The following is a 264039-nucleotide window of genomic DNA, read 5'->3' on the forward strand; positions in this document are numbered from 1 at the left end:
CACTGCTGCTTCACAGCTCCAGGGTCCCGGGTTCGATTCCCAGCTCGGGTCACTGTCTGTGTGGAGCTTGCACATTCTCCTCGTGTCTGCGTGGGTTTCCTCCGGGTGCTCCGGTTTCCTCCCACAGTCCAAAGATGTGCGGGTTAGGTTGATTGGCCAGGTTAAAAATTGCCCCTTAGAATCCTAAAATGTGTAGATTAGAGGGATTAGTGGGTAAATATGTGGGGGTAGGGCCTGGGTGGGATTGTGGTCGGTGCAGACTCGATGGGCCGAATGGCCTCCTTCTGCACTGTAGGGTTTCTATGATTTCATCCTTTTACTCTTCACATATTTATAGAATGCCTTAGGGTTCTCCTTAATCTTATCTGCCAAGGCCTTCTCGTGACCCCTTCTGGCTCTCCTAATTTCTTTCTCAAGTCCCTTCCTACAAGCCGTATACTCATCTAGATCCCTATCATCTCCTAGCTCTCTGAACCTTTTGTACGCTTTCCTTTTCTTTTTGACTAGGTTCAGCGCAGCCTTCGTGCACCACGGTTCCCGTAACCTACCAAAACCTCCCTGTCTCATCGGAACATTGTCATGCAGAACTCCAGACAAACATTCCTTGAAAATCTGCCACCTTACTTCGGTACTTTTCCTCGAGAATGCCTCCTTCCAATTTACGCCTCTAATCTCCTGCCTGATGGCTTCATATCTCCCCTTACTCCAGATAAACACTTTCCTAGCTTGCCTGACCCTATCTCTTTCCAATGCTAGCGTAAAGGAGATAGAGTTATGATCACTATCCCCAAGATGCTCCCCCACTGAGAGATCCGACACCTGCCCAGGCTGATTAGCCAGTACCAGATCGAGTACAGCCTCTCCTCTTGTAGGCTTATCCACATGCTGTGTCAGGAAACGCTCCTGAACACACTTAACAAACTCCTCCCCATCCAAACCCCTTACCCTAGGGATATTCCAATCGATGTTTGGGAAATTAAAGTCTCCCATCACGACAACCCTGTTATTACTACATCTCTCCAGGATCTGTTTCCCTATCTGCTCCTCAACATCCCTGTTACTTTTGGGCGGCCTGTAGAAAACACCAAGCAAAGTTATCGACCCCTTCCCGCTCCGGACTTCCACCCACAGAGACTCCGTAGACAATCCCTCCACGGCTTCCACCTTCTCTATAGCTGTGACGCTATCCCTGATCAGCAGTGCCACTCCCCTATTTTGCCTCCCTCTCTGTCCTTTCTGAGACATCTGAAACCCGGCACCTGAAGTATCCAGTCCTGTCCCTGTCCCCAAGTCTCCGTAATTGCCACCACATCACACTTCCAAGCATCAATCCACACTCTAAGCTCATCCACTTTATTCACTACACTCCTGGCGTTAAAATAGACACATCTCAAACCTTTGGTCTGAGCTCTCCCCTTCTCCATCACCCGTCTATTCTCCCTCTTACACTGTCTGCAATCCTTCTCTATTTGCGGGCTAACCTCCTCGCTCTCAGTCACTTCATCATGATTCCCTCTCCCCAACCTTTCTAGTTTAAAGTCTCCCCAGGAGCCTTAGCCAACCTTCCTGCCAGGATATTGGTCCCCCTGGGATTCAAGCGCCACCCGTCTTTTTTGTACAGGTCACACCTGCCCCTAAAGAGGTCCCAATGATCCAGGAACCTGAATCCCTGCCCCCTGCTCCAGTCCCTCAGCCACACATTCAACCTCCACCTCACTCCATTCCTGCTCTCACTTTTCCGTGGCACAGGCAGCAATCCTGAGATTACTACCTTTGCGTTCCTCCTTCCCAACTGTCTACCTAACTCCCTATATTCTCTTTTCATGACCCCTTCCCTCTTCCTACCTATGTCAGCAGTACCAATATGTACCACGACCTCTGGCTCCTCTCCCTCCCACCTCAGGATATCTGGGACGCGATCAGAGACATCCCGGATCCCGGCACTAGGGAGGCAGGCCACCATCCGAAACTCCTGTCTGCCTCCGCAAAAACGCCTGTCCGACCCCCTTACTGTTGAGTCCCCGATTAATACTGCCTTCCTCCTCCTTTCCTTAGCCCTCTGAGTTACAGGGCCGGACTCTGCTCCAGAGACACGGCCACTGCTGCTTCCCCCAGGTGGGCTGTTCCCCCCCCCCCCAGCAATACTCAGACAGAAGATGATGGTCATCTTCTTGAAGCAGATTCTCTATGGGTTAGGGATTGTTGTCATCTTATACTTTCAGTCTTGGTTGTGAATCTGCACAGTGTCCTGGATCTACTCAAGTTACAATCAAATAATGATCAGACATTGTTTGTGTGATGTGACCCCAATGCCCTGACATTAGTCCCCAGACTGCTCAGTTCAAAGTTGAACTGGGACAGACATCGCAATTCTCACTGTGCCCTCACTGGTCCCCAATTTAATGATTATTAAATATTCCTTCTACCAGCTTGAACTTGTGGCTGTAATTTAATCTACAGGAATATTCCAGAAAAATGCTTTCCGTCCAATCAGTAGCCTATATCTCTCTGTACGATCAGCCCTCAGACCCTGAGGAATGTCTATACTGTGGGATGCTGTTCACTAAATGAAGCAGGTTAGGAACGAGGCTTGGGGATAGGAGTCAATGTTAAAGAGCCCCAAACAGCGTGAGACAGAAACAGGGAAAGGAACCAGGGCTTTAGATTATGTTGGTAGGACCACTGATGACAAATACTTCACTTGGGTTTTGAAGTATTATTTGATTTGATTTATTATTGTCACATGTATTAGCATACAGTGAAAAGTATTGTTTCTTGCACGCTATACAAAGCATACCGTTCATAGAGAAGGAAAGGAGAGAGTGCAGAATGTAGTGTTACAGTCATAGCTAGGGTGTAGAGAAAGATCAACTTTATGCAAGGTAAGTCCATTCAAAAGTCTGACAGCAGCAGGGAAGAAGCTGTTCTTGAGTCAGTCGGTACGTGACCTCAGACTTTTGTATCTTTTTCCTGAAGGAAGAAGGTGGAAGAGAGAATGTCCAGGGTGCGTGGGGTCCTTAATTATGCTGGCTGCTTTGTCGAGGCAGCGGGAAGTGTAGACAGAGTCAATAGATGGGAGGCTGGTTTGCGTGATGGATTGGGCTACATTCATGATCTTTTGTAGTTCCTTGCGGTCTTGGGCAGAGCAGGAGCCATACCAAGTTGTGATACAACCAGAAAGAATGCTTTGTATGGTGCATCTGTAAAAGTTGGAGAGAGTCGTAGCTGACATGCTAAATTTCCTTAGTCTTCTGAGAAAATAGAGGCATTGGTGGGCTTTCTTAACTATAGTGTCGGTACGGAGGACCAGAACAGGTTGTTGGTGATCTGGACACCTAAAAACTTGAAGCTCTCGACCCTTTCTACTTCGTTCCCATTGATGAAGACAGGGGCATGTTCTCCTTTACGTTTCCTGAAGTCGATGACAATCTCCTTCATTTTGTTGACATTTAGGAAGAGATTATTGTTGCCGCACCAGGTCACCAGATTCTCTATCTCATTCCTGTATTCTGTCTCGTCATTGTTTGAGATCTGACTCACTACGGCGGTGTCATCAGCAAACTTGAAAATCGGATTGGAGGTGAATTTGGCCACACAGTCATAGGTGTGTAAGGAGTATAGTAGGGGAGTGAGAACACAGCCTTGTAGGGCAGGGGTGTTGAGGATGATCGTGGAGGAGGTGTTGTTGCCTATCCTTACTGATTGTGGTCTGTGGGTTAGGAAGTTCAGGATCCAGTCGCAGAGGGAGGTGCCAAGGCCCAGGCCACGGAGTTTGGAGATGAGTTTCGTGGGAATAATAGTGTTGAAGGCTGAGCTGTAGTCAATAAATATTAAGACCAGTTTTGGATCTTGCACTAAATGAAGGATATTGAGGCATTGGAGAGGATGCTGAAGGGTAACAGGATGGAATCTAATCTTTGAGCTCTTAGTTACACGAACAGGCTACAAGAGTTAGGGTTACTTTTTGTCTTTTGGATGGGGTGTTAAGATGAGGTCCTGTCTGCTGTCGCTACTGGGTGGATGAACCCATGGGAGGATGCTTTGAAAAAGACTAAGGGAGTTCTCCTCTGTGACTAGGCCAATATTTATTTTTAATCAATATCACTGCAGCAAATGACCTGGTCATTATGGCATTGCTGTTTGTGGGATCTTGCTGTGTACAAATTGGCTGCCATATTTCCTAAATTCCAACACTGACCACACGTCAATTGAATGTAAAGTGTGTGGGGCATCCTGAGGTCATAAAAGATGCTATAGAAATGCAAGTCTTACATATTTTTACTTGAAAGAATCGGGGTGATCTGCTTGGTGTTGTGTTCTTATCAAAATGCAGCGCAGTTTTTTTAAGATATCCATTGCCCCGTATCACAGGAGCTGGAATATCCATCCCCAGGCTCTCCCAGAGATGGCTATCTGCTAATGATGTCTGTAAATGAAGCAGAGCCAATAGAAGAAGGCTAGATGTCCACTCCAGCCTCATTCTCTCACCTCACTCAGCGATGAACCAACTCTTAATCTTCTGACTATTTCCTTACCGTGATCCTGTCAATTCAGGTCTTATTTAATTACGTTCATTTTTGGAATCTATTGAAAGTAACTTTATTCCCTGTTTGGGAGTGGCACAGAATAAAGTAATGGTGGGTTTGCCCATAAAGCAAATTGGGAATGAAATGCACCATCAATAACAACAACTTACATTTATATTGCACCTCTTTTTAAAAAAAAAATGTCCTAAGGTACTTTACAAGAGCATTATCAAATAAATGCTATTTATTTAGCACAGAGAGGCGGAGGGTGAATAGGTCATGGTTCACATTGGTACCAACAATGCAGGTTTTAGAGAGCTGGGTAAGATAGTAAAGAACAGGACCCCAAAGATATTAATCTCCGGAGTAATCCACACCTACTGAGCAGAGAAATAGGCGAGAGCTGCTGAATGTTGGCCTGGAGAGATGTGTAGGAGGGAGGGATTCAGATTCCTGGGGCATGGGGACCAGTTCTGGGGGAGGTGGGACCTGTGTAAGCCAGACAGTTTGCACTCAATGGGACTATGAACAGTCTAATTGCTGGGAGCTTTGCGAGTGCTGTTGGGGAGGGTTTGAACCAGGTTGACAGGGGAATCTGAGGGCAGACTTGGGTGGAGTAGAATCAGAGATGGTAATGGAAAGCAGAAAATCAATGAGTGAATCTGGAAGGCAGAGGAAACAAAAGATAGAAAATAAGAGAGAGTTTGGCAGTGCTCAAGGGTATTTACTTCAATGGAACTGTATATTAAATACAGTTCCTCAATACCAGCATATTAAAATTGGTGTTAGGGAACATTTTGGGGAAGGGCACGGAAAGAAAACAAAGGACACAGCATTCAATAATGTAAATAAGTACATTATTTACTTTATGTAAATAAAGCAGGCAAGCCGAGAGCCCAGATTGAAATGTGGCAGTGTGATATCATAGCTATTACAGAAACCTGGTGCAAAGAGGAACAGGAACGGCAGCTCATCATTCCTAATTACAGGGTTTTCAGATGAGATAGAGAGGTAAATAAAAAAGGTTTGAAAATTTTGGTTAGAGAAGCAATTGCAGCTGTGAGGAGGGATGATATGTTAGAAGAATCATCAACTGAGGCTATATGGATTGAGTTTAGGAACAAAAAAGGGGCCAGTCACACTACTGAGAATGAACTATTGACCCTCAAACAGTCAGAGGGAGATAGATGAGCAAATATGTAAGCAAATCTCAGAGAAGAGCAAAAACAAAGGACAGTAATTATTGGGATTTTTAACTACTGTGATATTAATTGGGATAATTTTAGTGTAAAAGGAATGGAGAGAAAAGAATTCTTATGGTGCATTCAGGAGAACGTTTTTGAGCAACCTGTAGCAAATCCAACAAGAGAAGGGAGAGTTCTAGATTTAGTTTTAGGAAATGAAGCTGGAAGGAGTGACAGAGGGGAGCATTTTGGTGGTAGTGATCCTAATTTGGGTAGTTTTAACATAATTATTGAAAAGGAAACAGTTACTTGCAGGTGAATCAATGCAAGAGAAATGGGAAGTATTCATAGGGCAGATTCAAGGAGTTCAGAATAAACATGTTCCCACAAAGAAAAGGGTGAATGAGTGAAATCTAGAACCCCCTTGATGTCAAGGAACTTACAGGACAAGATAAGGCAGAAAAGGAGAGCCTCTATCAGACGCCGATAATTCAATACTACAGGAAAGCGGAGAGGAGTATAGAAAGTGGAGGAATTAAATCAGAAAGGAAATTAGGAAAGCAAAGAGAGGACATGAAAAAATATTGGCAAACAAAATCAAGGAGAACCCAAAGATGTTTTATCATTACATCAAAAATAAAAGGATAACTGGAAAGAGTAGGGTAAATTAAAGATCAAAAAGGTTACCTATGGGTGAGGTGGAAGATTTGGATTTGGTTCTTATTGAATACTTTGGCTGGAATTTTACCGCCCCACCTGTCACAGGAATTCCGCGGGCAAGGGGCTGATCATGGAAAGGTCCATTGATCTCGGGCGGGATTTTACGGTTTTGGGACAAATGGGGACATAAAATCCCGCCCTTTGTGTCTGTCTTTTTAAAAGATGGAGACAATGCAGACATTGTAGTTAAGGAGGAGTGTAAAGTATTGGCTGTGATAAACATTAGGAGAGAGATAGTATTAAGGGGATTAGCATTCTTGAAAGTGGATAAATCACCAGGGCTGGATGAAAGGTTAAAAAAAGGCAGGATTCTCACTGGATACAGGTGATGTGCTGGAGGATTGAAGGTCTGCTAACGTTGTACCTTTGTTTAAAAATGGAGAAAGAGGTAGACTGAATAATTACAGGTCAGTCAATGTAACCTCAGTGGTGGGAAACTATTGGAATCAATTCTGAGAGACAGAATAAATGATCAATTAGAAAGGCATGGATTAATAAAGAACAGTCCACGTGGATTTCGTAAGGGAAGATAGAATGTTTTGAGGGAGGAACAAGGAGGATTGATGAGGGTGGTGCAGTTGATGTGGTCTACATGGATTTTTGCAAGGATTTGACAAGGTCCCACATGGCAGAATGGTTAATGGGATCCAGGGGAATGTGGCAAGCTGGGTACAAAATTGGCTCAGGGATGGGAAACAAAGAGTAATTGTTGATAGGCCATTTTGTGGCCGGAAGACTGTTTCCAATGGGGTTCCACAGGACTCAGTACTGGGTCCCCTGCTTTTTGTGGTATTAATGATTTCGACATAAATGTCGAGGGAATGATCAAGTAGTTTGCAGAAGACACAAAAATTGGTTATGTGAGGAGGATAGTTGTAGGCGGCAGGAAGATGTCAATGAACTGGTCAGGTGGGCAGAAAAATGGTAAATGGAATCCAGCCTGCAGAAGTGTGAAGTGATACATTTGTTTACCAAACAAGGTAAAGGATTACACAGTAAATGGAAGAATACTGAGGGATGTAGAGGAAGTGAGAGACCTTGGTGTGAATGTCTACAGATCCTTGAAGGTAGCAGGACAGGTTGATAGGGTGGTTAAGAAGGCAAATGGAATCCTTTCATTTATTAGCCAAGGTACAGAATATAAGTAAGAAGTTTAACAACACCAGGTTAAAGTCCAACAGGTTTATTTGGTAGCAAAAGCCTTTTGCTACCAAATAAACCTGTTGGACTTTAACCTGGTGTTGTTAAACTTCTTACTGTGTTTACCCCAGTCCAACGCCGGCATCTCCACATCACAGAATATAAGAGCAGGGACGTTATGCTGGAACTAAATAAAACATTAGTTAGATCACAGCTAGAGCACTGTGTGCAGTTCCAGTCACCTCATTACAGAAAGAATGTAATTATATTGGAGAGGGTACAGAGGAGATTGACAAGGATGTTGCCAGAACTGGAAAATTGCAGCTATTTGGAAAGATTGGAAAGGCTGGGATTGTCCTTGGAACAGAGGAGGCTAAGGGGAGATTTGATTTGTACAAAACCATGTGTGGTGGACAATTGAAATCAGGGCTGCTGAAGTTTAACATTTATTTGTTCGTCACAAGTAGGCTGACATTCACACTGCAATGAAGTTACTGTGAAAATCTCCTAGTGTCGCCACATTCCGGCACCGGTCCGGGTACACAGAGAGAATTTAGGATGGCCAATCCACCTAACCAGCAAGTCTTTCGGACTATGGGAGGAAACTGGAACACCCGGAGGAAACACACGCAGACACAGGGAGAACATGTAGACTCCACACAGAGAGTGACCCAAACCTGGAATTGAACCCCAGGTCCCTGGCGCTGTGAAGAAGCAGTGCTAACCACTGTGCCACCGTGCCACCCCAGGGCACAGATAAACTGGTCTGGCTGCTTTCCTCGAGTTAATTAACTTGGTATGAGCATACCCAATAAATCCACAACTGAAATATACTTGTCCTTAACTCTTGTGCACATTAAGCTGCATAAAACGTTTGAAGTAAAATAATGTTGCAGAATTTAACATGCTGCATTTCAAAGAAGGATAACAAGGACATTCTTTAATTTTTCATCTGAGGATTTAACGGTGAATGGTAAATAACTTTGAGTGAAGCACAGAGGACGCGACCAAATTAACCAGCATGCTATCTTTGGGAAAACTTGCTGTGTTGCTGAGCTGTGATACATTCACCTCACTCCTATATGGTCGATAAAGCCAGATAATGCAGGCCGTTTGAATGGCTGCACGTGGATGATAAAATATCTGCAGTCGAGAAGAGGTTAGTAAGACAGGACAGAGGTTAATGAATTCTGTATGATGTGTATTGCAACTGAACAAATCTGGGTCTGGTAAGGTTGGTACACAGAATGCGCATGTTTTGAAAAACTCACAAGTTAAATATTTGGCTGGGGGGAGGGGAGTGCAGATAGCTCCTCACAGCCTTTGCATAATGGGAATTTACTGAGCAAGACAAGAGCTGTATACAAAATAATAACAAAGGATGCAGACTTGATGGGCCGAATAGCCTCCTTCTGCACTGTAGGGATTCTACGGTATCAGGATTCAACCAGGAGAGATGGCCTGGCCTGTCAGCTCACCGAGGTGGACTTGCAACCCACCCTGGGCTGATCGTTCAGAGGGTGTTTGTATGTATAGACTTCTTGTAATATTGGTGTAATGCTCATTAGTGACTGGGATTTTCAATCTGTCTTTAAGGACAATAAGATCTAGTGTAATTTCTTGTCATTCCCTGCAGGCCAGCCTCAGGGGATGCCCAGCTCTGGAAATTTCCTTCATTATTTGTGTCACTCCTGTTACACCTGCTGAAAACACACCAGGCTCATTAACAATCGCCACTGGAAGAATGAACACTGCATTTACACCAATTCTGAACAGGTAGAACTTTATAAGAACATAAGAAATAGGAGCAGGAGTAGGCCATCTGGCCCCTCGAGCCTGCCCCGCCATTCAACAAGATCATGGCTGATCTGAAGCGAATTAGTTCCACTTACCCGCCTGCTCCCCATAACCCCTAATTCCCTTATCGATCAGAAAACTATCTACCCGTGATTTAAACATATTCAACGAGGAAGCCTCCACCACTTCAATGGGCAGAGAATTCCAGAGATTCACTACCCTCTGAGAGAAGAAGTCCCCCCTCAACTCTGTTCTGAACCGGCCCCCCCTTATTTTGAGGCTGTGCCCTCTAGTTCTGGTTTCCCTTCTAAGTGGAAAGAATCTCTCCACCTCGACCCTATCCAGCCCCTTCATTATCTTATATGTCTCTATAAGATCACCCCTCATCCTTCTAAACTCCAACGAGTACAGACCCAATCTGTTTAATCTCTCCTCATAAGCTACACCCCTCATCTCCGGTATCAACCTGGTGAACCTTCTCTGCACTCCCTCCAAGGCCAATATATCCTTTCGCAAATAAGGGGACCAAAACTGCACACAGTACCCCAATTGCGGCCTCACCAGTGCCTTGTACAGTTGCAGCAAGACCTCCCTGCTTTTATATTCTATCCCCCTCGCGATAAAGGCCAACATTCCATTCGCCTTCTTGATCACCTGCTGCACCTGCAGACTGAGTTTTTGCGATTCGTGCACAAGGACCCCCAGGTCCCTCTGCACAGTCGCACGATGTAATTTTTCTCCATTTAAATAATATTCCAATTTACTATTATTTCTTCCAAAGTGGATAATCTCACATTTGCTAACTTTATATTCCATCTGCCAGATCCTCGCCCACTCGCTCAGCCTATCCAAATCTCTCTGCAGACTTTCCGCGTCCGCCACGCAATTCGCTTTCCCACTCACCTTCGTGTCATCAGCAAACTTGAATACCCTACATTCAGTCCCCTCCTCCAGATCATCTATGTAAATGGTAAACAATTGAGGCCCCAGCACCGATCCCTGCGGCACGCCACTGGTCACCAACTGCCAACCAGAAAAGCACCCATTTATCCCAACTCTCTGCTTCCTGTTCGATAGCCAATCCCCAATCCACGCCAACACCTTACCCCTAACTCCGTGTACCCCAATCTTCTGCAGCAACCTTTTGTGAGGCACCTTATCGAACGCCTTCTGGAAATCTAAAAACACCACATCCACCGGTTCCCCTCTGTCAACCGCACTAGTGACATCTTCATAAAAGTCCAGTAGATTCGTCAAACACGACTTTCCCTTCATGAATCCATGCTGCGTCTGCTTGATTGAACCATTCTTATTCAGGTGCTCTGTTATTTCCTCTTTAATAATGGACTCTAGCATCTTCCCAACTACGGACGTTAAGCTAACCGGCCTGTAGTTACCCGCCTTTTGTCTACTTCCTTTTTTAAACAGCGGCGTAACAGTAGCTGTTTTCCAGTCAGCCGGCACTACCCCAGAGTCCAGCGAATTTTGATAAATTACTACTAACGCATCTGCTATTACCTCAGCCATTTCTTTCAGTACCCTGGGATGCATTCCATCCGGGCCCGGGGACTTGTCTACCTTCAGTCCTATTAGTCTACCAAGCACCACCTCCTTAGTAACAGTAATTGTATTAAGGACCTCCCCTCCCACCAACTCTCGATCTCTAATATTCGGCAAACTATTTGTGTCTTCCACCGTGAAGACCGACACAAAGAACTTATTTAAAGTCTCAGCCATTTCCTCGTTTTCCACTATTAAATCCCCCCTCTCATCTTCCAAGGGGGAACTTTTTGCCGCTGCAGGATGTGAAATCACCCTTTTTGCAATTTTTTAACATTTCCCCTTCCTGAGACCAGCTCTGTATATTTTAGAAACTTTGAGTTTTTTTATATGGTATCAGAGCCTAATACATTTTTTAAAAATCTTACATATTTCCAGATCCTAGCATTTATTCACTTACAGGATGAGATTGCTGGTATACTGTCAGAAGGTAGGTGAATGCCAGGTAACCACCATCCCCAATAAGAAAGAATCCAACCATCTCCCCTTGACAAAATCAAATTACTGCAGCTGCTGGAATCTGAAACCAAAAGAGAAAATGCTGGAAAATCTCAGCAGGTCTGGCAGCATCTGTAAGGAGAGAAAAGAACTGACGTTTCGAGTCCAGATGACCCTTTGTCAAAGCTTGCTGAGATTTTCCAGCATTTTCTCTTTTGATCTTCCCTTGACATTCAATGGCATTACCATTGCTGAATCCCCCACTATCAACATCCTGGAAGTTACCATTGACCAGACACTGAACTGGACTAGCCATAGAAACACAGTAGCTGCAAAAAACAGGTCAGAGGTTGAGAATTCTGTGGCGAGTAACTCATCTCCTGACTCCTCAAAGCCTGTCTACCATCTACAAGGCACAAGTCAGGAGTGTGATGGAATACTCTCCACTTGCCTGGATGGGTGCAGCTCCAACAACACTCAAGAAGCTCGATAGCATCCAGGGCAAAGCAGCCAACTTGATTGGCACCACATCCACCACCTTCAATATCCACTCCCTCCACCACAGACACACAGTAGCAGCATTGTATACCATCTACACAATGCACAGCAGCAACTCACCAAGGCTCCTTTGACAGCATCTTTAGAATCTGCACCTTTACCACCTAGAAGAACAAGGACAGCCGATGCTCATTAGTGACTGGCGTTTTCAATCTGTCTTTAAGGACAATAAAATCTTAAAGATGGAACTGTTGTATAATTTCTCATCAATCCCTGCAGACTAGCCTCTGGAGACGCTCTTTATGAATTTAATCCACTGAATGTGCCCCTTAGTTGAAGGGTCAGTTGCGAGGGGACACAAGTTAAAAGTGAAGGGTGGGAGGTTTAGGGGGGATTTGAGGAAAAACATTTTTACTCAGAGGGTGCACTGCCTGGGAGGGTGGTGGAGGCGGGATGCCTCACATCCTTTAAAAAGTACCTGGATGAGTACTTGGCATGCCATGACATTCAAGGAAAGCTATGGGCTAAGTGTTGGCAAGTGGGATTAGGTGGACAGGTCAGGGCATTTCATGCGTCGGTGCAGACTCAATGGGCCAAAGGACCTCTTCTGCACTGTAGGCTTCTGTGATTCTGCCATGTTTCTACAAGAAACACAGCGGCTACCAGTTCGTCTCCGAGACTCACAGCATCCAGACTTGGAAATATGTTGCTGTTTGTACATTGTCACTGGGTCAAAATCCTTTCCTCATAGCACCATGCGTCGACAACGGATGAATGAACACCACTCGACAATCACCAGGCAAGAGTGTTCTCTTCCTGTTGGGGAACACTTCAGCGGCCACGGGCATTCGGCCTCTGTTCTTCGGGTAAGCGTTCTCCAAGGCGGCCTTCACGACACACGACAGCGCAGAGTCGCTGAGCAGAGACTGATAGCCAAGTTCCGCACACATGAGGACGGCCTCAACTAGGATCTTGGGTTCATGTCACACTATCTGTAACCCCCACGACTTGCCTGGACTTGCAAAATCTCACTAACTGTCCTGTCTGGAGACAATACACATCTCTTTAACCTGTGCTTAACGCTCTCTCCACTCACATTGTCTGTACCTTTAAGACTTGATTACCTGTAAAGACTTGCATTCCAATCATTATTTTGTAAATTGAGTTTGTGTCTTTATATGCCCTGTTTGTGAATAGAACTCCCACTCAACCGACGAAGGGGCAGTGCTCCGAAAGCTAGTGGCTTTTGCTACCAAATAAACCTGTTGGACTTTAACCTGGTGTTGTGAGACTTCTTACTGTGTTTACCCCAGTCCAACACCGGCATCTCCACATCATACCTTACGGGCAGAGCCCTGCATCCCTGGGTCAGGAACATCCCGGCTGAGATGTTGAAGACGTACTCTAGAACTAGCTGTCTTCCTAGCTAACTTGTTCTACTACAACTACTTGCAGTTATACCCTGTCCATAAAAAGGACAAACCCAATGCAGCTACTTATGACTCATCAGTCTATCAATTATCAGCAAAGTGATTGAAAGTGTCATTGACAGTGCTATCAAGCTGCAGCAATAACCTGCTCACCGTACGTAGTGTGGGACACTCAGCTCCTGATGTCATTTGGCATTGGTTCAAACAAGGACAAAAGAGCTTAATTCCAGGGTGAGGGGAGAGCAAATGCCCTTGACATCAAGGCAGCATTTAGCATCAATGAGCACTTGTAACATTGAAGTCAATGGGAATCGAGGAAAGTTCTTTGCTGGTTGGACCTGGCAAGTCTGGGGACATTGTTGCAAGAGTTCCTCAGGGTAGTGTCCCAGGCCTAACCACCTTCAGCTGCTTCATCAATGACCTTCCCGCCATGGTCAGAAGTGGAGATGTTTGCTGATAATTGCACAATGTCAGCACCATTTGCGATTCCTCTGATACTGAGGCAGTACTTGTCCACATGCAGCAAAACCTGGACAATATCCAGGCTTGGGCTGAAAGTAGTAATGTTTGCACCATACAAGTACCAGGAATGATCAGCCGTGGTCAGGGGAGATGTTGAAGACGTACCGTGGGGCGGCACGGTAGCGCAGTGGTTAGCACTGCTGCTTCACAGCTCCAGGGTCCCGGGTTCGATTCCCGGCTCGGGTCACTGTCTGTGTGGAGTTTGCACATTCTCTTCGTGTCTGCGTGGGTTTCCTCTGGGTGCTCCGGTTTCCTCCCACAGTCCAAAGATGTGCGGGTTAGGTTGATTGGTCAGGTTAAAAATTGTCCCTGAGATGCGTAGTTAGAGGGATTAGCGGGTAAATATGTGGGGGATTGTGGTCGGTGCAGACTCGATGGGCCGAATGGCCTCCTTCTGCACTGTAGGGTTTCTATGATTCTATGACCATCTCCAACAAGAGGGAATTTAACCATCTCCTCTTGGCATTCAATGCATTCCCGTTGGTGAACCCCCCTCTCAGCATCCTTGTGGGCACCATTGTTGTTGGAGCCAGCAGCTTTCGCCATTCAGTATGTTCTGCCTTTCTGAATTCAATAGACTGAAGAAACAGACCCAGACCACAGAGTAATTACCCCAAACAGGGGGTCTTAGCCCGGATTGGGGAGATTTGCCCCTCGGGGTGAGGGTCCTTCCCCCACCCCGGGGCTGCGGCCCCTTTAAATTTCCCGCCGGCCGCGCGGCTGCGATTGGAAATGGCGGCCCGGCCTGAGGAGGAGACCCAGGTACCGGGGAGACTGAGAGAGAGAGACCGGGGCCTGGGGACCGAGAACCGAGAGAGAGGCCGGGGCCTGGGGACCGAGAGAGAGAGAGACCGGGGCCCGAGAACCGAGAGAGAGAGACCGGGGCCTGGGGACCGAGAGAGAGAGAGACCGGGGCCCGAGAACCGAGAGAGAGAGACCGGGGCCTGGGGACCGAGAACCGAGAGAGAGACCGGGGCCTGGGGACCGAGAGAGAGACCGGGGCCTGGGGACCGAGAACCGAGAGAGAGAGACCGGGGCCTGGGGACCGAGAACCGAGAGAGAGAGACCGGGGCCTGGGGACCGAGAACCGAGAGAGAGACCGGGGCCTGGGGACCGAGAACCGAGAGAGAGAGACCGGGGCCTGGGGACCGAGAGAGAGACCGGGGCCTGGGGACCGAGAACCGAGAGAGAGACCGGGGCCTGGGGACCGAGAACCGAGAGAGAGAGACCGGGGCCTGGGGACCGAGAGAGAGGCCGGGCCGTGGGGACCGAGAGAGAGGCCGGGCCGTGGGGTGGGGTTGAAGCCTGGGGCCCGGGAAGGAGACTCCCTCTCGGGACTCTGTCCCCACAGCGCGGCTCAAGCGGCAGAGAGTCCCCGGGGAGGCGGCGGAGCGCGGGCACCGCCTCCCCCTTCCCCACCATTAACCCTTCCCTCCCCCAGGGTCTTGCTCTCCTCCACTGTCTGTATTGGCCCTCCAGTGTCACTGCTCCCTGCCCCAGGATATTTATTTATTGATGAGTTTGTTTGTTTATTTGTGTGTAGAGGTTGTCCCTCAGCGGGAAGGTGGCACTTGTCACCGGTGCCAGTTCGGGAATCGGAGCAGGCACAGCCATCCTGTTTGCGAAGCTGGGTGCCAAGCTGGCCCTGAATGGCAGGAATGAGGAGAACCTCACCAAGGTGGGCAAGGCCTGTGAGGAGGCTGGGCAGTGCCAGGTGAGTGCCAACCCTGACTGAGTGCTGAGATTCCCGATTACATGGTGTGGAGGGAGGGAGGAAGGAGGATTGGGGTGAGGCTAGCTGGGGTGGTTGGTGCCAACTTCCCGCTGGTTTTCATCGGAACCCTAAAATATTTTGCCTTCCCTCTGATCCGTGTCACAATGGTTCCCCCCTATCCCTTTCCCCCAGCCCAGTCCCTAACTGCTACAAATCCCAGGCATTGGGGTGGTGTTGGTTGCTGAGGGGAGAATGTTCTTCCATTTCCAGATGTGATGGTGTTTTAGGTATGCACTGAATGTTTCACTTTGTTCTTCATCAGCCACTACTGCTCCTTGGTGACCTGACTGATGAGGCAACTGTGAAGAAGGTAGTTGAGGACACAGTGAATCATTATGGGCAATTAGATGTGCTGGTGAACAGTGCAGGGATACTGCACATGGGAACTATTGAAACCACAACTATGGAACATTATGATCAACTTATGAACGTTAACGTCAGGTACAGCCTCACGCTCCCCCCCCCCCCCCCCCCCGGGCGCTGATTTCTCTGTAGGACTTGTGATTAACAGCTCCCCTCTCTCTTTCCACAGACTCCATATAGATATATCTAACCCTGTGCTGTACCTGCCCTGGGAGTGTTTGATGGGGACAGTGTAGAGGGAGCTTTACTCTGTATCTAACCCTGTGCTGTACCTATCCTGGGAGTGTTTGATGGGGACAGTGCAGAGGGAGTTTTACTCTGTATCTAACCCCATGCTGTGCCTGTCCTGGGGGTGTTTGATGGGGACAGTGAATGAAATGAATTCAACATTAAAAATTTGAACTTCTCTGAAATATGCTACTAATTCTCCCACTGTCCATCTAATGAATATACACAGTTCTGATAATCCTGTCTCTTAACTCCCCCTCCATGGGCACGGTTGACGCCTTCCGTGCCGGTTGGGCACCGCAGGGGTTGGGGTGCGTTATCGACCCTAATAATCACATTTTAATTTGATATTTTCAAGTTTTCTTTGTACTTTGATTTTTGTTCGGGCTGTTCCCCCTCCTTTTGGGGAGCTGCCCCTTTTACTTTGTCCTGACTTAATTTGAGTTTGTTTATTTGGTTTGACCTTAAAAGAGGCCAACTAACATATCTAATGAAATGTAATAGCTAACTTGGTGTTACTGTGACTTAACCCTGAGTGAATGGGGTTTAACTTCAGGTCACTGTCATAGTATAAATTTAACCCAAAATCCCTTCCTTGTCATGAGCTGGGGAGGAGGGAAAGTGGAAAGCACTTGCGGGTAGTCATTTCTTATTGATCTTGTGTGTTTGTACCCTCCTGCCTAACAGGTCTGTCTACCATCTCACTCACCTGGCTGTGCCCCACCTTATCCAGACCAAGAGCTCCATTGTCAATGTGTCCAGTGTCTCTGGGCAAAGATCGGTGAGTGTGCAGAAGCTGAACTTCTAGTGTGCAATTTCCCGCCCAGTCGCCGTAGGGACGGGGTCAGGAAACGTGGTGAGCCATTCAAATGTCAATTGATATCTATATCCTGCTGTATTGATATAGATTGATATAGATCTTGATATAATTGATATAGATGTGCGTGCGCGAGTGTGCGTGCGCACGTGCCTATGTGTGCGTGTGCCCGCGCGCACAGGTGCGCAACCCTGTAATCCCAGGGTTGTTGATGGGGAGGGGTGGTGGTGGGATTCGGTGATGGTGATATCATTGAACGTCAAGGAGCGATGGTTAGATATATTCTCTCTTATTGGAGTTGGCCATTTCTTGGCACTTGCATGGCATGGATATTACTTGCCATTTGTCAGCCCAAGTCTGGATATTGTCCAGATCTTGTTGCATTTCACACGACTGCTTCAGTATCTGAGGAGTCACGAATGATGCTGAACATTGTGCAGCCATCAGTGAACATCCCCACTTCTGACCTTATGGTAGAAGGAAGGTCATTGATGAAGCAGTTGAAGGTGGTTGGGCCGAGGACTTCTGAGGGACTTCTGCAGAGATGTCCTTGAACTGAAATAATTGATCTCCAATCATCACAACCTTGTTCTTTTCTGCTAGGTATGACTCCAATCAGTGGAGGGCTTTCCCCCTGATTCCCATTGACTCTAGTTTTACTCTCCATCAGGGAAGAGTTCAATGACTCACCTGTCCAGGTACAAGAGAGGAGAGGGTTCAGTGACCCACCTGTCCAGGTACAAGAGGGGAAAGAGCTCAGTAACTCACCTGTCCAGGTAATCATAGAAATCATAGAAATCATAGAAACCCTACAGTGCAGAAGGAGGCCATTCGGCCCATCGAGTCTGCACCGACCACAATCCCACCCAGGCCCTACCCCCACATATTTACCCGCTAATCCCTCTAACCTACGCATCTCAGGGGCAATTTTAACCTGGCCAATCAACCTAACCCGCACATCTTTGGACTGTGGGAGGAAACCGGAGCACCCGGAGGAAACCCACGCAAACACGAGGAGAATGTGCAAACTCCACACAGACAGTGACCCGAGCCGGGAATTGAACCCGGGACCCTGGAGCTGTGAAGCAGCAGTGCTAACCACTGTGCTACCGTGCCGGTACAAGAGAGGAGAGGGTTCAGTGACCCACCTGTCCAGGTACAAGAGGGGAAAGAGCTCAGTAACTCACCTGTCCAGGTACAAGATGGGGGAGAGAGGACCTGGTGATTCATCTATCCAGGTACAAGAGGGGGGAGGAGGGCTCAGTGACTCACCTATCCAGTTACAAGATGGGGGGGGGAGGGTTCAGTGGCTCACCTGTTCAAATACAGTAGGGGAAAGAGCTCAGTAACTTGTCTGTCCAGGTATAGTACGGGAGAGGGCTCAGTGACTCGCCTGCCCAGATACAAGAGGGGAGACAGGGCTCAGTGACTCACCTGTCCAGGTACAGGGGGGGAAAGGGCTCACCTGTCCAGGTACGGGGTGGGTGGGGGGTTCAGTGACTCGCCTGTCCAAGTACGGAAGTGGTTGGGGAGGGGTTGGAGTGAGAATCTGTGATGCTCCTGTGACTCACTGACCCATATCCAGAATTTTTAAATTATGGCTTTCCATAGTTCCCTGGGATTACTACCTACTGCATGTCGAAGGCAGCACTGGACCATTTCACACGATGTTTGGCCCTGGGTAAGTGCACATTCTTTTTGACCTCCTAATTTCTTGTTAAATTACATAATTGACACCCCATGCCAGCCATGCCCCCCCCCCCCCCCCCCCCTGACCCCAGTAAGTTTCTCCAGCTCCACAACAGCCCCGGATTATTTGTGCTCCAATTCTGGCCTCTTGAGCATCTCCCATTCTGATTGGTCAGTCGCTGGTGTGAACAGCTGCCTTGGCCTGAAGCTCCATAATTCTCTCCTTAATATCTCCCTATATAGATTGGTATCAGATTTTGCTTTAGATTGTCCTGTGAAATGTGTTTTTATTAATCGGTTAAAACTGCAATATAAATACATGTTAAATTTAAAACGCAGTCTAATGCATCTCAAAATCAGTGCTTCCACCACACTGTCCCCACCAAACACTCCCAGGACAGGCACAGCACGGGGTTAGATATAGAGCAAAACTCCCTCTGCACTATCCCCATCTAACACTGTTTAGAATGAAGCTCTGTTGTGTACTGGCTTTCATCAATCCGATGTCGCACTCCTCCCAACAGTTCTTTGAGCTCTGGTTTCTGTTTAACCCCTTATCTTGAGGCCCTCCTTCCTGAGTATAGTCAGGTACTTGAATAGACTGGTCTCAGTAAGTTACAATGAGGGAAATTCATCTGATACCCTTGGTGGACAAGTTTATTTTTATTTATGTATTATTGTCACAAGTAGGCTTGCATTTATACTGCAATGAAGTTACTGTGAAAATCCCCGAGTCGCCACACCCCAGCGCCTGTTCGGGTACCCTGAGGAAGAATTTAGCACGGCCAATGCACTTGACCAACACGTCTTTCAGACTCTGGGAGGAAACCGGAGCACCCGGAGGAAACCCGCACAGACACGGGAAGAATGTTCAAACTCCTCACAGACAGTGACCCAAGCTGGGAATCGAACCTGGGTCTGTGGTGCTGTGAGGCAGCAGTGCTAACCCACTATGCCACCCAAAAGCTTGATGAGTTGCCCAAAATGTACCATATTCACAAAATTGGATGCTACCAGCTGCTTTTGGATGTGGAATCTATCACCCTTTATTACTTCATTTGGGGGATTTTGTCACACTGGACAAAGTCCAAAGAACCTTGTCTAACATTCTACTGAGCCTTGAAGGAGTAACGAATCACATGGACAACATCTTAGTCCACGGTGAATCTGCCAAAGAAAGTTTACCTGAGGATTATCTGCCAAAGAAAGTTTACCTGAGGATTAAATTGGTTTTAAACTGATCTTGGCCACCTTCTTGTGAACAATGCATTTAACCTATAGCATCCACAGCCACTGTAGACCAGTGGCTGCACAACAGTATGTCAACCTCATTAATGAGGCTGATTCATACTCGATAATTGGAGCACAGAAGCTGCAAGAAATCCATCACATGGAGATTCAGGATGAGGAATACATTCACATTCATCAATACTGCTGTAAGGTTGCCAACAGCAGCGTCCCGGTGTTACTGTGAGGAAAGTCGACTTTGAGCAAAGGAGCACTTTGTGGTGGGTGATTTGCTGGTGTACAATGAGAGGCTAGTGATTCCAGTCTCACTCCAGCTAGGGATTTTAGAAAGAATACACCATGGGTAACACCAAGAGCAGAGTGTGCTCTTAGTCCTCGGTGTGGTGGCTGGGAACACAAAGAGCCATCTAAGAAATGATCTCTCAGTGCCAGGTCTGTGCACAACAACAGGAACCCGACTCGACCCCCAGCCAGATTATGGGAATGTCTGGGGATGGTTCTGTTTATATATTTGATGGAAAATCCTTCCTTATTGTCATTGATTACCTCTCCATGTAGATTGAGCACAAATATGAGGTGATTCATTTTGGTAGGACTAATTTAAATGCGGATTACAGGGTCAAAGGTAGGGTTCTGAAGACTGTGGAGGAACAGAGAGATCTTGGGGTCCATATCCACAGATCTCTAAAGGTTGCCACTCAAGTGGATAGAGCTGTGAAGAAGGCCTATAGTGTGTGAGCTTTTATTAACAGGGGGTTTGAGTTTAAGAGCCGTGGGGTTATGCTGCAACTGTACAGGACCTTGGTGAGACCACATTTGGAATATTGTGTGCAGTTCTGGTCACCTCACTATAAGAAGGATGTGGAAGCGCTGGAAAGAGTGCAGAGGAGATTTACCAGGATGCTGCCTGGTTTGGAGGGTAGGTCTTATGAGGAAAGGTTGAGGGAGCTGGGGCTGTTCTCTCTGGAGCAGAGGAGGCTGAGGGGAGACTTAATAGAGGTTTATAAAATGATGAAGGGGATAGATAGAGTGAACGTTCAAAGACTATTTCCTCGGATGGATGGAGCTATTACGAGGGGGCATAACTATAGGGTTCATGGTGGGAGATATAGGAAGGACATCAGAGGTAGGTTCTTTATGCAGAGAGTGGTTGGGGTGTGGAATGGACTGCCTGCAGTGATAGTGGAGTCAGACACTTTAGGAACATTTAAATAGTTATTGGATAGGCACATGGAGCACACCAGGATGATAGGGAGTGGGATAGCTTGATCTCGGTTTCAGATAAAGCTCGGCACAACATTGTGGGCCGAAGGGCCTGTTCTGTGCTGTACTGTTCTATGTTCAATGTCTATAAACTATGACAATCAAGTCAGTCATTCATTCAGATCTGAAAGGAAACCTTTGCAACACACGCATTCTGGATCAGGTTGTCTCCCATAATGGTCCCATTTCTGCCTATGACTGCACTAACTATGGGTTTGTGAAACTCCTGAGTTCCCCAAGACATCCACAATCCAATGGTGAAGCTGAAAGGGACATCCGGATGGCCGGGAAGCGTCTGGGGCTCTGCCCGAGGAGGACAAGGATTTTTGACTGAACTTGTAAATTACAGGTCTGCTTTACTGCAGTGTGGTATGGCAGCGTCAGAACTGTGGATGGGTGGAAACCCCTGAGCACAGCTTCCCATCTACCCAAAAAACTACTTCCAAGATGAGCAGAGTTCAAGACCAGTCCTATCAAACCACAAGCTTACAACTATAACCAGAGACACGATTACCAAGAACCCACCAAGAGTGATGGAAGGAGAAATGTATGGGCACAGGACCAAGAGAAAGAAGGAGTAATAGTCTTGAGAGATAATTGTATTCAGTAAATGCTTCAGAAGGTCCGAGATGTAGAAACCAGAAGAATCTTATTTCTATTCACCAGAAACAACCATCAGTTTACATTTGCAAGAACCAGACATTGACTCCGAAAGAAGCTGATGTTCCAACACTCAATGAAGGAGATCAAAGAGAGACACGACTGAGCTAACACCACCAGGGAGGCAGTGGTGTGGCGATGTTGTTGCTGGACTATAATCCAGAGGCACAAGGCAAGACCTGGGGACCCGGGTTCAAATCCCACCATGGCAGATGCTGATAATTGAACTGTCAAATCTGGGATTAAGTGATGATGGCCATGAAAGCATTGTTAATCATCATTAAAAACCCATCTGGTTCACTAATGTCCTTTTAGGGAAGGAAATCTGCCACCCTTACCTGGTCTGGCCTACATGTGACTCTGGTTGACTCTCAAATGCCCTCTGCAATGCAGGGTAATAGGGAAGGGCAATAAATGCTGGCCCCGCCAGCGACGCTCACATCCTATAAATGGATGTTTTTAAAGTTACGACTGAATGTGATGTTAGATTGAAAGAAAGATGTATTAGAGTTTGTAAGGGTTAACGTGTGGGATTGTGTAAATATCACCTGTAAAAATGATGATGCAATATAACAGCTGACTGGGAGAGGAGGAGGAACAACCAGGGCTTCAGCAGTGTCATAGAATCATTGAATCCTTACAGTCTCTCTCAAAGAGGCCATTCAGCCCATCGGGTCTGCACTGACTCCCTGACAGCCCCAGCCTCACAACCCGATGCATTTACCCCGACAATTCCCCCAACCCACACATCTTTGAACACTATGGGGCAATTCATCATAGCCAATGCAGCTAACCTGCACGTCTTTGTAGAGTGGGAGGATAACTATACATAGTTCAGTTGTATAAATTAAACCAGTTCTTGTTTGAACTCGCCAACAACTCAGTAATAAGTGCTGGTCTAGCCAGTCACACCCACAGTGTTTTTACATTCCAAAGCTTGGATAAGAGAAGGGTTAGTGTAACATGCTGCTTCTCTCTCTCTCTCTCTCTCTCTAGATCTGGCCCCCAAGAAGGTTCGAGTGAATGCTGTGAGGTGAGTCATGGTGCTGGCAGTTTGCTTCTCAGTTTCATTCTGATCTGGATGAACATATCTTCAATATTGAGTCAACATTTTTCTCGTGTTTGAGCTCGCTCTTTCTCCTCTGGTCCTCTGAAGGTGTGGCCATGCCAGGGTGCAGGCTTCCCGAATGCCCAGGCACTGCACTACCTTGCCCATCTGCCCCTTCTCGTGTACAATTCTCAACAGTGAGCACAGAGGGCATTACCTGAGCCTGCTCCTCTTCCTCTGACCACCGCATACACGCACACACACTCTCCAAACTGGAACCACCAGCTAATCTGTTCATTCTCCCTAGGATATGGGAACTGGTTTCCCATTACTCCTACCCAGGCCCAATGACTCGACACAGTGAGATTTCAGCAAGACATCTCCTGGTTGAACTTCAATGTGTGTGCGCGCTCGAGTGTGTGTGTACGTGCTGTCTCCTGTGGAATTATCTCAAACTCTCCTCTTTCTTTCTAGTCCGGGAGTAATTGTGACAGACATCCACAAGCGAGCTGGCCTGAGTGAGGAGGATTATGCTAAGGTGAGTTATTAACAGGTGTCACGAGAGTGTCAGAGCTCCGATGGTCACTCAGTAGTTGCTCATTGTCATGCATGGCTGTAGTGTTGTAAACGATTGCTGCCCTGGGAAGACAGTCGGGTGCCACTGTTTCGGTTGGGGGGAGGGGGGGCAGCTGGGTGTCACATTTTGGATCCTTTTTGACTTGACTTCAGGCATGAGTAAGAAAGGAACAGTTACAGGAGAAATAGGAGGCAGCTGTTCAATCCTCCAGCCTGCTCTGCCACTTAATAAAGATCATGGCTAAAAACTGTACTTTCGCCTCCATTTTCCCCCTCCTGACTCCTCTTAACTTTGACACACACTCCCCCCAAGATCGATAATTTGTCTAACTCTGCCTTAAATACATTCAGTCACCCAGCCTCCACTGCGCTCTGGGGAAGAAAATTCCAAACCATAACAACGATCATCAGAGGGAGGGAATTTCTCATCTCCGTCTTAAATTGGAGACCCTTTTCAAACACTCCCAGGACAGGTACAGCACGGGGTTAGATACAGAGTAAAGCTCCCTCTACACTGTCCCCATCAAACACTCCCAGGACAGGTACAGCACGGGGTTAGATACAGAGTAAAGCTCCCTCTACACTGTCCCCATCAAACACTCCCAGGACAGGTGCACGGGGTTAGATACAGAGTAAAGCTCCCTCTACACTGTCCCCATCAAACACTCCCAGGACAGGTACAACATAGGCAAGGTATAAGATACAAGTCCCTCTTGGCACATCCAGCTTTGTTAACCTTACTCTCTCCTCCCATTCAGGCCTCATCTTTGTTCCCTCAAGTCCAACAGATTCAACTTGAATATTTTTTGCAGGAAACTGGTGTAGCCAATGATCTGCTAAAACAGTTCACTAATCCAGGATCACCCTGGAATGTGGAAATAATATCCTGTTCAGTTCCAGTTCTCGACCGCAAACCTCCATCCGCACCCAAGTACTGAGTTGGTTTAGCCCAGTTGGCTGGACGGCTGGTTAGTGATGCAGAGCAACACTAACACTAACTGCCGCAGGGATCGGTACTCGGGCCGCAACTGTTTACCATTTATATAGATGATCTGGAGGAGGGGACGGAGTGTAGGGTAACGAAGTTTGCAGACGACACAAAGATAAGTGGAAAAGTGAATCGTGTGGAGGACGGAGAAGATCTGCAGAGAGATTTGGACAGGATGAGTGAGTGGGCGAGGATATGGCAAATGGAGTATAACGTTGATAAATGCGAGGTTATACACTTTGGAGGAAATAATAACAAATGGGATTACTATCTCAATGGAAACAAATTAAAACATGCTACCGTGCAAAGGGACCTGGGGGTCCTTGTGCATGAGACGCAAAAGCCCAGTCTGCAGGTACAACAGGTGATCAAGAAGGCAAATGGGATGTTGGCCTATATTGCGAGGGGGATAGAATATAAAAGCAGGGATGTCTTGATGCACCTGTACAGGGCATTGGTGAGGCCGCAGCTGGAATACTGTGTGCAGTATTGGTCCCCTTATATGAGGAAGGATATATTGGCATTGGAGGGAGTGCAGAGAAGGTTCACCAGGTTGATACCGGAGATGAGGGGTTTGGATTATGAGGAGAGGCTGAGGAGATTGGGTTTGTACTCGTTGGAGTTTAGAAGGATGAGGGGGGATCTTATGGAGACTTATAAGATAATGCGGGGGCTGGATAGGGTGGAGGCGGAGAGATTCTTTCCACTTAGTAAGGAAGTTAAAACTAGAGGACACAGCCTCAAAATAAAGGGGGGTCGGTTTAAGACAGAGTTGAGGAGGAACTTCTTCTCCCAGAGGGTGGTGAATCTCTGGAATTCTCTGCCCACTGAGGTGGTGGAGGCTACCTCGCTGAATATGTTTAAAGCGCGGATGGATGGATTCCTGAGCAGTAAGGGAATTAAGGGTTATGGGGATCAGGCGGGTAAGTGGTACTGATCCACGTCAGATCAGCCATGATCTTATTGAATGGCGGGGCAGGCTCGAGGGGCTAGATGGCCTACTCCTGCTCCTATTTCTTATGTTCTTATGTTCTAATTCCTGCACCGGTTGAGGTTATTCATGAAGCCCTACCTTCTCAACCTTGCCCCTCGCCTGAGATGTGGTGATCCTCAGGTTAAAGCACCACCAGTCAGCTCTCCCCCCGCAAAGAGGAGATCAGCCTATGGTCTTCTGGGAATATAGTGGCTTTACCTTTACCCTAGACGTTGCGCGCACTGCAGCCAATGTACTGTAGATGCTGGGCGACCGCCAACCAGTGCACTTTAGGCGTTGTATGCATTGCAGCCAGTGAGTTCTGGAGGTGGAAGGAGCTGGAAATATATGTCCAGTTATGGGGTGCAGTAATTCTTGAAGAAGAATTATTACATAGGGCTACTCTGTTCCAGATTTGTCGAGCTGCTTGAACATCTGGCTGCATCCTCCAGATGTGATGAGTATTCCATCACAGTCCTGATTTGAGGTGATCAAAAGTGTTTTTGGGATTTGGAAGGGTCAGTAGGTAAGCCAATCACTGAAGTATCCAACCCCACTCCTGCTGTTATGGCTATGATGCTGATATTGACTGGTTCAGCTCAGCTCAGGTCACTGTTGGATGGTAGGGGGCATGGTGAATACCATTGAAGGTCAGTGAGAGGTGGAGGCTTTCTCTTGTCCGAGGTGACCATTGTGTAACAGATATCCTGTAACAGGCCTTTGACAAGGTCCCTCATGGGAGGTTAGTTAGGAAGGTTCAGTCGCTATTTATACATGGGGAGGTAGTAAATTGGATTAGACACTGGCTCAATGGAAGAAGCCAGAGAGTGGTTGTGGAGGATTGCTTCTCTGAGTGGAGGCCTGTGACTAGTGGTGTGCCACAGGGATCGGTGTTGGGTCCATTGTTGTTTGTCATCTATATCAATGATCTGGATGATAATGTGGTAAATTGGATCAGCAAGTTTGCTGATGATACAAAGATTGGAGGTGTAGTGGACAGTGAGGAAGGTTTTCAAAGCTTGCAGAGGGATTTGGACCAACTAGAAAAATGGGCTGAAAAATGGCAAATGGAATTTAACGCAGACAAGTGTGAGATATTGCACTTTGGAAGGACAAACCAAAGTAGAACGTATAGGGTAAATGGCAGGACTCTGAAGAGTGCAGTTGAACAGAGGGATCTGGGAATACAGGTACAGAATTCCCTAAAAGTGACGTCACAGGTGGATAGGGTCGTAAAGAGTGCCTTTGGCACATTGGCCTTTATAAATCGGAATATCGAGTATAAAAGTTGGAGTGTTATGGTAAGGTTATATAAGGCATTGGAGAGGCCGAATTTGGAGTATTGTGTACAGTTTTGGTCACCTAGTTACAGGAAGGATGTAAATAAGGTTGAAAGAGTGCAGAGAAGGTTCACAAGGATGTTGCCGGGACTTGAGAAGCTGAGTTACAGAGAGAGATTGAATAGGTTGGGACTTTATTCCCTGTAGCGTAGAAGATTGAGGGGAGATTTGATAGAGGTGTATAAGATTTTGATGGGTATAGATAGTGAATGCAAGCAGGCTTTTTCCGCTGAGGCTAGGGGAGAAAAAAAACCAGAGGGCATGGGTTAAGGGTGAAAGGAGAAAAGTTTAAAGGGAATATTAGGGGGGGCTTCTTCACGCAGTGAGTGGTGGGAGTGTGGAATGAGCTGCCGGATAAAGTGGTAACATTTAAGAGAAACTTGGACGGGTTCATGGATAAGAGGGGTGTGGAGGGATATGGTCCAAGTGCAGGTCAGTGGGACTAGGCAAAAAATGGTTTGGCACAGACAAGAAGGGCCAAAAGGCCTGTTTCTGAGCTGTAATTTTCTATGGTTCTATATCAATCCAAATGTATATGTTGTCCAGACCTTGCTGCATTTGGACATGGATTGACTGTTTCAGTATCTGAGAAGTTAAGAATAGTGCTGAACATTGTGTAGTCATCAGTGAATATCCCCAATTCTGTCCTTATGATTGAGGGTAGGTGATTGATGAAGCAGCTGAAGATGGTTGAGTCTACCCTGAGGAGCTCCTGTTTGGGGCTGAGATGATTGACCTTCATAGCCAGATAGTTGGAGTGGGGGTGGGGGGAAGAGGAGAAGGAATGGAGCAGAGGGTGTTGCAGTGGGGGATGAATTGTTGATTCAAGGGGTGGATCTGGGTGTGTTCCAGCTCTAACCACAGCTCTTCTTTCCTTCCAGTTCCTGGATAATTGCAAGAGGACCCATGCGTTAGGGCGTGCCGGAGAGGTGAATGAAGTGGCCCAAGCCATTGCCTTCCTGGCCTCTGACGCAGCCTCTTTCATCACAGGTGTTACACTGCCAGTGGATGGTGGGCGCCATGCCATGTGTCCACGGTGAGTGAATAAACTCCTGCGTATGGCAGGCTGGCAGCCTAGAGAAGGAGATTGTGAATCTGTTCACGTTGTAGTTGTGAGTATTTAGGCAGATGCAGCAACTTGAAATCACTGATGAGGAAATGGTTTTCCAGATATTTGTCTACGTGAAGTTTTTGACACGTTTCTAGAGAAACGGCAAGTAAAGATCAAAGTGTATACCGAGGCCAGAAACATTTCCGCTCAATGTCTCCTTTTATTTGGATCAAACTCAATAAAGTCCATACACTCCTATCCTGAAGCTGTTTGTTTTATTTCCATTGTGTGGAATTTGGTATGCATTGTGATTGATTTCCTTCTTTCTCAGAGCCTCTTCTGCAGTGGACAGATCTTATTCTGCTTCCCATCAATTCTTCTCCATGGGTTTGGGCTCCAGCTCCATCATTGTGTTTTGGGTGATTTTGTTTTGTGTTGTAGTTGCTATTGCAGTTTGGGCCATCCTCGGCCCTCTTGCCAACTGTCTCTAGACCTGACAAGTTCAGAGCCCTCCTCATTGGCCTCCCACACTCTACCCACCACAAACCTGATCCAAAACTCTTCTGACCGTATCCCTGATCACCCCTGTGCTCCCAGACCTCCATTGGCTCCTGGTTAAGCAAAGCCTTGATTTAGAATTCTCATCCTTGTTTTCAAATCCCTTGCTCCTCCCTATCTCTGTAATCTCCTTCATCTCTATAAACCCCCCTAAAATCTCTGTGGTTCCTCCAATACTGGTTTCTAGAATCATGGAGGTTTACAGCATGGAAACAGGCTGTTTACGATTTACATAGATGAATTGGAGTTGGGGGCCAAATGGAGTGTGTCAAAATTTGCAGATGACACGAAGATGGGTGACAGAGCAAAGTGTGCAGAGGATGCTGAAAGTCTGCAAAAGGATATAGATAGTCTGAGTGGGGGTGGGTCTGGCAGATGGAGTACAATGTTGGTAAATGTGAGGTCATCCATTTTGGTAGGAATAACAGCAAAATGGACTATTATTTAAATGGTAAACAAATTGCAGCATGCTGTTGTGCAGAGGGACCTGGGTGTTCTTGTGCAAGGATCACAAGGAGTTGGTTTGCAGGTGCAGCAGGAAATTAAGAAGGCAAATGGAATTTTGTTCTTCATTGCTAGAGGGATGGAGTTTAAAAACAGTGAGGTTATGTTGCAACTGTATAAGGTGCTGGTGAGGCCACACCTGGAGTACTGCGTACAGTTTTGGTCTCCTTACTTGAGAAAGGATATAATGGCACTGGAGGGGGTGCAGAGGAGATTCACTAGGTTGATTCTGGAGTTGAGAGGGTTGGCTTATGAGGAGAGACTGAGTAGACTGGGGCTATACTCATTGGAATTCAGAAGAATGAGGGAAGATCTTATAGAAACATATAAGATTATGAAGGGAATAGATAAGATAGAAGCAGGGAAGTTCTTTCCACTGGCAGGTGAAACTAGAACTAGGGGGCATGGCCTCAAAATAAGGGGAAGCAGATTTAGGATGGAGTTGAGGAGGAACTTCTTCACCCAAAGGGTTGTGAATCTGTGGAATCCCCTGCCTATGAAGCAGTTGAGACTACCTCATTGAATGTTTTTAAGGCAAGGATAGATACATTTTTGAACAGTAAAGGAATTAAGGGTTATGGTGAGCGGGCGGATAAGTGGAGCTGAATTCATGAAAAGATCAGCCATGATCTTATTGAATGGCAGAGCAGGCTCAAGGGGCAGATGGCCTACTCCTGCTTCTAGCGATGTTCTTAGGCCCTTCGGCCCAATTTGTCCATGCCACCCAGTTTTTACCATTTAGATTATTCCCAATTGCCCGTGTTTGGCCCATATCGCTCTATACCAATCTTACCCATGTAACTGTCTAAATGCTTTTTAAAAGACAAAATTGTACCCACCTCTATTATTACCTCTGGCAGCTTGTTCCACTCACCACCCTCTCTGTGGGGAAAAAATTGCCCCTCTGGACCCTTTTGTGTATCTCCCCTCTCACCTTAAACTTATGCCCTCTAGTTTTAAATTCCCCTATCTTTGGGAAAAAATGTTGACTTGCAAGAACTGTGTACAGTTTTGGTCTCCTTACTTGAGAAAGGATATACTGGCACTGGAGGGGGTGCAGAGGAGATTCTATGCCCCTCATTATTTTATGGACCTCTATAAGATCACCCTTAAGCCTCCTACACTCCAGGGAAAAAAGTTCCAGTCTAACCAGCCTCCTTATAACTCAAACCGTCAAATCCTGGTAGCATCCTAGTAAATCTTTTCTGCACTCTTTCTAGTTTAATATCCTTTCTATAATAGGGTGACCAGAACAATACACAGTATTCCAAGTGTGGCCTTACCAATGTCTTGTACAACTTCAAGACTTCCCAACTCCTGTGTTCTGACCAATGAAACCGAGCATGATGAATGCCTTCTCCATGACCCCATTCACCTGTGACTCCACTTTCAAAGAGCTGTGAACCTGTAGCCCCAGAGCTACAGGTTCACAGCTGTAGCTCTGGGGCTATAGCTCTCCCCAACACCCTACCATTAACTGAGCAAGTCCTCTCGAGTGTTGCTGTTGTTAATCGTTCCAAAATTGGTGGCTGTCCCTTCAGTTACTGAGGACCTGACCTCTGGAATTCGTTCACTAAACCTCTTCAACTCTCAACCTCCTCCTCCTTCAGCTGCTGAGGCCTCTCGGGAATTCCCTCACTAAACCTCTGCATAATGCTCCAGTGAGGTGTCTCAGGATGTTTTACCACGTTGAAGGAGCTGCAAAAATGCCAGCTGTTATTGTTTAAACAATAACTGACCTGTGGTATGAGGACATGGACATCTTACCTGAACAGACAACTTCTTATGAATTACAGCATCAATTATTGGAGGGCAGTAGTCTTGCCTACTACATCCCCTGAGACAGATGATAGCAAATTGTTCAACATCTGCATACAGGTGTCAGCTCAGTTGGCTGGGCGGTTGGTTCATGATGCAAAGTGATGCCAATAGCGTGGGTTCAATTCCTGTACCAGCTGAGGTTATTCATGAAGGCTCCTCCTTCTCAACCTTGCCCCTCACCTGAGGTATGGTGACCCTCCAGTTAAATCACCACCAATCAGCTCCCCCTCAAAGAGCAGAGCACCCTATGGTCATCTGGGAAAATGGCAACCTTGCCTTTTACAGGCTAAAATAGATGGCTGGATTTATTTACAGGTTCAGTAATACATGGAAGCCCTCTTTCGGAGGAGATAATGGAAGTGGAGCTGATTTACATTATTTTCCCATTGCAAGAATGCTACGAATAGTTCGCTCATCTCAACTGAAGCAATTTCTAGCTGCAGTTGTTGATGTGATGTCCAAAGGCTTTGAGAGAAGTGGAGAGACATCTGTTGCAGGATATTTTTTCTTTATCAAAGTGGCAGAACCTCTGCCTAATCCAGTTTGTCTGAGCAGCATCACAAAATTTATAACCGTGAAGAGTGGAGATCTGGAAATGATTCAATGAGTCATAGAGGTTTACAGCATGGAAACAGGCCCTTCGGCCCAACTTGTCCATGCCGCCCTTTTTTTAAAACCCCTAAGCTAATCCCAATTGCCTGCATTTGGCCTATACCCATCGTACCCATGTAACATGCTTTTTAAAAGACAAAATTGTACCCACCTCTACTACTACCTCTGGCAACTTGTTCCAGACACCACCCTCTGTGTGAAAAAATTGCCCCTCTGGACACTTTTGTATCTCTCCCCTCTCATCTTAAACCTATGCCCTCTAGTTTTAAACTCCCCTACCTTTGGGAAAAGATATTGACTATCTAGCTGATCTGTGCCCCTCATTATTTTATAGACCTCTATAAGATCACCCCTCAGCCTCCTATGCTCCAGAGGAAAAAAGTCCCAGTCTATCCAGCCTCTCCTTGTAACTTATAAACTAGATAGGTTGGGGGGAGGGGATCGAAACGAGGAGACTGGGAGCGAGGAAGTTAGCTCACAAACAGAGAAGGGTTATAGACAGTGCAAGAGGGAGGATGGACGGGGGATAGAGAAGGGGAGAGCTCAGACCAAAGGATTGAGATGTGTTTACTTTAATGCCAGGAGTATAGTGAATAAAGGGGATGAGCTCAGAGCATGGATCGATGCCTGGAAGTGTGATGTGGTGGCCATTACGGAGACTTGGATGTCTCAGGGTCAGGATTGGATACTCCAGGTGCCGGGATTTGGATGCTTCAGGAAGGACAGGGAGGGAGGCAAGAGAGGGGGTGGAGTGGCACTGTTGATCAGGGATAGTGTCACAGCTGTAGAGAAGGTGTATGCTGTGGAGGGATTGTCTACAGAGTCTCTGTGCTACCGTACCGCGGCACGGTAGCACAGTGGTTAGCACTGCTGCTTCACAGCTCCAGGGTCCCGGGTTCGATTCCCGGCTCGGGTCACTGTCTGTGTGGAGTTTGCACATTCTCCTCGTGTCTGCGTGGGTTTCCTCCAGGTGCTCCGGTTTCCTCCCACATCCAAAGATGTGCAGGTTAGGTTGATTGGCCAGGTTAAAAATTGCCCCTTAGAATCCTGGGATGCGTAGATTAGTGGGTAAATGTGTGGGGGTAGGGCCTGGGTGGGATTGTGGTCGGTGCAGACTCGATGGGCCGAATGGCCTCCTTCTGCACTGTGTGGTTTCTATGATTCTATGATTTCTATGAGAGTCTCTGTGGGTAGAAGTTCGGAGTGGGAAGGGATCAATCACTCTGGGAGTTTTCTATAGGCCGCCCAATAGTAACGGAGGTGGAGGAGCAGATAGGGAAACAGATCCTGGAGAGATGCAGTAATAGCAGAGTTGTTGTGATGGGAGACTTTAATTTCCCAAACATAGATTGGAATATCCCTAGGGTAAGGGGATTGGATGGGGAGGAGTTCATTAGGTGTGTTCAGGAGGGTTTCCTGACACAGCATGTGGACAAGCCTACAAGAGGAGAGGCTGTACTTGATCTGATACTGACCAATGAACCTGGACAGATGTCAGATCTCTCAGTGGGAGAGCATCTTGGGGATAGCAATCATAACTCTATCTCCTTTATGCTTGCATTGGAAAAAGAGGATCAGGCTAGCTAGGAAAGCGTTTATATGGAGTAAGGGGAAATATGAAGACATAAGGCAGCAAATTAGAGGAGTAAATTGGAAAGAGGCATTCTCGGGGAAATGTACTGAAGAGAGGTGGCAGTTTTTCAAGGAATGTCTGTCTAGAGTTCTACAGGACAACGTCCCGAGCAGACAGGGAGGTGTTGGTAGGTTAAAGGAACCGTGGTGCACGAAAGCTGTGCGGGACCTAGTCGCGAAGAAAAGGAAAGCGTACAAAAGGTTCAGAGAGCTTGGCGAAGATAGGGATCTAGATGAGTATACGGCTTGTAGGAAGGGACTAAAGAAGGAAATTAGGAGAGCCAGAAGGGGTCACGAGAAGGCCTTGGCAGATAGGATTAAGGAGAACCCTAAGGCGTTCTATAAATATGTGGAAAGTAAAAGGATGAGACGTGAAGGAATAGGGCCTATAAAAGGTGACGGTGGGAAAGTCTGTACGGAACCAGTAGAAATGGCAGAGGTGTTTAATGAGTATTTTGCCTCGGTTTTCACAGAGGAAAACGACCTGGGTGGATGTACTGCGGGCTTGCGGTGGACTGAAAAGATTGAGTATTTGGACTATAAGAAAGAGGTTGTGCTGGAATCTTTGAATGGCATCAAGATAGATAAGTCGCCGGGTCCGGATGGGATGTACCCCAGGTTACTGTGGGAGGTGAGGGAAGAGATTGCAGAGCCTCTGGCGATGATCTTTGCGTCGTCGATGGAGACGGGAGAGGTGCCGGAGGATTGCGGATGTGGTTCCTATTTTCAAGAAGGGGAATGGGGATAGCCCAGGAAATTACTGACCAGTGAGTCTAACCTCAGTGGTTGGTAAGCTGATGAAGAAGATCCTGAGTGACAGGATTTATGAGCATTTAGAGAGGTTTAGTATGCTCAAGAATACTCAGCACGGCTTTGTCAAAGGCAGATCGTGCCTTACGAGCCTGGTGGAGTTCTTCGAAAATGTGACTAAACACATTGACGAAGGGAAAGCGGTAGATGTGGTTTATATGGATTTTAGCAAGGCGTTCGATAAGCCCCCATGCAAGGCTTCTAGAAAAAGTGAGAGGGCATGGGATCCAAAGGGCTGCTGCCCTGTGCATCCAGAACTGGCTTGCCCAAAGGAGGCAGAGTGTGTGTATAGATGGGTCTTTTTCTAATTGGAGGTCGGTCACCAGTGGTGTGCCCCAGGGATCCGTTCTGGGACCCTTGCTATTTGTCATTTTCATAAATGACCTGGATGAGGAAGTGGAGGGATGGGTTGGTAAGTTTGCCGACGACACGAAGGTCGGTGGGGTTGTGGATAGTCTGGAGGGATGTCAGAAGTTACAGAGGGACATAGATAGGATGCAAGACTGGGCGGAGAAGTGGCAGATGGACTTCAACCCAGATAAATGCGTAGTGGTCCATTTTGGCAGGTCAAATGGGATGAAGGAGTACAATATTAAGGGAAAGACTCTTAGTACTGTAGAGGATCAGAAGGACCTTGGGGTCTGGGTCCATAGGACTCTAAAATCGGCCCCGCAGGTGGAGGAGGTGGTTAAGAAGGCGTATGGTGTGCTGGCCTTTATCAATCGAGGGATTGAGTTTAGGAGTCTGGGGATAACGATGCAGCTATATAAGACCCTTGTCAGACCCCACTTGGAGTACTGTGCTCAGTTCTGGTCGCCTCATTACAGGAAGGATGTGGAAATGATTGAAAGGGTGCAGAGGAGATTTACAAGGATGTTGCCTGGTTTGAGTGGCATGCCTTATGAGGATAGGCTGAGGGAGCTCGGTCTTTTCTCCTTGGAGAGACATAGGATGAGAGGAGACCTAATAGAGGTATATAAGATGTTGAGAGGCATAGATCGGGTGGACTCTCAGAGGCTTTTTCCCAGGGTGGAAATGGCTGCTACGAGAGGACACAGGTTTTAGGTACAGGGGAAATGTTCGGGGGAAGTTTTTCACACAGAGGGTGGTGGGCGAGTGGAATCGGCTGCCGTCAGTGGTGGTGGAGGCAAACTCAATAGGGACTTTTAAGAGACTCCTGGATGAGTACATGGGACTTAATAGGATGGAGGATTATAGGTAGGCCTAGAAGGTAGGGATATGTTCGGCACAACTTGTGGGACCAAAGGGCCTGTTTTGTGCTGTAGTTTTTCTATGTTTCTAATTCAATCCATCAAGTCCCGGTAGCATCCTAGTAAATCGTTTCTGCACTCTTTCTAGTTTAATAATATCCTTTCTATAATAGGGTGACCAGAATTGCGCACAGTTTTCTAGCGTGGCCTTACTAATGTCTTGTACAACTTCAACAAGACATTCCAACTCCTGTATTCAATGTTCTGACTGATGAAACCAAGCATGCCGAATGCCTTCTTCACCACTCTGTCCACCCGTGACTCCACTTTCAAAGAGCTATGAACATGTACTCCTAGATCTCTTTGTTCTGTAACTCTCCCCAACGCCCTACCATTAACTGAGTAAGTCCTGCCCTAGTTCAATCTACCAAAATGCATCACCTTGCATTCGTCAGCCCACTGGCCCAATTGATCAAGATCCCGTTGCAATTGGAGATAACTTTCTTCACTGTCCACTATACCACCATAGTCATCTGCAAACTTACTAACCATGCCCCCTATATTCTCATCCAAATCATTAATATAAATGACAAATAACAGTGGACCCAGCACTGATCCCTGAGACACACCGCTGGTCACAGGCCTCTAGTTTGAAAAACAACCCTCTACAACCACCCTCTGGCTTCTGTCGAGAAGCCAATTTTGTATCATTTACATACCTTACCCTGGATCCCATGAGATTTAACCTTATGCAACAACCTACCATGCGGTAGCTTGTCAAAGGCCTTTCTAAAGTCCATGTAGACAACATCAGCTGCACTGCCCTCATCTACCTTCTTGGTTACCCCTTCAAAAAACTCAATCAAATTTGTGAGACATGATTTTCCACTCACAAAGCCATGCTGACTGTCCCTAATCAGTCTTTGCGTCTCTAAATGCCTGTAGATCCTGTCTCTCAAAATACCTTCCAACAATTTACCCACCACAGATGTGAGGCTCATTGGCCTGTAGTTCCCAGGCTTTTCCCTGCACCCCTATTTAAACAAGGGCACAACATTTGCCACTCTCCAATCTTCAGGCACCTCACCCGTGACTATCAATGATTCAAATATCTCGGATCGGGGACCCGCAATTTCCTCCCTAGCTTCCCACAATGTCCTGGACAACACTTCATCAGATCACATGGATTTATCTACCTTGATGCGCTTTAAGACTTCCAGCACCTTCTTCTCTGTAATATGTACACTCCTCAAGACATCACTATTTATGGTTACATAATGATTACATAAATCGTATTTTTCAATTTATCCCATCTTCTGATCCTGCTGCCAGTATTTAGGTTCCGTGGACCAGTAACTGCAAAAAGATCACCGACCTGAAATGCTAACTTCTGTTTTCTCTCTCCACAAATGTTGCCAGACCTGTTGAGCTTTTCCAGCAGTTTCAGTTTTTAATCAACTTTTTTAGTACATGCACACACTAGGAGAGGGGAGAGGGAGCAGCCTGCAAAATGTCACTTTGAAGGCATTACTGTCTTCAATTGTTCCCCTTTCAATAAACTTCTCCTGAATCTGAACTCTGGGGCCCCTATCCAAACTTGCACCAAGTTTTAGTCACCTACCACTCCTGTATTTGCTGAAATACTCCAACTCTGGCAATGCCTCAGTTTTAAAATTCATCCACATCTCCCTGTCCAAATCCCACCATAGCCTTCCCTCCCTCCTCTCCAATATCCTCCTGTCCTATAATCCTCATGATGTGGAAATGGATGTTGGACTGGGGTAAACACAGTAAGGAGTCTAACAACACCAGGTTAAAGTCCAACAGGTTTATTTGGTAGCAAACGCCACTAGCTTTCAGAGCGCTGCTCCTTCGTCAGATGGAGTGGAAATCTGCGTCAGATGGAGATTTCCACTCCATCTGACGAAGGAGCAGCGCTCCGAAAGCTAGTGGCATTTACTACCAAATAAACCTGTTGGACTTTAACCTGGTGTTGTTAGACTCCTTTTTGAACGGGCCTACTTCGTAGTGGGTTGATTTTTCTCTGCACCCTGGCTGTGGCTGTAGCACTGCATTCTGCACTCTCTCATTTCCTTCACTGTGAACAGTATGCTTTGTCTGTGTGGTGTGCAGGAAACAATACTTTTCACTGTATACTAATGCACGTGACAATAATAAATCAAATCAAATCATTTCTGCCCACCCCCAATAACCTTTCATCCCCTTGTTAATCAAGAATCTATCCAGATCTGTCTTCAAAATACTGCTAGGCTGGAAGCTTGAGCCCTTTCTCTCCGTCTGTGGGAATGACAATGCAGGTTCAAATGGTGGAGAGTTTGAAAGAAATGTGAATCTCGCTGGCGAGATCACATTTCCGATTTGGAACTAATCTCACCAGCGGAGTGATGTGGCACGCCAGGGAAAGGCACAAATCTAATTTGGTAGCACAGTGGTTAGCACTGCTGCTTCACAGCTCCAGGGTCCCGGGTTCGATTCCCGGCTCGGGTCACTGTCTGTGTGGAGTTTGCACATTCTCCTCGTGTCTGTGTGGGTTTCCTCCGGGTGCTCCCACAGTCCAAAGATGTGCGGGTTAGGTTGATTGGCCAGGTTAAAAATTGCCCCTTAGAGTCCTGAGATGCGTAGGTTAGAGGGATTAGCAGGTAAAATATGTGGGGGTAGGGCCTGGGTGGGATTGTGGTCGGTGCAGACTCGATGGGCCGAATGGCCTCCTTCTGCACTGTAGGGATTCTATGCATTAACATCTCATTAGCGAGCATTCACTTCGGGTATTGAGCCCACGCTAAATATTCAGCTGGTGCTGCCGTGATGTCATGTCAGCACCATTTACAACAGGTCTTGAAAAGCTAATTGCATACCTTTCAAGATTCAGCTGTGTCTCATCAAGTTGAATATTGTTGCCAGAGCAACTAACAGTTCTAGTCACCCTATTACAGAAAGGATGTTATTAAACTAGAAAGACTGCGGAAAATAATTGCTAGGATGCTACTGGGACTTGTTGGTTTGAGTTATACGGAGAAGCTGGATAGACTGGGACTTTTTTCCCTGGACCGTAGAAAGCTGAGGAGAGATCTATAAAATGAGAGGCACAGATCAGTTAATAGTCAATATCTTTTCCCAAAGGTAGGGGAGTCTAAGGGCGGCACGGTAGCACAGTGGTTAGCATTGCTGCTTCACAGCTCCAGGGACCTGGGTTCGATCCCTGGCTTGGGTCACTGTCTGTGTGGAGTTTGCACATTTTCCTCGTGTCTGCGTGGGTTTCCTCCGGGTGCTCCGGTTTCCTCCCACAGTTCAAAGATGTGCGGGTTAGGTTGATTGGCCGTGCTAAAATTGCCCCTTAGTGTCTTGAGATGGGTAGATTAGCAGGTAAAATATGTAGGGATATGGGGGTAGGGCCTGGGTGGCATTGTGGTCGGTGTAGACTCGATGGGCCGAATGGCCTCTTTCTACACTGTAGGGGTTTCTATGATTCTGATGAGTCTAAAACTGGAGGGCATGGGTTTAAGATGAGAGGGGAGAGATACAAAAGGGTCCAGAGGGGCAATTTTTTCACACAGAGGGTGGTGTCTGGAACAAGCTGCCAGAGGCAGTAGTAGAGGCGGGTACAATTTCGTCTTTTAAAAAGCGTTTAGACAGGTACATGGGTAAGATGGGTATAGAGGGATATGGGCCAAATGCGGGCAATTGGGACTAGCTTAGTGGTAAAAAAAGGGCGGCATGGACAAGTTGGGCCGAAAGGCCATGCTGTAAATCTCTATGACTCGACTGTCTATAATCCTCAGCCGGTTACACTCCTCTACATCTGGCCCTGTGATCATCATTTAAGATGATCTTGAATTTTGTTTGGAAAGCGATTTGGGATATTTTATTACATGAGAGGTGCTGTAAAATCAAGGTAATGATTGTCCATGACAGAATCAGAAGCTGAATCAATGATGCGATAAACTCAGGGGTGAACCTCAGTTAAGCCTGGCACATTTCCGGTTCCGGGTGCCGTTGCGGGCGGGGGAAATCAGGCCTGGTAGAGTTCCAGTTCCGGGTCAGGCTGGGTGGTCGCCATGGTGACGGTGCTGGGGCGAGCCGGCCGGGCTCTGCGGGTTCTCAGTGGCCGCGGCGGGAGGCCCAGCCCCGGGCTGGGGGGAAGCTCTATGCTGATGGCAGCCCCGCTTTCAGCCGGTAAGTGAGGCCGCGGCGCCGCGCACTCTCTCTCCCCCCGCCGCCTGCACAGCCCTACTGACCCGACTCTCTGTCTCCACAGGTCCCGGGCAGGAGGCCGCGACTCCGGATACCCAGTACGGCCCGTACCCCAGTCACATCGCCAGCAGCCCGCTGCAAAAAGTCCTGCTGGCCTCAGGATCCGCACTCATGGCTTTATACAATCCGTACCGGCACGGTGAGAGAGAGAGAGAGAGAGAGCCCCCCGGGGGGCAGCGGGCTGCAAAACCAGCCTCTCACCCACAATGAAGGGCACTGGGGTGAGGGGTCACACTGAAGGACACTGGGGTGAGGGGTCACACTGAAGGACACTGGGGTGAGGGGTCACACTGAAGGACACTGGGGTGAGGGGTCACACTGAAGGACACTGGGGCGAGGGGTCACACTGAAGGACACTGGGGCGAGGGGTCACACTGAAGGGCACTGGGGTGAGGGGTCACACTGAAGGGCACTGGGGCGAGGGGTGGCACTGAAGGACACTGGGGCGAGGGGTGGCACTGAAGGACACTGGGGCGAGGGGTCACACTGAAGGACACTGGGGCGAGGGGTCACACTGAAGGACACTGGGGCGAGGGGTCACACTGAAGGACACTGGGGTGAGGGGTCACACTGAAGGACACTGGGGCGAGGGGTCACACTGAAGGGCACTGGGGCGAGGGGTCACACTGAAGGGCACTGGGGCGAGGGGTCACACTGAAGGGCACTGGGGTGAGGGGTCACACTGAAGGGCACTGGGGCGAGGGGTCACACTGAAGGGCACTGGGGCGAGGGGTCACACTGAAGGGCACTGGGGTGAGGGGTCACACTGAAGGACACTGGGGCGAGGGGTCGCACTGAAAGGCACTGGGGCGAGGGATCGCACTGAAGGGCACTGGGGCGAGGGATCGCACTGAAGGGCACTGGGGCGAGGGATCGCACTGAAGGGCACTGGGGCGAGGGGTCGCACTGGGGTGAGGGATCGCACTGGAGGGCACTGGGGTGAGGGATCGCACTGAAGGGCACTGGGGTGAGGGATCGCACACATGTATGGGTACTGGGGTGAGGGGGTCACTGCTGGGGAGGGGCCATGCTGCTGGGCACTGGGGTGAGGGGTCACTGCTGGGGAGGGGTCATGCTGCGGGGCACTGGGGTGAGGGGCCATGCTGCTGGGCACTGGGGTGAGGGGTCATGCTGCTGGGCACTGGGCTGAGGGGCCATGCTGCTGGCCACTGGGGTGAGGGGTCACTGCTGGGGAGCGGTCATGCTGCTGGGCACTGGGGCGAGGGGTCACTGCTGGGGAGGGGTCATGCTGCTGGGCACTGGAGTGAGGGGCCATGCTGCTGAGCACTGGGGTGAAGGATCACACTGATTCTGGATCCATTGGGTGGCTGGAGGGGCTCTGTAGCCAGTAACCCAGGGGAATGTAGATGTCTCGATGCTGCATGTGAGCAGGGTCAGCTTTGAATTTGAGTTTACTTTTGAAGATTGTACGAATTCTGACCTTTCCTCTCACACTGACATCACAGGAATAAGAATTCACTGTCCCGCCCCTAACCCCAGGATGGGCCACAGAATATCGATACAACACTGCAAGGATATTATCCCAAATAAACAACACTTTCCATCTCAAACCACCCCAACACCAGTGTAGGAAAAGTGACTGCAAATCTGTATAGAGCAAGATCCCACTAACAGCAATGTGGTAGTCACCAGATAATCTGTCACATGTGAGTATACCTGAGGAATGAATATAGTGCAGGGCACTGGGGTTGTTCCTGCTCCCCTGCCTTTCCTTTGAAATACCGCCATGGGATCTTTCTAATCCCCCTCCGCGAGTGGATGGAAACTCAGCTTTTAACATCTTATCTGAAAGGCAGCACTTCTGACAGTGCAGCACTCCCTCAGTACTGACCCTCTGACAGTGCAACACTCCCTCAGTACTGACCCTCTGACAGTGCAGCACTCCCTCAGTACTGACCCTCTGACAGTGCAGCACTCCCTCAGTACTGATCCTCTGACAGTGCGGCACTCCCTCAGCACTGACCCTCTGACAGTGCAGCACTCCCTCAGTACTGACCCTCTGACAGTGCAGCACACCCTCAGCACTGACCCTCTGACAGTGCGGCACTCCCTCAGCACTCACCCTCTAACAGTGCGGCACTCCCTCAGCACTGACCCTCTAACAGTGCGGCACTCCCTCAGCACTGACCCTCTGACAGTGCGGCACTCCCTCAGCACTGACCCTCTAACAGTGCGGCACTCCCTCAGCACTGACCCTCTGACAGTGCGGCACTCCCTCAGCACTGACCCTCTGACAGTGCGGCACTCCCTCAGCACTGACCTTCTGACAGTGCGGCACTCCCTCAGCACTGACCCTCTGACAGTGCGGCACTCCCTCAGCACTGACCTTCTGACAGTGCGGCACTCCCTCAGCACTGACCCTCTGACAGTGCGGCACTCCCTCACTATTGCACTGGAATGTCAGCCTGGATTTTTGTTTTTAAGCCCTGGAATGTGACTTGGCTGAAAGGATAGTTTTTCTCTGGTTAGTTGGGGAGCACGGCTGGTGTGAAGCCACTTTGTCATTCAGGCTTTTACTTGCTTTGGTTTCTTTTGGCTGCAGATATGGTGGCTGTTCTGGGAGAAACCACGGGCCTGTTAGCCATCCGAAAGCTGCGGGATGGAATGCGGAACCATCCGGAAGGAAACCAGATTCTACAGTACGTGCAGCTGAATATACTGTGTGTGGGTAAAAGGCAATAGTGTTTTTATTTACTCTCTGTAACTGTGAAAAGCTGAAATAGAAGAAGGAAGAACTGAGAATGCAAAACCTAAATATGGGATAGAATTCAGAGGACTCAGCGAGGCCGTACAGGGGTCAGAGGTCACTACAGCGAGCCCGGGACAGCGATCAGAGGTCAGTACAGCAAGTGAGGCGCAAGGGTCAGAGGTCAGTAGAGCGAGTGAGACGCAGGGGTCAGAGGGCTGGACAGTGAGTGAGGACAGTAAGAAGTTTAACAACACCAGGTTAAAGTCCAACAGGTTTATTTGGTAGCAAAAGCCACACAAGCTTTCGGAGCTGCAAGCCCCTTCTTCAGGTGAGTGGGAATTCTGTTCACAAACAGAGCATATAAAGACACAAACTCAATTTACATGAATAATGGTTGGAATGCGAATACTTACAACTAATCAAGTCTTTAAGAAACAAAACAGCATGAGTGGAGAGAGCATCAAGACAGGCTAAAAAGATGTGTATTGTCTCCAGACAAGACAGCCAGTGAAACTCTGTGGGGGTTACAAATAGTGTGCCATGAACCCAATATCCCGGTTGAGGCCGTCCTCGTGTGTGCGGAACTTGGCTATTAGTTTCTGCTCAGCGACTCTGCGCCGTCGTGTGTCGCGAAGGCCGCCTTGGAGAACGCTTACTCGAATATCAGAGGCCGAATGCCTGTGACCGCTGAAGTGCTCCCCAACAGGAAGAGAACAGTCTTGCCTGGTGATTGTCGAGCGGTGTTCATTCATCCGTTGTCGCAGCGTCTGCATAGTTTCCCCAATGTACCATGCCTCGGGACATCCTTTCTTGCAGCGTATCAGGTAGACAACGTTGGCCGAGTTGCAAGAGTATGTACCGTGTACCTGGTGGATGGTGTTCTCACGTGAGATGATGGCATCTGTGTCGATGATCCGGCAGGTCTTGCAGAGGTTGCTGTGGCAGGGTTGTGTGGTGTCGTGGTCACTGTACTCTTGAAGGCTGGGTAGTTTGCTGCGGACAATTGTCTGTTTGAGGTTGTGCGGTTGTTTGAAGGCAAGAAGTGGGGGTGTGGGGATGGCCTTGGCGAGATGTTCGTCTTCATCAATGACATGTTGAAGGCTCCGGAGGAGACGCCGTAGCTTCTCCGCTCCGGGGAAGTACTGGACAACGAAGGGTACTCTGTCCACTGTGTCCCGTGTTTGTCTTCTGAGGAGGTCGGTGCGGTTTTTCGCTGTGGCGCGTTGGAACTGTTGATCAATGAGTCGAGCGCCATATCCTGTTCTTAATAGGGCATCTTTCAGCGTCTGGAGGTGTCTGTTGCGATCCTCCTCATCCGAGCAGATCCTGTGTATACGGAGGGCTTGTCCGTAGGGGATGGCTTCTTTAACGTGTTTAGGATGGAAGCTGGAGAAGTGGAGCAAATTGAGTTTGTGTCTTTATATGCTCTGTTTGTGAACAGAATTCCCACTCACCTGAAGAAGGGGCTTGCAGCTCCGAAAGCTTGTGTGGCTTTTGCTACCAAATAAACCTGTTGGACTTTAACCTGGTGTTGTTAAACTTCTTACTGTGTTTACCCCAGTCCAACGCCGGCATCTCCACACAGTGAGTGAGGTGCAGAGGTCAGGGCAGTAAGGCCTTACAGGGGTCAGTGAGCAGGGCAGCGAGTGAGGCGCAGGGGTCAGAGGTCAGGACTGAATGAGGCGCAGGGGTCAGAGGGCAGGACAGCGAGTGAGGCGCAGGGGTCAGAGGGCAGGACAGCGAGTGAGGCGCAGGGGTCAGAGGGCAGGACAGCGAGTGAGGCGCAGGGGTCAGAGGGCAGGACAGCGAGTGAGGCGCAGGGGTCAGAGGGCAGGACAGCGAGTGAGGCGCAGGGGTCAGAGGGCAGGACAGCGAGTGAGGCGCAGGGGTCAGAGGGCAGGACAGCGAGTGAGGCGCAGGGGTCAGAGGGCAGGACAGCGAGTGAGGCGCAGGGGTCAGAGGGCAGGACAGCGAGTGAGGCGCAGGGGTCAGAGGGCAGGACAGCGAGTGAGGCGCAGGGGTCAGAGGGCAGGACAGCGAGTGAGGCGCAGGGGTCAGAGGGCAGGACAGCGAGTGAGGCGCAGGGGTCAGAGGGCAGGACAGCGAGTGAGGCGCAGGGGTCAGAGGGCAGGACAGCGAGTGAGGCGCAGGGGTCAGAGGGCAGGACAGCGAGTGAGGCGCAGGGGTCAGAGGGCAGGACAGCGAGTGAGGCGCAGGGGTCAGAGGGCAGGACAGCGAGTGAGGCGCAGGGTCAGAAGGCAGGACAGCGAGTGAGGCGCAGGGTCAGAAGGCAGGACAGTGAGTGAGACACGGGTCAGAGGGCAGGACAGCGAGCCCGGTGCAGGGATCAGAGGTCAGTACAGCGAGTGAGGTGCAGGGGTCAGAGGTATGGATTGAGTGAGATGCAGGGGTTAGAGGGCAGTATAGTGAGTGAGGCGCAAGGTCAGGAAAGTGAGGCCGTACAGGGGTCAGATGTCAGGGCAGCGAGTGAGGCGCGGGGGTCAGGGCAGCGCGGGGGTCAGGGCAGCGAGTGAGGCGCGGGGGTCAGAGGACAGGACAGGGAGTGAGGCGCGGGGGTCAGAGGGCTGCGTGGGGGTCAGAGGGCAGCGCGTGAGGTGCGGGGGTCAGAGGGCAGGGCAGGGAGTGAGGCGCGGGGGTCAGAGGGCAGGGCAGGGAGTGAGGCGCGGGGGTCAGAGGGCAAGGCAGGGAGTGAGGCGCGGGGGTCAGAGGGCAGGACGGAGTGAGGCGCTGGGGTCAGAGGGCAGGACAGGGAGTCAGGCGCGGGGGTCAGAGGGCAGGACAGGGAGTCAGGCGCGGGGGTCAGAGGGCAGGACAGGGAGTCAGGCGCGGGGGTCAGAGGGCAGGACAGGGAGTCAGGCGCGGGGGTCAGAGGGCAGGACAGGGAGTCAGGCGCGGGGGTCAGAGGGCAGGACAGGGAGTCAGGCGCGGGGGTCAGAGGGCAGGACAGGGAGTCAGGCGCGGGGGTCAGAGGGCAGGACAGGGAGTCAGGCGCGGGGGTCAGAGGGCAGGACAGGGAGTCAGGCGCGGGGGTCAGAGGGCAGGACAGGGAGTCAGGCGCGGGGGTCAGAGGGCAGGACAGGGAGTCAGGCGCGGGGGTCAGAGGGCAGGACAGGGAGTCAGGCGCGGGGGTCAGAGGGCAGGACAGGGAGTCAGGCGCGGGGGTCAGAGGGCAGGACAGGGAGTCAGGCGCGGGGGTCAGAGGGCAGGACAGGGAGTCAGGCGCGGGGGTCAGAGGGCAGGACAGGGAGTCAGGCGCGGGGGTCAGAGGGCAGGACAGGGAGTCAGGCGCGGGGGTCAGAGGGCAGGACAGGGAGTCAGGCGCGGGGGTCAGAGGGCAGGACAGGGAGTCAGGCGCGGGGGTCAGAGGGCAGGACAGGGAGTCAGGCGCGGGGGTCAGAGGGCAGGACACATGTACAGGTGTCAAAGGGCAGGATAGTGACTGAGGTGAAGTGGTCAGAGGGCAGGTTAGCAAATGAGGTACAGGTGTCAGAAGGCAGGACAGCGAGTGAGGCACGGGTCAGAGGGTAGGACAGCGAGTGAGATACAGGAGTCAGGACAGTGAGTGAGATACAGGAGTCAGGACAGTGAGTGAGATACAGGAGTCAGGACAGTGAGTGAGATACGGTGCTCAGAGGTCAGGACACAGAGGTACAGGGGTCAGAGGGCAGGACACGGAGGAAGGTTTCTCTGGTTTCAACAGAGGGAGGAGAGAATGTGTAGGATTGCAGATTCAGATCCCCTAGGAAACTGGGCATGTTTGTATATACACATTGATAAGATAGTGATTGAGGAGGGGGTAACTGGGTCTCAATGTCAGCACAGTGCATTGCCATCATCCCGTGCTGTTCCCACCATTGACAAGTTCAGGATTTCACTGTGTCCCTGGCTTTTTATCTTCCAGGGAGAGGCCGCGGATCAGTACTTCCACAATGGATTTGGCCAGCCTGAGAGAGTTACCGGAAGGAGCTTTTGGCAGAGAATATGTCCGCTTCCTTGATGTTAATGTGAGTGTGATGTTTTTCTGAGCTGTCCCCATCGCAGCTGGGGAAGTGAGAGAATATTGCGGTATTGAGCACCAATCAGGCATCATCAGCAGCGAAGTGAGTGCTTGCTGCAGATATTCAGGGAGTATAGACATCGAGTCACAGCAGCGTACACGTAGCTCTGTACCACACACAACACGTTTCATTGAATAGTATATTATCCACCCAATAGTTTCTGTCCTGTGTGTCGTAGAGAGAATGGGGGAAAGTTTAATCTGATTTGGTAGAGGCCTCAGCAGCAAGAAGAAATGTTCGGGTAGAAACATGATGCAGAGAATACTGGGAAAGGCAAACATCTCGAAAGAATAGTTCAGAAATAGGAGGGATCAGACAGTGGGAAATGGGAGGCAGTCTAAATGGATTTAGAGTCAATACATGTAATTTGCTGGAGCATGTTGGAACAGCTGCAGGCATAAGACAGCACAGTCAGCTTTGGTATAGTGATAACAGAGAACTGCCTCAAAAATAGGAGATGTTGGCCTAGTGGTAATGTCACTGAGCTAGTAATGATGTGGAGATGCCGGCGTTGGACTGGGGTAAACACAGTAAGAAGTTTAACAACACCAGGTTAAAGTCCAACAGGTTTATTTGGTAGCAAAAGCCACACAAGCTTTTGAGGCTCTAAGCCCCTTCTTCAGGTGAGTGGGAATTCTGTTCACAAACAGAACTTATAAAGACACAGACTCAATTTACATGAATAATGGTTGGAATGCGAATACTTACAACTAATCCAGTCTTTAAGAAACAAAACAATGGGAGTGGAGAGAGCATCAAGACAGGCTAAAAAGATGTGTATTGTCTCCAGACAAGACAGCCAGTGAAACTCTGCAGGTCCACGCAACTGTGGGAGTTACAAATAGTGTGACATGAACCCAATATCCCGGTTGAGGCCGTCCTTGTGTGTGCGGAACTTGGCTATCAGTTTCTGCTCAGCGACTCTGCGCTGTCGTGTGTCGCGAAGGCCGCCTTGGAGAACGCTTACCCGAATATCAGAGGCCGAATGCCCGTGACCGCTGAAGTGCTCCCCAACAGGAAGAGAACAGTCTTGCCTGGTGATTGTCGAGCGGTGTTCATTCATCCGTTGTCGCAGCGTCTGCATAGTTTCCCCAATGTACCATGCCTCGGGACATCCTTTCTTGCAGCGTATCAGGTAGACAACGTTGGCCGAGTTGCAAGAGTATGTACCATGTACCTGGTGGATGGTGTTCTCACGTGAGATGATGGCATCTGTGTCGATGATCCGGCAGGTCTTGCAGAGGTTGCTGTGGCAGGGTTGTGTGGTGTCTTGGTCACTGTTCTCCTGAAGGCTGGGTAGTTTGCTGCGGACAATGGTCTGTTTGAGGTTGTGCGGTTGTTTGAAGGCAAGAAGTGGGGGTGTGGGGATGGCCTTGGCGAGATGTTCGTCTTCATCAATGACATGTTGAAGGCTCCGGAGGAGATGCCGTAGCTTCTCCGCTCCGGGGAAGTACTGGACAACGAAGGGTACTCTGTCCACTGTGTCCCGTGTTTGTCTTCTGAGGACGTCGGTGCGGTTTTTCGCTGTGGCGCGTTGGAACTGTTGATCAATGAGTCTAGCGCCATATCCTGTTCTTATGAGGGCATCTTTCAGCGTCTGGAGGTGTCTGTTGCGATCCTCCTCATCCGAGCAGATCCTGTGTATACGGAGGGCTTGTCCGTAGGGGATGGCTTCTTTAACGTGTTTAGGGTGGAAGCTGGAGAAGTGGAGCATCGTGAGGTTATCCGTGGGCTTGCGGTACAGTGAAGTGCTGAGGTGACCGTCCTTAATGGAGTGCGTGTGTCCAAGAATGCAACCGATTCCGGAGAGTAGTCCATGGTGAGCCTGATGGTGGGATGGAACTTGTTGATGTCATCATAGAGTTGTTTCAGTGATTGTTCACCATGAGTCCAAAGGAAGAAAATGTCATCGATGTATCTGGTGTATAGCATCGGTTGAAGGTCCCGTGCGGTGAAGAAGTCTTGTTCGAACCTGTGCATGAAGATGTTGGCATATTGAGGTGCAAATTTGGTCCCCATGGCTGTTCCGTGTGTCTGGATGAAGAACTGGTTGTTGAAGGTGAAGATATTGTGGTCCAGGATGAAGCGGATGAGATGTAAAATTGCATCTGGAAACTGGCAGTTGTTGGCGCTGAGCACTGAGGCCGTTGCAGCAATGCCATCGTCATAGTGGTAATGTCACTGAGCTAGTAATCCAGAGGCCCAGGCTAATGCTCTGGGGAAATGGGTTCAAATCTCACCATGGCAGCTGGTGGAATTTAACATTGTCAGTAAATCTGGAATCTGATGTTTGATTGTGAACTATCACTGATTATCGTCCTTTAGAGATGAGAATCGGACCTCTTTACAATGCCTTGTCAGTGATGCCCATATCCCATGAAATAAGAAATACAAACTACAAACTCTGTAAAATATCGGGAAGATGAATGAGGATGGCAGGTATTGATGAAAGAAGTGATTATAGTATAGTCAAAGAGAGAGGCTGCTTCAGATTAATGGGTGGAGTTATTGGGTGTAAACAATAGTGCGAAGGAGGGAGAGGAACAAATGTTCAGGTGTATTAGAGAGAAATGGAAGAGTTACAGAGTAAGAATGATGAGGAACATTAATTCCCCGGTTTATAAACTGGGATAGTAACAGTATAAACTGTAAAACCCGGGAGGAATTCCTGAAATGTGGATAAGGAGACTTCCTTGATCAGTGTCTAGCCCAAAAGCGAAGGAAGCGGTCAGTGCTGGATGTCATTCTGGGGAATGATAAGATGGTAAGATATAGGCACAGGAGGATGCCACTCGGCTCCTTGAGCCTGTTCCATTCACTAAGACCATGGCTGATCTGATTGGAGCTTCAACTTCATTTTTCTGCCTATCTCCCAGAATCCTTCACTTTATAGATCAACAATCTGTCTAACTCAACCTTCAATATATTCAATAGGCCAGTCTCTACAACTCTCTGCGAGAGGGGATTCCAGGGACACTCAGAGAAGAAATGTGGTCCATTGCACGCAGAGGCAGGAGGATTTGTAAAGGAGAATAGGGAAATGGTGGAGAAACTAACCAGTTGCTTTGCGTCTGTCTTCATGGAGGAAGATACAGAAAATCTCTCAGAAATACCAGGGAACCGAGGGGCTTATGAAAATAAGGAACTGGAAGAAAGAGGTAGGACTCAAAAAATAAATTGGATTGAAAGTGGATCAATCCCCTGGACCTGATGAACTACATCCCAGGAAAACAGAAGTACAGACCTGTTTATTACTGTCACGTATTGTGATAGAGTGAAAAGTATTGTTTCTTGTGTGCAATATCGTTCATAGAATACATAGGGCAGAAGCAAAGGAGAGGGTGCAGAATGTAGTGTTGCAGTCATAGCTAGGGTGCAGAGAAAGATCAGCTTAATATATGGTAGGTCCAATTAAAAGTCTGGCAGCAGGGAAAAAGCTGTTCTTGAGTCGGTTGGTACGTGTTTTCAGACTTTTGTATCTTTTTCCTGATGGAAGAAGGTGGAAGAGTGTACGTCCAGGGTGCGTGTGGTCCTTGATTATGCTTGCTGCCTTTCCGAGGCAGCGGGAAGTGTAGACAGAGTCAGTGCATGGGAGGCTGGTTTGAGTGATGGACTGGGCTTCGTTCATGGCCCTTTGTAGTTTCTTGCGGCCTTGGCCAGGGCAGGAACCATACCAAGTTGTGATATATCCAGAAAAGATGCTTTCCACAGTGCATCTGTAAAAGTAGGTGAGATTTGTAATGGATATGCCAAATTTCCTTAGCCTCCTGAGGAAGCTGAGGCACTGCTGGGCTTTCTTAACTATAGTGTCGGTGTGGAGAGAACAGGACAGGTTGTTGGTGATCTTGACACCTAGAAACCTGAAGCTCTCGACCATTTCTACTTCACCCCGATTGATGTAGACAGGAGCATGTTCTCTACTACGCTTCCTGAAGTCGATGACAATCTCCTTCGTTTTGCTGACATTAAGGGAGAGATTATTGTCACCACACCAGTTCACCAGATTCTCTATCTCTTTCCTGTACTCTGTCTCATCTTGTTTGAGATCTGACCCACTATGGTGGTGTCATCGGCAAACTTGAAAATGGAGTTGGAGCGGAATTTGGCCACACAGCCACATGTGTACAAGGAGTATAGTAGTTTGACATTGGTTAGTAGAGAAAATATTAGAATCTATTATAAAGGTTATGATAACTAGACACTTGGAAGATAATGATATGATTGGGCAATCTGAATTTATGAAAGGGAAACCATGTTTGACAAACCTGTTGGGAGATTTTACAGGATTTTACCTGTAGCATTTAGAAAGGACAGCCAGTAGATGTAGGGATGTGGTTTATTTGGATTTTCAGAATACTTCTGATAAGGTCCTACACAGGAGGTTACTAAACAAAGTTAGGACACGTGGGTTTCGGGGAAACGTACTGCTGTGGATTGAGAATGGGTTAACAGAGAGAAAACAGTCGTTCTCAGGCTGTCAGCCTCTCACTACTGGGGTACGGCAAGGAGTAGTTCCAGGGCCACAGCTGTTCATGATCTATATGAATGATTTGGATGTGGGAATCAAATGTAATATTTCAGATTTGCCGATGATACAAAACTAGGTGGGAATGCGAGTTGTGAGAAGGATGCAAGGAAGCTTCAAAGGGATTTGGACAGGTTTCGTGAGTTGGCAAGAACATGCAGGTGGAATATAATGTGGATAAGTGTAGAAAATACAGAAGCAGTGCATTAAATAGTGAGTGGTTGGCAAGTGCTGAAGTCCAAAGGGACTTGGGTGACCTTGTTCATGAGTCACAGATACCTAGCTTCAGGGACGATTAGGAAGGGAAATGGTATGTTAGCCTTTATTGCAAGAGGATTTGAGTACAAAAGCTGCAATTATATAGAGGTTTGGGTACAGTTTTGGCCTCCTTATTTAAGGAAAGATGTGCTTGCCATTGAGGGAGTGCAATGAAGGTTCACCAGATTGATTCCTGGGATGACGGGATTGGGTTATGAGGAGAGATTGAGGAGACTGGCCCTGTATTCTAAGAGTTTATAAGAATGAGAGGTGAGCTCATTGAAACTTACAAAATTCTTAGAGTTTGACAGGGTGGATGTGGATAGGATATTTTCCCTGGCTGGTGAGTCCAGAACCAGGGAACAGAGTCTCGGAATGAGAGACAGACTGTTTAAGACTGAGATGAGGAGGAATTTCTTCACTCGAGCGATGAATTCCCCAGAGGGCTCTGGAAACTCAATCACAGAATAGGTTCAAGAAAGAAATCAATAAGACTTCTGGATGCACATGACATCAAAAGATATGGGATAGCATGGGAAAATGGGGTTGAAGTAGATCTAGTTGAATGGCAGAAAAAGTCCAATGGGCTGAAAGGCTTCCTCTTGCTCCTGTGTTTCTAAATTCTTCCTCATCCCCATCTTTTCTGGAAGACCCTTGACTTTTAAAAGTGTGTCCTCTTCTTTGAGGTTCCCACACCAAGGGAAATATCCTCCCAAAGTCTTGCATGTTTTAATAAGATCACCTCTTAGTCTTCTAAACTCCAGTGAGTGCAGGCCCAACCTGCTCAACCTTCCCCCACAAGCCCTCAACTGCATCCAATACAAATACATTCTACCTGAAGCAAGGAGACTAAATCTGTGCACGGTTCAGAAGGTGCAGTCCCTGAAGCCTGGGGAATTGTGGCTTCTGTCTGTGGGAATTGACTGACCCTCTGACAATGCAGCACTCCCTCGGCGGCGCAGCGCTCCCTTGGCGGCGGTGCCGCGGCGCTCCCTCGGCCGCGGCGGCCAATTGGAATCTTTTCCAATAATTTCCCTTCCACTGACATAAGGTTCACCAGCCTATAATTTCCTGGATTACCCCTGCTGCCCTTCTTAAACAATGGAACAACATTGGCTATCCTCCAGTCCTCTAGAACTTCACCTGTAGCCAATGAGAATACAAAGATTCCTGTCAAGGCCCCAGCAATTTCCGCCATTGCCTCCCTCAGTATTCTTGAGTAGATCCCATCAGGCTCTGAGGACTTATCTACTTTAATGCTTTTTAAGATGCCTTTTTAATATTGACATGACCCAAAATATCTACACACCCTACCCTAGGCTCCTCATCCATCAAGTCCCTCTCTTTGGTGAATACTGAGGCAAAGTACTCATTTAGTATCTCGCCTATTTGATCTGGTTCCATGCATAGGTTCCCTCCACTATTCTTGAGTGGACCAACCCTTTCCCTGGCTCCCCTCTTGCTTTTTGCATACATATAAAGTACCTTAATATTTTCCTTTGTCCTGTTTGCCAAGAACTTTTCATGACCCCTTTTAGTCTTCCTAACTCCTTCCTTAAGTTCCTTCCTAATTTCTTTATATTCTTCAAGGACTTCATCTGTCCTAACCCTTTTAGACCTTAAGAATGCTTCCTCCTTTTTGACAAGGCTCATAATATCCCTCGTTATCCAGGGTTCCCGATACTTGCCACACTTGTCCTTCATCCTCACAGGCACATGCCGGTCCTGAATTCCAATCAACTGACATTTGAAAGACTCCCACATGTCGGATGTTGATTTACCCTCAAACAGCCTCCCCCAATCTACCCTCTCCAGATCCTGCCTAATGTTGTTGTAGTCTTCCCCCAATTTAACACCTTCACCTGAGGACCACTCTGGTCCTTATCCACAAGCACCTTTAAACTTGTGGAATTATCATGATTCCCGAAATGCTCTCCTGCTGAAACTTCAATCACCTGGCCGGGCTCATTCCCCAATACCAGGTCTAATATTGCTCCTTCCCGAGTTGGGCTATTTACACACTGCTTCAAGAACCCCTCCTGACGCTCCTTACAAATTCTGCTCCACTCAAACCCCTAGCAGTAAGTGTGTCTCAATCGATATAGGGCAAGTTAAAATCACCCACCACAACAACCCTGTTGTTTTGGCATCTTTCCAAAATCTGTCTGCATATCTGTTCCTCTCTCCTGCTGGCTGTTGGGAGGCCTGTAATAAACCCCCAACATTGTGACTGCACTCTTCTTGTTCCTGAGCTCTATCCATACTATCTCTCTGCCTGAACCCTCCGAGGTGTCCACCCTCAGTACAGCTGTGATATTCTCCTTAATCAGTAATGCAATTCCCCCACCCCTTTACATCCCCCTCCGTCCTGCCTGAAGAATCTAAATCCTGGAATGTTTAGACCTCACAACTGTATGTCACTCCCTCAGTACTGGCTGTCTGACAGTGTGGCAATCATTCTGTACTGATTGTCTGATAGTGCGGCACTCCCTCAATACTGACCCTCTGACAGTGCGGCACTTCCTCTATACTGACAGTGCGGCACTCCTTCAGTACTGACCCTCTGACAGTGCAGCACTCCCTCCGCACTGACCCTCTGACAGTGTGGCACTCCCTCAGTACTGACCCTCTGACAGTGCGGCACTCCCTCAGCACTGACCCTCGGACAGTGCGGCACTCCCTCAGTACTGACCCTCTGACAGTGCGGCACACCCTCAGTACAGACCCTCTGACAGTGCGGCACTCCCTCAGTACAGACCCTCTGACAGTGCGGCACTCCCTCAGCACTGACCCTCGGACAGTGCGGCACTCCCTCAGTACAGACCCTCTGACAGTGCGGCACTCCCTCAGTACAGACCCTCTGACAGTGCGGCACTCCCTCAGCACTGACCCTCGGACAGTGCGGCACTCCCTCAGTACAGACCCTCTGACAGTGCGGCACTCCCTCAGTACAGACCCTCTGACAGTGCGGCACTCCCTCAGCACTGACCCTCGGACAGTGCGGCACTCCCTCAGTACAGACCCTCGGACAGTGCGGCACTCCCTCAGTACTGACCCTCTGACAGTGCGGCACTCCCTCAGTACAGACCCTCTGACAGTGCGGCACTCCCTCAGTACTGACCTTGTGACAGTGCGGCAGTCCCTCAGTGGTGCTTTGGGTGTGTTGATCTGGATTTTGGGTCCGGTCCCTGGAGTGGGACTTATGCACATGATCCCCTGATGTAGAGGCCTGCTTACTGAACCTCAGGTGAAACATCAATGTTAAATAATCCACTCTGCTAGTTTGGAATGTGAGTCAGCGTAATTCTGTAAAGCTGCAATTAAGAGTTAGTGTTTATTGTGAATCAACCAGACAACGCCAATGAAAGTAACAGCACCTTGGAGAAGAATAACTCCAGAGGAAAGTGGTCAAGGGGGATCAAGCAGCAGTGGGGAATTATGGAGTCCTTCTGGGTTCATGTGTTAAGATGGGCTGAATGGCCTGACTTGTCTATAATTATCTTGTGGGAGATAATGCTCAGAAATGCAATACTCTGCGGAGGGGCGCAGTCCCGCTCAGTCCAACACGGAGTCTCAGCACATGATTCCCTTTTTGTTTTCCAGCAAGTTACTCCTGACAGTCGGATGCCGGTGAAGTTTGTTGATGACGAGGAACTTGCCTACGTGATCCAGCGGTATCGCGAAGTGCATGACTTCATGCACACCTTGCTGGGCATGCCCACAAACATACTCAGTAAGTGCCAGAGCGTGAGACTGTTTGTCTATTCATCAGGTTACAGCATGTCACCATCTTATAAGATCATTTCTTACTGTAGCGTACCTGCAGTGAGCATTTAACAGAGACTTGTTAGCCCCTGAGCCTTTCACTCTCCATCCATACCAGAATAGCAATTAGAAATGATAGACATAAAATTGTACCTGTTAGCTATCTGCTGGATGAAAATAGCAGCTAAAACTGATGGATTAACAGTTCCCTTTCTCCACTGGCTGGAAGTGGGTATGTGAACATCCAGATTGGGGGAAGTCATCAGCAATGCATGAGTAGAGAACGTGTGAAACACCTTTAAATTAACATGGGATAAATACATATTGAAAATCAGACTTAACAAGTGATTAACAAATGGATTGGAAAGGCTGGAGAAGACAAATGATCTGCTATCCTGCAGAACGAAAACCATTGGCATAAATACAGGAAAATATAGAAGCGCATTAAAAAGGCAAAGGGAGAGCCAGGAAAAGCAGAAGCAAAATTTAACAGTAATATTTCTCTCGTATCATAACCAGAAGAGGGCAGTCTCAGTAAAGACAGACAGAAACACAATCAAAGTTCAACACGAGACAGTGAATGTGCCGAATGCTCACTTAGTCCAAACAAGATGCTGTTTGATACCGTTGTCACCGACAGAGATAACCATAGTCAGCAACCTCCGCATCTCTGAGATTAAAATCATAGACCGGCCAAGCAGCTGTAAACAAATAAATGCCAGGGGAGAGCTGGGATTCCTGCTGGCAAAGACTAATGGGAGAGTTGTTAGTTCCTGACGCTGAGCAACTTACTAGATGAATATGTTGGAAACCGGATAACAGGAGACAAAGCAGACCGAGGCATGAACAAGGTAAAGCAGCTACAGGAAAGCTGGAACAAGTCATCGTGTCCGTGGAGAGAAGCAACATTCGGACATTCCCTCCATCAAAACTCAGAAAACCTTCCAAACTGAACAAAATAAAGTAATTCACAGACAGGAAATAAACCCGCAAAGGTACATAGGGAAAGGAGAGTGATTGGTGGAAAATAGGAGACCGTTAAATTGCAGGAATGGAAGCACAAGATGTGAGGAGGCAGATTGAGAGAGACCGGAGGAATAGAGCTAAATAACCCAGAGACTGTCACTGAGGCCAGGGTTAAATCTAATTTACATCAACCTGCTCCACTCCAAAGCTCAGCACAAAGTGCTTAATGCTGCAGATGATGAGGTCAGTTAGTTCAGCTGGCTAGACTATGATGCAGAACGGCAGAGGTTCGAAGCCCGTACGGCTGTGGGAGCTCAGGGACACCCTGCTCCTCACTTAGCCAAATGATTGCAGAGTGGTACCCCCTCAAGATAAAAATAAGGAATTGTATTCTGAATGGGGAGAGATTCCTATGGGCCTTTGTGAACCAAGGCTTCAAACTGGGACCTCAGGAATCTCAGAATGAATTGGATAAAATTTGAGAGTGGACAGAGAGGGCTAATAAACAACAAATAGAAGCTTATGTGAAAGAGGGGGAATGGACAACACACACTGTGGAGGGTGAAGCAACTCGGTGACTCAACATTTGAACAAGTTTAACTTGGCAGAACACCAAACAATAAAACCAGCTGGGTGTGGAACTAGAATCAGAGATAAATCAGTGAGCATTGTGATCAAAACTATACAGTGCCCACCCCCGCGCGCCTGCCCCCGCGCACAGATATGAGAATGCTGCTTCAATGCGGGAAGCAGAGAAAACTCTGAAGGCGGCATGTAGCCCTAAGGAGTTTGATTGATGTTGAGAGGGAAGGAGCCGCAACCGAGCTTTAGTGGCTAAAGAATGGAAATTGGGAGGAGAGGGAGTTAGGAGTGTGCTGAGCAGGAAAAGAGGTGGACTGGGATATAGAATATCCAGAGTGACGAGCGTCAGGACGGGGAGCAGACGCCGGGACGGGGAGCAGACGCCGGGACGGGACGGGGAGCAGACGCCGGGACGGGACGGGGATCAGACGCCGGGACGGGGATCAGACGCCGGGACGGGACGGGGATCAGACGCCGGGACGGGACGGGGATCAGACGCCGGGACGGGACGGGGATCAGACGCCGGGACGGGACGGGGATCAGACGCCGGGACGGGACGGGGATCAGACGCCGGGACGGGACGGGGATCAGACGCCGGGACGGGACGGGGATCAGACGCCGGGACGGGACGGGGATCAGACGCCGGGACGGGGATCAGACGCCGGGACGGGACGGGGATCAGACGCCGGGACGGGACGGGGATCAGACGCCGGGACGGGACGGGGATCAGACGCCGGGACGGGACGGGGATCAGACGCCGGGACGGGACGGGGATCAGACGCCGGGACGGGACGGGGATCAGACGCCGGGACGGGACGGGGATCAGACGCCGGGACGGGACGGGGATCAGACGCCGGGACGGGACGGGGATCAGACGCCGGGACGGGACGGGGATCAGACGCCGGGGCGGGACGGGGATCAGACGCCGGGGCGGGACGGGGATCAGACGCCGGGGCGGGACGGGGATCAGACGCCGGGGCGGGGCGGGGAGCAGACGCCGGGGCGGGGCGGGGAGCAGACGCCGGGGCGGGGCGGGGAGCAGACGCCGGGGCGGGGAGCAGACGCCGGGGCGGGGAGCAGACGCCGGGGCGGGGAGCAGACGCCGGGGCGGGGCGGGGAGCAGACGCCGGGGCGGGGCGGGGAGCAGACGCCGGGGCGGGGCGGGGAGCAGACGCCGGGGCGGGGCGGGGAGCAGACGCCGGGACGGGGAGCAGACGCCGGGGCGGGGCGGGGAGCAGACGCCGGGGCGGGGCGGGGAGCAGACGCCGGGGCGGGGCGGGGAGCAGACACCGGGGCGGGGAGCAGACGCCGGGACGGGACGGGGAGCAGACGCCGGGGCGGGACGGGGATCAGACGCCGGGACGGGACGGGGATCAGACGCCGGGACGGGACGGGGAGCAGACGCCGGGACGGGACGGGGATCAGACGCCGGGACGGGACGGGGATCAGACGCCGGGACGGGACGGGGATCAGACGCCGGGACGGGACGGGGATCAGACGCCGGGACGGGACGGGGATCAGACGCCGGGACGGGACGGGGATCAGACGCCGGGACGGGACGGGGATCAGACGCCGGGGCGGGACGGGGATCAGACGCCGGGGCGGGACGGGGATCAGACGCCGGGGCGGGACGGGGATCAGACGCCGGGGCGGGGCGGGGAGCAGACGCCGGGGCGGGGCGGGGAGCAGACGCCGGGGCGGGGAGCAGACGCCGGGGCGGGGAGCAGACGCCGGGGCGGGGAGCAGACGCCGGGGCGGGGCGGGGAGCAGACGCCGGGGCGGGGCGGGGAGCAGACGCCGGGGCGGGGCGGGGAGCAGACGCCGGGGCGGGGCGGGGAGCAGACGCCGGGACGGGGAGCAGACGCCGGGGCGGGGCGGGGAGCAGACGCCGGGGCGGGGCGGGGAGCAGACGCCGGGGCGGGGCGGGGAGCAGACACCGGGGCGGGGAGCAGACGCCGGGACGGGACGGGGAGCAGACGCCGGGGCGGGACGGGGATCAGACGCCGGGACGGGACGGGGATCAGACGCCGGGACGGGACGGGGAGCAGACGCCGGGACGGGACGGGGAGCAGACGCCGGGACGGGACGGGGAGCAGACGCCGGGGCGGGGCGGGGAGCAGACGCCGGGGCGGGGCGGGGAGCAGACGCCGGGGCGGGGCGGGGAGCAGACGCCGGGGCGGGGCGGGGAGCAGACGCCGGGGCGGGGCGGGGAGCAGACGCCGGGGCGGGGCGGGGAGCAGACGCCGGGACGGGGCGGGGAGCAGACGCCGGGGCGGGGCGGGGAGCAGACGCCGGGGCGGGGCGGGGAGCAGACACCGGGGCGGGGAGCAGACGCCGGGACGGGACGGGGAGCAGACGCCGGGGCGGGACGGGGAGCAGACGCCGGGACGGGACGGGGAGCAGACGCCGGGACGGGACGGGGAGCAGACGCCGGGACGGGACGGGGAGCAGACGCCGGGGCGGGACGGGGAGCAGACGCCGGGGCGGGACGGGGAGCAGACGCCGGGACGGGACGGGGAGCAGACGCCGGGACGGGACGGGGAGCAGACGCCGGGACGGGACGGGGAGCAGACGCCGGGACGGGACGGGGAGCAGACGCCGGGACGGGGCGGGGAGCAGACGCCGGGACGGGGAGCAGACGCCGGGACGGGGCGGGGAGCAGACGCCGGGACGGGGCGGGGAGCAGAGGCCGGGGCGGGGCGGGGAGCAGAGGCCGGGGCGGGGCGGGGAGCAGACGCCGGGGCGGGGCGGGGAGCAGACACCGGGGCGGGGCGGGGAGCAGACGCCGGGGCGGGACGGGGAGCAGACGCCGGGGCGGGACGGGGAGCAGACGCCGGGGCGGGACGGGGAGCAGACGCCGGGGCGGGACGGGGAGCAGACGCCGGGGCGGGGAGGGGGGGGGGGGGGGGGAGGTAACTGGGGGTAACGTAGATGCGACCTGATAGAAGTCTACAAGATTATGAGGGGCATGGACAGAGTGGATAGTCAGAAGCTTTTTCCCAGGGTGGAAGTCAATGTAACTGGTTTGATTAGTAAGTCTGCGGACGACACAAAGGTTGGTGGATTTGCGGATAGCGATGAGGACCATCAGAGAATACAGCAGGCTATAGATCGGTTAGAGACTTGGGCGGAGAGATGGCAGATGGAGTTTAATCTGGGCAAATGTGAGGTAATGCATTTTGGGAGGCCTAATACAGATAGGAAATATACAGTAAATGGCAGAACCCTTCAGAGTATTGATAGGCAAAGGGATCTGGGTGTACAGGTACACAGGTCACTGAAAGCGGCAATGCAGGTGGAGAAGGTAGTCAAGAAGGCATACGGCATGCTTGCCTTCATCGGCCGGGGCATTGAGTTTAAAAATTGGCAAATCATGTTGCAACTTTATAGAACCTTAGTTAGACCGCACTTGGAATATAGTGTTCAATTCTGGTCGCCACACTACCAGAAGGATGTGGAGGCTTTGTAGAGGGTACAGAAAATATTTCCCAGGATGTTGCCTGGTTGGAGGGAGGGCATTAGCTATGAGGAGACGTTGGAGAAACTTGGTTTGTTCTCACTGGAAAGACAGAGATTGAGGGGAGACCTGATAGAAGTCTACAAGATTATGAGAGGCATGGACAGAGTGGATAGTCAGAAGCTTTTTCCCAGGGTGGAAGAGTCAATTATTAGGGGGCACAGGTTTCAAGGAGATGTACGAGGCAGATGTTTTACACAGAGAGTAGTGGGTGTCTGGAACTCATTTCCGGGGAATGTAGTGGAAGTGGATACGGTAGTGACTACTAAGGGGCATCTTGACAAATACAGGAATAGGATGGGAATAGAGGGGTATGGTCCCCGGAAGGGTAGGGAGTTTTAGTTAAGTCGGGCAGCATGGTCAGTGCAGGCTTGGAGGGCCGAAGGGCCTGTTCCTGTGCTGTAGTTTTCTTTGTTCTTTGTAAATGTAACTGGTTTGATTAATAAGTTTGTGGACGACTCAAAGGTTGGTGGATTTGCGGAAAGCAATGAGGACCATCAGAGGATACAGCAGGATATAGATCGGTTGAAGAAAAAAAGGAGAGGCTGGAGAAAGTTGGTTTGTTCTCACCGGAACGACGGAGGTTGAGGGGAGACCTGATAGAAGTCTACAAGATTATGAGGGGCATGGACAGAGTGGATAGTCAGAAGCTTTTTCCCAGGGTGGAAGTCAATTACTAGGGGGCACAGGTTTAAGGTGCGAGGGGCAAGGTTTAAAGGAGATGTCCAAAGATGTGCGGGTTAGGTTGATTGGCCAGGTTAAAAATTGCCCCTTAGAGTCCTGAGATGCATAGGTTAGAGGGATTAGTGAGCAAAATATGTGGGGGTAGGGCCTGGGTGGGATTGTGGTCGGTGCAGACTCGATGGGCCGAATGGCCTCCTTCTGCACTGTAGGGTTTCTATGATTTCTATGATGATTACGAGGCAAGTTTTTTTACACAGAGAGTAGTGGGTGCCTGGAACTTGCTGCCGGGGGAGGTAGTAGAAGCAGATATGATGATGACTTTTAAGGGGCGTCTGGACAAATACATGAATAGGAGGCAGATGAACTCAGGGCATGGATGGGTATGTGGGACTGGGATATTATTGCAATAACTGAAACATGGCTAAGGGAGGGACAGGACTGGAAGCTCAATGTTCCAGGGTACAGATGCTATAGGAAAGATAGAACAGGAGGTAAGCGAGGAGGGGGAGTTGCACTTTTGATGAGGGAAAACATACGGCAGTACTGAGAGGGGATATATCCAAGGGTTCGGCCACTGAGTCTATATGGGTAGAACTGAGAAATAAGAAGGGGGAAATCATTTTGATCGGGTTGTACTCTCGGCCCCCAAATAGTTGGCGGGAAATTGAGGAGCAAATATGTAAGGAGATGACAGATAGCTCCAAGAAAAATAGGGTGGTAATAGTCGAAGATTTTAATTTTCCCAACATTGGCTGGGACAGCCATAGTATTAGAGGGTTGGATGGAGAGATATTTGTTGAATGTATTCAGGAGGAATTTATCATTCAGTATGTGGATGGCCCGACTGAAGAGGGGGCAAAACTTGACCTCCTCTTGGGAAATAAGGAAGGGCAGGTGACAGAAGTGTTAGTGAGGGATCACTTTGGGACCAGTGATCATAATTCTATTAGTTTTAAGATAGCTATGGAGAATGATGGGTGTGGCCCAAAAGTTAAAATTCTAAATTGGGGCAAGGCCAATTTTAATGGTAATAGGCAGGAACTTTCAAAAGTTAATTGGGGGAGTCTGTGGGAAGGCAATGGGACATCTGGTAAGTGGCACGCTTTCAAAAGTGTGTTAACCAGGGTTCAGGGTAAACACATTCATCTTCGAGTGAAGGGCAAGGCAGAAGTAGGGAACTCTGGATAACTCGGGATATTGAGGCCCTGGTTATAGACAGCTGGGATCAAGCGAATCCCTTGAAGGGTATTAGGGGGTGCCGGAGTAGAGTTAAGAGAGAAATCAGGAGGGCAAAAAGGGGACACGAGATTGTTTTGGCAGATAAGGCAAAGGAGAATCCAAAGAGCTTCTACAAATACATAAAAGAGCAAAAGAGTAACAAAGGAGAGAGTAGGGCCTCTTAAGGATCAACAAGGTTATCTATGTGCGGATCCACAAGAGATGGGTGAGATCCTAAATGAATATTTCTCACCAGTATTTACTGTTGAGAAAAGCATGGATGTTAGGGAACTTGGGGAAATAAATAGTGATATCTTGAAGAGTGTCCATATCACAGAGAAGAAGGTGCTGGAAGTCTTAAAGCGCAACAAGGTAGATAAATCTGCGGGACCTGATGAGGTATATCCCAGGACATTGTGGGAGGCTAGGGAGGAAATTGCGGGTCCCCAAGCCGAGATATTTGAATCATCGATAGTCACAGGTGAGGTGCCTGAAGATTGGAGAGTGGCAAATGTTGTGCCTTCGTTTAAAAAGGGCTGCAGGGAAAAGCCTGGGAACTGCAGGCCAGTTAGCCTCACATCTGTGGTGGGTAAGTTGTTGGAAGGTATTTTGAGAGACAGGATCTACAGGCATTTAGAGACGCAAGGACTGATTAGGGACAGTCAGCATGGCTTTGTGAGTGGAAAATCATGTCTCTCGAATTTAATTGAGTTTTTTGAAGGGGTAACCAAGAAGGTGGATGACGGCAGTGCAGTTGATATCTACATGGACATTCGCAAGGCCTTTGACAAGGGACTGCATGGTAGGTTGTTGCATAAGGTAAAATCTCACGAGGTTCAGGGTGAGGTATCCAAATGGATACAAAATTGGCTTCTTGACAGAAGCTGGAGGGTGGTTGTAGAGGGTTGTTTTTCAAACTGGGGGCCTGTGACCAGCGGTGTGCCTCAGGGATCAGTGCTGGGTCCACTGTTATTTGTCATTTATATTAATGATTTGGATGAGAATATGGGAGGCATGGTTAGTAAGTTTGCAAATGACAAGATTGGTGGCATAGTGGACAGTGAAGAAAGTTATCTTGGATTGCAACGGGATCTTGATCGATTGGGCCAGTGGGCTGACGAATGGCAGATGGAGTTTAATTTAGAAAAATGCGAGGTGATGCATTTTGGTAGATTGAACCAGGGCAGGACTTACTCAGTTAATGGTAGGGAATTGGGGAGAGTTACAGAACAAAGAGACCTCGGGGTACATGTTCATAGCTCCTTGAAAGTGGAGTCACAGGTGGACAGAGTGGTGAAGAAGGCATTCAGCATGCTTGGTTTCATCGGTCAGAACATTGAATACAGGAGTTGGGAGGTCTTGTTGAAGTTGTACAAGACATTGGTAAGGCCGCACTTGGAATACTGTGTACAGTTCTGGTCACCCTATTATAGAAAGGATATTATTAAACTAGAAAGAGTGCAGAAAAGATTTACTAGGATGCTACCGGGACTTGATGGATTGAGTTATAAGGAGAGGCTGGATAGACTAGGACTTTTTTTTCTGGAGCGTAGGAGGCTGAGGGGTGATCATATAGAGGTCTATAAAATAATGAGGGGCACAGATCAGCCAGATAGTCAATATCTTTTCCCAAAGGTAGGGGAGTCTAAAACTAAGGGCATAGTTTGAGGTGAGAGGGGAGAGATACAAAAGTGTCCAGAGGGGCAATTTCTTCACACAGAGGGTGGTGAGTGTCTGGAACAAGCAGCCAGAGGTCATAGTAGAGGCGGGTACAATTTTGTCTTTTAAGAAGCATTTAGACAGTTACATGGGTACGATGTGTACAGAGGGATATGGACCAAATGCGGGCAATTGGAATTAGCTTAGGGGTTTAAAAAAAAGGGCGGCATGGGCAAGTTGGGCCGAAGGGCCTGTTTCCATGCTGTAAACCTCTATGATATTGCTGCAAAAGCAATTATTCATTTTGGGACTCTTTGCTTGCTGAAGGGTGATTTGCTGGAGATCGGAGATTGTGAAGGGATTAAAGTTTAAAGATTAAAGTTCAAACTAATAACAAATTTAGGACCTGACTTCAGGAACGTCTTTCAGGCTCCCTGAACAACTAACACACATTCCTCATTGTGATGGAGCCAAAATCCCTGGAGTTATTGAAAGAAACAATTGTAACTATGGGAGAGAGAGGGATCGATAAATTAATGCAAGTCAATTAACCACCCTCATCGATTGCAGCTTGGTACAACAAATGTGGCCATTTTACAGTGTGCCTGGGCAGAGAGCAGAAAGCTGTTCCACACTCGTCAGGTAAATAGCAATCTGCCTTTGAGCTGTCACTCATTTGGGAAATGAATATCAATTTACCTTCAGCAAAGTGCAAAATTGTCCCTCATGTTTGCTAGCTGATTTAAGATGGGCTGTACCAAAACTGGCTTGCCTGGGGTTCTGTTCTCTACAATTTCCAGGTTGTCCCTAACACTGTTGTTTTGCTGTACTTAACAGGTGAGGTGGCAGTGAAATGGTTTGAGGCGGTGCAGACTGGTCTGCCTATGTGCATTCTAGGAGCTGTGTTTGGCCCTCTGCTCCTCTCTGGCAGGTGAGTATTTTTTTGCTCTGAGAATTTATTTTGATTTGAGACAAAATTGGAGCTGCCCCCTGAAGGGAGGGCTTGGCATTTCCATGCTGTTGTGCCAGTCATTGACATTCCTGCTGAGACATCCAGCTGCATTCCTGTTAACTGAAGAAGCTTTGCTCTAGTTACACAGAACGCCTCCACTATTAACCATTCTCTCTCTGACCGTGGGGATACTCCACAGCTCACTTGTTTTGTCCTGGCCTTGCTGCTATACTTGTCTAGTGGATAATGACCTGGTTATTACTGGATATAGAGACTGGTCTGGTAAATATTTTCTCAATGTGTCACTGTTAAGCTCAGCTTTTATATCCTGAGAAGTTGGTGAGGGGTTATTTAAATTGATTGACTTGCTTGGTCTCTTTGGGCTGTTAGGAGTCAGCTACATTGTGCATATGAGCAGACACGGTGGCGCAGTGGTTAGCACTGCTGCTTCACAGCTCCAGGGTCCCGGGTTCGATTCCCGGCTCGGGTCACTGTCTGTGTGGAGTTTGCACATTCTCCTCGTGTCTGCGTGGGTTTCCTCCGGGTGCTCCGGTTTCCTCCCACAGTCCAAAGATGTGCGGGTTAGGTTGATTGGTCAGGTTAAAAATTGCCCCTTAGAGTCCTGGGATGTGTAGGTTAGAGGGATTAGCGGGTAAATATGTGGGGGTAGGGCCTGGGTGGGATTGTGGTCGGTGCAGACTCGATGGGCCGAATGGCCTCCTTCTGCACTGTAGGGTTTCTATTAAAAAAAAAGACTAAGGTTCAGCAACATACCTTTTCGAAAGGATGCTAGTGAACTAGTTGGGTTTTCTATATTAACTATTTCCAGGTTTTTAAAAGTGGTGGAATTTGAATGCTCAACCTGGATGTGTATTCCACTAACACAGCCATGTACAACTAAACACACAGATGTCAGCTATAAAGTAACAATGAGCACTTTGCCTGTGTTGTGACCACATTAAACACCTCCCATTAGGCCAAGTGTTTGAACATCTGCTTTACCCTGACAGGACTGATAGGGTCTGGCAGGGGTTCGAGGGGAGGAGATACTTGACTGATGATAACTTGCTCTTTCTTGTCTCCCCAACAGGAAGATGCAGGTTTTAGCCACAGATTTAATCCCATGGGCTGTGCGGTGTGGCAGAGCTGCCCAATGTATGATGAATTTCTACTATGAGAAACGATGGGAGCAGAGCCTCGAGTCACTGAGAGAAGAGATTGGCATTGTCCCCTCACCCACCGTTCAAACATAACAGCAAGGTGCCTTTCACTGCTGGAGGATAAATTGAATGGCAACAGCCTTGTGCTTTTATTAAATATGAATCCTTCAGCAGTCAATGGGGGGGGGGGGGGGGGGTCGTGTTGGAGCAGAGGGGACTGAGTGTGAATATGAAACTGATACGTGCAGACCCAGTGCCCCCTGTCCAGGAATGATACTTTGGGCTGGCTATGTGAATTGATTGGTTCCCTGGGGGATAGTGTTCTGTATCTGTCAGGCAGCTCCATCTTCTAGAATTATTGGAAGAATAAACATTAACATTCACACCTCTCTTAGGAACTGCTGGATGATAAAGTTTGTTTCAGGGCTGGTTACTGCTGACTGTCATCTACAGGGTTTACTGATGGACTGCACTTGTTACCAGTGTCTTTTTATTGCTTCAACATAATAAGTAACAGATTTACACAACTGCTGCTTTGTAAAAGCATTTTGAAACATGATCCTGGAATCCAGTTTCTCAAATCCTGCTGTTCCCATTTAAAATCCGCTCAACCGCCCAATTTCTTCAAGCAAAGAGTCACATTCAATACAGCAACCCAGGAAGGGGCTCTTGATCGTCTCCCACTGGTGTGGGTTCTGAACAGCCAACCCTCCTCCTCTCCTGGCCTTTGACCCCAGTGGACATGTCTTCCACCGAGATGTCACTGTTCTCTTGGAGTTTGGCTTTCACTGTTGAGTGGCTGGCTTGGATTGCAGCCTGTATATTGTGCAGGTCCCACCGTGTCCTGATCAATGCATCTTCCACGCTGAAAATCCCATCACGTGTTCGTCGCACGTGGGTACAAACTGCTGATGACTTCAGCTCCAAACCTATTTCATGAACGATCTTTCGCAAATACTGCTGGGTCTCATGTAGGCACTGGATCTCTGAGGAGGGAAAAGGATAACATGAACTGTGTCAACTGGTAAAAGGAGCGGGTGGATTAACAACCAAAAAGCAGATTTATGCATGAGGCAGGAATATTTAGCATATCTTTATCAAGGAAGATGATGCTGCTGAGGCTGTGGTGAAAGGGGGTAATTCAGGCACTGGAAGGGGTTAAAACAAATAGAGGAGCTATTAGATAGTCTGGCTGTAATTAAAAGTTAAGGCACCAGGATCAGATGAGATGCATCCAAGGATACTGAGAAAAGCAATGATGGAATTGCAGAGACACTGGCCATAATCCTCCACACTTTCGACTCGGTGGTTCCAGAGGACTGGAGAATTGCAAATGTTACAACGCTTGTTTAAAAAAGGATGTAAAGGGAGAGAGTTTTAAACTTGGTGGTGGGCAAGGTTACAGATGATAATTTGGGACAAAATTAACAGTCACTTGGATTAATTAAGGAAAGCCAGCACTGTTAGTATCTAATCAACTTGGAGCGTTTTGAAGAAACGACAGAGGGTTGATGAAGGTAATGCTGTTGATGTGTTATGATGTGGAGATGCCGGGATTGGACTGGGGTAAACACAGTAAGAAGTTTAACAACACCAGGTTAAAGTCCAACAGATTTATTTGGTAGCAAAAGCCACACAAGCTTTTGGAGCCTTAAGCCCCTTCTTCAGGTGAGTGGGAATTCTGTTCACAAACAGGGCATATAAAGACACAAACTCAATTTACAGAATAATGTTTGGAATGCGAATACTTACAGCTAATCAAGTCTTAAAGGTACAAACAATTTGAGTGGAGAGAGCATTAAGACAGGCTAAAGAGATGTGTACTGTCTCTAGACAGGACAGCCAGTGAGACTCTGCAGGTCCAGACAAGCTGTGGGGATTACAGATAGTGTGACATGAACCCAATATCCTGGTTGAGGCCGTCCTCATGTGTGTGGAACTTGGCTATCAGTTTCTGCTCAGCAACTCTGCGCCCTCGTGTGTCGTAGATTACGACACAAAATCGGGGCCGACAACAGAAATGTTCATTGACCTTGAGCACGAATTTCCAGTCTCACTCGAATGAGCCGTAAATTCCTGCCCAGTAGCAACATCGATACAAAACTGGCTGAGTTACAGGAAACAGTTCTGGTTAATAGATGTTTTTTTGGGCTGGAGGAAGGTTTGGAGTGGGGTTTGTACTGGAGGTGCCCAGGGGGCGGTGGGGTTCCCCAGGGACGAATGTTGGGACCTTTGCTTTTCCTGATATAGATTAATGATTTAGATTTTGGTGTACACAACGCAATATCAAAGTTTGCAGCTGAAATGATATTTGGAAGTAATAAACTGAGCAGGAGTTCCACACAAAGTTCAAGAGGACATAGACAACTCGGAAAAAGTGGACAAGTGACAGATTAACTTTACTGCAGAGAAACGTGAAGGGATTCATTTTAGTCGGATGAGACATAAAAGGTACAATTCTGAAAGGGGTTCAGGAGCAGAGGGAGCTAGGGGTGTATCTTCCCAAATCAGTGACAGGACAGGTGGAAAGAGCAGTGAATAAATCAGTCACAATCCTGGGCATCGAGTACAAGGAGGTTATGTTCACCCTCAGCTGGGGTATTCTCCTCGTGTCTCCACTGTTTTCGTTTTCCATTCACCTTAAATCTGCCCTCTAATTCTCGATCCTTCTACCAATGGAATGGGAACAGTTTCTCCCTATTTACTTTGACCAGCCCCATGATTTTGAATCCCTCTGTCAAATCTCCTCTCAGCCTTCTCTTCCAGGAAAACAGTCCCAACCTCTCCAAATTTGAGATAACTGATGTTCCTCATCCCTGGAACCATTCTCATGAATTATTCTGCACTCTGATGCCACGACAGCGCAGAGTCGCTGAGCAGAAACTGATAGCCAAGTTCCGCACACGAGGACGGCCTAAACCAGGATGTTGGGTTCATGTCACACTATCTGTAACCCCCACGGCTTGCCAAATCTCACTAACTGTCCTGGCTGGAGACAAGACACATCTCTTTAACCTGTGCTTAACCCTCTCTCCACTCACATTGTCTGTACCTTTAAGACGTGATTACCTGTAAAGACTTGCATTCACATAGAAAAACTACAGCACAAAACAGGCCCTTCGGCCCCACAAGTTGTGCCGAACATATCCCTACCGTCTAGGCCTACCTATAACCTTCCATCCTATTAAGTCCCATGTACTCATCCAGGAGTCTCTTAAAAGACCCTATTGAGTTTGCCTCCACCACCACTGACGGCAGCCGATTCTACTCACCCACCACCCTCTGTGTGAAAAACTTCCCCCTAACATTTCCCCTGTACTTACCCCCCCAGCACCTTAAACCTGTGTCCTCTCGTAGCAGCCATTTCCACCCTGGGAAAAAGCCTCAGAGTCCACCTGATCTATGCCTCTCAACATCTTATATACCTCTATTAGGTCTCCTCTCATCCTATGTCTCTCCAAGGAGAAAAGACCGAGCTCCCTCAGCCTATCCTCATAAGGCATGCCACTCAAACCAGGCAACATCCTTGTAAATCTCCTCTGCACACTTTCAATCATTTCCACATCCTTCCTGTAATGAGGCGACCAGAACTGAGCACAGTACTGCAAGTGGGGTCTGAATTCCAATCATTATTTTGTAAATTGTGTCTTTATATGCCCTGTTTGTGAACTGAAATCCCACTCACCTGACGAAGGAGCAGCGAGCGCTCTGAAAGCTAGTGGCTTTAGCTACCAAATAAACCTGTTGGACTTTAACCTGGTGCTGTGTGACTTCCTAAAGTGAGGGGCAGCAGATAGATTGGTGGAGATGCCAAAGCAGGCCAGCATTAGAGGAGTACAGATATCGCAGGGGGTTGTGGAGTTGGAGGAGATTGCAGAAATAGGGAGGGGTGAGGCCATGGAAAGATCTGGAAACAAAGATGAGAATTTAAAATCTGAGGCATTGTTCAACCTAGTGCCAATGTAGATCAATGATACAGGGGTGTGCGTGGACAGGATTTGGTGCAAATCAAGTTTACAAAGGGTCGAATGGGAGAGCAGCCAGGAGTCTACTGTAATAAGAATCTGGCGGTGACAAGGGCAATCTCAGATAGAGAATTAGGCGAGACCCCGAGGACAGGCACTCACACCAAGGTTAATGGTGTGGGAATGGGAAGAGACGACACTGCAAGTAATTCTGTGGCTACAATTCCATGGCAACAATTCCATGGCAAAGCATGGAACCTGCAGCGAGCAGTCCCACCCAGCTGGACGATGAGAATGGTGTGGTTAACCCTGTCACAGACTGCAGACAGGTCAAGAAGGATAAGGAGGGAAAGTTTACCTTTGTCAGTCACACAGGGCATTGTGATGTTACGAGCTATTTTGGTACTGTGATTCAAACAAAAGGATTAGGGAGGTTGGAGATGGGATGGTAATTGGAAGGAGGGTGGTTGAAAGAGGGTAAAGTCACGTTGATTTTTTTGAAGAGTGACAGTGGATAATTTTAAGGAGCAGAGATGATGCCTGAAGATATAACGTATAACATTATTGGCTAACATGGGGGCAAGGAGGGGAAGTTGGGTGATCAGCAGTTTGGTGGGAATATGGTCAAGGGGGGGGGGGGGGGGGGTGTCGCATGGACAAGATGAACTCAAAGAGGAGAGATAGGAGAGAAACTAGAGAAAGATGGGGTTCAGGGAGCACTGGAGACAGTTTGGGCTAGTGCGCAGGGCAAGGGACAAAAGTGGCTGATGTTAGTCTAATGCATTATCATTGTCCACCCCCTCAATTACCTCCTCAAAATATTGTCAGTTAAACAAGATTTTCCTTTGAAAATCCATGCTGACTCATCATTCATCATTATATTTCTCATTCATCACAAAGTGATCACTAAGACCTAGAAGAGGTGGCACAGTGGTTAGCACTGCTGCCTCACAGCACCAGGGAGCCTGATTCAATTCTGGCCTTGGGTCAGTGTGTGGAGTCTGCACATTCTCCCTGTGTCTGCGTGGGTTTCCTCCGGTTTCCTCCCACAGTCTGAAAGACGTGCTGGTTAGATGGATTGGCCATGCTAAAGGTGTGGGGTTACAGGGATAGGGCGAGGGAGGGAGGCCCGGGTAAGGTACTTTGTCAGAGAGTTGGTGCAGACTCAATGGGCCGAATGGCCTCCTTCTGCACTATAGGGATTCTACGAAGTTCCCCTACTGTTACTCCTCTTATCGGCTCTGGTTTATTCCCTATTACTCGATCCAATAGTGAACCTTCCCTTGTTTGGCTTTTTACATAAGGGTTGGAACAGAGCCCTATCCAAACACTCTCTCCTCTCCAGGATAGGGTGGCAGTGCTAAGCAGCTCATAGATCCGGCTGGCAATAGAGAGCTAATGATTGGTCAGTGAGGGAGTATGGTTGAATCTTATGGCTGATAGTACTGTAATGTGGAAATGAGCTGTTCCCTGAGGACAGGAGGGAAAAACTTTAAACAATATGCAAAATAACAGACACCATCAGGAGTCACCTCAATCCCCTGCCTCAGTAGACTGACTTACCCAGTGTGAAGTTTGGCGGAGAGAAGTGTATACATCGAATGGCAGTGATGATGGGAGGGGATTTGTGCATTGGCCGTAACAATCCGCGGGACGCCAGCTCATAGGCCTCTTGGCTTTTCAAATCGATGCCAGAATACCTGGAACAGAAATGAGAGTTACTGCAATTAGAGAACAATCATTAATCTAACCAGCTCATTATACTGCCACACAATGCCACTGTACACTGGCACCAGAACACTGGTACACACCCCAGCACCAAGCACAGAAGTCTCTCAGTGAGGGCATGAGGTGTCTTCGACACAACCCACTGTATCATCTCTATCTTTCCTGCTGACTAGCAAATTCACTCAGGAGCAGGCCCCAGCCTGACATCCCCTGCTGGGTCACAGGGAGTGATACATCAGGACAGCAGGGCTCAGTGTCTCTGGAGAACGAGGGGGGAGGGGAGGGCTGCTTGATCCCACACGAGGAACCTGACAGCACCGAGCATATCCTACAGCCAGTACTCCACCAACAGGGATAGAACATAGAACATTAGAGCGCAGTACAGGCCCTTCGGCCCTCGATGTTGCGCCGACCTGTGAAACCAATCTAAAGCCCATCTAACCTACACTATTCCAATATCATCCATATGTTTATCCAAGGGAGAAGCTGGGATTGTGCTTACACCAGAAAAGCAAAGGAGAGAGTTAATAGGTGTTTAAATGAGAAAAGGGTTTGACAGAGTAACAAAGGAGAAACTATTTCCATTGACAGGAAGGTAAGGAGCAGCCAGAGAACACAGATTGAATGGTGAAGAGGAGTGATGAGAATTGACAGAGTGAGGAGCAGATTCACTCGTACATTGTAAAATAGAATTGGAGAAATCTGCACAGCTATGGGGAGAGAACGGGTGCTGGACGAATCGGATAGCCCTTTCAAAGGGCTAGCACAGACACGATGGAAGATGGACTGAATGACTTCCTTCAGGAATTCTATTATTTCCACTGTTATGGTCAGAGGAGCTTCCTTCATTGGGAGACATCATCACATTGAGAGGTGAGTGGGAGGCTGACAGGAGCCCTCACCACCCTCTGGCTCACATACGTACGTTAGCAGTGCTCTCTGGTGGACTCCCTGAATCACTGCGATGATGCGCTCCAGCCTATCCAGTGTGATGTGATCTGTAACACAAAATGATCCAGTCTCAGTACAAGCTAAAGAAGAGGCTCCCAAAAGGACCAGCACCCACTCTTCCAACAGTTAGGAATGCCAGCAACTTGTTCCATTAGGAATACCCCCGGGGGTTCAGGGGGTGAGTGGTAAAGTGCCAGTCGGACCCTGGCTATGGGTTGTGCTGGTCACCCCCACTTGTGCCAGGGGTTGGGTAGCTGTGGCAGCCAGTACCCCTGGATTGGGGAGGGATACCTGTGTTCACACTCTCCATGGACAAAGGGCTAAAGGTGCATGGTGTGGGCAGGAGCGGGAGCAGGCAGTGTGAAATGCTGCAACACTCTGCATGTTCAATAACTGGCAGCAGGATCCTATCATTGGACTGGATCATTCAGCAGCAGAGTTGCAAAGCTAATCAATGCAATGAATGCCAGAGGAACATAGGGCTCCTCACACAGAAAACCACAAAAAACAGTTCAATCAGACCAGGGACAGCAACTTCAATCATTCAGAACAGAGGCAGACCCTCAAACACTAACATGAAAATGGATGAGAGGGCAAGGTAATTATATCAGGGAAAAAAGTATCAAGCTGCAGAACTGAGGCTGACACATAATGGGAGATATGGGGAGAGGGATACGTGGAGAGGGTGGGTGGGTGAGATTTAGGGACACGTGGAGAGGGTGGGTGGGTGAGATTTAGGGACACGTGGAGAGGGTGGGTGGGTGAGATTTAGGGACACGTGGAGAGGGTGGGTGGGTGAGATTTAGGGACACGTGGAGAGGGTGGGTGGGTGAGATTTAGGGACACGTGGAGAGGGTGGGTGGTGGGTGGGTGGGATTTAGGGACACGTGGAGAGGGTGGGTGGTGGGTGGGTGGGATTTAGGGATACGTGGAGAGGGTGGGTGGGTGGGTGGGATTTAGGGATACGTGGAGAGGGTGGGTGGGTGAGATTTAGGGATATGTGGAGTGGGTGGGTGGGATTTAGGGACACGTGGAGAGGGTGGGTGGGATTTAGGGACACGTGGAGAGGGTGGGTGGGATTTAGGGACACGTGGAGAGGGTGGGTGGGATTTAGGGACACGTGGAGAGGGTGGGTGGGATTTAGGGACACGTGGAGAGGGTGGGTGGGTGAGATTTAGGGACACGTGGAGAGGATGGGTGGTGGGTGGGTGGGATTTAGGGACACGTGGAGAGGGTGGGTGGTGGGTGGGTGGGATTTAGGGACACGTGGAGAGGGTGGGTGGGTGAGATTTAGGGACACGTGGAGAGGATGGGTGGTGGGTGGGTGGGATTTAGGGACACGTGGAGAGGGTGGGTGGTGGGTGGGTGGGATTTAGGGACACGTGGAGAGGGTGGGTGGGTGGGTGGGTGAGATTTAGGGACACGTGGAGAGGGTGGGTGGGTGGGATTTAGGGACACGTGGAGAGGGTGGGTGGGTGAGATTTAGGGACACGTGGAGAGGGTGGGTGGGTGGGATTGAGGGACACGTGGAGAGGGTGGGTGGGATTGAGGGACACGTGGAGAGGGTGGGTGGGATTGAGGGACACGTGGAGAGGGTGGGTGGGATTGAGGGACACGTGGAGAGGGTGGGTGGGATTGAGGGACACGTGGAGTGGGTGGGTGGGTGGGATTGAGGGACACGTGGAGTGGGTGGGTGGGTGGGATTTAGGGACACGTGGAGAGGGTGGGTGGGTGAGATTGAGGGACACGTGGAGAGGGTGGGTGGTGGGTGGGTGGGATTGAGGGACACGTGGAGAGGGTGGGTGGGTGGGTGGGTGGGATTGAGGGACACGTGGAGAGGGTGGGTGGGTGAGATTTAGGGACACGTGGAGAGGGTGGGTGGGTGAGATTTAGGGACACGTGGAGAGGGTGGGTGGGATTGAGGGACACGTGGAGAGGGTGGGTGGGTGGGATTGAGGATATGGTGTGTAAGGTTATGGAATTCAGTGAGACCATGGGGATGATGTGTTCCTCAAAGACCCTGCCCGACCCACCAATTCGTTTTCCAGTGAGAGTGTAAGGTTACAGAGCCCCATCATTCACTCAGTTGCTGTATAAATACACAGTGACTATCTATGTACCCCAATCCACAATCCTCACCATATGTTGTTTTCTCAATCAGTCTGCCTGTGTCTGAGAAATCCTCGGTTGCTGTTCCAAAGCTGCCTCGAACGGTGTATTCCTGAGAAATTAAAACCAAAACAACTGAATAACATTCCCCACTGCAACAGAGCGAGGGGACTCATTTCACAACAGGTCATTCATAGAGAAATATGGTGCCTCAAAGTTAGCATGTAGGTACAACAACTGATTAGCAAGGCAAATGAATGGCAGCCCTTTTTGCAAGGCAGAATGCAGTGTAAAAGTTGGGAAATCTTGCTCCAACTGTACAGGACATTGGTGAGCCCAAACCTCAAGCACTATGTATACTTCTGGTCTCCTCAGGAGGGATATGGGAAACAGTTCAGAGGAGCTTCACTATGCTGATTCCTGGGACGAAGGGATGTCTTTTGGGGAAAGGTTGAACAAGTTGGGCCAGCACTCACTGGAGTTTAGGAAAATGAGAGATGTTGTTTTTGAAAGATACAAGATTATGTGGGGTCTTCACAGAGTGGGTGCTGAGTAGATGTGCCCCCTCTGGGGGAATCTAGAATTCAGGGGCACAGTTTCAACCTGAGGGATTTCCATTTAAGATGGGGTTGAGGAAGAAGTTCCTCTCAGAGCATCGTTAGTGTTTGGAATTCTTTCCCCCAGTGAAGCAGGATGTTAGGGTGCTGGATCAGAATCCCAAGTTACATTAGGATCCCAGACTAAATCCCAACAAATTTCTTATTTTGGCACTAATGCGAGGATAGGAAGCTTCACTCCTGGAGTGATTCCACTGACAAATTAGGAGCCCTTTATAGTAAAACAAAATTTAATACACAGTTTAACTATAAGTCTAACAAATGAAGCAGCTTAACTATTACCGGTTAAACAATATTCCAAAATGAAAAGAACAACATATCGTTTCAGTTCCAAATAAGCAACATTTTTCTTACACAAAAAACACTTTATATACAGTTAGCAACCATAAATATACCAAATAAAACACATAATTTACAGATCCACTTCTCAAACAACTGTTCACAAGCGGTTCATTTCCTTATCCTGTGTTTAGTGTTCCAGACTAGAGCAAACATTTTAAACACGGCTTCGAACAGGTGAATGACATTCATGTTAGCAGAGAGAATAATGGTCAGAACGTGTGGGAGATCCCCTCTGTTCTTCAAAAAGTGTTGTTGCAGCTTTAATACTGACTCAAGGGGGCAGCAACTAGTTCTTCAGCAGCAAATCTGGTTTCTGCCGAGCTTCACTGAGGGTGAGAACGGGATTGAAACTAGTCTGTCAAAACTTCCATCCAATAAGTTGACCCTGTGACAGTGCAGCACTCCCTCAGCACTGACCCTCTGACAGTGCAGCACTCCCTCAGCACTGACCCTCTGACAGTGCAGCACTGCCTCAGTACTGACCCTCTGACAGTGCAGCACTCCCTCAGCACTGACCCTCTGACAGTGCAGCACTCCCTCAGTACTGACCCTCTGACAGTGCAGCACTGCCTCAGTACTGACCCTCTGACAGTGCAGCACTCCCTCAGCACTGACCCTCTGACAGTGCAGCACTCCCTCAGCACTGACCCTCTGACAGTGCAGCACTCCCTCAGCACTGACCCTCTGACAGTGCAGCACTCCCTCAGCACTGACCCTCTGACAGTGCAGCACTCCCTCAGCACTGACCCTCTGACAGTGCAGCACTCCCTCAGCACTGACCCTCTGACAGTGCAGCACTGCCTCAGCACTGACCCTCTGACAGTGCAGCACTCCCTCAGCACTGACCCTCTGACAGTGCAGCATTGCCTCAGTACTGACTGTCAGGCTACTTAATGAGTTGAGAGCTCGGGAAAGGGGTTTGTCGATTTGTTGATTCCTCCCCCTGCAACTACTAAGCCTCACTATAAACAGTGAGTAGCTATTATGGGTAAACTGGAAGCTGGTTGAATGGTTGGTTTTGAGGGTCACAAGGCTGTGTATAGATGCAAGTATCCAGTGTGTTCTCCCGGTGGCCCATGTGGTCTTACCTTAGTCAGGTGTTGGTTGTAGAGATGGGTGAGCTGCTGGTTTCCATTTCCAAGACCCAGCACTGTAGAGAAAAAGTAGTATTTTGTGTTAGATATTTAGCCCTGCCTCTCAGTGCTTTTCCACACTGTAGGCTGCAGGTCTAACCTGTACAGTTCTCTCAATAGCACACAATATTGGGAGCTGTGGAACCAACTGGGCATCTAGTCTCCTCTGAATGACGCTGGAGGTTTTGCCACCCTCCCCTCGAGAGCTGGTAGCAGGTCTCAATCTGTGTGTGAAGGAGCGCTCTTCCTCATATTGCCTTTGAGCAGGTTACACTAATCACCTTGTTTTGTAAAAAGCAAAATCCCACAGCTGCTCGAGCTGAATTAAAGCCCAGAGACACTGGACAGATTCAGGCAGTCTCTGCAAAGCGAGAGGGGTAATGTTTCAGATCAATGCCACTTCATCAGCATCCAATCTGAAACATTGACCCCAAGATCTTCTCACTGAATGAGCTGCCAAATGTTCCTGTCATCAATGAGCTGAAGGTGAACTTGCTCGACTGTGTTCAATTTGTTCGATTGCACGTCTGAGATAATTCCAGGATTGGACTGTGTAAGGAAAGAGAAAGTATTTCCTTCAGAGGGGAGAACCCAGAACGAGACTGAGTAACGCACACTCACCTGGGACACCCAGAGACTGAGTAACACACACTCACCCAGAACGCCGGACGATTTCAAATCCAGGCGATGACCAATGCCCACTTTCAGACTGAGAAACCTGGGGCCTTTAACTGGAACAGATCATCCAGCAATTAGTGACCATCAGCATTAAACTCTGCAAGCCCCCAACACCATTCCACAAACCCCCCATGTTATACTATGCAGTCCCACAGACCCCCCAAACTCCCTCCACGTTATACCCTGCAGTCCCACATACCTCCCCTCCCCAAGTTAAACTCTGAATCCCACAGACTCCAGCTTTCTCACTGCGTCAGTTGCAAGATGAACAAGGAAAGCTCCTCCTGATTATCACCTACTGCCCTCCCTCAGCTGATGAATCAGTACTCCTCCATGTTGAACACGACTTGTGAATGAAACACTCAAGGTGACAAAGGAATGCACTCAGTCCCACTCCTATTGCCTCAACCTCCACCCTTCAGAGAGTACATCACACCCAGTGCAGTCTGCCCTGTGCCCCTTACCTCGGGGGTGATCAGCCAGTACAGGCAGCTGGGCCACAGTCAGACTAGTTTCAATCCCGTTCTCACCCTTAGTGAAGCTCGGCAGAAACCGGATTTGCTGCTGAAGAACTAGTTGCTCCGAAGAATTGAGTTCTGCTCCAGGGATGGGAGGACACACAGTAAGTGAGAGTTCAAATCACCATCCACACTGTCCACATTAACGTCAGAGGAACATTGTATTGGTTAAGGGGAAAAAGGCTGTGTCCAAATTTGCCAAGGAGGGGGAGGAGAGTAGATCAATGTGAGAGGTCACCAGACAGCGGTAAGAGTCAGATGTCATCAGAAAGTGGGGGGGACTAAGGGTCAGTTTCAGGCGTCACCAACTTGGAATAAGAGCCAGTGTCAGGGGTCAGCAGCCAGGTTTAAAGGTCAGTGTCAATGGTCAGCAGCCAGGGTTAAGGGTCAGTGTCTCACCTTTCAACAGTTTGTTTTCCACAGTGTCTCGAAGCCGCTTCCAGTGAATTCCTGGCGGTTTGTAAACAGCGAAAAGACCGCGCAGAGTCCGGGAAAGTGACCATGCCAGTCTCACCATCCCGTCCGCTCACAACCGACAGGGTCCCGGGCCGGGACAGAGACCCTGACAGCGACTGGCGGGTTCCGGGTGGGGACACGGGGGGGCACTACTAATCTCTTGCTGAAGACATAGTGCGCCTGCGTGAATTCCTATCCCTGCTCATTGGTCGGTAAATCTCCGTTCCCGGGGATTGGCTGTTTCTCTCCAATCAAAACGGCGTAAAAATCAGAGACCTCCCCCGCACAGCGCCCCCTGCTGCCCCGGCAGAATCACTGACCTCCCCCCACAGCGCCCCCTGCCGAACCAGTGGAATCACTGACCTCCCCCCACAGCGCCCCCTGCCGAACCAGTGGAATCACTGACCTCCCCCCACAGCGCCCCCTGCTGCCCCGGCAGAATCACTGACCTCCCCCCACAGCGCCCCCTGCCGAACCAGTGGAATCACTGACCTCCCCCCACAGCGCCCCCTGCTGCCCCGGCAGAATCACTGACCTCCCCCCACAGCGCCCCCTGCCGAACCAGTGGAATCACTGACCTCCCCCCACAGCGCCCCCTGCTGCCCCGGCAGAATCACTGACCTCCCCCCACAGCGCCCCCTGCCGAACCAGTGGAATCACTGACCTCCCCCCACAGCGCCCCCTGCTGCCCCGGCAGAATCACTGACCTCCCCCCACAGCGCCCCCTGCCGAACCAGTGGAATCACTGACCTCCCCCCACAGCGCCCCCTGCTGCCCCGGCAGAATCACTGACCTCCCCCCACAGCGCCCCCTGCCGAACCAGTGGAATCACTGACCTCCCCCCACAGCGCCCCCTGCTGCCCCGGCAGAATCACTGACCACCCCCCACAGCGCCCCCTGCCGAACCAGTGGAATCACTGACCTCCCCCCACAGCGCCCCCTGCTGCCCCGGCAGAATCACTGACCTCCCCCCACAGCGCCCCCTGCCGAACCAGTGGAATCACTGACCTCCCCCCACAGCGCCCCCTGCTGCCCCGGCAGAATCACTGACCTCCCCCCACAGCGCCCCCTGCCGAACCAGTGGAATCACTGACCTCCCCCCACAGCGCCCCCTGCTGCCCCGGCAGAATCACTGACCTCCCCCCACAGCGCCCCCTGCCGAACCAGTGGAATCACTGACCTCCCCCCACAGCGCCCCCTGCTGCCCCGGCAGAATCACTGACCTCCCCCCACAGCGCCCCCTGCCGAACCAGTGGAATCACTGACCTCCCCCCACAGCGCCCCCTGCTGCCCCGGCAGAATCACTGACCTCCCCCCACAGCGCCCCCTGCCGAACCAGTGGAATCACTGACCTCCCCCCACAGCGCCCCCTGTCGCCCCGGCAGAATCACTGACCTCCCCCCACAGCGCCCCCTGCTGCCCCGGCAGAATCACTGACCTCCCCCCACAGCGCCCCCTGCCGAACCAGTGGAATCACTGACCTCCCCCCACAGCGCCCCCTGCTGCCCCGGCAGAATCACTGACCTCCCCCCACAGCGCCCCCTGCCGAACCAGTGGAATCACTGACCTCCCCCCACAGCGCCCCCTGCTGCCCCGGCAGAATCACTGACCTCCCCCCACAGCGCCCCCTGCCGAACCAGTGGAATCACTGACCTGCCCCCACAGCGCCCCCTGCTGCCCCGGCAGAATCACTGACCTCCCCCCACAGCGCCCCCTGCCGAACCAGTGGAATCACTGACCTCCCCCCACAGCGCCCCCTGCTGCCCCGGCAGAATCACTGACCTCCCCCCACAGCGCCCCCTGCCGAACCAGTGGAATCACTGACCTGCCCCCACAGCGCCCCCTGTCGCCCCGGCAGAATCACTGACCTGCCCCCACAGCGCCCCTGCCGCCCCGGCAGAATCACTGACCTCCCCCCACAGCGCCCCCTGCCGCCCCGGCGGAATCACTGACCTCCCCCCACAGCGCCCCCTGCAGCCCTGGCAGAATCACTGACCTCCCCCCACAGCGCCCCCTGCCGAACCAGTGGAATCACTGACCTCCCCCCACAGCGCCCCCTGCTGCCCCGGCAGAATCACTGACCTCCCCCCACAGCGCCCCCTGCCGAACCAGTGGAATCACTGACCTGCCCCCACAGCGCCCCCTGCCGCCCCGGCAGAATCACTGACCTGCCCCCACAGCGCCCCCTGCCGCCCCAGCAGAATCACTGACCTCCCCCCACAGCGCCCCCTGCCGCCCCGGCAGAATCACTGACCTCCCCCCGCAGCGCCCCCTGCCGCCCCGGCAGAATCACTGACCTCCCCCCACAGCGCCCCCTGCCGAACCAGTGGAATCACTGACCTCCCCCCACAGCGCCCCCTGCCGCCTGGCAGAATCACTGACCTCCCCCCACAGCGCCCCCTGCTGCCCTGGCAGTATCACTGACCTCCCCCCACAGTGCCCCCTGCCGAACCAGTGGAATCACTGACCTCCCCCCACAGCGCCCCCTGCCGCCCCGGCAGAATCACTGACCTGCCCCCACAGCGCCCCCTGTCGCCCCGGCAGAATCACTGACCTCCCCCCACAGCGCCCCCTGCCGCCCCGGCAGAATCACTTACCGCCCCCCACAGCGCCCCCTGTCGCACAGGCAGAATCACTGACCTCCTTCCACAGCGCCCCCTGCCGCCCTGGCGGAATCACTGACCTCTCCCACAGCGCCCCCTGCCGCCCTGGCGGAATCACTGACCTCCCCCCACAGCGCCCCCTGCCGCCCTGGCAGAATCACTTACCTCCCCCCACAGCGGCCCCTGCAGCCCCAGCGGATTCACTGATCTCCCCCCACAGCGCCCCCTGTCACCCAGGCAGAATCACTGACCTCCCCCCACAGCGCCCCCTGTCGCCCCGGCGGAATCACTGACCTCCTTCCACAGCGCCCCCTGCCGACCCGGCAGAATCACTGACCTCCCCCCACAGCGCCCCCTGCCGCCCCGGCAGAATCACTGACCTCCCCCCACAGCGCCCCCTGCCGCCCAGGCGGAATCACTTACCTCCCCCCACAGAGGCCCCTGCCGCCCCGGCGGAATCACTGACCTCCCCCCCACAGCGGCCCCTGCCGCCCCGGCGGAATCACTGACCTCCCCCCCACAGCGCCCCCTGTCGCCCAGGCGGAATCACTTACCTCCCCCCACAGCGCCCCCTGTCGCCCAGGCAGAATCACTTACCTCCCCCCACAGCGGCCCCTGCCGCCCCGGCGGAATCACTGACCTCCCCCCACAGCGCCCCCTGCCGCCCCGGCGGTTATGCTGATAGTTCAATTAGGGACCCTGTCATAAATCAATGTTTTAAGGGTATTTTTACACCCAGACTATTTTTTATCCCTTGAGGAATATTGAGGAGTTGCTGGAAGGATTTGCGAGCTGATTATCAGCCTGTCGAACTGCATTGAGTGCTGTTTCCTGGCGCTGGACTTGAAGTGGAGATGCCGGCGTTGGACTGGCTGTCCCGGCTGGAGACAACACACACTCTTTAACCTGTGCTTAACCCTCTCTCCACTCACATTGTCTGTAACTTTAAGACTTGATTACCTGTAAAGACTCACATTCCAACCATTATTTTGTAAATTGAGTTTGTGTCTTTATATGCCCTGTTTGTGAACAGAACTCCCACTTACCTGATGAAGGAGCAGTGCTCTGAAAGCTTGTGGCTTGTGCTGCCAAATAAACCTGTTGCTCTTTAACCTGGTGTTGTGAGACTTCTTACTGGACTTGAACCCCAGAGTCGGGCTGTGACCCACTGCGCCACACGAGCTCCTTTATAAACCAGTGATTATAGTTCAATGGACAGCTCAGCGTCAGGACACCGTGCGTCTAAGTCACACTCGGAAGATTTAGAGTCATCGTCATAGAGGTTTATAAGGTTTTTTCACAATATACATTAACGATTTAGAAGAAGGAACTGAAGGCACTTTTGGGCCTTCAGTTGGGGCTGCCCCCCAACAGCCCAAGGGAAGTGGAAGAACGGATATGTCAGGAGATACTGGATAGGTGCAGGAAAAATAGGGTTGCTGTAGTGGGAGACTTCAATTTCCCTGGTATAGACTGGAAATCGCTGAGAGCTGGGACTCTGAATGGGGAGGAATTTGTAAAATGCGTACAGGAGGGTTCTTTGGAACAATATGTAGATAGCCTGACTAGAGAGGGGGCTATACTGGACCTCGTACTGGGGAATGAGCCCGGTCAGGTCTTCAAAGTTTCGGTAGGGGAACATGTGGCAAATAGTGACCACAATTCTGTTAGCTTTAGGATAGTGATGGAAAAGGATGAGTGGTGTCCCAAGGGTAAGGTGTTGGATTGGGGGAAGGCTAACTTTAGTGGCATTAGGCAGAAATTGGCAGCTCTTGATTGGGAGAGGCTGTTTGAGGGTAAATCCACATCTGGCATGTGGGAGTCTTTTAAGGAACAGTTGTTAGGGCTACAGGACAGGCATGTGCCTGTAAAAAAGGATAGGAAAGGTAGGGTTCGTGAACCGTGGATAACCAGGGAAATTGAGGGACTGGTCAAAAAGAAAAGAGAGGCGTATGTTAGGTCCAGGCAGCTAAAAACGGAGGGAGCTCTGGAGGAGTACAAAGAACTCAAACGGGGAATTAGAAGGGCAAAAAGGGGTCACGAAATGTCCTTGGCAGACAGGATTAAGGAGAATCCCAAGGCATTGTATTCATATGTTAGGAACAAAAGGGTTGTCAGGGAAAAAATCGGACCTCTCAGGGTCAAAAGTGGGGAATTATGCTTGGAGCCCAAAGAAGTAGGGGAGATCCTAAATGAATACTTTGCGTCGGTATTCGCAAAGGAGAGGGATGTGTTGACTGGGAGTGTCTCGGAGGGGAGTGTTGAACCGTTGGAGAAAATCTCCATTACAAGGGAGGAAGTGTTAGGTTTGTTAGAGAATATAACGGGCGGCACGGTAGCACAGTGGTTAGCACTGCTGCTCCACAGCTCCAGGGACCTGGGTTCGATTCCCGGCTTGGGTCACTGTCTGTGTGGAGTTTGCACATTCTCCTCGTGTCTGCGTGGGTTTCCTCCGGGTACTCCGGTTTCCTCCCACAGTCCAAAGATGTGCGGGTTAGGTTGATTGGCCATGCTAAAATTGCCCCTTAGTGTCCTGGGATGCGTGGATTAGCGGGTAAAATATGTAGGGATATGGGGGTAGGGCCTGGGTGGGATTGTGGTCGGTGCAGACTCGATGGGCCGAATGGCCTCTTTCTGTATTGTAGGGTTTCTATGATTTCTATGATAAAGACTGACAAATCCCCAGGGCCTGATGGAATCTATCCAAGGCTGCTCAGGGAGACAAGAGATGAAATCGCTGGGCCTCTGACGCAAATCTTTGTCTCGTCACTGGATGCAGGTGAGGTCCCAGAGGATTGGAGGATAGCTAATGTGGTCCCGTTATTTAAGAAGGTCGGGAAGGATAACCCAGGTAATTATAGGCCTGTGAGCTTGACGTCCGTGGTGGGGAAGTTGTTGGAGAAGATTCTTAGAGATAGGATGTATGCGCATTTAGAAAGGAATAATCTCATTAACGATAGCATGGTTTTGTGAGAGGGAGGTCATGCCTCACTAACCTGGTGGAGTTTTTTGAAGAAGTGACCAGAATGGTTGACGAGGGAAGGGCTGTGGATGTCAGCTATATGGACTTCAGTAAAGCGTTTGACAAAGTCCCTCATGGTAGGCTGGTGAAAAGGGTAGGATCTCATGGGATAAAGGGGGAGGTGGCTAGATGGGTGGAGAACTAGCTTGGTCACAGAAGACAGAGGGTGGTAGTGGAATGGTCTTTTTCCGGCTGGAGGCCTGTGACTAGTGGTGTTCCGCAGGGCTCTGTATTGGGACCTCTGCTGTTTGTGATTTATATAAACGATCTGGAAGAAGGTGTAACTGGGGTGATCAGTAAGTTTGCGGACGACACAAAATTGGCAGGACTTGCAGATAGTGAGGAGCATTGTCAGAAGCTACAGAAGGATATAGATAGGCTGGAAATTTGGGCAAAGAAATGGCAGATGGAGTTCAATCCAGATGAATGCGAAGTGATGCATTTTGGTAGAAATAATGTAGGGAGGAGCTATACGATAAATGGCAGAACCATAAAGGGTGTAGATACGCAGAGGGACCTGGGTGTGCAAGTCCACAGATCCTTGAAGGTGACGTCACAGGTGGAGAAGGTGGTGAAGAAGGCATATGGCATGCTTGCCTTTATAGGATGGGGCATAGAGTATAAAAGTTGGGGTCTGATGTTGCAGATGTATAGAACGTTGGTTCGGCCGCATTTGGAATACTGCGTCCAGTTCTGGTCGCCACACTACCAGAAGGACGTGGAGGCTTTGGAGAGAGTACAGAGGAGGTTTACCAGGATGTTGCCTGGTATGGAGGGGCTTAGTTATGAGGAGAGATTGGGTAAACTGGGGTTGTTCTCCCTGGAAAGACGGAGGATGAGGGGAGACTTAATAGAGGTGTATAAAATTATGAAAGGCATAGATAGGGTGAACGGTGGGAAGCTTTTCCCCAGGTCGGTGGTGACGTTCACGAGGGGTCATAGGTTCAAGGTGAAGGGGGGGAGGTTTAACACAGATATCAGACGGACATATTTTACACAGAGGGTGGTGGGGGCCTGGAATGCGCTGCCAGGCAAGGTGGTGGAGGTGGACACACTGGGAACGTTTAAGACTTATCTAGACAGCCATATGAACGGAGTGGGAATGGAGGGATACAAAAGAATGGTCTAGTTTGGACCAGGGAGCGGCACGGGCTTGGAGGGCCGAAGGGCCTGTTCCTGTGCTGTATTGTTCTTTGTTCTTTGTTCTCTTTGTTCTTTGTTGCTAAGTTTGCAGATGATACAAAGATATGTAGAGGGACTGGTAGTATTGAGGAAGCAGGGGGGCTGCAGAAGGACTTGGACAGGTTAGGAGAGTGGGCAAAGAAATGGCAGATGGAATACAATGTGGAAAAGTGTGAAGTAATGCATTTTGGAAGGAAGAATGGAGGCATAACTATTTTCTAAATGGGGAAATGCTCAGGAAATCAGAAACACAAAGGGACTTGGGAGTCATTGTTCAAGATTCTCTTAAGGTTAATGTGCAGGCTCAGTCGGCAGTTAGGAAGGCAAATGCAATGTTAGCATTCATGTCGAGAGGGCTAAAATACAAGAGCAGGGATGTACTTCTGAGGCTACATAAGGCTCTGGTCAGACCCCATTTGGAGTATTGTGAGCAGTTTTGGGCCAATTCTAAGGAAGGAATTGCTGGCCTTGGTTCACAAGAATGATCCCTGGAATGAAAAGCTTGTTGTATGAGGAACAGTTGAGGACTCTGGGTCTGTACTCATTGGAGTTCAGAAGGGTGAGGGGGAATCTTATTGAAACTTACAAGATATTGCGAGGCCTGAATAAAGTAGAAGTGGAGAGGGTGTTTCCACCAGTGGGAAAAACTAGAACCAGCGCGCACAACCTCAGGCTAAAGGGACGATCCTTTAAAACAGAGATAGAACATAGAACATAGAACAGTACAGCACAGAACAGGCCCTTCGGCCCACGATGTTGTGCCGAGCTTTATCTGAAACCAGGATCAAGCTATCCCACTCCCTATCATCCTGGTGTGCTCCATGTGCCTATCCAATAACCGCCTAAATGTTCCTAAAGTGTCTGACTCCACTATCACTGCCGGCAGTCCATTCCACACCCCAGCCACTCTCTGCGTAAAGAACCTACCTCTGATATCCTTCCTATACCTCCCACCATGAACCCTATAGTTATGCCCCCTTGTAATAGCTCCATCCACCCGAGGAAATAGTCTTTGAACGTTCACTCTATCTATCCCCTTCATCATTTTATAAACCTCTATTAAGTCTCCCCTCAGCCTCCTCCGCTCCAGAGAGAACAGCCCTAGCTCCCTCAACCTTTCCTCATAAGACCTATCCTCCAAACCAGGCAGCATCCTGGTAAATCTCCTCTGCACTCTTTCCAGCGCTTCCACATCCTTCTTATAGTGAGGTGACCAGAACTGCACACAATATTCCAAATGTGGTCTCACCAAGGTCCTGTACAGTTGCAGCATAACCCCACGGCTCTTAAACTCCAACCCCCTGTTAATAAAAGCTAACACACTGTAGGCCTTCTTCACAGCTCTATCCACTTGAGTGGCAACCTTTAGAGATCTGTGGATATGAACCCCAAGATCTCTCTGTTCCTCCACAGTCTTCAGAACCCTACCTTTGACCCTGTAATCCACATTTAAATTAGTCCTACCAAAATGAATCACCTCACATTTATCAGGGTTAAACTCCATTTGCCATTTTTCAGCCCAGCTTTGCATCCTATCTATGTCTCTTTGCAGCCTACAACAGCCCTCCACCTCATCCACTACTCCACCAATCTTGGTGTCATCAGCAAATTTACTGATCCGCCCTTCAGCCCCCTCCTCTAAGTCATTAATAAAAATCACAAAGAGCAGAGGACCAAGCACTGATCCCTGTGGCACTCCGCTAGCAACCTGCTTCCAGTCTGAAAATTTTCCATCCACCACCACCCTCTGTCTTCGATCAGATAGCCAGTTGCCTATCCAATCGGCCAACTTTCCCTCTATCCCACAACTCCTCACTTTCATCATAAGCCGACCATGGGGGACCTTATCAAACGCCTTACTAAAATCCATGTATACGACATCAACTGCCCTACCTATAGTTATGCCCCCTTGTAAGATAAGGAGGAATTTCTTCAGGCAGAGAGTGGTGACTCTGTGGAACTCTTTGCTGCAGCAGGCTGTGGAGGCCAGGTCATTGAGTGTCTTTAAGACAGAGATAGATATGTTCTTGATTAATAAGGGGATCAGGGGTTATGGGGAAAAGGCAGGTGAATGGGGATGAGAAAATATCAAGCATGATTGAATGGTGGAGCAGACTCGATGGGCCGAGTGGCCTAATTCTGCTCCTATGTCTTATGGTCTTATGGTTTACAGCATGGAAACAGGCCCTTCGGCCCAACCTTTTCATGCCACCCAGTTTAAAGACACTAAGCTAGTCCCAATTGCCTGCATTTGGCCCATATTCCTATAAATCCCTCTTACCCATGTAACTGTCTAAATGCTTTTTAAAAGACAAATTGTACCCGCCTCTACTACTACCTCTGGCAGCATGTTCCAGACACTCACCACCCTCTGTGTGAAGAAATTGCCCCTCTGGACCCTTTCCTATCTCTCCCCTCTCACCTGAAACCTATGCCCTCTAAGAACAAAGAACAGTACAGCACAGGAAACAGGCCCTACGGCCCTCCAAGCCTGCGCCGCTCCTTGGTCCAACTAGACCAATCGTTTGTATCCCTCCATTCCCAGGCTGCTCATGTGACTATCCAGGTAAGTCTTAAACGATGTCAGCGTGCCTGCCTCCACCACCCGACTTGGCAGCGCATTCCAGGCCCCCACCACCCTCTGTGTAAAAAACATCCCTCTGATATCTGAGTTATACTTCGCCCCTCTCACCTTGAGCCCGTGACCCCTTTTGATCGTCACCTCCGACCTGGGAAAAAGCTTCCCACTGTTCACCCTATCTATACCCTTCATAATCTTGTACACCTCTATTAGATCTCCCCTCATTCTCCGTCTTTCCAGGGAGAACAACCCCAGTTTACCCAATCTCTCCTCAGAGCTAAGACCCTCCATACCAGGCAACATCCTGGTAAACCTTCTCTGCACTCTCTCTAACGCCTCCACGTCCTTCTGGTAGTGCGGCGACCAGAACTGGATGCAGTACTCCAAATGTGGCCTAACCAGCGTTCTATACAGCTGCATCATCAGACTCCAGCTTTTATACTCTATACACCGTCCTATAAAGGCAAGCATACCATATGCCTTCTTCACCACCTTCTCCACCTGTGTTGCCACCTTCAAGGATTTGTGGACTTGCACACCTAGGTCCCTCTGTGTTTCTATACTCCTGATGACTCTGCCATTTATTGTATAACTCCTCCCGACATTATTTCTTCCAAAATGCATCACTTCGCATTTATCCGGATTAAACTCCATCTGCCACCTCTCCGCCCAATTTTCCAGCCTATCTATATCCTGCTGTATTGCCCGACAATGCTCTTCGCTATCCGCAAGTCCAGCCATCTTCGTGTCATCCGCAAACCTGCTGATTACACCAGTTACACCTTCTTCCAAATCATTTATATATATCACAAATAGCAGAGGTCCCAGTACAGAGCCCTGTGGAACACCACTGGTCACAGACCTCCAGCCGGAAAAAGACCCTTTGACCACTACCCTCTGTCTCCTATGGCCAAGCCAGTTCTCCACCCATCTAGCCACTTCCCCTTGTATCCCATGAGCCTTAACCTTCTTAACCAACCTGCCATGTGGGACTTTGTCAAATGCCTTACTGAAATCCATATAGACGACATCCACGGCCCTTCCTTCATCAACCGTTTTTGTCACTTCCTCAAAAGACTCCACCAAATTTGTAAGGCATGACCTCCCTCTTACAAAACCATGCTGTCTGTCACTAATGAGATTGTTCCGTTCTAAATGCACATACATCCTGTCTCTAAGAATCCTCTCCAACAACTTCCCTACCACGGACGTCAAGCTCACCGGCCTATAATTTCCTGGGTTATCCCTGCTACCCTTCTTAAACAACGGGACCACATTCGCTATCCTCCAATCCTCAGGGACCTCACCCGTGTCCAAAGAAGCGACAAAGATTTCCGTCAGAGGCCCAGCAATTTCATCTCTCGTCTCCCTGAGCAGTCGAGAATAGATGCCATCAGGCCCTGGGGCTTTGTCAGTTTTAATGTTCCCTAAAAAACCTAACACTTTCTCTCTTGTAATGGAGATTTTCTCTAACGGGTCAACACCTCCCTCCGAGACACTCCCAGTTAACACGCCCCTCTCCTTCGTGAATACCGATGCAAAGTATTCGTTTAGGATCTCCCCTATTCCCTTGGGTTCTAAGCATAATTCCCCTCCTTTTTCCCTGAGAGGTCCGATTTTCTCCCTGACAACTCTTTTGTTCCTAACTTGTGTTCTAATTTTAGACTCCCCCACCTTTGGGAAAAGTTATTGACTATCTAGCTGATCTATGCTCTTCATTATTTTGTAGACCTCTATAAGATCACCCCTCAGCCTCCTACGCTCCAGGGGAAAAAGTCCTGGTCTATCCAGTCTTTCCTTAAAACTCAAACCATCAAGTCCCGGTAGCACGCTAGTAAATCTTTTCTGCATTCTTTTAGTTTAATAATATCCTTTCTATAATAGGGTGACCAGAACTGTACACAGTGTTCCAAGTGTGGCCTTATGAATGTCTTGTACAACTTCAACAAGACATCCCATCTCCGGCATTCAATGTTCTGATCGATGAAACCAAGCATGCCGACTGCCTTCTTCACCACTCTGTCCACGTGTGACTCCACTTTCAAGGAGCTATGAACCTGTACCCCGAAATCTGTTTGTTCTATAACTCTCTCCAACACCCTACCATTAACTGAGTAAGTCCTGCTCTGGTTCAATCTACCAAAATGCATCACCTCACATTTATCTAAATTAAACTCCATCTGCCATTCGTTAGCCCACTGGCCCAATTGATCAAGATCCCGTTGCAATCCTAGATAACCTTCTTCACTGTCCACTATGCCACCAATCTTAGTGTCATCTGCAAACTTACTAACCATGCCTCCTATATTCTCATCCAAATCATTAATAGAAATGACAAATAACAGTGGACCCAGCATCGATCCCTGAGGCACACCGCTGGTCACAGGTCTCCAGTTTGAAAAACAACCCTCGACAACCACCCTCTGTCTTCTGTCATCAAACCAATTTTGTATCCAATTAGCTACCTCACCGTGGATTCCATAAGAATTAACCTTATGCAATAACCTACCATGCGGTACCTTGTCAAAGGCCTTGCTAAAGTCCATGTAGACAACATCAACTGCACTGCCCTCATCTACCTTCTTGGTTACCCCTTCAAAAAACTCAATCAAATTTGTGAGACATGATTTTCCACTCAGAAAGCTATGCTGACTGTCCCTAATCAGTCCTTGCATCTCTCAATGCCTGTTGATCCTGTCTCTCAGAATATTTTCTAATAATTTACCCACTGCAGATGTGAGGCTCACCGGCCTGTAGTTCCAAGGCTTTTCCCTATAGCCCTTCTTAAACAAAGGCACAACATTTGCCACCCCCCAATCTTCAGGCACCTCATCTGTGGCTGTCAATGAATCAAATATCTCTGCTAGGGGACCCGTGATTTCCTCCCTAGCCTCCCACAATGCCCTGGGATACACTGCATCAGGTCCCAGGAATTAATCTACCCTGATGCGCTTTAAGACTCCTTCTCTGTAATATGCACACTCCTCAAGATATCACTATTTATCTCCCCAAGTTCCCTAACATCCATGCCTTTCTCAACAGTAAATACTGATGAGAAATATTCATTTAGCATTTCACCCAGCTCTTTGAATCTGCACATAGATGACCCTGTTGATCCTCAAGAGGTCCTACTCTCTCCCCAGTTTCTCTTTTGCCCTTGATGGTTTTGTAGAAGCTCTTTGGATTCTCCTTTGCCTTATCTCTTAAAAGGTGGAGATGCCGGCGTTGGACTGGGGTGGGCACAAAAAGAAGTCTCATAACACCAGGTTAAACTCCAACAAATACAAAGGTCTGAGGTGACGTACCAACCGACTCAAGAACAGCTTCTTCCCTGCTGCTGTCAGACTTTTGAATGGACTTACCTTGCATTAAGTTGATCTTTCCCTCCACCCTAGCATTGACTGTAACACTACATTCTGCACTCTCTCATTTCCTTCTCTATGAACGGTATGCTTTGTCTGTATAGCGCACAAGAAACAATACCTTTCACTGTATGTTAATACATGTGACAATAATAAATCAAAGCAAACCAAACCAAATCAGGTTTATTTGGAATCACGAGCTTTCGAAGAGCTGCTCCATCATCAGGTAAGTGGAAAGCTTTTGTGAACTTATCTCTCCACTCACCTGATGACGGAGCAGTGCTTCGAAAGCTCGTGATTCCAAATAAACCTATTGGACTTTAACCTGGTGTTGTGAAACTTCTTATCTGCCAAAACAATCTCATATCCCTTTTTTGCCCTCCTGATATCCCTCTTAACTCTACACCCCCTATACTCTTTAAGAGATCCACTTGATCCCAGCTGCCGATGCATGTCACATGCCTCCTTTTTGACCACGGCCTCAATATCCTGAGACATCCAGGGTTCCCTACTTCTGCCAGCCTTGCCCTTCACTCTCAGAGGAATGTGTTTACCCTGAACCCTGGTTAACACACTTTTGAAAGCCTCCCACTTACCAGACGTCCCTTTGCCTGCCAATAGACTCCCCCAATCAACATTTGAAAGTTCCTGCCTGATACCATCAGAATTGGCCTTGCCCCAATTTAGAATTTTAACTTTTGGGCCAGACCTATTATTCTTCATAGCTATCTTAAAACTAATAGAATTATGGTCACTGGTCCCAAAGTGATCCTTCACTAACACTTCTGTCACCTGCCCTTCCTTATTTGCCAAGAGGAGGTCAAGTTTTGCCCCCTCTCTAGTCGGGCCATCCACATACTGAATGAGAAATTCCTCCTGAATACACTCAACAAATTTCTCTCCATCCAACTCTCTAATACTATGGCTGTCCCAGTCAATGTTGGGAAAGTTAAAGTCCCCGACTATTACCACCCTATTTTTCTTGGAGCTATCTGTCATCTCCTTACATATTTGCTCCTCAATTTCCCGCTGACTATTTGCGGGCCTATAGTACAACCCTATCAAATTCTTGTTTCTCAGTTTTACCCAGATAGTAAAAGTATTCATCCATATAGTAAAAGTATAGTACCCACTCAGTGGGCGAACCCTCGGATATATCCCCTCTCAGTACTGCCATGAGGTTTTCCCTAATCAAAAGTGCAACTCTCCCTCCTCTCTTACCTCCTGTTCTATCTTTCCTATAGCATCTGTACCCTGGAACATAGAGCTGCCAGTCCTGCCCCTCCCTTAGCCATGTTTCAGTATTAGCTATAATATCCCAATCCCATGTACCCATCCGTGCCCTGAGTTCATCTCCCTAGCCCATCAGACATCTTGCATTGAAATAAATGTAGTTTAATCCAGACTTCCTTTGCTCTCTGCCTGCTTTTGCCTGATCTGTCTAGTACTAGGGTTACTGACACTGCCTTTACCATTTAATGTGCTCTCTTTAACTTCCATGCTGTCCTCAACCTTCTCTTCTGTCTCCCTATACATTGGATCCTACCCCCCCAACTTGAGCCCATATTTCAGGCTGACACTCGGCTGTGGTATTGAGAGAGTGCTGCACTGCCCACAGCGCTGTGTTCTAGATGAGAGGCTCCCTCAGGAGGATCCCTGGACACATTTCCACTCCATCTGACGAAGGGGCAGCGCTCCGAAAGCTAATGGTATTTGCTACCAAATAAACCTGTTGGACTTTAACCTGGTGTTGTTAAGACTCTCACTGTATGAAGAGCAGGGGAGTTGCCGCCCCCGCCCCCCACTCTCCAGCCAACTTTAGTCCCTCAACCAAAAGTCTAAAGTAGATTGTCTTCATTATCACATTACTGTCTGTGGGATCTTGCTGTGCTCAAATAGATAATGACTCCAACTCCTTCAATGTTGCTGGAAACAATCCTGAAACTTTCTGGATTTGAAAAGATGTCACTGATATTTGACAATAAACTTTGTGTCGTTGTTGCGAGTGAGTCTCTTGGTTCTTCATTTCATATTCTGCCAAGCTAATAGAATGCAGCTTTCATAGAATCCCTACAATGCAGAAGGAGACCATTCGGCCCATCGAGTATGCACTGACTCTCCAATTGAGCATCTTACGCAGGCCCTACCCCTGTAACCCCACTTATTTACCATGACTAATCACCCCATAACCTACACACCTTGGCAGCTAAAGGGCAATTTAGCATGGCCAATCCATCTAACCCGCACATCTTTAGAGTGTGGGCGGAAACTGGAGCACCCGGAGGAAACCCATGCAGACACGAGGAGAACGTGCAAACTCCACACAGTGACCCAAGCTGGGAATTGAACCCGGGTCTCTGGCGTTGTGAGGCAGCAGTGCTAACCACTGTGCCACCGTGCCACCCACTAAAACGTCAAACATATCGCGAGCAAACTGCGACAAGACTCCAACTTCTGAACTCCTTATTGCCCCAGACTCCTTTCCCGCACCCCCACTGCCAACTGTACCCAGTTCAGGTAATCTATCGCCCTTCATTTGGAGAACTTTCTATTTACTCTGGGTTGGGGATGGATGAAGCTCGACTTAATATTTCCCATTTGTGCTGGTACCAAGTCTAAAATGGATTGGGAGACTGGGCAGGAGGAAGCTGTGCTTTGGTTAAACATTTCAGCAGCTTTGGGCAATTTCTATTTTATTATTCTCTGCTGATTGCCTTTGAGGTATGATTGAGCCAGTTACTGTGAATTAGCTTTCTGCGTCGCTCTGCTAACTTCCTCTTCCCTTCCACACGTGGATTTGGCAATAGGAATTCTCCAGAGTGTTCATAACCACAAGAACCAGATGTCTGGAACAAGTGCAGCTCAGTGTCTTTGAGGAGAGTGTTGTAGTGGAAATGTCACTGGACTTGAAACCTAATGACCGAGGTTAATGCAGTGAGTACACAACTTCAAATCTTACCTTTGGTGCAATGTAACTTCAATTAAAATGGGGGTGAAAGCTCGGACTAGCCACAACTAAAGTTAAAATTTTTAAAGTTTATTTATTCTTGTCACAAGTAGGCTTACATTAACACTGCAATGAAGTTACTGTGAAAGTCCCCTAGTCGCCACACTCCGGCACCTGTTTGGGTCAATGCACTTAACTATCCTCAATTCTCATCAAACCCCATCTGCTTCACCTCCTTGCTGACCCACAGCAATGTGGTTGACTCTGAACTGCCCTCTGAAATTGCCTAACAAGCCACTCAGTTCAAGGGCAATCAGGGATGGGCAATAAATATTGACCTGGCTCATCAATGCCCATGTCCCCTTGAATGGACAAGAAATAAATAAACTACTGAACATCCTCAAGTGAGAGGCGGATGATTGCGTCTGGCAGCTGCTCCAGACTCATCTCCATGGAGATGAAGGCTGACTAGCTTTCTCAACCTCCCATATGTGAGATCAGGGCCATTCAGAAAGGACACTTTTGGGCAAATTTTCCCGTTCCCCCTGCCATGGCAATCGGAGTGGGCGAGGGGCAGACTATGGAAAGGTCCATTGACCTCGGGCAGGATTTTCCGGTTTCAGGGCAAGTGCAGCCGGAAAATCCCACCTTTTATCACTGTCCCTTTCTTGGTAACTGACCTTTGTTCCTCTGTCAGGCAGTCCAACGCCACCTCCTGTTGTAAAATGGTACGCTCAAAATTCTTTCCCACGTCTCCAATTATATATCTTTCTGTTAGAACATAAGAACATAAGAAATAGGAGCAGGAGTAGGCCATCTAGCCCCTCGAGCCTGCCCCGCCATTCAATAAGATCATGGCTGATCTGACGTGGATCAGTACCACTTACCCGCCTGATCCCCATAACTCTTAATTCCCTTACCGATCAGGAATCCATCCATCCGCGCTTTAAACATATTCAGCGAGGTAGCCTCCACCACCTCAGTGGGCAGAGAATTCCAGAGATTCACCACCCTCTGGGAGAAGAAGTTCCTCCTCAACTCTGTCTTAAACCGACCCCCCTTTATTTTGAGGCTGTGTTCTCTAGTTTTAACTTCCTTACTAAGTGGAAAGAATCTCTCCGCCTCCACCCTATCCAGCCCCCGCATTATCTTATAAGTCTCCATAAGATCCCCCCTCATCCTTCTAAACTCCAACGAGTACAAACCCTATCTCCTCAGCCTCTCCTCATAATCCAAACCCCTCATCTCCGGTATCAACCTGGTGAACCTTCTCTGCACTCCCTCCAATGCCAATATATCCTTCCTCATATAAGGGGACCAATACTGCACACAGTATTCCAGCTGCGGCCTCACCAATGCCCTGTACAGGTGCATCAAGACATCCCTGCTTTTATATTCTATCTCCCTCGCAATATAGGCCAACATCCCATTTGCCTTCTTGATCACCTGTTGTACCTGCAGACTGGGCTTTTGCGTCTCATGCACAAGGACCCCCAGGTCCCTTTGCACGGTAGCATGTTTTAATTTGTTTCCATTGAGATAGTAATCCCATTTGTTATTATTTCCTCCAAAGTGTATAACCTCGCATTTATCAATGTTATACTCCATTTGCCATATCCTCGCCCACTCACTCAGCCTGTCCAAATCTCTCTGCAGATCTTCTCCGTCCTCCACACGATTCACTTTTCCACTTATCTTTGTGTCGTCTGCAAACTTCGTTACCCTACACTCCGTCCCCTCCTCCAGATCATCTATATAAATGGTAAATAGTTGCGGCCCGAGTACCGATCCCTGCGGCACGCCACTAGTTACCTTCCTCCAACCGGAAAAACACCCATTTATTCTGACTCTTTGCTTCCTGTCGGATAGCCAGTCCCCAATCCACTTTAACACACTACCCCCAACTCCGTGTGCCCTAATCTTCTTCAGCAGCCTTTTATGGGGCACCTTATCAAACGCCTTTTGGAAATCCAAAAACACCGCATCCACCGGTTCTCCTCCATCAACCGCCCTAGTCACATCTTCATAAAAATCCAACATGTTCGTCAAGCACGACTTTCCCCTCATGAATCCATGCTGTGTCTGATTGATCGAACCATTTCTATCCAGATGCCCTGCTATCTCCTCTTTAATAATGGATTCCAGCATTTTCCCTACTACAGACGTTAAGCTGACCGGCCTATAGTTACCTGCCTTTTGTCTCCTTCCTTTTTTAAACAGCGGCGTAACATTAGCCATTTTCCAATCAACCGGCACTACCCCAGAATGCAACGAGTTTTGATAAATAATCACTAACGCATCCACTATTACCTCTGACATTTCTTTCAATACCCTGGGATGCATTCCATCCGGACCCGGGGACTTGTCCACCTTCAGTCCCATTAGTCTACCCAGCACTGCCTCTCTGGTAACATTAATTGTATTAAGTATTTCTCCTGCTGCCAACCCTCTATCGTTAATGCCTGTTCCAAGGTAGTTTATCAATTGCTTCACTTGTTCTAGATCTTCATCATTATTTTCTGCATATTTTTTGGCAAAGACATATAGCAGATTGTCCTCTTTGGTGTTGGGATTTGTTGTAATTATGGTTTTATTGATCATTGTGGCAGGTATACTGTTGTGAAAACTATTGTAATTTACTCAAACATCAGCTCTGAACAGTACTGTTTCTCTGGGTATTCATGTCCAGCTGCTTGGATTCATTATCCCAGCAGTTCATTTGGAATGCTGGTACTATTTCATCACGTGGAGATGCCGGCGTTGGACTGGGGTGAACACAGTAAGAGTTTTAACAACACCAGGTTAAAGTCCAACAGGTTTATTTGGTAGCAAATACCATTCGCTTTTGGAGCGCTGCTTCTTCGTCAGATGGAGTGGAAATGTGCTCTCAAACAGGGCACAGAGACACAAAATCAAGTTACAGAATACTGATTAGAATGCGAATCCCTACAACCAACCAGATCTTAAAGATACAGACAATGTCTGTATCTTATCTGTGTCTTTAAGATCTGGTTGGCTGTAGGGATTCGCATTGTCTGTATCTTTAAGACCTGGTTGGCTGTAGGGATTCGCATTCTAATCGGTATTCTGTAACTTGATTTTGTGTCTCTGTGCCCTGTTTGAGAGCAGATTTCCACTCCATCTGACGAAGGAGCAGCGCTCCGAAAGCTAATGGTATTTGCTACCAAATAAACCTGTTGGACTTTAACCTGGTGTTGTTAAAACTCTTACTATTTCATCAAACAGTCTTACTTCACATCATTGTCCTTTTCTTTTGTTGTGGGAAAAATCCACTAGTAGTCAGGCTTCGAGATTCAGAAAATACGATTTATTAAACGGAGCTCCGTGGAGACAAGGCACATGTCTGTAGCAAACCTTCTCTCCCTAGTATGTCGGGAGCGGTTCATTTTTATACCCTTTACACAATGGGTAAACCGGTGATTCGAACATTATCACATCGTTTAAGTGAGTACAAGCAGATATAGACATTTAACATAATATGAATGGGTACATTTCCTCATGTCTGTATCTGTCAATGGTCAGTTTCGTCTCATTCAGGTGCTAATTGGTTTCCTCGCATTCATATTTTCCCGCGTTTCCCTAACGTTAATCTAAGCTCTTTGTTTCGGGGTTTCCTTATCTTAAAAGATGTCTTGACCCTTGGCTTGGCTTCCTGAGGTGTTTGTTTGCTATGAGTCGCTGTCTGTAATTTGGAAATGGCTTGTCTGTTAGGTTTTGATTTAAAGTGATTTCTGAACAGCGGGAGCCTGTGTCTGCTTTTTTGGCTTCTTTCCCAGTTAACCCTTTATGTGCCAGGCAGCCATTTTAAAGTGTGCTTTCTTGTATTGCCATTTTAAAGTGTGCTCCCTTGTATTTTTCCCCTTGCAGTCCCTCTTTTTGGTCGGATTATAGCTTGAACAATCCCCAGACCAACAATCATACATTCACATATACAGGTCTTCGTTCTTCTCTCCTTCTTTGCTTCTTTTGATGTCTTCATTTCTTCCAGTATCTTCATTTCTTCTGACGTCTTCGGGGATCTTCATTAGGGGTTCTTCTTCGATGTACACACTGGCTCCGGGCACAATTCTTGTCAACATTATCTTAAAACAGACTTTAAGGCATCCAATAGTCAGACAACAGACAATTATAATGACCATGAGTATGACCAATCCATGTAACAGGTACGACTCCCAGGATTCTCCCACCAGCCATGCCAGCCAACTACTTCCTCTCTTGGGTCCCTGTCTAAAGTTATCAAGTTGTGTCCTGATGTCATTGATGACCTGTGTAATATTGTAAGACTCAGCTGTGACATGGGTTATGCATTTGTTGCCTCTGATTACACATACTCCCCCTTTTTGTGCTAACTGGTAGTCCACTGCGTATCGTGTCTGCTGAGCATACAATCTTAGTTCAGCCATTTCTTGGTTAACAGCCTCCAATGCTTTTGAAGTGCTGTTTCCCAGGATTGTTAGTCCACAAACAATATGGTTTCTATTCTTTGCTCCAATTACCCCGGCTGACCCCCCGAGAGATAAAGCTCCGAGGAACCCATACCCCAGTGAGGATCCCAGTGTAGCCGGGGCTTCCCAGTCAGCGCAGAATTCCCTGCTAATAGCCCGGGTTACTATTCTCCTCCGAATGTACCCCTTCTGAGGGCATGGAGCAGTCAGTGGCCCGATTGTTCCTACCGCAAAACGGTCTGGGAGGTTTGGTGTTTCTGTCATGTAGGTACCATTGAAGAGGAATACATACCTCTTCTTAGCCCGGTAACATTTAGTGTCCTGATTATGAGTTTGCTCATACTGCCAATTGTTCAGTTTATTTGGCTTCCCGTTTGATCCCACCACCTGGTAAGTATCAAAGGGGTATGTCCATTTGGCTGAGCTTACGTGAGTTCCATTACATTGCCCGCAAATAAGCTGTCTTCCCGCGGTTATATTTAAACATTTCCGTTCATCACAAATACAAGTAATCTGTCCCTTGTTAATCTGACAATGTTGACGGGCACACTGTGTCTGTACACAAGAATCATTCTCTGACAATGTTGACGGGCACACTGTGTCTGTACACAAGAATCATTCTTAGGGACTAGAGCATAGGCACATCCCCATCCCTGTCCCGTGAAACAAAGCGGATAGCTTGCAGTATCTGAACAAGCTTTTCCTCCCTCCTGTTGGGACCCCCCGCATGTAGGATCTGTGGGGTTTACAAGTCCCACACATCTCCCCTGTAAACCTCTTTTATATTTGCCAATTTGTCCCTTACAGGGTGTCTCTGATGCATCTATAGTATATAAGTCATGAGGGGTCCACCCAGGGGTGGCTATAAATAGGGCTTCTACAGATTGTGTTAACGGGTAACATACAATTCGATTCCCATGTAAAGTATGTGAGCTTTGTAAAACGAGTTATCTTCCAGCCCAGTCAAATTTACTGTTGCCACAATGCAAAATAATACAATTACATACGCGATTACATACATATCCGCAACAGTCATAAAACTTAACACTATAATTCAATTTTTTACAAATTATTTTATTTATTAACCCACGCACGCCGGCTCTTGCTTGCAGTCTTTGCCTGTGTTGAGGAAAGCAGTTCTGTTAGTCCATCAATTTAGCTACTTATCTCCTTTGTGTAATTTCAGCTGCGTCCAGTGCTTCCAGACACCTTTCCCTCTTATGTCTATACAGGCACAGGTGTCCCCACTAATTATAATTTCATATGGCCCATTCCACTTTGGTGCAAACCCTGGTTTGTCGGGTAGTGTTTTCACTAGGACGCGACTTCCCACTGTTGGGACGTCAGGGAGCATTTCCAGCTCTCTCTCTGCGTCTTTTATTTCCGGATTATCTCTTACCAATTTGCGCATCCCTTTTAGCTGGGTGCTCAGGTCCAGAGCGTATCTCTTGATTTTATCTTTTAGTGGACCGACATCGGTTCCACCTGTTATGATGCTTTCTGGTAACTGCATCGCCCGTCCTGTCATTAGTTCATAAGGGGTTAATCCGGTTGTCCGGTTTGTGGTAGCTCTTAATTTCTTTAAAATAGTGGGCAATACCTCTGTCCACCTTCTCCCTGATGTTCGTATGGCTTTAGCTAGTGCATTATACATTTTAACTATATATCCCCCTTCCATAGAAAGCTTAGTGTGAATTAAATAACACTTTGTACTGGCCTTTCTTGGCTGCAATTGGACATCCATTCATTTGTATGTAATCTTATCAAAAGACATCGCTTTCCCCATTAAAATCACATGCCATACAGTTCCGATCTTTATATGATGTACTCTTACATTATCTCTAATTTGATCATTTGTTTGCGTGCAAGCGCTACACCACAGTACTTCACAAAATAATTATGTTTTTATCAATACACAATATAGTATATGAATATATCATACAAAGTTGGTTAAGGCTTTTCAGGATTTGATGTTATTCTTGTGTCTATATGGCAGTGCTATACTGTATAATAAAAATAATCAAGCGGCAGTTGTATCATACCACTTTACACATCGTAACCGTGATATCCAAACCCTTTTAATTTAAGCCGTTTCCATTTTTAAACTGAGCTCCAGATCGAAACCCCCGCACTCTAGGGAAAATAACAGGCACCGAATCAAAATCAAAGCAGGTACAATACATACCAGTTATTTGATTAGGAACATTTTGGTTTCTTAACTGGCTAGATTTTAAGCTTTGCAGTGTTTTTATATTTGGCAAACCTTGAACAATAAATGGCACATGAAATTCCGACGGCAGTACATAATTTTAACTAGTTCAGAATATTAAACTATCTGACGTTCGTAAATCGCGATATTCTGCGATTAATACTGTATTTCACTGACTTGATATACTTTAAACTAATTCATAGACCTCAGTCTTTTGTTCCTGCTTTTCTACCTTTCCACAAAATAACTTATTTTCTTCTCTTAACTCCTCAACTAACTCTTATAATTTCTACTTCAAGACAAAGGAAAGAGCACATGCTTCCTTCCAAGGTTTAAATTCTTTCTTAACATTAAAACATTAAAGCAAACAACAAAACATCCACGCAACCACTTTGTTTAAACACACACACACACATGGAAGCTTCCAAAAGTCATTCCACAGCACATCCTTTTTCATTCAAACTTAATCATTTCAAACTGGGATGAGTGTAAAACATTCAAAGAGAATACAGAACATTGATTAAGACAATCGCTTTTATTCTTCTTTCTTCCAAACTGTAATTAACTCAAAACAGAAGTAAATTCAAGAAATCCTATCACTTTAATCTTTAACAGTTTTAACACTCTCCCAGCCCCCTGAGGCTAAACCAAGGTGCAATGTACTGCACCCACTGCCTGTAGCAAACATTCCACAGGAACAAAGAGCTCCCTGCTCTCAATCTAATTACAACAACAACCACCTACATTCGACAAGCTACCAGATCTCACAAACACACTGAAATACAAAAACTAAGATCTCTCCTATCCATCTGCAGGTATGCCACTAGCCCATTCTACCAATTCATCGTAATCTTGGGACATAATCACTCCCATTTTTAGGATGACCTGGTGAGAACTAGAGAGTCCATCCTTAAAAGCCTGGATGAACGCCCGATCTCCTCGCCCTGGATCCCCTTGTCCTGAGCACTCTTGGTATATTCGGAACAACCGTTCCCCGTACTCAGAGGCTCCTTCTCCTTTTAGCTGCCTTGTGGTGGTAATTCTGCTCCAGTTAGTGGGAGCATTCCCTAAGACCCTCTGAATTTCTTTTTTAAACTGTAAGAAGGGTGCCTGTTGGGCATCTAACTCTGCTGTTAGGGGAATTACATGTGTCCACCATCCCCCATTATAATCCTGTGCTATAGGGGCAACGGGTCCCCCTGCTACCTGCCTCCACTTATCCGCTGGACAGGCTGCCCTGACCAGCTGGTGTACGTCTCTTAGGTGTAATTGATGTCCTACCCAGATTGTGTCTAATTCTTCCCAGAATGTAGTGTTCGTGCTTCTGGTTTGTAATTTGCCCAGGGAAGCCATTATCTGCTGTCTCTCCCCTGGGGTAAAGGGTTTATAATTTGCCTTTGGTCGCGCTGCTGTCCCCCCTCTAGTTATGGGCGCTAAGTTGTGTTCCAGCTGTTCCCATTCTTCTGAGGGAGCGGTTGGTCCTTGCTGGGTAGACTCATAAGAAGGTAGAAGATCAGTTTCTCCTCCCCCTTGCCTTTCTAAAACCTGATTTGGTTTTTCCAGTTCCCTCACTCGGGATTCTAATTCTCTAATTCTTTCTTTATCTTCCCTCCATTTCCTCGTAGAGGAAACTATTTGTTCAATTAGACCTGCTAACTGATGTGTTAACATTATTCCTATTTTCTTCGTTCTGTTTCTTTTTTCTTTATCTATCCACTTTCTCTGCTGCTCTAAGGTTTGAGAAGTATCCCAGCCATCCTTTTGCATTCTCTTTATTAACTCCTTCCTGTCTGTCATGTAGATTTCAATCAGGGAACCTGCAGATCCCCTTTTAACTTCACTGTCTGCCATTTCGCAGACTTCACTAACCCCGGCCACGATTATTCTTTAGTAAAGTGTGCTCTCTACCGTAGGGACTTCACTACCCCCGGCCACTATTACTACTCTTAGCAAAGTGTGCTCTCTACCGTAGGGACTTCACTACCCCCGGCCACTATTACTACTCTTAGCAAAGTGTGCTCTCTACCGTAGGGACTTCACTACCCCCGGCCACTATTGCTATTCTCACACCGTGTTTCACTGCTGTTACAGGGTTTCAAGTTATACTCACGGCTTCCACGATTACCACTTCGGCAATGTGCTTCTCCACCGGAGTCCGGTTCAGGTCAGAGTTGATCAAACTCCTGTTCCGCTTTTCACAACATTGACAGTACAATTCCCAACTTTTCAATACTTTCATGCAATCAGCTGGCACCTCTGCGTCTGTTCACCACTACAGAGTTTGATGTTAAACCGACTTCTGCCCTTTTGTGCTTCACAATCCTTTAGTGCCCTTGGTGTCTCTCACTCACTTCAATTCCTGACCTTCACGTGGCAGATTTCTGCTCTTAATAGCCAGTCTAAGGCAGAGGTTTTGAGACAGGCACTACCTTGTCCTTTTGTCGATCAGCACAAATCACAGTTACTTATTACTATCAGCAGTTAGTACTTATCACTATAACAAAATACTATCACAGATACACAGTACAAATATTTCCCCTTATAAACTGTATTTTCTGATCCAGTCTGACTGTCACAGATTCCGCGATCTCTACCCCGGTTGCGACCGTGGCCAATCGATCTCACCAGCAATAGGATCCTACGCCATTTGTTGTGGGAAAAATCCACTAGTAGTCAGACTTCGAGATTCAGAAAATACGATTTATTAAACGGAGCTCTGTGGAGACAAGGCACATGTCTGTAGCAAACCTTCTCTCACTAGTATGTCGGGAGCGGTTCATTTTTATACCCTTTACACAATAGGTAAACCGGTGATTCGAACATTATCACATCATTTAAGTGAGTACAAGCAGGTATCGACATTTAACATAATATGAATGGGTACATTTCCTCATGTCTGTATCTGTCAATGGTCAGTTTCGTCTCATTCAGGTGCTAATTGGTTTCCTCGCATTCATATTTTCCCGCGCTTCCCTAACGTTAATTTAAGCTCTTTGTTTCGGGGTTTCCTTATCTTAAAAGATGTCTTGACCCTTGGCTTGGCTTCCTGAGGTGTTTGTTTACTATGAGTCGCTGTCTGTGATTTGGAAATGGCTTGTCTGTTAGGTTTTGATTTAAAGTGATTTCTGAACAGCGGGAGCCTGTGTCTGCTTTTTTGGCTTCTTTCCCAGTTAACCCTTTATGTGCCAGGCAGCCATTTTAAAGTGTGCTCCCTTGTATTTTTCCCCTTACACTTTTGTCTGCAGTAGTAAAATACTTCTGCTCCTCAATCTCCAACTTGCAATCACATATGACTGCTGATTGATCTACATTTTTCTCCTCTGCCTTCACCAATTCCACATTGCACTCATCTGCCTCCAATTCGCATCTTCATTATCTGAGATTTGTAACTATCCACCAGCCCTTCGTAGTGTTTGGTTGAGATTTTCGGCTGCTGCATCTCAGACTGAATAAGTGTCAGCTTCGCCTCCTGAACTTGTGCCAAGTTGAGTGGATCAAGTCTATGCTTAATTGGAACAGCATTTCCTCCATATACATCATGCACAATTACTTCAGCATTTCCCAGTTTATTTCCATGATTGTAATAACTCTTTCAGATCATTTTGATTTTCCTCTGGAAGGTAACTCAGTAATTTATTCTAATTTCTGATAACTTCCTCATTGTCCAATCTAACGTGCGGAATGTCAAATTCAGAATCATCTGGATTTGGTTCTTCACTCTGAGTTGTAACAACTAACACATCCTGCTTCTGCTTTCCTTCCCTGTCAAAATTGAGCATATTAACACAACACATGTGGTGAGTTTTCCTCCTATCTGGTGTTCTTATCAAATAATTCACCTCACAATATTTTCATTCAATTTTATAAGGCACACTAAACCTTGCTTTTAAATGTTCACCAACCACTGGTAGTAATACTAATACTTTATCCCACGAGCAAAACTGCAAATTTTTGATTTCTTATCCGTTTCTTTTTTCATCACATGCTGTGCCATTTTTAAATGCTGACCAGCCAACCTACCGGCCTAGTTAATCTCTACCTAATGTTTAACACAGAGTCCAACAATGGAGTCTCAGAACGCTGACTCACCAATTTCTCCTTGGTCTATTTAAGTGGTCCCTTTACTTCATCACCAAAAATCAATTCAAATGGACTGAATTTAGTGGACACATTAGGTGCACTCCTAATTGCAAAAAGTACAAATGGAATTCCTGTATCCCAATCCTTCACATAAACCTGGCAATAAGCCCTCAACATTGTCTTTATAGTTTGATGCCACCGCTCTAGCGCTCCCTGCGATTCTGGATGGTACGCAGTTGATTTAAAGTGCTTTACACCTTAAGCTATCCTTAACCTCCTTGAATAACTTTGATGTAAAATTTGATACTTGATCTGATTGCATTTCTGATTGTATTATCTAATAAAAAATGTAATTAACTGTTAGCTGTAATAGTACATGATGGAATGGCCTCTGGAAATTTTTTTAAGTGGCAGGCCAGGAGAATTGAGCGCGCACCGATTCGCGGGATTCACGTATATGTTCCCGACGTGCGCGTATCTCCCAGCGACGGATATCGGGCGCAGTCGGGACCAGCAGGTAAGTGATTTAAATCTCATTTGAATGTTATTTAAATGTGATTATCAGGCCCGGGACTGAATTCTCCGGTCTGATAGCATCTTCCACCCCGCGAGTACAAATTCACTCCGGCGGGGTTTAGAGTAGCTCCCCACTTTCGGGAAACTAGCGGGAGACCCCAATGGAGTGAAGGGCGCAATCAGGGCCCCCCAGGGGGTCGGGGCAGCAGGGGGTAGTGTCTCCTGGGCATAGGCATCCTGGCAGTGCCAGTCTGTGCCCCCGGCACTGGCCAAGGGGCAAAGTGCCCATGCCCAGGTCACAATCGTGAATATCATTAAAAGCTCAGGGTGTGGGGCCTATTCACGCCAGAGTTTGACAGTTCCGGAACTCTGCGCATTGGCCCCGAACTGTCAGCCTGCAGTTTGCTGGTGAGCTCGATCGCTGGCGAGCCCTGACCTCCGCAGTGCTGCTCCCCACCCCCATGGTCTGATTGCAGTGCCAATGGGGAGGGGCCTAGGGGATGGGGCCAACTGGGGGCAGGCCAATTGGGCATGGTGCTAGGGCGATCGATGGGGTTGCTCTAGGCCTGGGGGGAGGTTGGGATTGGCCCAAAATGCTTGTGGGGGCTGCGATCGGGCCATGGGGGAGTGGGGGCAACACTGCAGGGGTCTTGGGCTGGCCAGTGATTGAACTGGGCAGCAAACTTCAGGCTGACAGTTTAGGGCCATGCGCAGAGTTCCGGAATTGTCAGACTTCGGAATGAATAGGCCCTGGCCCAGAGGTTTTAATGATATCCACGACTGTGACCTCTGCATTGCACAGAGTGGGGAGATTCGAATCTGAACTCCCACTGAAAAAACAATCGTGAATTACACCAATTTTCTTGTGAATTCAGCACTTAGAATTTTTTGGGGAGAATCATCCCCTATATCGTTACCCAGGATAAACTGTACCCCTGTAAAAGGTAATTCTCTATTATTCTTACCACCACTTCACTTTTCACTGGGTTCTCCAACCTCACCTTATACAATGGAACTCTACTCTTTTCACCCTGAATTCCACATATTACCACTTTTTTGGCAATACTCCTTCCAAACTACATAACTCCTCATAGAAACATAGAAGATAGGAGCAGGAAGAGGCCATTTGGCCCTTCAAGCCTATTCCACCATTCATTATGATCATGGCTGATCATCCAACTCAATAATTCTGCTTTTTCTCCATTCGCCCCAAGTGCTATATCCAGCTGCCTCTTGAATATATCTCTTACCATCAAAGATTGACTTGTTCCTATATCTCTTAAAGTCTTACCTTCTTTACCGATCCCTCCTGGTACACGAGTAAACTTTACCCACACAAGTAAATTCTTTAAAAAGATCTAGCACTTTCTTATCAATCAGCCCCTGACTAGGTTGTACTTTCTTTTGCACCTTTTTAGCTTTAATTGGGTCTCCTTTACCACTTTTACAAACTCCATGATGCGCGATTGATTCACACGGGAGGCTAGGACGTACCCGGGAATAAAGGCTTTTATTCACAACAAGATTGGAGCACTCTACTTAACAATACTATCCCAGACTAAGGGCTACTAGGAAGTAGCAGTGACCTTTATACTCCTGTAAGAAGGCAGAGCCGAACGAAGTGTACCACATAAACAATGATAACAGGTGGAACACCCAAACCCTAACCCCAACAGTAACAAGAGTAACATATGTACAAGTACCCATAGTGGTAACCATCTATGGTTCACCATACTCCACTGGTTTATCCTGTTTTGCCATGTCTGTCTTCCCAGTGCTTTTCTTAACCTAGTAACGCTGCAATTTTGCCTTTCCTACTTTATTACAGTGAAATCATCTGAGGTCCTTTTGTTTCTCTTCCACCCTCATTTGTTTCCTTTTTAACCTGAGGTACACCGTCTTTATTATCTCCCACGAGATCCCCTTTACTTTTACCTCCTGAGGATTTCTCATTTCCCCTGGTTTCTATCCCTTGCAGACTGAAACTGATGCCAGAAAACAAACTTTTAGCTATGAACTAATTCATAATAATCTGCCATCTCTGTTGCTAACCTTGCAGTTTTAACCCTCTGCTCTTCTACTCGAGTTCTCACTGCTTCAGGAAATGAATTTTTAAACTCCTCCAAAATAATAGTTTCTTTAAGAGCTTCATACGTCTGGTCGATTTTCAAAGTCCTTATCCACCTATCAAAATTACTTTGTTTGATCCTTTCAAATTCTATGTATGTTTGACCAGTTTCTTTCCTAAGATGTCTAAGCCATTGGCTGTAGGCTTCTGGCACTAATTCATATTCATTTACAATGGCTTTTTTCACCTCATCATAATCTCCAGATACTTCCTCTGATGCAAACACCTCACTATCTCTACCTACCAACTTTATTTGATCAGTAATACCCACATGGACTGTGGTCATTCTACTTGTTTCGCTGCTTTCTCAAATGAAGTGAAAAAGGCTTCTACATTCTCCTCGTCAAACCTCGGCAATGCTTGGATATATTTAAACTGATCCTCACCAGGCCATTGAATATGATGGGTTGATTCTTCCTCACTGTCCTCATCTCTGCTCCCAGCTTTTACCTTTGCCTCTGTCAGTTTAAGTTGACGTTTCCTTTTCAGTCGAGTTTCCAAAGTTCAAAACTCTCTCCCTTTTCCTTTCTTCTCTCTCTCCTTCTTTTCCCTGGCCATTGTCTCTGATTCAAGTTGTTTCATTTGTAATTGAATTCTAGCCAATTCCAATGCAGATTATATTTCTGGCAAGTTTAAATGCTGAGCTGTCACTGCAATTATTTCTGCATTCCTCGCTCCTTCAGGTAACGTCAACTGCAGCTTGTTTGTCAATTCCAAAAGGCCAGAATTGAAGCCAGGTCCCTGGTGCTGCGTGGCAGCAGTGCTAATCACTGTGCCATCATGCCTGGTTCTAGAGCACTGTTGTAGACACCTCACCTTAGGAAGATTGGATTTGAAAGGAGAACAGAACAGATTCACAGAGTGATACCCAAATTATGAGGAGATATTCTATAAACTCAACTTTATTCATGAGAAAATGGGAAATAGGGGTTGGACATTTTGCTCTTTGAGCTCGCTCTGTTATCCAGTAAGATCATGGTTCGGGGTATATAGAGGCGACACAGAGTGGGCGGGGGGCTTGGTAAGATTCTCTGCTGGAGAGTCGGTACACACTCACTGGGCTGAATCGTCTTGTTCTGCACTGTAGGAATTCTGATAGAAAGAAGCTATGAGGTAGCCTCATGAGAGTGAGCATGAAGTTCAAATCAGAGACAGAGAGAAGATAAGAAAAAGATCCTCCTGCAAAAGAGAAAGCAGTGGATTCATCATTTTAAATCTTGGATTGATGGATGTTTAACCAACGTATAAAAGGGGATGGAGACAAAGTAGGTGATTGACATTGAGATACAGACAAAACATGATATCATTGAATGGTAGAACAGGAGATTAAGGGGCTGAATGGCCATCTCCTGTCCTGAGGTTATTTCCCACAAGCCCCCCAATCTATTTATTTATTACAAGAATTAATTAATCTGTTTTCACCCGCTTTTCTGGCAGCACTTTCCAGATGTGCCAGATTTGTCCAGATGTGAAAGATTTGACCTCTTTGGGTCTTTTTGCCAATCACCTTCAATCTCTGACTCTCCTGCCATTGGAAGCATGGCTCCTTATTCACTCGATCAAACCCCTCAGCACCTCGAGAAATACCACTCAGATAGAATTATTTTTCATTCATAAATTTTTATTCGTAATTAAGTTCAGAGTACAATTGCTCTATCTCTTCCTGCCATTGTGTGATACAGTCAAACAGTTTACACCATTACCTAGCTATGGTTTCGGTAGAACAAGTTATCGAAACCAAACTGTCTGTTCGGTCCACTGCTGCTTCCTGGGATCCTCCTCTTCCTCAGCCAGTAAATAATTCCCACAATTAAAAATCCCATCATAGCCAGGACAATCATCACACCAGCAGCAATCCCAGCAGTGTGACTGGAACCTGTAATCAAGTATATCAAATTAAGTACCAGCACCATGTACCATACTCCATCAATCCAGTGTAGAGGGAGCTTTACTCTATATCGAACCCCATGCTGTACCTGTCCTGGGACTGCTTGATGGGGACAGTGTGGAGGGAGCATTACTCTGTGTCTAACCCTATGCTGTACCTGTTTTTGGAGTGTTTGATTGTGACACTTTAGAGGGACTTTACTCTGTATCTAACCCCGCACTGCACCTGTCCTCGGAGTGTTTGATGGGGATAGTGCAGAGGGAGCTTTACTCTGTATCTAACCCCCGTGCTGTACCTGTCCTGGGAGTGTTTGATGGGGGACAGTGTAGAGGGAGCTTTACTCTGTATCTAACCCCGTGCTGTACCTGTCCTGGGAGTGTTTGATGGGGACAGTGTAGAGGGAGCTTTACTCTGTATCTAACCCCGTGCTGTACGTGTCCTGGAAGTGTTTGATTGTGACACTTTAGAGGGACTTTACTCTGTATCTAACCCCGCACTGTACCTGTCCTCAGAGTGTTTGATGGGGATAGTGTAGAGGGAGCTTTAATCTACATCTAACCCATATCTACACTGTCGGTTGATGAGCTGTTGGTCTTTCTTGCTCTGAGGTGGGAGTTGGCCAAGCTGTGATGTTCCTGCTCTCTATTGCAGTGAGGTGACTGCTAACATACAATGGAATGTCCAAGCAGGAGCTGTTCTTGTGATATTTGAACTGTCTCACCTGAACGTGCAACATCCGTTACAACTCCATGACAATTCACTCCAGGAGAATAAACAACATCGTCAATGGCAACGTAACCAACCTCCGCACTGTTTGCTTTCACAGCTGTAAAACCCACCTACAGTTAGAAAACAATCTATCAGCAACAAGGCACAGAAGCAGTCTCAGTAAGACCAGGCCCACAACCCATTGAAGAGGACATTCAAAGGCATTATCGTCACCATGAGGCAAATCTCACCCACCTCTCGGTGCCTCAAGGCTGCCACTCATATCGCAGTCACTAGGTAAGGAGTCAATTAACACCCCAGAAATCCCACCCAAACGACAATGTACTGAGGAAGCATCACACTGTCAGAGCGTCAGTGCTGAGGGAGTGCCGCACAGTCAGAGGATCAGTATTGAGGGAGTGCCGCACTGTCAGAGGGTCAGTACTGACGGAGTGCTGCACTGTCAGAGGGTCAGTACTGAGGGAGTGCTGCACTGTCAGAGAGTCAGTACTGAGGGAGTGCTGCACTGTCAGAGCGTCAGTACTGAGGGAGTGCCGCACTGTCAGAGGGTCAGTACTGAGGGAGTGCCGCACTGTCAGAGCGTCAGTACTGAGGGAGTGCCGCACTGTCAGAGGGTCAATACTGAGGGAGTGCTGCACTGTCAGAGGGTCAGTACTAAGGGAGTGCTGCACTGTCAGAGCGTCAGTACTGAGGGAGTGCCGCACTGTCAGAGGGTCAGTACAGAGGGAGTGCAGCACTGTCAGAGGGTCAGTACTGAGGGAGTGCCGCACTGTCAGAGGGTCAGTACTGAGGGAGTGCTGCACTGTCAGAGGGTCAGTACTAAAGGAGTGCCGCACTGTCAGAGGATCAGTACTGAGGGAGTGCTGCACTGTCAGAGAGTCAGTACTGAGGGAGTGCTGCACTGTCAGAGGGTCAGTACTGAGGGACTGCTGCACTGTCAGAGGATCAGTACTGAGGGAGTGCTGCACTGTCAGAGGATCAGTACTGAGGGAGTGCCGCACTGTCCGAGGGTCAGTACTGAGGGAATGCTGCACTGTCAGAGGGTCAGTGCTGAGGGAGTGCTGCACTGTCAGAGGGTCAGTACGGAGGGAGTGCTGCACTGTCAGAGGGTCAGTACTGAGGGAGTGCTGCACTGTCAGAGGGTCAGTACTGAGGGAGTGCTGCACTGTCAGAGCATCAGTACTGAGGGAGGGCCGCACTGTCCGAGGGTCATTACTGAGGGAGTGCTGCACTGTCAGAGGGTCAGTACTGAGGGAGTGCGGCACTGTCAGAGTGTCAGTGCTGAGGGAGTGCCGCACTATCAGAGGCTCAGTGCTGAGGGAGTGCTGCATTGTCAGAGGGTCAGTACTGAGGGAGTGCTGCACTGTCAGAGGGTCAGTACTGAGGGAGTGCTGCACTGTCAGAGGGTCAGTACGGAGGGAGTGCTGCACTATCAGAGGGTCAGTACTGAGGGAGTGCTGCACTGTCAGAGGGTCAGTACTGAGGGAGTGCTGCAGTGTCAGTGGGTCAGTACTGAGGGAGTGCTGCACTGTCAGAGCGTCAGTACTGAGGGAGTGCCGAACTGTCAGAGCGTCAGTACTGAGGGAGTGCCGCACTGTCAGAGGGTCAGTACTGAGGGAGTGCCGCACTGTCAGAGCGTCAGTACTGAGGAAGAGCTGCACTGTCAGAGGATCAGTACTGAGGGAGGGCCGCACTGTCAGAGAGTCAGTACAGAGGGAGTGCTGCACTGTCAGAGGATCAGTACTGAGGGAGTGCTGCACTGTCAGAGGATCAGTACTGAGGGAGGGCCGCACTGTCCGAGGGTCAGTACTGAGGGAGTGCTGCACTGTCAGAGGGTCAGTACTGAGGGAGTGCTGCACTGTCAGATCATCAGTACTGAGGGAGTGCCGCACTGTCAGAGCGTCAGTACTGAGGGAGTGCAGCACTGTCAGAGGGTCAGTACTGAGGGAGTGCTGCACTGTCAGAGGGTCAGTACTGAGGGAGTGCTGCACTGTCAGAGCGTCAGTACTGAGGGAGTGCCGCACTGTCAGAGCGTCAGTACTGAGGGAGTGCTGCACTGTCAGAGGGTCTGTACTGAGGGAGTGCTGCACTGTCAGAGCGTCAGTATTGAGGGAGTGCCGCACTGTCAGAGGGTCAGTAGTGAGGGAGTGCCGCACTATCAGAGGCTCAGTGCTGAGGGAGTGCTGCACTGTCAGAGTGTCAGTGATGAGGGAGTGCTGCGCTGTCAGAGGGTCTGTACTGAGGGAGTGCCGCACTGTCAGAATGTCAGTACTGAGGGAGTGCTGCACTGTCAGCGTGTCAGTGCTGAGGGAGTGCTGCACTGTCAGAGGGTCAGTACTGAGGGAGTGCCGCACTGTCAGCCGGTCAGTACTGAGTGAGTGCTTCATTGTCAGAGTGTATTACTGAGGGAGTGCTGCACTATCAGAGGGTCAGTGCTGAGAGAGTGCCGCACTATCAGAGGGTCAGTACTGAGCGAGTGCTGCACTGTCAGAGCGTCAGTACTGAGGGAGTGCCGCACTGTCAGAGCGTCAGTACTGAGGGAGTGCAGCACTGTCAGAGGGTCAGTACTGAGTCAGTACAGGGGATTCTGGGAGGTTGAGTCTTAGTATAAAAGGCAGTTACCTGGGGGTTCGACCTCTTTGTTTGACTGTAGTGAGACTGGGGGAGAGAGTCTTAGCAGGAGTGCTGAGAGTTAGCAAAGATGTGATTTAATTATTCATTTATTCATTTAGGGGTATTCCTAGTATATTTCGCGGGCTTTTTTCAGGGTTTTGAATTGAGGAAGTGAGGTCAGCTGAAGGGGATTCTGGGAGGTTGAGTTTTAGTATAAAAAGCAGTTACCTGGGGCGTTCGCCGGGAGCATAAAAAGCCGGCTGCACTATACAGCGGGCGGCGTCGGGAGCGGGCAGTGGAGTGAGTGGGAAGCAGAGTGTGAACTATAAGGGCTTTGGCTCACAGGGCTTGAGTGAGTGGGTAGCAGTGTGTGAACTATAAGGGCTTTGGCTCACAGGGCTTAGGCTGAAAGGGCGAGGCAAGGCTAGTTATTTTTTATCCAACCCTATAAAGGATAAGGGCAGGTATGAGTGATCGGCCAGTTCAGTGCTTCCGATGTGGGATGTGGGAGTTCCTGCAAACACCTAGCTTCCCAGAGGTTCACATATGTGCCAGGTGCGTGGAACTGCAGCTCTTGAGGGACCGTGTCAGGGAACTGGAGCTGCAGATCGCTGACCTTAGTCTCGTCAGGGAAAATGGGAGAAAAATTGACAGGAGTTATAGGCAACTAGTTACACCGGGGCATCGGGAGGAAGACACGTGGGTCACAGTTAGGAGGAGTAAAGGGCAGAAGGGTAAAGTACCAGGGAGTACTCCAGTGGCGGTCTCTCAAAATAGGAAGGGCTTGGTGACAGGTGTGAGAGGGGAAGGGAGTGAACAGTTAGAAGAGGGGTCACCTCTGGTTGTCCCACTCCAAAACAGGTATATTGTTTTAGATAGTGTGGAGGAGTGTGCCTCTCCAGGGGTAAGACACAGTGACCAGGTCACTGGCACACAGTCAGGCTCTGTGGCCCGGAAAGGGAAGAGAGGGGTTAGGAGAGCGATAGTGGTGGGGGATGCATCAGTTAGAGGCACAGACAGGCGATTCTGTGGGTGCGAACGGGACTCCAGGATGGTAGTCTGCCTACCTGGTGCTGGGGTCACGGATGTCTCCGAGAGGATAGGAGGCATATTAAAAGGGGAAGATAAAGAAACGGATGTCATTATACACATTGGTGGACAGCCACTGGAGTACTCCCTGGTACTTTACCCTTCTGCCCTTTACTCCTCCTAACTGTGACCCACGTGTCTTCCTCCCGATGCCCCGGTGTAACTAGTTGCCTATAACTCATGTCAATTATTCTCTCATTCTCCCTGACTAGACTAAGGTCAGCGATCTGCAGCTCCAGTTCCCTGACGCGGTCCCTCAAGAGCTGCAGTTCCACGCACCTGGCACATATGTGAACCTCTGGGAAGCTAGGTGTTTGCAGGAACTCCCACATCCCACATCGGAAGCACTGAACTGGCCGATCACTCATACCTGCCCTTATCCTTTATAGGGTTGGATAAAAAATAACTAGCCTTGCCTCGCCCTTTCAGCCTAATGTAGATAGGAAGAGTAGGGGGATCCTAAGAGAGCAATTCAGGGAGTTGGGAAATAGGTTAAAAAGTAGGGTCACTAGGGTGGCCATCTCTGGGCTGCTCCCAATGCCTCGTGCCAGTGAGGCTAAGAATAGGGAGTTGGTACAAATGAATGCCTGGCTAAAGGACTGGTCCAGGAGGGAGGGCTTCATTTTCATAGATCAATGGGAAGTTTTCAGGAGAGGTTGGCACCTGTACAAGAGGGAGGGGTCACAACTAAGTTGGAAGGGCACGAATATCCTGGCTGGGAGTTTTGCTCGTGCAGTTCGGGGGGGTTTAAACTAGTATGGCAGGGGGGTGGGGATCAAAATATTAGGTCTACAGGTGTGGAGGCTGGGGACGAGCTTGGGGCTGGGACAAGGCTGGCAAAGAAGAAGAGCACTCTGGGGGAGGACGACCTCACTGGGCCTGGAGGTCTGGAGTGCTTATACTTCAATGCAAGGAGCGTAGCAGGCTTCATTCTATGATCATCTTGCTGGTGCCAGTACAGAGCGAGACTGCGGATAGTTGGGAACCTGTCTCGGGGGCAGGGAATTCAGATGGTGTTCGTAGAGCAGAAGTGGAAATGAATAGGGTTGGGAAGCATTTTCTGATCAGGGCCAGTGTGATCTCCTGGACTCGTTTCGATCGCCTCAGGGGGTCGGAGAGGAATTTCCCAGATTTTGTTTTCCCCATATTGGCCCTGGGGTTTTCACTCTGGGTTTTCGCCTCTCCCTGGAGATCACATGGTCTGGAATGGGGGGGTGGGGGTGAGTTAATAGGTTGTGATGAACAAAGCATCGTAGCTGTGAGGGACAGCTCGGTGGATAGGATATTAGGATGTAGATAGGCTGGAAAATTGGGCGGGGATCCTGGATTCAGGATTCAATCCTGGACCGCGGAGCGGGGCGGGCTTGGAGGACCGAAGGGCCTGTTCCTGTGCTGTATTGTTCTTTGTTTGTTCTTTGAGGGAGTGCCGCACTGTCACAGGGTCAATACTGAGGGATGCTGCACTGTCAGAGCGTCAGTACTGAGGGAGTGCCGCACTGTCACAGGGTCAATACTGAGGGATGCTGCACTGTCAGAGCGTCAGTACTGAGGGAGTGCTGCACTGTCACAGGGTCAATACTGAGGGAGGGCCGCACTGTCAGAGGGTCAGTGCTGAGGGAGTGCCGCACTGTCAGAGGGTCAGTACTGAGGGAGTGCTGCACTGTCAGAGGGTCAGTACTGAGGGATGCTGCACTGTCAGAGCGTCAGTACTGAGGGAGTGCCGCACTGTCAGAGGGTCAGTAGTGAGGGAGTGCCGCACTTTCAGAGGGTCAGTACTGAGGGAGTGCCGCACTATCAGAGGGTCAGTAATAAAGGAGTGCCGCACTGTCCGAGGATCAGTACTGAGGGAGTGCTGCACTGTCAGAGGGTCAGTGATGAGGGAGTGCTGTACTGTCAGAGGGTCAGTACTGAGGGAGTGCTGCACTGTCCGAGGGTCAGTACTGAGGGAGTGCTGCACTGTCAGAGGGTCAGTACTGAGGGAGTGCTGCAGTGTCAGAGGGTCAGTACTGAGGGAGTGCTGCACTGTCAGAGGATCAGTACTGAGGGAGGGCCGCACTGTCCGAGGGTCAGTACTGAGGGAATGCTGCACTGTCAGAGGGTCAGTACTGAGAGAGTGCTGCACTGTCAGAGGGTCAGTACTGAGGGAGTGCCGCACTGTCAGAGGGTCAGTACTGAGAGAGTGCTGCACTGTCAGAGTGTCAGTGCTGAGGGAGTGCCGCACTGTCAGAGCGTCAGTGCTGAGGGAGTGCTGCACTGTCAGAGGGTCAGTACTGAGAGAGTGCTGCACTGTCAGAGTGTCAGTGCTGAGGGAGTGCCGCACTGTCAGAGCGTCAGTGCTGGGGGAGTGCTGCACTGTCAGAGGGTAAGTCTGAGAGAGTCCTGCATTGTCAGAGGGTCAGTACTGAGGGAGTGCTGCAGCGTATGAAGGGTTATTGGAGTACAGTTGCACACACGGTGACACAATGTTCGAAGTGCCGTTCCTGTTGTTGGAAAGCAGCTGTTGGTGGGATTGGTCGCCATGGGAATGGTGAGGCTATTCTGTCAATATGAGAGGCTTTGTTTTTTTACTCTTTTGTCTGGTATTATTTGTGTTTCACACTGGTGTCTGTGTAAGCCTGCTTCCAGGCACAATCTCAGGCTTTGAAAGCAGCTAATTAAACAGGTTTCCCAGTGCTGGATGTTCGGATAAAATCCCCGGAAAGTGTGACCCACCTGGAAGCGAACAGAACTTTCCACAGTGATATTCACAGATTGCCATTCGGTACTTTGCGAACCTTTGGCTTCCCAGATCACAATCTCCTGGTTAGTCTGATATCGAAAAGCCTTCAGGACTCCATGCACTGCAGAATAAACACACGCACAAACTCAGGAAGCAGCAATCACTGTCAGCATCTATCCAAGCCTACAGCCCAGATCGGACTTCTGATCTTCCACACACACTGACTCTCACTGGGAGACAGTTCCACACACACTGACTCTCATGGGGTACAGTTCCCCACACACGGACTCTCACTGGGGTACAGTTCCACACGCACTGACTCTCACTGGGAGACAGTTCCACACACACTGACTCTCACTGGGAGACAGTTCCACACACACTGACTCTCACTGGGAGACAGTTCCACACACACTGACTCTCATGGGGTACAGTTCCCCACACACTGACTCTCACTGGGGTACAGTTCCACACGCACTGACTCTCATGGGGTACAGTTCCACACACACTGATTCTCATGGGGTACAGTTCCACACGCACTGACTCTCATGGGGTACAGTTCCACACACACTGACTCTCACTGGGGTACAGTTCCACACGCACCGACTCTCATGGGGTACAGTTCCACACACACTGACTCTCACTGGGGTACAGTTCCACACGCACTGACTCTCACTGGGGTACAGTTCCACACACAGTGACTCTCACTGGGGGACAGTTCCACACACACTGATTCTCACTGGGGTACAGTTCCACACGCACTGACTCTCACTGGGGGACTGTTCCACACACACTGACTCTCACTGGGGGACAGTTCCACACACACTGACTCTCACTGGGGGACAGTTCCACACACACTGACTCTCACTGGGGGACAGTTCCACACACACTGACTCTCACTGGGGTACAGTTCCACACACACTGACTCTCACTGGGGGACAGTTCCACATGCACTGACTCTCACTGCACTTTGACCACACCTGCTCACAGTTTGTTTGCTGAATGGACTTTATTCCATTCACCACCGTTTCTGTTCTGATGTCTCAACATTCTATCCCAGCACTTCTGCTAGATCCTCCTGTTCCTGAACTGAGGATTCTGGCCAGCCCCCTCCTTTCGGTCTGTCTGATCCATTCTTCCTCTCACAGAGTCATAGAGGTTTACAGCATGGAAACAGGCCCTTTGGCCTAACTTGTCCATGCCACCCTTTTGTTAAACCCCTAAACTAATCCCAATTGCCCGCATTTGGCCCATATCCCTCTGTACTCATCTTACCCACGTCACATCTAAATGCTTTTTAAAAGACAAAATTGTACCCGCCTCTACTACTACCTCTGGCAGCTTGTTCCAGACACTCACCACCCTCTGTGTGAAAAAATTGCTCCTCTGGACACTTTTGTATCTCTCCCCTCTCACCTTAAACTTATGCCCTCTAGTTTTAGACTCCCCTATCTCTGGGAAAAGATATTGACTATCTGGTTGATCTATGCCCCTCATTATTTTATAGACCTCTATAAGGTCACCCCTCAGCCTTCTACGCTTCAGAGAAAAAAGTCTCGGTCTATCCAGTCTCTCCTTATAACTCAATCCATCAAGTCCCAGGAGCATCCTAGTAAATCTCTTCTGCACTTTTTCTCGTTTAATGATATCCTTTCTATAATAGGGTGACCAGAACTGTACACAGTATTCCAAGTGCAGCCGTACCAATATCTTGTGCAACTTCAACAAGACGTCCCAACTCCTGTATTCAATGTTCTTGCCAATGAAACCAAGCATGCTGAATGCCGTCTTCACCACTCTGTCCGCCTGTGACTCCACTTTCAAGGAGCTAAGAACCTGTACCCCTCGATCTCTTTGTTCTGTAACTCTCCCCAACGCCCGACCATTAACTGAGTAAGTCCTGCTCTGGTTCAATCTGCCAAAATGCATTACCTCGCATTTATCTAAATTAAACTCCACCTACCATTCGTCAGTACACTGACCCAACTGGTCAAGATCCAATCGGAGATAACCTTCTTCACTGTCCACTGTGCCACCAATCTTGGTGTCATCTGCAAACTTACTAACCATGCCTCCTATGTTCTCATCTAAATCATTCATATAAATGATAAATAACAGCGGACCCAGCACCAATCCCTGAGGCACACTGCTGGTCACAGGCCTCCAGTTTGAAAAACAACCCTCTACAACCACCCTCCGGCTTCTGTCATCAACATGTGGAGATGCTGGCGTTGGACTGGGGTAAACACAGTAAGAAGTCTAACAACACCAGGTTAAAGTCCAACAGGTTTATTTGGTAGCAAAAACCACTAGCTTTTGGAACAGGCTGTTCCTTCGTCAGGGCGGCACGGTAGCACACTGGTTAGGGCGGCACGGTAGCACAGCGGTTAGCACTGCTGCTTCACAGCTCCAGGGACCTGGGTTCGATTCCCGGCTTGGGTCACTGTCTGTGTGGAGTTTGCACATTCTCCTCGTGTCTGCGTGAGTTTCCTCCGGGTGCTCCGGTTTCCTCCCACAGTCCAAAGATGTGCGGGTTAGGTTGATTGGCCATGCTAAAATTGCCCTTAGTGTCCCGGGATGCGTTGGTTAGAGGGATTAGTGGGGGGATATGGGGGTAGGGCCTGGGTGGGATTGTGGTCAGTGCAGACTCGATGGGCCGAATGGCCTCTTTCTGTGCTGTAGGGTTTCTAAGTTTCTAAGTTGGGTCCCACCCACCTGACGAAGGAACAGCCTGTTCCGAAACCTAGTGGCTTTTGCTACCAAATAAACCTGTTGGACTTTAACCTGGTGTTGTTAAACTTCTTATTCTGTCATCAACACCAGGTTAAAGTCCAACAGGTTTATTTGGTAACACAAGCTTTCGGAGCACTAAGCTTGTGCTATCAAATACACCTGTTGGACTTTAACCTGGTGTTGTGAGACTTCCTACTTCTTACCCCAGTCCAACGCCGGCATCTCCACATCTGCGAATTGGCGCAGGGTTAATAGGATTAAGGAGACGAATGTGTGGCTCAAGGATTGGTGTGGGAGGAATGGGTTCGAATTCATGGGGCATTGGCACCAGTATTTGGGCAGATGGGACCTGTATAGATGGGATGGTCTCTGTTTGAACCGTGCTGGGACCAGAGTCCTAGCGAATTGTATCACTAGGGCTGTAGATAGGGCTTTAAACTAATTTATGGGGGGGGAAGGTGCAGAGGTAAGAGGAATTACGAAATCAATGGTAGAGGAGAGGGAGCGAGTGCAAGTGAATGAGAGCATTCAAGTAGTTAAAGGAGTAAAGGGTGAGGGAGAGGTTGATGGCGTTTCATCAAATCGGGTCCAGATAAAAGCTGGAATAAAGACACTTTGCCTGAATGCACGAAGCATTCGGAACAAAGTTAATGAGTTGATGGTGCAAATCAGCACAAATGGACATGATCTAGTGGCCATTACAGAAACGTGGCTGCAGGGAGACCAGGACTGGGAGATGAATATCCAGGGGTATCAGGCATTTAGGAAGAATAGACAGCAAGGGAAAGGTGGTGGGGTAGCTCTGTTAATAAAAGATAATATCAGGGTAGTAGTGAGGGATGACATAGGCTCTAAGGAACAAAACGTGGAATCGTTATGGGTAGACATAAGGAATAGTAGGGGGAGAAAGACACTAGTAGGCGTGGTCTATAGGCCCCCAAATAATAATGTTGAGGTGGGGAGGGCTATAAACAAGCAAATAATGGATGCGTGCAAAAACGGAACGGCAATAATCATGGGGGACTTCAACCTGCATATTGATTGGGTGACTCAAGTTGGAAGGGGTGGGATGGAGGAAGAGTTCTTAGAATGCTGTCGGGATAGTTACCTTGAACAGTATGTTACAGAACTGACGAGGGAACAAGTTATCTTAGATCTGGTAATGTGTAACGAGGTAGGTAGAATTAAGGATGTTCTTGTGAAGGACCCTCTTGGGTCAAGTGATCACAATATGGTCGAATTTCTGATACAAATGGAAGAGGAGAAAGTAGGGTCCCATACCAGTGTCCTCTGTTTGAACAGAGGGAAGTACGATAGGTTGAGGGCTGAATTGGCTAAGGTGGACTGGGAGAGCAGACTGGTAGGTAGGACAGCTGAGGAACAGTGAAGGATTTTTAAGGAGATCTTTTTCAGTACTCAGCAACAATATATTCCGGTGATAAAGAAGGACTGTAAGAAAAGGGATAACTAGCCGTGGATAACGAAGGAAATTAAGGAGAGTATTAAATTAAAGACCGATGCGTACAGAGTGTTCAAAAATAGTGGAGAATCGGAAGATTGGGAAAACTTTAAGAAACAACAAAGAGAGACTAAGAAAGCGATAAAGAAAGGAAAGATAGGTTATGAAGCTAGGCTAGCTCTAAATATAAAAATGATAGTAAAAGCTTTTACAAATATATAAAAAGGAATAGAGTGGCAAGAGTGAATGTTGGACCCTTGGAGGACGAGAGGGGGGATTTAATAATGGGAAATGAGGAAATGGCTGAAACTTTAAATAAGTTTTTTGTGTCGGTCTTCACGGTGGAAGACACAAATAGTTTACCGAATATTAACGATAGAGGGTTGGTAGGAGGAGAGGTACTCAATACAATTAATGTTACCAGGGAGGCAGTGCTTGGTAGACTAACGGGACTGAAGGTGGACAAGTCCCCGGGCCCGGATGGAATGCATCCCAGGGTACTGAAAGAAATGTCAGAGGTAATAGCGGATGCGTTAGTGGTTATTTATCAAAATTCGTTGGATTCTGGGGTAGTGCCGGCGGATTGGAAAATGGCTAATGTTACGCTGCTGTTTAAAAAATGAAATAGACAAAAGGCGGGTAACTACAGGCCGGTTAGCTTAACGTCTGTAGTTGGGAAAATGCTGGAATCCATCATTAAAGAAGAAATAGCAGGCCATCTGGATAAGAATGGTTCGATTAAGCAGACGCAGCATGGATTCATGAGGGGAATGTCGTGCTTGACGAACTTGTTGGATTTTTATGAAGATGTGACTAGTGCGGTTGACGGAGGGGAACCGGTGGATGCGGTGTTTTTGGATTTCCAAAAGGCGTTTGATAAGGTGCCTCACAAAAGGTTGCTGAAGAAGATTGGGTCACATGGAATTGGGGGTAGGGTGTTAGCGTGGATTGGGGATTGGCTATCCAACAGGATGTGGAGATGCCGGCGTTGGACTGGGGTAAGCACAGTAAGAAGTCTCACAACACCAGGTTAAAGTCCAACAGGTTTATTTGGTAGCAAATACCATAAGCTTTCGGAGCAATGCTCCTTCATCAGATGGAGTGGTCTCTGTTCTCAAACAGGGCACAGGTGCCCTGTTTGAGAACAGAGACCACTCCATCTGACGAAGGAGCATTGCTCCGAAAGCTTATGGTATTTGCTACCAAATAAACCTGTTGGACTTTAACCTGTTGTTGTGAGACTTCTTACTATCCAACAGGAAGCAGAGAGTCGGAATAAATGGGTGCTTTTCTGGTTGGCAGATGGTAACTAGTGGCGTGCCGCAGGGATCGGTACTGGGGCCTCAACTATTTACTATTTATATAGACGATCTGGAGGAGGGGACTGAGTGTAGGGTAACAAAGTTTGCAGATGACACAAAGATAAGTGGAAAAGTGAATCGTGTGGAGGACGTAGAAGGTCTGCAGAGAGATTTGGACAGGCTGAGTGGGTGGGCGGGGATCTGGCAGATGGAGTATAACGTTGACAAATGCGAGGTTATTCACTTTGGAGGAAATAATAGCAAATTGGATTATTATCTAAATGGAAAGAAATTACAACATGCTACTGTGCAAAGGGACCTGGGGGTCCTTGTGCGTGAGACGCAAAGACCCAGTCTGCAGGTGCAACAGGTGATCAAGAAGGCAAATAGGATGTTGGCCTACATTGCAAGGGGGATAGAATATAAAAGTAGAGATGTCTTGCTGCATCTATACAGGGCATTGGTGAGGCCGCAGCTGGAATACTGTGTGCAGTATTGGTCCCCTTATTTGCGGAAGGATATATTGGCCTTGGAGGGAGTGCAGAGAAGGTTCACCAGGTTGATACCAGAGATGAGGGGTGTTGATTATGAAGAGAGACTGAACAGATTGGGTTTGTACTTGTTGGAATTTAGAAGGCTGAGGGGGGATCTTATTGAGACCTATAGGATAATGAAGGGGCTGGATAGGGTAGAGGTGGAGAGATTTTTCCACTTAGAAAGGAAGCTAGAACTAGAGGGCACAGCCTCAAAATAAAGGGGGGTCAGTTTGGGACAGAGTTGAGGAGGAACTTCTTCTCTCAGAGGGTGGTGAATCTCTGGAATTCTCTGCCCACTGAAGTGGTGGAGGCTACCTCGTTGAATATGTTTAAATCACGGATAGATAGATTCCTGATCGGTAAGGGAATTAGGGGTTATAGGGATCAGGCGGGTAAGTGGAACTGATCCACTTCAGATCAGCCATGATCTTATTGAATGGCGGGGCAGGCTCGAGGGGCTAGATGGCCTACTCCTGCTCCTATTTCTTATGTTCTTATGTTCTGTCATCAAGCCAATTTTGTATCCATTTAGCTACCTCACCCTGGATCCCGTGAGATTTAACCTTATGCAACATCCTACCATGCAGCACCTTGTCAAAGGCCTTGCTAAAGTCCATGTAGACAACATCAACTGCACTGCCCTCATCTACCTTCTTGGTTACCCCTTCAAAAACCTCAATCAAATTTGTGAGACATGATTTTCCACTCACAAAGCCATACTGACTATCCCTAATCACTCCTTGCTTCTCTAAATCTTGCGTCTCTCATCCCTTCTTCCCCCCCCAGAGTCCTGATCTTGTTCCACTTCTCCTCATCCTCCATCCACCAGCCTCCGCATTGAATGACTCTCTCATTCCCGCCATTCCCGATGCCTCTAGTTTGATTCCACCATCAAACATACTGTTCCCTCCCCTCTTCTTTCAGAACTCCAAAGAGACCATTCCCTCCGTGAGTTCCTGGCCCATTCCTCAGTCACCCCCAACACCCTCTCCCTGCCCTCTGGCACCTTCCCAGTGCATGCATAGGAGTTCAACAGCCGCCCTTTGATCGCCACCCTCCTGACTGCCCAAGACCCCAAACACTCCCTCCGGGTGAAGCAGTGATTTATTCCTGTGTCTTTCAGTCTAATTTCCTGTATTTGCTGCTCACAATGTGGCTCTCCTCCACACCGGGAAGACTACACACAGACGGGGTCATCTATGGAGTCAGTAAGTGTGACCCTCAGCTTCTGTCCCTTGTTTGAATTCTCCAGCTTGCTCCCTAATGGGGGGTAGTATAGAATTCTTAGTATGAGGCCCTTCATTTTAGTTTTACTATAATAAGTAGACTCGGTTAAGGTAATTATAAAGTGCTTTATATATAGTGAGAATTCACAATGTGCCTGAAACAAAATATGAAAAGGTATTATAAACTGCAAAGGTATTATAAACTGTACCACCACAAATTAACCAAGTATTATGAGCTTGAACTGTAATTTCAATACATAAAGTGTGCCTTGGCCAACTTTGTTCTGGATACAGCATGATGGGAAACACAGTAATAGACAGGCTGAATTCTTTTAACACAATTGAGCACAGTAAGGCAGCTTCTGTTATCTGTTTTTGGATATGCAAAAGGCAAGTTTAATAGGTATGTAAGAGAGTGGATTTGTTCATGAGTAGCGAGGCTGGAGAAGTCTCGCAATCTGATAAGGATAGGCCAGATTCAGGCAGAGGATGATTCCTTTTGCCAATTAAAATTCGCAGCTGCAAGCAGTGGCCTTCGTTACAAGAATTGACGTGGGTTAGGTTTCCTGACTAACTGGGGAGGAACCTACAGGGGCAATGAGCTAATGATCTCCTATTCCTGTTGACAGGTGGAATGTTGGCTAAGGTAATAATGTGTAATATTGTGATTGGACTCTCCAGTCTGATTGACGAGGCTGGGCGGGATATTGAAATGTTCAGAATAATGTAACAATTTTACAATTGCGAGATTAGCTCAGAGAGGACAGTCAATCCTCATTGACTGTGTCTTTCTCCTGATGCATGCATTAGCAAATAAATTCCTTTTCATTCTTTAACTATACACTGCCTTTCGCAGTATATGTATTGGTTGAGTGAGATCAACTAACTACAGGGCACCCCAGTGGGACACCTCAGAAAATTCCTCTTACAATCCGACTCTTGAGCTCTCTGTCCAGGGCCTGCTACACTGTTCCAGTCAAACTCAACACAAACCCGAGGAGCAGCACCTCGGGTGAGATTCTCTGGCTTCCCAGCTGCGTGTTTCCCGCCTGCGGGAAGTGGCACAATGTTTGTTAGTGGTGGGATTCTCCGGTCCCACCGCTGTCAATGGGAATTCCCATTGATGTCACCCCACGCCGGCAGGAAACCAGTGGGCGGGGATACACTGCCGGCGGGACAGGAGAATCCCGCCAGCGTGACCGGCTGGAGAATTCCGGCCTTCACCTTTTAACTAGTCACTTTAAAGCTTCTGGACTCAACATTGAGTTCACCTGTTTCACATCACAACCTCTGCCCCCAACTTGTTTCATTTTGTTTCCACGTTTTGGTTTCACTCTAGTTTTTCTCTGTTTGTTTCAGATGTCAGCTGTTCCTCACTCTGCCATTCACATCTGCTCTAGAACCATCTTTCCCGACTCTCCACCATTCCTTTTCACCTTCAACCTGCAACATTTTCCTTCTTTAATCTCTCCTCACTTCCCGAACAAAGAAGACTGAGGGGTGTCTTGATAAAGATGTACAAAATGATGAGGGGGAGAGATAGAGTGGGCAGAATAAAATTGTTTCCCTTGCTGGAGAGTTCTAGAACCAGGGGAATAGATCTAAGATAAGTGGCAGATGGTGTAGAGGGGACATGAGAAAGAATTTCTTTACGCAGAGGATGGTGGGTGTCTGGAATTCGCTGCCCGAGTTGGTGGTGGAGGCAGAGACTCTAAACTCGTTTAAAACGTACCTGGATCTGCACCTTAAGCTATGGGCCAGGTGCAGGAAGGGGGGGATTAGAAAGGATGTCCTCGAAAGGGTGTCCTTGAGCTGGCATGGATAAGATGGGCCAAATGGCCCTATTCTGCGCAGTAACATTTTGATGATTTCACCCATTACAGACTTTCCATTTTGTTCTTTTACCCATCCTGCTCCCTTTCATTTGCTCAAACCTCTTCCAACTCCAACTTTTCCCCATTCCGATGACAGGTGATTGACCTGACATGTTAACTCAGTTTCTCTCTCCACAGATGCTGCCAGACTTGCTGAATATTTCCAGCATTATCTGCTTTTATTTCAGATTTCCAGCATCTGCAGTATTTTGCTTCTGTCTGCAATGTTCCTTCACAGTTTAGGTGTCATTCTGAAGGTATACACTGGCTCTTAGTAGTTGATGTACCCAAAGACCTGAAACCCCACAATGCTCCAAATTTCCTCTGTTTCTGACCATTTTGCAAACATTCACGTTGACCTTTTTCAGTTTGGCACAATGAGCTCTGGGGGGGAATAGGGTAAGGAGAGGGAATCTCACACACTGTACCCTGTATATGTGATGTGGCGATGCCGGCGTTGGGCTGGGGTGAACACAGTAAGAAGTCTCACAACACCAGGTTAAAGTCCAACGGGTTTATTTGGTAGCAAAAGCCACTAGCTTTCGGAGCGCTGCTCCTTCGTCAGGTGAGTGGGAGTTCTGTTCACAAACAGGGCATATAAAGACACAAACTCAATTTACAAAATAATGGTTGGAATGCGAGTCTTTACAGGTAATCAAGTCTTAAAGGTACAGACAATGTGAGTCGAGAGCGGGTTAAGCACAGGTTAAAGAGATGTGTATTGTCTCCAGCCAGGACAGTTAGTGAGATTTTGCAAGCCCAGGCAAGTTGTGGGGGTTACAGATAGTGTGACATGAACCCAAGATCCCGGTTGAGGCCGTCCTCATGTGTGTGGAACTTGGCTATCAGTCTCTGCTCAGCGACTCTGCGTTGTCATGTGTCATGAAGAACATAGAACATAGAAAAGCTACAGCACAAACAGGCCCTTGGCCCACAAGTTGCGCCAAACATGTCCCTACCTCCTAGGCTTACCTATAACCCTCTATCTTACTAACTTCCATGAACTTATCCGAAAGTCTCTTAAGAACATAGAACATAGAATAGTACAGCACAGAACAGGCCCTTTGACCCACGATGTTGTGCCGAGCTTGGGGCGGCACGGTAGCACAGTGGTTAGCACTGTTGCTTCACAGCTCCAGGGACCTGGGTTCGATTCCCGGCTTGGGTCACTGTCTGTGTGGAGTTTGCACATTCTCCTCTTGTCTGCGTGGGTTTCCTCCGGGTGCTCCGGTTTCCTCCCAAAGTCCAAAGATGTGAGGGTTAGGTCGATTGGCCATGCTAAAAATTGCCCCTTAGTTTCCTGAGATGCGTAGGTTAGAGGGATTAGCGGGTAAATATGTAGGGATAAGGGGGTAGGGCCTGGGTGGGATTGTGGTCGGTGCAGACTCGATGGGCCAAATGGTCTCTTTCTGCACTGTAGAGTTTCTATGTTCTATGTTCTGTATGAGCTTTGTCTGAAACCCAGATCAAGCTATTTTCTCCCTATCATCCCAAAGTGCTCCATGTGCCTATCCAATAGCTTCTTAAATGTTCCTAAAGTTTCTGACTCCACTATCCCTGCAGGCAGTCCATTCCACACCCCAACCACTCTCTGAGTAAAAAACCTACCTCGGACATCCTTTCTATATCTCCCACCATGAACCCTATAGTTATGCCCCCTAGTTACCGCTCCATTCACCCGAGGAAATAGTCTTTGAATGTTCACTCTATTTATCCCCCTCATCATCTTATAAACCTCGATTAAAATAGTTATTGGGGACTCGTTAGTTAGAGGGATAGATAGGAGGTTCTGTGGCAGCAAAAGAGACTCACGGATGGTATGTTGCCTACCGGATGCCAAGGTCCATGACGTCTCGGACCGTGTTTTCCTGATTCTTAAGGGGGAGGGGAAACAGTCACAAGTCGTGGTACACATTGGTACCAACGACATAGGTAAGAGAAGGGACGGGGATTTAAAACAGGAATTTCGGGAGCTGGGCTGGAAGCTGAGAGCCAAGACAAAACATGTGGTCATCTCTGGTACGTTGCCGGTGCCACGTGATAACGAGTTGAGGAACAGGGAGAGAGTGCAGTTAAACATGTGGTTGCAGGGATGGTGTAGGAGGGAGGGTTTCAGATACGTGGATAATTGGAACACATTCTGGGGAAGGTGGGACCTGTACAAACAGGACGGGGTGCACCTGAACCAGAGGGGCACCAATATCCTGGGAGGGAAATTTGATACGGCTCTTCAGGGGGGTTTAAACTAATTTGTCAGGGGAGTGGGAAAAGGAGTTGTAGTCCAGAAGTCAGCGTTGAGGGTGGTGAGGTATTGGGGAAGGTATCAGGGTCAAGGGTGGGTACCGGTAGACAGGAAGGTGGGTTGAAGTGTGTCTACTTCAATGCAAGGAGCATCCGGAACAAGGTAGATGAACTTGGGGCGTGGATTGGTACTTGGGACTACGATGTTGTGGCCATTACGGAGACGTGGGTAGAACAAGGACAGGAATGGTTGTTGGACGTTCCAGGGTATAGATGTTTCAGTAAGTGTAGGGAAGCTGGTAAAAGAGGTGGAGGAGTAGCATTGTTAATCAAGGATAGTTTAACGGCTGCGGAAAGGCACTTCGAGGGGGATCTGCACACTGAGGTAATATGGGCTGAGGTTAGAAATAGGAAAGGAGCGGTCACGTTGTTAGGAGTTTACTATAGGCCCCCAAATAGTAATAGAGATGTGGAGGAAGAAATTGCTAAGCAGATTATGGATAGGTGTGGGGGTCACAGGGTAGTTGTCATGGGGGACTTTAACTTTCCAAATATTGATTGGAACCTTTGTAGGTCGAATAGTTCGGATGGGGCAGTTTTTGTGCAGTGTGTGCAGGAGGGTTTCCTGACACAATATGTGGATAGGCCGACAAGAGGTGAGGCCACATTGGATTTGGTACTGGGAAATGAACCGGGCCAAGTGTTAGATTTGGTTGTGGGAGAGCACTTTGGAGATAGTGACCACAATTCGGTGTCCTTTGTTATTGCAATGGAGAGGGATAGGGCCGTACGGCAGGGCAAGGTTTACAATTGGGGGAGAGGTAATTATGATGCGATTAGGCAAGAATTAGGGGGCATAAGTTGGGAACAGAAACTGTCAGGGAAAGGCACTAATGAAAAGTGGAACTTTTTCAAGGAACAAATACTGGGTATGTCCCTGTCAGGCAGGGAGGAAATGGCCGAGTGAGGGAACCATGGTTCACGAAAGAGGTGGAATGTCTTGTGAAAAGGAAGAGGGAAGCTTATGTAGGGATGAGGGAACAAGGTTCAGATGGCTGGATTGAGGGTTACAAGTTAGCAAGGAAAGAGCTGAAAAAGGGGCTTAGGAGAGCTAGAAGGGGACACGAGAAGTCCTTGGCGGATCGGATCAAGGAAAACCCCAAGGCTTTTTACTCTTATGTGAGGAATAAAAGAATGACCAGGGTGAGGTTAGGGCCGGTCAAGGACAGTAGTGGGAACTTGTGTATGGAGTCAGTAGAGATAGGCGAGGTGATGAATGAATACTTTTCTTCAGTGTTCACCAAGGAGAGGGGCCATGTTTTTGAGGAAGAGGTGTTACAGGCTAATAGGCTGGAGGAAATAGATGTTCGGAGGGAGGATGTCCTGGCAGTTTTGAATAAACTGAAGGTCGATAAGTCCCCTGGGCCTGATGAAATGTATCCTAGGATTCTTTGGGAGGCAAGGGATGAGATTGCAGAGCCTTTGGCTTTGATCTTTGGGTCCTCGCTGTCCACGGGGATGGTGACAGAGGACTGCAGAATGGCGAATGTTGTTCCTCTGTTTAAGAAAGGGAATAGAAATGACCCTGGTAATTATAGACCGGTTAGTCTTACTTCGGTGGTTGGTAAATTGATGGAAAAGGTCCTTAGAGATGGGATTTACGACCATTTAGAAAGATGTGGATTAATCCGGGATAGTCAGCACGGATTCGTGAAGGGCAAGTCGTGCCTCACAAATTTGATTGAATTTTTTGAGGAGGTAACTAAGTGTGTTGATGAAGGTAGGGCAGTTGATGTCGTATACATGGATTTTAGTAAGACGTTTGATAAGGTCCCCCATGGTCGGCTTATGATGAAAGTGAGGAGGTGTGGGATAGAGGGAAAGTTGGCCGATTGGATAGGTAACTGGCTATCTGATCGAAGACAGAGGGTGGTGGTGGATGGAAAATTTTCGGATTGGAGGTAGGTTGCTAGCGGAGTGCCACAGGGATCAGTGCTTGGTCCTCTGCTCTTTGTGATTTTTATTAATGACTTAGAGGAGGGGGCTGAAGGGTGGATCAGTAAATTTGCTGATGACACCAAGATTGGTGGAGTAGTGGATGAGGTGGAGGGCTGTTGTAGGCTGCAAAGAGACATAGATAGGATGCAAAGCTGGGCTGAAAAATGGCAAATGGAGTTTAACCCTGATAAATGTGAGGTGATTCATTTTGGTAGGACTAATTTAAATGTGGATTACAGGGTCAAAGGTAGGGTTCTGAAGACTGTGGAGGAACAGAGAGATCTTGGGGTCCATATCCACAGATCTCTAAAGGTTGCCACTCAAGTGGATAGAGCTGTGAAGAAGGCCTATAGTGTGTTAGCTTTTATTAACGGGGGCTGGAGTTTAAGAGCCATGGGGTTATGCTGCAACTGTACAGGACCTTGGTGAGACCACATTTGGAATATTGTGTGCAGTTCTGGTCACCTCACTATAAGAAGGATGTGGAAGCGCTGGAAAGAGTGCAGAGGAGATTTACCAGGATGCTGCCTGGTTTGGAGGGTAGATCTTATGAGGAAAGGTTGAGGGAGCTTGGGCTGTTCTCTCTGGAGCGGAGGAGGCTGAGGGGAGACTTAATAGAGGTTTATAAAATGCTGAAGGGGATAGATAGAGTGAACGTTCAAAGACTATTTCCTCGGGTGGATGGAGCTATTACAAGGGGACATAACTATAGGGTTCATGGTGGGAGATATAGGAAGGATATCAGAGGTAGGTTCTTTACGCAGAGAGTGGTTGGGGTGTGGAATGGACTGCCTGCAGTGATAGTGGAGTCAGACACTTTAGGAACATTTAAGCGGTTATTGGATAGGCACATGGAGCACACCAGGATGATAGGGAGTGGGATAGCTTGATCTTGGTTTCAGATAAAGCTCGGCGCAACATCGTGGGCCGAAGGGCCTGTTCTGTGCTGTACTGTTCTATGTTCTATGTTCTAAAAGAGGTTATAAACCTCTCTCTTAAAAGACCTTGGAGAACGCCTTGGAGGACGCTTATCCGAAGATCAGAGGCCGACTGCCCATGACTGCTGAAGTGTTCCCCAACAGGAAGAGAATACTCTTGTCTGGTGATTGTCGAGCGGTGTTCATTCATCCGTTGTCGTAGTGTCTGCATGGTCTCCCCAGTGTACCATGCCTTGGGACATGGAAAGAGGAACAAGTCGAATTGGACTCCTCCGGAAGGCCGCTGCCTTCGACTTGACATGTATGCCCAAGCCATCAGGAGGTGTGTCAATGCCGGATTCATCAGCTGCACTCACAAGACAGCCCCGAACATCACCCAAGCACAACGCAACACCATCTGCACTCTCATGACCTACCGCAACATTGTCACCAAACCAGCAGACAAAGGAGGGGCCATCGTCATACTGAACAGAACGGATTACTGCAAAGAAGTGTACCGACAACTGAACAATGAGTAACACCACAGACAGTTACCCGCAGATCCAACCAAAGAACATACCCGTCAACTCAACAGACTGATCAAGACCTTTGATCCGGACCTTCAAAGCACCTTCCGTGCTCTCATCCCACTTACTCCCTGCATTGGAGATCTCGACTGCCTCCTGAAGATACACAAGGCAAACACACCCGGCCGTCCCATCGTATCGGGCAATGGGACCCTGTGCGAGAACCTCTCCGGCTATGTCGAGGGCATCTTGAAACCCATTGTACAAAGAACCCCCAGCTTTTGTCGCGACACTACGGACTTCCTACAGAAACCCAGCACACATGGAGCAGTTGAACCAGGAGCACTCCTCGTCACAATGGATGCTCGGCACTCTACACCAGCATCCCCCACAACGATGGCATTGCTGCAACTGCCTCAGTGCTCAGCGCCAACAACTGCCAGTTTCCAGATGCAATTTTACAACTCATCTGCTTCATCCTGGACCACAATGCTTTCATCTTCAACAACCAGTTCTTCATCCAGACACACTGAACAGCCATGGGGACCAAATTCGCACCTCAATATGCCAACATCTTCATGCACAGGTTTGAACAAGGCCTCTTCACTGCACAGGACCTTCAACCGATGCTACACACTAGATACATCGATGACCTTTTCTTCCTTTGGACTCATGGTGAACAATCACTGAAACAACTATATGATGACATCAACATGTTCCATCCCACCATCAGACTCACCATGGACTACTCTCCGGAATCTTGGACACACGCATCTTCATCAAGGATGGTCACCTCAGCACTTCACTGTACCGCAAGCCCACGAATAACCTCACGATGCTCCAGTTCTCCAGCATCCACCCTAAACACGTTAAAGAAGCCATCCCCTACGGAAAAGCCCTCCGTATACACAGGATCTGCTCGGATGAGGAGGATCGCAACAAACACCTCCAGATGCTGAAAGATGCCCTCATAAGAACAGGATATGGCACTCGACTCATCGATCGACAGTTCCGACGCGCCACAGCGAAAAACCGCATCGGCACAGGACATGGCGGACAGAGTACCCTTCGTCGTCCAGTACTTCCCCGGAGCGGAGAAGCTATGACATCTTCTCCGGAGCCTTCAACATGTCATTGATGAAGACAAACATCTCGCCAAGGCCATCCCCACACCCCTACTTCTTGCCTTTTAACAACCGCACAACCTCAAACAGACCATTGTCCGCAGCAAACTACCCAGCCTTCAGGAGAACAGTGACCACGACACCACACAACCTTGCCACAGTAAGCTCTGCAAGGCGTGCCAGATCATCGACATGGATGCCATCGTCTCACATGAGAACACCACCCATGAGGTATACGGTACATACATTTGCAACTCGACCAATGTTCTCTACCTGATACGCTGCAGGAAAGGATGTCCCGAGGCATGGTACATTGGGGAGAGCATGCAGACGCTACGACAACGGATGAATGAACACCGCTCGATAATCACCAGGCAAGACTGTTCTCTTCCTGTTGGGGAACACGTCAGCAGTCATGGGCATTCGGCCTCTGATCTTCGGGTAAGCGTTCTCCAAGGCGCCCTTCACGACACTCAACAACGCAGAGTCGCTGAGCAGAGACTGATAGCCAAGTTCCACACACATGAGGACGGCCTCAACTGGGATCTTGGGTTCATGTCACACTATCTGTAACCTCCACGACTTGCCTGGGCTTGCAAAATCTCACTAACTGTCCTGTCTGGAGACAATACACACCTCTTTAACCTGTGCTCAACCCTCTCTCCACTCACATTGTCTGTACCTTTAAGACTTGATTACCTGTAAAGACTCGCATTCCAACCATTATTTTATAAATTGAGTTTGTGTCTTTATATGCCCTGTTTGTGAACAGAACTCCCACTCACCTAATGAAGGGGCAGCGCTCCGAAAGCTAGTGGCTTGTGCTACCAAATAAACCTGTTGGACTTTAACCTGGTGTTGTGAGAATTCTTACCCTGTATGTGTGGCAGAGCCTGAAGTCTGTCTGAAACTCCGCATTGACCTTCACTCAAGGACCAGGCTGGAAAGGAAGGTTGCCACTCTCCAGGATTACCCAGGAGTCTCCAATAATTGAAGATGGATCTCCAGAGCGTCACTTCCCAGGAGAAAACACGCCGAGTTGTTGCAAACAAAAATTATCCTTCCAAGAATAAATCTTTGTAACCTCTGATTATAAATCATAGAAATGTCCGAGATGGAAAAAAGGTGATTGACTTGACAGCCAGAAATCAACCAATCAGATAATGATGACTCCATTTGCTTTCTGATTGGCCGGTGTGGGTGCAGGGGGTCGGGGCAGTTGGAGGTCACCTGGTGACACCTCCTCCAGGAATATATCCAGCCACAGTTGGCAACCTTACTGTGCAGGTTAATACTGAGCTCCCACAGTCAGTTTGTGCAGAGTGAATCACAGAGTTCATGTTCCAGATCTGATTTTGAGGAACTGTCATTGATCTGAGACACTAACCCAACCTCTCTCCCTGAGCTGTCGAGAGTTCCGCACACATGAGGACGGCCTAAACCGGGATGTTGGATTTATGTCACATTATCAGTAACCCCCACAGCTTGCCTCCTGGACTTGCAGAATCTCACTAGCTGTTCTGTCTGGAGACAATACACATCTCTTTAACCTGTGTTTAATGCTCCCTCCACCCACATTGTCTGTACCTTTAAGACCTGGCTGGTTGGAGGGATTCGCATTCTAATCAGTATTCTGTAACTTGATTTTGTGTCCCTGTGCCCTGTTTGAGAGTACATTTCCACTCCATCTGACGAAGGAGCAGCGCTCCGAAAGCTTATGGTATTTGCTACCAAATAAACCTGTTGGACTTTAACCTGGTGTTGTGAGACTTCTTACTGTTGAGAGTTGCCAGGGGCTCTGGGTTTGATTTTTCTCTCAGTGATGGTTAGTGTTTCTGAGTTTTCTAATTGACACTAGCTCACGGAGGGACTCACCGAGCTGTTCGGAGATATTGATGTGGTAATAGAATTTGAGACAGGAGCCCTTGGTCAGAGGGAAATGTTCACTCAGGAGCCAGGCTCTGTCACCAAAACTCAGAGCCTCAGTGTCCACAAATATGTAGTGACCTGGAGAACAAAAAAGGAAAACTTGTATTTACATAGCACTTGTCACATCCTTAGAACATTCCAATCTCTTTACAGCCAATGAAATACTTTTGAGATGTTATAATGTAGAAAATGTGGCAATCAACTCATTAACAGAATTGCCCCCAATGGCAATGCAACAATGTCTAGACATTGGAGAAAGGCAAGAGACAGTTTAAGGTCTCACCTGAAAGACAGCACCTCTGGCAGTGCAGCACTCTCTCAGTGTCAGCCTGACCAAGTGTCTCAAGATTTGAACCCATGAACCAGTCTTGAGTCAGGATTGTGACCAACTGAGATAAGACTGACAATGTAACACAAAGAGGTTAAATTGCAGCCCCATGCAAACACCAACACTGAGTGCTGTGATATCAGGGCTGCCCTTTGCATGGAAATGTATGAATTAAACACTTCATGAATCAACGATCAGGATTTGACCAACAACTAGCATTTCCCTGGGGAAATGAAGGATAATCTACTCACTCCCCCATCACTCGCTTACCAATATCACTGCTTCATTTCCATCACACCTGTAGGCGTCCCATTTGCCATTTTCATATTTCCATTTCCTTGTTCCTCACCTGCATCTTATTCCTATATCTCTCCAAGTCCTTCCCTCTCACTCCTTCACCTCTTCCTCACTTTCGTCTATTCCCCACTCCTGTCCTTACTCAATTAGACAATCCCACTCATGCATACACACACACTCACAAACATGCATACACAAACACTCTCACAGTCACAAAAACACATACACAGACACACACACACACTCACACACACACACTCACAAACACGCATACACAAACACTCTCACAGTCACAAAAACACATACACAGACAGACACACACACACACTCACAGACGCACACTCACACACACTCACAGACACACACACACTCACACAGACACACACACACACTCACATAGACACACACTCACTGGAACACGCACACACACACACATATAAACACCCACACACACACATATAAACACCCACACAAATAATACATACTCACTCACACACAAATACACACATATTGAGAGTAATTCTTCAGCCCCGCTCGTGTTAAGGACGGAGATCTTTGCTGGGCATGAAACAAATGAGCAAATTTAAATTCTAATTGAAATATTCAGAATTGGTTTTAAGCTGAACGCACCCAGCCCCTGGAATTCTCCAAGCCTCTGGCGCAAAGACGGAGACCAGACGTTATTAACCCGCTGGAGGAGCTCGGAGGCCAGAATATCCTCTGAGTGGTCAGGGACACAGTAAGAAGTCTCACAACACCAGGTTAAAGTCCAACAGGTTTATTTGGTAGCAAATGCCACTAGCTTTCGGAGCTTGCTGCTCCTTCGTCAGGTGAGTGGGAGTTCTGTTCACAAACAGGGCATATAAAGACACAAACTCAATTTACAAAATAATGGTTGGAATGCGAGTCTTTACAGCTAATCAAGTCTTAAAGGTACAGACAATGTGAGTGGAGAGAGCGTTAAGCACAGGTTAAAGAGATGTGTATTGTCTCCAGACAGGACAGTTAGTGAGATTTTGCAAGCCCAGGCAAGTTGTGGGGGTTACAGATAGTGTGACATGAACCCAAGATCCCGGTTTAGACCGTCCTCATGTGTGCGGAACTTGGCTATCAGTCTCTGCTCAGCGACTCTGCATTGTCGTGTGTCGTGAAGGCCGCCTTGGAGAACGCTTACCCGAAGATCAGAGGCTGAATGCCCGTGACCGCTGAAGTGCTCCCCCACAGGAAGAGAACAGTCTTGCCTGGTGATTGTTGAGTGGTGTTCATTCATCCATTGTCGTAGCATCTATATGGTCTCCTCAATGTACCATTCCTCGGGACATCCTTTCCTGCAGCGTATCAGGTAGACAACATTGGCCAAGTTGCAAGTGTATGTACCGTGTACCTGGTAGATGGTGTTCTCACGTGAGATGATGGCATCCGTGTCGATGATCCGGCACGTCTTGCAGATGTTGCTGTGGCAGGGTTGTGTGGTGTTGTGGTCACTGTTCTCCTGAAGGCTGGGTAGTTTGTCAGGGACATGGCAGGGGAGTGCCAGGGTGGCACTGCCAAGTTTTATGGGAAGTCTAATAACAATCACTAATCAGAAAAGCTGCATGAGTGGTGACAGAGTTGTGTCGAGATGTAATGCACAGCATAGCATGGAAAGCCTTGTCAACAAGCTTTAACAGCACATGCTGATCACAATCATGTAACACTGACCTTTTGGGTAAGATCAAGCGTTAAATCAAGCCCAAGTTGGGATGCAATGCCTTATCTTGTCAGCTTGGATCTTGTTTGTCTCTCTTGTGGCAACTGTGAATTGGATTCAATTTGAATTTGGATTTTGGAGCAAGCAAGGAGATGAAATCGGCTGCACCCGGTCCACTTTGTGCATTGGCTTTGTAACTTTAGGAATAGAATACATTTTTAAAAAAGTAACACTGAATTAGAAACATCTCCCTAATGACACCTGAAATCCAGGGAGGGATGCAACTAGCGGAGCTCAAATGTTGTTGCTGCACGATGCACCCATGCCTATAAATATTTGCAGTTAATACGTTGGCCAAGCACATCGATTAACATGACTACAATCCAATCCTAATTTTCCAAGAATAAATCCAAATAAAAATTTCTTAGAAATTGAATGGGCAACCTCATTGCAATAGGAAGGTCTTATCATCTAATATGGGTTAATGATTAGCAGTGGTCTATCATAGGGAAAATGGCCATGCCACCTTTTCATTATACAACACCACAAATTCATTGTGAATATCTCGACATGATTTGAATTGTTAGATGTGTTACAGGAGAGTTTTGGCAGTGGTCACCTCCGCATCAGGACAAGGGATAGATTAAAGTAAATAGAAATTTAAAAAGAGCAGGAAAAGAAGAAAAAGAGATCGTAAAAGGTAGAAATATGAAAACTTGAACTTGAACTCCAGATAGAATTTAAATCATTTGGATCATTGCGTCTCTGGTGGCTAAAAACTAATTAATCCGCCTAAAAATGTGGAATGGTACATGTATACACTCTGTGTTTGGGGATATAGCTCAGTAGTTGAGCATTTTACTGGAGATCAAGAGGTCCCTAATTCAAATCCTGGTGCCCCCTTTTTCTTCTTGCCATTACATTCTATTTCATTCCATAAATATTGGTCAATCCACATTGAACAACCAGTTTGCATTTGATCCTGGTTGAATTCTGTACAGTAGTGCGCTGATGTGGTAGAACATTAGACAGTAGATCAACAACTCCAGGAAGTCACACAGACATGCAGACACAAACACACACAGAGCTACATACACATATAGACACACACACACATATATATATATATATAGACATACACACACACACACCCCTACATATAGAGACACACACATACGCACATACATATAAACATGCACATACATATAGACACGCACACACACACACACACACACACACACTTTTTGGCTAACAGCAGCAGTATTAACACCATTTCATACTCAGAAAGGCAGCACACCGCAGCCTGCCAATGCCACCCACCTTGTGAGGTCCCCAGTGTGTGATCCACCTCAGGCCCTTTGAAGTAGCTGGGAGCTTGTCCATTGTTCCAGTCCCAGTCCTTGGAGTCAAGTTTGGGGTTCAGGACATTCTTCCAGCCACACAGGCCCCGCTCAAAGTCACAGGTTCCTAGGAATGAAAAGTCAGATAATTCATTCCTCTGTCTTGCAGGTAAATATCTGCAATTCCTGATCGTCAGCATTACCCAGACCAACCCAGACCGATCCAGTGACCAGACTGACCCAGACCCACCCACACCGATCCACCGACCAGACCGACCCATCCCAGTCCAGCCCGGTACAGTCTAGTTGGCCCCCAGTTGGCGGAATGTGGTGTGTGGAATGTCAAGGAGTAAGTAGAACCTTTATGATGCTATTTCAGTGGCACCCACTCTGATACCCCCAATGTGAAGCAAGTGAGTCCACCTCCATCTGGGGGAGCTGATGTTAAATATCTGCAATAGCTTCATCCTGTCCCCTGACCCTCTCTGACCTTGGCTATCTGGGTTCAGGTAAAAGTGTGGTGGCCCCTCCTGCAGCCTCAATGGGGAGGATTGCTAAGGATGAAGGTGTTGGGGGTCTGACCAGATACACGGTCAACAATGGAGGCACCCACTGTCAGAAGCCCAAACACTGAGCTCCCTGCTTCCTCATCAGGATGTGGGCCAGTCAGTGTCAGGGTTCAGAGTCACCCAGTGCCTGGGAAAGTCTGGGCCCTCCCTACTCGAACACTAGGTCACATAGGAGCAGGCCCTGACTGGCACAGAGGGCAATTCCTGGACACTGAGGGAGCTGAGTGGGCACAGGAATGGGGAATGGGTATGATTAAAGCTCATTAGAACATAGAACATAGAAAAAATACAGCACAAACAGGCCCTTCGGCCCACAAGTTGCGCCGGTCATGTCCCTACCTACCTAGGCTTATATATAGGCTTACATATAACCCTCAATCCTATTAAGTCCCATGTACTCATCCAGAAGTCTCTTAAAAGACCCTATCGAGTTTGCCTCTACCACCATTGACGGCAGCCGATTCCACTCACGCACCACCCTCTGAGTGAAAAACTTACCCCTGACATCTCCTCTGTACCATCTCCCCAGCACCTTAAACCCGTGTCCTCTCGTAGCAGCCATTTCAGCCCTGGGAAAAAGCCTCCGAGAATCCACCCGATCTATACCTCTCAACATCTTGTGCACCTCTATCAGGTCACCTCTCATCCTTCGTCTCTCCAAGGAGAAAAGACCGAGCTCCCTCAGCCTATCTTCATAAGGCATGCCAACCAATCCAGGCAACATCCTTGTAAATCTTCTCTGCACCCTTTCAATCATTTCCACATCCCTCCTGTAATGAGGCGACCAGAACTGAGCACAGTACTCCAAGTGGGGTCTGACGAGGGTCTTATAAAGCTGCATCATTATCTCCTGACTCCAAAACTCAATCCCTGGATTGATGAAGGCCAGCACACATACGCCTTCTTAACCACCTCCTCTACCTGCGAGGCTGATTTAAGAGTCCTATGGACCCGGACCCCAAGGTCCTTCTGATCCTCGACACTGCTAAGAGTCTTACCCTTGATATTATACTCCTTCATCCCATTTGACCTGCCAAAATGGACCACTACACATTTATCCGGGTTGAAGTCCATCTGCCACTTCTCCACCCAGTCTTGCATCCTATCTATGTCACGCTGCAGCTTCTGACATCCCTCCAACCTATCCACAACCCCACCAACCTTCGTGTCGTCAGCAAACTTACCAACCCATCCCTCCACTTCCTCATCCAGGTCATTTATGAAAATGACAAACAGCAAGGGTCCCAGAGCAGATCCCTGGGGCACTCCACTGGTGACCGACCTCCATTCAGAAAAAGACCCGTCTTCATCCACTCTCTGCCTTCTGCAGGCAAGCCAGTTCTGAATCCACAAGGCAACAGCCCCTTGGATCCCATGCCCTCTCACTTTCTCGAGAAGTCTTGCATGGGGGACCTTATCGAACGCCTTGCTGAAGTCCATGTAAACCACATCTACCGCTTTTCCTTCGTCAATGTGTTTAGTCACATTTTCAAAAAACTCCACCAGGCTCGTAAGGCACGATTTGCCTTTGACAAAGCCGTGCTGACTACTTTTGAGCATACTAAACTTCTCTAAATGTTCATTAATCCTGTCCCTCAGGATCTTCTCCATCAACTTACCAACCACTGAGGTTAGACTCACCGGTCGGTAACTTCCTGAGCTATCCCTATTCCCTTTCTTGAATATAGGAATCACATCTGCAATCTTCCAATCCTCCGGAACCTCTCCCGTCTCCATCGCCAGAGGCTCTGCAATTTCTTCCCTCGCCTCCCACAGTAACCTGGGGTACATCCCATCCGGACCCGGCGACTTATCTATCTTGACGCTATTCAAAGTTTCCAACACATCCTCTTTCTTAATGTCCACATACTCAATCTTTTCAGTCCGTCTCAATCCTGTAGTACAACCACCCAGGTCTTTTTCCACCGTGAATACTGAGGTAAAATAATCATTAAGCACCTCTGCTATTTCTTCCGGTTCTGTACAGAATTTCTCACCTTCACCTTTTATAGGTCCTATTCCTTCACATCTCATCCTTTTACTCTTCACACATTTATAGAACGCCTTAGGTTCTCCTTAATCTTACCTGCCAAGGCCTTCTCGTGACCCCTTCTGGCTCTCCTAATTTCTTTCTTAAGTCCCTTCCTACAAGCCGTATACTCATCTAGATCCCTATCATCGCCTAGCTCTCTGAACCTTTTGTACACTTTCCTTTTCTTTCTCACTAGGTTCAGCGCAGCTTTCGTGCACCACGGTTCCCGTAACCTACCAAAACCTCCCTGTCTCATCAGAACGTTGTCATGCAGAACTCCAGACAAACATTCCTTGAAAATCTGCCACCTTACTTCAGTACTTTTCCTCGAGAATGCCTCTTTCCAATTTATGCTTCTAATCTCCTGCCTGATGGCTTCATATTTCCCCTTACTTCAGATAAACAATTTCCTCACTGGCTACAGGGGAGGTCAACACAGTAAGAAGTTTAACAACACCAGGTTAAAGTCCAACAGGTTTATTTGGTAGCAAAAGCCACACAAGCTTTCGGAGCTCCAAGCCCCTTCTTCAGGTGAGTCACTTGTGTGGCTTTTGCTACCAAATAAACCTGTTGGACTTTAACCTGGTGTTGTTAAACTTCTTACTGTGTTTACCCCAGTCCAACGCCGGCATCTCCACATCATTCCTACATCTCTCCAGGATCTGTTTCCCTATCTGCTCCTCAACATCCCTGTTACTATTGGGCGGCCTTTAGAAAACACCCAGCAAAGTTATCGATCCCTTCCCGCTCTGGACTTCCACCCACAGAGACTCCGTAGACAACCCTTCCACGGCTTCCACCTTCTCTACAGCTGTGACAGTATCCCTGATCAGCAGTGCCACTCCCCCCCCTCTTTTGCCTCCCTCTCTGTCCTTTCTGAAACATTTGAAACCCGGCACCTGAAGTATCCAGTCCTGTCCCTGTTCCCAAGTCTCCGTAATTGCCACCACATCACACTTCCAAGCATCTGATCCACACTCTAAGCTCATCCACTTTATTCACTACACTCCTGGTGTTGAAATAGACACATCTCAAACCTTTGGTCTGAGCTCTCCCCTTCTCCATCACCCGTCTATTCTCCCTCTTACACTGTCTACAATCCTTCTCTATTTGTGGGCTAAATTGCTGGCTCATTCTCCAGGGACCAGGAGTGGGAGGAGGTTGGAGATCACCGGGTCACTCATTACGCGTAGGAGTTATGGGTCTTGTGCTCCAGAACTTTCCACTCCCCTAGCCAACCTCTTCTAGTACAGTTACAACACTGGCATCTACCCGGCAATGTGGAAAATTGCCCAGGTATGTCCTGCACACAGAAAGCAGCACAAATCCAACCTGGCCAATTACTGCCCAATCAGTCTATTCTCGATCATCAGTAAAGTGATGGAAGGGGTCATCAACAGTGCTATCAAGCAGCACCTGCTCAGCAATAACCTGCTCAGAAACGCACAGTTTGAGTTTCGCCAGGGTCACTCAGCTCCTGACCTCATTACAGCCTTGCTTCAAACATGAACAAAAGAGCTGAATTCCACAAGTGAGGTGAGAGTGACAGCCCTTGACATCAAGGCTTCATTCGACCGAGTGTGGCATCAAGGAGCCCTAGCAAAACTGGAATCAATGGGTATCAGGGGGCAAACTCTCCACTGGTTGGAGTCACACCTAGTACACAGAAAGATGATTGTGGTTGTGGAGGGTCAGTCATCTCAGCTCCAGAATATCTCTGCAGGAGTCCCTCAGGGTCGTGTCCTAGGCCCAACCATCTTCAGCTGCTTCATCAATGACCTTCCCTCCGTTGTAAGGTCAGAAGTGGGGATGTTCACCAACGATTGCACATATTCAGCACCATTCGTGACTCCTCGGATACTGAATCAGTCCATGTTCAAATACAACAAGATCTGGACAATATCCAGGCTTGGGCTGATAAGTGGCAAGTAACAGTCACGCCACACAAATGTCAGGCAATGACCATCACCAATAAGAGACACTCTAACCACTGCCTCATGACACTTAATGGTGTTACCATCACTGAATCCCCCACTGTCAACATCATTGGGGTTACCATTGATCGGAAACTCAACTAGACTCGCCAGATAAACACAGTGGCTACAAGAGCAGGTCAGAGGCTAGGAATACTGCAGTGAGTAACTCATCTCCTGACTCCCCAAGCCTGTCCACCATCTGCAAGGCACAAGTCAGGAGTGTGATGGAATACTCCCCACTTGCCTGGATGGGTGTATCTCCAACAACACTCAAGAAGCTTGGCACTATCCAGGACAAAACAGCCGGCTTGATCGGCACAACATCCACTCCCTCCACCACTCAGTAGCAGCAGTGTGTACTGTCCACAAGAGTCACTGCAGCAATTCACCAAAGATCCTTAGACAGCACCTTCCAAACCCATGACCACTTCCATCTAGAAGGACAAGAGCAGAAGATACATGGGAACACCACCATCTGGAGGTTCCCCTCCAAGCCACTCAGCATCCTGACTTAGAAATATGTCGTTGTTCCTTCGCAATCGCGAGGTTAAAATACTGGAATTCCCTCCCTAACAGCATTGTGGGTCAACCCATAGAACATGGACTGCAGCGATTCAAGAAGCCAGCTGGTTTCTCAAGGGTAATTATGGATGGGCACTAAATGCTGGCCAGCCAGTGACGCCCATGTCCCACAAATGAATAAAAAAACAGGGTCACTCACCAGAGAGTAGGGGTTAGGGACACACGATCACTCACTAGGAGATGGAAGTTGGGGGTTTCAGGGTCACTCTAGCAGGGAAGGGTTGGGGGAGGTCACAAGGTCACTCACGAGGATGTACAGATTTTGGGTCAGAGGATCACACACCAGGAGATAGGGGTTAGGGGTCACAGGATCACTCACTGTGGATCTAGGAGTTACTGATAACATGGTCACTCAGAGGGATAGGTGTTAGATTTCCTGGGTCACTCACGAGGAGTTACGGGTCACAGGTCACTCACCAGGGGGTTGGGGGTCACAGGGCAACTCACCAGGAGGTTAGGGGTCACAGGGTCACTCACCATGGGGTTAGGGGTCACAGGGTCACTCACCAGGGGGATAGGGGTCACAGGGTCATTCACTATGGGGTTAGGGGTCACACACTATGGGGTTAGGGGTCACAGGATCACTCACCATGGGGTTAGGGGTCACAGGGTCACTCACCATGGGGTCACAGGGTCACTCACCAATTTGAGGACATTCTTTATGATCAAGTGTGACATCATCGATTGCAATGTGTGACATTTCCGCTCCTCCACCAATCGCTTCAAAGATGAACTGAAACAAGAGACGTTGTCAGGAACCTGGGTCATCATTGCTCACCCTCCCCAATACACCCCTGCCCCAGCCCCTTCCCCACCCCAACACTCCCCACGCCCTATCCCTCCTCCCTCCCCAATCCCTCACCCTGCCCCAACCCCCTCCCCAACACTCCCACACCCCCACCCCATTTCCCTCCCCCTCCCCACCCCCACCCAATCTCCCTCCCCCCTCCCCCACCCCATTTCCCTCCCCCTGCTCCCTCCCCCACCCCCTTCCTCCCTCCCCCTGCCCTCTCCCCCACCCCTCCTCCCTCCCCAACACGCCCCCTGCCCCAACCCCCTCCCCGTCTGCTTTGGACAGAGGTTGGCGGGGGGCCCGGAGGTCTGAAAGCGATCCCTGCACCGAGGGATTGCAGATAGTCAAGATTTGAAGTTGTGGAACAGAAGTGGTTAGAACCAGGAACCGGGAAGAAAATAGGTTCGGAAATTTGTTCAAGATATTTGTGTTTGCACTGGAGTGTCACTTAGGCTTAAGTCAGAGTCTGGTGACTGAGGGAATTTAAGGGTTAATTTCTATCAGAAGTCGAGTCCTTCTTTAATTTTTAAATTAACAAACATTTGCTGTTTGGGATGAAAAAGGGTGAGTTTTAGTTCAGAGCTTAGGGAGAGCCGATACAGGCTCTGCTTGCAACTGCACTTAGTGAATTAGATAACTGGCTTCAACAAATTTCCAGAGGCTACATTCAGAGTGTAAAAACAGGCAACCTTACAGTGCTTGTATTGTCTGTACTGGAGTACTCGGGCTGCAGGAGAGTGTGACAGTTGGTGTCTCAGTGAGGGAGTGCTGCTCGGGCTGCAGTAGAGTGTGACAGTTGGTGTCTCAGTGAGGGAGTGCTGCTCGGGCTGCAGGAGAGTGTGACAGTTGGTGTCTCAGTGAGGGAGTGCTGCTCGGGCTGCAGTAGAATGTGACAGTTGGTGTCTCAGTGAGGGAGTGTTGCTCGGGCTGCAGTAGAGTGTGACAGTTGGTGTCTCAGTGAGGGAGTGTTGCTCGGGCTGCAGTAAAGTGTGACAGTTGGTGTCTCAGTGAGGGAGTGCTGCTCGGGCTGCAGTAGAGTGCGACAGTTGGTGTCTCAGTGAGGGAGTGCTGCTCGGGCTGCAGTAGAGTGTGACAGTTGGTGACTCAGTGAGAGAGTGTTGCTCGGGCTGCAGTAGAGTGTGACAGTTGGTGTCTCAGTGAGAGAGTGTTGCTCGGGCTGCAGCAGAGTGTGACAGTTGGTGACTCAGTGAGAGAGTGTTGCTCGGGCTGCAGTAGAGTGTGACAGTTGGTGTCTCAGTGAGAGAGTGTTGCTCGGGCTGCATGAGAGTGTGACAGTTGGTGTCTCAGTGAGAGAGTGTTGCTCGGGCTGCAGTAGAGTGTGACAGTTGGTGTCTCAGTGAGGGAGTGTTGCTCGGGCTGCAGTAGAGTGTGACAGTTGGTGTCTCAGTGAGGGAGTGTTGCTCGGGCTGCAGTAGAGTGTGACAGTTGGTGTCTCAGTGAGGGAGTGTTGCTCGGGCTGCAGTAGAGTGTGACAGTTGGTGTCTCAGTGAGGGAGTGTTGCTCGGGCTGCAGTAGAGTGTGACAGTTGGTGTCTCAGTGAGGGAGTGTTGCTCGGGCTGCAGTAGAGTGTGACAGTTGGTGTCTGACTGAGGGAGTGTTGCTCGGGCTGCAGTAGAGTGTGACAGTTGGTGTCTCAGTGAGGGAGTGTTGCTCGGGCTGCAGTAGAGTGTGACAGTTGGTGTCTCAGTGAGGGAGTGTTGCTCGGGCTGCAGTAGAGTGTGACAGTTGGTGTCTCAGTGAGGGAGTGTTGCTCGGGCTGCAGTAGAGTGTGACAGTTGGTGTCTCAGTGAGGGAGTGTTGCTCGGGCTGCAGTAGAGTGTGACAGTTGGTGTCTCACTGTGGGAGTGCTGCTCGGGCTGCAGGAGAGTGTGACAGTTGGTGACTCAGTGAGAGAGTGTTGCTCGGGCTGCAGTAGAGTGTGACAGTTGGTGTCTCAGTGAGGGAGTGTTGCTCGGGCTGCAGTAGAGAGTGACAGTTGGTGTCTCAGTGAGGGAGTGCTGCTCGGGCTGCAGTAGAGTGTGACAGTTGGTGTCTCAGTGAGGGAGTGCTGCTCGGGCTGCAGTAGAGTGTGACAGTTGGTGTCTCAGTGAGAGAGTGTTGCTCGGGCTGCAGTAGAGAGTGACAGTTGGTGTCTCAGTGAGGGAGTGCTGCTCGGGCTGCAGTAGAGTGTGACAGTTGGTGTCTCAGTGAGAGAGTGTTGCTCGGGCTGCAGGAGAGTGTGACAGTTGGTGTCTCAGTGAGGGAGTGCTGCTCGGGCTGCAGTAGAGTGTGACAGTTGGTGACTCACTGAGGGAGTGTTGCTCGGGCTGCAGTAGAGTGTGACAGTTGGTGTCTCAGTGAGGGAGTGCTGCTCGGGCTGCAGGAGAGTGTGACAGTTGGTGTCTCAGTGAGGGAGTGTTGCTCGGGCTGCAGGAGAGTGTGACAGTTGGTGTCTCACTGAGGGAGTGCTGCTCGGGCTGCAGTAGAGTGTGACAGTTGGTGTCTGAGTGAGGGAGTGCTGCTCGGGCTGCAGTAGAGTGTGACAGTTGGTGTCTCAGTGAGGGAGTGCTGCTCGGGCTGCAGTAGAGTGTGACAGTTGGGGTCTCAGTGAGGGAGTGCTGCTCGGGCTGCAGTAGAGTGTGACAGTTGGTGTCTGAGTGATGGAGTGCTGCTCGGGCTGCAGTAGAGTGTGACAGTTGGTGTCTCAGTGAGAGAGTGTTGCTCGGGCTGCAGTAGAGTGTGACAGTTGGTGACTCACTGAGGGAGTGCTGCTCGGGCTGCAGTAGAGAGTGACAGTTGGTGTCTCAGTGAGGGAGTGCTGCTCGGGCTGCAGTAGAGTGTGACAGTTGGTGTCTCAGTGAGGGAGTGCTGCTCGGGCTGCAGTAGAGTGTGACAGTTGGTGTCTCAGTGAGAGAGTGTTGCTCGGGCTGCAGTAGAGTGTGACAGTTGGTGTCTCAGTGAGGGAGTGCTGCTCGGGCTGCAGTAGAGTGTGACAGTTGGTGTCTCAGTGAGGGAGTGCTGCTCGGGCTGCAGTAGAGAGTGACAGTTGGTGTCTCAGTGAGGGAGTGCTGCTCGGGCTGCAGTAGAGTGTGACAGTTGGTGTCTGAGTGAGGGAGTGCTGCTCGGGCTGCAGTAGAGTGTGATAGTTGGTGTCTCAGTGAGGGAGTGTTGCTCGGGGTGCAGGAGAGTGTGACAGTTGGTGTCTCAGTGAGGGAGTGCTGCTCGGGCTGCAGTAGAGTGTGACAGTTGGTGTCTGAGTGAGGGAGTGCTGCTCGGGCTGCAGTAGAGTGTGACAGTTGCTGTCTCACTGAGGGAGTGTTGCTCGGGCTGCAGGAGAGTGTGACAGTTCGTGTCTCAGTGAGGGAGTGCTGCTCGGGCTGCAGTAGAGTGTGACAGTTGGTATCTCACTGAGGGAGTGCTGCTCGGGCTGCAGTAGAGTGTTACAGTTGGTGTCTCAGTGAGGGAGTGTTGCTCGGGCTGCAGTAGAGTGTGACAGTTGGTGTCTCAGTGAGGGAGTGCTGCTCGGGCTGCAGTAGAGTGTGACAGTTGGTGTCTCAGTGAGGGAGTGCTACTCGGGCTGCAATAGAGTGTGACAGTTGGTGTCTCACTGAGGGAGTGCTGCTCGGGCTGCAGTAGAGTGTGACAGTTGGTGTCTCAGTGAGGGAGTGCTGCTCGGACTGCAGTAGAGTGTGACAGTTAGTGTCTCAGTGAGGGAGTACTGCTCGGGCTGCAGTAGAGTGTGACAGTTGGTGTCTCAGTGAGGGAGTGCTGCTCGGGCTGCAGTAGAGTGTGACAGTTGGTGTCTCAGTGAGGGAGTGCTGCTCGGGCTGCAGTAGAGTGTGACAGTTCGTGTCTCAGTGAGGGAGTGCTGCTCGGGCTTCAGTAGAGTGTGACAGTTGGTGTCTCAGTGAGGGAGTGCTGCTCGGGCTGCAGTAGAGTGTGACAGTTCGTGTCTCAGTGAGGGAGTGTTGCTCGGGCTGCAGTAGAGTGTGACAGTTGGTGTCTCAGTGAGGGAGTGTTGCTCGGGCTGCAGTAGAGTGTGACAGTTCGTGTCTCAGTGAGGGAGTGCTGCTCGGGCTTCAGTAGAGTGTGACAGTTGGTGTCTCACTGAGGGAGTGCTGCTCGGGCTGCAGTAGAGTGTGACAGTTGGTGACTCAGTGAGGGAGTGCTGCTCGGGCTGCAGGAGAGTGTGACAGTTGGTGTCTCAGTGAGGGAGTGCTACTCGGGCTGCAGTAGAGTGTGACAGTTGGTGTCTCACTGAGGGAGTGTTGCTCGGGCTGCAGTAGAGTGTGACAGTTGGTGTCTCAGTGAGGGAGTGCTGCTCGGACTGCAGTAGAGTGTGACAGTTAGTGTCTCAGTGAGGGAGTGCTGCTCGGGCTGCAGTAGAGTGTGACAGTTGGTGTCTCAGTGAGAGAGTGCTACTCGGGCTGCAGTAGAGTGTGACAGTTGGTGACTCAGTGAGGGAGTGCTGCTCGGGCTGCAGTAGAGTGTGACAGTTGGTGTCTCAGTGAGGGAGTGTTGCTCGGGCTGCAGTAGAGTGTGATAGTTGGTGTCTCAGTGAGGGAGTGCTGCTCGGGCTGCAGTCGAGTGTGACAGTTGGTGTCTCAGTGAGGGAGTGCTGCTCGGGCTGCAGTAGAGTGTGACAGTTGGTGTCTCAGTGAGGGAGTGTTGCTCGGGCTGCAGTAGAGTGTGACAGTTGGTGACTCACTGAGGGAGTGCTGCTCGGGCTGCAGTATAGTGTGACAGTTGGTATCTCACTGAGGGAGTGCTGCTCGGGCTGCAGTAGAGTGTCACAGTTGGTATCTCAGTGAGGGAGTGTTGCTCGGGCTGCAGTAGAGTGTGAAGTTGGTGACTCACTGAAGGAGTGCTGCTCGGGCTGCAGTAGAGTGTGACAGTTGGTGTCTCACTGAGGGAGTGCTGCTCGGGCTGCAGTAGAGTGTGACAGTTGGTGTCTCACTGAGGGAGTGTTGCTCGGGCTGCAGTAGAGTGTGACAGTTGGTGTCTCAGTGAGGGAGTGTTGCTCGGGCTGCAGTAGAGTGTGACAGTTGGTGTCTCAGTGAGGGAGTGCTGCTCGGGCTGCAGTAGAGTGTGACAGTTGGTGTCTCAGTGAGGGAGTGCTGCTCGGGCTGCAGTAGAGTGTGACAGTTGGTGACTCACTGAGGGAGTGTTGCTCGGGCTTGACTAGAGTGTGACAGTTGGTGTCTCAGTGAGCGAGTGCTGCTCGGGCTGCAGTAGAGTGTGAAGTTGGTGACTCACTGAGGGAGTGTTGCTCGGGCGTGAGTAGAGTGTGACAGTTGGTGTCTCAGTGAGGGAGTGTTGCTCGGGCTGCTGTAGAGTGTGACAGTTGGTGTCTCAGTGAGGGAGTGCCGCTCGGGCTGCAGTAGAGTGTGACAGTTGGTGTCTCAGTGAGGGAGTGCTGCTCGGGCTGCAGTAGAGTGTGACAGTTGGTGCCTCAGTGAGGGAGTGCTGCTCGGGCTGCAGTAGAGTGTGACAGTTGGTGACTCACTGAGGGAGTGCTGCTCGGGCTGCAGTAGAGTGTGACAGTTGGTGACTCACTGAGGGAGTGCTGCTCGGGCTGCAGTAGAGTGTGTCAGTTGGTGTCTCAGTGAGGGAGTGCTGCTCGGGCTGCAGTAGAGTGTGACAGTTGGTGTCTCAGTGAGGGAGTGCTGCTCGGGCTGCAGTAGAGTGTGACAGTTGGTGTCTCACTGAGGGAGTGCTGCTCGGGCTGCAGTTGAGTGTGATAGTTGGTGTCTCAGTGAGGGAGTGCTGCTCGGGCTGCAGTAGAGTGTGACAGTTGGTGTCTCAGTGAGGGAGTGCTGCTCGGGCTGCAGTAGAGTGTGACAGTTGGTGTCTCACTGAGGGAGTGCTGCTCGGGCTGCAGTAGAGTGTGACAGTTGGTGTCTCACTGAGGGAGTGCTGCTCGGGCTGCAGAAGAGTGTGACAGTTGGTGCCTCAGTGAGGGAGTGTTGCTCGGGCTGCAGTAGAGTGTGACAGTTGGTGTCTCACTGAGGGAGTGCTTATCGGGCTGCAGTAGAGTGTGACAGTTGCTGTCTCAGTGAGGGAGTGCTGCTCGGGCTGCAGTAGAGTGTGACAGTTGGTGTCTCAGTGAGGGAGTGCTGCTCGGGCTGCAGTAGAGGGTGATAGTTGGTGTCTCACTGAGGGAGTGCTGCTTGGGCTGCAATAGAGTGTGACAGTTGCTGTCTCACTGAGGGAGTGCTGCTCGGGCTGCAGTAGAGTGTGATAGTTGGTGTCTCAGTGAGGGAGTGCTGCTCGGGCTGCAGTAGAGTGTGACAGTTGGTGTCTCAGTGAGGGAGTGCTGCTCGGGCTGCAGGAGAGTGTGACAGTTGGTGTCTCAGTGAGGGAGTGCTGCTCGGGCTGCAGTAGAGTGTGACACTTGGTGTCTCACTGAGGGAGTGCTGCTCGGGCTGCAGTCGAGTGTGACAGTTGGTGTCTCAGTGAGGGAGTGCTGCTCGGGCTGCAGTAGAGTGTGATAGTTGGTGTCTCAGTGAGGGAGTGCTGCTCGGGCTGCAGTAGAGTGTGACAGTTGGTGTCTCAGTGAGGGAGTGCTGCTCGGGCTGCAGTAGAGTGTGACAGTTGGTGTCTCACTGAGGGAGTGCTGCTCGGGCTGCAGTAGAGTGTGACACTTGGTGTCTCAGTGACGGAGTGTTGCTCGGGCTGCAGTAGAGTGTGACAGTTGGTGTCTCAGTGACGGAGTGTTGCTCGGGCTGCAGTAGAGTGTGACAGTTGGTGTCTCAGTGACGGAGCGTTGCTCGGGCTGCAGTAGAGTGTGACACTTGGTGTCTCAGTGACGGAGTGTTGCTCGGGCTGCAGTAGAGTGTGACAGTTGGTGTCTCAGTGAGGGAGTGCTGCTCGGGCTGCAGTCGAGTGTGACAGTTGGTGACTCAGTGAGGGAATCCTGCTCGGGCTGCAGTAGAGTGTGACAGTTGGTGTCTCAGTGAGGGAGTGCTGCTCGGGCTGCAGTAGAGTGTGACAGTTGGTGTCTCAGTGAGGGAGTGCTGCTCGGGCTGCAGTAGAGTGTGACAGTTGGTGTCTCAGTGAGGGAGTGCTGCTCGGGCTGCAGTAGAGTGTGACAGTTGGTGTCTCAGTGAGGGAGTGCTGCTCGGGCTGCAGTAGAGTGTGACAGTTGGTGTCTCAGTGAGGGAGTGCTGCTCGGGCTGCAGTAGAGTGTGACAGTTGGTGACTCAGTGAGGGAGTGTTGCTCGGGCTGCAGTAGAGTGTGACAGTTGGTGTCTCACTGAGGGAGTGTTGCTCGGGCTGCAGTGGAGAGTGACAGTTGGTGTCTCAGTGAGGGAGTGTTGCTCGGGCTGCAGTAGAGTGTGACAGTTGGTGTCTCAGTGAGGGAGTGCTGCTCGGGCTGCAGTAGAGTGTGACAGTTGGTGTCTCAGTGAGGGAGTGCTGCTCGGGCTGCAGTAGAGTGTGACAGTTGGTGTCTCAGTGAGGGAGTGCTGCTCGGGCTGCAGTAGAGTGTGACAGTTGGTGTCTCAGTGAGGGAGTGCTGCTCGGGCTGCAGTAGAGTGTGACAGTTGGTGACTCAGTGAGGGAATCCTGCTCGGGCTGCAGTAGAGTGTGACAGTTGGTGTCTCAGTGAGGGAGTGCTGCTCGGGCTGCAGTAGAGTGTGACAGTTGGTGTCTCAGTGAGGGAGTGCTGCTCGGGCTGCAATAGAGTGTGACAGTTGGTGTCTCAGTGAGGGAGTGCTGCTCGGGCTGCAGTAGAGTGTGACAGTTGGTGTCTCACTGAGGGAGTGCTGCTCGGGCTGCAGTAGAGTGTGACAGTTGGTGACTCACTGAGGGAGTGCTGCTCGGGCAGCAGTAGAGTGTGACAGTTGGTGACTCACTGAGGGAGTGCTGCTCGGGCTGCAGTAGAGTGTGACAGTTGGTGTCTCACTGAGGGAGTGCTGCTCGGGCTGCAGTAGAGTGTGACAGTTGGTGACTCACTGAGGGAGTGCTGCTCGGGCTGCAGTAGAGTGTGACAGTTGGTGTCTCACTGAGGGAGTGCTGCTCGGGCTGCAGTATAGTGTGACAGTTGGTATCTCACTGAGGGAGTGCTGCTCGGGCTGCAGTAGAGTGTGACAGTTGGTATCTCAGTGAGGGAGTGTTGCTCGGGCTGCAGTAGAGTGTGAAGTTGGTGACTCACTGAAGGAGTGCTGCTCGGGCTGCAGTAGAGTGTGACAGTTGGTGTCTCACTGAGGGAGTGCTGCTCGGGCTGCAGTAGAGTGTGACAGTTGGTGTCTCACTGAGGGAGTGTTGCTCGGGCTGCAGTAGAGTGTGACAGTTGGTGTCTCAGTGAGGGAGTGTTGCTCGGGCTGCAGTAGAGTGTGACAGTTGGTGTCTCAGTGAGGGAGTGCTGCTCGGGCTGCAGTAGAGTGTGACAGTTGGTGTCTCAGTGAGGGAGTGCTGCTCGGGCTGCAGTAGAGTGTGACAGTTGGTGACTCACTGAGGGAGTGTTGCTCGGGCTTGACTAGAGTGTGACAGTTGGTGTCTCAGTGAGGGAGTGCTGCTCGGGCTGCAGTAGAGTGTGAAGTTGGTGTCTCACTGAGGGAGTGTTGCTCGGGCTTGAGTAGAGTGTGACAGTTGGTGTCTCAGTGAGCGAGTGCTGCTCGGGCTGCAGTAGAGTGTGAAGTTGGTGACTCACTGAGGGAGTGTTGCTCGGGCGTGAGTAGAGTGTGACAGTTGGTGTCTCAGTGAGGGAGTGTTGCTCGGGCTGCTGTAGAGTGTGACAGTTGGTGTCTCAGTGAGGGAGTGCCGCTCGGGCTGCAGTAGAGTGTGACAGTTGGTGTCTCAGTGAGGGAGTGCTGCTCGGGCTGCAGTAGAGTGTGACAGTTGGTGCCTCAGTGAGGGAGTGCTGCTCGGGCTGCAGTAGAGTGTGACAGTTGGTGACTCACTGAGGGTGTGTTGCTCGGGCTGCAGTAGAGTGTGACAGTTGGTATCTCACTGAGGGAGTGCTGCTCGGGCTGCAGTAGAGTGTGACAGTTGGTATCTCAGTGAGGGAGTGTTGCTCGGGCTGCAGTAGAGTGTGTCAGTTGGTGTCTCACTGAGGGAGTGCTGCTCGGGCTGCAGTAGAGTGTGTCAGTTGGTGTCTCAGTGAGGGAGTGCTGCTCGGGCTGCAGTAGAGTGTGACAGTTGGTGTCTCAGTGAAGGAGTGCTGCTCGGGCTGCAGTAGAGTGTGACAGTTGGTGTCTCACTGAGGGAGTGCTGCTCGGGCTGCAGTTGAGTGTGATAGTTGGTGTCTCAGTGAGGGAGTGCTGCTCGGGCTGCAGTAGAGTGTGACAGTTGGTGTCTCAGTGAGGGAGTGCTGCTCGGGCTGCAGTAGAGTGTGACAGTTGGTGTCTCACTGAGGGAGTGCTGCTCGGGCTGCAGTAGAGTGTGACAGTTGGTGTCTCACTGAGGGAGTGCTGCTCGGGCTGCAGAAGAGTGTGACAGTTGGTGCCTCAGTGAGGGAGTGTTGCTCGGGCTGCAGTAGAGTGTGACAGTTGGTGTCTCACTGAGGGAGTGCTTCTCGGGCTGCAGTAGAGTGTGACAGTTGCTGTCTCAGTGAGGGAGTGCTGCTCGGGCTGCAGTAGAGTGTGACAGTTGGTGTCTCAGTGAGGGAGTGCTGCTCGGGCTGCAGTAGAGGGTGATAGTTGGTGTCTCACTGAGGGAGTGCTGCTTGGGCTGCAATAGAGTGTGACAGTTGCTGTCTCACTGAGGGAGTGCTGCTCGGGCTGCAGTAGAGTGTGATAGTTGGTGTCTCAGTGAGGGAGTGCTGCTCGGGCTGCAGTAGAGTGTGACAGTTGGTGTCTCAGTGAGGGAGTGCTGCTCGGGCTGCAGGAGAGTGTGACAGTTGGTGTCTCAGTGAGGGAGTGCTGCTCGGGCTGCAGTAGAGTGTGACACTTGGTGTCTCACTGAGGGAGTGCTGCTCGGGCTGCAGTCGAGTGTGACAGTTGGTGTCTCAGTGAGGGAGTGCTGCTCGGGCTGCAGTAGAGTGTGATAGTTCGTGTCTCAGTGAGGGAGTGCTGCTCGGGCTGCAGTAGAGTGTGACAGTTGGTGTCTCAGTGAGGGAGTGCTGCTCGGGCTGCAGTAGAGTGTGACAGTTGGTGTCTCACTGAGGGAGTGCTGCTCGGGCTGCAGTAGAGTGTGACAGTTGGTGTCTCAGTGACGGAGTGTTGCTCGGGCTGCAGTAGAGTGTGACACTTGGTGTCTCAGTGACGGAGTGTTGCTCGGGCTGCAGTAGAGTGTGACAGTTGGTGACTCAGTGAGGGAGTGCTGCTCGGGCTGCAATAGAGTGTGACAGTTGGTGTCTCAGTGAGGGAGTGCTGCTCGGGCTGCAGTAGAGTGTGACAGTTGGTGTCTCACTGAGGGAGTGCTGCTCGGGCTGCAGTAGAGTGTGACAGTTGGTGACTCACTGAGGGAGTGCTGCTCGGGCTGCAATAGAGTGTGACAGTTGGTGTCTCAGTGAGGGAGTGCTGCTCGGGCTGCAGTAGAGTGTGACAGTTGGTGACTCACTGAGGGAGTGCTGCTCGGGCAGCAGTAGAGTGTGACAGTTGGTGACTCACTGAGGGAGTGCTGCTCGGGCAACAGTAGAGTGTGACAGTTGGTGTCTCAGTGAGAGAGTGTTGCTCGGGCTGCAGGAGAGTGTGACAGTTCGTGTCTCAGTGAGGGAGTGTTGCTCGGGCTGCAGTAGAGTGTGACAGTTCGTGTCTCAGTGAGGGAGTGTTGCTCGGGCTGCAGGAGAATGTGACAGTTCGTGTCTCAGTGAGGGAGTGTTGCTCGGGCTGCAGTAGAGTGTGACAGTTGGTGTCTCACTGAGGGAGTGCTGCTCGGGCTGCAGTAGAGTGTGACAGTTGGTGTCTCACTGAGGGAGTGCTGCTCGGTCTGCAGTAGAGTGTGACAGTTGGTGTCTCAGTGAGGGAGTGCTGCTCGGGCTGCAGGAGAGTGTGACAGTTGGTGTCTCAGTGAGGGAGTGTTGCTCGGGCTGCAGTAGAGTGTGACAGTTGGTGTCTCAGTGAGAGAGTGTTGCTCGGGCTGCAGTAGAGTGTGACAGTTGGTGTCTGACTGAGGGAGTGTTGCTCGGGCTGCAGTAGAGTGTGACAGTTGGTGTCTCACTGAGGGAGTGCTGCTCGGGCTGCAGGAGAGTGTGACAGTTGGTGTCTCAGTGAGGGAGTGTTGCTCGGGCTGCAGTAGAGAGTGACAGTTGGTGTCTCAGTGAGAGAGTGTTGCTCGGGCTGCAGTAGAGTGTGACAGTTGGTGTCTGACTGAGGGAGTGTTGCTCGGGCTGCAGTAGAGTGTGACAGTTGGTGTCTCAGTGAGGGAGTGCTGCTCGGGCTGCAGTAGAGTGTGACAGTTGGTGTCTCAGTGAGGGAGTGCTGCTCGGGCTGCAGTAGAGTGTGACAGTTGGTGTCTCAGTGAGGGAGTGCTGCTCGGGCTGCAGTAGAGTGTGACAGTTGGTGTCTCAGTGAGGGAGTGCTGCTCGGGCTGCAGTAGAGTGTGACAGTTGGTGACTCAGTGAGGGAGTGCTGCTCGGGCTGCAGTAGAGTGTGACAGTTGGTGTCTCAGTGAGGGAGTGCTGCTCGGGCTGCAGTAGAGTGTGACAGTTGGTGTCTCAGTGAGGGAGTGCTGCTCGGGCTGCAGTAGAGTGTGACAGTTGGTGTCTCAGTGAGGGAGTGCTGCTCGGGCTGCAGTAGAGTGTGACAGTTGGTGTCTCAGTGAGGGAGTGTTGCTCGGGCTGCAGTAGAGTGTGACAGTTGGTGACTCAGTGAGGGAATCCTGCTCGGGCTGCAGTAGAGTGTGACAGTTGGTGTCTCAGTGAGGGAGTGCTGCTCGGGCTGCAGTAGAGTGTGACAGTTGGTGTCTCAGTGAGGGAGTGCTGCTCGGGCTGCAATAGAGTGTGACAGTTGGTGTCTCAGTGAGGGAGTGCTGCTCGGGCTGCAGTAGAGTGTGACAGTTGGTGTCTCACTGAGGGAGTGCTGCTCGGGCTGCAGTAGAGTGTGACAGTTGGTGACTCACTGAGGGAGTGCTGCTCGGGCAGCAGTAGAGTGTGACAGTTGGTGACTCACTGAGGGAGTGCTGCTCGGGCTGCAGTAGAGTGTGACAGTTGGTGTCTCACTGAGGGAGTGCTGCTCGGGCTGCAGTAGAGTGTGACAGTTGGTGACTCACTGAGGGAGTGCTGCTCGGGCTGCAGTAGAGTGTGACAGTTGGTGTCTCAGTGAGGGAGTGCTGCTCGGGCTGCAGTAGAGTGTGACAGTTGGTGTCTCACTGAGGGAGTGCTGCTCGGGCTGCAGTAGAGTGTGACAGTTGGTGACTCACTGAGGGAGTGCTGCTCGGGCTGCAGTAGAGTGTGACAGTTGGTGTCTCACTGAGGGAGTGCTGCTCGGGCTGCAGTAGAGTGTGACAGTTGGTGACTCACTGAGGGAGTGCTGATCGGGCAACAGTAGAGTGTGACAGTTGGTGTCTCAGTGAGAGAGTGTTGCTCGGGCTGCAGGAGAGTGTGACAGTTCGTGTCTCAGTGAGGGAGTGTTGCTCGGGCTGCAGTAGAGTGTGACAGTTCGTGTCTCAGTGAGGGAGTGCTGCTCGGGCTGCAGTAGAGTGTGACAGTTGGTGTCTCAGTGAGGGAGTGTTGCTCGGGCTGCAGGAGAATGTGACAGTTCGTGTCTCAGTGAGGGAGTGTTGCTCGGGCTGCAGTAGAGTGTGACAGTTGGTGTCTCACTGAGGGAGTGCTGCTCGGTCTGCAGTAGAGTGTGACAGTTGGTGTCTCACTGAGGGAGTGCTGCTCGGTCTGCAGTAGAGTGTGACAGTTGGTGTCTCAGTGAGGGAGTGCTGCTCGGGCTGCAGGAGAGTGTGACAGTTGGTGTCTCAGTGAGGGAGTGTTGCTCGGGCTGCACTAGAGTGTGACAGTTGGTGTCTCAGTGAGAGAGTGTTGCTCGGGCTGCAGTAGAGTGTGACAGTTGGTGTCTGACTGAGGGAGTGTTGCTCGGGCTGCAGTAGAGTGTGACAGTTGGTGTCTCACTGAGGGAGTGCTGCTCGGGCTGCAGGAGAGTGTGACAGTTGGTGTCTCAGTGAGGGAGTGTTGCTCGGGCTGCAGTAGAGAGTGACAGTTGGTGTCTCAGTGAGAGAGTGTTGCTCGGGCTGCAGTAGAGTGTGACAGTTGGTGTCTGACTGAGGGAGTGTTGCTCGGGCTGCAGTAGAGTGTGACAGTTGGTGTCTCACTGAGGGAGTGCTGCTCGGGCTGCAGTAGAGTGTGACAGTTGGTGTCTCAGTGAGGGAGTGCTGCTCGGGCTGCAGTAGAGTGTGACAGTTGGTGTCTCAGTGAGGGAGTGCTGCTCGGGCTGCAGTAGAGTGTGACAGTTGGTGTCTCAGTGAGGGAGTGCTGCTCGGGCTGCAGTAGAGTGTGACAGTTGGTGTCTCACTGAGGGAGTGCTGCTCGGGCTGCAGTAGAGTGTGACAGTTGGTGTCTCAGTGAGGGAGTGCTGCTCGGGCTGCAGTAGAGTGTGACAGTTGGTGACTCAGTGAGGGAATCCTGCTCGGGCTGCAGTAGAGTGTGACAGTTGGTGTCTCAGTGAGGGAGTGCTGCTCGGGCTGCAGTAGAGTGTGACAGTTGGTGTCTCAGTGAGGGAGTGCTGTTCGGGCTGCAATAGAGTGTGACAGTTGGTGTCTCAGTGAGGGAGTGCTGCTCGGGCTGCAGTAGAGTGTGACAGTTGGTGTCTCACTGAGGGAGTGCTGCTCGGGCTGCAGTAGAGTGTGACAGTTGGTGACTCACTGAGGGAGTGCTGCTCGGGCAGCAGTAGAGTGTGACAGTTGGTGACTCACTGAGGGAGTGCTGCTCGGGCTGCAGTAGAGTGTGACAGTTGGTGTCTCACTGAGGGAGTGCTGCTCGGGCTGCAGTAGAGTGTGACAGTTGGTGACTCACTGAGGGAGTGCTGCTCGGGCTGCAATAGAGTGTGACAGTTGGTGTCTCAGTGAGGGAGTGCTGCTCGGGCTGCAGTAGAGTGTGACAGTTGGTGTCTCAGTGAGGGAGTGTTGCTCGGGCTGCAGGAGAGTGTGACAGTTGGTGTCTCACTGAGGGAGTGCTGCTCGGGCTGCAGTAGAGTGTGACAGTTGGTGTCTCACTGAGGGAGTGCTGCTCGGTCTGCAGTAGAGTGTGACAGTTGGTGTCTCAGTGAGGGAGTGCTGCTCGGGCTGCAATAGAGTGTGACAGTTGGTGTCTCAGTGAGGGAGTGCTACTCGGGCTGCAGGAGAGTGTGACAGTTGGTGTCTCAGTGAGGGAGTGTTGCTCGGGCTGCAGTAGAGTGTGACAGTTGGTGTCTGACTGAGGGAGTGTTGCTCGGGCTGCAGTAGAGTGTGACAGTTGGTGTCTCACTGAGGGAGTGCTGCTCGGGCTGCAGGAGAGTGTGACAGTTGGTGTCTCACTGAGGGAGTGCTGCTCGGGCTGCAGTCGAGTGTGACAGTTGGTGTCTCAGTGAGGGAGTGCTGCTCGGGCTGCAGTAGAGTGTGACAGTTGGTGTCTCAGTGAGGGAGTGCTGCTCGGGCTGCAGGAGAGTGTGACAGTTGGTGTCTCAGTGAGAGAGTGTTGCTCGGGCTGCAGTAGAGTGTGACAGTTGGTGTCTCAGTGAGAGAGTGTTGCTCGGGCTGCAGTAGAGTGTGACAGTTGGTGTCTCAGTGAGGGAGTGCTGCTCGGGCTGCAGGAGAGTGTGACAGTTGATGTCTCAGTGAGGGAGTGTTGCTCGGGCTGCAGTAGAGAGTGACAGTTGGTGTCTCAGTGAGAGAGTGTTGCTCGGGCTGCAGTAGAGTGTGACAGTTGGTGTCTCAGTGAGAGAGTGTTGCTCGGGCTGCAGTAGAGTGTGACAGTTGGTGTCTCAGTGAGAGAGTGTTGCTCGGGCTGCAGTAGAGTGTGACAGTTGGTGACTCAGTGAGGGAGTGCTGCTCGGGCTGCAGGAGAGTGTGACAGTTGGTGTCTCAGTGAGAGAGTGTTGCTCGGGCTGCAGTAGAGTGTGACAGTTGGTGTCTCAGTGAGGGAGTGTTGCTCGGGCTGCAGTAGAGAGTGACAGTTGGTGTCTGACTGAGGGAGTGTTGCTCGGGCTGCAGTAGAGTGTGACAGTTGGTGTCTCACTGTGGGAGTGCTGCTCGGGCTGCAGTAGAGTGTGACAGTTGGTGACTCACTGAGGGAGTGCTGCTCGGGCTGCAGTAGAGTGTGACAGTTGGTGTCTCAGTGAGAGAGTGTTGCTCGGGCTGCAGTAGAGTGTGACAGTTGGTGTCTCAGTGAGGGAGTGCTGCTCGGGCTGCAGTCGAGTGTGACAGTTGGTGTCTCACTGAGGGAGTGCTGCTCGGGCTGCAGTTGAGTGTGACAGTTGGTGTCTCACTGAGGGAGTGCTGCTCGGGCTGCAGTAGAGTGTGACAGTTGGTGTCTCACTGAGGGAGTGCTGCTCGGGCTGCAGTAGAGTGTGACAGTTGGTGTCTCACTGAGGGAGTGCTGCTCGGGCTGCAGTTGAGTGTGACAGTTGGTGTCTCACTGAGGGAGTGCTGCTCGGGCTGCAGTAGAGTGTGACAGTTGGTGTCTCACTGAGGGAGTGCTGCTCGGGCTGCAGGAGAGTGTGACAGTTGGTGACTCAGTGAGGGAGTGCTGCTCGGGCTGCAGTAGAGTGTGACAGTTGGTGTCTCACTGAGGGAGTGCTGCTCGGGCTGCAGTAGAGTGTGACAGTTGGTGTCTCAGTGAGGGAGTGTTGCTCGGGCTGCAGTAGAGTGTGACAGTTGGTGTCTCACTGAGGGAGTGCTGCTCGGGCTGCAGTTGAGTGTGACAGTTGGTGTCTCAGTGAGGGAGTGTTGCTCGGGCTGCAGTAGAGTGTGACAGTTGGTGTCTCAGTGAGGGAGTGCTGCTCGGGCTGCAGTAGAGGGTGACAGTTGGTGACTCACTGAGGGAGTGTTGCTCGGGCTTGACTAGAGTGTGACAGTTGGTGTCTCAGTGAGGGAGTGCTGCTCGGGCTGCAGTAGAGTGTGAAGTTGGTGACTCACTGAGGGAGTGTTGCTCGGGCTTGAGTAGAGTGTGACAGTTGGTGTCTCAGTGAGCGAGTGCTGCTCGGGCTGCAGTAGAGTGTGAAGTTGGTGTCTCAGTGAGAGAGTGTTGCTCGGGCGTCAGTAGAGTGTGACAGTTGGTGTCTCAGTGAGGGAGTGCTGCTCGGGCTGCAGTAGAGTGTGACAGTTGGTGTCTCAGTGAGGGAGTGTTGCTCGGGCTGCAGTAGAGTGTGACAGTTGGTGTCTCAGTGAGGGAGTGCTGCTCGGGCGTGAGTAGGGTGTGACAGTTGGTGTCTTAGTGAGGGAGTGTTGCTCGGGCTGCAGTAGAGAGTGACAGTTGGTGTCTCAGTGAGGGAGTGTTGCTCGGGCTGCAGTAGAGGGTGATAGTTGGTGTCTCACTGAGGGAGTGCTGCTTGGGCTGCAAGAGAGTGTGACAGTTGCTGTCTCACTGAGGGAGTGCTGCTCGGGCTGCAGTAGAGTGTGATAGTTGGTGTCTCAGTGAGGGAGTGCTGCTCGGGTAGCAGTAGAGTGTGATAGTTGGTGTCTCAGTGAGGGAGTGCTGCTCGGGCTGCAGTAGAGTGTGACAGTTGGTGTCTCACTGAGGGAGTGCTGCTCGGGCTGCAGTTGAGTGTGATAGTTGGTGTCTCAGTGAGGGAGTGCTGCTCGGGCTGCAGTAGAGTGTGACACTTGGTGTCTCACTGAGGGAGTGCTGCTCGGGCTGCAGTCGAGTGTGACAGTTGGTGTCTCAGTGAGGGAGTGCTGCTCGGGCTGCAGTAGAGTGTGATAGTTGGTGTCTCAGTGAGGGAGTGCTGCTCGGGCTGCAGTAGAGTGTGACAGTTGGTGTCTCACTGAGGGAGTGCTGCTCGGGCTGCAGTAGAGTGTGACACTTGGTGTCTCAGTGACGGAGTGTTGCTCGGGCTGCAGTAGAGTGTGACAGTGGGTGTCTCAGTGAGGGAGTGCTGCTCGGGCTGCAGTAGAGTGTGACAGTTGGTGTCTCAGTGAGGGAGTGCTGCTCGGGCTGCAGTAGAGTCTGACAGTTGGTGACTCAGTGAGGGAGTGCTGCTCGGGCAGCAGTAGAGTGTGACAGTTGGTGTCTCAGTGAGAGAGTGCTGCTCGGGCTGCAGTAGACTGTTACAGTTGGTGTCTCAGTGAGGGAGTGTTGCTCGGGCTGCAGGAGAGTGTGACAGTTCGTGTCTCAGTGAGGGAGTGTTGCTCGGGCTGCAGTAGAGTGTTACAGTTGGTGTCTCAGTGAGGGAGTGTTGCTCGGGCTGCAGGAGAGTGTGACAGTTCGTGTCTCAGTGAGGGAGTGTTGCTCGGGCTGCAGTAGAGTGTGACAGTTCGTTTCTCAGTGAGGGAGTGCTGCTCGGGCTGCAGTAGAGTGTTACAGTTGGTGTCTCAGTGAGGGAGTGTTGCTCGGGCTGCAGTAGAGTGTGACAGTTCGTGTCTCAGTGAGGGAGTGCTGCTCGGGCTGCAGTAGAGTGTTACAGTTGGTGTCTCAGTGAGGGAGTGTTGCTCGGGCTGCAGGAGAGTGTGACAGTTCGTGTCTCAGTGAGGGAGTGTTGCTCGGGCTGCAGTAGAGTGTTACAGTTGGTGTCTCAGTGAGGGAGTGTTGCTCGGGCTGCAGGAGAGTGTGACAGTTCGTGTCTCAGTGAGGGAGTGTTGCTCGGGCTGCAGTAGAGTGTGACAGTTCGTGTCTCAGTGAGGGAGTGCTGCTCGGGCTGCAGTAGAGTGTGACAGTTGGTGTCTCAGTGAGGGAGTGTTGCTCGGGCTGCAGGAGAGTGTGACAGTTCGTGACTCAGTGAGGGAGTGTTGCTCGGGCTGCAGTAGAGTGTGACAGTTGGTGTCTCACTGAGGGAGTGCTGCTCGGGCTGCAGTAGAGTGTGACAGTTGGTGTCTCACTGAGGGAGTGCTGCTCGGTCTGCAGTAGAGTGTGACAGTTGGTGACTCATTGAGGGAGTGCTGCTCGGGCTGCAGTAGAGTGTGACAGTTGGTGACTCATTGAGGGAGTGCAGCTCGGGCTGCAGGAGAGTGTGACAGTTGGTGTCTCAGTGAGGGAGTGTTGCTCGGGCTGCAGTAGAGTGTGACAGTTGGTGTCTCAGTGAGAGAGTGTTGCTCGGGCTGCAGTAGAGTGTGACAGTTGGTGTCTGACTGAGGGAGTGTTGCTCGGGCTGCAGTAGAGTGTGACAGTTGGTGACTCACTGAGGGAGTGCTGCTCGGGCTGCAGTAGAGGGTGATAGTTGGTGTCTCACTGAGGGAGTGCTGCTTGGGCTGCAATAGAGTGTGACAGTTGCTGTCTCACTGAGGGAGTGCTGCTCGGGCTGCAGTAGAGTGTGATAGTTGGTGTCTCAGTGAGGGAGTGCTGCTCGGGCAGCAGTAGAGTGTGATAGTTGGTGTCTCAGTGAGGGAGTGCTGCTCGGGCTGCAGTAGAGTGTGACAGTTGGTGTCTCACTGAGGGAGTGCTGCTCGGGCTGCAGTTGAGTGTGATAGTTGGTGTCTCAGTGAGGGAGTGCTGCTCGGGCTGCAGTAGAGTGTGACAGTTCGTGTCTCAGTGAGGGAGTGCTGCTCGGGCTGCAGTAGAGTGTGACAGTTGGTGTCTCAGTGAGGGATTGTTGCTCGGGCTGCAGGAGAGTGTGACAGTTCGTGTCTCAGTGAGGGAGTGTTGCTCGGGCTGCAGTAGAGTGTGACAGTTGGTCTCTCACTGAGGGAGTGCTGCTCGGTCTGCAGTAGAGTGTGACAGTTGGTGTCTCAGTGAGGGAGTGTTGCTCGGGCTGCAGGAGAGTGTGACAGTTGGTGTCTCAGTGAGGGAGTGTTGCTCGGGCTGCAGTAGAGAGTTACAGTTGGTGTCTCAGTGAGAGAGTGTTGCTCGGGCTGCAGTAGAGTGTGACAGTTGGTGTCTCAGTGAGGGATTGTTGCTCGGGCTGCAGGAGAGTGTGACAGTTCGTGTCTCAGTGAGGGAGTGTTGCTCGGGCTGCAGTAGAGTGTGACAGTTGGTGTCTCACTGAGGGAGTGCTGCTCGGTCTGCAGTAGAGTGTGACAGTTGGTGTCTCAGTGAGGGAGTGCTGCTCGGGCTGCAGTAGAGTGTGACAGTTGGTGACTCAGTGAGGGAGTGTTGCTCGGGCTGCAGTAGAGAGTGACAGTTGGTGTCTCAGTGAGAGAGTGTTGCTCGGGCTGCAGTAGAGTGTGACAGTTGGTGTCTCAGTGAGGGATTGTTGCTCGGGCTGCAGGAGAGTGTGACAGTTCGTGTCTCAGTGAGGGAGTGCTGCTCGGGCTGCAGTAGAGTGTGACAGTTGGTGTCTCACTGAGGGAGTGCTGCTCGGTCTGCAGTAGAGTGTGACAGTTGGTGTCTCAGTGAGGGAGTGCTGCTCGGGCTGCAGGAGAGTGTGACAGTTGGTGTCTCAGTGAGAGAGTGTTGCTCGGGCTGCAGTAGAGTGTGACAGTTGGTGTCTGACTGAGGGAGTGTTGCTCGGGCTGCAGTAGAGTGTGACAGTTGGTGTCTCACTGAGGGAGTGTTGCTCGGGCTGCAGTAGAGTGTGACAGTTGGTGTCTCACTGTGGGAGTGCTGCTCGGGCTGCAGTAGAGTGTGACAGTTGGTGACTCACTGAGGGAGTGCTGCTCGGGCTGCAGTAGAGTGTGACAGTTGGTGTCTCAGCGAGAGAGTGTTGCTCGGGCTGCAGTAGAGTGCGACAGTTGGTATCTCACTGAGGGAGTGCTGCTCGGGCTGCAGTTGAGTGTGACAGTTGGTGTCTCACTGAGGGCGTGCTGCTCGGGCTGCAGGAGAGTGTGACAGTTGGTGACTCAGTTAGGGAGTGCTGCTCGGGCTGCAGTAGAGTGTGACAGTTGGTGTCTCACTGAGGGAGTGCTGCTCGGGCTGCAGTAGAGTGTGACAGTTGGTGTCTCAGTGAGGGAGTGTTGCTCGGGCTGCAGTAGAGTGTGACAGTTGGTGTCTCACTGAGGGAGTGCTGCTCGGGCTGCAGTAGAGTGTGACAGTTGGTGTCTCAGTGAGGGAGTGCTGCTCGGGCTGCAGTAGAGTGTGACAGTTGGTGACTCACTGAGGGAATGTTGCTCGGGCTTGACTAGAGTGTGACAGTTGGTGTCTCAGTGAGGGAGTGCTGCTCGGGCTGCAGTAGAGTGTGAAGTTGGTGACTCACTGAGGGAGTGTTGCTCGGGCTTGAGTAGAGTGTGACAGTTGGTGTCTCAGTGAGCGAGTGCTGCTCGGGCTGCAGTAGAGTGTGAAGTTGGTGACTCACTGAGGGAGTGCTGCTCGGGCGTGAGTAGAGTGTGACAGTTGGTGTCTCAGTGAGGGAGTGTTGCTCGGGCTGCAGTAGAGTGTGACAGTTGGTGTCTCAGTGAGGGAGTGCTGCTCGGGCTGCAGTAGAGTGTGAAGTTGGTGACTCACTGAGGGAGTGTTGCTCGGGCGTGAGTAGAGTGTGACAGTTGGTGTCTCAGTGAGGGAGTGTTGCTCGGGCTGCAGTAGAGTGTGACATTTGGTGTCTCAGTGAGGGAGTGCTGCTCGGGCTGCAGTAGAGTGTGACAGTTGGTGACTCACTGAGGGAGTGTTGCTCGGGCTTGACTAGAGTGTGACAGTTGGTGTCTCAGTGAGGGAGTGCTGCTCGGGCTGCAGTAGAGTGTGAAGTTGGTGACTCACTGAGGGAGTGTTGCTCGGGCTTGAGTAGAGTGTGACAGTTGGTGTCTCAGTGAGCGAGTGCTGCTCGGGCTGCAGTAGAGTGTGAAGTTGGTGACTCACTGAGGGAGTGTTGCTCGGGCGTGAGTAGAGTGTGACAGTTGGTGTCTCAGTGAGCGAGTGCTGCTCGGGCTGCAGTAGAGTGTGAAGTTGGTGACTCACTGAGGGAGTGTTGCTCGGGCGTGAGTAGAGTGTGACAGTTGGTGTCTCAGTGAGGGAGTGTTGCTCGGGCTGCAGTAGAGTGTGACAGTTGGTGTCTCAGTGAGGGAGTGCTGCTCGGGCTGCAGTAGAGTGTGACAGTTGGTGACTCACTGAGGGAGTGCTGCTCGGGCTGCAGTGGAGTGTGTCAGTTGGTGCCTCAGTGAGGGAGTGCTGCTCGGGCTGCAGTAGAGTGTGACAGTTGGTGCCTCAGTGAGGGACTGCTGCTCGGGCTGCAGTGGAGTGTGACAGTTGGTGACTCACTGAGGGTGTGTTGCTCGGGCTGCAGTAGAGTGTGACAGTTGGTGTCTCACTGAGGGAGTGCTGCTCGGGCTGCAGTAGAGTGTGACAGTTGGTGTCTCAGTGAGGGAGTGCTGCTCGGGCTGCAGTGGAGTGTGATAGTTGGTGTCTCAGTGAGGGAGTGCTTCTCGGGCTGCAGTAGAGTGTGACAGTTGCTGTCTCACTGAGGGAGTGCTGCTCGGGCTGCAGTAGTGTGTGACAGTGGGTGTCTCAGTGAGGGAGTGCTGCTCGGGCTGCAGTAGAGGGTGATAGTTGGTGTCTCACTGAGGGAGTGCTGCTTGGGCTGCAATAGAGTGTGACAGTTGCTGTCTCACTGAGGGAGTGCTGCTCGGGCTGCAGTAGAGTGTGATAGTTGGTGTCTCAGTGAGGGAGTGCTGCTCGGGCAGCAGTAGAGTGTGATAGTTGGTGTCTCAGTGAGGGAGTGCTGCTCGGGCTGCAGTAGAGTGTGACAGTTGGTGTCTCACTGAGGGAGTGCTGCTCGGGCTGCAGTTGAGTGTGATAGTTGGTGTCTCAGTGAGGGAGTGCTGCTCGGGCTGCAGTAGAGTGTGACACTTGGTGTCTCACTGAGGGAGTGCTGCTCGGGCTGCAGTAGAGTGTGACAGTTGGTGTCTCACTGAGGGAGTGCTGCTCGGGCTGCAGTAGAGTGTGACAGTTGGTGTCTCAGTGAGGGAGTGTTGCTCGGGCTGCAGTAGAGTGTGACAGTTGGTGTCTCACTGAGGGAGTGCTGCTCGGGCTGCAGTAGAGTGTGACAGTTGGTGTCTCAGTGAGGGAGTGCTGCTCGGGCTGCAGTAGAGTGTGACAGTTGGTGACTCACTGAGGGAATGTTGCTCGGGCTTGACTAGAGTGTGACAGTTGGTGTCTCAGTGAGGGAGTGCTGCTCGGGCTGCAGTAGAGTGTGAAGTTGGTGACTCACTGAGGGAGTGTTGCTCGGGCTTGAGTAGAGTGTGACAGTTGGTGTCTCAGTGAGCGAGTGCTGCTCGGGCTGCAGTAGAGTGTGAAGTTGGTGACTCACTGAGGGAGTGCTGCTCGGGCGTGAGTAGAGTGTGACAGTTGGTGTCTCAGTGAGGGAGTGTTGCTCGGGCTGCAGTAGAGTGTGACAGTTGGTGTCTCAGTGAGGGAGTGCTGCTCGGGCTGCAGTAGAGTGTGACAGTTGGTGACTCACTGAGGGAGTGTTGCTCGGGCGTGAGTAGAGTGTGACAGTTGGTGTCTCAGTGAGGGAGTGTTGCTCGGGCTGCAGTAGAGTGTGACATTTGGTGTCTCAGTGAGGGAGTGCTGCTCGGGCTGCAGTAGAGTGTGACAGTTGGTGACTCACTGAGGGAGTGTTGCTCGGGCTTGACTAGAGTGTGACAGTTGGTGTCTCAGTGAGGGAGTGCTGCTCGGGCTGCAGTAGAGTGTGAAGTTGGTGACTCACTGAGGGAGTGTTGCTCGGGCTTGAGTAGAGTGTGACAGTTGGTGTCTCCGTGAGCGAGTGCTGCTCGGGCTGCAGTAGAGTGTGAAGTTGGTGACTCACTGAGGGAGTGTTGCTCGGGCGTGAGTAGAGTGTGACAGTTGGTGTCTCAGTGAGCGAGTGCTGCTCGGGCTGCAGTAGAGTGTGAAGTTGGTGACTCACTGAGGGAGTGTTGCTCGGGCGTGAGTAGAGTGTGACAGTTGGTGTCTCAGTGAGGGAGTGTTGCTCGGGCTGCAGTAGAGTGTGACAGTTGGTGTCTCAGTGAGGGAGTGCTGCTCGGGCTGCAGTAGAGTGTGACAGTTGGTGTCTCACTGAGGGAGTGCTGCTCGGGCTGCAGTCGAGTGTGACAGTTGGTGTCTCAGTGAGGGAGTGCTGCTCGGGCTGCAGTAGAGTGTGATAGTTGGTGTCTCAGTGAGGGAGTGCTGCTCGGGCTGCAGTAGAGTGTGACAGTTGGTGTCTCACTGAGGGAGTGCTGCTCGGGCTGCAGTAGAGTGTGACACTTGGTGTCTCAGTGACGGAGTGTTGCTCGGGCTGCAGTAGAGTGTGACAGTTGGTGTCTCAGTGAGGGAGTGCTGCTCGGGCTGCAGTAGAGTGTGACAGTTGGTGACTCAGTGAGGGAGCCCTGCTCGGGCTGCAGTAGAGTGTGACAGTTGGTGTCTCAGTGAGGGAGTGCTGCTCGGGCTGCAGTAGAGTGTGACAGTGGGTGTCTCAGTGAGGGAGTGCTGCTCGGGCTGCAGTAGAGTGTGACAGTTGGTGTCTCAGTGAGGGAGTGCTGCTCGGGCTGCAGTAGAGTCTGACAGTTGGTGACTCAGTGAGGGAGTGCTGCTCGGGCAGCAGTAGAGTGTGACAGTTGGTGTCTCAGTGAGAGAGTGTTGCTCGGGCTGCAGTAGAGTGTTACAGTTGGTGTCTCAGTGAGGGAGTGTTGCTCGGGCTGCAGGAGAGTGTGACAGTTCGTGTCTCAGTGAGGGAGTGTTGCTCGGGCTGCAGTAGAGTGTGACAGTTCGTGTCTCAGTGAGGGAGTGCTGCTCGGGCTGCAGTAGAGTGTGACAGTTGGTGTCTCAGTGAGGGAGTGTTGCTCGGGCTGCAGGAGAGTGTGACAGTTCGTGACTCAGTGAGGGAGTGCTGCTCGGTCTGCAGTAGAGTGTGACAGTTGGTGACTCATTGAGGGAGTGCAGCTCGGGCTGCAGGAGAGTGTGACAGTTGGTGTCTCAGTGAGGGAGTGTTGCTCGGGCTGCAGTAGAGTGTGACAGTTGGTGTCTCAGTGAGAGATTGTTGCTCGGGCTGCAGTAGAGTGTGACAGTTGGTGTCTGACTGAGGGAGTGTTGCTCGGGCTGCAGTAGAGTGTGACAGTTGGTGTCTCACTGTGGGAGTGCTGCTCGGGCTGCAGTAGAGTGTGACAGTTGGTGACTCACTGAGGGAGTGCTGCTCGGGCTGCAGTAGAGTGTGACAGTTGGTGACTCAGTGAGAGAGTGTTGCTCGGGCTGCAGTAGAGTGCGACAGTTGGTATCTCACTGAGGGAGTGCTGCTCGGGCTGCAGTAGAGTGCGACAGTTGGTGTCTCACTGAGGGAGTGCTGCTCGGGCTGCAGTTGAGTGTGACAGTTGGTGCCTCACTGAGGGAGTGATGCTCGGGCTGCAGGAGAGTGTGACAGTTGGTGACTCAGTGAGGGAGTGTTGCTCGGGCTGCAGTAGAGTGTGACAGTTGCTGTCTCAGTGAGGGAGTGCTGCTCGGGCTGCAGTAGAGTCTGACAGTTGGTGACTCACTGAGGGAGTGCTGCTCGGGCTGCAGTAGAGTCTGACAGTTGGTGACTCAGTGAGGGAGTGCTGCTCGGGCAGCAGTAGAGTGTGACAGTTGGTGTCTCAGTGAGAGAGTGTTGCTCGGGCTGCAGTAGAGTGTTACAGTTGGTGTCTCAGTGAGGGAGTGTTGCTCGGGCTGCAGGAGAGTGTGACAGTTCGTGTCTCAGTGAGGGAGTGTTGCTCGGGCTGCAGTAGAGTGTGACAGTTCATGTCTCAGTGAGGGAGTGCTGCTCGGGCTGCAGTAGAGTGTGACAGTTGGTGTCTCACTGTGGGAGTGCTGCTCGGGCTGCAGTAGAGTGTGACAGTTGGTGACTCACTGAGGGAGTGCTGCTCGGGCTGCAGTAGAGTGTGACAGTTGGTGACTCAGTGAGAGAGTGTTGCTCGGGCTGCAGTAGAGTGTTACAGTTGGTATCTCACTGAGGGAGTGCTGCTCGGGCTGCAGTAGAGTGTGACAGTTGGTGACTCAGTGAGGGAGTGCTGCTCGGGCTGCAGTAGAGTGTGACAGTTGGTGACTCAGTGAGAGAGTGTTGCTCGGGCTGCAGTAGAGTGCGACAGTTGGTATCTCACTGAGGGAGTGCTGCTCGGGCTGCAGTAGAGTGCGACAGTTGGTGTCTCACTGAGGGAGTGCTGCTCGGGCTGCAGTTGAGTGTGACAGTTGGTGCCTCACTGAGGGAGTGCTGCTCGGGCTGCAGGAGAGTGTGACAGTTGGTGACTCAGTGAGGGAGTGTTGCTCGGGCTGCAGTAGAGTGTGACAGTTGCTGTCTCAGTGAGGGAGTGCTGCTCGGGCTGCAGTAGAGTCTGACAGTTGGTGACTCACTGAGGGAGTGCTGCTCGGGCTGCAGTAGAGTCTGACAGTTGGTGACTCACTGTGGGAGTGCTGCTCGGGCTGCAGTAGAGTCTGACAGTTGGTGACTCACTGAGGGAGTGCTGCTCGGGCTGCAGTAGAGTCTGACAGTTGGTGACTCAGTGAGGGAGTGCTGCTCGGGCAGCAGTAGAGTGTGACAGTTGGTGTCTCAGTGAGAGAGTGTTGCTCGGGCTGCAGTAGAGTGTTACAGTTGGTGTCTCAGTGAGGGAGTGTTGCTCGGGCTGCAGGAGAGTGTGACAGTTCGTGTCTCAGTGAGGGAGTGTTGCTCGGGCTGCAGTAGAGTGTGACAGTTCATGTCTCAGTGAGGGAGTGCTGCTCGGGCTGCAGGAGAGTGTGACAGTTGGTGTCTCAGTGAGGGAGTGTTGCTCGGGCTGCAGGAGAGTGTGACAGTTCGTGACTCAGTGAGGGAGTGTTGCTCGGGCTGCAGTAGAGTGTGACAGCTGGTGTCTCACTGAGGGAGTGCTGCTCGGGCTGCAGTAGAGTGTGACAGTTGGTGTCTCACTGAGGGAGTGCTGCTCGGTCTGCAGTAGAGTGTGACAGTTGGTGACTCATTGAGGGAGTGTTGCTCGGGCTGCAGTAGAGTGCGACAGTTGGTATCTCACTGAGGGAGTGCTGCTCGGGCTGCAGGAGAGTGTGACAGTTGGTGTCTCAGTGAGGGAGTGTTGCTCGGGCTGCAGTAGAGTGTGACAGTTGGTGTCTCAGTGAGAGAGTGTTGCTCGGGCTGCAGTAGAGTGTGACAGTTGGTGTCTGACTGAGGGAATGTTGCTCGGGCTGCAGTAGAGTGTGACAGTTGGTGTCTCACTGTGGGAGTGCTGCTCGGGCTGCAGTAGAGTGTGACAGTTGGTGACTCACTGAGGGAGTGCTGCTCGGGCTGCAGTAGAGTGTGACAGTTGGTGTCTCAGTGAGAGAGTGCTGCTCGGGCTGCAGTAGAGTGTGACAGTTGGTGTCTCAGTGAGGGAGTGTTGCTCGGGCTGCAGTAGAGTGCGACAGTTGGTATCTCACTGAGGGAGTGCTGCTCGGGCTGCAGTTGAGTGTGACAGTTGGTGTCTCACTGAGGGAGTGCTGCTCGGGCTGCAGTTGAGTGTGACAGTTGGTGTCTCACTGAGGGAGTGCTGCTCGGGCTGCAGTTGAGTGTGACAGTTGGTGACTCAGTGAGGGAGTGCTGCTCGGGCTGCAGGAGAGTGTGACAGTTGGTGACTCAGTGAGGGAGTGCTGCTCGGGCTGCAGTAGAGTGTGACAGTTGGTGACTCACTGAGGGAGTGCTGCTCGGGCTGCAGTAGAGTGTGATAGTTGGTGTCTCAGTGAGAGAGTGTTGCTCGGGCTGCAGTAGAGTGTGGCAGTTGCTGTCTCAGTGAGAGAGTGCTGCTCGGGCTGCAGTAGAGTGTGACAGTTGGTGTCTCAGTGAGGGAGTGCTGCTCGGGCTGCAGTAGAGTGTGACAGTTGGTGTCTCACTGAGGGAGTGCTGCTCGGGCTGCAGTAGAGTGTGAACGTTGGTGTCTCAGTGAGGGAGTGCTGCTCGGGCTGCAGTAGAGTGTGACAGTTGGTGTCTCAGTGAGGGAGTGCTGCTCGGGCTGCAGTAGAGTGTGACAGTTGGTGTCTCAGTGAGGGAGTGCTGCTCGGGCTGCAGGAGAGTGTGACAGTTGGTGTCTCAGTGAGGGAGTGCTGCTCGGGCTGCAGTAGAGTGTGACAGTTGGTGTCTCAGTGAGGGAGTGCTGCTCGGGCTGCAGTAGAGTGTGACAGTTGGTGTCTCACTGAGGGAGTGCTGCTCGGGCTGCAGTAGAGTGTGACAGTTGGTGACTCACTGAGGGAGTGTTGCTCGGGCTGCAGTAGAGTGTGACAGTTGGTGTCTCAGTGAGAGAGTGTTGCTCGGGCTGCAGTAGAGTGTGACAGTTGGTGTCTGACTGAGGGAGTGTTGCTCGGGCTGCAGTAGAGTGTGACAGTTGGTGACTCACTGAGGGAGTGTTGCTCGGGCTGCAGTAGAGTGTGACAGTTGGTGTCTCAGTGAGGGAGTGCTGCTCGGGCTGCAGGAGAGTGTGACAGTTGGTGTCTCAGTGAGGGAGTGTTGCTCGGGCTGCAGTAGAGTGTGACAGTTGGTGTCTGACTGAGGCAGTGTTGCTCGGGCTGCAGTAGAGTGTGACAGTTGGTGTCTGACTGAGGGAGTGTTGCTCGGGCTGCAGTAGAGTGTGACAGTTGGTGTCTGACTGAGGGAGTGTTGCTCGGGCTGCAGTAGAGTGTGACAGTTGGTGTCTCACTGTGGGAGTGCTGCTCGGGCTGCAGTAGAGTGTGACAGTTGGTGTCTCAGTGAGAGAGTGTTGCTCGGGCTGCAGTAGAGTGCGACAGTTGGTATCTCACTGAGGGAGTGCTGCTCGGGCTGCAGTTGAGTGTGACAGTTGGTGTCTCAGTGAGGGAGTGCTGCTCGGGCTGCAGGAGAGTGTGACAGTTGGTGACTCAGTGAGGGAGTGCTGCTCGGGCTGCAGTAGAGTGTGACACTTGGTGTCCCACTGAGGGAGTGCTGCTCGGGCTGCAGGAGAGTGTGACAGTTGGTGACTCACTGAGGGAGTGTTGCTCGGGCTGCAGTAGAGTGTGACAGTTGGTGTCTCACTGAGGGAGTGCTGCTCGGGCTGCAGTAGAGTGTGAACGTTGGTGTCTCAGTGAGGGAGTGCTGCTCGGGCTGCAGTAGAGTGTGACAGTTGCTGTCTCAGTGAGGGAGTGTTGCTCGGGCTGCAGTAGAGTGTGACAGTTGGTGTCTCAGTGACGGAGTGCTGCTCGGGCTGCAGTAGAGTGTGACAGTTGGTGTCTCAGTGAGGGAGTGCTGCTCGGGCAGCAGTAGAGTGTGACAGTTGGTGTCTCAGTGAGGGAGTGCTGCTCGGGCTGCAGTAGAGTGTGACAGTTGGTGTCTCAGTGAGGGAGTGCTGCTCGGGCTGCAGTAGAGTGTGACAGTTCGTGTCTCACTGAGGGAGTGCTGCTCGGGCTGCATGAGAGTGTGACAGTTGGTGTCTCAGTGAGGGAGTGCTGCTCGGGCTGCAGTAGAGTGTGACAGTTGCTGTCTCAGTGAGGGAGTGCTGCTCGGTCTGCAGTAGAGTGTGACAGTTGCTGTCTCAGTGAGGGAGTGCTGCTCGGGCTGCAGTAGAGTGTGACAGTTGGTGTCTCAGTGAGGGAGTGTTGCTCGGGCTGCAGTAGAGTGTGACAGTTGGTGTCTCACTGAGGGAGTGCTGCTCGGGCTGCAGTAGAGTGTGACAGTTGGTGACTCACTGAGGGAGTGCTGCTCGGGCTGCAGTAGAGTGTGACAGTTGGTGTCTCACTGAGGGAGTGCTGCTCGGGCTGCAGGAGAGTGTGACAGTTGGTGACTCAGTGAGGGAGTGTTGCTCGGGCTGCAGTAGAGTGTGACAGTTGGTGACTCAGAGAGGGAGTGCTACTCGGGCTGCAGTAGAGTGTGACAGTTGGTGACTCACTGAGGGAGTGCTGCTCGGGCTGCAGGAGAGTGTGACAGTTGGTGTCTCAGTGAGGGAGTGCTGCTCGGGCTGCAGTAGAGTGTGACAGTTGGTGACTCAGTGAGGGAGTGCTGCTCGGGCTGCAGTAGAGTGTGACAGTTGGTGTCTCACTGAGGGAGTGCTGCTCGGGCTGCAGTAGAGTGTGACAGTTGGTGACTCAGTGAGGGAGTGCTGCTCGGGCTGCAGTAGAGTGTGACAGTTGGTGACTCAGTGAGGGAGTGCTGCTCGGGCTGCAGTAGAGTGTGACAGTTGGTGACTCACTGAGGGAGTGCTGCTCGGGCTGCAGTAGTGTGTGACAGTTGGAAATGGACACAGACAGCAGGATGATTCCTGATTAAACTCCCCAACATCCATTTAAATTAAACTGAATAGTGAAACTAAACTCTCACATTTTGTGGAAGAACTCTTTCTGCTGAGAATAGCCGGGAGATTGGGAATACTGTGAAAGATATTCGCTGCTGGATCCATGTGGGACTGAGCAGACAGTGCTGACGAGCCTGTCTCCAGACGAAGGGGCAGCGCTCCGAAAGCTAGTGGCTTTTGCCACCAAATAAACCTGTTGGACTTTAATCTCGTGTCATGTGACTTCTTACTGAGCCTATCTCCTCCAGCGATTGCAATCTTACCGTTCCCAGGTATCACAGGCCCACACTCAGGTTCATTCCTGGTTACAAAAGCTCTTTTGAACTATTTGCAAGGTTGCCAAGTGAATTGTCAGCTAATACATCGGGAAGTGTGCTCGCACATAGGCTATTGGGGTGTTAGCAGCAGTGTGTTGAGGGCAGAGGTCAGAGGGCATCACCTTCCAGTTGTGTGCTGTGTGAATGTTGACTCTGATGAGACTCCATGTCAGCCCCTGGCTCATACTGCTACTCCACACCTTCTCTCTCTGCTCTCTCTCTCCTTCCACATAAATGGTCAGAGTTCCTATGACAAAATAAAGATCTGAGTGTGGGGAGATTGACACTAGCATTGATCACTATATTCACTCTTAGACAGAATGCAGTGTGTCGACACAGATTCCCGACTAGACACTCAAATCCAAGCAGGAAACAATCAATATTTCAACATCAGGCAGTAGTTCTAACTCTGTATCTAACCCCGTGTTGTACCTGTCCTGGGAATGCCTGATGGAGACAGTGGACAAGAAGTTTACTTTGTATCTAACCCTGTGCTATATCTGTCCTGGGACTGTTTGATGGGGACAGCAGTTCCCTTCGTTGAAGGGTCAATAACAAGGGGACATAGTTTTAAGGTGAGGGGCAGGAGGTTTAGAGGGGATTTGAAGAAAACCTTTTTCACCCAGAGAGTGGTGTGAATCTGGAATGCACTGCCTGCGAGGGTAACAGAGGCAGAGTCTCTATGATGATTCTATCATATTCTATCATTCTATGATGATTCTATCTATGAAACCTCACAACTTTTAACAAGTACGTGGATGAGCATGTGAAATGTCATAACATTCGACGGTTCTTTACGCAGAGAGTGGTTGGGGTGTGGAATGGACTGCCTGCTGTGATAGTGGAGTCAGACACTTTAGGAACATTTAAGCGGTTATTGGATCGGCACATGGAGCACACCAGGATGATAGGGAGTGGGATAGCTTGATCTTGGTTTCAGATAAAGCTCGGCACAACATCGTGGGCTGAAGGGCCTGTTCTGTGCTGTACTGTTCTATGTTCTATTCGAGGATATGGGCCAAGTGCTGGAAAATGGAATTAGTGTAGGTTTAGTGTCATTTTGTCAGTGCAGAGCCTCTTCCTTACTGTATGACTCTGAGCGGATCAGAGGACATGAATGTGATTGTGGGTGGCAGGAAGGTCAGTATCTCCAACCTCAGGCCCTTGGCCAGGCTCTCAGATACACCTCCGGGCTGGGGGAGGGGGTGTCAAGGCGGGAATCTGGGTCTGGGGGTGGGAAGTCAGAACCAGGGAAGGCCTGCTGGAGGGAGGCCGATGGTTACTCCTGCTCCTTCAGGCCCACAAGCAACCAGAATCAATGAGAATGACATAAGCTGCCTATTCTGGGCTTCACTGGCCCCGTTACCTCTTCCCATGCAATTGACAAGGTGCCAAAGTCACAAAGGTTTCCCCACACAGACCTGGAGCTAACATCACTGAGAGGCCCTGAGAATGGCACTGAGAACAGGAACTGTGTGTTTGGAGAAGGACCCTGCTGTCTCAGAGTGTCTGAACCGCGCGAGAGACCCGATTATCCCGGGGAATCAGTTTGATAAGATGCTGCAGACATTGTGACTCTCCGGGAGTTACAAATTGGACATGTTAGCATGCCGTGAGGTCACTCGCCGTGCAGCATCAGTACACTTTCTGATGCATCTGACCCCCTGAGGAGGGAGCTCAATACTGTCTCTGGAATAAGCTAAAGTCAAGAGCGCTAGCACTACAGTAGGTGCAGTCACACGGCACTGAATGGAGTTGCTGGCCTTGCACATGGAGAGGTCACATTGCAGAGGGTCGGGTCTCTGAGCAGACAAAATGTAAAGCTGTTACCTGGACTCTCGCCATTCATCTGCAACCAGAATTGCAGACAAACTCCAGAATCCCGTGACTCATGAAGCGGTGAGACCAGGAGCACGGCCTTCCTGATTGGAAGAACCGCATGACTGGTATCAGCAAGCATGAAGTGTCCTGGAAACAACACACACAAATCACCATCAGCCAAACTCCAGAATATGAACAATCTGACCCAGATTGTGCAAGGACAGTGTGTGACCCAGTGTCCCAGAGTGTGGGAGGACAGTGTGTGACCCAGTGTCCCAGAGTGTGAGAGGACACTGTGTGACCCAGCGTCCCAGAGTGTGAGAGGACACTGTGTGACCCAGTGTCCCAGAGTGTGAGAGGACACTGTGTGACCCAGTGTCCCAGAGTGTGAGAGGACACTGTGTGACCCAGTGTCCCAGAGTGTGAGAGGGCACTGTGTGACCCAGTGTCCCAGAGTGTGAGAGGACAGTGTGTGACCCAGTGTCCCAGAGTGTGAGAGGACACCCAGAGTGTGAGAGGACACTGTGTGACCCAGTGTCCCACAGTGTGAAAGGGCAGTGTCTGACCCAGTGTCCCAGAGTATGAAAGGACAGTGTCTGACCCAGTGTCCCAGCGTGTAGAAAGAAACTTAAGCAAGGAGTAAGAAGTGCCAAAAAGGGTCATGAAAAAGCATTGGCCAGCAGGATTAACAAAAATCCCAAGGCTTTTTACACATATATAAAGAGCAAGAGGGTAGCCAGGGAGAGAGTTGGCCCACTCAAGGACAAGGGAGGAAATCTATGTGTGGAGCCAGAGGAAATGGGCTAATTATTAAATGAGTACTTTGCGTCAGTATTCACCAAAGAGAAGGACTTGGTGGATGATGAGTCTGGGAAAGGATGTGTGGATAGTTTAAGTCATGTTGAGATCAAAAAGGAGGAGGTATTGGGGTTCTTGAGAAACATCAAGGTAGACAAGTCTCCAGGGCCTGATGGGATATACCCCAGAATATTGAGAGAGGCAAGAGGGGAAATTGCTGGGGCCTTGAGAGAAATCTTTGTATCCTCACTGGCTACAGGAGAGGTCATGATGTGGAGATGCTGGCGTTGGACTGGGGTGAACACAGTAAGAGTTTTAACAACACCAGGTTAAAGTCCAACAGGTTTATTTGGTAGCAAATACCATTAGCTTTAGGAGCGCTGCTCCTTCGTCATGATCATCTGACGAAGGAGCAGCGCTCCGAAAGCTAATGGTAATTGCTACCAAATAAACCTGTTGGACTTTAACCTGGTGTTGTTAAAACTCTTACAGGGGAGGTCCCAGAGGATTGGAGAATAGCCAATGTTGTTCCTTTGTTTAAGAAGGGTAGCAAGAATAATCCAGGTAATTACAGGCCGGTGAGCCTTACATCAGTGGTAGGGAAATTATTGGAGAGGATTCTTCGAGACAGGATTTATTCCCACTTGGAAATAAGTAGACGTACTAGTGAGAGGCAACATGGTTTTGTGAAGGGGAGGTCGTGTCTCATGAACTTGATCGAGTTTTTCGAGGAAGTGACGAAGATGATTGATGAGGGTAGGGCATTGGATGTTGTCTACATGGACTTCAGTAAGGCCTTTGACAAGGTCCCTCATGGCAGACTGGTGCAGAAGGTAAAGTTGCATGGGATCAGAGGTGAGCTGGCAAGGTGGATACAGAACTGGCTCGGTCAAAGAAGACAGAGGGTAGCAGTGGAAGGGTGCGTTTCTGAATGGAGGGCTGTGACAAGTGGTGTTCCTCAGGGATCAGTGCTGGGACCTTTGCTGTTTGGAATATATATAAATGATTTGGAGGAAAATGTAACTGGATTGATTAGTAAGTTTGCGGACGACACAAAGGTTGGTGGATTTGCGGATAGCGATGACCATCAGAGGATACAGCAGGATATAGATCGGTTGGAGACTTGGGCGGAGAGATGGCAGATGGAGTTTAATCCGGACAAATGTGAGGTAATGCATTTTGGAAGGTCTAATACAGATAGGAAATATACAGTAAATGGCAGAACCCTTAGGAGTATTGATAGGCAAAGGAATCTGGGTGTACAGGTACACAGGCCACAGAAAGTGGCAATGCAGGTGGAGAAGGTAGTCAAGAAGGCATACCTTCTTGCAGGTGGAGAAGGTAGTCAAGAAGGCATACCTGCTTGCCTTCATCGGCTGGGGTATTGAGTTTAAAAATTGGCAAGTCATGTTGCCGCTTTATAGAACCTTAGTTAGGCCGCACTTGAAATATAGTGTTCAATTCTGGTCGCCACACTACCAGGAGGATGTGGAGGCTTTGGAGAGGATACAGAAAAGATTTACCAGGATGTTGCCTGGTATGGAGGGCATTAGCTATGAGGAGAGGTTGGAGAAACTTGGCTTGTTCTCACTGGAGCGACGGAGGTTGAGGGGAGACCTGATAGAAGTCTGCAAGATTATGAGAGGCATGGACAGAGTGGATAGTCAGAAGCTTTTTCCCAGGGTAGAAGAGTCAATTACTAGGGTGCATAGGTTTGAGGTGCGAGGGGCAAGTTTTAAAAGAGATGTACGAGGCAGATATTTTGCACAGAGAGTGATGGGTGCCTGGAACTCGTTGCCAGGGGAGGTAGTGGAAGCAGATACGGTAGTGACTATTAAGGGGCATCTTGACAAGTACATGAATGAGATGGGAATAGAGGGATATGGTCCCCGGAAGCGTAGGGGGTTTTAGTTAAGTCAGGCAGCATGGTCGGTGCAGGACAGAAGGCCGAAGGGCCAGTTCCTGTGCTGTAATTTCCTTTGTTCTTTGTGTGAGAGGAGACTATGTTACCCAGTGCTCCAGAGTGTGCAAGGACAGTGTGTGACCCAACGTCCCAGAGTGTGGGAGGACAGTGTGTGACCCAGGTCCCAGAGTGTGGGAAGACAGTGTGTGACCCAGTGTCCCAGAGTGTGGGAAGACAGTGTGTGACCCAACGTCCCTGAGTGTGCAAGGACAGTGTGTGACCCAGGTCCCAGAGTGTGGGAAGACAGTGTGTGACCCAGTGTCCCAGAGTGTGAGAGGACCCTGTGACCCAGTGTCCCAGAGTGTGAGAGGACACTGTGTGACCCACTGTCCCAGAGCGTGAGAGGACACTGTGTGACCCAGTGTCCCAGAGCGTGAGAGGACACTGTGTGACCCTGTGTCCCAGAATGTGGGAGGACACTGCGTGACCCAGTGTCCCAGAGTGCGAGAGGACCCTGTGTGTCCCAGAGTGCGAAAGGACACTGTGTGACCCAGTGTCCCAGAATGAGGGAGGACAGTGTGTTACCCAGTGTCCCAGAGTGTGCAAGGACAGTTGAAACCCACTGTCCCAGAATGTGAAAGGACAGTGTGTGACCCAGTGTCCCAGAGTGAGGGAGGACAGTGTGTGACCCCATGTCCCAGAGTGTGAAAGGACAGTGTGTGACCCAGTGTCCAAGAGTGTGAAAGAACAGTGTGTGTCCCAGAGTGTGAGAGAACACTGTGTGACCCTGTATCCCAGAGTGTGAGAGAACACTGTGTGACCCAGTGTCCAAGTGTGGGAGGACAGTGCGTGACCCAGCGTCCCAGAATGTGAAAGGACAGTGTGTGACCCAGAGGGAGGACAGTGTGTGACCCAGTGTTCCAGAGTGTGAAAGGACAGTGTGTGACCCAGTGTCCCAGAGTGTGCAAGCACAGTTGAGACCCAGTGTCCCAGTATGTGAAAGGACAGTGTGTGACCCAGTGTCCCAGAGTGAGGGAGGACAGTGTGTGACCCCATGTCCCAGAGTGTGAAAGGACAGTGTGTGACCCAGTGTCCCAGAGTGTGACAGGACAGTGTGTGACCCAGTGTCCCAGAGTGTGACAGGACAGTGTGTGACCCAGTGTCCCAGAGTGTGAGAGAATACTGTGTGACCCAGTGTCCCAGAGTGTGAAAGGACAGTGTGTGACCCAGTGTCCCAGAGTGTGAAAGGACAGTGTGTGACCCAGTGTCCCAGAGTGTGAAAGGACAGTGTGTGACCCAGTGTCCCAGAGTGTGAAAGGACAGTGTGTGACCCAGTGTCCCAGAGTGTGAAAGGACAGTGTGTGACCCAGTGTTCCAGAGTGTGAAAGGACAGTGTGTGACCCAGTGTCCCAGAGTGTGCAAGGACAGTGTGTGACCCAGTGTCCCAGAGTGTGAAAGGACAGATGTGACCCAGTGTGTGAAAGGACAGTGTGTGACCCAGTGCCCCAGAGTGTGAAAGGACAGTGTGTGACCCCATGTCGCAGAGTGTGAAAGGACAGTGTGTGACCCAATGCCCCAGAGTGTGAAAGGACAGTGTGTGACGCAGTGTCCCAGAGGGAGGACAGTGTGTGACCCAGTGTCCCAGAGTGTGAAAGGACAGTGTGTGACGCAGTGTCCCAGAGGGAGGACAGTGTGACCCCCAATGTCCCAGAGTGTGAAAGGACAGTGTGTCACCCAGTGCCCCAGAGTGTGAAAGGACAGTGTGTGACCCCATGTCCCAGAGTGTGAAAGGACTGTGTGTGACCCAGTGTCCCAGAGAGAGGACAGAGTGACCCCAAGTGCCAGAGTGTGAAAGGACAGTGTGTCACCCAGTGCCCCAGAGTGTGAAAGGACAGTGTGTGACCCCATGTCCCAGAGTGTGAAAGGACTGTGTGTGACCCAGTGTCCCAGAGAGAGGACAGAGTGACCCAGTGTCCCAGAATGTGAAAGGACAGAGTGACCCCAAGTGCCAGAGTGTGAAAGGACAGGTGTGACCCAGTGTCCCAGAGTGTGAAAGGATAGTGTGTGACATTGTGTCCCAGAGGGAGGACAGTGTGACCCAGTGTCTCAGATTGTGGGAGGACAGTGTGTGATCTTCTGTACTGTAATTTGTGCTTGAAGCTTTGATTTAATTAGAAAATGTAAGAGTTAGAATGGAAGAATGAGGAAGACGAGGGTGATGTTCTGAGTAATGTGTCTTCACCTTGAGTGGTCTCTGTTGTATGGTCAGTGACTGGCCTGTTGGAGCTGTTCTCTCGGTCTCCAGACAGCCGCTGCCACCTCTGCATTCCTGTCGATGTGTACTGACAGGAATTAGCTTCGAAGGAGCACATTTCCTCAGCTTCACACGCACCTCCCACAACACTCACATCGTCGATCGAAATATCTCCCGTGATGCCTCGAGGAATTGCTTCAAATATTAGCTGCAACCAATGGGAGATTTAGCTTGAGTTCCAGAGGTCCTTGTGTGTCAAAGGTTAAATCAATCATGTGATCATTGGTGTCTACAGTCTGCGTGGCAAAGAAAGCTTGGGGGCGATTCTTCCAAAAGTGCTGAATTGGTGAGAAAACTGTTCTAGATCCTGACTGTTTTGTCAGTTCAGCTTCTCACCCGAACCTCCGCATTCTGAGAACTGCAAAGGTCCCAGTCGTGAATCTCATTAAAAACTCAGTGGGGGGCAGGGCCTATTCGCGCCGGAGTCTGACAGTGCTTGAGCTCTGCGCGTGCTCAGTGGCCCCGATCTGTCAGTCTCCCCGTTTGTTGCCCAGCTCAATCGCTGGCCAGCCCGGGATCCCCGCAGTGCCTCCCCTCCAGCCCACCCTACGCGGCCCCCAAAACAATGCCGGGTCCAGCCCTGACTGCCCCCACCCCACCCCACGCCGGAGCGCCCAGATGTCCAACCCACACCCCCCAGCAGTGGTGATCCCCCCACCTCCCTCCACACACTGACAGACCCCCCGCTGCCGCTGACCCCCTTGGGGTCAGAACCCCCCCCCAACCGGGAGGCAGTCCCCCTGAACCCTCCTGGCAGATCACCCACAACCCCCCCAAGCCCGCCCAATCGCTACCCTCCCTCCATCCCAGACCGATCCCAAAGCAGAATGGCAGCGACACCCCCACTGATCACCCCTAGGCCCCGCCCACAGGCCCCACCTCCTTGGCACTGCCTGATGCCCGATGGCCAGTGGCAAGGTGCCCCTGGGCATGGGCAGTTTGCCCCTTGGGCACTGCCAGGGTGCCCATGCCCAGGGGGCACCACCCCCCTGACACCTGACTCTCTCGGCGGCGCCCCCCTTCATTCCGGCGGGGTCTCCCGCTAGTTCCCTGAATGTGGGGAGCTAGTCTGAACCCGCTGGAATGAAGTACTCCTGGCGGGGTGGGAGATTCAATCGGGACCAGCAAGGTCCCGATAATGAAATTTAAAACATATTTAAAATAAACTAAAAAAAGATTTCCAGCGTGGTCTGGTCTCCGACTGTTCTTTGGCTCTGGGAGATGCGCATGTGTTCCCGACGTATGCGCAAATCCCAGAAAAAGGCTGGCGATGTGCATCTCCCAGCCCTACACGCCAGAAAAGTTGCGGGTCGCGATGGGAGAATCGCCCCCCCCATTTCGCATCACAGAGACACTCATACCACATCATTACATCACCATTCAATCAAACCCTATCCCTCAGTGCTGCCCCTCTGACAATGCGGTACTCCCTCAGTGCTGACCCTCTGACAGTGCGGTACTCCCTCAGTGCTGCCCCTCTGACAATGCGGTACTCCCTCAGTGCTGACCCTCTGACAGTGCGGCACTCCCTCAGTGCTGACCCTCTGACAGTGCAGCACTCCCTCAGTACTGACCCTCTGACAATGCGGTACTCCCTCAGTGCTGCCCCTCTGACAATGCGGTACTCCCTCAGTACTGACCCTCTGATAATGCGGTACTCCCTCAGTGCTGACCCTCTAACAGTGCGGTACTCGCTCAGTGCTGACCCTCTGACAATGCGGTACTCCCTCAGTGCTGACCCTCTAACAGTGTGGCACTCCCTCAGTGCTGACCCTCTGACAATGCGGTACTCCCTCAGTACTGACCCTCTGACAGTGCGGTACTCGCTCAGTGCTGACCCTCTGACAGTGCGGTACTCGCTCAGTGCTGACCCTCTGACAGTGCAGCACTCCCTCAGTGCTGACCCTCTGACAATGCGGTACTCCCTCAGTGCTGACCCTCTGACAATGCGGTACACCCTCAGTGCTGACCCTCTAACAGTGTGGCACTCCCTCAGTGCTGACCCTCTGACAATGCGGTACTCCCTCAGTACTGACCCTCTGACAGTGCGGTACTCGCTCAGTGCTGACCCTCTGACAGTGCGGTACTCGCTCAGTACTGACCCTCTGACAGTGCAGCACTCCCTCAGTACTGACCCTCTGACAGTGCGGTACTCGCTCAGTGCTGACCCTCTGACAGTGCGGTACTCCCTCAGCACTGACCCTCTGACAGTGCAGCACTCCCTCAGTACTGACCCTCTGACAGTGCAGCACTCCCTCAATGCTGACCCTCTGACAGTGCGGTACTCGCTCAGTGCTGACCCTCTGACAGTGCAGCACTCCCTCAGTACTGACCCTCTGACAGTGCAGCACTCCCTCAGTACTGACCCTCTGACAGTGCAGCACTCCCTCAGTACTGACCCTCTGACAGTGCAGCACTCCCTCAATGCTGACCCTCTGACAGTGCCGCACTCCCTCAGTACTGACCCTCTGACAGTGAGGCACTCCCTCAGTGCTGACCCTCTGACAGTGCAGCACTCCCTCAGTACTGACCCTCTGACAGTGCGGCCCTCCCTCAGTACTGACCCTCTGACAGTGCAGCACTCCCTCAGTACTGACCCTCTGACAGTGCAGCACTCCCTCAGTACTGACCCTCTGACAGTGCGGCCCTCCCTCAGTACTGACCCTCTGACAGTGCCGCACTCCCTCAGTACTGACCCTCTGACAGTGCAGCACTCCCTCAGTGCTGACCCTCTGACAGTGCGGTACTCGCTCAGTGCTGACCCTCTGACAGTGCAGCACTCCCTCAGTACTGACCCTCTGACAGTGCAGCACTCCCTCAGCACTGACCCTCTGACAGTGCAGCACTCCCTCAATGCTGACCCTCTGACAGTGCGGCCCTCCCTCAGTGCTGACCCTCTGACAATGCAGCACTCCCTCAATGCTGACCCTCTGACAGTGCGGCACTCCCTCAGTACTGACCCTCTGACAGTGCAGCACATCCTCAGCGCTGACGCTCTGGCAGTGCAGCACTCCCTCAGCGCTGACGCTCTGGCAGTGCGGCACTCCCTCAGCGTGACGCTCTGGCAGTGCGGCACTCCCTCAGCGCTGACGCTCTGGCAGTGCGGCACTCCCTCAGCGCTGACACTCTGGCAGTGCGGTACTCCATCAGCGCTGACGCTCTGGCAGTGCGGCACTCCCTCAGCGCTGACGCTCTGGCAGTGCGGCACTCCCTCAGCACTGACGCTCTGGCAGTGCGGCACTCCCTCAGCACTGACGCTCTGGCAGTGCGGCACTCCCTCAGCACTGACGCTCTGGCAGTGCGGCACTCCCTCAGCACTGACGCTCTGGCAGTGCGGCACTCCCTCAGCGCTGACGCTCTGGCAGTGTGGCACTCCCTCAGCGCTGACGCTCTGGCAGTGCGGCACTCCCTCAGCGCTGACGCTCTGGCAGTGCGGCACTCCCTCAGCGCTGACGCTCTGGCAGTGCGGCACTCCCTCAGCGCTGACGCTCTGGCAGTGCGGCACTCCATCAGCGCTGACGCTCTGGCAGTGCGGCACTCCCTCAGCGCTGACGCTCTGGCAGTGCGGAACTCCCACAGCGCTGATGCTCTGGCAGTGCGGCACTCCCTCAGCGCTGACGCTCTGGCAGTGCGGCACTCCCTCAGCGCTGACGCTCTGGCAGTGCGGCACTCCCTCAGCGCTGACGCTCTGGCAGTGCGGCACTCCCTCAGCGCTGACGCTCTGGCTGTGCAGAACTCCCTCAGCGCTGACGCTCTGGCAGTGCGGCACTCCCTCAGCGCTGACGCTCTGGCAGTGCGGCACTCCCTCAGCGCTGACGCTCTGGCAGTGCGGCACTCCCTCAGCGCTGACGCTCTGGCAGTGCGGCACTCCCTCAGCGCTGGCGCTCTGACAGTGCGGCACTCCATCAGCGCTGAAGCTCTGGCAGTGCGGCACTCCCTCAGCGCTGACGCTCTGGCAGTGCGGAACTCCCACAGCGCTGACGCTCTGGCAGTGCGGCACTCCCTCAGCGCTGACGCTCTGGCAGTGCGGCACTCCCTCAGCGCTGACGCTCTGGCAGTGCGGCACTCCCTCAGCGCTGACGCTCTGGCAGTGCGGCACTCCCTCAGCGCTGACGCTCTGGCTGTGCAGAACTCCCTCAGCGCTGACGCTCTGGCAGTGCGGCACTCCCTCAGCGCTGACGCTCTGGCAGTGCGGCACTCCCTCAGCGCTGACGCTCTGGCAGTGCGGCACTCCCTCAGCGCTGACGCTCTGGCAGTGCGGCACTCCCTCAGCGCTGGCGCTCTGACAGTGCGGCACTCTCTCAGCACTGACCCGCTGACAGTGCAGCATTCCCTCAGCGCTGACGCTCTGACAGTGCGACACTCCCTCAGCGCTGACCCGCTGACAGTGCAGCATTCCCTCAGCACTGACCCGCTGAGTGCGGCACTCCCTCAGCACTGACCCGCTGACAGTGCGGCACTCCCTCGTTACACCAATTAGCCTGCGTATGCCAATGGGAGAGAGACAACAGCCAGAGTGAGATTTCAGCCAGAGTAAGGGTATCAGGAATTTGGAGCTAAGTGGGAATTCGATGCTGAGGGGAAAGAGATGCTCACCTTTGGGAGGAGTAGAGAGGTGGACCACCGGGGGAGACTCAAGGACAAGTGGGAGTTAGAAAGAAATTGAACCTTGGTGTCACAGCCAGCAGGTAAGTGATTGGCTGGTGCCTGATAGTTAGGTTTTCCTTTCTTTTTTCTCTTTTTTTTGTCTCGGCATTGTAAGTTAACTTAATGGTTAAATCATGGCAGGAGATCCCAGACCTGTATCATGCCCTTCTTGTGCGATGTGGGAATTCAGGGATTTTTCCGATGTCCCTGGCTCCTTCATGTGCAAGAAGTGTGTCCAGTTCCTGTTAGACTGCTTGACAGCTCTGGAGCTGCGGATGGATTCAGTTTGGAACATCCACAATGCTGAGGAAGTTGTGGATACTGAGGGAGATTTGGAATGAGTGACCACCAGACAGAGGAAGTGTAGGAATGCAGTGCAGGGATCCTCTGCAGTCATCTCCCTCCAAAACAAATATACCCTTTTGGACACTGTTGGGGGAGATGGCTCACCAGGGGAAGGTGGCAGCAGCCAGGTTCATGGCACCGTGGCCGGCTCTGCTGCACAGGAAGGCAGGAAAAAGAGTGGCAGAGCTATAGTGATAGGGGATTCAATTGTAAGGGGAATAGACAGGCGTTTCTGCGGACACAAACGAGACTCCAGGATTGTATGTTGCCTCTCTGGTGCAAGAGTCAAGGATGTCTCGGAGCGACTGCAGGACATTCTGGAGGGGGAGTGTGAACAGAGCCAACTGTTGTGGTGCATACAGGCACCAACAATATCGGTAAAAAATGGGATGTGGTCCTACAAGGGAATTTCGGGAGTTAGGAGTTGAACTAAAAAGTAGGACCTCAAAGGTAGTAATCTCAGGATTACTACCAGTGCCACATGCTCGTCAGAGTAGGAATGTCAGAATAGCTGAGATGAATATGTGGCTTGAGGAATGGTGCAAGAGGGAGGGATTCAAATTCCTGGGACATTGGAACCGGTTCTGGGGGTGGTGGGACCAGTACAAATTGGATGATCTGCACCTGGGCAGGACTGGAACCAATATCCTAGGGAGAGTGTTTGCTAGTGCTGTTGGGGAGGGTTTAAACTAATGTGGCAGCGGGACGGGAACCAACGCAGGAAGTCAGAGGGAAGTAAAGTGGGGACAGAAACAAAAGGCAATAAAGGGAAAAGTGGAAGGCATAGAAACCAAAGACAAAAATCAAAAAGGGCCAGAATACAGAGTAGAGAATACAGAGACTGTGGAGAACTCAGTGAATCGGTCCAGTAAGGCGAAGAGAAATCAAACACAGGGAGAGTGTACAAAACATGACAGAACCGATGGTCAGGGCAGAGAGCAACGGAAGATCTTTTAAACGGAACCTATTTCAATGCAAGAGGCCTGACAGGCAAGGCAGATGAACTCAGGGCATCGATGGGTACGTGGGACTGGGATATTATAGCTATATTGAAACATGGCTAAGGGAGGGACAGGACTGGCAGTTCCAGGGTACAGATGCTATACGAAAGATAGTACAGGAGACAAGAGAGATGGGGGACATGCATTTTTGATTAGGGAAAACATCACAGCAGTACTGAAAGGGGATATATCTAAGAGTTCACCCACTGAGTCTATATGGGCAGAACTGAAAAGTAAGAAGGGAGAGATCACTTTGATAGGATTGTACTACAGGCCCCCAGATACTTAAAAAAGAGCATGTTAAATAGTAAAGGCAGTGTCACCACTCCTAGTACTAGACAGGTCAGGCAACAGCAGGGCAAAGAGCATGGGAAGTCTGGATTAAACTGCATTTATTTCAATGCTAGAGACTTGACGAGCAATGCAGATGAAGTCAGGGCATGGACGAATACTTGGGACTGGAATATTATAGCCATAGGGACGGCATGGTGGCACAGTGGTTAGCACAGCTGCCTCACAGTGCCAGGGACCCGGGTTCGATTCCTAGCTTGGGTCACTGTCTGTGTGGAGTTTGCACGTTCTCCCTGTGTTTGCATGGGTTTCCTCCGGGTGCTCTGGTTTTCTCCCACAGTCTGAACATTGACCCGCGCTGGAGTGTGGCGACTAGGGGATTTTCACAGTAACTTCATTGCAGTGTTAATATAAGCCTTATTTGTGACTAATATACTTTACTTTATTACTGAAACATGGCTAAGGGAGGGACAGGACTGGCAGCTCAATGTTCCAGGGTATAGATGCTATAGGAAAGATAGAACAGGGGGTAGGAGAGGAGGGGGAGTTGCATTTTCGATTAGGGAGAACATCAAGGCAGTATGAGAGGGGATATATCCACATGTTCGCCCACTGAGTCTATATGGGTAGAACTGAGAAATAATCACTTTGAGAGGATTGTACTATATTGCCCCAAATAGTGGGAAATTGAGAAGCAAATTTGTAAGGAGATTACAGATAGCTCCAAGAAAATAGGGTGATAATAGTAGGGGACTTTAACTTTCCCAACATTGACTGGGACAGCCATAGTATCAGGGGCCTGGATGGAGAGAAATGTGTTGAGTGTATTCAGGAGGAATTTCTCATTCAGTATGTGGATGGCCCAATTAGAGAGTGGGCAAAACTTGATCTCCTTTTGGCAAATAAGAAAGGGCAGGTGACAGAAGTGTTAGTGAGGGATCACTTTGGGACCATAGAACATCATAGAAATCATAGAAACCCTACAGTGCAGAAGGAGGCCATTCGGCCCATCGAGTCTGCACCGACCACAATCCCACCCAGGCCCTACCCCCACATATTTACCCACTAATCCCTCTAACCTACCTCCCCTAACATAGAACAGTACTGCACAGAACAGGCCCTTCGGCCCACGATGTTGTGCCGCGCTTTATCTGAAACCAAGATCAAGCTATCCCACTCCCTATCATCCTGGTGTGCTCCATGTGCCTATCCAATAACCGCTTAAATGTTCCTAAAGTGTCTGACTCCACTATCACTGCAGGCAGTCCATTCCACACCCCAACCACTCTCTGCATAAAGAACCTACCTCTGATATCCTTCCTGTATCTCCCACCACGAACCCTATAGTTATGCCCCCTTGTAATAGCTCCATCCACCCGAGGAAATAGTCTTTGAACGTTCACTCTATCTATCTCCTTCATCATTTTATAAACCTCTATTAAATCTCCCCTCAGCTTCCTCCGCTCCAGAGAGAACAGCCCTAGCTCCCTCAACCTTTCCTCATAAGACCTACCCTCCAAACCAGGCGGCATCCTGGTAAATCTCCTCTGCACTCTTTCCAGCGCTTCCACATCCTTCTTATAGTGAGGTGACCAGAACTGCACACAATATTCCAAATGTGGTCTCACCAAGGTCCTGTACAATTGCAGCATAACCCCACGGCTCTTAAACTCCAACCCCCTGTTAATAAAAGCTAACACACTATAGGCCTTCTTCACAGCTCTATCCACTTGAGTGGCAACCTTTAGAGATCTGTGGATATGGACCCCAAGATCTCTCTGTTCCTCCACAGTCTTCAGAACCCTGTGACCATAATTCTATTAGTTTTAAGATAGCTGTGGAGAATGACAGGTCTGGCCCAAAAGTTAAAATTCTAAATTGGGGCAAAGCCAATTTTGATGGTGACAGATAAGAACTTTCAAAAGAGTGTTAACGAGGGTTCAGGATAAGCCCATTCCTTTTAGAGTGAAGGGCAAGGCTGGTAGAAGTAGGGAACCCTGGATGACACGGGATATTGAAGCCCTGGTCAAAAAAAGGGAGGGGGGCATATGACATAAAGTTTATTTATTATTTATTCGTCACAAGTAAGGCTCACATTAACACTGCAATGAAGTTACTGTGAAATTCCCCTGGTCGCCACAGTCCGGCACCTGTTCAGGTCAATGCACCTAACCAGCACGTCTTTCAGAATGTGGGAGGAAACCGGAGCACCCACAGGAAATCCACGCAGACACAAGGAGAATGTGCAAACTCCACACAGACAGTGACCCAAGCCGGGAATCAAACTCGGGTCCCTGGCGCTGTGAAGCAGCAGTGCTAACCACTGTGCTACCGTGCCGCCCCTTCATAGGCAGCTGGGATCAAGTGGGTCCCTTGAAGAGTGTAGAGGTCTTCAGAGTAGAGTTAAGAGAGATATCAGGAGGGCAAAAAGGGGACATGAGATTGCTTTGGTAGATAAGGCAAAGGAGAATTCAAAGCGCTTCTACCAATACATAAAGGGCAAAAGAGTAACTAGGGAGAGAGTAGGGCCTCTTAAGGATCAACAAGATCATCTATGTGCGGATCCGCAAGAGATGGGTGAGATCCTAAATGAATATTTCTCATCGGTATTTGCTGTTGAGAAAAGCATGGATGTTAGGGAACTTGGGGAATTAAATAGTGATGTCTTGAGGAGTGTACATATTACAGAGAAGGAGGAAGTCTTAAAGCGCATCAAGGTAGATAAATCCCTGGCACCTGATGAAGTGTATCCCAGGACATTGTGGGAGGCTAGGGAGGAAATTACAGGTCCCCTGTCAGAGATACTTGAATCATCGACAGCCACAGGTGAGGTGCCTGAAGATTGGAAGGTGGCAAATGTTGTGCCTTTGTTTAAGAAGGGCTGCAGGGAAAAGCCTGGGAACTACAGGCCGGTGAGCCTCACATCTGTAATGGATAAGTTGTTCGAAAGTATTCTTAGAGACAGGATGTACAGGCATTTAGAAAGGCAAAGACTGATTGTGGACAGTCAGCATGGCTTTGTGAGTGGAAAATCATGTCGCATGAATTTAATTGAGTTTTTTGAAGGGGTATCCAAGAAGGTAGATGAGGGCAGTGCAGTCAAACTGTATCCCACTGAGAGACAGCGTGTGTGAAACTGTACCCCAGTGAGAGCCAGAACGTGTAGAACTATATCCCAGTGAGAGCCAGTGTGTGTGGATCTGTACCCCAGTGAGAGTCAGTGTGTGTGAAACTATACCCCACTGAGAGTCAGTGTATGTGGATATGTATCCCAGTGAGAGTCAGTGTGTGAGGGACCCGTACTCCAGTGAGTTAGTGTGTATGGGAAACTTTACCCCAATGATGAGGGCAGTGCAGTTGACGTTGTCTACATGGACTTTAGCAAGGCCTTTGACAAGGTACTGCATGGTAGGTTATTACACCAGGTTAAATCTCACGGGATCCAGGGTGAGGTAGCCAATTGGATACAAAATTGGCTTGACGACAGAATGTGGAGATGCCGGCGTTGGACTGGGGTAAACACAGTAAGAATTCTACCAACACCAGGTTAAAGTCCAACAGGTTTATTTGGTAGCAAAAGCCACTAGCTTTCGGAACAGGCTGTCCCTTCGTCAGGTGGGTGGGAGTTCTGATCACAAACAGGGCACAAAGACACAAACTCAATTTACATGAATAATGATTGGAATGCGAGTCTTTACAGCTAATCAAGTCTTAAAGGTACAGACAATGTGAGTGGAGAGAGCATTAAGCACAGGTTAAAGAGATGTGTATTGTCTCCAGACAGGACAGCTAGTGAGATTTTGCACATCAGGTCAGGTTGTGGGGGTTACAGATAGTGTGACTTGAACCCAATATCCCGGTTGAGGCCGTCCTCATGTGTGCGGAACCTGGCTATCAGTCTCTGCTCAGCGACTCTGCGCTGTCGTGTGTCGTGAAGGCCGCCTTGGAGAACGCTTACCAGGAGATCAGAGGCTGAATGCCCGTGACCGCTGAAGTGCTCCCCAACACGAAGAGAACAGTCTTGCCTGGTGATTGTCGAGCGGTGTTCATTCATCCGTTGTCGTAGCGTCTGCATGGTTTCCCCAATGTACCATGCCTCACGACATCCTTTCCTGCAGCGTAACAGGTAGACAACGTTGGCCGAGTTGCAAGAGTATGTACCATGTACCTGGTGGATGGTGTTCTCACGTGAGATGATGGCATCTGTGTCGATGATCCGGCACGTCTTGCAGAGGTTGCTGTGGCAGGGTTGTGTGGTGTCTCCTGAAGGCTGGGTAGTTTGCTGCGGACAATGGTTTGTTTGAGGTTGTGCGGTTGTTTGAAGGCAAGAAGTGGGGGTGTGGGGATGGCCTTGGCGAGATGTTCGTCTTCATCAATGACATGTTGAAGGCTCCGGAGGAGATGTTGTAGCTTCTCCGCTCTGGGGAAGTACTGGACGATGAAGGGTACTCTGTCCACCGTGTCCCGTGTTTGTCTTCCAAGGAGGTCGGTGCGGTTTTTCGCTGTGGCACGTCGGAACTGTCGATCGATGAGTCGAGCGCCATATCCTGTTCTTATGAGGGCATCTTTCAGCGTCTGGAGGTGTCTGCTGCAATCCTCCTCATCTGAGCAGATCCTGTGTATTCGGAGGGCTTGTCCGTAGGGGATGGCTTCTTTAACGTGTTTAGGGTGGAAGCTGGAGAAGTGGAGCATCATGAGGTTATCCGTGGGCTTGCGGTACAGTGAGGTACTGATGTGACCGTCCTTAATGGAGTGCGTGTGTCCAAGAATGCAACCGATTCCGGAGAGTAGTCTATGGTGAGCCTGATGGTGGGATGGAACTTGTTGATGTCATCATATAGTTGTTTCAGTGATTGTTTCAGTGATTCAGCCAGGTTCCACACACATGAGGACGGCCTCAACCGGGATATTGGGTTCATGTCACACTATCTGTAACTCCCACAACCTGCCTGGATGTGCAAAATCTCACGAGCTGTCCTCTCTGGAGACAATACACATCTCTTTAACCTGTGCTTAATGCTCCATCCACTCACATTGTCTGTACCTTTAAGACTTGATTAGCTGTAAAGACTCACATTCCAATCATTCATGTAAATTGAGTTTGTGTCTTTGTGCCCTGTTTGTGATCAGAACTCCCACCCACCTGATGAAGGGACAGCCTGTTCCGAAAGCTAGTGGCTTTTGCTACCAAATAAACCTGTTGGACTTTAACCTGGTGTTGTTAGACTTCTTACTGTATTGACGACAGAAGGCAAAGGGTGGTTGTCGAGGGTTGTTTTTCAAACTGGAGGCTGTGACCAGCGGTGTGCCTCAGGGATCAGTGCTGGGTCCACTGTTATTTGTCATTTATATTAACGATTTGGATGAGAATTTATGGGGCATGGTTAGTAAGTTTGCAGACAAGACCAAGATTGGTGGCATAGTGGACAGTAAAGAAGATTATCTGGGATTGCAGCAGAATCTTGATCAAATTGGGCCAGTGGGCTGATGAATGCCAGATGGAGTTTAATTTAGATAAATGTGAGTGATGCATTTTGGTAGATTGAATCGTGGCAGGATTTACTCAGTTAATGGCAGGGCGTTGGGGTCAGTTATCGAACAAAGAAATCTAGGAGTCCAGGTTCATAGCTCCTTGAAAGTGGAGTCAGAAATGGACAGGGTGGTGAAGAAGGCATTTGGCATGCTTGGTTTCATTGGTCAGAATGTTGAATACAGGTGTTGGGACGTCTTGTTGAAGTTGTACAAGACATTGGTAAGGCCACACTTGGAATACTGTGTACAGTTCTGGTCACCGTTTTATGGGAAAGATATTATTAAACTAGAAAGAGAGCAGAAAAGATTGACTAGGATGCTACCGGGATTTGATGGTTTGAGTTATAAGGAAAGGCTGGATAGACTGGGACTTTTTTCCCTGGAGCGCAGGAGGCTGAGGGATGATCTTGTAGAGGTCTATAAAATGATGAGGGGCATAGATAAGGTAGATAGTCAATATCTTTTCCCAAAGGTAGAGGAGTCTAAAATTAGAGGGCATGGATTTAAGGTGAGAGGGGAGAGATACAAAAGGATCCAGAGGGGCAACTTTTTCACACAGAGGGTGGTGAGAGTCTGGAACGAGCTGCCAGAGGAAGTTGTAGAGGTGGGTACAATTTTGTCTTTTAAAAAGCATTCAGACAGTTACATGGGTAAGACAGGTAAAGAGGGATATGGGCCAAATGCAGGCAATTGGGACTAGTTCAGTGGTAAAACCTGGACGGCATGGATAAGTTGGGCCTGAGGGCTTGTTTCCATACCGTAAACCTCTCTGGCTCTATGACTCTGACAGTGCAGCACTCCCTCAGTATTGATCCTCTGACAGTGCAGCACTCCCTCGGCACTGACCCTCTGACAGTGCAGCACTCCCTCGGCACTGACCCTGTGACAGTGCGGCACTCCCTCAGTATTGATCCTCTGACAGTGCAGCACTCCCTCAGTATTGATCCTCTGACAGTGCAGCACTCCCTCAGTATTGATCCTCTGACAGTGCAGCACTCCCTCGGCACTGACCCTGTGACAGTGCAGCACTCCCTCGGCACTGACCCTGTGACAGTGCGGCACTCCCTCAGTACTGACCCTGTAACAATGCAGCACTCCCTCAGTGCTGACCCTCTGACAGTGCAACACTCCCTCAGCACTGACCCTCTGACACTGCAGCACTGTCTCAGTACTGACCCTCTGACAGTGCAACACTCCCTCAGCACTGACCCTCTGACACTGCAGCACTCCCTCAGTACTGACCCTCTGACAGTGCAACACTCCCTCAGCACTGACCCTCTGACACTGCAGCACTCCCTCAGTACTGACCCTCTGACAGTGCAACACTCCCTCAGTACTGACCCTCTGACAGTGCGCCACTCTCTCAGTACTGACCCTCTGACAGTGCAGCACTCCCTCAACACTGACCCTCTGACACTGCAGCACTCCCTCAGTACTGACTCTCTGACACTGCAGCACTCCCTCAGTACTGACCCTCTGACAGTGCGGCACTCCCTCAGTACTGACTCTGACAGTGCAGCACTCCCTCAGTACTGACTCTCTGACAGTGCGGCACTCCCTCAGCACTGACCCTCTGACAGTGCGCCACGCTCTCAGTACTGACCCTCTGACAGTGCGGCACTCCCTCAGTACGGACCTCTGACAGTGCAGCACTCCCTCAGCACTGACCCTCTGACAGTGCGCCACGCTCTCAGTACTGACCCTCTGACAGTGCAGCACTCCCTCAACACTGACCCTCTGACAGTGCAGCAGTCCCTCGTGCTTTTTGCGATAGTTAGGAATTTGGGTGTGGTGCCTTACCTGGAAGTGTTGGTTTTGGGGTGGAATGGTATGAAATCCACGCCTCCATTGATTTCCGTGTGTTCCTGTCCTGGTCCATAGCAGCTCCTCACTCTGGCCTTGCTGCAACTTGAGGCTCAGTGTCCCTGTGGGGAGAGCTGAGCTTTAGTAACACATTCACCTGCCTATGTCTGTCTCCAAGAAGCTGGGGCAGCTGCAGCATGCTGCTTAACCAGTTCCACAGGACCAGACTAAATTGGGACTGGGTGGCAGAACTCCAGTTTTGGCAATGTCCATGTCTAGGATTTGGGTGAATGGTTGGCAGCTTGGATGATACGCATTTGTCCCTCAACAGCTGCCAGTCCTGTGTCTTTGAGATTGGGCAGTGCCCCAGATGGGCAATCTCTCCATGACACATGGTCTGACGAACAGGTTTTGATGGAAGGACAGGATGGCACAATCTGTGTGAAGCAAAAGACCATGGTTCATCGAGTTCACCAACACATGCTGTTACGAATGGGAGAGTTCCGCACACATAGTGAGAGTCAGTATGTGGGGGACTAGGTTGAGGAGGATCTTCTTCACACAAAGAGTTGTGAATCTGTGGAATTCCCTGCCCAGTGAAGCAGTTGAGGCTACCTCATTGAATGTTTTTAAGGCAAGGATAGATACATTTTTGAACAGTAAAGGAATTAAGGGTTATGGTGAGCGGGCGGGTAAGTGGAGCTGAGTCCATGAAAAGATCAGCCATGATCTTATTGAATGGCGGAGCAGGCTCGAGGGGCCAGATGGCCTACTCCTGCTCCTAGTTCTTATGTTCTTCTGTTTTAACTGTACTCCAGTGAGAGTCAGTGTGTGTGGAACTGTCCCCCAGTGAGAGTCAGTGTGTGAGAAACTGTACCCCAGTGAGAGTCAGTGTGTGTGGAACTGTCCCCCAGTGAGAGTCAGTGTGTGAGAAACTGTACCCCAGTGAGAGTCAGTGTGTGAGAAACTGTACCCCAGTGAGAGTCAGTGTGTGTGGAACTGTCCCCCAGTGAGAGTCAGTGTGTGTGGAACTGTCCCCCAGTGAGAGTCAGTGTGTGAGAAACTGTACCCCAGTGAGAGTCAGTGTGTGTGGAACTGTACCCCAGTGAGAGTCAGTGTGTGTGGAACTGTCCCCCAGTGAGAGTCAGTGTGTGTGGAACTGTCCCCCAGTGAGAGTCAGTGTGTGAGAAACTGTCCCCCAGTGAGAGTCAGTGTGTGTGGAACTGTACCCCAGTGAGAGTCAGTGTGTGTGGAACTGTCCCCCAGTGAGAGTCAGTGTGTGTGGAACTGTCCCCCAGTGAGAGTCAGTGTGTGAGAAACTGTCCCCCAGTGAGAGTCAGTGTGTGTGGAACTGTCCCCCAGTGAGAGTCAGTGTGTGAGAAACTGTCCCCCAGTGAGAGTCAGTGTGTGTGGAACTGTCCCCCAGTGAGAGTCAATGTGTGTGGAACAGTACCCCAGTGAGAGTCAGTGTGTGTGGAGCTGTACCCCAGTGAGAGTCAATGTGTGTGGAACAGTACCCCAGTGAGAGTCAGTGTGTGTGGAGCTGTACCCCAGTGAGAGTCAATGTGTGTGGAACAGTACCCCAGTGAGAGTCAGTATGTTGGGTCTGTATCCTCGCCGTGCCATTTGCTTTTGGGATGAGTGCTATGAGCTGATCAACAGTTGACTCACCGATATCTGGTCCATACATGTGATACCAGAAGGAGAAGCACTGATTGCCTGAGGTCGCTGTCTGTAGGATGGATGTGTACCTCGCTTTCCGATCACCACCATTTGCTGTTGTATTGTTAACAAACAAATAATAACCTGGAATTGTAAGAGTGCTGCGTTACGGTTGACAGATTGCAACTTGAAGATGGAGAGAAATATTCCTGTGTTTCCATGTGAACAAGTGAAAGTTGTGCAAAGATGTCAGAAAGCTTCTTCTCACATGGTGGAGTGGAAACCTGAGCCTCTCACACAGTGCACTGGAAACCTGAGCCTCTCACACAGTGCACTGGAAACCTGAGCCTCTCTCACACAGTGCACTGGAAACCTGAGCCTCTCACACAGTGCACTGGAAACCTGAGCCTCTCACACAGTGCACTGGAAACCTGAGCCTCTCTCACAGTGCACTGGAAACCTGAGCCTCTCACACAGTGCACTGGAAACCTGAGCCTCTCTCACAGTGCACTGGAAACCTGAGCCTCTCACACAGTGCACTGGAAACCTGAGCCTCTCACACAGTGCACTGGAAACCTGAGCCTCTCACACAGTGCTGTGGAAACCTGAGCCTCTCTCACACAGTGCACTGGAAACCTGAGCCTCTCTCACAGTGCACTGGAAACCTGAGCCTCTCACACAGTGCACTGGAAACCTGAGCCTCTCACACAGTGCACTGGAAACCTGAGCCTCTCTCACAGTGCACTGGAAACCTGAGCCTCTCACACAGTGCACTGGAAACCTGAGCCTCTCTCACAGTGCACTGGAAACCTGAGCCTCTCTCACAGTGCACTGGAAACCTGAGCCTCTCACACAGTGCACTGGAAACCTGAGCCTCTCTCACAGTGCACTGGAAACCTGAGCCTCTCTCACAGTGCACTGGAAACCTGAGCCTCTCACACAGTGCACTGGAAACCTGAGCCTCTCACACAGTGCACTGGAAACCTGAGCCGCTCTCACAGTGCACTGGAAACCTGAGCCTCTCACACAGTGCACTGGAAACCTGAGCCTCTCACACAGTGCAATGGAAACCTGAGCCTCTCTCACACAGTGCACTGGAAACCTGAGCCTCTCACACAGTGCACTGGAAACCTGAGCCTCCCTCACACAGTGCACTGGAAACCTGAGCCTGTCAGACACAGTGCACTGGAAACCTGAGCCTCTCTCACACAGTGCACTGGAAACCTGAGCTTCTTTCACACAGTGCACTGGAAACCTGAGGATCTCCCACACAGTGGAAGGAAACCTGAGCCTCTCTCACACAGTGCTGTGGAAACTTGAGCCTCTCTCACACAGTGCAGTAGAAACCTGAGCCTCTCCCACACAGTGCACTGGAAACCTGAGCCTCTCTCACACAGTGCACTGGGAATGTGAGTCTCTCTCACACAGTGCAGTACAAACCTGAGCCACTCTCACAGAGTGCACTGGAAACCTGAGCCTCTCTCACACAGTGCAGGAGAAACCTGAGCCTCTCTCACACAGTGCAGTAGAAACCTGAGCCTCTCTCACACAGTGCACTGGAAACCTGAGCCTCTCTCACACAGTGCAGTAGAAACCTGAGCCTCTCCCACACAGTGCAATGGAAACCTGAGCTTCTCTCACACAGTGCTGTGGAAACCTGAGCCTCTCTCACACAGTGCACTGGGAACCTGAGCCTCTCTCACACAGTGCAGTACAGACCTGAGCCTCTCTCACACAGTGCAATGGAAACCCGAGCCTCTCTCACACAGTGCAATGGAAACCTGAGCCTCTCTCTCACAGTGCAATGGAAACCTGAGTCTCTCTCACACAGTGCAGTACAAACCTGAGCCTCTCTCACACAGTGCACTGGGAACCTCAGCCTCTCTCACACAGTGCATTAGAAACCTGACCCTCTCTCACAGAGTGCAGTGGAAACCTGAGCCTCTCTCACACAGTGCAGTAGAAACCTGAGTCTCTGTCACACAGTGCACTGGAAACCTGAGCCTCTCTCACACAGTGCTGTAGAAACCCGAGCCTCTCTCACGCAGTACACTGGAAACCTGAGCCTCTCTCACACAGTGCTGTGGAAACCTGAGCCTCTCTCACACAGTGCACAGGGAACCTGAGCCTCTCTCACACAGTGCAATGGAAACCCGAGCCTCTCTCACACAGTGTAATAGAAACCTGAGTCTCTCTCACACAGTGCAATGGAAACCTGAGCCTCTCTCACACAGTGCAGCAGAAACCTGAGCCTCTCTCACACAGTGCAGTAGAAACCTGAGCCTCTCTCACACAGTGCACTGGAAACCTGAGCCTCTCTCACACAGTGCAGTAGAAACCTGAGCCTCTCCCACACAGTGCAATGGAAACCTGAGCTTCTCTCACACAGTGCTGTGGAAACCTGAGCCTCTCTCACACAGTGCACTGGGAACCTGAGCCTCTCTCACACAGTGCAGTACAGACCTGAGCCTCTCTCACACAGTGCAATGGAAACCTGAGCCTCTCTCACACAGTGCAATGGAAACCTGAGCTTCTCTCACACAGTGCACTGGGAACCTGAGTCTCTCTCACACAGTGCAGTACAAACCTGAGCCTCTCTCACACAGTGCACTGGGAACCTCAGCCTCTCTCACACAGTGCATTAGAAACCTGACCCTCTCTCACAGAGTGCTGTGGAAACCTGAGCCTCTCTCACACAGTGCAGTAGAAACCTAAGCCTCTCTCACACAGTGCAGTAGAAACCTGAGTCTCTGTCACACAGTGCACTGGAAACCTGAGCCTCTCTCACACAGTGCTGCAGATACCCGAGCCTCTCTCACACAGAACACTGGAAACCTGAGCCTCTCTCACACAGTGCTGTGGAAACCTGAGCCTCTCTCACACAGTGCACAGGGAACCTGAGCCTCTCTCACACAGTGCAATGGAAACCCGAGCCTCTCTCACACAGTGTAATAGAAACCTGAGTCTCTCTCACACAGTGCAATGGAAACCTGAGCCTCTCTCACACAGTGCAGCAGAAACCTGAGCCTCTCTCACACAGTGCATTGGAAACCTGAGCTCCTCTCACACAGTGCACTGGGAACCTGAGCCTCTCTCACACAGTGCACTGGAAACCTGAGCCTCTGTCACACAGTGCAGCAGAAACCTGAGCCTCTCTCACACAGTGCACTGGAAATCTGAGCTTCTTTCACACAGTGCAGTGGAAACCTGAGCCTCTCTCACACAGTGCACTGGGAACCTGAGCCTCTCTCACACAGTGCACTGGAAACCTGAGCCTCTGTCACACAGTGCAGTAGAAACCTGAGCCTCTCTCACACATTGCACTGGAAACCTGAGCTTCTTTCACATAGTGCAGTGGAAACCTGAGCTTCTCTCACACAGTGCACTGGGAACCTGAGCCTCTCTCACACAGTGCACTGGAAACCTGAGCCTCTGTCACACAGTGCAGTAGAAACCTGAGCCTCTCTCACACAGTGCACTGGAAACCTGAGCCTCTCTCACACAGTGCAGTAGAAACCTGAGCCTCTCCCACACAGTGCAATGGAAACCTGAGCTTCTCTCACACAGTGCTGTGGAAACCTGAGCCTCTCTCACACAGTGCACTGGGAACCTGAGCCTCTCTCACACAGTGCAGTACAGACCTGAGCCTCTCTCACACAGTGCAATGGAAACCTGAGCCTCTCTCACACAGTGCAATGGAAACCTGAGCTTCTCTCACACAGTGCACTGGGAACCTGAGTCTCTCTCACACAGTGCAGTACAAACCTGAGCCTCTCTCACACAGTGCACTGGGAACCTCAGCCTCTCTCACACAGTGCATTAGAAACCTGACCCTCTCTCACAGAGTGCTGTGGAAACCTGAGCCTCTCTCACACAGTGCAGTAGAAACCTGAGCCTCTCTCACACAGTGCAGTAGAAACCAGAGTCTCTGTCACACAGTGCACTGGAAACCTGAGCCTCTCTCACACAGTGCTGCAGAAACCCGAGCCTCTCTCACACAGAACACTGGAAACCTGAGCCTCTCTCACACAGTGCTGTGGAAACCTGAGCCTCTCTCACACAGTGCACAGGGAACCTGAGCCTCTCTCACACAGTGCAATGGAAACCCGAGCCTCTCTCACACAGTGTAATAGAAACCTGAGTCTCTCTCACACAGTGCAATGGAAACCTGAGCCTCTCTCACACAGTGCAGCAGAAACCTGAGCCTCTCTCACACAGTGCATTGGAAACCTGAGCTCCTCTCACACAGTGCACTGGGAACCTGAGCCTCTCTCACACAGTGCACTGGAAACCTGAGCCTCTGTCACACAGTGCAGCAGAAACCTGAGCCTCTCTCACACAGTGCACTGGAAATCTGAGCCTCTCTCACACAGTGCAGTAGAAACCTGAGCCTCTCCCACACAGTGCAATGGAAACCTGAGCTTCTCTCACACAGTGCTGTGGAAACCTGAGCCTCTCTCACACAGTGCACTGGGAACCTGAGCCTCTCTCACACAGTGCAGTACAGACCTGAGCCTCTCTCACACAGTGCAATGGAAACCTGAGCCTCTCTCACACAGTGCAATGGAAACCTGAGCTTCTCTCACACAGTGCACTGGGAACCTGAGTCTCTCTCACACAGTGCAGTACAAACCTGAGCCTCTCTCACACAGTGCACTGGGAACCTCAGCCTCTCTCACACAGTGCATTAGAAACCTGACCCTCTCTCACAGAGTGCTGTGGAAACCTGAGCCTCTCTCACACAGTGCAGTAGAAACCTGAGCCTCTCTCACACAGTGCAGTAGAAACCAGAGTCTCTGTCACACAGTGCACTGGAAACCTGAGCCTCTCTCACACAGTGCTGCAGAAACCCGAGCCTCTCTCACACAGAACACTGGAAACCTGAGCCTCTCTCACACAGTGCTGTGGAAACCTGAGCCTCTCTCACACAGTGCACAGGGAACCTGAGCCTCTCTCACACAGTGCAATGGAAACCCGAGCCTCTCTCACACAGTGTAATAGAAACCTGAGTCTCTCTCACACAGTGCAATGGAAACCTGAGCCTCTCTCACACAGTGCAGCAGAAACCTGAGCCTCTCTCACACAGTGCATTGGAAACCTGAGCTCCTCTCACACAGTGCACTGGGAACCTGAGCCTCTCTCACACAGTGCACTGGAAACCTGAGCCTCTGTCACACAGTGCAGCAGAAACCTGAGCCTCTCTCACACAGTGCACTGGAAATCTGAGCTTCTTTCACACAGTGCAGTGGAAACCTGAGCCTCTCTCACACAGTGCACTGGGAACCTGAGCCTCTCTCACACAGTGCACTGGAAACCTGAGCCTCTGTCACACAGTGCAGTAGAAACCTGAGCCTCTCTCACACATTGCACTGGAAACCTGAGCTTCTTTCACACAGTGCAGTGGAAACCTGAGCTTCTCTCACACAGTGCACTGGGAACCTGAGCCTCTCTCACACAGTGCACTGGAAACCTGAGCCTCTGTCACACAGTGCAGTAGAAACCTGAGCCTCTCTCACACAGTGCACTGGAAACCTGAGCTTCGCTCACACAGTGCACTGGAAACCTGAGCCTCTCTCACACAGTGCAGTGGAAACCTGAGCTTCATTCACACAGTGCAATGGAAACCTGAGCCTCTCTCACACAGTGCAATGGAAACCTGAGCCTCTCTCACACAGTGCAGTAGAAACCTGAGCTTCTCTCACACAGTGCCATGGAAACCTGAGCCTCTCTCACAATGCAGTGGAAACCTGAGCCTCTCTCACACAGTGCACTGGAAACCTGAGCCTCCCTCACACAGTGCAATGGAAACCCGAGCTTCTCTCTCACAGTGCAATGGAAACCCGAGCCTCTCTCACACAGTGCAGTAGAAACCTGAGCCTCTCTCACACAGTGCAGTAGAACCCTGAGCCTCTCTCACACAGTGCAATGGAAACCCGAGCCTCTCTCACACAGTGCACTGGAAACCTGAGCTTCCCTCACACAGTGCAGTAGAACCCTGAGCCTCTCTCACACAGTGCAGCAGAAACCTGAGCCTCTCTCACACAGTGCAATGGAAACCTGAGCCTCTCTCACACTGCGCCATGGAAACCTGAGCCTCTCTCACACAGTGCAATGGAAACCTGAGCTTCCCTCACACAGTGCAGTAGAACCCTGAGCCTCTCTCACACAGTGCAGCAGAAACCTGAGCCTCTCTCACACAGTGCAATGGAAACCTGAGCCTCTCTCACACAGTGCAATGGAAACCTGAGCCTCTCTCACACAGTGCTCTGGGTACCTGAGTCTCTCTCACACAGTGCAGTACAAACCTGAGCCTCTCTCACACAGTGCAATGGAAACCTGAGCTTCCCTCACACAGTGCTCTGGGAACCTGAGTCTCTCTCACACAGTGCAGTGGAAACCTGAGCCTCTCTCACACAGTGCAGTAGAAACCTGAGTCTCTCTCACACAGTGCAATGGAAACCTGAGCCTCTCTCACACAGTGCACTGGAAACCTGAGCCTCTCTCTCACAGTTCAATGGAAACCTGAGCTTCTCTCACACAGTGCACTGGAAACCTGAGCCTCTCTCTCACAGTTCAATGGAAACCTGAGCCTCTCTCACACAGTGCAGTGGAAACCTGAGCCTCTCTCACACAGTGCACTGGAAACCTGAGCCTCTCTCACACAGTGCAGTGGAAACCTGAGCCTCTCTCACACAGTGTAATAGAAACCTGAGCCTCTCTCTCACAGTTCAATGGAAACCTGAGCCTCTCTCACACAGTGCAGCAGAAACCTGAGCCTCTCTCACACAGTGCATTGGAAACCTGAGCCTCTCTCACACAGTGCACTGGAAACCTGAGCCTCTCTCACACAGTGCAGTGGAAACCTGAGCCTCTCTCACACAGTGTAATAGAAACCTGAGCCTCTCTCTCACAGTTCATTGGAAACCTGAGCCTCTCTCACACAGTGCAGTAGAAACCTGAGCCTCTCTCACACAGTGCAGTAGAAACCTGAGCCTCTGTGGCACAGTGCACTGGAAACCTGAGCCTCTCTCACGCAGTGCACTGGAAACCTGAGCCTCTCTCACACAGTGCAGTGGAAACCTGAGCCTCTCTCTCACAGTTCAATGGAAACCTGAGCCTCTCTCACACAGTGCAGCAGAAACCTGAGCCTCTCTCACACAGTGCATTGGAAACCTGAGCCTCTCTCAGACAGTGCACTGGGAACCTGAGTCTCTCTCATACAATGCAGTGGAAACCTGAGCCTCTCTCACACAGTGCAGTAGAAACCTGAGCCTCTGTGGCACAGTGCACTGGAAACCTGAGCTTGTTTCACACTGTGCAGTGGAAACCTGAGCCTCTCTCACAAAGCAGTGGAAACCTGAGCCTCTCTCACACAGTGCAGTGGAAACCTGAGCCTCTCTCACACAGTGCAATAGAAACCCGAGCCTCTCTCACACAGTGCAATGGAAACCTGAGCCTCTCTCACACAGTGCCATGGAAACCTGAGCCTCTCTCACAGTGCAGTAGAAACCTGAGCCTCTCTCAAACAGTGCACTGGAAACCTGAGCCTCTCTCACACAGTGCAATAGAAACCCGAGCCTCTCTCACACAGTGCAATGGAAACCTGAGCCTCTCTCACACAGTGCCATGGAAACCTGAGCCTCTCTCACACAATGCAGTGGAAACCTGAGCCTCTCTCACACAGTGCAATGGAAACCTGAGCCTCTCTCACACAGTGCAATGGAAACCTGAGCCTCCCTCACACAAGGGAATGGAAACCTGAGCTTCTCTCACACAGTGCAATAGAAACCTGAGCCCCTCTCTCACTGTGCAGTGGAAACCTGAGCCTCTGTCACACAGTACACTGGAAACCTGAGCCTCTCTCACACAGTGCAGTGGAAACCTGAGCCTCTTCCACACAGTGCAATGGAAACCTGAGCCTCCCCCACACAGTGCTGTGGAAACCTGAGCCTCTCTCACACAGTGCAGTAGAACCTGAGCCTCTTTCACACAGTGCAGTAGAAACCTGAGCCTCACCCACACAATGGAGTGGAAACCCGAGCCTCTCTCACACAGTGCAGTTGAAACCTGAGCTTCTCTCACACAGTGCAGTTGAAACCTGAGCTTCTCTCGCACAGTGCCATAGAAACCTGAGCCTCTCTCACACAGTGCAGTAGAAACCTGAGCCTCTCTCACAATGCAGTGGAAACCTGAGCCTCTCTCACACAGTGCACTGGAAACCTGAGCCTCCCTCACACAGTGCAATGGAAACCCGAGCTTCTCTCTCACAGTGCAATGGAAAACCGAGCCTCTCTCACACAGTGCAGTAGAACCCTGAGCCTCTCTCACACAGTGCAGTAGAACCCTGAGCCTCTCTCACACAGTGCAATGGAAACCCGAGCCTCTCTCACACAGTGCACTGGAAACCTGAGCTTCTCTCACACAGTGCAGTAGAACCCTGAGCCTCTCTCACACAGTGCAGCAGAAACCTGAGCCTCTCTCACACAGTGCACTGGAAACCTGAGCCTCTCTCACACAGTGCAATGGAAACCTGAGCCTCTCTCACACAGCGCCATGGAAACCTGAGCCTCTCTCACACAGCGCCATGGAAACCTGAGCCTCTCTCACACAGTGCTCTGGGTACCTGAGTCTCTCTCACACAGTGCAATGGAAACCTGAGCCTCTCTCACACAGTGCACTGGAAACCTGAGCCTCTCTCTCACAGTTCAATGGAAACCTGAGCTTCTCTCAAACAGTGCACTGGAAACCTGAGCCTCTCTCTCACAGTTCAATGGAAACCTGAGCCTCTCTCACACAGTGCAGTGGAAACCTGAGCCTCTCTCACACAGTGCACTGGAAACCTGAGCCTCTCTCACACAGTGCAGCGGAAACCTGAGCCTCTCTCACACAGTGTAATAGAAACCTGAGCCTCTCTCTCACAGTTCAATGGAAACCTGAGCCTCTCTCACACAGTGCAGCAGAAACCTGAGCCTCTCTCACACAGTGCATTGGAAACCTGAGCCTCTCTCACACAGTGCACTGGAAACCTGAGCCTCTCTCACACAGTGCAGTGGAAACCTGAGCCTCTCTCACACAGTGTAATAGAAACCTGAGCCTCTCTCTCACAGTTCAATGGAAACCTGAGCCTCTCTCACACAGTGCAGTAGAAACCTGAGCCTCTCTCACACAGTGCAGTAGAAACCTGAGCCTCTGTGGCACAGTGCACTGGAAACCTGAGCCTCTCTCACGCAGTGCACTGGAAACCTGAGCCTCTCTCACACAGTGCAGTGGAAACCTGAGCCTCTCTCTCACAGTTCAATGGAAACCTGAGCCTCTCTCACACAGTGCAGCAGAAACCTGAGCCTCTCTCACACAGTGCATTGGAAACCTGAGCCTCTCTCAGACAGTGCACTGGGAACCTGAGTCTCTCTCATACAATGCAGTGGAAACCTGAGCCTCTCTCACACAGTGCAGTAGAAACCTGAGCCTCTGTGGCACAGTGCACTGGAAACCTGAGCTTGTTTCACACTGTGCAGTGGAAACCTGAGCCTCTCTCACAAAGCAGTGGAAACCTGAGCCTCTCTCACACAGTGCAGTGGAAACCTGAGCCTCTCTCACACAGTGCAATAGAAACCCGAGCCTCTCTCACACAGTGCAATGGAAACCTGAGCCTCTCTCACACAGTGCCATGGAAACCTGAGCCTCTCTCACAGTGCAGTAGAAACCTGAGCCTCTCTCAAACAGTGCACTGGAAACCTGAGCCTCTCTCACACAGTGCAATAGAAACCCGAGCCTCTCTCACACAGTGCAATGGAAACCTGAGCCTCTCTCACACAGTGCCATGGAAACCTGAGCCTCTCTCACACAATGCAGTGGAAACCTGAGCCTCTCTCACACAGTGCAATGGAAACCTGAGCCTCTCTCACACAGTGCAATGGAAACCTGAGCCTCCCTCACACAAGGGAATGGAAACCTGAGCTTCTCTCACACAGTGCAATAGAAACCTGAGCCCCTCTCTCACTGTGCAGTGGAAACCTGAGCCTCTGTCACACAGTACACTGGAAACCTGAGCCTCTCTCACACAGTGCAGTGGAAACCTGAGCCTCTTCCACACAGTGCAATGGAAACCTGAGCCTCCCCCACACAGTGCTGTGGAAACCTGAGCCTCTCTCACACAGTGCAGTAGAACCTGAGCCTCTCTCACACAGTGCAGTAGAAACCTGAGCCTCACCCACACAATGGAGTGGAAACCCGAGCCTCTCTCACACAGTGCAGTTGAAACCTGAGCTTCTCTCACACAGTGCAGTTGAAACCTGAGCTTCTCTCACACAGTGCCATAGAAACCTGAGCCTCTCTCACACAGTGCAGTAGAAACCTGAGCCTCTCTCACAATGCAGTGGAAACCTGAGCCTCTCTCACACAGTGCACTGGAAACCTGAGCCTCCCTCACACAGTGCAATGGAAACCCGAGCTTCTCTCTCACAGTGCAATGGAAAACCGAGCCTCTCTCACACAGTGCAGTAGAACCCTGAGCCTCTCTCACACAGTGCAGTAGAACCCTGAGCCTCTCTCACACAGTGCAATGGAAACCCGAGCCTCTCTCACACAGTGCACTGGAAACCTGAGCTTCTCTCACACAGTGCAGTAGAACCCTGAGCCTCTCTCACACAGTGCAGCAGAAACCTGAGCCTCTCTCACACAGTGCAATTGAAACCTGAGCCTCTCTCACACAGTGCAATGGAAACCTGAGCCTCTCTCACACAGCGCCATGGAAACCTGAGCCTCTCTCACACAGCGCCATGGAAACCTGAGCCTCTCTCACACAGTGCTCTGGGTACCTGAGTCTCTCTCACACAGTGCAATGGAAACCTGAGCCTCTCTCACACAGTGCACTGGAAACCTGAGCCTCTCTCTCACAGTTCAATGGAAACCTGAGCTTCTCTCACACAGTGCACTGGAAACCTGAGCCTCTCTCTCACAGTTCAATGGAAACCTGAGCCTCTCTCACACAGTGCAGTGGAAACCTGAGCCTCTCTCACACAGTGCACTGGAAACCTGAGCCTCTCTCACACAGTGCAGTGGAAACCTGAGCCTCTCTCACACAGTGTAATAGAAACCTGAGCCTCTCTCTCACAGTTCAATGGAAACCTGAGCCTCTCTCACACAGTGCAGCAGAAACCTGAGCCTCTCTCACACAGTGCATTGGAAACCTGAGCCTCTCTCACACAGTGCACTGGAAACCTGAGCCTCTCTCACACAGTGCAGTGGAAACCTGAGCCTCTCTCACACAGTGTAATAGAAACCTGAGCCTCTCTCTCACAGTTCAATGGAAACCTGAGCCTCTCTCACACAGTGCAGTAGAAACCTGAGCCTCTCTCACACAGTGCAGTAGAAACCTGAGCCTCTGTGGCACAGTGCACTGGAAACCTGAGCCTCTCTCACGCAGTGCACTGGAAACCTGAGCCTCTCTCACACAGTGCAGTGGAAACCTGAGCCTCTCTCACACAGTGTAATAGAAACCTGAGCCTCTCTCTCACAGTTCAATGGAAACCTGAGCCTCTCTCACACAGTGCAGCAGAAACCTGAGCCTCTCTCACACAGTGCATTGGAAACCTGAGCCTCTCTCAGACAGTGCACTGGGAACCTGAGTCTCTCTCATACAATGCAGTGGAAACCTGAGCCTCTCTCACACAGTGCAGTAGAAACCTGAGCCTCTGTGGCACAGTGCACTGGAAACCTGAGCTTGTTTCACACTGTGCAGTGGAAACCTGAGCCTCTCTCACAAAGCAGTGGAAACCTGAGCCTCTCTCACACAGTGCAGTGGAAACCTGAGCCTCTCTCACACAGTGCAATAGAAACCCGAGCCTCTCTCACACAGTGCAATGGAAACCTGAGCCTCTCTCACACAGTGCCATGGAAACCTGAGCCTCTCTCACAGTGCAGTAGAAACCTGAGCCTCTCTCAAACAGTGCACTGGAAACCTGAGCCTCTCTCACACAGTGCAATAGAAACCCGAGCCTCTCTCACACAGTGCAATGGAAACCTGAGCCTCTCTCACACAGTGCCATGGAAACCTGAGCCTCTCTCACACAATGCAGTGGAAACCTGAGCCTCTCTCACACAGTGCAATGGAAACCTGAGCCTCTCTCACACAGTGCAATGGAAACCTGAGCCTCCCTCACACAAGGGAATGGAAACCTGAGCTTCTCTCACACAGTGCAATAGAAACCTGAGCCCCTCTCTCACTGTGCAGTGGAAACCTGAGCCTCTGTCACACAGTACACTGGAAACCTGAGCCTCTCTCACACAGTGCAGTGGAAACCTGAGCCTCTTCCACACAGTGCAATGGAAACCTGAGCCTCCCCCACACAGTGCTGTGGAAACCTGAGCCTCTCTCACACAGTGCAGTAGAACCTGAGCCTCTCTCACACAGTGCAGTAGAAACCTGAGCCTCACCCACACAATGGAGTGGAAACCCGAGCCTCTCTCACACAGTGCAGTTGAAACCTGAGCTTCTCTCACACAGTGCAGTTGAAACCTGAGCTTCTCTCACACAGTGCCATAGAAACCTGAGCCTCTCTCACACAGTGCAGTAGAAACCTGAGCCTCTCTCACAATGCAGTGGAAACCTGAGCCTCTCTCACACAGTGCACTGGAAACCTGAGCCTCCCTCACACAGTGCAATGGAAACCCGAGCTTCTCTCTCACAGTGCAATGGAAAACCGAGCCTCTCTCACACAGTGCAGTAGAACCCTGAGCCTCTCTCACACAGTGCAGTAGAACCCTGAGCCTCTCTCACACAGTGCAATGGAAACCCGAGCCTCTCTCACACAGTGCACTGGAAACCTGAGCTTCTCTCACACAGTGCAGTAGAACCCTGAGCCTCTCTCACACAGTGCAATTGAAACCTGAGCCTCTCTCACACAGTGCAATGGAAACCTGAGCCTCTCTCACACAGCGCCATGGAAACCTGAGCCTCTCTCACACAGCGCCATGGAAACCTGAGCCTCTCTCACACAGTGCTCTGGGTACCTGAGTCTCTCTCACACAGTGCAATGGAAACTTGAGCTTCCCTCACACAGTGCTCTGGGAACTTGAGTCTCTCTCACACAGTGCAGTGGAAACCTGAGCCTCTCTCACACAGTGCACTGGAAACCTGAGCCTCTCTCTCACAGTTCAATGGAAACCTGAGCTTCTCTCACACAGTGCACTGGAAACCTGAGCCTCTCTCTCACAGTGCAATGGAAACCTGAGCCTCTCTCACACAGTGCAGTGGAAACCTGAGCCTCTCTCACACAGTGCACTGGAAACCTGAGCCTCTCTCACACAGTGCACTGGAAACCTGAGCCTCTCTCACACAGTGTAATAGAAACCTGAGCCTCTCTCTCACAGTTCAATGGAAACCTGAGCCTCTCTCACACAGTGCAGCAGAAACCTGAGCCTCTCTCACACAGTGCATTGGAAACCTGAGCCTCTCTCACACAGTGCACTGGGAACCTGAGTCTCTCTCATACAATGCAGTAGAAAACTGAGCCTCTCACACACAGTGCAGTAGAAACCTGAGCCTCTGTGGCACAGTGCACTGGAAACCTGAGCTTGTTTCCCACAGTGCAGTGGAAACCTGAGCCTCTCTCACAATGCAGTGGAAACCTGAGCCTCTCTCACACAGTGCAGTGGAAACCTGAGCCTCTCTCACACAGTGCAATAGAAACCCGAGCCTCTCTCACACAGTGCAATGGAAACCTGAGCCTCTCTCACACAGTGCCATGGAAACCTGAGCCTCTCTCACACAATGGAGTGGAAACCTGAGCCTCTCTCACACAGTGCAATGGAAACCTGAGCCTCTCTCACACAGTGCAATGGAAACCTGAGCCTCTCACACAATGGAGTGGAAACCTGAGCTTCTCTCACACAGTGCAATAGAAACCTGAGCCCCTCTCTCACTGTGCAGTGGAAAACTGAGCCTCTCTCACACAGTACACTGGAAACCTGAGCCTCTCTCACACAGTGCATTGGAATCCTGAGCCTCTTCCACACTGTGCAATGGAAACCTGACTCTCTCTCACACAGTGCACTGGAAACCTGAGCCTCACCCACACAGTGCTGTGGAAACCTGAGCCTCTCTCGCACAGTGCTGTGGGAACCTGAGCCTCTCTCACACAGTGCTGTGGAAACCTGAGCCTCTCTCACACAATGGAGTGGAAACCCGAGCCTCTGTCACACAGTGCAGTTGAAACCTGAGCTTCTCTCACACAGTGCAGTTGAAACCTGAGCTTCTCTCACACAGTGCCATGGAAACCTGAGCCTCTCTCACAATGCAGTGGAAACCTGAGCCTCTCTCACACAGTGCACTGGAAACCTGAGCCTCCCTCACACAGTGCAATGGAAACCCGAGCTTCTCTCTCACAGTGCAATGGAAACCCGAGCCTCTCTCACACAGTGCAGTAGAACCCTGAGCCTCTCTCACACAGTGCAGTAGAACCCTGAGCCTCTCTCACACAGTGCAATGGAAACCCGAGCCTCTCTCACACAGTGCACTGGAAACCAGAGCTTCTCTCACACTGTGCAGTAGAACCCTGAGCCTCTCTCACACAGTGCAGCAGAAACCTGAGCCTCTCTCACACTGCGCCATGGAAACCTGAGCCTCTCTCACACAGCGCCATGGAAACCTGAGCCTCTCTCACCAAGTGCTCTGGGAACCTGAGTCTCTCTCACACAGTGCAGTACAAACCTGAGCCTCTCTCACACAGTGCAATGGAAACCTGAGCTTCCCTCACACAGTGCTCTGGGAACCTGAGTCTCTCTCACACAGTGCAGTGGAAACCTGAGCCTCTCTCACAAAGTGCAGTAGAAACCTGAGCCTCTCTCACACAGTGCACTGGAAACCTAAGCCTCTCTCTCACAGTTCAATGGAAACCTGAGCTTCTCTCACACAGTGCACTGGAAACCTGAGCCTCTCTCTCACAGTTCAATGGAAACCTGAGCCTCTCTCACACAGTGCACTGGAAACTGAGCCTCTCTCACACAGTGCACTGGAAACTGAGCCTCTCTCACACAGTGCACTGGAAACCTGAGCCTCTCTCACACAGTGTAATAGAAACCTGAGCCTCTCTCTCACAGTTCAATGGAAACCTGAGCCTCTCTCACACAGTGCAGCAGAAACCTGAGCCTCTCTCACACAGTGCATTGGAAACCTGAGCCTCTCTCACACAGTGCACTGGGAACCTGAGTCTCTCTCATACAATGCAGTAGAAACCTGAGCCTCTCTCACACAGTGCAGTAGAAACCTGAGCCTCTCTGGCACAGTGCACTGGAAACCTGAGCTTCTTTCACACAGTGCAGTGGAAACCTGAGCCTCTCTCACAATGCAGTGGAAACCTGAGCCTCTCTCACACAGTGCAGTGGAAACCTGAGCCTCTCTCACACAGTGCAATAGAAACCCGAGCCTCTCTCACACAGTGCAGTGGAAACCTGAGCCTCTCTCACACAGTGCAATAGAAACCCGAGCCTCTCTCACACAGTGCAATGGAAACCTGAGCCTCTCTCACACAGTGCCATGGAAACCTGAGCCTCTCTCACACAGTGCACTGGAAACCTGAGCCTCTCTCACACAGTGCAATAGAAACCCGAGCCTCTCTCACACAGTGCAATGAAAACCTGAGCTTCTCTCACACAGTGCCATGGAAACCTGAGCCTCTCTCACACAATGCAGTGGAAACCTGAGCCTCTCTCACACAGTGCAATGGAAACCTGAGCCTCTCTCACACAGTGCATTGGAAACCTGAGCCTCTCTCAGACAGTGCACTGGGAACCTGAGTCTCTCTCATACAATGCAGTGGAAACCTGAGCCTCTCTCACACAGTGCAGTAGAAACCTGAGCCTCTGTGGCACAGTGCACTGGAAACCTGAGCTTGTTTCACACTGTGCAGTGGAAACCTGAGCCTCTCTCACAAAGCAGTGGAAACCTGAGCCTCTCTCACACAGTGCAGTGGAAACCTGAGCCTCTCTCACACAGTGCAATAGAAACCCGAGCCTCTCTCACACAGTGCAATGGAAACCTGAGCCTCTCTCACACAGTGCCATGGAAACCTGAGCCTCTCTCACAGTGCAGTAGAAACCTGAGCCTCTCTCAAACAGTGCACTGGAAACCTGAGCCTCTCTCACACAGTGCAATAGAAACCCGAGCCTCTCTCACACAGTGCAATGGAAACCTGAGCCTCTCTCACACAGTGCCATGGAAACCTGAGCCTCTCTCACACAATGCAGTGGAAACCTGAGCCTCTCTCACACAGTGCAATGGAAACCTGAGCCTCTCTCACACAGTGCAATGGAAACCTGAGCCTCCCTCACACAAGGGAATGGAAACCTGAGCTTCTCTCACACAGTGCAATAGAAACCTGAGCCCCTCTCTCACTGTGCAGTGGAAACCTGAGCCTCTGTCACACAGTACACTGGAAACCTGAGCCTCTCTCACACAGTGCAGTGGAAACCTGAGCCTCTTCCACACAGTGCAATGGAAACCTGAGCCTCCCCCACACAGTGCTGTGGAAACCTGAGCCTCTCTCACACAGTGCAGTAGAACCTGAGCCTCTCTCACACAGTGCAGTAGAAACCTGAGCCTCACCCACACAATGGAGTGGAAACCCGAGCCTCTCTCACACAGTGCAGTTGAAACCTGAGCTTCTCTCACACAGTGCAGTTGAAACCTGAGCTTCTCTCACACAGTGCCATAGAAACCTGAGCCTCTCTCACACAGTGCAGTAGAAACCTGAGCCTCTCTCACAATGCAGTGGAAACCTGAGCCTCTCTCACACAGTGCACTGGAAACCTGAGCCTCCCTCACACAGTGCAATGGAAACCCGAGCTTCTCTCTCACAGTGCAATGGAAAACCGAGCCTCTCTCACACAGTGCAGTAGAACCCTGAGCCTCTCTCACACAGTGCAGTAGAACCCTGAGCCTCTCTCACACAGTGCAATGGAAACCCGAGCCTCTCTCACACAGTGCACTGGAAACCTGAGCTTCTCTCACACAGTGCAGTGGAAACCTGAGCCTCTCTCACACAGTGCAATGGAAACCTGAGCCTCTCTCACACAGTGCATTGGAAACCTGAGCCTCTCTCAGACAGTGCACTGGGAACCTGAGTCTCTCTCATACAATGCAGTGGAAACCTGAGCCTCTCTCACACAGTGCAGTAGAAACCTGAGCCTCTGTGGCACAGTGCACTGGAAACCTGAGCTTGTTTCACACTGTGCAGTGGAAACCTGAGCCTCTCTCACAAAGCAGTGGAAACCTGAGCCTCTCTCACACAGTGCAGTGGAAACCTGAGCCTCTCTCACACAGTGCAATAGAAACCCGAGCCTCTCTCACACAGTGCAATGGAAACCTGAGCCTCTCTCACACAGTGCCATGGAAACCTGAGCCTCTCTCACAGTGCAGTAGAAACCTGAGCCTCTCTCAAACAGTGCACTGGAAACCTGAGCCTCTCTCACACAGTGCAATAGAAACCCGAGCCTCTCTCACACAGTGCAATGGAAACCTGAGCCTCTCTCACACAGTGCCATGGAAACCTGAGCCTCTCTCACACAATGCAGTGGAAACCTGAGCCTCTCTCACACAGTGCAATGGAAACCTGAGCCTCTCTCACACAGTGCAATGGAAACCTGAGCCTCCCTCACACAAGGGAATGGAAACCTGAGCTTCTCTCACACAGTGCAATAGAAACCTGAGCCCCTCTCTCACTGTGCAGTGGAAACCTGAGCCTCTGTCACACAGTACACTGGAAACCTGAGCCTCTCTCACACAGTGCAGTGGAAACCTGAGCCTCTTCCACACAGTGCAATGGAAACCTGAGCCTCCCCCACACAGTGCTGTGGAAACCTGAGCCTCTCTCACACAGTGCAGTAGAACCTGAGCCTCTCTCACACAGTGCAGTAGAAACCTGAGCCTCACCCACACAATGGAGTGGAAACCCGAGCCTCTCTCACACAGTGCAGTTGAAACCTGAGCTTCTCTCACACAGTGCAGTTGAAACCTGAGCTTCTCTCACACAGTGCCATAGAAACCTGAGCCTCTCTCACACAGTGCAGTAGAAACCTGAGCCTCTCTCACAATGCAGTGGAAACCTGAGCCTCTCTCACACAGTGCACTGGAAACCTGAGCCTCCCTCACACAGTGCAATGGAAACCCGAGCTTCTCTCTCACAGTGCAATGGAAAACCGAGCCTCTCTCACACAGTGCAGTAGAACCCTGAGCCTCTCTCACACAGTGCAGTAGAACCCTGAGCCTCTCTCACACAGTGCAATGGAAACCCGAGCCTCTCTCACACAGTGCACTGGAAACCTGAGCTTCTCTCACACAGTGCAGTAGAACCCTGAGCCTCTCTCACACAGTGCAGCAGAAACCTGAGCCTCTCTCACACAGTGCAATTGAAACCTGAGCCTCTCTCACACAGTGCAATGGAAACCTGAGCCTCTCTCACACAGCGCCATGGAAACCTGAGCCTCTCTCACACAGCGCCATGGAAACCTGAGCCTCTCTCACACAGTGCTCTGGGTACCTGAGTCTCTCTCACACAGTGCAATGGAAACCTGAGCCTCTCTCACACAGTGCACTGGAAACCTGAGCCTCTCTCTCACAGTTCAATGGAAACCTGAGCTTCTCTCACACAGTGCACTGGAAACCTGAGCCTCTCTCTCACAGTTCAATGGAAACCTGAGCCTCTCTCACACAGTGCAGTGGAAACCTGAGCCTCTCTCACACAGTGGACTGGAAACCTGAGCCTCTCTCACACAGTGCAGTGGAAACCTGAGCCTCTCTCACACAGTGTAATAGAAACCTGAGCCTCTCTCTCACAGTTCAATGGAAACCTGAGCCTCTCTCACACAGTGCAGCAGAAACCTGAGCCTCTCTCACACAGTGCATTGGAAACCTGAGCCTCTCTCACACAGTGCACTAGAAACCTGAGCCTCTCTCACACAGTGCAGTGGAAACCTGAGCCTCTCTCACACAGTGTAATAGAAACCTGAGCCTCTCTCTCACAGTTCAATGGAAACCTGAGCCTCTCTCACACAGTGCAGTAGAAACCTGAGCCTCTCTCACACAGTGCAGTAGAAACCTGAGCCTCTGTGGCACAGTGCACTGGAAACCTGAGCCTCTCTCACGCAGTGCACTGGAAACCTGAGCCTCTCTCACACAGTGCAGTGGAAACCTGAGCCTCTCTCACACAGTGTAATAGAAACCTGAGCCTCTCTCTCACAGTTCAATGGAAACCTGAGCCTCTCTCACACAGTGCAGCAGAAACCTGAGCCTCTCTCACACAGTGCATTGGAAACCTGAGCCTCTCTCAGACAGTGCACTGGGAACCTGAGTCTCTCTCATACAATGCAGTGGAAACCTGAGCCTCTCTCACACAGTGCAGTAGAAACCTGAGCCTCTGTGGCACAGTGCACTGGAAACCTGAGCTTGTTTCACACTGTGCAGTGGAAACCTGAGCCTCTCTCACAAAGCAGTGGAAACCTGAGCCTCTCTCACACAGTGCAGTGGAAACCTGAGCCTCTCTCACACAGTGCAATAGAAACCCGAGCCTCTCTCACACAGTGCAATGGAAACCTGAGCCTCTCTCACACAGTGCCATGGAAACCTGAGCCTCTCTCACAGTGCAGTAGAAACCTGAGCCTCTCTCAAACAGTGCACTGGAAACCTGAGCCTCTCTCACACAGTGCAATAGAAACCCGAGCCTCTCTCACACAGTGCAATGGAAACCTGAGCCTCTCTCACACAGTACCATGGAAACCTGAGCCTCTCTCACACAATGCAGTGGAAACCTGAGCCTCTCTCACACAGTGCAATGGAAACCTGAGCCTCTCTCACACAGTGCAATGGAAACCTGAGCCTCCCTCACACAAGGGAATGGAAACCTGAGCTTCTCTCACACAGTGCAATAGAAACCTGAGCCCCTCTCTCACTGTGCAGTGGAAACCTGAGCCTCTGTCACACAGTACACTGGAAACCTGAGCCTCTCTCACACAGTGCAGTGGAAACCTGAGCCTCTTCCACACAGTGCAATGGAAACCTGAGCCTCCCCCACACAGTGCTGTGGAAACCTGAGCCTCTCTCACACAGTGCAGTAGAACCTGAGCCTCTCTCACACAGTGCAGTAGAAACCTGAGCCTCACCCACACAATGGAGTGGAAACCCGAGCCTCTCTCACACAGTGCAGTTGAAACCTGAGCTTCTCTCACACAGTGCAGTTGAAACCTGAGCTTCTCTCACACAGTGCCATAGAAACCTGAGCCTCTCTCACACAGTGCAGTAGAAACCTGAGCCTCTCTCACAATGCAGTGGAAACCTGAGCCTCTCTCACACAGTGCACTGGAAACCTGAGCCTCCCTCACACAGTGCAATGGAAACCCGAGCTTCTCTCTCACAGTGCAATGGAAAACCGAGCCTCTCTCACACAGTGCAGTAGAACCCTGAGCCTCTCTCACACAGTGCAGTAGAACCCTGAGCCTCTCTCACACAGTGCAATGGAAACCCGAGCCTCTCTCACACAGTGCACTGGAAACCTGAGCTTCTCTCACACAGTGCAGTAGAACCCTGAGCCTCTCTCACACAGTGCAATTGAAACCTGAGCCTCTCTCACACAGTGCAATGGAAACCTGAGCCTCTCTCACACAGCGCCATGGAAACCTGAGCCTCTCTCACACAGCGCCATGGAAACCTGAGCCTCTCTCACACAGTGCTCTGGGTACCTGAGTCTCTCTCACACAGTGCAATGGAAACTTGAGCTTCCCTCACACAGTGCTCTGGGAACTTGAGTCTCTCTCACACAGTGCAGTGGAAACCTGAGCCTCTCTCACACAGTGCACTGGAAACCTGAGCCTCTCTCTCACAGTTCAATGGAAACCTGAGCTTCTCTCACACAGTGCACTGGAAACCTGAGCCTCTCTCTCACAGTGCAATGGAAACCTGAGCCTCTCTCACACAGTGCAGTGGAAACCTGAGCCTCTCTCACACAGTGCACTGGAAACCTGAGCCTCTCTCACACAGTGCACTGGAAACCTGAGCCTCTCTCACACAGTGTAATAGAAACCTGAGCCTCTCTCTCACAGTTCAATGGAAACCTGAGCCTCTCTCACACAGTGCAGCAGAAACCTGAGCCTCTCTCACACAGTGCATTGGAAACCTGAGCCTCTCTCACACAGTGCACTGGGAACCTGAGTCTCTCTCATACAATGCAGTAGAAAACTGAGCCTCTCACACACAGTGCAGTAGAAACCTGAGCCTCTGTGGCACAGTGCACTGGAAACCTGAGCTTGTTTCCCACAGTGCAGTGGAAACCTGAGCCTCTCTCACAATGCAGTGGAAACCTGAGCCTCTCTCACACAGTGCAGTGGAAACCTGAGCCTCTCTCACACAGTGCAATAGAAACCCGAGCCTCTCTCACACAGTGCAATGGAAACCTGAGCCTCTCTCACACAGTGCCATGGAAACCTGAGCCTCTCTCACACAATGGAGTGGAAACCTGAGCCTCTCTCACACAGTGCAATGGAAACCTGAGCCTCTCTCACACAGTGCAATGGAAACCTGAGCCTCTCACACAATGGAGTGGAAACCTGAGCTTCTCTCACACAGTGCAATAGAAACCTGAGCCCCTCTCTCACTGTGCAGTGGAAAACTGAGCCTCTCTCACACAGTACACTGGAAACCTGAGCCTCTCTCACACAGTGCATTGGAATCCTGAGCCTCTTCCACACTGTGCAATGGAAACCTGACTCTCTCTCACACAGTGCACTGGAAACCTGAGCCTCACCCACACAGTGCTGTGGAAACCTGAGCCTCTCTCGCACAGTGCTGTGGGAACCTGAGCCTCTCTCACACAGTGCTGTGGAAACCTGAGCCTCTCTCACACAATGGAGTGGAAACCCGAGCCTCTGTCACACAGTGCAGTTGAAACCTGAGCTTCTCTCACACAGTGCAGTTGAAACCTGAGCTTCTCTCACACAGTGCCATGGAAACCTGAGCCTCTCTCACAATGCAGTGGAAACCTGAGCCTCTCTCACACAGTGCACTGGAAACCTGAGCCTCCCTCACACAGTGCAATGGAAACCCGAGCTTCTCTCTCACAGTGCAATGGAAACCCGAGCCTCTCTCACACAGTGCAGTAGAACCCTGAGCCTCTCTCACACAGTGCAGTAGAACCCTGAGCCTCTCTCACACAGTGCAATGGAAACCCGAGCCTCTCTCACACAGTGCACTGGAAACCAGAGCTTCTCTCACACTGTGCAGTAGAACCCTGAGCCTCTCTCACACAGTGCAGCAGAAACCTGAGCCTCTCTCACACAGTGCAATGGAAACCTGAGCCTCTCTCACACTGCGCCATGGAAACCTGAGCCTCTCTCACACAGCGCCATGGAAACCTGAGCCTCTCTCACCAAGTGCTCTGGGAACCTGAGTCTCTCTCACACAGTGCAGTACAAACCTGAGCCTCTCTCACACAGTGCAATGGAAACCTGAGCTTCCCTCACACAGTGCTCTGGGAACCTGAGTCTCTCTCACACAGTGCAGTGGAAACCTGAGCCTCTCTCACAAAGTGCAGTAGAAACCTGAGCCTCTCTCACACAGTGCACTGGAAACCTAAGCCTCTCTCTCACAGTTCAATGGAAACCTGAGCTTCTCTCACACAGTGCACTGGAAACCTGAGCCTCTCTCTCACAGTTCAATGGAAACCTGAGCCTCTCTCACACAGTGCACTGGAAACTGAGCCTCTCTCACACAGTGCACTGGAAACTGAGCCTCTCTCACACAGTGCACTGGAAACCTGAGCCTCTCTCACACAGTGTAATAGAAACCTGAGCCTCTCTCTCACAGTTCAATGGAAACCTGAGCCTCTCTCACACAGTGCAGCAGAAACCTGAGCCTCTCTCACACAGTGCATTGGAAACCTGAGCCTCTCTCACACAGTGCACTGGGAACCTGAGTCTCTCTCATACAATGCAGTAGAAACCTGAGCCTCTCTCACACAGTGCAGTAGAAACCTGAGCCTCTCTGGCACAGTGCACTGGAAACCTGAGCTTCTTTCACACAGTGCAGTGGAAACCTGAGCCTCTCTCACAATGCAGTGGAAACCTGAGCCTCTCTCACACAGTGCAGTGGAAACCTGAGCCTCTCTCACACAGTGCAATAGAAACCCGAGCCTCTCTCACACAGTGCAGTGGAAACCTGAGCCTCTCTCACACAGTGCAATAGAAACCCGAGCCTCTCTCACACAGTGCAATGGAAACCTGAGCCTCTCTCACACAGTGCCATGGAAACCTGAGCCTCTCTCACACAGTGCACTGGAAACCTGAGCCTCTCTCACACAGTGCAATAGAAACCCGAGCCTCTCTCACACAGTGCAATGAAAACCTGAGCTTCTCTCACACAGTGCCATGGAAACCTGAGCCTCTCTCACACAATGCAGTGGAAACCTGAGCCTCTCTCACACAGTGCAATGGAAACCTGAGCCTCTCTCACACAGTGCAATGGAAACCTGAGCCTCTCTCACACAATGGAGTGGAAACCTGAGCTTCTCTCACACAGTGCAATAGAAACCTGAGCCCCTCTCTCACTGTGCAGTGGAAACCTGAGCCTCTCTCACACAGTACACTGGAAACCTGAGCCTCTCTCACACAGTGCAGTGGAAACCTGAGCCTCTTTCGCACAGTGCAATGGAAACCTGACTCTCTCTCACACAGTGCACTGGAAACCTGAGCCTCTCCCACACAGTGCTGTGGAAACCTGAGCCTCTCTCACACAGTGCAGTAGAACCTGAGCCTCTCTCACACAGTGCAGTAGAAACCTGAGCCTCACCCACACAGTGCTGTGGAAACCTGAGTCTCTCCCACACAGTGCAATGGAAATCTGAGCTTCTCTCACACAGTGCTGTGGAAACCTGAGCCTCTCTCACACAGTGCTGTGGAAACCTGAGCCTCTCTCACACAGTGCTGTGGAAACCTGAGCCTCTCTCACACAGTGCTGTGGAAACCTGAGCCTCTCTCACACAGTGCTGTGGAAACCTGAGCCTCTCTCACACAGTGCTGTGGAAACCTGAGCCTCTCTCACACAATGGAGTGGAAACCTGAGCTTCTCTCACACAGTGCAATAGAAACCTGAGCCCCTCTCTCACTGTGCAGTGGAAACCTGAGCCTCTCTCACACAGTACACTGGAAACCTGAGCCTCTCTCACACAGTGCAGTGGAAACCTGAGCCTCTTTCGCACAGTGCAATGGAAACCTGACTCTCTCTCACACAGTGCACTGGAAACCTGAGCCTCTCCCACACAGTGCTGTGGAAACCTGAGCCTCTCTCACACAGTGCAGTAGAACCTGAGCCTCTCTCACACAGTGCAGTAGAAACCTGAGCCTCACCCACACAGTGCTGTGGAAACCTGAGTCTCTCCCACACAGTGCAATGGAAATCTGAGCTTCTCTCACACAGTGCTGTGGAAACCTGAGCCTCTCTCACACAGTGCTGTGGAAACCTGAGCCTCTCTCACACAGTGCTGTGGAAACCTGAGCCTCTCTCACACAGTGCTGTGGAAACCTGAGCCTCTCTCACACAGTGCTGTGGAAACCTGAGCCTCTCTCACACAATGGAGTGGAAACCCGAGCCTCTCTCACACAGTGCAGTTGAAACCTGAGCTTCTCTCACACAGTGCAGTTGAAACCTGAGCTTCTCTCACACAGTGCAATGGAAACCTGAGCCTCTCTCACACAATGGAGTGGAAACCCGAGCCTCTCTCACACAGTGCAGTTGAAACCTGAGCTTCTCTCACACAGTGCAGTTGAAACCTGAGCTTCTCTCACACAGTGCAATGGAAACCTGAGCCTCTCTCACACAGTGCACTGGAAACCTGAGGATCTCCCACACAGTGCAATGGAAACCTGAGCCTCTCTCACACAGTGCAGTTGAAACCCGAGCCTCTCTCACACAGTGCAGTTGAAACCTGAGCTTCTCTCACACAGTGCAGCAGAAACCTGAGCCTCTCTCACACAGTGCACTGGAAACCTGAGCCTCTCTCACACAGTGCATGGAAACCTGAGCCTCTCTCACACAGTGCACTGGAAACCTGAGCCTCTCTCACACAGTGCATGGAAACCTGAGCTTCCCTCACACAGTGGGACTCAAACAGACCATTGTTCGCAGCAAACTACCCAGCCTTCAGGAGAACAGTGACCATGACACCACACAACCCTGCCACAGCAACCTCTGCAAGACGTGCTGGATCATCGACACAGATGCCATCATCTCACGCGAGAACACCATCCACCAGGTACACGGTACATACTTTTGCAACTCGGCCAAAGTTGTCTACCTGATACGCTGCAGGAAAGGATGTCCTGAGGCATGGTACATTGGGGAGACCAGGCAGATGCTATACGACAATGGATGAATGAACACCGCTCGACAATCACCAGGCAAATGTTCTCTTCCTGTTGGGGAACACTTCAGCGGTCACGGGCAGTCGACCTCTGATCTTCGGGTAAGCGTTCTCCAAGGCGGCCTTCGCGACACACGACAGCGCAGAGTCGCTGAGCAGAGACTGACAACCAAGTTCCGCACACATGAGGACGGCCTCAACCGGGATCTTGGGTTCATGTCACACTATCTGTAACCACCACGACTTGCCTGGGCTTGCAAAATCTCACTAACTGTCCTGTCTGGAGACAATTCACATCTCTTTAACCTGTGCTTAACCCTCTCTCCACTCACATTGTCTGTACCTTTAAGACTTGATTACCTGTAAAGACTCACATTCCAACCATTATTTTGTAAATTGAGTTTGTGTCTTTATATGCCCTCTTTGTGAACAGAACTCCCACTTACCTGATGAAGGAGCAGTGCTCCGAAAGCTAGTGGCTTTTGCTACCAAATAAACCTGTTGGACTTTAACCTGGTGTTGTGAGACTTCTTACTGCACGTCCCCTGTAGCCAGTGAGGACACTGTGCAATGGAAACCTGAGCCTCTTTCACACAGTGCAGTGGAAACCTAGGCCTTTCACACAGTGCCGTGGGAACCTAGGCCTTTCACACAGTGCAGTGGAAACCTGGGCCTTTCACACAGTGCCGTTGGAACCTGGGCCTTTCACACAGTGCCGTGGGAACCTAGGCCTTTCACACAGTGCAGTGGAAACCTGGGCCTTTCACACAGTGCCGTGGGAACCTGGGCCTTTCACACAGTGCCGTTGGAACCTGGGCCTTTCACACAGTGCAGTGGGAACCTGGGCCTTTCACACAGTGCCGTTGGAACCTGGGCCTTTCACACAGTGCCGTGGGAACCTGGGCCTTTCACACAGTGCCGTGGGAACCTGGGCCTTTCACACAGTGCAGTGGGAACCTGGGCCTTTCACACAGTGCCGTGGAAACCTGGGCCTTTCACACAGTGCCGTGGAAACCTGGGCCTTTCACACAGTGCCGTGGGAATCTGGGCCTTTCACACAGTGCCGTGGGAACCGAGGCCTTTCACACAGTGCCGTGGGAACCTGGGCCTTTCACACAGTGCAGTGGGAACCTGGGCCTTTCACACAGTGCAGTGGGAACCTAGGCCTTTCACACAGTGCAGTGGGAACCTAGGCCTTTCACACAGTGCAGTGGGAACCTGGGCCTTTCACACAGTGCAGTGGGAACCTGGGCCTTTCACACAGTGCCGTGGGAACCTGGGCCTTTCACACAGTGCCGTGGGAACCTGGGCCTTTCACACAGTGCCGTGGGAACCTGGGCCTTTCACACAGTGCCGTGGGAACCTGGGCCTTTCACACAGTGCAGTGGGAACCTGGGCCTTTCACACAGTGCCGTGGGAACCTGGGCCTTTCACACAGTGCCGTGGGAACCTGGGCCTTTCACACAGTGCAGTGGGAACCTGGGCCTTTCACACAGTGCCGTGGGAACCTGGGCCTTTCACACAGTGCCGTGGGAACCTGGGCCTTTCACACAGTGCCGTGGGAACCTGGGCCTTTCACACAGTGCCGTGGGAACCTGGGCCTTTCACACAGTGCCGTGGGAACCTTTGCCTTTCACACAGTGCCGTGGGAACCTGGGCCTTTCACACAGTGCCGTGGGAACCTGGGCCTTTCACACAGTGCAGTGGGAACCTGGGCCTTTCACACAGTGCAGTGGGAACCTGGGCCTTTCACACAGTGCCGTGGGAACCTGGGCCTTTCACACAGTGCCGTGGGAACCTGGGCCTTTCACACAGTGCCGTGGGAACCTGGGCCTTTCACACAGTGCCGTGGGAACCTGGGCCTTTCACACAGTGCCGTGGGAACCTGGGCCTTTCACACAGTGCCGTGGGAACCTGGGCCTTTCACACAGTGCAGTGGGAACCTGGGCCTTTCACACAGTGCAGTGGGAACCTGGGCCTTTCACACAGTGCCGTGGGAACCTGGGCCTTTCACACAGTGCCGTGGGAACCTGGGCCTTTCACACAGTGCCGTGGGAACCTGGGCCTTTCACACAGTGCAGTGGGAACCTGGGCCTTTCACACAGTGCCGTGGGAACCTGGGCCTTTCACACAGTGCAGTGGGAACCTGGGCCTTTCACACAGTGCCGTGGGAACCTGGGCCTTTCACACAGTGCAGTGGGAACCTGGGCCTTTCACACAGTGCCGTGGGAACTTGGGCCTTTCACACAGTGCAGTGGGAACCTGGGCCTTTCACACAGTGCCGTGGGAACCTGGGCCTTTCACACAGTGCCGTGGGAACCTGGGCCTTTCACACAGTGCCGTGGGAACCTGGGCCTTTCACACAGTGCAGTGGGAACCTGGGCCTTTCACACAGTGCAGTGGGAACCTGGGCCTTTCACACAGTGCCGTGGGAACCTGGGCCTTTCACACAGTGCCGTGGGAACCTGGGCCTTTCACACAGTGCAGTGGGAACCTGGGCCTTTCACACAGTGCCGTGGGAACCTGGGCCTTTCACACAGTGCCGTGGGAACCTGGGCCTTTCACACAGTGCCGTGGGAACCTGGGCCTTTCACACAGTGCAGTGGGAACCTGGGCCTTTCACACAGTGCCGTTGGAACCTGGGCCTTTCACACAGTGCCGTGGGAACCTGGGCCTTTCACACAGTGCCGTGGGAACCTGGGCCTTTCACACAGTGCAGTGGGAACCTGGGCCTTTCACACAGTGCCGTTGGAACCTGGGCCTTTCACACAGTGCCGTGGGAACCTGGGCCTTTCACACAGTGCCGTGGGAACCTGGCACTCTCTCCCTCGCTAAGAGCTCTTCAGGCTGTTACTCATTTGAAAATTTCTAAACTGGGATTTTGAGAGTCCTGTTTGGTGAAAGTGGGGCAGGTAAATAGAATTGAAATACCCATTAGCCCAATACCTAATTGAATGCCAAAACATATTCAAGGGGCGCCAGCCTCCTTCTGTTCTTAAGTCCTTTGCTATGAGATATGGGCCATTGTGTGGGGAGCCTAGATTCAGAGGCCACAGGGTCTCTTATTAAAATTTTCCCCAGTACCTGGGCCAAACAGCAGCAGTCAGTGGAGACCAATGCTCTCACAGACTGAACTGACAGAGTTACTGAAGTGCCATTGGTGAAATGTCTCCCATTGCTCTAATCATCAGCAAAGTGATGGAAGTGTTGTTGACAGTGTGAGTAAACAGTACTTACTCTGCAATAACCTGTGCCCCGATGGGTTTCACCAGGGCTAGTTCGCTCCTCACCTCAATACAGCCTCGGTTCAAACATGACAAAAATGTTCAGCTCCAGAGGTGAGGTGAGAGTGACTGCCCTTGGCATTAAAACAGCATTTCACTGAGGGGATGTCAAGGAGCCCTCACAAAATTAATAAAGATTTTTGAATGGATCTACCTTATATTAAATTGATCTTTCTCTACACCCTTGCTATGACTGTAACACTACATTCTGCACCCTCTCCTTTCCTTCTCCCCTATGTACTCTATGAACTGTGTGCTTTGTATAGCGTGCAAGAAACAATACTTTTCACTGAATCCCAATACGTGACAATAATAATTTGAATCAAAGATTAATAAAGAGAAGTCAGCATGGTTTTGTTAAGGGAGGTCAGGTCTGACCAATTGATTGAATTTTTCAAAGCAGTGACCAGGTGTGTGAATGAGGGCAATGCATTTGACATAGTCTAATTGGACTTCAGCAAGGCTTTTGACAAGGTCCCATGTGGGAGACTGATAGTGAAGGTAAGAGCCCATTGGATGCAAGGAAATCTGGCACATTGGATCCAGAATTGGCTGAGTGGCAGGAAGCAGAGGGTGATGGTTGAAGTGTGTTTTTCTGACTGGAAACCTGTGCCCAGTGGGGTCCCGCAGCAATGAGGACTGTGGTTGTGGTTGATATAAATGTTTCAGAATTGAACGTAGGAAGGTTGATCAGAAAGTTCACGGATGATACGAAAATTGGTGGAGTGGTAAATAGTGAGAAGGACAATGGTAGGAACATATTCCCGCAAATCTTTAGACTGTGGGAGGAAACTGGAGCACCCAGAAGAAACCCACGCAGACACGGGGAGAAGGTGCAGACTCCACACAGACAGTAATCCAAGCCGGGGATCGGACCCGGGTCCCTGGAACTGTGAGGCAGCAGTGCTAACCACTGAGCCACCCCAAAGCACAAGTCAGAATGTGATGGCATACTCCCCACTTGCCTGGATATGTGCAACTCCAACAATCAAGAAGCTTGGCACCATCCAGGACAAAGCAGCCACTTAATTGGCACCCCAACCATAAACATTCACTCCCTCCACCACTGATGAACATTGGCAGCCGTGTGTACCACCTACAAGATGCACTGCAGCAAATCACCAAATTTCCTTCGGTAGCACTTTCCAAACCCATGACTACTACCATCTAGAAGGACAAGAGCAGCAGATCCAAGTTCACCCCCAACTCATACACCAAGTTGATTATCATTGTTCCTTCACTGTTGCTGGGTCAAAACCCTGGAACTCCCTCCCCAACAGCACTGTGGCTGCACTTACACCTTATGGACTGCAGCGGTTCAAGAAGGCAGCTCACCACCACCTTATCAAGGGCAACTAGGGATGGGCAATAAATGCTGGCCTAGCCAGCAAAACCCACATCCTCTGAAAGGAGCTCATGTATCTTCTCCACAGGCTGAAAGGGAAAGTTGGATAAAGTGAGCAGATTATTTTGTTGGATTATTGACTTCAATTCACACCTGTCAAGTGATGGAAGGGAGATCTCTCCTGAAGCTGTGCACTGCACTGCCATGCTTGATGACATTGTTAACCTTGTACATGTTGGTGAGGATCGAACTTGTGATTGATTGAAAGGAAGTGATGTGAATGGTGAAGTTTCGCGTTCCCTTTGCGAGGTCTCTGTAAAGGAGAGTGGGTGGGTCAGTGCTCCATGTGAATTGGGATCCCTGGCTAGGGTTAGTGAGCTGTGTTAGGGTCCTCACATTGTGAACCATTCTGGTACTGAGTAACTCCTTCAACATCAACAACCTTCTCTGGTAACCAACCTCCCTCCCTACCCAGGGGGGAAGTTACAGTCTCTGGCTTGGCTCCTTAATCCTCACTTGTTTTCTTTAACCGTGTGTGTTGTGTGGTTTAACCTTGTGAACCATCTCGTTTACCTTTGCCGTTGAGGGTGTGATCATAGTTTGGACCATGATGCAGTAGGTTAGACTCACGGCCAGAATCTCGAATCCACTGCAGGCTAGCATTCGCGTTCTGTTCCCATTCAGAACAAACCGTCTCAAAATTACAGGAAATGGCTGTAAGCAAACAAACCAATTAGGGCAGTCGTTTTGAGAATATGCTTCGCTATTTCAGGAGTGTTGCAGACAGTGTTATATAATATCAGCATTACATTTCCAGAAAGCCCAGGTTGAGTGAGAGATAAGGACCAAGCCTTGTGCTGGTGATATTTATTAATTCTCTCCTGGACGCAGGAAAACCTGGAAGGCAAAACCAAACATCACAACAACCCTGACCATCCCATAAGAAAGTCCCTCATTTTGGTGTTTTTACCTCCTCCCCCTGCCCCCCAGAGCTCATTCCCAAGAGTGAAGGGTTGAATAGAGAACCCTTGTCAATGTCCTCTGAAATATGCCAGTTTTTTTTGTCACAAGTAGGTTTACATTAACACTGCTATGAAGTTATTGTGGCAATCCCCTAGTCGCCACACTCCGGTGCCTGTTCGGGTACACTGAGGGAGAATTTAGCATGGCCAATGCACCTAACCAGCATGTCTTTCGGACTGCTGGAGGAAACCGGAGCACTGGAGGAAACCCACGCAGACACAGGGAGCACATTCAAACTCCACACAGACAGTGACCCAAGCCGAGAATTGAACCTGGGTCCCTGCCGCTGTGAGTTTGCAGTGCTAACCGCTGTGCCACCGTGCCGTCCGTAGGAAGGTGAATAGTCACAGTATTCCAGTTTGCACGGCGGAGCGGGGATAGATTATAAACCCCCCGGCAGCACGGTGGTACACTGCTGCCTCACAGTTTCGGAGACCTGGGTTTGATTCCCAGCTTGGGTCTCTGTCTGCGTGGGTTTCCTCTGGATGCTCTGGTTTCCTCCCACAGTCCAAAGACTATTGGCCATGCTAAATTGACCCATAGTGTCCCGGGATGTGTAGGTTAGAGGGATTAGCGGGGTAAATATGTGGGATTACGGGAATAAGGCCTGGGTGGGATTGTTGTTGGTGCAGACTTGATGGGCCCAAATGGCCTCCTTCTGCACTGTAGGGATTCTATGAGAAACCAACAGATACATCTTGAGCAGATCTGTATTAACCGGAAACTCACAATTGTTCGGAATTCCAACATTCTAACTGTTACAGAGTGTCATTTTGAGTGCAGAGTGTTTTTACAAGCCTTTTTTCCAATGTAATTATTTTACTGGTGTCTGATTCTGAGCATGTGCAGGCTTGGACGAGCTTTTCAGTCTGCAAGAGAGTGTTCTGCAAGCAAGACCTGTTTTATAGTGCTCCTGTTTTCATAGCTATTACTAAACTCATACAAACTTGCTGTAACCAATGAAACGTCCTCCTGATCAAATCCAGCTGGTCCTTGGATCTCTGTCACCCTCTGACCACACTGAAACATTAACACAGAGACTAAATCTAGCTCAGTCCCTCCACTTGCTCCATATAAACTACTCCAACCCCTATGAAGATGCACTGAAACAAAACATGGAGATAAATTAGGCCTCTCCCAGTTACAACCGTTCACAGCTTGTCAACTATACACGGAATCCTACAGCTTAGAAAGAGGCCACTCAGTCTGTTCAGTGTGTGTTTGCACTTTGAAAGAGCTCTGCTGCTCTTTCCCCATCACCCTGCAAAGACTCTCCCTTTAGCACCTCCCCAATTCTGTTGAATCTGCTCCCGGTGCCCTCTCAGTCCGTGCGTCCCAGATCACAACTCGCTGTTAAAAAATAAATTCCTCTTCACATCAATGGATGCTTTGCCAATCACCTTAAATCCCTGTGCTCTCTTACTGACATTTAAAGTTTATTCACTTAGTGTCACAGGTAAGGCTTACATTCACACTGCAATGAAGTTACAAAGAACAAAGAACAATACAGCACAGGAACAGGCCCTTTGGCCCTCCAAGCCCGCGCCGCTCCCTGGTCCAAACTAGACCATTCTTTTGTATCCCTCCATTCCCACTCCGTTCATGTGGCTATCCAGATAAGTCTTAAACGTTCCCAGTGTGTCCGCCTCCACCACCTTGCCTGGCAGCGCATTCCAGGCCCCCACCACCCTCTGTGTAAAATACGTCCTTCTGATATCCCTGTTAAACCTCCCCCCCCTCACCTTGAACCTATGACCCCTCGTGAACGTCACCACCGACCTGGGAAAAAGCTTCCCACCGTTCACCCTCTCTATGCCTTTCATAATTTTATACACCTCTATTAAGTCTCCCCTCATCCTCCGTCTTTCCAGTGAGAACAACCCCAGTTTACCCAATCTCTCCTTATAACTAAGCCCTTCCATACCAGGCAACATCCTGGTAAACCTCCTCTGCACTCTCTCCTAAGCCTCCACGTCCTTCCGGTAGTGTGGCGACCAGAACTGGGCGCAGTATTCCAGATGCGGCCGAACCAACGTTCTATACAACCGCAACATCAGACCCCAACTTTTATACTCTATGCCCCGTCCTATAAAGGCAAGCATGCCATATACCTTATTCACCACCTTCTCCACCTGTGACGTCACCTTCAAGGATCTGTGAATGAGGTTACTGTGTGGATGAGGTTACTGTGAAAACCCCTAGTCACCAAACCAGCACGTCTTTTGGACTGTGGGAGGAAACCCCGCAGACACAGGGAGAACGTGCAGACTCCACACAGTGACCCAAGCCAGGAATCGAAGCTGGGCCCCTGGCGCAGTGAGGCAGCAGTGCTAACCACTGTGCTGCCCAACGACTCTCCCACCACCGTATTTACTCTTCTAAAAACCTTTTTAAATATCTTGGCTAAGTCTCTCATGAACGTGTTGCTGGAAGGACAGCAATCCTAGCTTCTCCATTCTCTCCACATGGTTGCATTTCCTCATGCAGATAAGGGCTCATCCATTTCAAACAGGGATGAGGCCAGATTTTCTTTCTCAGATGTTTGAGAATCTTTGGAACTGTCTTCCTGAAAAGGTGGTGCAAGCAGAGCCTGTGAATATTTTTATGACAGAGGTGGATAGATCCTTAGTAAGCAAGAGGGTGATGGGTGATCTGGGGTGGGTGGGATGCAGAATGAAATATATGATCAGATCAGACATGATCTTATTAAATGGCAGAGCAGGCTCGAGGGGCCGAATGTCCTACTCCTGCTCCCTGTTTGTATCCCAGTCCCATTGCAGTAAATCTCCTGTGCACCCTCTCCAAGACCTACACAACTCTCCTAAAGTGTGGTGTTCAGAATTGAACACAATACTCCAACTGCCAGTTATAAAATTCCTTCCTTTCTATTCTATTCCTCAACTCATAAAGCCGAGAGTCAAATCCGCTTTCTTCTCAGCTATGTCCTGCCACCTTACACACATCTCCTGTTCCTGCACCCCCTTTAACACTCTAACATTTCAATTGCCTCCCCTCACGTTTCCTATCAAAGTGTATCTTGTCATTAAATTTCATCAGCTATGTATCTATGTATCTCTCTGTCCATTCAATTACACCTGCCATCATAGCAAAGCTCAGCAAAAGCTCCCAATCTCTGGGTGGAATTCTCCTGCCTGGGACTAAGTCCTGTGTCGGGGGCAGGGACATGCAGAGTTTCCCGCTGGCAGGAAACCTGCCCCAACCTCATTAATGATGTAACTGGGTGTTTTGTGCTATAATCCATGGTGAGGTGGACCTGATGGTGTGCAGTCTGTTGTTATATCTGGATGCCATATTGAAAAGACGCCCAACATCACTGACCCACTGATGAAGAAAGAAGATCGATCTCCTGAGGAAGATGATGGATCTCTGGGAATACCCTGAGGCTGGAGAACTGTCCTCCCTAATGACACTGAATCTGGAAGATCCACCTGTAGATGCTCCCCCCACTCACTGCTGTGCTGTTCCTGGATCCAGGGTGTTGGTGACCTCTGTCCCGAACTCCAGAGGCAGTCCCAGGCATCATTCAGATGAGACCCACCCTCTGCATGCCATGTTGTTCCAGAGGTGCTCTGGTCCGGCTGGCATTGTGGAGAATCAGGCACATGGGGAAGATTCCATTTAGGCCTTCATCTGCATCAATCATTACCGGGATGCAAATCAGTTTCACGCTGGCCTTCATTGGGATTCCTGATCCGCTGTAGCAGGCACCAGCGGAAGAGCCGGCTGGGAATTCAAGCTGATGTAACTGATTTTTGTGCTTCCTGCTGAATTCTCTCCCCCTTCGGCACTGTGTTCGCCACTGAACCTGCCAGCAGAGGCATGGGAGAATTCCGCCCTCTGGATTTGACGGAGGTGTCACACATTATTGACTAAACTGAATATAGGATGTCAAGAAGTTTCTTGGATGTATTGGAACTGATACCTCCATCACTACCAGGAACTAACATCACTGTTGGGCTGGGCAATAAATAGTCTGATTAAGTAAATGTTTGGCCTTGTAGTTTTCATACCGGAGAGAGGGAGTGATCACAATTCAGTGCATGAGCTGCAGCTCATACACATATGTGGACACAATTTGAAGCCAGAAGACTAAGAGAAAGTCCAGTTGAAGCAACAGTGCAGTAACTGTTTAAAACTCAAGCCCGAGGCTTCTGAAAGTGTAGGCCTCTGCATGAAAGTGTAATTGGGAGATTTTAAATATAGAAAAGGCAATTTTATGAGCTTAATGGTTTTGTTATGAATTTTAGTTTATTGTATTTTATTTTAGCTTATCCTCAAAGCGCTGACGGCAGGGACATTTATATATTTTGAAAGCAAAGGTCGGTAGATTCTTAACTAACAATGGAGTCAAAGGTTAGTAGGGGGTAGGTGGAATATGGAGTTGAGGCCACAATGAGATCAGCCGTGACCTTATTGAATGGCAGAGCAGGCTTGAGGGGCTGAGTGGCCTACTCCTGCTCCTAATCCGTATGTTTGTTATATATGTTCATATGTTTGTACATCTTACAAACTGCGTTATGACAAAGCAAAATATTTCACAATTTGGAGCAATTTTATTTCCCCCCTTTTCTCCGTGTCACTATATGGATTGTTGTTTGCAGAATCCTCACGCCTGCCCATTTGCTGGGTCTCTCCCCTTGTGTTTCAGTCAATCAGCATCATCCCAGATCTTTAAGCAGGATCTAAATGGAGTAGATGGAAGTGGAAATCCAGAGGAACAGATTTCCAGTCTCAGGTCAAGAAATTTGCTGGTGATGGGGTGAAGGGGGTGAGGGAAGGGGTGCGGGGTGGGGGGGGAAATGGGTGATGCAGGGGAGATCAGCGTCAGGGAAATGAAGAGCTTGAGGCTGAGCAGAGGTGAGTTCACATATGGACAGCAGAGTTTTGGATGAGTTTGAGGTGACACATTTTGTGCAAGATGAATTTTGGTGAGGCCACAGCTAGAATATTGTGTGCAATTCTGGTCGCCACATTATAGGAAGGATATGATTGCGCTGGAGGGGGTGCAGAAGAGATTCACCAGGATGGTGCTGGGATGGAATCTTTAAGTTGTGAAGAGAGGTTGGATAGGCTTGGGTTGTTTTCGTTGGAGCAGAGAAGACTGAGAGGCGATCTGATCAAGGTGTTCAAGATTGAGGGGCACAGACAGAATGGATAAGGAGCAGCTGTTCCCCTTAATTGAAGGGTCAGTCACGAGGGGGCATTGGTTCAAGGTGAGGGGCAGGGGATTTAGGGGGGAATGTGAGGAAAACATTTTTTACCCAAAGTGTGGTGACAGTCTGGAATGCATTGCCTGGGAGAGTGGTAGAGGCGAGGTACCTTACATCCTTTAATAAGTACCTGAATGAGCACTTGGCACATCATAATACTCAGAGCTATGGGCCAAGTGCTGGTAAATGGGATTAGGTGGGAGTTCAGATGTTTCCAATGTGTCTGTGTAGACTCGATGGGCTGAAGGGCCTCTTCTGCACAGTATGAATCTATGATTCTATGATACAGAAGGTTGACCCAAAGGGCATGGGAATAATCATGTCTGAAGATAACAAGGGATGAAGGTTTCAGCAGCAGGTAACCCAAGGAAGCAGCAGAGTCAGCTGATGCTACAGAGATAGAAATAGGTCGCCTTAGCAATGGCACAGATATAGTCTTATGATCTAGAATGATTTTACAATGGCCAGGGAGTGGAACAGAATAAGAACATAGGAACTGGCAGCAGGAGTAGGCTATCTGGCTCCTCGAGCTTGCTCCGCCATTCCATAAGATCATAGCTGATCCTTTCGTGGACTCAGTTCCACTTACCCACCCGCTCACCATAACCCTTAATTCCTTTACTGTTCAAACACTTATCTATCCTTGCCTTAAAAATATTCAATAAGGTAGCCTCAACTGCTTCACTGGGCAGGGAACTCCACAGATTTACAATCCTTTGTGTGAAGATGTTCCTCCTCAACTCAGTCCTAAATCTGCTCCCCCTTATTTTGAGGCTATGCCCCCTGGTTCTAGTTTCATCTGCCAGTGGAAACAACCTCCCTGCTTCTACCTTATCTATTCCCTTAAGAACATAAGAACATAAGAAATAGGAGCAGGAGTAGGCCATCTGGCCCTTCGAGCCTGCCCCGCCATTCAACAAGATCATGGCTGATCTGAAGCGAATCAGTTCCACTTACCCGCCTGCTCCCCATATCCCCTAATTCCCTTATCGATCAGAAAACTATCTACCCGTGATTTAAACATATTCAACGAGGAAGCCTCCACCACTTTAATGGGCAGAGAATTCCAGAGATTCACTACCCTCTGAGAGAAGAAGTTCCCCCTCAACTCTGTTCTGAACCGGCCCCCCCTTATTTTGAGGCTGTGCCCTCTAGTTCTGGTTTCATAGAACATAGAACATAGAAAGCCACAGCACAAACAGGCCCTTCGGCCCACAGGTTGCGCCGATCACATCCCCACCTCTAGGCCTATCTATAGCCCTCAATCCCATTAAATCCCATGTACTCATCCAGAAGTCTCTTAAAAGACCCCAACGAGTTTGCCTCCACCACCACCGACGTCAGCCGATTCCACTCACCCACCACCCTCTGAGTGAAAAACTTACCCCTGACATCTCCTCTGTACCTACCCCCCAGCACCTTAAACCTGTGTCCTCTCGTAGCAACCATTTCAGCCCTTGGAAATAGCCTCTGAGAGTCTACCCTATCCAGACCTCTCAACATCTTGTAAACCTCTATCAGGTCACCTCTCATCCTTTGTCTCTCCAGGGAGAAGAGACCAAGCTCCCTCAACCTATCCTCATAAGGCATGCCCCCCAATCCAGGCAACATCCTTGTAAATCTCCTCTGCACCCTTTCAATGGCTTCAACATCTTTCCTGTAATGAGGTGACCAGAACTGCGCGCAGTACTCCAAGTGGGGTCTAACCAGGGTCCTATAAAGCTGCAGCATTATCTCCCGACTCCTAAACTCAATCCCTCGATTAATGAAGGCCAGTACGCCGTACGCCTTCTTGACCGCATCCTCCACCTGCGAGGCCGATTTAAGAGTCCTATGGACCCGGACCCCAAGGTCCTTCTGATCCTCTACACTGCTAAGAATGGTACCCTTCATATTATATTGCTGCTTCATCCCATTGGATCTGCCAAAATGGATCACCACACACTTATCCGGGTTGAAGTCCATCTGCCACTTCTCCGCCCAGTCTTGCATTCTATCTATGTCTCGCTGCAACTTCTGACATCCCTCCAAACTATCCACAACACCACCTACCTTGGTGTCGTCAGCAAACTTACCAACCCATCCCTCCACTTCCTCATCCAGGTCATTTATGAAAATGACAAACAGCAAGGGTCCCAGAACAGATCCCTGGGGCACTCCACTTTCCCTTCTAAGTGGAAAGAATCTCTCCACCTCTACCCTATCCAGCCCCTTCATTATCTTATATGTCTCTATAAGATCACCCCTCATCCTTCTAAACTCCAACGAGTACAGACCCAATCTGTTTAATCTCTCCTCATAAGCTACACTCCTCATCTCCGGTATCAACCTGGTGAACCTTCTCTGCACTCCCTCCAAGGCCAATATATCCTTTCGCAAATAAGGGGACCAAAACTGCACACAGTACTCCAGTTGCGGCCTCACCAGTGCCTTGTACAGTTGCAGCAAGACCTCCCTGCTTTTATATTCTATCCCCCTCGCGATAAAGGCCAACATTCCATTCGCCTTCTTGATCACCTGCTGCACCTGCAGACTGAGTTTTTGTGATTCGTGCACAAGGACCCCCAGGTCCCTCTGCACAGTCGCACGATGTAATTTTTCTCCATTTAAATAATATTCCAATTTACTATTATTTCTTCCAAAGTGGATAACCTCACATTTGCTAACGTTATATTCCATCTGCCAGATCCTCGCCCACTCGCTCAGCCTATCCAAATCTCTCTGCAGACTTTCCGCGTCCTCCACACAATTCGCTTTCCCACTCACCTTCGTGTCATCAGCAAACTTGAATACCCTACATTCAGTCCCCTCCTCCAGATCATCTATGTAAATGGTAAACAATTGAGGCCCCAGCACCGATCCCTGCGGCACGCCACTGGTCACCAACTGCCAACCAGAAAAGCACCCATTTATCCCAACTCTCTGCTTCCTGTTCGATAGCCAATCCCCAATCCACGCCAACACCTTACCCCTAACTCCGTGTACCCCAATCTTCTGCAGCAACCTTTTGTGAGGCACCTTATCGAACGCCTTCTGGAAATCTAAAAACACCACATCCACCGGTTCCCCTCTGTCAACCGCACTAGTGACATCTTCATAAAAGTCCAGTAGATTCGTCAAACACGACTTTCCCTTCATGAATCCATGCTGCGTCTGCTTGATTGAACCATTCTTATTCAGGTGCTCTGTTATTTCCTCTTTAATAATGGACTCTAGCATCTTCCCAACTACGGACGTTAAGCTAACCGGCCTGTAGTTACCCGCCTTTTGTCTCCTTCCTTTTTTAAACAGCGGCGTAACAGTAGCTGTTTTCCAGTCAGCCGGCACTACCCCAGAGTCCAGCGAATTTTGATAAATTACTACTAACGCATCTGCTATTACCTCAGCCATTTCTTTCAGTACCCTGGGATGCATTCCATCCGGGCCCGGGGACTTGTCTACCTTCAGTCCTATTAGTCTACCAAGCACCACCTCCTTAGTAACAGTAATTGTATTAAGGACCTCCCCTCCCACCAACTCTCGATCTCTAATATTCGGCAAACTATTTGTGTCTTCCACCGTGAAGACCGACACAAAAAACTTATTTAAAGTCTCAGCCATTTCCTCGTTTTCCACTATTAAATCCCCCCTCTCATCTTCCAAGGGTCCAACATTCACTCTATTCCTTTTTATATACTTGTAAAAGTATACTTCCCTTCATAATCTTATATGTTTCTATAAGATCTCCCCTCATTCTTCTGAATTCCAATGAGTTTCTAAGATTTTTTTTGTCTTTTAGGAGGAGTTTCTAAGATTGGTGGCATAGTGGACAGTGAAGAAAGTTATCTCCAATTGCAACTGGATCTTGATCACTTGGGACAGTGGGCTGACGAATGGCAGATGGAGTTTAATTTAGACAAATGCGAGGTGATGCATTTTGGTAGATTGAACCAGGGCAGGACTCACTCAGTTAATGGTAGGGTGTTGGGGAGAGTTACAGAACAAAGAGATCTAGGGGTACATGTTCATAGCTCCTTGAAAGTGGAGTCACAGGTGGACAGAGTGGTGAAGAAGGCATTCGGCATGCTTGGTTTCATCGGTCAGAACATTGAATACAGGAGTTGGAATGTCCTGTTGAAGTTGTACAAGACATTGGTAAGGCCACACTTGGAATACTGTGTGCAATTCTGGTCATGATGTGGAGATGCCGGCGTTGGACTGGGGTAAACACAGTAAGAGTTTTAACAACACCAGGTTAAAGTCCAACAGGTTTATTTGGTAGCAAATGCCATTAGCTTTCGGAGCGCTGCTCCTTCGTCAGATGGAGTGGATATCTGCTCTCAAACAGGGCACAGAGAGACACAAAATCAAGTTACAGAATACTGATTAGAATGCGAATCTCTACAGCCAACCAGCTCTTTTATGTTTTTCTGGTTGGCAATCAGTGGCTAGAGGTGTGCCTCAGGCATCAAGTGTTGGGACCGCAATTGTTTACGATTTACATAGATGATTTGGAGTTGGGGACCAAGTGTAGTGTGTCAAAATTCGCAGATGTACTACATTGTCAAATGCCTTCTGGAAATCCAGATCCACCACATCCACAGGTTCCCCATTGTCCACCACACACATAATGTTCTCAAAGAATTTCACCACGTTAGTCAAACATGACCTGCCCTTCATGAACCCATGCTGTGTCTTCCCAATGGGACAAGTTATATCCAGATGTCTGAATAGGGAGCTAGTGAATAGAGTGTCATGTGAACCAAAAACATTGGCTTCAGTCTTCCCAATGTTTACCTTGGAGGAAATGGTGCTTCCTCTAAAGCCGATTGTCACACAATTCATTTGAGAGCCGCACCCACTAACAGCTGCCATACACACACCTGAATGGGGCTTCCAAGGCAGCTAGCCACATTGTCACATGTGCCACACATCACAGGTGCTGGAGTCCATTCAGCTGAACACAGATACTGAGCCTCGGGCAGAGGGGCACAGAGTCACGTGGGGAATCAATGAAGAGGACAATTCTAGGGCAGTAGATAAGGTGTGAGGTTCAGCATTTCCCAGAGGCAGAGCACAGCCTTGGAGTGAGATTGGAGGAACCCAACTCTGCCACAACAGCGTGATGTCCCAGGCTTTTGTTCTGATTTACGCCTGCGAGGAAGGAGTGGCCACCTGCCTGGAGCACCAAACACAGCAGGTACTCGAGTACATATTAGCCCTAACCAGTGGCCTGCACACTCAGTTTAAATAAGATGGAGGAAAGCCTCACCTTGGACACTTAGAGACTCACTGATGTGCAATGAAGAGCTCTCGAGTTCTTGCCTAATGGGGAGGTGCAGGTGGGCCGTGGCAGAAAAGGCAAAACCCCCACTCCTCCCATCTTGCCCCTTCTTCCCTCAGTCAGAGCCTCGCATGGAGCTGAAACCTTTTCATGATAATGCTGATTGTCACTGACCCTCGGACAGTGCTGGAGTGGTGATGAAAGGCAGATAAGCAATGAGGAACACAGCCTGCAGAAACAGCTTTGTGTTGCAGAGTTGCATCTCAGTGAGTTGACTGTCAGCTACGTGACCCTACGCTCACCTCCAACAGCGAGTGTGAGGCGCTGACATATTACTGTATTACAAAAGTGAAGATTATTCTTTAAATGGCCCTCTCTCCTTGCCCTTGAAGATCAACCATCCCCTTCTCTCTGCTGCTTCTGTCCAACTACCCCTCACTCCAAGCTCATCTCGCCCATGAGTTTCAGCTCCTGCTCCCTCCTGCTATCCCCATGAAACCCGGTTATCCTCAGGCCCTCTCTCCTAGGTTATACCGGTGTGCTGATGACTCTGAGCTCTCGCTCACCATCTCTCTCGACTCCTATACTGTCTCTGCTGTATCACGCTGCTCATGTGAAAGCCCGTTTAGATGAGCCACCATCTCCTCCAAGGTAAACTTTGGGAAGACTAAAGCCAATGTTTTTAGAAATAGAGAATCCCTACAATGCAGGAAGAGGCCATTTGGCCCATCAAGTCTGTCCCGTCTTTGCACCCAGGCCCTCCCCTCCATCCTAACCCTGTAACCCCATGCATTTACCATAGCTAATCCACCTAACCGGCACATCTTTGGAGCGTGGGAGGAAACCGGAGCACCTGGAGGAAACCCATGCAGACATGGGGAGGATATGCAAACTCCACACAGACAGTCATCCCAAGACTGGAATTGAACCCAGTGAGGCAGCAGTGCTATTTTAGCATATTTAAATCCCACAAAATCCTTGTGCGCTCATAAACACATTCTAAAGGGGTGAGGAAGTTGGTGCGTTCCTATTGGCTTCTGAACACCCCACAGGCACCGACACCCACTGTACTTGCAGGTTAAAATTCCCCCTTGTGCCCCACCCCCTCACTATCTGAAACCACACTAAGATTATAAAAAGGATCAGGCTATAATAAAAGCAGGAAAGCTGAAACAATAACAGAAAATGCTGGAAAATCTCAGCAGTTCTGGCAGCATCTGTGGAGACAGAAACAGCTCACATTACGAGCCCAGATGAATCTTTTTCAGAGATAAAGAGAGAGTGAATGTGATGGATTTGATACTGTTTGAGGGAGGAGAGCAGTCAGTGGGTCGATGACTGGGGCAGGGAGAACCTGCTAATCTCACACACACAATCCGTACAAAGCAAGCAATGAAGGTGATCTTTAAAAAAGGAATAAAACTTACCCAGTAGGTGACATGGGGACAGGAGCAGCAGGAAAAGAGTGGCGAGTGACATTTGAAAGCTTCTTCACTGAGCAATGAGTGTATAACGGAGAGGACGGAGGACAGTGCTGAATGTGACACCTTATCCATAGAGTTTGATAAAGCTTTGGACTTTAATCATTCTGTCAGCAATTCCCCAACTTGCTCCTGTTTCTCAATCACTCCCAACTTGGTTTTATGGGTATTTGTCACAACTTGAACTGTGAATTGCACTGGTTCATTTTAACCCTTTGCAGTCCAGGTTCCTTTCACAGGTTCTTGGGACAGAAGGACATTAACAATCAATTTATTATCCCAATTGCACAAACCGCAACCTAGCACAGTTTATGTTGACAGAGCTGAAACAATTTGATCGTGTTTCATTTTGGTCACAATAATTGAGTACAACTCCCAGCTCCAGCCCACCTGGGCAGGTAAATAAAGAAAGAACTTGCATTTGCACAGCGCCTGTCACATCTTTCAGACACGCAAGAGTAAACAGTTGCTGCAGGAAACACAGCAGTCAACTTGTGCACAGCAAGGACCCAGAAACAGAAATGATGGAACGAGCTGTTAATCTGTTTTGTTGTGGAGATGCCGGCGTTGGACTGGGGTAAACACAGTAAGAGTTTTAACAACACCAGGTTAAAGTCCAACAGGTTTATTTGGTGGCAAATACCATTAGCTTTTGGAGCGCTGCTCCTTCGTCAGATGGAGTGGAAATCTGCTCCAGCAGAGTCTCAGCCGGGATTATGTCCTCAAATCTCTGGAGTTCAACCCACAATCAGTGATTCAGAGGAAAGTTTGTGACCTGTAGAGGCCAGTGGGGGATGGGGATGAGTTCCTGCAGGAGCAGAGATTCCTGGCAGAACCTGAGGTCTTTACATTGCTGCCTCCTGCCCCAAAGGAGCCTGCTGCCAAGCCCTACAGAGGGTAAAAATATAAGATTCATGCAGAGGATGTTTACATGTGATTAGGGATTCTTTGCTCCTGTAGCGATTAAACATGACGGTTAATGGTTGGAACAATCAGACTACTTTCCTTATTTTTCTGTATACTAATCCATGTGCCAGCAGCACAGCTCAAACACCTTAGACACCTCTCTTTTCACCAGGAGCTGGCTGCAATCCTGTGAAAATGATGTAGGAGTTGAAATAATGGCAGTCATGCCTAATTTAAAAGTTCCTGACTGTTTCACATATGTGGGAGCACCATTGCATCCTTTAGCCAAACTTTAGCCATTCACTCCAAACGCACAGAATCCCAGTGAACCAAACTCTTCCCATTCACTCCTACTGGACTTACATGTCAGGGATTTAGAGGAGCTTTGATCTCCCAAGGTTATTAGGATATTCTTAATGGATAAATCCATTCACGTAGGTTTGAGGTTTCTAATGGGTACTGAAAGAACCCGACACAGAGCAATAGCTAAGGTACAGTATTATTCCCATGTGTCCCCAGCATGGAACAATGGGCAATGTATTGTTTCAATGTGTTCCCAGCATGGAGAACTGTATTGTTCCCATGTGTCCCCAGCATGGAACAATGGGCAATGTATTGTTCCCTTGTGTCCCCAGCATGGAGCAATGGGCAATGTATTGTTCCCATGTGTCCCCAGCATGGAGCAATGGGCAATGTATTGTTCCCTTGTGTCCCCAGCATGGGGCAATAGGCAAGGTATTGTTCGTGTGTGTCCCCAGCATGGAACAATGGGCAAAGTATTGTTCCTTTGTGTGTTCATATGGTGTGTGCTGCGATTGGACTGGTAATGTATCACTGCATCAGATATCACATGAAATAACACAGCGGAAGGGGGGGGGGGGTGGTCAGCAGAACAGCTAATCAGTCTGTAATTATAGGTTTACAAATTGGAGTCTTTATCTGAAGTATAGAAGCCCTGATGCAAAGGTAGCATTTCTGACTAAATGGGCTTTGAACTGTGTGTCACGGATTACTGATCAAGGTGGAACTGTACCGTGAGCGATGAGCAAGAGTGCTGACCACCTGGATACTGTGCACATGATGGGAACATCTGCCTGTAGGGTACAACACACCAACAGCTTGCAGAGACAGCAGATCAGACACACATGGTCATGCAGGTGACATTTCTACAGTTCCTTTCATAACCTTGAGCTGCCCCAAATTATTTCACAGCTGATAAAGGTACAAATGAAGCATTATCACTGATGCCACAGAGGAAACTTGTCAGCCAACATGCACAGAGCAAGATCCCAAAACAACAATGAGTGAGGGGAATCACTACAATTCATTCCAGTGCCCTTGGGCTGGGAATTTGCTCAGGAACTGGGCAAATATTAGTAGTGGAACAGACAGGAAGGTGAAGACACAATTGTGTGAATCTGGTGAAGAGTCATCCTGACTTGAAATGTTGGCTCTATTCTCTCTCTACAGACCTCTATATTCTCTCTCTATAGACGGTGTGGCACGGTAGCACAGTGGTTAGCACTGCTGCTTCACAGCTCCAGGGACCTGGGTTCGATTCCCGGCTTGGGTCACTGTCTGTGTGGAGTTTGCACATTCTCCTCGTGTCTGCGTGGGTTTCCTCCGGGTGCTCCGGTTTCCTCCCACAGTCCAAAGATGTGCGGGTTAGGTTGATTGGCTATGCTAAAAAAAAAATTGCCCTCAGTGTCCTGAGATGCGTGGGTAAAATATGTAGGGATATGGGGGTAGGGCCTGTGTGGGATTGTGGTCGGTGCAGACTCGATGGGCCAAATGGCCTCTTTCTGTACTGTAGGGATTCTATGACCTGCTGAGATTTTCCAGCATTTCCTGTTTTGGAGACAAAATTGCAATTGGATGTGGTTCCCGTCGATATTCAACATTAAGGCTCAGGGTTGAATAATGTACACCTGGCTGAGGTACCAGAAGCTGAGAGTGGGGGTGATTGTGCCCATGGGACACTACCCCACCTCAAGTCAGTGCCTTCAGGGGAGGAGGGGTGAAAGATAAGTCCAGCATTGACTTAATACCATGTAAAGAAAGGGATTCTACTCCAGGTGGTGTTTCAGTGAAGGCAATCAAACTCTAACAAAGTTCACTGCTGGTAATAAAGTAATTGGGAGATGTTGCCCTCAGAAGCTGAATGTGAGAGAGTGCAGAGATAACCAGGTACAAGTTCTACAACCTTGAACAGATTGCAAAGGCTTGCTGAGCAATACTCCTTCATATTCTTGACATTGTTTTGCAACATTATTCACTGAATCCTAGGATAGAACCATTGCACAACAGTCATCTTCCTGAACCCTCTGGTTACATTTAAGCTAAGATTAAGCTCAGAAATGTTAATTTTGCTGACAGGGCAACTTCCACTTCAGACATGGAGTGCTATAACGTCAAACACTCCCAGGACAGGTACAGCACGGTGTTAGATACAGAGTAAAGCTCCCTCTATACTGTCTCTTTCAAATGCTCCAGGGCAGGAACAGAACAGGATTAGATACATACACAGTAAAGTTCCCTCGACACTGTCCCCATCAAACACTCCCAGGACAGATATAGCATGGGGTTAGATATGGAGTAAAGCTCCCTCTACACTGTCCCCATCAAACACTCCCAGGACAGGTACAGCACGGGGTTACATAGAGTAAAGCTCCCTCTACACTGTCCCCCCATCAAACACTCCCAGGGCAGGTACAGCACAGGGTTAGATACAGAGTAAAGCTCCCTCGACACTGTCCCCCCATCAAACACTCCCAGGGCAGGTACAGCACGGGATTAGATACAGAGTAAAGCTCCCTCTACACTGACCCCATCAAACACTCCCAGGGCAGGTACAGCACGGGGTTAGATACAGAGTAAAGCTCCCTCGACACTGTCCCCCCATCAAACACTCCCAGGGCAGGTACAGCACGGGATTAGATACAGAGTAAAGCTCCCTCTACACTGACCCCATCAAACACTCCCAGGGCAGGTACAGCACGGGGTTAGATACAGAGTAAAGCTCCCTCGACACTGTTCCCCCATCAAACACTCCCAGGGCAGGTACAGCACGGGATTAGATACAGAGTAAAGCTCCCTCAACACTGTCCCCCCATCAACACTCCCAGGGCAGGTACAGCACGGGGTTAGATACAGAGTAAAGCTCCCTCAACACTGTCCCCCCATCAAACTCCCAGGGCAGGTACAGCACGGGGTTAGATACAGAGTAAAGCTCCCTCAACACTGTCCCCCCCCCCCCATCAACACTCCCAGGGCAGGTACAGCACGGGGTTAGATACAGAGTAAAGCTCCCTCAACACTGTCCCCCCATCAAACACTCCCAGGACAGGTACAGCACGGGGTTAGGGCCTGGGTGGGATTGTGGTCGGTGCAGACTCGATGGGCCGAATGGCCTCCTTCTGCACTGTAGGGTTTCTATGTTTCTATGTTAGAAACAGAGTAAAGCTCCCTCTACACTGACCCCATCAAACACTCCCAGGGCAGGTACAGCACGGGGTTAGATACAGAGTAAAGCTCCCTCTACACTGACCCCATCAAACACTCCCAGGGCAGGTACAGCACGGGGTTAGATACAGAGTAAAGCTCCCTCTACACTGACCCCATCAAACACTCCCAGGGCAGGTACAGCACGGGGTTAGATACAGAGTAAAGCTCCCTCTACACTGACCCCATCAAACACTCCCAGGGCAGGTACAGCACGGGGTTAGATACAGAGTAAAGCTCCCTCTACACTGACCCCATCAAACACTCCCAGGGCAGGTACAGCACGGGGTTAGATACAGAGTAAAGCTCCCTCTACACTGACCCCATCAAACACTCCCAGGGCAGGTACAGCACAGGTTTCAAACTGATGTCCTTGATTTACATTGAGAAATTCCATTTAAAATTCGGAAGCTTGTTTGAATTCTTTCCTTACTTCAGGAACCACTCTGCAGCATTGTGCATCTCACCATCTTCACTCCTCTAATCAAGGAAGACTAGAAATCCCTGCTTCAACTCCTCTACCAGCCTCTCCTCCTTTCAACCCCTTCCCCCCTCCCCCCCTCATAGACAGCTCTTTGACCAAGCTTAGATTGGTTGTCCTAATCCTGACTCAATATATTTCTTACAGATCCCTGAAGCACCGAGGGATGTTTCTTTTTCTCAGTACAACCTGTTTTTGTTGAACATTCCCACTGGAACTCAGGTACTTCTTTTAGTGTACCAACAAATTAAACTAACTCAAATTAACTGAGGGACAAAGCAAAAAGGGCAGCTCCCAAAAAAGAGGGGGAACAGCCCGAACCAAAAATCAAAGTAGAAAGGAAACTTAAAACATCAAACTAAAATGTGATTATCAAGGTACTGGAACTCAGGTGAGAGTAATGTTCTGTGTGAACTGGCTGAACCACTGAGTAATCATTTCAATTCTATGATTGCCTGTGGGGGAGCACCACTGAGTTAAAGGGAACAATGAAGCAGCTGAAGTGGAGCGTTTATGTGTCTGATATCCATATTCAGAACAGGTTTGTAAGATTGTGATGATAGCGGTGCAATTGATAGGGATATATATAGTGTTTATTGTGTTCATGGGGAATGTTAAAAAATCCAGCTTTATTCTAAAGGCAGTCAGTGGGTCTGGTAGGAATGCAACTCAGATGTTGAGAGAGCAGAATAATTACTCATTTTAGCCTAGCAAGTGGCTATGTTAAGTGGATAATGGACTTCTGTTTACTTAGGTTCCCTAGGGATTTCAGATTAGAGAAACAGGGCCATGTAATGATGTGGTCTATGCGCATTCCTGTGTCAGTAGCAGAGAAAAAGCTTTTGGAGAAAGCAATTTAGTTTGTAGCTGAAGTCTGGTTGAGGTTAGGATTTTGCAGGCTACCTGGAACCCTATCTCTCTCTCTGAAAGCTTCAAGACTGTATAAAACACACATTATAGCAGGTATATTTATGGTTGCTAAATGTATTTAAAGTGGAATTTAAGCCTGTAAAAGGAATGCTGCTTATTTGGAACTGAAAGTGATTTTTAAAAAAGTTTATTGATTAGAACAAAAACAAAGAAAAAGCACAGCACAGGAACATCCCCATCGGCCATCTAAGCTTGTGCCGATCATGATGCCCTAACTAAAAAAAAAAATCTTCTGCCCTTACTCAGTCCGTATTCCTCTATTTCCTTCCTCTTCATGTACCCATCCAAATGCCTCTTAAATGTTACTAATGTGACTGCTTCCACCACATCCTCTTGCAGTACGTTCCACGCACCCACCACTGTGTGAAAACTTCCCCTGCACATCTCCCTTAAACTTTCGTCCTCTCACCTTCAACCTGTGCCCCCTTGTAATTGGCACTTCCACCCTGGGAAAATGCCTCTGACTATCCACCCTATCTGTGCCTCTCATAATTTTGGAGACCTCTTCCTTTAGCCTCGATCTTTCCAGTGAAAATAATCCTAGTTTATTCAATCTCTCCTCATTGCCAACACCTCGAGACCAGGCAACATTCTGGTGAACCGTCTTTGCACTCTCAAAGAACAATACAGCACAGGAACAGGCCCTTCGGCCCTCCAAGCCCGCGCTGCTGCCTGGTCCAAACTAGACCATTCTTTTGTATCCCTCCATTCCCACTCCGTTCATGTGGCTATCTAAATAAGTCTTAAACGTTCCCAGTGTGCCCGCCTCCACCACCTTGCCCGGCAGCGCATTCCAGGCCCCCACCACCCTCTGTGTAAAATACGTCCTTCTGATATCCGTGTTAAACCTCCCCCCCTCACCTTGAACCTATGACCCCTCGTGAACGTAACCACCGACCTGGGAAAAAGCTTCCCACCGTTCACCCTATCTATGCCTTTCATAATTTTATACACCTCTATTAGGTCACCCCTCATCCTCCGTCTTTCCAGTGAGAACAACCCCAGTTTACCCAATCTCTCCTCATAACTAAGTCCTTCCATACCAGGCAACATCCTGATAAACCTCCTCTGCACTCTCTCTAAAGCCTCCACGTCCTTCCGGTAGTGTGGCGACCAGAACTGGGCGCAGTATTCCAAATGCGGCCGAACCAACGTTCTATACAACTGCAACATCAGACCCCAACTTTTATACTCTATGCCCCGTCCTATAAAGGCAAGCATGCCATATGCCTTCTTCACTACCTTCTCCACCTGTGACATCACCTTCAAGGATCTGTGGACTTGCACACCCAGGTCCCTCTGCGTATCTACACCCTTTATGGTTCTGCCATTTATCGTATAGCTCCCCCCTACGTTAGTTCTACCAAAATGTATCACTTCGCATTTATCTGGATTGAACTCCATCTGCCATTTCTTTGCCCAAATTTCCAGCCTATCTATATCCTTCTGTAGCCTCTGACAATGTTCCTCACTATCTGCAAGTCCAGCCATTTTCGTGTCGTCCGCAAACTTACTGATCACCCCAGTTAGACCTTCTTCCAGATCGTTTATATAAATCACAAACAGCCGAGGTCCCAATACCGAGCCCTGCGGAACACCACTCGTCACAGGCATCCAGCCGGAAAAAGACCCTTCCACTACCACCCTCTGTCTTCTGTGACCAAGCCAGTTCTCCACCCATCTAGCCACCTCCCCCTTTATCCCATGAGATCCAACCTTTTGCACCAACCTACCATGAGGGACTTTGTCAAACGCTTTACTAAAGTCCATATAGACGACATCCACGGCCCTTCCCTCGTCAACCATTCTAGTCACTTCTTCAAAAAAACTCCACCAGGTTAGTGAGGCATGTCCCCCCTCTCACAAAACCATGCTGACTATCGTTAATGAGTTTATTCCTTTCTAAATGCGCATACATCCTATCTCTAAGAATCCTCTCCAACAACTTCCCTACCACGGACGCCAAAGCTTCCACGTCCTTCTGATAATGTGGTGACCAGAACTGCACGCAATACTCCAAATGTGGCCTAACCAAGGATTTATATAGCTGCAACAGTATCTCCCAACTCCTGTACTCAATGCCCTGGTTGATGAAGGCAAGCGTGCCATATGCCTTCTTAATCACCTTGGCCACCTTTGTTGCCACTTTTAGGGAACTGTGGACCTGCACGTCCAGATCCCTCTGTATGTTAATGTTCTAAGAGTTCTGCCATTTAATGTAATTTATACTAAATTTGATCCTCCAAAATGCATCACCTCGATTTGTCCATTAAATTTATCTGCCATTTCTGTGCCCAAGTCTCCAATCTATCTATATCCTATTGTATCCTCTGACAATCCTCAGTACTATCAGCAACTCTGCCAATCTTCGTGTCATCCGCAATCTTACTAATCAGACCACCCACATTTTCCACCAGATCATTTATACGTTTTACAAACAGAGGTCCCAGCACTGATCCCTGCAGAACACCACTAGCTACAGATCACCATTCTGAAAAACACCCTTTCACTGCTACTCTGTCTTCTATAACCAAGTAAGAAGTTTTACAACACCAGGTTAAAGTCCAACAGGTTTATTTGGTAGCAAATAGAAATCATAGAAACCCTACAGTACAGAAAGAGGCCATTCAGCCCATTGAGTCTGCACCGACCACAAATCCCACCCAGGCCCTACCCCCACATCACTACATATTTACCCACTAATCCCTCTAACCTACACATCTCAGGACACTAAGGACAATTTTAGCGTGGCCAATCAACCTGCCACTTGCTTTCGGAACAAGCTGCCCCTTCGTCAGGTGGAGTGGAGAAATGCTCACAAACAGGGCATACAGAGACACAAACTCAATTTACAGAATGACTGGAATGCAGTCTTTACAGATAATCAAGTCTTAAAGGTACAAACAATGTGAATGGAGGGAGCATTAAGCACAGGTTAAAGAAATGTGTATTGTCTCCAGACAGGACAGCCAGTGAGATTCTGCAAATCCAGACAAGCTGTGGGGATTACAGATAGTATGACATGAACCCAAGATCCCGGTTGAGGCCGTCCTCATGTGTGCGGAACTTGGCTATCAGTTTCTGCTCAGCGACTCTGCGCAGTCGTGTGTTGTGAAGGCCGCCTTGGAGAACGCTTACGCGAAGATCAGAGGCCGAATGCTGAAGTGCTCCCCAACAGGAAGAGAATAGTCTTGCCTGGTGACTGTCGAGCGGTGTTCATTCATCCGTTGTCGTAGCGTCTGCATAGTTTCCCCAATGTACCATCAGACTCACCATGGACTACTCTCCGGAATTGGTTGCATTCTTGGACACACGCATCTCCATTAAGGACGGTCACCTCAGCACCTCACTGTACCGCAAGCCCACGGATAACCTCACGATGCTCCACTTCTCCAGCTTCCACCCTAAACACGTTAAAGAAGCCATCCCCTACGGACAAGCCCTCCGTATACACAGGATCTGCTCAGATGAGGAGGATCGCAACAGACACCTCCAGACGCTGAAAGATGCCCTCATAATAACAGGATATGGCGCTCGACTCATCGATCGACAGTTCCGACGCGCCACAGCGAAAAGCTGCACTGACCTCCTCAGAAGACAAACACGGGACACGGTGGACAGAGTACCCTTCATCGTCCAGTACTTCCCCAGAGCGGAGTAGCTACGGCATCTCCTCCAGAGTCTTCAACATGTCATTGATGAAGACAAACATCTCGCCAAGGCTATCCCCACACCCCCACTTCTTGCCTTGAGACAACCGCACAACCTTAAACAGACCATTGTCTGCAGCAAACTACCCAGCCTTCAGGAGTACAGTGACCACGACACCACACAACCCTGCCACAACAACCTCTGCAAGACGTGCCGGATCATCGACACATATGCCGCCATCTCACGTGAGAACACCATCCACCAGGTACACGGTACCTACTCTTGCAACTCAGCCAACGTTGTCCACCTGATACCCTGCAGGAAAGGATGTCCCGAGGCATGGTACATTGGGGAAACCACGCAGACGCTACGACAACGGATGAATGAACACCGCTCGACAATCACCAGGCAAAACTGTTCTCTTCCTGTTGGGGAGCACTTCAGCGGTCACGGGCATTCGGCCTTTGATCTTCGCGTAAGTGTTCTCCAAGGCGGCCTTCACAACACACGACTGCGCAGAGTCGCTGAGCAGAACCTGATAGCCAAGTTCCGCACACATGAGGATGGCCTCAACCGGGATCTTGGGTTCATGTCACACTATCTGTAACCCCCACAGCTTGTCTGGACTTGCAGAATCTCACTGGCTGTCCTGTCTGGAGACAATACACATCTCTTTAACCTGTGCTTAATGCTCCCTCCATTCACATTGTTTGTACCTTTAAGACTTGATTATCTGTAAAGACTGCATTCCAATCATTTTTCTGTAAATTGAGTTTGTGTCTCTGTATGCCCTGTTTGTGAGCATTTCTCCACTCCACCTGACGATGGGGCAGCTCTCCGAAAGCAAGTGGCATTTGCTACCAAATAAACCTGTTGGACTTTAACCTGGTGTTGTTAAACTTCTTACTGTGTTTACTCCAGTCCAATGCAGGCATCTCCACATCATAACTTCTATAACCAAGCCAGTTCTGTATCCATCGAGCCAGTCCACCCCGAATCCCATGTGATTTTAGTTTTTGTACCAGTCTGCCATGTGCGACCTTGTCAAACACCTTACTAATATAAACTACATCCACAGCCCTTCCCTCGATTATCTTTGTCACCTCTTCAAAAAACTCAATCAAGTTGGTGAGACATGACCTTCCCTGTACAAAACCATGCTGTCTGTCACTAACTAGTCCATTTTCCTCCAAATGTACATATATCCTGTCCCTCAGTATCTTCTCCTAAAGCTTCCTCACCACTGATGTCAGGCTCACTGGCTTATAATTTCCTAGATTATCCCTGCTTCCTTCCTTAAACAAGGGAACAACATTGGCTATTCTCCAGTCCTCTGGAAGCTCACCTGTGGTCAAAGAGGATGTGAAGATATCTGTTAAGGCCCCAGCTATTTCTCCCCTTGCCTCCCAGAGTAACCTGGAATAGATCCTATCCGGCCCTAGGCACCTTAATGCAATTTAGGATATTCAACATTTCCTTCTTCGATACATTGACATTCTCTCGCGCGTTCACACACCTATCCCTGACCTCAACATCGTCATGTCCTTCTCCTGGTAAATACCAATACAACGTACTCATTAAGGATTTCACTCTCTTCCTGTGGCTCCATGCATAACTTCCCTCCATTGTCCTGAATGGGCCGACTCTTTCTCTTGCTCCTAATATATGCATAAAAAGCCTTGAGATTCTCCTTGACCCTGTTTGCTAAAGACATTTCATGGCTCCTTTTAGCCCTCCTAATTCATGTTTAAGTTCCTTCCTACTTTCACTGTACTCCTCAAGGGCTTTGTCAGCTTTTAGATGCCTAGACCTTTCGTATGCTTCCCTTTTCCTTTTCACAAAGCTAAAATTTCCTTGTCATCCATAGTTCCCGAATCCTGCCATTTCGATCCTTCATTTTTGTGGGGACATGCCTGATCTGCACTTCAATCAGCTGGCCTTTAAAAGCCTTCCACATGTCAGACATGGATTTCCCTCAAATAGCCGCTCCCAATCCACATTCCCTAGTTCCTGTCTAATTTGGATGTAATTGGCCCTCACTCAATTAAGCTCCCTCATCCGAGAGCTACTCTTGTCCTGATCCATGATGACCCGAAATCTTATGGAATTATGGTCGCTAAGCCCACAATGCTCCCCCAGTGAAACATTGATCACCTGGCCTGGCTCATTCCCCAATACCATGCCTAGTATGGCCCCCTCCCTGGTTGGATTGTCAGCATACTGGGCCCTATTTTACCATTTTGATTCTAAGTGCTGGGGGCATTTGAAACTGGGAGTGTTTCAGATCCAACTTTTAGACCCATTCTTATGCGCTCCCATACGCACTCTGCCTGAAAAAATAGCAGTGATTCTGAATTGCGCTGCAGAAGCCTGTGGGCGGGGCTCAAAGTGCCTGAAATCCGATCAGCGCCTCCAACTGCACATGCGCAGTTTAAAAAGATAGAAAAACGCTCCCCTCCCACATCGCTCCTGGGCCGGATAATGCCTCCCCCTGGCGACCACAGACATTGCCCCACCCCCACAACATCAATAATCCCCTTATCCCCCCATCCCCTGCTACCCAGACCGATCACACACACAGTGGTAGAGGACCCCCCCTTCCCCCTCAATGAGCAGAGGCAAAGTGGTAACAGACTCCCCCTCCCCACTGATCTGAGTGGAGCCATCTGACCCCCCCTCCCCCACTGATCCGACGCAGAGAGCCGCCGAACTCTCGGAACTTACCTTCTCAAAAGCTGGAGCGCTCGAATCGGACCTTTGCGAACCATGTCTGTTTCGCGCCGAATCTGGACGGCGAACATGGTGGTAAAGGGGGAAGTGCCAGTAAGTTTGGGCTTGCAGCCCATTAAGTCAATTTAAATACATGCAAATGCATTTAAATTGATGTCGTGCCCTCTTCAGGAGTGGTCCAGACGGCAGCCATTTTCAGCCCAAGGTAAAGGGGGAACCAGTGCGGAGGCGATTGCGGATCGTGTTACTCGCCTCACCCCAAACTTTACCAAGTTTTTGCGCCCGTTTGATGGTAAGATCAGGCCCACTGTATCAAAAAGCCCTCCTGGACATATCTAACAAATTTCTCTCCATCCGAGCCCCTGGTTGTAAGGGAGTCCCAGTCAATATGGGGGAAGCTAATGTCACCCATCACAACTATCCTCCTTTTCTCACACCTTTTCAGTATCTGACTACACATCTGCTCCTCTGTCTCCTGTGGGCTGTTCAGAAGTCTATAGTACACTCCCAACATTGTGATTTCATCCTTCCTATTCTTGAGCTCCACCCATAATGCCTCACTGCAAGATTCCTCCAATGTCTCCTCCCAAAACACAGCTGTGATCTGCTCCTTAATCAGCAATGCAACTCCCCTCACCTTCCGTTTCCCCTTCTGTCCCGTCAAAAACAATGATATCCCGTAATGTTAAGGTGCCAGTCCAGTCCCTCAACCACGTCTCCGTAATTGCAATTACATCATAATTGCATGCAGTAATCCAGGCTCCCAGTTCATCTGTATTACTGGTTATACTTCTTGCATTGAAGCAAATGACGCACTCCAAACCTCCTGTCCCACTGAGCCCCATGGCTTCCCTCTGCCTGCTCTTACTCTGCGCTATGCTTACTCACCTGTTGTTCTGGTTCTCAGCCCCTTAACAGCAGTTTAGACCCTCCTGAACAGCATTAGCAAACCTCCCAGCCAGGACATTGGTGCCCCACCAGTTCAGATGCAACCTGCCCTTCTTGTACAGGTCCCACCTTCCCCAGAAGACATCCCAGCGATCCATATCTCAAAAGCCCTCCCTCCTACACCAGCTCTTTAGCCACGTGTTCAACTGTATTATCTCCCTGTTCCAAGCCTCACTAACACTTCGCGCAGTAATCCTGAGATTACTACTCTAGAGGTCCTGCTTTTTAGCTCCCGACCTAACTCCCTGAATCGTCTTTGCAGGACCTCTTCCTGCCTATGTCATTAGTACCAATGTGAACAATGACATCTGTTTATCCTCCCGTTTCAGGATGCCCTGTACCCACTTAGTGACATCCAGGACCCTGGCACCAGGGAGGCAACACACCATCCTAGAGTCTTGTTTGTGGTCACAGAAACACCTGTCTGTGCACCTCAGTCACAAGTAGGCTTACATTACCACTTCAATTAAGTTACTGTGAAAATTCCCTAGTTACCACACTCTGGCGCCTGTTTGGGTACACTGAGGGAAAATATGGCATGACCAATGCACCTAACCAGCACATCTTTCAGACTGTGGGAGGAAACCAGAGCACCCGGAGGAAACCCATGCAGACATGGGGAGAACGTGTAGATTCCGCATGGACAGTGACCCAAGCCGGGAATCGAACCTGGGTCCCTGGTGCTGTGAGGCAGCAGCGCTAACCACTGTATCACCATGCCGCCCTGTAACCAGGCTTCAGCTGCAAACTAAACTGCTTTCTACAAAAGCTTTTTCTCTGCGACAGACACAGGAATGCACATAAACCACATCATTACATGGCCCAGTCAATCACTAATCTGAAATCCCAGGGGAACCTAGGTTAGAAATTAAAGTTGTTTCCTTTTCATTTTTAACTATTGTTCAACTGTTAATAGTTAAGCTGCTTCATTTGTTCAAGCTATATTTAGACTGTGTTATTAAATGAAGTTTATTTTACAATAAAAGATCCCTTCTAGGAGTGAAGTACCTTTTCCTCACATTCATGCCAAAATGGAACATTTGTCAGGATCTAGTCTGGTTCCACAATATATTTTGTGTTCTAGACTGGGATCCTAACACAGTGCAGCACGAATAGGCAGTGACAGCGAATCCAGCGCAACGAGCACGGGTCTAGCTGGGTGCAGTAGGGTACGAGTGGAAGTTCAGTGCAGTGTTCCTAGCTTCTAACCATTTAACCTTTCTTGGGTCCACAATGGGTGAGCTCACACTTTGGCCCAATGAACTCCAGCTCTCACAGTTAGAGCCAGTCACCCAGTCTGTGAAGGTTGGTGTGGGAAAGGACGGGAGCGGGGTTGATTGGATTGTGGTATAGATTGTAGACACTCAGCTCCAGAGACACGAGAGACAAATCTGTTCTTATGCAGTGCAGAAAGATTCAGTGATAATTTAATTCAGATCTCAATCATTCACGATTATGGCATCTCCAACCAGGGTCCAGTGAAATGAGTGGAGCTGCTGACAAACTGGAACAGTTGCGCTGTACTACCCCAGGAGACAGAGCAGTCAGGCCACCTCAGTAACCCTCATTTGCCCAGGTCACACTGTAGTCTGGGTACCTGGATTTCAGGATCGTTGTAGTTATTTCATGGTTTGCCCGACCAAAACCCTGTACAAAAGAAGAATAATAGAAGTTAACAGTTAGCCTTCAGGCACCACAGGAGATATCCCATCTGCGTCGCTGTGGTTCCCGCCTGATTCTGCCCAAGGTTCACTCATTAAATATCAGCCTGTGGGTTAATGGACCTGTCACATGGTCAATCTTCACGGAGAATCAGACTGTGCCAACAGTACACATGGCCCTGAGAAACTGAACCTTGGCGGATCCTGTCTGCACCAGCCACTCGTCCACAGCCACACCCATGCCCACCACAAGGGCAGCCTGTGCACGCACACATCCCTCCTCCCCCAGTTCACACACAGCCGCAACCTTCCACAGCAAATCCCCAGCCCCATTCATCCTGTACAGGCCCAGCCAAGGGTATTCAGTATTCCGGAAGGACAGGATGGGAAAGGAAGTAGAGTTGCTTTATTGGTTAAAGATGATATCAAGGCTGTATTAAGAAATGACACTAAGGGCGAACGTGTTGAATTGATCTGGGTAGAAATAAAAAACAAAGGAAAAAACATCTTGATAGGAGTAATTTACAGGCCCCCGAGCAATGCTTCCAAAGTGGGGCATAGTATAAAACAAGAAATAATGAGGGCTTGTGAGAAAGGTACAATGGTAATCATGGGTGATTTTAACCTCCATATTGACTGGATTAATCAAATTGGCAAAGGTAATCGCGTATGAGGGATTGTTTCTTAGAGCAATATGTTATGGAGCTAACCAGGGAGCAGGCTATTTTAGATTTAGTTTATGCAATGAAGACGGGTTGATAAATAGTTTTGCTGTGAAAGATCCTCTTGGAAAGAGTGATCACAGCATGCTAGAATTTCAGATTGAGCGAGAGAAGACAGTGTGCCATAGTAGAGTTTTAGCGTTGGGCAGAGTAATAAGAACATAAGAACTAGGAGCAGGAGTAGGCCATCTGGCCCCTCGAGCCTGCTCTGCCATTCAATAAGATAATGGCTGATCTTTTTGTGGACTCAGCTCCACTTATCCGCCCGCTCACCATTACCCTCAATTCCTTTACTGTTCAAAAATTTATCTATCCTCGCCTTAAAAACATTCAATGAGGTAGCCTCAACTGCTTCACTGGGCAGGGAATTCCACAGATTCACAACGCTTTGTGTAAAGAAGTTCCTCCTCAACTCAGTCCTAAATCTGATCCCCCTTATTTTGAGGTTATGCTCCCTAGTTCTAGTTTCACCTGCCAGTGGAAACAACTTCCCTGCTTCTATCTTATCTATTCCCTTCATAACCTTATATGTTTCTATAAGATCTCCCCTCATTCTTCTGAATTCCAATGAGTTTAGCCCCAGTCTACTCAGTCTCTCCTCATAATCCAACCATCTCAACTCCGGAATCCACCTAGTGAATCTCCTCTGCACCCCCTCCAGTGCCAGTATATCCTTTCTCAAGTAAGGAGACCAAAACTGTACACAGTACTCCAGGTGTGGCCTCACCAGCACCTTATACAGCTGCAACATAATCTCGCTGTTTTTAAACTCCATCCCTCTAGCAATGAAGGACAAAATTCCATTTGCCTTCTTAATTACCTGCTGCACCTGCAAACCAACTCCTTGAGATTCCTGCACAAGGACACCCAGGTCCCTCTGCACAGCAGCATGCTGCAATTTTTTACCATTTAAGTAATATGGGGGTAGGGCCTGGGTGGGATTGTGGTCGGTGCAGACTCGATGGGCCGAATGGCCTCCTTCTGCACTGTAGGGTTTCTATGTTTCTAATAGTCCATTTTGCTGTTATTCCTGCCAAAATGGATAACCTCACATTTACCAACATTGTACTCCATCTGCCAGACCCTCGCCCACTCACTTAGATTATCTATATCCCTTTGCAGACTTTCAGCGTCCTCTGCACACTTTGCTCTTCCACCCATCTTGGTGTCATCTGCAAATTTTGACACACTATACTTGGTCCCCAACTCCAAATCATCTATGTAAATCGTAAACAATTGCGGTCCCAACACTGATCCCTGAGGCACACCACGAGTCACTGATCACCAATCAGAAAAGCACCCATTTACCCCGACTCTTTGCTTCCTGTTCATAGTCATAGAAACCCTACAGTGCAGAAAGAGGCCGTTCGGCCCATCGAGTCTGCACCGACCTCAATCCCACCCAGGCCCTACCCCCATATTCCTACATATTTACCCGCTAATCCCTTTAACCCTTGCATCTCAGGACACTAAGGGACAATTTTAGCATGGCCAATCAACCTACCCCGCACATCTTTGGACTGTGGGAGGAAACCGGAGCACCCGGAGGAAACCCACGCAGACACGAGGAGAATGTGCAAACTCCACACAGACAGTGGTCCAAGCCGGGAATCGAACCCAGGTCCCTGGAGCTGTGAAACAGCAGTGCTAACCACTGTGCTACCGTGCCGCCCTCCCTCTATCCATGCTAATACATTACCCGTAACACTATGCACCTTCATCTTATGTAGCAGTCTTTGGTGCGGCACCTTGTCAAATGTTTTCTGGAAATCCAGATACACCACATCCACAGGTTCCCCATTGTCCACTGCACATGTAATGTTCTCAAAGAATTCCACCAAATTAGTCAAACATGACCTGCCCTTCATGAACCCATGCTGCGTCTTACCAATGGAACAATTTATATCCAGATGTCTCGCTATTTCTTCCTTGATGATAGATACAGGCCTGAGGAAAGAGTTGGCCCAAGTAAACTGGGCACAAAAAAATGAGGGCAGGACATAGAACAGTACAGCACAGTACAAGCCCTTCAGCCCTCGATGTTGTGCCGAGCTTTGTCCGAAACCAAGATCAAGCTATCCCACTCCCTATCATTCTGGTGTGCTCCTTGTGCCTATCCAATAACCGCTTGAAAGTTCCTAAAGTGTCCGACTCCACTATCACAGCAGGCAGTCCATTCCACACCCCAACCACCCTCTGAGTAAAGAACCTACGTCGGACATCCCTCCTATATCTCCCACCATGAACCTTATAGTTATGCCCCCTAGTAACAGCGACATCCACCCGAGGAAATAGTCTTTGAACGTCCACTCTATCTATCCCCCTTATCATCTTATAAACCTCTATTAAGTCGCCTCTCATCCTCCTCCGCTCTAAAGAGAAAAGCCCTGGCTCCCTCAACCTTTCCTCATAAGACCTACCCTCCAAACCAGGCAGCATCCTGGTAAATCTCCTCTGCACTCTCTCCAATGCTTCCACATCCTTCTTATAGTGAGGTGACCAGAACTGCACACAATATTCCAACTGTGGTCTCACCAAGGTCCTGTACTGTTGCAGCATAACCCCACGGCTCTTAAACTCAAACCCCCTGTTAATAAACGCTAACACACTATAGACCTTCTTCACGGCTCTATCCACTTGAGTGGCAACCTTCAGAGATCTGTGGATATGAACCCCAAGATCTCTCTGTTCCTCCACATTCCTCAGAACCCTGCCGTTGACCCTGTAATCCGCATTGAAATTTGTCCTACCAAAATGAATCACCTCGCACTTATCAGGGTTAAACTCCATCTGCCATTTTTCGGCCCAGCTCTGCATCCGATCAATGTCTCTTTGCAGCCTACAACAGCCCTCCACCTCATCCACTACTCCACCAATCTTGGTGTCATCAGCAAATTTGACCCACTCTTCAGTCCCCTCCTCCAAGTCATTGATAAAAATCACAAATAGCAGAGGACACAGCGCTGATCCCTGTGGTACACTGCTGGTCTCCAGTCTGAAAATTTTCCATCCACCACCACCCTCTGTCTTCTATGAGATAGCTAGTTACTTATCCAATCAGCCACATTTCCCTCTATTCCACACCTCCTTACTTTCTTCATGAGCCGACCATGGGGAACCTTATCAAACGCCTTATTAAAATCCACGTATACGCCATCAACTGCTCTACCTTCATCTACACACTTAGTTATCTCCTCAAAGAATTCGATCAAATTTGTGAGGGAAGACTTACCCTTCACGAATCCGTGCTGACTATCACGGATTAAGCTGCATCTTTCCAAATGGTCATAAATCCTATCCCTCAGGACATTTTCCATGAACTTACTAACCACCGAAGTAAGACTAACTGGCCTATAATTACCAGGGTCATTCCTATTTCCTTTCTTGAACAGAGGAACAACATTCGCCACTCTCCAGTCCTCTGGCACTACCCCGTGGAAAGTGAGGACCCAAAGATCAAAGCCAAAAGCTCTGCAATCTCATCCCTTGCCTCCCAAAGTCATCCCTTGCCTCCCAAAGAATTCTAGGATATATCCCATCTGGCCCAGGGGACTTATCGACCCTCAGGTTTTTCAAAATTGCTAATACACCTTCCCTCAGAACATCTACCTCCTCCAGCCTATCAGCCTGTATCCCATTCTCATCCTCAAAAACATGGTCCCTCTCCTTGGTGAACACTGAAGAAAAGTATTCATTCATCGCCTCCCCTATCTCTTCTGACACCATGCACAAGTTCCCACTACTATCCTTGACCGGCCCTAACCTCACTCTGGTCATTCTTTTATTTCTCACATAAGAGTAAAAAGCCTTGGGGTTTTCCTTGATCTGACCCGCCAAGGACTTCTCATGCCCCCTCCTAGCTCTCCTAAGCCCTTTTTTTAGCTCATTCCTTGCTACCTTGTAACCCTCAAGCGACCCATCTGAACCTTGTTTTCTCATCCTTACATACGCTTCCTTTTTCCTCTTGACAAGACATTCAACCTCTTTTGTGAACCATGGTTCCCTCACTCGGCCATTTCCTCACTGCCTGACAGGGACATGCCTATCAAGGACACGCAGTATTTGTTCCTTGAACAAGCTCTACTTTTCACTTGTGCCTTTCCCTGACAGTTTCTGTTCCCATCTTATGCTCCCTAATTCTTGCCTAATCGCATCATAATTACCCCTCCCCCAATTATAAACCTTGCCCTGCCGTAAGGCCCTATCCCTCTCCATTGCAATAATGAAAGACACCGAATTATGGTCACTATCTCCAAAGTGCTCTCCCACAACCAAATCTAACACTTGGCCCGGTTCATTACCCAGTACCAAGTCCAATGTGGCCCCACCTCTTGTCAGCCTATCCACATATTGTGTCAGGAAACCCTCCTGCACACACTGTACAAAAACTGCCCCATCCGAACTATTTGACCTATAAAGGTTCCAATCAATGTTTGGAAAGTTAAAGTCACCCATGACAACTACCCTGTGACCTCCACACCTATTCATAATCTGACAGTTGAGGAACAATGGCAGATATTCAGGGAGATATTGAATACCTCTCAATTAAAGTATATTCCTGAGAGGAAGAGGAATTGTAAAAGGAAGAAAAACATTCCATGGCTAGAAAAGGAAGTCAAATAGGAAATAAAGGCAAAAACTAGGGCACACCAAACTACTACAAAAGCTAGTGATAAGTTGGAGGACTGGGAGAACTTTAAGGTTCAGCAAAAGGCTACTAAAAATAGAATCAAAAGAGCTAAGAGGAACTGCAAAAGGAAACTAGCAGAAAACATAAATACAGATACTTCTGTAAGTATATAAAGAGGAAGAGAATAGGTAAAGTAAATGATGACCCTTTAGAGGACAATACTGGTGAGGTATTAATGAGGAACACAGAGATGGCAGAGGCGCTAAACCAATATTTTGCCTTTATCTTCATGGTAGAGAATAGTGAAGATTTTCCAAAAACTGTCGTTAATGCAGAGGAACTTGGTGCAATAACCACCACGAGGGAGAAGGTATTGAATAAACTGTGATTAAAGGCAGATAAGTCTCCAGGACCTGATGACCTGCACTCACCTGTTTGGGTTTAATCGCAGTTGTTTGGATTTAATCTCAGTTGTTTGGGTTTAATCTCAGTTGTTTGGGTTTAATCTCAGTTGTTTGGATTTAATCTCAGTTGTTTGGGTTTAATCTCAGTTGTTTGGATTTAATCTCAGTTGTTTGGGTTTAATCTCAGTTGTTTGGGTTTAATCTCAGTTGTTTGGGTTTAATCTCAGTTGTTTGGGTTTAATCTCAGTTGTTTGGGTTTAATCTCAGTTGTTTGGGTTTAATCTCAGTTGTTTGGATTTAATCTCAGTTGTTTGGATTTAATCTCAGTTGTTTGGATTTAATCTCAGTTGTTTGGATTTAATCTCAGTTGTTTGGATTTAATCTCAGTTGTTTGGATTTAATCTCAGTTGTTTGGATTTAATCTCAGTTGTTTGGATTTAATCTCAGTTGTTTGGATTTAATCTCAGTTGTTTGGATTTAATCTCAGTTGTTTGGATTTAATCTCAGTTGTTTGGATTTAATCTCAGTTGTTTGGATTTAATCTCAGTTGTTTGGATTTAATATCAGTTTGGGTTTAATCTCAGTTGTTCGGGTTTAATCTCAGTTGTTTGGATTTAATCTCAGTTGTTTGGATTTAATCTCAGTTGTTTGGATTTAATCTCAGTTGTTTGGATTTAATCTCAGTTGTTTGGATTTAATCTCAGTTGTTTGGATTTAATCTCAGTTGTTTGGATTTAATCTCAGTTGTTTGGATTTAATCTCAGTTGTTTGGATTTAATCTCAGTTGTTTGGATTTAATATCAGTTTGGGTTTAATCTCAGTTGTTCGGATTGAATATCAGTTTTGGATTTAATCTCAGTTTGTTTGGATTTAATCTCAGTTGGAGCAGCCTGGGGAAGGTTTAAAAAGGGCTAATTTAAAAGGGAGGTTTTTTTTTCAAAACAGGGAGTAGGTCCAGGAGCAGCCTGGGGAAGGTTTTTTGGAGGGTTTAAAAGCAGGCCGCACTTTTGAGCGGGCAGCAGAGTGAGCAGGGAGCAGAGTGTGGCCTGTAAGGGCTTTGGCTCACAGGGCTTCGGCGAAGGCGAGGAAGGTTGTTTGTTTTTCTTCTGTTACACCGCCTTTTTTGTTTTATCTCCCAAAAACTAAAAAGGACATGGCTGGTATGAGTGGGAGGCATGAGTGGGGTGCTAGTATACTGCATTCGGTGTGGGATGTGGGAGTTCCTGGAGACAACTTGCCTCCCGGAAGTCCATATCTGTGCCAGATGCGTGGAACTGCAACTCCTGAAGGATCGTGTAAGGGAGCTGGAGCTGAGGCTCGATGAACTCAGTTTAGTTAGGGAAAATGAGAGATTAATAGATAAAAGTTATAGTCAGGTAGTGACACCAGGGTCTTGGAAGGAAGACACGTGGGTCACAGTTAGGAGGGGTAATAGTCAGAAGGGTGATGTGCCAGAAAGTACCCCAGTGGCAGTCTCCCATAAAAGAAAGGAATGGGCAACAGATGGGAGAAGGGAAGGGAGTGAGCAGTCTGTGGAGGGATCCCATGTGGTTGTCCCCCTCCAAAATAGGTATATTGTTTTGGATTCTGTGGAGGGGGATAACCCTCCAGGGGTAAGCCACGAGGACCAGATCGCCTCCACGGAGACAGGCTCAGGGGTCCGGAAGGGAAAGAAGGGGTTTAGGAGAGCGATAGTTGTGGGGGACGCAATGGTTAGAGGCACGGACAGGTGGTTCTGTGGGAGTGAACGAGAATCCAGGATGGTAGTCTGCCTCCCTGGTGCCGGGGTACTGGATGTCTCCGAGAGGGTAGGAAGCATATTTAAAAAGGAAGGTAGTCAAACGGATGTGATTATACACATTGGTGAAAATGATGTAGGTAGGAAGAGCAGGGGGGTCATACGAGAGAAATTCAGGGAGTTGGGTGCTAGGCTAAAAAGTAAGGCCTCCAGGGTAGCAATCTCTGGACTGCTCCCGGTGTCTAGTGCAAGTGAGGCTCGGAACAGGGAGATTCTACAGTTGAACGCGTGGCTAAAGGACTGGTGCAAGAGGGAGGGTTTTAAATTCATAGATAACTGGGAAATCTTCAAGTCAGGATGGCAAGTGTACAGAAAGGATGGGTTACACCTTAACTGGAAGGGAGCAAATATCCTGGCTGGGAGTTTTGCTAGAGTGTTTCGGCAGGATTTAAACTAGTGTGGCAGGGGGGTGGGGAACAAAACAGTAGGTCAGTAAATACTGAGGCTGGGGTTGAGCTGGGGGCCAGGGCAAGGCTAGCTAAGAAGAGGAGCACTCTGGAGGAGGATGACCTGAGTGGGCCTGGAGGTCTGGAGTGCATCTGCTTCAATGCGAGGAGCGTAACGGGTAAAACAGACGAACTTAGGGCCTTAATGCTTATGCGGAATTTGGATGTGGTTGCGGTGACGGAAACTTGGTTAAAAGAAGGACAGGACTGGCAGCTGAATATTCCGGGGTATAAGTGTTTTAGGCGAGACAGAGGAGGGGCTAAAAAAGGTGGGGGAGTAGCGATATTAGTTGAGGAGCATATTACCGCGGTGCAGAGGGTAGACAACTTAGAGGGGTCATGTACTGAGTTGCTGTGGGTGGAACTCAGAAACAGGAAGGGTGCAGTCACTATGCTGGGGGTGTACTACAGACCACCCAACAGCCCACGGGAAGTGGAGGAAAGGATATGTCAGGAGATTCTGGGGGATAGTGGGGGACTTTAATTTCCCTGGCACAGACTGGAAAGTGCTTAGAGCTGGGGGTCCGGACGGGGAGGAATTTGTAAAATGCGTACTGGAAGGTTCTTTGGAACAGTATGTAGATAGCCCGACTAGAGAGGGGGCTATACTGGACCTAGTTCTGGGAAATGAGCCCGGTCAGGTCGTCAAAGTTTCGGTAGGGGAACATGTGGCAAATAGTGACCACAACTCTGTTAACTTTAGGATAGTAATGGGCAAGGATGAGTGCTGTCCTACGGGCAGGGTGCTAAATTGGGGGAAGGCTGACTATAGCCGGATTAGGCAGGAATTGGTGGATGTTGATTGGGAGAGGATGTTCGAGGGTAAGTCCGCGTCTCGCATGTGGGAGTCTTTTAAGGAACTATTGATAAGGCTGCAGAATAGGCATGTGCCTGTAAATAGGAAAGGTAGGATTCGAGAGCCGTGGATAACCAGGGAAATTGAGGATCTGATTAATATGAAAAGGGAGGCGTACGTTAAGTCCAGGCAACTGAAAACAGATGGAGCTCTGGAGGAATACAGAGAGAGTAGGAAAGAACTCAAACGGGGAGTTAGAAGGGCAAAAAGAGGTCACGAGATGTTCTTGGCAGGCAGGATTAAGGAGAATCCTAAGGCATTCTATTCATACGTTAGGAACAAAAGAATTGTCAGGGAGAAAATCGGTCCTCTCAGGGACAAAGAAGGGGAATTATGCTTAGAACCTAAGGGAATAGGGGAGATCCTAAATGAATACTTTGCATCGGTATTCAGGAAGGAGAGGGGCGTGTTAACCGGGAGTGTCTCGGAGGGAGGTGTTGACCCGTTAGAGAAAATCTCCATTACAAGAGAGGAAGTGTTAGGTTTTTTAGGGAACATTAAAACTGACAAAGCTCCAGGGCCTGATGGCATCTATCCTCGACTGCTCAGGGAGACGAGAGATGAAATTGCTGGGCCTCTGACGGAAATCTTTGTCGCTTCTTTGGGCACGGGTGAGGTCCCTGAGGATTGGAGGATAGCGAATGTGGTCCCGTTGTTTAAGAAGGGTAGCAGGGATAACCCAGGAAATTATAGGCCGGTGAGCTTGACGTCCGTGGTAGGGAAGTTGTTGGAGAGGATTCTTAGAGACAGGATGTATGTGCATTTAGAAAGGAACAATCTCATTAGTGACAGACAGCATGGTTTTGTAAGAGGGAGGTCGTGCCTTACAAATTTGGTGGAGTCTTTTGAGGAAGTGACAAAAACGGTTGATGAAGGAAGGGCCGTGGATGTCGTCTATATGGATTTCAGTAAGGCATTTGACAAAGTCCCACATGGCAGGTTGGTTAAGAAGGTTAAGGCTCATGGGATACAAGGAGAAGTGGCTAGATGGGTGGAGAACTGGCTTGGCCATAGGAGACAGAGGTCGAAGGGTCTTTTTCCGGCTGGAGGTCTGTGACCAGTGGTGTTCCGCAGGGCTCTGTACTGGGACCTCTGCTATTTGTGATATATATAAATGATTTGGAAGAAGGTGTAACTGGTGTAATCAGCAAGTTTGCGGATGACACGAAGATGGCTGGACTTGCGGATAGCGAAGAGCATTGTCGGGCAATACAGCAGGATATAGATAGGCTGGAAAATTGGGCGGAGAGGTGGCAGATGGAGTTTAATCCGGATAAATGCGAAGTGATGCATTTTGGAAGAAATAATGTAGGGAGGAGTTATACAATAAATGGCAGAGTCATCAGGAGTATAGAAACACAGAGGGACCTAGGTGTGCAAGTCCACAAATCCTTGAAGGTGGCAACACAGGTGGAGAAGGTGGTGAAGAAGGCATATGGTATGCTTGCCTTTATAGGATGGGGTATAGAGTATAAAAGCTGGAGTCTGATGATGCAGCTGTATAGAACGCTGGTTAGGCCACATTTGGAGTACTGCGTCCAGTTCTGGTCACCGCACTACCAGAAGGACGTGGAGGCGTTAGAGTGCAGAGAAGGTTTACCAGGATGTTGCCTGGTATGGAGGGTCTTAGCTATGAGGAGGGATTGGGTAAACTGGGGTTGTTCTCCCTGGAAAGACGGAGAATGAGGGGAGATCTAATAGAGGTGTACAAGATTATGAAGGGTATAGATAGGGTGAACAGTGGGAAGCTTTTTCCCAGGTCGGAGGTGACGATCACGAGGGGTCACGGGCTCAAGGTGAGAGGGGCGAAGTATAACTCAGATATCAGAGGGACGTTTTTTACACAGAGGGTGGTGGGGGCCTGGAATGCGCTGCCAAGTAGGGTGGTGGAGGCAGGCACGCTGACATCGTTTAAGACTTACCTGGATAGTTACATGAGCAGCCTGGGAATGGAGGGATACAAACATAGAACATAGAACATAGAACATTACAGCGCAGAACAGGCCCTTCGGCCCACGATGTTGCACCGACCAGTTAAAAAAAAAAACTGTGACCCTCCAACCTAAACCAATTTCTTTTCGTCCATGAACCTATCTACGGATCTCTTAAACGCCCCCAAACTAGGCGCATTTACTACTGATGCTGGCAGGGCATTCCAATCCCTCACCACCCTCTGGGTAAAGAACCTACCCCTGACATCGGTTCTATAACTACCCCCCCTCAATTTAAAGCCATGCCCCCTCGTGCTGGATTTCTCCATCAGAGGAAAAAGGCTATCACTATCCACCCTATCTAAACCTCTAATCATCTTATATGTTTCAATAAGATCCCCTCTTAGCCGCCG

The 264039-nt window shown here is 50.0% G+C and overlaps 5 protein-coding genes across 7 annotated transcripts in view; 2 read left to right on the forward strand and 3 right to left on the reverse strand.

Moving 5' to 3' along the window:
* Window positions 1–14182: 14182 nt before the first annotated feature.
* Window positions 14183–28089, forward strand: LOC144502593 (3-oxoacyl-[acyl-carrier-protein] reductase FabG). Of its 2 annotated transcripts, none has more exons than XM_078226711.1 (8): window positions 14183–14364; window positions 15359–15529; window positions 15852–16030; window positions 16868–16961; window positions 18609–18678; window positions 22854–22890; window positions 23380–23443; window positions 27664–28089. In XM_078226711.1, the coding sequence occupies exons 1-8, from the start codon at window positions 14236–14238 to the stop codon at window positions 27820–27822; spliced, it is 903 nt and encodes a 300-aa protein (XP_078082837.1). In that variant the 5' UTR covers window positions 14183–14235; the 3' UTR covers window positions 27823–28089. The 2 variants fall into 2 exon arrangements, with proteins under 2 accessions (XP_078082837.1, XP_078082838.1); XM_078226712.1 differs by lacking the exon at window positions 14183–14364 and adding an exon at window positions 14410–14577.
* A 10902-nt stretch (window positions 28090–38991) lies between these two features.
* On the forward strand, window positions 38992–65718 carry coq4 (coenzyme Q4 homolog (S. cerevisiae)). The gene is made up of 7 exons (XM_078226714.1): window positions 38992–39175; window positions 39258–39392; window positions 41817–41913; window positions 45886–45988; window positions 54429–54558; window positions 64054–64147; window positions 65259–65718. Exons 1-7 carry the CDS (start codon window positions 39058–39060, stop codon window positions 65419–65421), a joined length of 840 nt encoding a protein of 279 aa, XP_078082840.1. The 5' UTR covers window positions 38992–39057; the 3' UTR covers window positions 65422–65718.
* An 83-nt stretch (window positions 65719–65801) lies between these two features.
* Window positions 65802–78115, reverse strand: trub2 (TruB pseudouridine (psi) synthase family member 2). Its single transcript, XM_078226713.1, has 8 exons — window positions 77769–78115; window positions 77316–77447; window positions 76830–76904; window positions 76129–76190; window positions 74112–74193; window positions 71947–72019; window positions 70857–70993; window positions 65802–66314 (listed from the first exon to the last, which is right to left on the reverse strand). Exons 1-8 carry the CDS (start codon window positions 77884–77886, stop codon window positions 65971–65973), a joined length of 1023 nt encoding a protein of 340 aa, XP_078082839.1. The 5' UTR covers window positions 77887–78115; the 3' UTR covers window positions 65802–65970.
* Window positions 78116–108529: 30414 nt separating this feature from the next.
* On the reverse strand, window positions 108530–239550 carry LOC144502597 (apical endosomal glycoprotein-like). Of its 2 annotated transcripts, XM_078226715.1 has the most exons (13): window positions 237978–239550; window positions 225607–225747; window positions 195014–195148; window positions 193340–193464; window positions 179652–179871; window positions 174718–174855; window positions 173010–173134; window positions 143278–143368; window positions 137457–137603; window positions 133768–133899; window positions 115953–116080; window positions 109531–109648; window positions 108530–108797 (listed from the first exon to the last, which is right to left on the reverse strand). In XM_078226715.1, the coding sequence occupies exons 1-13, from the start codon at window positions 238027–238029 to the stop codon at window positions 108625–108627; spliced, it is 1725 nt and encodes a 574-aa protein (XP_078082841.1). In that variant the 5' UTR covers window positions 238030–239550; the 3' UTR covers window positions 108530–108624. The 2 variants fall into 2 exon arrangements, with proteins under 2 accessions (XP_078082841.1, XP_078082842.1); XM_078226716.1 differs by lacking the exon at window positions 133768–133899.
* A 13037-nt stretch (window positions 239551–252587) lies between these two features.
* phpt1 (phosphohistidine phosphatase 1) overlaps window positions 252588–264039 on the reverse strand; it is a 16170-nt gene continuing 4718 nt past the window's right edge. Inside the window, exon 3 of the mRNA XM_078226719.1 lies at window positions 252588–252825. Coding sequence (XP_078082845.1) covers window positions 252733–252825 — 93 coding nt within the window. The 3' untranslated portion in view covers window positions 252588–252732. The remainder of the gene's footprint in view (window positions 252826–264039) is intronic.

The sequence above is a fragment of the Mustelus asterias genome, chromosome 13, assembly GCF_964213995.1.
Source record: "Mustelus asterias chromosome 13, sMusAst1.hap1.1, whole genome shotgun sequence".
Lineage (NCBI taxonomy): Eukaryota > Metazoa > Chordata > Chondrichthyes > Carcharhiniformes > Triakidae > Mustelus > Mustelus asterias.

What these genes read in the sequence shown, in the direction of transcription:
- trub2 (XM_078226713.1), bottom strand. Translation starts at nt 77,886, where the DNA reads ATGGTGAGACTGGCATGGTCACTTTCCCGGACTCTGCGCGGTCTTTTC. An exon ending in GAAATCGTCCGGCGTTCTGG is followed by an intron (nt 76,191 to 76,829) that starts GTGAGTGTGTGT and finishes TTTTCTCTACAG; the next exon opens with TGCTGGGTCTTGGAAATGGA. An exon ending in CACCAGAGAGCACTGCTAAC is followed by an intron (nt 70,994 to 71,946) that starts GTACGTATGTGA and finishes TTTCTGTTCCAG; the next exon opens with GTATTCTGGCATCGATTTGA.
- LOC144502593 (XM_078226711.1), top strand. Translation starts at nt 14,236, where the DNA reads ATGACCATCTCCAACAAGAGGGAATTTAACCATCTCCTCTTGGCATTC. An exon ending in CTTATGAACGTTAACGTCAG is followed by an intron (nt 16,031 to 16,867) that starts GTACAGCCTCAC and finishes CCTGCCTAACAG; the next exon opens with GTCTGTCTACCATCTCACTC. An exon ending in GTTCGAGTGAATGCTGTGAG is followed by an intron (nt 22,891 to 23,379) that starts GTGAGTCATGGT and finishes CTTTCTTTCTAG; the next exon opens with TCCGGGAGTAATTGTGACAG.
- LOC144502597 (XM_078226715.1), bottom strand. Translation starts at nt 238,029, where the DNA reads ATGTCACTCGCCACTCTTTTCCTGCTGCTCCTGTCCCCATGTCACCTA. An exon ending in GTCCCCATGTCACCTACTGG is followed by an intron (nt 225,748 to 237,977) that starts GTAAGTTTTATT and finishes GTTTGCTTACAG; the next exon opens with CCATTTCCTGTAATTTTGAG. An exon ending in TACAACAGAGACCACTCAAG is followed by an intron (nt 174,856 to 179,651) that starts GTGAAGACACAT and finishes TGTTGTTTCCAG; the next exon opens with GACACTTCATGCTTGCTGAT.
- coq4 (XM_078226714.1), top strand. Translation starts at nt 39,058, where the DNA reads ATGGTGACGGTGCTGGGGCGAGCCGGCCGGGCTCTGCGGGTTCTCAGT. An exon ending in GGCAGCCCCGCTTTCAGCCG is followed by an intron (nt 39,176 to 39,257) that starts GTAAGTGAGGCC and finishes CTGTCTCCACAG; the next exon opens with GTCCCGGGCAGGAGGCCGCG. An exon ending in CCTCTGCTCCTCTCTGGCAG is followed by an intron (nt 64,148 to 65,258) that starts GTGAGTATTTTT and finishes TCTCCCCAACAG; the next exon opens with GAAGATGCAGGTTTTAGCCA.